Source organism: Battus philenor, unplaced genomic scaffold (genome assembly GCF_028537555.1).
Source record: "Battus philenor isolate CCGP_79_NKW_IND1 unplaced genomic scaffold, ilBatPhil1.0.hap1 SCAF_13, whole genome shotgun sequence".
Lineage (NCBI taxonomy): Eukaryota > Metazoa > Arthropoda > Insecta > Lepidoptera > Papilionidae > Battus > Battus philenor.
In genome coordinates, this window is record NW_027181675.1 from 3,664,153 (window position 1) to 3,871,078 (window position 206,926).

Sequence of the window (206,926 nt, forward strand, 5' to 3'; positions counted from 1 at the left end):
AAGCTCAAACGAAATACTGATACCTATTATTGTATCAAACCAGTCACTATTTTAATTATAACTTGTACTTTATTCCATATCTACTGCAACAAAATGAAAATTTAATTACGACACATAGATTCGCTCGACACACTTACAATGAGATAACGAATTTGTTATCGTATGTTTGGGTATAATAAAAGCTATAATCGTTAATTAGTTTTAATAATATTACCTTAAAAATATTGTCTTTTTCTTCCAACATATCCGATGTTTTCTAATTTTATGTATAGTTATCCTATCAAATTATTTAGAAAAAAATTTACGCTACTAATATAATTTTGCTTAATTATAGTGTCTTGATGTATTTATTTTCTGTAAATAATTAGGGAATTTTTCTTCCAAATTTAAAATCTTATGACGTGGTGCAAATTACCGAAATACGAAGTTCAAGTTCAAGGACTCGCTAAGGCAGGGCCTTTGCCTAGAAGACGCGAAATGAATTCGCAAATAAAATCAGTAGAGTTTAAATATAAATGATCTGGACTAAAAATGATATATTGTTTTGTTTGTCCTGTAGAAGCATATATCTGAATTTTATGAGAAAATTGAGCTATCATCGTTAGGAGAGGTGTCATGAAAACTGGACGCGACAATTGGCATTGCGCCACAGATGGCTAATGACGGGCCCCCGTGAGTCAGCGGTACAGGTCGCGTACGGCTGCGCGATCGATAGTGCACCCCCCCTCCTTCCGCCCGCGCCATGATCCACCCCTCGCCCGGCGCAACCCAGCCCTGCAGACCGCGAGAACCCGCCTTTCGTAGTGAACGTTGCTCCGGTCAGTGGTTCAAGGTCGCGTCCGAAATAGTTGCAATCAAAGTGTTTTCGCGCTGGTCGATTTTATTTTTAATTATTACGCGTAGCGCAAGGCCCCGTGCAAATGGCGTTCAGTTGCACTCGCGCGCGCGCCGCATCTTAAATCAAAACAAAAGATTTTCGCAGTTCGGCTGCTCCGTTTGCTGCGATGGCTTCGAAGGTACTTGTGCCGGCTGCGCCCTTCGCTAAGCTGCAGGTGAGCTCAAGGGATGATTTTTCCACTGCACATCATATTATTGACTTCACTTCGGTTTTTTTTTATTTAAGTACTAGCAATAACAATTTCTAAATGTCAAATGCATTTCTTTATTATTAACTCCACTAAGTTGTTCTATTTTTAAAAGTATACATTAACTATATATTTTATTATTTTAAATAATCTCTTTGTCCCTTATTTCGTAATATACAATACATTATAACACGTATATAAATTTGAAAAAAGAAAGCCTTTCTTTGATGCCAAACTTAGTTCCAAAGGATATTTTTTCTCCTGCATTATTACTTTATTTTATAAAATTAACAATGTCTATTTGTAAATTAAAAATGTAAAACTAAGTTTTCTATTCTTAAGCGCGGTCATTACGGTTTTTTTTTTTGGTTTTTCTTTAATTTAAATAATTTCTTTCTTCGTTTTTCGTATTATGCGTTACCTTTCCGTTCGCATATTATCTTATTAATACAGTTATGCTTACATATAAAACTTAATTCCTAAGGATAATTTTTCCTCTGCACACTATGTTGTTAGCCCTTATTTCGCTAATTTCACTTTATACCCGTACGTATTACGTACGTATACGTATATTAAATAATATTCAAATTATTTCTTACCTTTAATTTCGTAACATTTTCATTATGCTGCGTAATAAATTTGTCTGTATAAATTTACGAAAAAGCGCTACATTTAGCAATGTTGAAACTTGTTTAAATCCTGAAATTAATAGATCTGACGTGAACAACAATCCATTGTTGCAAGCCAATGACGGGATAGGTCAACGACATTACGGGAAAACACCTATAGCATCGACATGGTTTTTCCAAATTTTCCTTTAACGATTAACACACGTGATGAATATAATATATTCAAAATGGCGGAAAATATTTATTTATCTTGATAAATTTCTTTGTAATTTATTATGGAAAATAAACTCGCGACATTTCATGTATAATTTAAGAAAATTATATATCTACCTGAAATTTTTCCTGGATGCAAAGATAACATCTCGCCTTCATTAAATAAAAAAATGAACAAAATCTCAAATGTTAATAGAATTTATAAGAAATGTGAAATAAATGGTATATACAATTACGAGGTATTATTTATTTTTATAACAATGTTTTCTAATGGTTTTACCGGTGAAAACAAACCGTGTTTATTGCGTTTCAAAATATCTCAGCGCTTCGTCTGAAAATCTTCGGCGGTCGGTTGTGTTATTGCAATCTGTGTCTATCCTTGTTTTGTTTAGAACAGTTTATAGACGTTGTTGTTTTTGTCTATTGAGTCGTTTTGAATCACTTCTTATGTACACTTAGCTATTCACGATTAAGCTTTATCAACATAATCCCATTGTATTCATTCGATTCCCATAACAATTAAAATATAACAATTCTTTGTTTATTTTTTTGTTGTTGCTAAATTAAAGATTATATTCATTAATATTTAATTTGAGTATCTTTTATAAGTAAAATATATTAGCTTTTTAACGATATAAATTACTAAATACGTTTGGTAAGTCTATTGGCAATCCACATAGCTCACAGAATAAAAAAATCGCTGGGACCTTATGATACAGGAGTGGAGATCAGACCAGTAGACAAGATAGACAGACTTCTTGATTAAGGTCGTTGCATGAGGCTGATTGTAAGCCGCTTCCTACTCGTCGTATTGGTACAAGGAGGCCACATCTCCTACGGCTTAAATGATATAAATATAAAAAGAATAATTTGAAATTATTCAAGCTATAGTAACTTATGTTTTAGAGAAAGGTTAACAAAAATTATACGAAAGAATTTTGTATTTTAAAAGCTAAAACATATAATAATGATGGAATAAAAAGTACTTCCATAATAGAGCTGCTGTAATTCATGAAAATATGATTGCAATGCATTTGGTTAAACTTGGCCAAGGATCTATTAAGTGTATACAAATACATAGCTCGTATGAGTTGATAGCTTGTTAAGAGAACTGCCCGTCTGCAGTAGATTTAGAGGTTCCCGATTGGTGACCACGAGTACCGACTAAAAATAGGCAGGCCCCTCACTAGATGGACTGACTATATAATCAAGATCGCGAGAAGTGACTGGATGCCGGCAGTGCAAACTTGGTCATGATGGCAACCTTTGTGGGAAGACTATCCCTTGCAGTGATTATCTATCGGCTGACGAGATGATGATTTAGTCTTATTAATAAGTGACGTCATTTCCTCCCATTAGCATAATTTTTTTCCTTCTTTCCTTGACCTAAATTCTTTGCTACTTACATCTCTTCTAGTCTTACAATTTTTGAATAAATGTACTCAAGAATCATTACTCTTAACCCTTTGGAGTCTGATTTATTTTTCTTATACTTGTGATATATCTGAGGTCAAATTTAATATAAATGTGGATACTATATCAAGAAATATTAGTTTTATGAATGCAGGTTACGCCCTTTTTACGTTAAGGGCCGGGACATATGTGTCCGATGAAACATTTTAGGTGGGACATACTAAGCCCAGTAGTCTCGAAAAAAAAATGGAACACGTATGTCCCGATAGACTCCAAGGGTTAAGTCATCTTTCAGTTGAAGTTCAAGTTTCAGTTCCAGTCAGTTGAAGTTTCAGTTGTTGTTACAGGTGAAGAAGTCTCCTCCAGAAGCAACCACGAGCGGGTTCTTCGTGGGAGGAGATGCGACGGCTCGGGTGGCGCACTTGGAACACAGCGTGCGTTTCTTACAAGAGCAGCACCGTTTGATGCTCAGCGGCCTCCATGCGGAGATCGAAGCCCTCCGCGAGCGAAATAGAGGTAACACAACATCCTGCATAGCAAGCCGCTGTTTTTTAAGTGTCTTTATCCCGCAGATATTAACGTCGGTGCCTTCATTGTTTCCCTTTATTAGATCTTGTTCGCACATGTTTTAGATTTTTCAAAACACGATTTGTGCGAACGGTGTTTCATCATCATCATATCGGCCGGAAGACGTTTATTGCAAGGATCTTCTTTTCTCACAACTTCCTGTGACCCACGCCACGTCTACCGAGCGGTGGTTGCCACCCTATACCTTCCGAGCCCAAGGCCGTCGAAAGTGCTATCACTAAGCTATTTTTGTTACTCAATATTAGGTTAATAAGCTTCTAGCTGAGTCATATTAAAAAAATGTCTTTCTTATCTTTATATTTTTATATACATATATGAATTTATTTACATTTTTACAAATATTGTGCAATGGCGGACTTAAACTTCGAGTGATGGGAAAATATATTAGACCTTCTCATCCGCAGCCGGAAACCTCGACGTCGAATATATAACCGACGATTCGTGGTGATCTGTTCTTTGAGTTCATCTCCTGAACCGCACTCGTCATAAATCTCTTCTGTTTTCAAATGTATTCAAAAGTGAAAATCCCTACAATACTATATACTATTATAAACAAAATTAACACTATATCTACTATATAATTACTGATAAACACATACTTAGATTGGAGGATATAATATCCACCCAAATTACACACACATATGATAATTACGTCAATAATTCCGCCAATAGTTCTCGAACATTTATTTGCAAAATACAATGTTTTCTGTTTGTTTCTCTCCATAACTCTAACGTAGGTATTGGATAGAAAAAGAAAAACAAAGTTGGACATGTAAAAATTAGTAAAAAAATATTTGATGATCGAAAATTCTCCGGATTTGCCCGTTTATATTTACTAATTCAAATTTAAAGAGACTAAACTCGTTGCTTTCTGAAACCTTAGCTCAAGTCGTTACATTATTTAGTTTAACATTGGCAGGCCATCAAACTCAGATTACTTAGAAGGCCTGCCTGTGTAATAACTAAGGATTGAGGACTCCAAGGGTGGAACATGACTTGGGACTTATTTGATAAACGTTTAGCATTCTGACTCAAAATCGAGAAATCACGACTGCTTGCTGTATTATTAAGTGGAAGGTGCTTTGTTATCTCACTGCGTGGATGAAGCAATTGCAGGCTCTTTAAAAGATCTACTTACCTTACGACTTACTTATCGATGACCTTTTCACAGGTCCATGTAACCTTAATATTTTAAATTAAACAACTGTTTGTAACTCCGAGCACTATATTACTTAATATTAAGACTAGAGGCCACTCGGGCAAATCATGAACTGATGGCGGGCCGGCCGTCAGAAGTATGGGTAATTAATTTTTTTTAGTTTTATTCTGGAATAGAATTCAATATTTTTCGAATGTACGAGAGTATTATTTTTGCTGTCGGCGGGCCACCAATATTCGACCGGCGGGCCGCGTTCTTTGCATCCATGATATAGATGGTAAGAAAATAAACAGGGTTTGTGAGAAATAAAATGTGAGGTGATGTATGAAAATGAATGAAAGATAATTGTAAAAGAAATTAGAGGAAATAATGAAAGACATTGAGGAGGACAAAAGATAAGATTAGAAAAAAAAATTCTTTTGAAAAATTATAATGTAAATAAAGAGCCTTTCCACCCATGATAAGGGTTAAACTAGAGGTCTCGAAAATAGGGCCATAAAAAACCAACCACTGTAACGTCAGGAAATAATTAAAACATGTTAATATTGTTTACTTCAACTTGTAAGTAAGAAATCATTAAATACTGTTTTTTTTTCAGCCGCAACAATAATTGCTAATACGTATATGTGGACACTTAAAGAAATGTTAGGTTACCATTGATTTAAGACAAGTTGACCGCAATATTCCGCTGCATCATAAAGCGATAAGAAAGCCAGTGCAAAACGCCGGACTGATCGGGGCTTCTTAAACCGTTTAAGTAGTTTCGTGCACCCAGCAACTTATGCAACGACACCGAGGCTAGTGCCAGTAAACGAGATCAACAAATTAACGTGCAATGAATATACAGGATGATTCTCATCCGTGTAAAACATTTTCGTTTTCTGTCAAATACTATACGGTATGTTAAATTCAAAAATAATAAAAATACAGTGAGAAAGTGTTTTTAAAAATTAAATTAGTACTTATTAAAATTAATTATTGTTTACTATCTAGAAAACTTAATTTTGGCAGAACGTACTGCCCCGTCGCTAGAAGAGAATAAATTAATATAACTTATTTCATTTTATACAGGTAGATTGTAAATAGATGAATGTCAAATTGTTACAGTGGTCTCACAATATATTTATGATAATATTATGTACATTTATAATAAAATCAAAAATATAGGGGACGTCCATAGTGTATTTACAAGGTACCATGAAAAATTGGCTATACCAAAGTTTTGACTGCAAAAATCTCTAATTTATTTATTACAAATGGGAACATTTTTTTAAATTAAATGCCGCAAAAGATTATTGGACTATCATGAAAAAAATTGAAAAAGCATTTTAAAGATAAATTGATGAAAAAGGCTTATTTAATTTAAAATATTTAGTAGATATCATAAGTAACCTTAGCAGTTATGTCGCATGATCATTTAGGCTGTTTGATAAAGTATACAGTACCCGACTATAATTTTGCACATCGACCTTTGAGAAGAGACAATCGGCTAATTTGGGCTTCATAGAGCGTTATCTCTGTCGCACAAAATACAACGACTGACAAAACGCCACATAATGAGTGTGGGACAGAGATAGTGCTCTACGAAACAAAAATTAGCCGATTGTCTCTTTCTGAAGGTCGAAGTGCAATATTTATCGTCGGGTACTGTATGTATATAAATGTGTTAAACTTTATGAAAAGATGGTGTTGTTCAGGAGTTTTTTCATGCTTCTTCTCTAAAACTATTACATCATACGAAGCAGAGTAGGGTCAAAAATAAAGTGTATTAAAATATAAATAGATAACAAGTTGACGATTAATAAGAGTTTTGTAAAACGTTCCTATGTTGAATAAATTTTTATCTAAGCAAATCATTCAATTATATTCACACGGTTGAAGCTTTTACATGAATTACCAAACACCCTGTATGCGAGTAAATGTACGCAGCTAATTGGAAAGTTGGTTTGCCAACAGTGATATTTTACATCATAGTTAAAATATTCATGATTAAGATCTTTAAACTCATGTTGTTATATAATTAATTAAAAATAATCTTACGTAAGTTATACGTTTACGTTTCGTACGCAATTTCTATTTGTATAATAATGAAATGGCATGGAGGTAATTCAAGTTTTCGTAATTATGCCCATGTTGATTAGAACACAAATAAATGTAAAGTAACATTAATATCTATTATGTTGGGGGAAAAGTTCTGAATTTTCTATAAAAATTTTAGATACATTTTTTTCGAACTTTATTTATATTTTACTAGAGTATATCGGCACTATTTTGTTTAGTGACCTTTTGCCATCTTGTAAGTAATGACTTATAAATAATAAAATAAATAAGACATTGTGTTTAGCACATCATTCAACTCTTTTTTTATGGCCCCCGCTATTGGGAGCCTCTCGTACCCCTATTCTGTTTGGGACAGGGACAAATATTTTTTTCAGGGTTTTATCTTTATTCTACACTCACTTTCATTCTTCTCAATTTCTTTTATTCTTTCATTTTATCCTTCACAATATCTTGCAATTTTTTTTGTTCTTTCATTCCTTCTTGCTTTCATCGCCTTCCTTTCCTCATCTTTTTTACTCTTAGACTAGGTACAATTTTATTTCTAATCTTTATTTTATTCTTACATATTCTATCATTATCTTTTCATATCACTCAACTCTTTATTAATAATGAAATAAATATGTACAATAGTAAACAATAAAATAAAAATATTTCTTTAGTTGTTTCATTACTTCAGGTAAACGTAAATATTTAAAAACAAAATGATCTAAAGCGCAAAAAATATTGAATAAATCATACCTCCTTGAGGCAGACGTAAGACTTTTTTTAATCTTTTCGTCGCTACAGATCGAGTCCTTTATAAAGAACTGTCGGACTATTTAAAAAACTACAAAGGTGGGCTGTTTCCATGCATCTGTCATTTGCTTTTCTCAGGGAATCCAGTTATGAACTTGACTCCATCAGACCAGAGAATAGATCGTCGACGTGGTCATTTACTGTCTACTTCCCTTTCAATTAGAAGTTTGTCAAAGTAATCTGTTTCTCTGGGGGAAACGGGGCAAAAATAACTTATGATTTATTAAGTTGAGGAGAGCCTGTCTTTAGTTAAGAGTGTTTTACACGAAGTGTCAGTACAAATAGTATTTATCAAGCTGATTACATACCCTGACCGAATTATTGACGTGATTGAGTTTGTTGTTGGCTCTTCTTGCGTTCGGAAACCTTGAAACTTGAATAAAAAATATCACTATATAGGACCTCAATTTTATTTTAATTTTTATTTTTATAGCATACTTTTGAAAGCAGAAAAAATCTCGTGTTAATAGGTAGGCAGGCTCGCTACTCGTTACAATTACATGAGTCATTAATATCGCCGTTAATGCAATAAATTGCAATGTCTACCCACAAGCGTGATATCATCGCTCCGCGACCGCTATCAAAGATTTCAATGACTTACCTTGTAAAGTTGCTTTCACGCTAGTGCTGTGAAATTTTTAAAATTATATTCTTACGTTTGTTTTAAAACAAACAATTTTAATATTGCTATAAATATTTCTTTTTAATTATCCAAAACTTTTATAAAATCGTTCTTTGGCCTAACATTCTCTTTTTATAATTGTCTTTTGAGAATTAAAATGACTTCCTTATACACAATTGATAACAGGTTACGTGTAGTTTTAAAAGTCATTTAAATAATATGAATAACAAAAAAAACGTAAGCATTTAAACAATAACAATTAAAACAGCACATCTTTGTGTCTCCATTCCCATAGTATTTTAATATATTTTTTAAATTGACAAATAAGTCAGCCAAATTCTTAAAGTATAAATATTATTATTTGTAGTAAATCGTCATTTTCAGTCGGCCTAGCTTCGTCCTATAACCAATCATTATCACTTGGGCCATACGATGTACTGCCACAAATTTCCTATAGAACCGGTTGGAACTGGCTTGCATCCAGCGCCTTTAACCCTTGTTAAGACGACGACTTTGACCTTGTTAGGGTTGCCGGAAGACGCAGAAGCTTAACAAAACCTTAAGGCTCCAGGGGTCATCCGTTCTTTGTCATATGTGGTCTGTGTTAAAAGAGTAAATTTCTAGTAAAGCCATGTAGAGAAAATGTCGAATTTGTAGTCTCTCTAGGTTGTCTTATCTTGTGATAGCAAATATATATAATAAGCACTAGAAGTCGAAGGACGTTCCGTGGGAATAGTCAAGCGGACTTCGCAATACGTTAGTCGAACTTCATCGTGCGAGTACGGCTAGGTACGGGTGTTTCCCGTGATACGAGGATATCATTATTTACATACCGATCAAATCGATTATTATTGACAAAATATCATCCCAACAACTTTAGAGATATTATTATGCCTATTTCAATTTTTAGTAACCATAATAATTTAAAATTTTGATTAATAAAAATTTACAAATTGTTCATTGGCCTGAGTGCAAAAAAATTATAAATTTCGACAAGATATCTTAGACTTTTATTTTTTTTTGCTTTAAATCTTAAATAAAAAGATAATATTAAATAAATATTATTAAGGATTAATAAACTTAATAAACCTTTATAAAGATTTATTTAATATTTATTTTTAATTGTAGACTTAAAACTAAGAAAAGGATAGTCTAAGCCAGAGGTTCCCTGAGAGATATTTTTAAACAAATTGGCATTCCAACGATTGCTTTGCAATATATATAATATAATACATTATATTAACGTTTTATTTATGCGATATAGTTTAAAATCTTGTATAAAAAATAGTGAAAGACACCTGATAAATACAAGAAATAAAAATAAACTCGTAACGCCTAAATTTCCTTTCCAAAAACTTAACAAATCCTTCATGGGTCTGGGTGTATGGATGTAGAATATAAATCCCACAAGATATCTTAGATCTTTCGTTTCTTAGCTTTAAACGTAAAATTCAAAAATTTTATTAAATATATCTTATTATAGCATTCAAAAGTTTTTAGTTGATCAAAATACATGGAACTTAGTTTGTTGAATCATTAACATGGTTGATATTATAATGTATACATGTAAAATTATTCAAATTTGTTTAAAAAGTGTAACTGTTGTTTCTGGTCGGCTCTTCTCAGCAGAACAGCTATCCGAGCCGGTATAAGCTTTTCATTTACAATTCTTAAACGCCTACTGATATTTTGAAATTGAATTCACGGTAGTCAATCAATTAATGGTCAGTTTATATTTTACCAGATGAACTTTTTATTTGTTCTGATATAAAAAGTCATAGATATTAAGATGTGCTGTCTTACATTTTGATTGGTCTTAAATGATAAGCGGCAAACGCGTCTTAAGTTGTTTGGGCTATATCGTCTGCAGACGACCATGTAACTTAACAAACCACTGGTTCTTGGTGAAAGTAAATCGAATTATGCACAACTTGGTTAGTTGATTCATTTGAAGAATTAATATTATAATGTATACACCAAACATTGTTAAGATTCATTTAAAAAGAGCCACTGTTAAGCTTCTAGCTCTTCTCAACATATCAGCATTTGTCACAGATTTACTACAGTGAAATTTTTTTTAAATTTTAAAAATAACGGTACAAAAATGCTTGTAAATGCTTGTTTGAATAAAGATTCTTTCAGTATTTTAATGTAAATTTAGCGTTAAAATATTTAATTTAATATATTTTAGTGATTTAGTGACATTTTTCGCAGATCTCCAGTTCCAGCTGCTATTCAACAAGGACTCCGCACCCAAAGTCAGCACACCGCCCGATGAAGAAGCAACTGACCCTAACGAGGTAACTAGTTTTATAGACATGGTTCCTTCAGAAGTTCTAGAGAAAATTTCACACTCCAACATAAATCTAACGCTTTCAACTTCTGCCATAAATCGGCAGAGACCTTACAAAACTAGTTAATATTTTTTACGAAACTATTTTATTTATAGTTGCACTTAAATCTATTTACTAACAGGAAAAAATTTTGTGTAGAGAGTAAAAGTAAATATATTGTCTAGGAGGTACAATCGCTTCGCGCGGAGGTGTGCCGGTTGGAACGCGAAGCTGCCACTGCGAGGGTCGAAGCCCGGGCGGCAGAGGCACGGGCACAGCAGCTGCAGAGACTCCTCGACGCGCAGACTGAGTACGACACATTCTTCTAACTTCTTTATCTAATTCATTAGTTCTCAAAGTAGTCCTGGTGAACATTACGAATAAATTGAGTTTCACATAAGCGGAGCTACGAAAAATTTTCTTTTTTCCATTGTAAAAAAACTAAAGTATTTATTTGAAGTGGTGATTGCAGATTGCAGGGCACAGAGATCGATTAGCCTGGAACCATTTTTAAGGTAGCCAAGTTCGAGAGCTACCTGGATAGCCTCGGCTCGCTACAAACTACAATTACACTGAATTGGTAGATCAAGCACCTAGATCACTTAGGCGGACGCTCCACGGAGTGACTAGGCTAGGACAAGAGGACCTCGGCTTCAGTTGTCACTCGTTGAAAATACCCTTTTAGCATTTCGATTCAAGGGCGCCCGAGACGACGAAATTGGTCGGTTGCCGTTGCGGATTTAGCTAACATCTCTACCACTTCTTAAAGGGTATGGCGCAGTGAGAAGTGTGAAAGGAACTGCAGTAACGCTTTTATTTAGAATAATCGGGGGTTGGTGACCCTTGTGCTACTTACAAGAGTACCCTCACTTAATTATATAATTTTAATGGTTAACATGGTATGAGAGCAAGGTGTATAGGGAATGGTATTCCAGGAAGCTGCGCTCCGTGGAGTCGAACTGCGGCGAGCAGGCTGGTGAAGAGGGCGAGGGCGGCGCGGAGAGCCGCGGCTCACTTCGCGCGCGGTTGGCAGACGCCGAGCGGCTGGTGCGGCGGCTGCGCGGCGACGCCGAGCGCCAGCGCAGAGAGGTACTCGGCGGCGCGGCGCCCGCGGGCGGCGCGGTCACGAACCTCTTGTTCGACGGCGCCGCCGCCCGACACGCACACGTACGTCGCACGCCGCAACAACCACGTGCATGCGTCACGCTGCGTAGCGCTCACACTCGTCGCGGCTCTTTATTTAGCGCTACCGAATGTTGCGTAGCGCTCACACCCTTCAAATACCACTAACGCTACGCGTCGAGCTGCGTGTCGTTATCTGACGCTCCGTCATCACGTTTCGTAGCACTTACACACACTCCGAACGACTATCTAGCAGTATTAAGCGTGACTACGATGCGTAGCGCTTGCTCTCGATATCTTTTGAACTGGAGCTACGTTTCGATTTGTGTAGCTCTCACCCTCTCTACGTACTGCATCCAAGTGCTACGTAATCGAGCGGCGTAGCGCGCACCCCTTCTACATACCGCTTACAAGCGCTACATAATAAAGCTGCGTAGCGCTCACACTTGATTCGTATCACTTACTAACGCTACGTATTAATCTGCGTAGCGCTCACTCTATCTACGTACTACATGCAAGTGCTACGTAATGACGTTACTTAGTACTTATACACGTCAAATACCACTAATTAGCGCTACAAATCGAGCTGCGTAGCGCTCATCTCTCCTACGTATCGCTCACTAGCGTTACGAAGTCAAACAGCGTAGCCTTCGCTAATGTTCTGTATAAGAAACCGATACATAATAAATTTGATGGTTATTGATACCTATCGCTAACAAGAGGTAGTGATGAATAGCGCTCACCCTGCTACATCTAGTGCTACGTAGCATAGCTGCTACGCAGCCTTACATGGCGCTATTACGTAGCGCAGATATCGACACGGACCACTATACTTAACATTACTAATGTAGTGCACACCAACTTAGCGCTACTTATAAGCTGATTACCGCTACGCAGCGCTACATGACTGTGTGTTTAATTGCGTTCAATGTCGTTTATAATTGTGCTAACACTATCATTTTATATATAATTAATGACATTGATAGTACTCGCTGTAAAATATTGAGTATACTCTTAATGTCTTTATAACATTTACTGCGCTAGTTTAAATTATTTGTCCTTCATTTAAATAAATATATTATTGCGTGTTTGTAATAATATAATGCTTATAAAACAGTAAACGTTATTTTAAAAGCTATATTTACAAGGTCTATGTAATTTTCGTATTCAAAGCGCTCAATATATATTTCTTTTAATGTTATTTAATAAATTAAATAAAGAAAAACTATATATATATATTAACATTATAACAGCGCAGCGTTATAACATATAGCATTATTCACGACAGCACAATATTACATATATAACGTAACATATATAACATACATTTATCGGCGGATTGCGACGGACGCTCGTCTATAGATTCTAGATATAATATTATTATCAAAAAGTAAAGTGAATTTGTTTATATAATGTAAATTCTTTATATATTCTTCCAAATCAACTTCATCCCCTTTAAAGTAATCTTCGTCTGATAAAACGCACTTTTGACAACGCTTTTTTTAGTCTACGTTACAGTCTGATTCGTATTTTTCATGTATAGCCTTCAATACTTACTTCGACTCGGTTTTTATCTCCTCAATCGTTTAAAACGGCGTTTCCGCATTGCCCTGCAAGTTAATAAGTTAATAAATATAACTGCTGCTGAATAACTAGAAGTCGCACAGAGCCACATCAGGAAAACCCCGTGATTGTGGAATGATACGAGTCGAGTTATTGTCGCTATTTATTACAGAAAAATGGAACTTGACGCGTCTGAGACACAAAACATCCTTCATAATGGTTTGGGCTGTGTCAAATGACATTCCAACTTTTAACAAACAGACGCCTTACAAATGCTACAGACAGTCCTACTAACCCAGAAAAAATTATGTGCCTTCCTAATTCTCGGGAGTTTTAAAAAACAATTTCACCTTACTTTTTGGTAACGGTAGTAATTAGCTAATTAACATAGAATATATATTAACACTATATATACATATCATTCAAGAAAAAATCAAACAATTAAAATGCAAAGATGGTAACGCCACCTATCTTCAATGAACATCTTTGTAATCATTTCCACTATATCAGGCTTCGCATTTTATACTTTAGTCGTAGTCGTTTCAGCCCATAGAAGCCTATTGCAAAGGATAAGTCTCCTCCAAAGATATCTATACGACCACGCTTGCCAAGCGGTTTGGCGATCACAGTTTGGTATGCAGAGGGCGTTGCTGCCTATCTTTTGGAAACTTGTTTTGTGGGCAGTAACAATCCTATATAATTAATGCACAAAGTGTTAATTATATAACATTGTATTCCGGCAATCGAACCCGTGACCTACGATCGCAAGTCTCAGTCTTCTACCGCAGAGCTACCACTTGTGTAATTTACCACTGAACATAATATACCACTCTAGAATTGAAAATTAAAAATAACCAATCAGTGTTACCAGTTCTACATAAAGTCGGCAAATACGTTACTGTTTTGAAGCCTTGAGAAATATTCATTGTATATTTTATAACGTGGCGAAAACTTATCGAAAATTTATAATATATCAACATATTTTGATAGTATTATAATATGTATTTAAAACATTATATATTAGTATATTATTGTACATTATAAATAAGGAGTGATGGAACAAAACATAATAATTCCATATTTGGTAAAAAAAAGCGATGACTTTTGACAAAATGCTATAAAATTATGTCGCGCGTTAGGGAACATACCATGTTTCAAATCGTGCTTATTATGGTAGTAAACAGCCTTTTAACTTGTAAGTTTTTAAAATTATAATGTTACCATGTTTAAAAATATTATTAAACAAAATCAGAACACATCATAATACATTTCTGATATGTAATACTTTTTTAAAATATAATATTACCAAAAGTTTGGTACGAGTCATTACCGGCAACTGGGTTTTGGCCATTTTCAAAAATTAAGACATCATGGAATTATCATGTTTTGATATGTCACTATCAAATGTACACATTGCAGGTACAGACTGTTGTAAACAAACAAATAATTAAAGAGAATATAGCATAAACTTCAAAACAATTGTATGAGTTACAATGTTGGTATATTTCAAATTTCTATATTTAACTCTTTACAAGCTGCCTTTTGTGCCTAACTATCAAATAGAAAAGGAAGATTTTTATTGGTGGTTCAGATTAAAATTAAAACCTACAATATATATCAAGAATACGAACAGTAGGAAGCCTAACTCTGCTACGTACTGCAGTGTACACCTTAACTGCAGATTTTCAGTAAGGTTCCCCATAATGCATATAAAATTCCACGTGTAAACACATCCTAAATGACAAAAGTATTATAAAACTTCTTCAAGTGTCATTCCATATCAGTCTATACGTATTCCAAAAGCAGCACGAAGTCCATAGGCACGCTTAGATCTTCACAGCTAGGCTTTCCCGCGCCTAAAATCCGGCGCATGTGACATTTCTCGTAACCAGCGTACTTACCCGCCGGCACAGTTGCAGTGCATGAAGAACTCCCTCCACGCGAGCCTGCGGGCCAGCGGCCTGGACAGCTTCGGCTTCCAGAACACGTACCACTTCCCTCCCGTGCAGGACTTCTGGACCGATCCAATAAGAGAGTGAGTTCGTGCTTCGCCTATTTTACTATTCATATATACATAATCTATTTACTCGCGACAATATTACATTTAATCAGATAATTAATTCTCTTTATTTATTAATTGCTTTTAAGAATAAGTTTATTTATGTAGTGAACAATCTGACTTGTAAAAATCCTATTGCCATTCAACCCCCCACTTCCCTCCCCTACAGAAACCCAAAAAGGGTTGACTTAAACAATCATAAAGAATATATTACAAAGCCATTAACTTTTTTCGTAATATAATGATCACGATAATGATGTGTGATAAGTTACAAAATTCATAATGTAAAGGATTAAATTCTTTATGATGGTAAGTGATAAAGTACATAATAGAAAGCGATAAGTCCTACTAAAATTGATTTGTTAGTTCTACGCTTTATTCAAAACGAAATAACATTTTTTAGCCACTTCCGCACATGCAGTGGTAGTCGTGCAACAAAGTGCACCGCCCGCTAGCCCGCTAATAAATGTGTACCTGATTAGTGGACTCTGTGTTTGGCACTAATCGGTGTACCATAACTCCTGAAGATGCCCCGTGGAGGGGTAAAACACATGTTGAGTGTTTTAACAGTGGTAGTTGTGTAATTCGCATTGTTTGCCGCATGTGCATTTATCAGCGGGCTGGCGGGCGGTGCATTTCAATGCACGACTACCACTGCATGTGCGGAAGTGGCTAAATATTGGTCCTTTTCTTACTTAGGATTGACTTCCGCAAAATAACACCTGATTTCATTAAATATATAACATTTTTTCTTCTTTATTTTTGGCATTTTATATACATTTGTACACATTGGCTAGACTTATTAGTTATATCTATACTTAGACTAAACCAGTGGTTGCCTAATTTATTTTGAAAAATAGCTATTATTTTTTGTTTCAAAAATATTTATTCACCGTTACCTAGGCAGTATATAATACTCTGTGGACAAACAAGGCGTTTTACGAAAGAAACACAGCTAAAGAGTCAAAGAATTTGTTTTTGCCGGAATTTGGTTTAGATGTACACGGCTTATTTATGTAAAATGAAAAAGCGTTCTCCTCATGGCAAATGACACGATCCAAATACTTGTTGGCATCGAAACAAAAAGCTATAAGTCTAAAGTTTTCTCATATAGATATAACGTACGTTTCCTTGGAGGTAGTAGTGAAAATGGTTTATCTACAGCGCGGAACCACGCGGGGCGCGACGACGGCCTCTCGCTTTGCCCGAACTGGTGCCGCATCGAGCCACAATTTTCGCCAACAGTATGTATACATTTAACTAGACTTTTATAACATTGTCACGTCATATTTTGATATTAACCTGACAAAATTAATGTTCGTAATTAATATATTATTCTATTTATTCACTGTAAAATAACTACAAGCTGTTGTTACATTTAAGAACTTGTACAATTATAATTGTCGATTCAAAATAGAGTGTAAATGTCTGCTTGAATGAAGATAATTTTAATTTGGTCCTAGAAGATCTTTTTAGGACGATATTTAGTTAGAATATAGTTGTATATTAGTAGTACGTAGTAAGATTATTTTAAACTATATATATCACTATCATGTCAATCGATAGACGGCCACTGCCAGGCCCAGGACTCTCTAAACATCGTTACAATAACCGGTTTTGCGCTACTTGGATCCAGCGACCTTCCGCGACCATAACAATGTCGTCCTAATATTATATTGTATCAGGGGAACCTGAAAATAATGACGTTTCTGTCGTCATATTTTACAGATAAACCGATTGATTTTTACCGCTACGGCAAAATTTTTATACTAGATGGCAACATTACTTTCCGGTCCTTCGTTATCAACAACCTTTAGCCGTCTAGTATACAAATTTTCAATGCCGTTGCGGTAAAACTGTCGGTTTTATTGTTAAATATGTCGGCGGAAATGACATTACTTTTGGGTCGCCCTAATAAATTAATAAATTATTCTTAGTAAGTGATTTTTTTATCATCTATAGTACGCAGCGTGGGCTAGATAGATCAACTATGTAGTACTACAACAATGATAGTACAACAACGATAGTACAAATATGTAGTTTAGATCACGGTAAGTCATTGTATGCGGGTAGTGGAAAACCGATCATCGTAATGATCTCTAGAACAGACGTATGCCTTACAGTAACCGTCTATCGGCTGATATGATGAGAATGTAAATTCTATTATTCAGCTCATGCACGCGGTCGGAACTACGGATACGAAAAAAGTAAAAAGCCACCTGTAACTAACGGAGACGCAGCAGCCGTCAAAACACCTGACGAACAACAAGGTAAAAGTCTCTCAACAAATTCAATTTATATTACTTTTGTCCTTTCGCACGGAGTACAACATATTTTTCCCTGTTTTGTTAACTATTTTTAGATACCATTCTTTATTAAAAGTATATGAGTTGTAGTCAAATATATTAAGTAGTTAAATTAGAACGACTATAACATGCGTCTTCACTTTGCAATTGCGAAAATTATGTTCAATTTTTTAAATTGACTTAGTAATAAATTTTGCATGTATTAAACTTCAAACATGTTTACCTTGTTGTTAGGAACATGCCCCTTTTTTGTTTATTTCAGACGAAACCCGTTTAAAAAAGTTAAACACAGACAGTTTGTTAAATAAGAAAGATAAATTGCGGGCGAACCCTTTGGCCACATATCCAGAGTTGAAAATTGTGGTCACAAAAATGATACCACACGGAAAGGGTGAGGAAAATGATATGTTTTCAATTTTTTTTAACCTCATCGCCCATTAACAGCTGTGGGACGTAATTTAGTATTTTTTCTGCTTTAGTCACTACTGTGTGAAAGGTAACATTACTAACCTTACATATTAACCGCAACGTTTAATTTCTTCAAAAAAAACTCAACTAAAAATATAAATCACTTACGTATTTTTTCAACTGTTATTTATTAAAATATTGGCTGTTTAGTGTATCGAAATTATATATCATTTTAGATTCGCAAGCTTCATTTAAGTGGCCACACGCACAAAAATTGTCAATAGAATGTTGACAATATATTTGTATAGATGGCGTTAAAACTTTGCAGCAGTCTTTCATGCTTTAGGCTTCATTGAAAGTTTATTAATAAAATTAATTATTTTTTAATGATTGCTATTCGTAATCAGTACAATAAAAAAATAAATATTAATCGGAGCATTAATTTTTGTAATAGCTATAAATATTTCTGGAATTTCTTTTAAGATTATACTTTTTATTTATAAGCTTGTGAAACTTCGAACTAAACTATAAGGGAATAATTGTCTACATAATTGGAAAAGAGACAGTTTCAAACTATAACAAAACTGAACATGATTCTAACCTTATTATTTTGTAAATTGTATAAATATAAAACTTTTATTTAATTTGTTCGTAAAAATCCTTAAAATTTGAACAATGTCATTAACTCTTTACGATTAAACACTTTATAGATTATAAAATAATCGGCATCGCTGCAACAATGCTGTCAACATTTAATGTAGGTCAAACATGTCATTTCGGCTATGGTTTTCAGTGAACGCAGCGGGCGCGTCAGGGGAGGCACGACCAAGACCTCGGCGTCACCACCATCGCAAACACACCACCGATCACACGTAACCGATGACAATCAAACATCGCCTTTTATTTACAAAGCCTTTATAGGAAGCTCGATGACCAACGACAAAGAACACCAAGTCTTAGCCTCCTTAGTATCGGCAGTGTTGCCATGTTTTGATAGATGCCTTTAAATACTCTGTGGTTAAGAGGTTTTTTTTTTATTTTGTTGCGTGCTCTGCACGCGCTACATTGTTGGCATTTTAATTTTCTGTTATTTACTACACAGCAAACATTTAATTTACTGTCATTTTTTGACTGTGTTGTCATATGAGATAAACAACATTATTAAAAAATGTTTTTTTCTTTTCTGAAGTATTAGAAAAATAAATAGGCCCGCGATTTCATTTACGTAAATATATTTATTTTATTTGTAAATGATTTGCGCTTCTCATCATTTATTTTTTATTTCTTATTATAAATGTATAAGAAATTTAAAGAATACTTAATGGAATATACATAACGAGTTATGTTATTTGTATAAATAAAGAAAACAGCCTATCTGTGACATGATAAAGATAAACGCACATAATAATGTGGTAGCAAGTGTAATATAGGACTGGAAAAAGTTAAGAGCAACTACTTATGAGATGTCAATTGTATAGAAATAATCGTTTCAAAAATTTACATACAGTTTTAGAAATCAAATTTAAATTTATTCAATATAAAAACGAAAAAAGAGCAATCTTTTGATTGTCCTCTCGTGAAATACGTCTTTCCTCCAATTTTTTTATTAGTAATTTGTGTGCTCAATACATGTTTTCCTTTGATAATATGATAATCATTCCAAAATAAACTATTTACTGCCCAATTGACCGCGCGTACATCGTTCATATTTAAAACATAAATAATCTTTATATTTAACTTTGTACGCGGGCGTCTCTTAGACATATATACTCTTTTCACATTAGCGGCAATCGTCTTAAAAATCAATGTGATTCTTTATTTGCATCCTTATAACTGCAACATTGTGTAGGGATACTAAAAAATGTTAAAAAATATTTGATCTGTGATCTGGAAAATTATTATATCAATTATTAAATTCTTTATGTAGAGGATCTCGCATTATAAACTGTGTATTTTACTGTCTTTATCTCTTTGATTAGATAATAATAACTTTATACATCTTTCATCAATTTAAATAGAAGTGCACTATATGTCTATAGTTATTTATATAAACGTGATCACTACAAATTTAGGTGTTCAAAAACCAAAGATAATTCGTTTATAATGCCGCTGGTGTGAATAGTTCTTAGCTACATTTGTGAGAGTGATTATAGACCTCTAAACGCTGTATTTGTAGCCTTATCTCTAATAATCTAATTATTTGAAATATTACTATAATTATTGATATATTAATATATTTATTGCAAATCAATTTGTGTTTTATTTTTACCCACTCGAGAGTATAAAATTTATGTTCATGTAGCCGTATTAGGTTTACTCCATTTCATGTTTCTCAAATATAATCTAATAAAAGATAGGAAAAAATATTTATTCCACCTCACCTACTACTAATTAAAGTTTACGTCCAAAAGGGGAGGATTCTAGTGTCTCGAGGTAGGTCAAATAGTTTAGCCAGCCTGATCTAAGTTGGCTACGGATGACAATAGTGCAAGAATCTAATTATAATAAGCATCTTGTTTAAGTTCATGTTAAATAAGTTAGAATATCCAAACCAAGAGCAATATCGGAACCGGAAGACTGCGTCATAATATATGACATGAATATATTTATTAAGACTAACATTTTACTACATTCTATTAAGTTAAATACAAATGAGAACTTTATCAATAAGCACAAAATAAATCCGCCTAATCCCAATAGTTTCCTTCCCAACAGATTTAGTAAAAGCAAGACTTCGTTTAATGTTAGACCAATTTAATGGTTTTTTACAGTCGTCCAACTTCATATTTGTCTCGTTTTGGGCATCAGAATGGCACGTCAATAAATGTGATGTGGTTTTCACCACTTTAATTTATAGTACTGATAACCGTTCAACAGTAATACTTAACCTCGTTGTCTTTTTATTTATTTACATCAGACGTTTTACCGAACTCAAATAATATTGATTTTACCAATTAATTTCAAAACAATTTCTTTTCTGATAAATGACAAGATATCCAGCACATGTTTTATTATTCTGCTAAATCAAAATTCATCAAGAACGATATAAATTTGTTCGGTGCATACATATATTGGGGGACCGGAAAGTAATGTCGCTTTCTTAAGTTAAATTCACTCGAATACATTTTTAACAAGTTTTTATTTCTAATCAACAATATATTCACCTTCGTTATTAACAACTTTTGCCATCTAGTAGACAAATATAATACAAATTTTAAATGCAGAAGCGGGGAAAACCAATCGGTTTTTCTGCAAAATATGTCGGCGGAAACGACATTACTTTCCGGCCCCCCTAATATATTGAACGGCTTTCATATCAACAAAATTATTAGGTTCACAAATTAAAACTATATTTTCTGGGATTAAGATTCCCAGTAATCTTACTAGTAAATCTATTCGAAAGAAAACTCCCTATAGTACTACTGCGTTGATCGCACATCAACATGACATGCTACTGCATGGTAAGCTGATGAGAGTTCGTGACACCGGAGTTATAGTTGTCGCCGTTGCAGCTCCGTACACACCTCGGGGACATACAGCCATGTTATAGGTAGAGCCCCAGATCACATTCCATCACGAATCACTTTAAATAGGTTCTTGACAAAAAATAGTTAGTAATTTATAGTAAACAACCCTAAAACAAATTGTGTGGGATTATAACATGAGAAAGGATACCCCGAGAAAACAAACAAAAAAATTTGTTTTAAATTTTAATCTTCATTTTACTATAGAGACTGCAGCATTGTATATCGACCTCTGTCGAGGGCGTTGTATGAAGTTCTCAAAGCCGCTATTTTTGTAAATTGATTTGGCTGACCTAAAATAACTTTAATTAAAATATGCTTTTTTTAACAAAAACAACTCAAATTATTCTCGTTATGTATAGAAATTCCCTAGTAAGATTTTTCTCAGCAGACAGCGGTAAACGTATTTCTAAGAAAAACTGGCTCAACTACGCGATCTTCCCTAAACTCAATTTATTAGGACGATCAGGTTAAAATCAGAAACCAAAAGATAGCAGCCATTTGTTAAGCATCTATATTAAAGTTTCAATACAAATAATGCACTACAAAACCATTATTTTATCACCCCATAGCCTAAATTTTTTAATCAAATGTAATTTGCTTATTGAATACAATTGTAACCAGATGTTCATACATTATCTTTTTACGAATTTATTCTAAACGAATTTTTAAGATTCCACCTAGCGTTTGGAAATAATTACTTTGTGCAGAATCTATTTGGCAGTCACCTTGTTAACAAGGAAATAGTATACAACGAACTAGATGTTGCTTTGCAACAACATTAAAAATATATATATCTTGCAGATAAGTACACTACAATGCTGGGAAAAACAGAAAAAAAAACATATATTTTTTATAACTATTAAAAAAAAACTATGTTGCCGATATACAACACTATGCATTTACTGCTACTTATGCCATTTAAGTGGTATATTGCTGCAGTTTTTCATCATTATGCATTTAAGGATTAAAAATTTTTAATTAGTAAATATTCATGGTATAAAAGGTTCTAGTAATCTACATATTGAAACAAAGTAAAAATGTTTATTTCAAAAATTCACAAAAAAATATGTTATCACTACAAGATTTGTACAGATTACCTAACAACCATAACAAAGACTCATTAATTAAACCATTATCAGTTTTCAGTATCTCCCATAGACTAGACATATTATTTTGTACAAAAAAAATTAAAATATCTTGGTAAAATTGTTCATCGACATTGGCTAAAGTTCTTATCACATACAATAGTTCACAGTTGTTGTTATGGTCACATTTTTTTAAGTGATTTCTAGCAGCTGTGTCCAGAGCTGCCAACATTTTGTGCACTAATTCTTCTGGCATATTGTCTTTGAAGTCTGCATGGCAGGACAGGACAAATGACAGTTGACAAGATGGCAGATTGGGTTCAATTTTTGATAAAGCTGACAGCACTTTATTGATTTGTTCAGACCTGAAATATTTAAAGATTAGTTAGTTAATATTAAAAACATGTCTATAATTTGATTAAAGATTGATTAAAATTTAATGAAATCAACAGACTTTAGAAAGATTGTTTCACAAGTGTCATATTGTAAGAGAAATTTTCTGATTAATAATCTTTTCTTTATCCAATGTTCCACATTGAAAATTTATTTATAAATAATTTTTTTATCTAATTGATAACAATAAAAAGACAAAGCAAACCATTATCTGTTTATCATTTTTTTTCTTATCTACAATCCAATATATCTCATCACAAAAGTACTAACTAGTCACTAATAACCTTATTAGCTATTTATATTTCTTCAGACAGGAGAGAGTGCTTAGCCTTAATTTCATATTCAATTATTCTTATTATTGGCCAGTCTTTACTATTTATATTTATTGTGTGAAAGATTGCCAAAGAGCCTAGTTTTATAGTAATGTATTTAATTGAGCTCCCCTATAATGGAGTTATTCAACTAAAATACAATCTGATGAGAAGAGCCTTCAATAAACAACCAATTTTTTTATAACTATTCTAACAACTTTCCTTGACACAGGAGCTAGAAAAATTCATTCACCAACTGATCTATTAACATATTTTTTTAAAGTTGCTGATATTTTTCTAAATTTATTACATCATGACAATTAAGAAGCAATACAGAGCATTTTATTGTAAATAGTTACAGGTATATAAGCAATATGAAACCTTACAATGAATAGTAGTACCTGAAATCATCTTCCATTTGAAAAGCAAAATGCAAGAGAGCATAGACAGCAGCATCTTGTATGTCTTCATTATTCATGAACAGCAAGTCGCAAAGCTTAGTAAGAGCCCCTTGTGCTACCAGTACATCACAAACTTTTGGCCCCGAACCAGCAAGATTACCCAGTGCCCATGCACATGTCATCTGGAGAATATACACAGTTATGTTAAAAAAAGGAAATTGCATGAAAACTAATTTTAGATAAAAAATTTTAGATATCTGTTTAGCCTTGGGTATAGGGAATCAGAGTGTAATAGAAAATACTCTTTCTACTATAGTCATAGATTATATGCCAGGTTTTCTATTTTAATTTCATATAATGATTGGAAAGTCAGTATTGAGATTTTTGAAAAACATGTAGATAAGAGACATATTTATAATAAAAAGAACCTAACTTTAAACTTTTATATGTGAAAATGAACGGTCTTCCTATATCCATTTTCTTATTATTATATTATCTGTATGTTTTTCCAAAATATTAAATAAGTAACAAATTTCATTTTTCTTGTATTAACTTGCACAATAGAGATAAAAAAAACTCACAGCTAATTCAGTAGTTAAATTATCAAGAGCTGCGATGAGGTATGGACCTGCTGTTTTTGCAACAACATTGCAGGCTCTTGAATCTCCTAGAGCCAGATTACAACAACACCCAGCTGATGCACATTGTTTCTTTACATCATGCCCTGGAATAAATTATTTAACAGTTTTTATTACAACAAATCTCTCACTTTTACACAAAGAAGCAATGCCTTGACATGGTTTACCATGGCTAGTATCTTTCAGGGATGATGCTTGCATATCTAAATGAAGGTATATGTCATTTCAGTTTGGTAGTTGAAAATGAAAATCTGTGGCTATGGCTATGCTAATTGAGCTGCATAGTTTATAAAGTCATTAACAAACTCATGGATGCTACTACAAGTTTCTTTTTATCATTCACAAATATAGAGCAGAGCACTGAAGAACCTCAATCTAAAATCCTTATGTATGTGAAGGGTAATATTAGACATTTCATCAGATTAATAAAGTTGCTTAGGCAATTGTATAAAAAAGCAAATTTATATACTACTATAACTGTCTGCTAATAGACCTAATATAATTATTTAACTTTAAATTACCTAGTGGACAGATGATTGCGAATAATTAATAAGTAATTATTAAAAGAGATTTTTTCGAAATTGAACAGTTTGTTGCCCATAAAAATAATTTTGTGCATTTACTAGGCATAGATCTAACCTAAACACAATAGCAATATACTTTTTAATTACTAAAGACAAAATAGTTATGGTACATGGCTGTGATGGTGTTCAGAAGATTTTTTACCTGATAATTCCCTAACTAAACCACGCATTGTTCCATGACTTCCTAAAACAACTTCAATATTCTTTTGATCCTGCATCAAACCATTCTTGAGTGTATTAAGGTCTGAGACAGATATATGGCATTTTGATTTCAATTTTTGAACGACTTCTAGAACATTGTTTGGTGATATACTGCAAAGAAAAAAAATTATGTGTTTCACCAGTTGAATTGTAACTTTTCCTAAATATATTATTTACTGCAATATTGTTGTTGGCTAAGTAATAAATATAATGGTAATAAAAGCTTTGCTTGTTGAAGAAATACTACCTTATATTTTGTATAGAGCGTTGTACATCACTCATTTCATTTCTATAAAATCGCCGGTTCAATTTTAATAATTCTCGAGTCGTTTCCCTTACATTTTGAACAGAATCTTCATTCATTTTGTAAGTTTATTATAATTGAGTGAATAACAAAAATGCTCAAATATTCAAAATATCACTATTAACGAAACTATTTGTTTTGACATATGCATTTTGGTATTACCAGGTATTTTTTCTTATAAGATGAACGGTCTACAATCAATGAATTTTTCAAAAGTGCATTTAATAGCACTAAATAAAAAAAATCCATAGTCTACATTTTCGTTACCATTTATAGTAGTTAGTTGGTCACCAATAAATGAACCGAATCTATCACTGCTAAAAGTAATAATAAAATAGACCCATTGAATAAAATTCACTAAACTCAAATCCATACAACAAATACATCTCAGACAAAAGTGAAAAAAAACTGTAAATTACTTAAAATGAACGATTGCTGAGTCAAGTTTTAAAAAATTATAGGTGACAAGTGAAAAAAAATAACATGTTGAAATCGCGAAATCAAAAATGAATGTCATGGTCGATGACATTAAAACGGCAACGGAAAATTTTATTATCTCTTTTATATTTTCTTATAAAGATGACTTAATCTCTCAAATAGATCTATACAATAACTCGTCACGATATTTCGGGAACCATAAGGCCTAAAGATTTGAAATTAGTAGCTAATTACTTTCGCAGAGTGGAGGTCAGCTACAATTACATTTTACGAAATTGCACCCTTAACGACTGGTTTAAGTTAGATAGTATAAGGAACCAAAGAAGTGACAGATTAAAATATCCATTATTAACCGTACATATTTTTCATATTTAGTTTAATAATAATATTGTTATAAAATTCCACCTTATTTCAAATAAAATTTTAATATGTAAATTGTTACTAACACATTGTAGTTAGATACATAACTCAATATTAATAAAAAACTTGCTAAAGAATAATGTCGTGTAGAAACAGCTTTAACAAACTTTAATTTTATTTTCTTTAAAATTTAATTTTTCAGAAAAACATTAAAAAACACAGTATGTCTTACTGTTGTGTTGTAGTACCTACAAATTATGTACAATGATAACTGACTTTCAAGTAACAGGTGAGATAAACTGGAAATATATACAGTGGTATCTCAGTTAACACATAATTCATTTTAACGACATGTTTTATGTTCAACAGAATTCTTACGTATACAATAAATGATATCTTGTACCGTAATTAATATGTACATGATAAAATAATGCAATCATTAAAACTTAATATATTAGAAACGATAGTGACTTCTACTGAGGGTAAAGGCATTTTTGACGAAATAGAATGGCTAGAATTATTTGCATAATTAGTGAATTATCTCTTAATATTAGGAAAGGCTATGATTTTTATTTATTGAAGATATCCCAAGAAAATGATTATATAAATTCATCGTATTCTTAAGTTATTTTCTACAAATTTTATCACCTACAATATTTATTGAAAATGTTTAAAATATATTTTAAGGGACACATTCTAAAATATGTCTGTTAAGGAAGTCACGTTATTTTTTAATTCTAAAATAAAACTATTAAATATGATTTTATATTAAACTACGCATGTGTGCAATCTATTGTGCGTGTGCGAATGTAAAAAAAATTGTTTCAAAAAGTGAAATCGATTGAATATGTGTTTTAATTCATTCAAGGTCTCATTTAAAATGCTGTTTTAAAAACATTGCTTTGAGATTGAAGTCTTCAAATTACATGTAGGTATTTTTGAATATGATTATAAATACATGTATAATTGATATATATTGTGTTAAGCTATTCAATATTTAGTTATATGTAACTACTGTTTTACCTGCAAAGAATGTATGCTGGCGTAAAGTCTGTGTTTTTCTTTTTTAAAGCCTATAGTAAGGTTTTTTTCGCATTGCTGCCTAAATGGCATTTCCAGTTTCTGTGGGTCCGGGCGTACGATATAGTCGAATAGATTGTAGAGCTTTACAGTTTAAATTAAATTTCGATGACTATTGAAACATCGCATATACACTTAGTATAACGTAACATTAATTATTATTTTACAACTATTTCAGGCTGAATTTGATATTGTGCCTTTGATGTTATATCTTGTTAGATTGTATGATTTATTATTATTGAATGCATGTCTTAGCTTTTAAATTTATTAACTTTTTCTCAGAGATAGTTCGTCATTGCTACACTCGTGTGACTTGATAAGAAAATAATTAGTCTGAATGTTCAAATTGCTGAAAGCCAATAAAATGTTCTGCTTTAGAATAGACTTGGTAATAACTATTTAATATATTCAAAATTTATTATCATTGAACGATCTCTGTTAATACTCTTTTAAATATTTTAATCCGACAATGATTTTCATCTCGGTGTCAAAAAGAAAATATTAATATATATCTATTCCACACGTAGCTCTATTATATAGCAGATTGCTATATAGAAATCTGCTATTTAATAGAGCTATCTTCACAAAAGATTTAGCACCCAATAGAGTAGCAAACAAACAGAATGGACTATTATAGCTTATCCTTCATTCGTGTTAGTTGCTATTATGGTAAATCTGTAAGCCTAGTGGCTTTTTTTTAGCGCAGACTATATTCTGACGAAACAAGTAATAAAAAAGAAAAAAACCTGTTTGAGTTTCTTGTATGCTTTTCTCAAATCTGGGTACGAAATCATCGTAGCTATAGGCGTAGGATGTCATTACTATCATTACATGTTAAATAAATTTCTGACGACTTTATTAATATCGACAATTCACCTTGAGTATGGACATCTTACGCTGATCTTGTCGTGATCTCTACTCCAGAATCTTAAGGCCTCAGCTGCAATTTGTACTGCTCAGTCACTTCATATAACCCAGCTGATTAGCGAAATGTGTCCGTATAATATAATTCGTCTACCGACTTACTCTATGTGTATTATTATGTGATATCAATATAGCAATCTTATATAAACCTTAATTTTCCCCAAGTTGTCTTTTTTTAGCATTCTTCTCTTGAATTACACATTACAATTTTAGAGTCACTTTATCATTTACAGTGATTACTGTAAATGATAAAGTGACTCTAAAATTATCAAGAAATACCAAGTAATTACTCTGCAGGTATCATCATAATATCAGCCGAGGAACGCTGCTAGACAGAGACCTCTCTCATAGAATTCCGAGGTAGATATTCCTTTCTAGACGTACACAGAAGACTTGTTTTTGTCTTCTAGTAACAAATTATGAAAGCTTTAAAACTATCTTCAATATTGATGTTAAATTATTATCAAACAATCAAGTTTCGGTATAAATAAAACTCAAAGGTTCAAGTGTTTTTTATTAAAGAATAATTGAATAATGATAGAGGTCAAGACCGGGGTCGAATAGTGACGATGTAATAATTTATTCAATTAACACTACAATGAATTAATGTATAAAGCTATTCATTTAAACAACATACCTGTAATTAACACAATAGTATAGAAAAAACGGAAAAAATTATAGAAATTACGTAGGGGTTGTCTAGGTTTATCACAACTTTTTGAAATAATCATTTCAGCAGGTCGTCCTTCATAAATTAACAATATTATATGCCGGTGAACAGCAACCTACTTCAAACTTCTTCGACAACCTCAATAACTTCTTTTGTCCACGTTGCGGGTAGACGTCATACGCTACACTTTCTTCCGCTCCTTGGTCTCAACTTCATAACTTTAAAGTCCAAATGATCTTTGTTAAATACACACAATTTTCTATTTTATTATTATGAATGTAATTGTCCACGAGCGATAAGAACTACTCTTGTACCTCTGTATTGTTTCTTTTTTATTTTATTTATCATCTATGGCGTAAAAAAAGTTTAAATAAACAAATAAATGTTTTATAGTCGTCAATTATTTATTTCAATTAATTTCACACATCGCTGTTAAGTCAGTGTCTGCCTTAAGCGTTGGCTTATTATGGATAGCGTTTTTGTAGCGAAAAAATGGCCAACACTTCCGCCAGTTAGAAACTCCGAAAATAGTTGCTATTATAAATATATTTAAAACTTATTGAAGTCACTTCCATAATAATTTAGCAAGTAATAACTTTGGGTGACTATAAAACATAATATGCGTTCTTTGATTTTCGCAGAATAACGGGTAAAATTATCTAATAATTTAGATTTAACATGAAATAAGATTTATTATAGCTCTCTTATGTAATTATTCTTGGCGACTACGTGACGTAAATATACGTGATTGATTATTATAAAAGCTTTAAAGGTCTAAATGTATAAATCGTTTGGTGTGAATGAATATACTTGCGTTTGGTGTTACACAAGCGATCCCCGAAAGGGGTGAACCTTGTATTAGTCATATGTTATAAAAAAAGTTATATAAGTTTACGTACATTACGTAAAAATTGTATGACGATATTAAATTCGCATTTATACTTTTAAGAATTTGTATAGTCATTCACTTTTTTATGGCGTTAAGGAAACTGGCCACTGCAACGTACCATAATATCAGGCAAAAAAGGTATTCTTCATAATACGACAAAATATTCTTGTAGATATTTTTGTTGTCGCTTAGTGCATTTTTATATTTTCATACAAAGAATACAAGTACAACAACCTTTAATTACGTATTACATACCGCTTTGGTTTCCTATTTTGTCTATGATATAGTGCAACGACTAGATGATTACGGTGCTTAATTGATGGATAAATATTACCATAAACACTGGGATAGTCTGTCCTTGTCTGCAAAAATATATTACATCACTTTATCTCAGTTATTTCATTGTCATATATAGTACATTGTAATATTTATTCTTTAGTATAGCCATTAATAATGTCAACATTACTATGGACTTAATAATTTATATTAATAATTATAAAATGTACTGTACTCGGCTATAGATATTGCACATCGACTTATGGAAAGAGACAATCAGCTAATTTCGGCTTCGTAGATCGTTATCTCTGTCGCACGAAATACAAAGACTGACAAAACATAGGTAGCGTGGGACAGAGATAGTGCTCTACGAAGAAATTAAATTTAGCAGTTTGTCTCTTTTCAAAAGTCGATATGCAACATTTATCGCTGGGTACTGTAAAACTGTTTTAAAAGATTAATTGTCATGTCCGTTAAATGAATAAAAAAATAATAATGTTCATAAATATTTTTAACTTAACGTATGGACTTACGTAATTAGTAGTGAGATTTTAACTAATGGATTTATCTGTCAGCAGAAATTATTTCTACCTTACGTCATTCCATAAATTACGTATTTCAACTGCCTTTATTATTTGTTGAAATATTGGAGAAATCCAAACATTTCAAAATAACGCTGTCTGCTGCGTTGTGTAAAACTAAATTATAGTGCTACCTAAACCGCTGTGCCGCGCCTTAGGTTATTTGCGGCGAGACGGAAGAGGGGTAAGTAAAACAAACAACAACATTCAAATAATATTCCCTTAACCACCACAAAACTAAATTAGTCCGCGAGAAGAGCTTTAACCCGTTTAGTAATAGAAGCGTTATGAGAAACGACAAAAGAAATGTAATGAAATTAAATAAATAAAAAAGTAAAGCTTTATGCGGACCTCCCGGAACCATTAATCGTAAAGACGTCTAAGAAGAAAAAGATCATACTCTTGTAAAGTTCGAAAAAAATGACAGATAAATGCCGTAACGATCATAAGGGATCTTGGATGAGGAATGTCATGGTGTTAACTGGAATGGCAGGTATGATAAAATAAAAATAAATATTACGAAAAATAAGTTATATTGGTAATAAATATTCGGTGCGAATGCACTAAGAGAAAATAAAAATAATAATTTACCATAGTCTATTAAAGAAAACAATGACTTGACATCACCCAGTTTACCCCAATTCAGTAATGATAATATGTAGCACAGCTGAGTCCGAAGGAGCCAATGGAATGCTACCTAAAACGAAGTCTAGGCTATGTGCCCTCTGCACCCTGACTCCTTAAGCCCGCGGAATCAGTAAATGTCAGTAAGGCAACAGTGACTCAGTCAAAAAATCAGCCTAGCCACGCCCCTTGAATACTAGACCATATCATAAATTGATTACTTTTGACCTATATATCTTACGTAAGAGATCTTTAGGAGATATATGAATGAATCTCCTAAAGATTCACTGGCTTTGTGTTTTCCTAGTGGCGAAGGATTTAATATTCGTTCAGTAAAATTGTTAGCACTATACGTTAATATTTTTTTATTTCCATAACATCTGAAATTACAATAAAACCCGCTGTTACCAATCACTAGACTAGGCACAGCTTGTCTCGTAAAATGAATAACATCTGAAATAACAATTTGGACAGGCGTGCAGCGTTACATAGTACTGAAAATTTTATAAAAGAGAATATTAAATCGATTCGATCATTTCAAGCTTTTCATCACAGACAAAACCGCTACCTTATACGAGCACGCACAATATTCGGTGATCTCTAGAGAGAATCTGATACTACCGTTTTTCATTTTTGTAAATTATCACATTAAAGATACATTTTGTAAATAAATGTAACAATTAATCATTTTAAGACTCGCTAAACATTATTATTTTAACAATAGTATTATTTTTACAATTTTTTTCTATGTTGATAGGAAGTCGGTAGGTTTAAATAATATGTGGATTAAAATATTGTATATATTAAACTTTAGGTGAATATAAAATATAATATAATATTTAAAAGATTAACGGTTAAAATTATGTAATAATTTAGATTTAACATGAAATAAGATTTATTGTAGCTAGGCTCTAGGCTCTCTTATGTAATTAGGCTTGGCGACTACGTGACGTAAATATACGTGATTGATTATTATAAAAGCTTTAAAGGTCTAAATGTATAAATCGTTTGGTGTGAATGAATATACTTTCGTTTGGTGTTATACAAGCGATCCCCGAAAGGGGTGAACCTTGTATTTGACACATGCTATAAAAAAAGTTATATAAGTTTACGTACGTTACGTAAAAATTGTATGACGATTCGCATTTATACTTTTAAGAATCTGTGTAGTCAATCACAATAATATGTGGATTAAAATATTGTATATATTGTATTTGTTAAAATTTTAAATCGCCTTTTAGTATATGTGTTCCGTTATTATTATTTAATCTAACTGAAAACCAAAAATAAATTAAAACTCAAAACACTGTTCAAATTTACGACCTACTTTTTTATGACCTGCACATGTTAAACTCAAAGAGAGACTCTCGTGCATCTCCGACCCTTCGGTGGATCAATCTGTGGTTCACGTAATCACCTGCTATTCCATATTTTAAAGTCCAAGAGCATTTTGGGGGTAAAGAAGAGAGAAAGGTGCAGAGTGGCACCTACACACCCCTAAAACAAATAGTATTGCCACATCATATGAGGTATTGTCGAAAAATTATAAAGGAGGTAATAAATATGTAATAGGTCAAAAAAAAGGAAATATTATAACATACATTACAACATAAAATTCAAAATGTGATATAACAAAAGGGTGTGGCGAAGTAAGAGAGGCGAGGTGTAAATGGAATGTAAATGGAAAGTAAGAGAATGAAAGGTAACGTGAAGAATGGAAAAAGTTAAGATAATAAATAAATCGAAAAGAACGGAAGTGGAGCGTGATAAGAAAGTACAAACAGAAAAACTAATTTAAAATAAAAAAGTCTTTGTCCTCAATATAATAGGGGGTACGAAAGGCCATAAAAACAGGGCTATAGAAAAACGCAGGGCGAACAGACCAAAATGAGTTACTATTTTCTTAACAACAATTTACTATTCAGCAACTAACAGCTGTAATATTCATTAACAAAAAATTACATCGACATAAATTAACCGGTAACCAAAGTACAAATATTAAAAAAAATATTCTACTTATCTATGCATTAATATAATTTTAGTGCCACCGAAACCGCTGTACCACGCCTTAGGTATTCGCGAGACGAAGGAGGAGTATTGGTCACTTCGTTCCGTCAGTCCGCCGTCAATGCACTTTTTTCCTCAGCCCTCACCATGTCGCGACTTCCTAATGCGAGTTACAGCGATTTCGGTAGCATTATAAACAAAATTATTAAAGTGCAGTAACAATAATTGTCATAAATAATTGTTTTGTAATTAATAATAATTTTAAAAAAGCTGTTTTTTATAAAAAAATAAACAATAATGCTCCACTAACAATGTTTGTAATAATTAATCTAAATTGTCGAACTAGTTAATTGGGTTAAATTTCGTGTGCTAGAAACATTAAAACTTCACCTTCTTTAGTTCCGTATTATAATAATAAGGCAATAAATTACTTCGGTATTTTTAAGCGAATATTTTAAGTGTATATGTTGTCAACAAATATTATTTTAAATTCATTGGGCTAGTAAAAAAATTCTATACTGTTTTCGTCGGGCAGAGTAAATACCAAAACATGCACGATTATCTCACTGGTAACAAAGTAAGGACGCGTTTACATGCATTTATTATTTGAACAAAACGGACACGTTCTCTTTCACTTGTTATAACAAAGTGTTGATTGTTTATGTAGGTTAATGTGTTGTTTGGGTTAAAACGTGTTGTGGATGTCGTAGTACCAAATATAAAAGCCATTGGCACATAGAAACAATTACTGAAATTATTAATATATATTCATGTTTCGGAGGTCGAAAAACTAAGAATAAAAGCCATGGAAACATGGTAATAATCACTGAAGTTTTTAATATTAATAAGAAGCCTAAAAGAGCAAAATAAATTAGATAGTAGCCATGTGTAAACGCATCTTTAAACACCTTTACGTCCTCTACAACGATCTGTCTTTTTCATTTCCTTATGAAGCGGGATTGAGAGCGCTTTTTACATACTCTGCTACCCAAATGGCATTTTCAGATTCCAGGTGCAAGCAGGTAAGGCGCTGAGGGCGCTGGGCCTATCACTTTTATTAAGGTAGCAAAGGTCGAACTCTCCCTAGGAAGCCTCGATTCGGAACGCTACATCCTACAATTTCACGGTATTGGGTTGAAAGAACGTTATGTATTATATTTAATCTGCCCGGCGAAAAGTAAAAGTAGTTACGAGTATCTTTAATAGCATTACTAATATAAATTGAGGTTAATACATCTTTAATTCGTTGCTTATCTACTAAACATAGCATATGGAATAATTATCTAAATTTGTGTTCGCTACTTTTTTTTCTATGAATGTTTTTGCTTAATATTAATTATACTATGGACAATATTCTGTTAAAATGTACCGTCTGTACACGTGTCTAAAGAGAATTTGTGATGATTGTCACAACATCTTGTTGATAGAACATTATTTACCATTAAAAGCCAGTGCTGCATCATCTATTAAACGCTAAAGTGCTATTGTAACTACTAAAAAGCTAGATTTAACGTCGTTTTTAGCGACCAAACACAATGTGCAGAATGGCTAAAATTATTTTCAACATCACATCGTTATCACATCAGTAAATTATTACTATTCTAGATCTATTATTTTTTAAGGAAATCTTTGATTAAATCACATATATTCTCAGGAGTATTAAGTTGTACATGATGCGTACCATTAACCTCTATGTATGTTACTTCAGTAGTTTCTTTCATCTTCTCTATAACTGCTTTGTAGTAATCCATTCTCTCCCATTTCTGTCCTGGTATGGCCCTTATGTTAAGAACCTTGCATTTCACTTTGGTAGCGTACGCCAAAGCTGTTTCTATCGACATCATTGCTAACGCCGATACCTTGAGCCTTGGATCTCTTTTGAAATGATAGCCTTGCTTCTTCAAATGTGCTGGCGTCGGAGCCATGCCCCTCTTCATCAGTACCTTGCAGTTCTCTCTGGTCACCGAACCTCGGTACGCATCAACAACAATATCAATCATTTCTTCGTAACCATAACATGGAATTTGATCATCAGATAGCGTCTCATATTGGAGTGATTTATCTATTGACGATCCTGTAACTTTCACCATGGTCTCGGGGACCCTGAGAGCGGGACTGGCGATGTCGACGCAAATTATCCTGTCCACGTCATCAGGAAAAGATGCGGCGTACATAAAGCTTAGAGCACCGCCCAGAGAATGGCCCATTAATCTAATTTTTTTCCAATCAAAATGTTTTACTATCCTCCGGATAAGGGCTATGCCGTCCCAGAACAAGTAATACTGCATACCGGTTGGATAGTGTGAAGAAAAACCATGACCTGGTAGGTCGATGCAAAGGACGGACGTAGATGGTGAGAGAAGTGGTATTAGATTATCCCAGGTACCAGCGTTATCTTGCCAGCCGTGGATAGCGATCAGAGGTTGCTTGTTCCTCGGTCCCCACCATTTAGCGGCGACGTGGCCCCATGGAACAGGAATTTCTATCTCTTCCACAGTAGTGTTGGCAGGTACATCTGAAAATTGATATAAGATTAATATTAATATACATTTAAGTATATTGTCACTTTTAATTAGTTAACCACATAAAATATCATTTTTAATATCCGTCCTTTACTAACTCTTCTAGAGATGAACACATGCTAAATGAGCCGGGGTTTACTTTAACAAGTCAGTCAAAAATTTATAACATTATATAGTATCCTAGCTTAAGCTTTTAAGTCCATACATGTATTTTCTATAATATTAAGGTTGTCACAGTTGTTGGTGACATGTCTTAAGATTATTCATTTGCTGTCTACTTTTTTTTTTACGAAATATATGCTGGGCCTCCTAAGATTTAACATTCTGTTGTATAACGTATTTTAATATTACCTAGTAATTATTTATTTATGTAATCCTTTTTGGAGAATTAGAAAATAAAAATTGGGTAGATTAAATAGGTATTTCAGGAAAATATACGGCAACGCTTCCAGAAATTCATCAAGATGGCGACCAATCACAAGCGATATAAGAGTAATGCGGAGGGCTAGTATGATATTCTCTTCTGTTGCACCTCGAAGAACTTTGTAAATATTGTGATTATTATTAATTAAATTGCAATCATTATTCAAAGTGTGACATCAACGGTAGTTTAAAATTATTCCTCCTTTGTTAACTCATGGATTCTTTGGTAGTCAGAGCCAGCCAAAGAGCCTACAATTATTATAATTAGTTGCATTATATATGTGTATTTCGCATCCACTGTACGTACCATGTTTATTACAATATTTTTTTACGACTTATTCTTTATTTAGTCGTTACGAAAGAAATGAGTGGCGTCGAAGTCACCATTGTTTTTATTTAATTAAATAAGATATGCGTATGTAAAGATAATTAATATGTTTTATTATTTTCCTTTAGCGTGTAAAATAATCTTAATGTATATTATGCAACAAAAACATGTTTTTTTTAAATAATTCATCAGCGAGTGTTAAGAATATTATAATACATAAAATATAAGATCGTACCGAGGACTGTAAACATTAAAATTGTTATTTGATACGGTTATTAAAATTTCAAATTTATTATGAAAGGGTCTAATTATATCGTCAGTCTATGTTTAAAATTCCAACTTAAAGTTTATACAGCTTACTTAGGGAACAGTACACTACATATCTAACAACGCACGCCTCACGATGACTGTCACAATTTTATTTTGACGACGACGACGACGGCCTATTTCAAAATACTCGTCGTTTCAGCCCCGTGACATCAGCAAGGCATAGATCTCTCATCTTGGCGATTATGGTGGATGTGCCATAATCGCCAAGATTGACAGAGGGTTTAGCAATCGTAGTGTGGTACGCATAAGACGCTGCTGCCCATCCTCTATAAACTTGTTTGGAAATAGTTGTAATGGATTGGCTAAAATATATCAGGCGATGTAATTATCAAAACGACTGGTTATTTTAATTTTATTTAACGCCTACGTAAAGTTTTAATTCGTTAAAATCGTACAACCGTCGTGCATTAGAACAATAAAATTGTCTTCCTAATTATGCGAGGTGGTACGCTGTGGGTAATTTCTTAATTGTATTCATAGAAAAAAAAAATTACCGATCAAAGACAACAAACTGTGATTTCATTAAACTGATTTAACTTTTTGATGTAAATTTTAAGTCGATCGGTCTTGGTGGACTTATATGTAAATTATTCAGTGTTTTTGTACGTTTCTTTAGCTGTACATTCAAAATTATTTTAGGAGATGAGTTGACACAGTATAAAAGAAAACGTATAAAATTCACATAAAAACTTAAGTAATATTTATAAAAAATAGTTTTCGCAACACAATTAAACAGTATTGTTTTATACTGTGACTATATAAAGAATTACACGCAGAAACCTCCAAAACTTAAAACCTTACGAACGAAAAAAACTATCTATGCTTCTTTCAAGTAAAGTCTTTCTATTTACTCGTTAAAACAAACAATACAAAGATGAGACTATTCGGAACTATTTGATTATCAAATAATCAATTCAGCGACATACAAGATACGCGCTTGTAATGTGTGGCCGGAACTCCTACATTTTTTATTGATTACTTTATCAAGATGTTACAATTTAATTAAAATTATCAAATACCGCACAACAACATCGCACAAAAATATTGCACAAAAAATACCGCACAAAACCTACATATAAAGTTACTTACATACTATTAACCATCACCAATCCGATGATCGGAATCTGTGCGGGTGGTGACGTGTTTATAATAACAGAAGTACTTAAAAAAATTAGGTCATCTAGACGTGTAGATACAATTCGTTGAATACTCGACAAAGGCTTTTTCGGAAGACGCGACCTTCAACAATGAAGATAAACGACCAAGAAGAACCATTCTCATTTTCCAACATATAGTAAAAATTTAAGGGAAAATGGTAGGCAGTATTTTGTCGCACCTGAATCAAAAATAAAAAAGTAATTTTAAGAATTTCTCTCTTTCTGTAAATAAAATTGGTGACGTCAATGCTTAGGTGATGTTACAACCTCTCCTCCTTGACCTCAACAGCCTGCATATCTGGTAGAATACGTAACAACCTGCGGCGATACCCGTGAGGTACACACAAGTATTTGTAACAGCAAATAAATTTTAGACAATTACCGAAAACGGTGCATTGTGTCGACCTTATTTTAAAAGTCTAAAGGTTACGGTGCCGGCTACGCATTTTTAATCCATAATGTAGCAGTTAGAAAATTCCCAAGTTTCGTTACCACTCAAAAAGAGCTAGAGTTTATATTTTTTTTTAATTACGACCTCTGAATAGCATTGCAAATGCAATATCGTAAATTCTATCTTTGTCCACTCGGAAAAGAAATATTCTTATAAAATTTTAAGTTATTAATCATTACGGTTCTAGAGATATAGTGATAAGTTAGTACTTATAGAAATATTATATTTATAATATATACAATGGAGACAGAGAAATACTTTACACTTTGAATGTATTGCTTAATGTATTCCAATTTAATTAATGTAATGTTTTCGATTATCGATAAAAAAACCGTAATAATGAACTTCGCTCTTTGGATAGCATCAGTCGCGTGATATTGACAAGATAATACGTTACTGGTAGTGTAATTTCAACTAAAGTTATTTATATACCGTAAACTAATTATAGAAAAAAAACTTTTAAACTTTGATCGCTCTTTGAATGATATTAATCACGTGATATCGATAAGATATCACGCTGTGCTACGGACAATATTAATATAGCAATAATACATATATATAATATATATATATATATTAATATATATATACACATATATATGTGTGTATATGTATATATATATATATAAATTTGTAAGTGAAAGTGATAGATGATATAAGTTGGTGACAACAAATAAGTTCAAAATTCCAAACAAATTTTCCTTTTATTATCGGAGCCAAGGCTTCTTTCTGGCCTTGCACCCGTTAAGGTCACACCGTCCGAAACCTAAAAGGCTTTTCAATGTCCTCAGATATATATTCAATGAGCCATGGGTCCCTGAAAACCTAACGCTTATTAAAAATAGTATTTTATAACTTTTGTGTATTTTATAAGTTTTGAGGTGCACGTGTTTCATAGGGATGCCTAATATTTTGGCCTAGGCTGTATGTATAGTGGTGGTAGTGGGCCGGTCTATGTTTATCATCATTTTAGCCTTGGGGCTTCCATTGCTAGACGTAAGCCTTCTCCATAGATATTTAATAACCGGTTGGAAGCGGTTCGCATTCAGCGTTTTTCAATGAACTCCAGGTCAGGTCAGTGTAGGTCGTCTAAGGCTTCGAAGCCGGTCCGTGGTCTCCACTCCAGAAACTTAAATACTCAGTGACCATATGTTCTGTGCGCTAAGTGGTTCGCCCTCTGCCACTTTAATTTGTCAATTATCTGGGCTATACCGGTAACTTTCGTACACGGATCTCTTATTCATCTTGTAGAGAAATCACGAGCATAGCTCTCATTCCGACTCGTACAGCCGCAATAAGCTTGCCAAACCTAAATAATCTTAGTCTTTCTTTATGTATATCCATGAAATCGAATTATTTAAATTATACACTGAACAATTTTATAATCAAAGTAACTAGTATGATATAAGTTACGTTTATGTCCGTATTGAACTTTGATAATTTTATGAGTCATCTTTTCAGCTGATTGATATCGAGACAACGTATCACTATGACTGTGGCATAATATATAAACGGATTATACACGCGAATAATGCTTATACCATTGTGATTAAAAAAAATACTAAACGAACCTTGGTTGTAGAAATAACAGGTTATTATAATATTTCAATTATTATTTTCTTTAATCATTTTCTGTTATTTTATTATGTTAAAGATAACGTTAAACTCACCGTAAAGACGCCCAATATTCGACATTTCTTTCCCCTAAAGATTTTCATGAGATAGGTTTGAATAGGCTTGCATTCAGCTCTTACAACAACCTTAACGAGTTAATCGGTCCACCGTACTTTATGTGTGCATGTTCTGCACTGTTCCGCGTGACTTATAATTATATAAAAGTAAACAGACAAAAACACAAAAGTGAAATAAATTCACATTTTAAAAAAATTCTAATACTTAAAAATTTTGTATGTTATATATCAACATTGCAGCCACCAAGGGACATAGGCCTGCCCTATCGATTTCCAACAAGACCGATTTGAAGTAGCCTGCCGTCAACCTTAACCCTTTCGTTATCAGCGCCCGACTTCATCAACCACCTTGTAACGTGGACATATATGTAGATCCCTGTTTTAAGATTTATCACAGCCAAAAAAATCACTAACAATTATCCTAATTTCTTTTTTTAATTGATATACCAGTAAAATCTTTAAATAAGTAACACTTAAATAAGAAAATTCTATCGGCTTACCGCCATGCAATATGCACATTTCGCGGCGCACATGCCCAGTTCAGTAGCGTCATTCCGGCGGAACATACTGCAGTAAGGAAAGAGTTAACAAAGAAGTCATATGTCCATCTTGTGTGGGGCATTACGCTGCCTTATAGTATATTAAAAACTTTATTAGAGAACATACAGTAAATACTCTTTGATAATCTGCAGTTCGTGTAGGCGACAAACATTTAAAACATGTAACGTGACAAAATATTCAAATTCTGAGTAAAAACAATAGAAAATATATCAAAAGGGCACTTGTTAAAAAGCTGATTTAAAAAACACGGTCGTTGAACCCTTTACTTGTGTTGAGACCGGTGATAAATTAAACATAAAACGCCATTTTTAACATACATGGTTGATGTTTCTTTATTTTGTTTTTAAATTGATTTAATTTAATATTTCACTAGATGAGTACAATTGCGTAATCTGCTTTACTGTTAAAATGTAGAGCACACACGACACTGCCAGCCGCGTCCACTTTGCCCGGATATAAGTCGAAAGCTCCGCACCCCCAACACCGAGTTACCACCCAGAAGATACACTATACACCTACACGGGTATAGTCTGTCTTCATGAAAACTTCTTCGATGTACTTGTGCTACGAACTGGTCTTCGGTTCTGGGATTATTTCTATACAGCTGTACAAAGCCTAACGACTAACAGTACCTTTATTAACACATAAAATGCAGTTTTTAGATTTCAGTTTTAAAAGCATTATAAGTTTGTAATATTACCGAGCCAATGCGAAGTAACATACATTTGGCTGTGTCGTACGTTATCCAAGGTTCTATATTTTATGCTTTTGGCAAGCTCATTTGCAAGTTGAAGGTAAACTGCCTTATTCGCCTCACCTCTTAACCTTTCAGGCTCTAAATACTCGCAACCGAAAGGGTCCGTTTGGACATTGTGCAAAGAGCATTGTGAAATAAGAAAACTTTAATGCTACACTTAAATATTAACCTATTTTCATGGTGTAAAATAATTTAATTATATATATATATATATATATATATATATATATATATATATATATATATATATATATATATATGGTGTGATTGATTATAGAAGTCAAAGCTTTAAAGTATGTATGTATATATACATATCACAAGGATAAAATAATTTGCAAGAAAATTAATTTATTTACGTAATCTTCCTCCCAGATTGTTATTCAAAAACATGGTAATCAAAATATTTACCTTAAACAATTAGGAAGGAAACAATGCCATATTCTATTACACACGGTAGATAGCTAAGTATGCCTGTACGAAAAATAACATTATGACAACTTTTCACTAATAAACTGGGAAATTTTACAAAACATCCGAATCATACGCGACAATAAAAGCTGTCAACTGCCTGTCAAATCCCCGGGTGCGTACGGGTTAGATATGCCCGAAATAAAGTAGGCAACATTATATCGAATCACCTTAAAAATACAGTTTAAAATCGCTTGCTGTAGATGTACTGCAAACCAGACAACAATATTTCATTTATTTTTTAAAAAAAAAAAACGTTCTCGACACTGACAGGCGCCATGTTGCGGCAAACGAAGGGTTAAAAGGGAGAATGTATAACTCATTTGCTGTCAATTAATGTATGATAATCCCCATCTAAAAATCAATTGTTTCAGGTATATCAAATAACCTTCTTTTACGAACAAAAAAAAATTCTAACAAAAAATGTTTTCATTTAATTGAAAGTTTAATCATTATTTGTATTGTTAAATATTTGCCACTTCAAAAAACATATTTGAAACCACTAATACGTAAAGTAACTGATATTACTTGGTTTAAAAGTGCAGTGTAAAAAAAGGGTTTTATTCAATTGTTTAAATGATTTTAGAAAAATACAAAAAAGTGTAAAAATCATATCCATGAATTCCTGGTGTTAATAGCGTTCTAAAGATATAAAAAGTACATAAAAGTTAGCATTATATGTTCTAAAAAACATTAGCTATGTGGTCCATCTGTAATAATAATAATTAAATTAAATATAATAATTGATTACATAAATAACTTTTTGTTCTTAGTGAATTTACCTATGACCGTCATTTTCAAAGACAAGTTTCTTTTCCATTTATTTTGCATTTGTGGGAGTTGGAATAAAGTAAAATTAAGACTCATCTTAAATCAAATTACAAATTCAAATTTTGCCATTGTTTTATACGCTAGTAATTCTAGTTGCTTCTTTATATATTTATAACGATAATATATCATAGGTTAAAAATAGAAAATTACTCCGGTTTAATTTTGTATACGAAATTAGGTTTTTTAGCTAATAGTGCAAAAACAAAAAAAAATATGACCTTTTAGTTTTGCTGCAACTATTTTATATATAGTTTATATAGAGTTCCTGCGTTTATCTACGCCATTCTTCTCTGTTCCTGCCTCCAAAAATCAATAACTTAAAGCATATATTTTATTACGTGTATTATTTATTGGCACAAGGCACGAAAATTTGTGAAAATGTAATGTCGGTAAAAATAATAAAAAATATTTTATAAGTATTCATTCATTTATTTTAATATTGCATATGAAGCTCAAGTAGACAACTTGTTACAAATGAAGTCGATGCCATTTTTAAAAAAGGTATACAAAACCGGCGCAATGAAAAATGAAAAAAAATGACCACATTGCTGAAGTGGTTTTGACCACAAAACAGATGGGACTCGTCTAATGTCTGGACATAAAAGAAAGCTTGTCGTTTTATGTCGACACATAGATTATTAATTATTGACCCAGAAGGGCGTGCTAACATAAAAATCAAATAGCAAATGCTAATATACAGCAATGTTACGTAACTTTTCGTTTCCACAACTGCGTAATTTTAAAGCAGCTCAAGCTCCAACAGGAGCCTGTTTTCAAAAAGGTAACGCGACATCCAATACACCTAATGATTATTTATCAGTTGTAAATGAAATGTTTAGTGGAAAACATATCGTTTCGAGTGAATATTCTGCAGCCTCCCCGGACGTCACGGCAACACTCTCTCTCAGCGAACAGCGTACATTTGTTTTACATTATCGTATCAATAATTGCATGATCATGGTCACTAATTTGTTCGTTACCAACGCGATAGCTGCATGCGCTTTCTGTGTGGATATTTTGACACCTAACCAAATATAATTATTCATCAATTTTGCTCCCATCATGGATAAATAGCAGAGAAAGTAATTAATTTTAGGCGCTGAGCAGCGAAAGGGTTAATGGTCTGCCGTGTATTTAGAAAAAAAAGAAATCAAATGTAAACTCTTTATACCCCTTATGTATTCTACACGTTAGTATATGACGCGGACACGCGGTATTAGCGTGCTCGTAATGTATTTTCATGACGTACGAATGCATGACATGGCTTGTACAGTAATTGACGTTCAAATGAATAGAGACAGAACATTTTATTTTAATTACCGCAAATATTAATTCAAGTTTACAAAAAGACGTACCATGTATAATACAACGTGTATGTAATCTATATTTGGATTTTCTTTTAATAATTAAATTCATTTGCTATTAGTGTGAACGTTTGGGAGAAATAACATACGGCTTATTGACGAGAATCAAGCCAGAATGAATACAAAAGAGAAGGTACATTTGAAAGAAAATTTAAATGCATCTCTTTCACTAAAAGGTTTGTCAAAACTATGTACACTGCGTAAACTATATAAACTGATTTTATAAAAACAAATTTTACTTATCCTTTCGTTAATTAATGTTTAAAGATGAAGATAATATTCATTTATTCAACATCGGAACTCATAACAGAACTCTTATTGATCGTTAACATTTTTTAATCTATTTTATGTTTGAATCTATTCTGCTTTACAAGGTGTTACAGTTGTGAAGAAGAAGCCAAAAGAAACTCCACAACAAAGCATATTTAAATAATTTAACAACATAGATTTATACACTAACAATATATTAGATATAGCCTAAATGAAATCAAAATAATCAAGCAACATCGTTGCCAAAGATTCGTGTCATTTAAATATTCGTTTATTGAATAATAAGCCTTCTGTCAATTTAATATATACACTATGTATTTTGCAAATGGTCGTCCAATAAGGTTTTGAGGAATTTTATTAATAAATCAGATTCAATTCAATATAAATGAATGAGAGACTTTTAATGTCGAAATTTTGTTACAGTCAGTTTTTCAGTGTCATGCAAATACAAAATACTATCATATATATGTTGTTTGTTAAAGCACGGAACAAGTGACAAAGTACAGGCCTAACCTATGATCCAGATGCAATTAACCAACCTGCTGCCTACGCAAGGGCAAAGTAACAATATTTAAATAATTACCACTCTTTGAATATAACTATTATTTACTTATAAAGATCGCAAATACTCCGGTAATTAGCTAAACAAAATTAAAGTAGGCAATTCGCGTAATAAATATTAAAATATCGCTACTCATTCAATTCATATTAATATTTAACTTTAAGTATGTATAATTAGGGAGACCGGAAAGTAATGTCGTTTCTGCGCATATCGGTGTTCGATTGTCATTTGGTAGCTCATTACGTATTTGTAAGACATATACTAACTAGATGGCAAAAGGATGTTAATAAAGAAGGTGAATATATTGTTGATTGGAAATAAAAACTTTTTAATAATTTAGTCGGGTAAATTTAAGTTAAGAAAACGACATTACTTTCAGGTCCCTCTAAAATATAGTTAAAGTTAAATATTAACATGTATACTATTATTACGTTAGTGGACCTAGTTTCAGGAAAAGATTCAAGAGTGAGAGCTTAAAATTTACATTGTATTGTTAAATTCTAGAAAGGAATCGAATATTTAAAAAGAAATTTTTTGTAAAATTTCAGTCTAAATATTGAAAATTTGTGTACATACATGAGGGTGAAGTCAATGGTTATAAAGATACCCCAGGTCATGTTTGGTCCATTGGTCTTAAATGTGTATGTACAAAAAAACGAAGTATAAACATATATATTTAAACGTGAATAAATTTCGAGTATCCCGAAGATTGCATTACATATTTATCAATAATAAAAACGTATATATTTTAATACCGCTGGTATTCTAGAATTTGATAATAGAATTCCAGAAATTCCAAATTCATAAAAGTAACCGTTATTCTTTTTGTAAACAATTGGCATATAAATAAGTATGAAGAGGCAAAAATTTATAACAAAAATTAAAACTAAAATTAGTATTATAATATAATTAAATTAAAACAAAATGGCGGACCTTGGTTAACGGAAAAGAGTCATTCATATTATAACCTGTTCTCATCACTGATTATTTACTTAAAAATAATTTGTGTTGCGTAAAATACTTTTTGCAGTTACAATTTAAAAAAAAATCTGGACAGCCTTTCCAGTCAAAATTCACATTACCTGGGTTGTTAGTTTTTAACAACGTCAGTTTTTATGAAACCTTAATATTTTATATTAAAAATAGCAAAATAACACACAAACAATTCAACGAAAATATTACAAATAGCACTTGATTATATTAGTATATATAATGAACACAACTGTCACCTCGTTGCAGAATGAGCGCAGTGACGATTTGTTGCGGAAACCGGCCCGCAGAGAAAAGAAAAAGAAACACAACTTTGCATTCGAACACTTCAGATTTTGAAAAAGGAATGAGGCAGATAAAATAACCACCAGTGTAATGCCCACGTCAAATTATCATAACCATTTTTTAATTTTTAAGAGTAATCTAATCGCCTTATAAAGATAAAACATTACAATTCAATAAACCTGTATAAAGGAGCTTGTGTAATTTTGTTTAAATTTGACACATACACGTGTCAATTTAATCTGAGACATTATAAAACGGACTTTATACTTTTACTGGCAGTATACGAGCAATGGAGAGATCGACACTTGCGATCGCAGGTTCAAATCCGGGGATACAGTGTTACACAATTAACACTGCATTAATTATATAGGATGGCCACTGCTGACAAACAAGGTGCCGGACGATAGGCCGCGTCCTCTGCGTACCATAACACTATAATGCGATTGCTAACCTGCTTTCCAAGTGTGGCAATCCTGGTTGGTATATTCCCCATAGATATTTTTGGGAAAGGCCTATGCCTCGCAATGGGCATCTGTGGGCTGCAACGACAAATCTAATACTGCAATGATTATGAAAAAAAGAAGCCAAAGCAAGTACTACAAGTAGTGAATTTATGCTAAAAAAAGTTGTATGCATAAAAAATAATCTTTATTTTCCTTAATTAACCTATCTTTATAGCTTTCTTTCATCTAATGTTTAAAAGTTTCATAATACTCTGTAGATGATTTTTATGACAAAATACAAATGTGCTTGCATTCAGGATAATGATAAATGATAAACTGGCAGTTGTTAAAATTTGTGCCGCCATCAGCCTTGAAAATCCAAGTTTTTCCCATGGCCTATTGTTTATAACCTGTTCTCAGATTAAAGAAGCATGGAATTATGTACACAAATAAGTGTAAACAAGATTTTATTGTTAGACTTGAAATAACATATAAATAACCTAATTTGCCTGTTGCCACAAACCCTTAAGAAAATCAGACAAAAATATTAAGTAGTATGTTAGAATAGTGGACAATTCAAGTCGGCAATTGTTTGTAAATTTCAACAACTAACCAGATGTTGTAAAAGATTACAAAATGTTATCTGTGGCACCTTATCTACAATCTCCTTATTTTTTTAAGCTAATTTATTTTAAGTTTTTTGACTGTTTGATATTTGTTGTCAAGTCAGAACATTTATGTGTGATCTGGAGCCTAGTATGAGCAGACCAATGTGTTGCTTTATTTTCCATCACAAAAGAAAAAACATCAATTTATTATATATGAAATATACATAAAATACTTTATTATACTTACATGTGAATTCAATAACAGAATGTTTCCCACGCACAATGCAGTGTTAGTGATATATCAAGTTTAATATTTAAATCTTGTTTACATTTTGTACAAACATATAATTACATAAGCCTATGAATTATACCATCTATATAAAAATGTATTCTCTTTTTGTTTTTAAATTACAAAAAGGCAATTAAATTACCTTTTCTTGCTAAAAAAACCTTCACCTTTTTTAATAATTATAAGTAACCTTTCTGTAAATGAAATTGAAAAATAACATTGCAGTAGCCTAATTATCAAAGAAAGTATAATTTAAGGCTAAGTTGATGTTATTTCTTTGGCATTCAAATTATGAAACACTTTATAAAAAAGTGCTACACAATTATAATTAGTAAATTTCAGGTTATAGTTTGAAGTTCAAAATTAACACATACACAAATGATGTTAAATCTTTGAACTTCCTGCATGAGATCTATTACATGATGATCTATAATGAAGATCTATGGTTTTTATAGACGAATGGTACAATGCTGGTTGCAAATATGTACACATATGTACTAACACACCTTTGTATTGCCACAGAACTATGAAGAACATATTTCTAAACATTAAAACAAAACAGAAATCGAATTAATATTTTCACAGTACTGCAATTGACATCAACATTAAATTTTACAAAAAAATTCTCACTCTGGCACAGTTTAGTGGAACAAAATGCACACATATAATGTGTTAAGACAAAATGCATGCCATTATTAAATCACAGTGTAATTTTAATAAATTAGGGCAGTGAAAGTCAGGCAAATAAACATATGCAGTAAAGTTTAACATAATATTATAATTCATTATGGGTTTTTAAAAGAAAAAATAATTAGAAACATAAAGATTTTTTATTTCTGTTCAAGCATACTTAATTACACTAAGTGTATCTTCATATGTATATTAGAGGGACCATAGGAAGTAATGTAGTTTTTGACATATTTTATAGAAAAAACCGTATATACATGGCAAAAGGTTGTTGATAACAAAGGTAAAGAAATTTATTGTTGATTAGGAATAAAAACTTGTAAAAAATGTGGTTGTGTGAATTTGACTTAAGAAAGAGACATTACTTCCTGGTCCCCTTAATATAAGAAATTTCTACTAAGTCCCTTATTCAGCTTAATATTTCTAATAGCATAAGTTTAAGAGACTTGAAATTTGACTGGAATATACTTATGACTACTTAAACAAACTACAAGAGGGTTGGTTGGGGATCAGCCGTAAAATTTTTACAACTAGTATATTTATAGTTTTGATTTTAAATTTGTATTAAGTCATTAATTATGACATGAATAAAATTGCACATTTAATTGAAAAAGAACCTTTTCTAAAATAAAGAATACTGTTGATTTGTACAACAGTCTCTGTGTTAAAAACTACTTTAACCTAATTAGCAATGTATTTACTGCATCCACTTAAACTAAAGTTGCTGAAGCATGCCAATATCTTATCTGTATTGTTTAACAATGATTTTGAACCTGTTATTTATTCGATGGTAAAGGTGATTTGATGTTGATATATATATCTGGAGTACTCAATGTATGAATTCTAATAACACTAAGTGGAATTTGGAAGATTCAGAGCAACTCTACCTTCTTGCCTGCCACATTCCTGTGTAGGAATGTGCCATGATGGATGGTGATTTGATTTTAAAAGTTTGTAGATAATAATGCTAGGACTTAAAATTATAATAAAAAAAATTATATCATATACTATGACATTACATTTTAGGTTTATGCTTAAAAATGTTTAAGAGTCAAATAATGGATTGAAGCAAGTGATATTGATTTATAACTAACAAACAAGTTCATGTTAAAAGGTAGCAAATTTAAATCATAAAATTATTAAATATTTAAATACGAATATCAAGTATAATAAATCAAAAAAATTTAAGAAAATAAAATATACATTATTTAGTATCACAGAAACCCTAGTTTTTAATTTTAAATTATTTGCTCTTTTTTATGCATTTTTGCTATACATTTCTTTGTTATAGTTATTATAATAACATTTTTGTTTTGTTTAATAGACATCCTTAATCAAAGTTAAGCTATATTTACATTATTTTACATTTGTTAAAGATTACTAACCTGAATTGTTTCTATATCCGTTAGTCTTTTCTTCACTCATTTTCAATAAATTGAAATCTCACGACTTACAAAATTATGATATTAAAAAATAAATACTTAAACACAATCACAACTTTCACCCTAAAGCATTCGTTACAAGTCTATATCTAAAACTTCTTATTCATTAAACATCCCTAAATATTAATTAGAACAAATAAGTTACTTTTATGAAAAAAAAAATTCTACTGAACTATTTATAAAAATAACTGAAAGAAACGCGGAATCGATCTTAACTAAGGGAAGTTGATTGCATTTTCAGTTTATATAACATTCCTTGACATTGACGACTGTAGAGATGTTTGCCAATAGTAAAAAATACAATTAAATTGTTCAACAAAATTATAAAAAAGACACGTGCGTAAATCTTTGGCGTAACAAATATTGAAGGTTAAATTCTTCACACGCACATTTATTTATAAGTTTATTAGTGGTTCTTACGCTGTTTTATGGCGAGGAACATGGAATGTAAAAAAGAAAAAAGTAATCCCGGCGATGATTAAAAATGATCCTGCAGAAGAAAATTGCAAATATCAAGCACTTAGCGTCACAGTTATTTTTATTGTTTAGAACCTAGATTTTACCTAGATTCTAGGTGCTAAGAATCGAACAATGCCTCTCGGCAATCGTTCGCGTGCTGAATTCTAGGGAAAGATTTATTATCCAATGACATGGAACAGCGTAAATATTACGTTAAATAGGTGAGAGCCCTCGAAGAATTTCCCCTTAAACTGTGAACGCAAAGATCTTAATTGAAACGTAACAGCGGAAGATAGTTAAAAAGCCCTTGGTTGATGGTTAAATGTCATTTGTGACCATTACTGCTCTGTTAATAGAACGACTTAGAAAATGAACTTATTAATTTTAACACTATTGCAATAAGATCGTGATTACATCTCATTTTCAATGACAGCGTTTATTATTTACTATTACAAATAGATTTAAAAATTTTTTTTTACTTCATAATCAAAAAGGCATATTTTTATTAAAATTAGTAAATACTATGATAGACATTATTTATTAAGATCTTTTTCGAACTAACTTACTTTAGGAACATTATTGTTTTATCTGTGCAGTTTTATAGTCTGTTAGATCATAACAGGACAAAAATCATCATTTCGCGAGAAAAGTGAAGAAAGATTTGAGACAAGACGGCAGGAGCCGCTACGTTGACAAAGTTTGTTTTACAATGGCAGACAAGAGGAAAACTAAAAAACGCAAAGAGGTATGTAAACATAATCTCTTGGCATTTAAGTATGCTCTTATATTATAGATTTTTTGAAGTGATTGTTTTGATATATTTTTGTATAAGTTATATTTTATTGTCTTTTTTTTATTTGTTTAGTTACGTCTGGCTTTATGCCTAAATTCGGCTTCAATTTTTCAAGATACGCCACGAAATAACATTATACGTGTTAAAATGAAAGTGACGCAGTTATTTTCATTTTCGCTTATTACGGTGCATAATAAAACGTGTTATTTTTATCCACTTATTTTCTTTCTCTGTTTTGTAGCATTGTCTACCATTACCAAGAGTATTCATTAATTTAGATATTATATTTCAAATATTTGTGAAAATTAATTTATCAAAACAATTGATATAATATTTATAAAAAAAATATTACGCTTTCTCTTGACAAATCTGATGTTTGGAAAATAGAAACTTATGGTGGTTTTTGTTTGTTTTCAGAAGAAAAAGGTTTGATTTGATTTTATTTGACACATGTAGTTTTGATGACTGTACACATTCAATGTGTTGTTAGAATGGTTAGAGTAGTTTCATCTATTTAGCAGGGAACTTGTTACACAAACTAACTTCTTTATCTTAGTAAAGCCTTCTTATCTTTTTATTAACTGGGAGTTTTTACGCACCGTGTGGTATTTGAATGACATATTACAAATTTAAATCAATACTTTCAAATATATATATATATATTTATATAGTTTAAGTGTGCCTAGGTGTGTTAGAATAGAAATATAAAAATAGCTTTTAATTGTATTTGTTTTAAAACAGTGAAATCCTAAATATATACTATACTAAATTTGTTACTTGTTATTATAAAAATTTAAATAACTATAATCTGCACAGATCGGGTTATCAAGTGGACATTCTGTTTAATTAATTGGCTTAATTAATAATAAAGTATATTTTCAAATAAAATACATCAATTAAACATATGTACTACATGGACCAGCAAAATCATGGGCCAGTAAAATAATTGGAAACCCACTTATTTGCCATTTATTCCCATGCCTTAACTTGTGTTATGGGCACTGGAGGTATTTCAGATAATCTGATCTTGTTAGAATTCGGCTGGTTTCAGTAACATTGCAGTCACTCTGTGTTAAGGATATCTTTAGTGTAACAGATCCATATGTACTAATATCATGATGAGTTAGTACCAGATTAGCCCTAGCAATTTATTCTGAAATTGTGTAGTGTCTGTCTTATGTATTTTTGAATACAAATCCATGACCAAACTATATAACCACAGATTAAAAGTTTATTCACATTGAAATATTTTAAGCTTAAAAAATTATAGAGATTTAATTAGTGACTGATAGTTGAATTTAGAATTTTGTTTAGTTTTATTAAAAGTTTACCTGTGCAGGTGTAATTTGTTGTATGTTATGTAGAATTTTTCCAACATTCTTTTGTATTATAGAAAATTATTTTGTTTCTTATATGGCGAAAAGGTTGGATTCCTATCTTAAAAATGCTGGAGGCGAAATTTAGTGAATTCTTTTGATTACTTCATCTATATTGCATCAGCCTTGTAGGAAGTTATCAATTAACTGTTATAGATAAGTTAAATTAAAACAAAACAAGTTAACATTGCTTTATTGGTAATGTTATGTGAGCTGTGTTAAACTGAAGTAGGTTTATAAGTATCTAAATTAATATATAATAATCAAGAGTTGAAATTCAAAAAGTTAATTTTTATTTCAAAATGTTATTGCTTAATGTTTGTATTACTTAGATGTTTCAATATATATATATATATATATATATATATATATATATATATATATATATATACATACATACATACATATATATATATATGCGCATATATGAGTATATATTTTCTAAAATATATGTATGTATATATATATTTATATATTTCTCTGTAAAACGTCTATAGATCGAAAGGAATGATCTAAATCATGAATATTTGCTTTCTTAGGAAATGCCGAATTTTGAATTATATAAAGAATAATTCATAACATTGACATAAGGTTATCAAAGTAGTCATTATAGCAACGAATAAATAGATTATAAGGACGAAGGCTTAAATTTCTTCTCGAAAAAGTTTACAAATTCTTTGCGGGTACACATATATTAAGTTCCACAACATAGATCTTCAAATGAACTCTTAGAAAATTTTAAAAGTTTTAGTTGATCGCGATATGTCGGACATGGTTGTATATATTGTTAAATTTTTGTTTTAAAAGAGTAACCGTTGAGTTTTTGCCGGCTCTTCTCAGAAGAACAGCATTCCGGTGGCAGTTTATTACTTATAATATATAAATAATCGACGTTTCAAAGATGCGTGTAAATGCTTACTTGAATAAAGAATATCTTGCTGCAATGAACGTATTCGTAAAATGTTTTTTAAAAAGAGAGTACGCCCCGAACGTCAGCTTCCGCGATTCGACCTTGACCTCATCTGGAGTGCGCTATTAGCATAAGGAGAAACGCGGAAATGCAGTTGGAATGAAAGGACGTATAGTATAGTCTTTGTATATCATTTATATTTACATTTTGCATATTTACGACTCATAAAAGAAGTTATTGTGGCAACTATACATGCAGTTATATAATACAAGCTATCCCATGCCGGCTTCGCTTGGCCCGCGTTGCGTTTTGTGGGTTTAATTTCATAAAATCTTATTTCATTTGTATTAAATTTTAACGTGCCAAAATATGGCCAAATTCTATATCTATAAGCAGTTTGAAAAATACATTTTTTTAATAAACGCCCTGCGGAAAAAACTGTGAAATCCTTTCATAGCTGACCTCTACTTGTCGCTAAGAATATTCCTACCGAATAACAAGTCTACAACCCTTATGGTTCTATATATACTGAGATGAGTCAGCACATAGGTAAAATCTAATATATATGTATATATATACAGATTAGTTATGCATCCTTAATTAAAGTGGAAAACATCGAAAAAGAGATCGACGTAGTCATAAATGAGGATTAAGGTTACGGTTAGGTTCTAGCACATAACACCGCGGTATATATCATCACTTCAAGGCATTGACCTACTACAAAGATATCACCACTATGCGAAACTTGTATATAGTAACTTCTGGCGACCTTGTCTATATCTTCAGTATGTGTAATAAGAAATGTATTAGATGTCCCAGTTTACCAGTCTTGGTGGGTTGATAGAAGAAAGTGCAGCCAGAATATGTTTGAAATATTATATCTCTTAATTTCATCTCAGGTATTCGGAGTATGTGTATACTTGTACTAGATATATTGCACATTGCCATTGTATGTACTTTTACATTATATTGGCGCAAAAGCCTATTTCACTCCTATCATAAATATACAGTCTGTGGTCTAAGACAATGGTAGCTTAATGAATTGGCAGATGTTTGGTTAATGTTATTGAAACACTGCGGAGGAATGAAGATGAAAATATTACGGAAAAATACGACAAGGATTTACTTGCGTGGCATATTACTTGCATGGTTTTACAATGTACTTCCGTACAATGACTCTGAATTGTTATTGATTTAACACAGCTCACAAATCAAGCATCTAGAAGTTAGGTAGTTGATTCTCTGCACATTATTAAACCACGCTGCGATCGCTAATCTGTTTGCCAAGTGTGGCTATTATGACATATCTCCCCATAGATATCTTTGGGGGAGCCCTACGCCTTCCAGTGGGCGTCTATTGCCTAACCTGACGACGAAATTTACAGTTTATTAAATACAGTTTATTAAATAAAAACTTTAAACATACAATGTAGGATTATTTAAGAGACAATAAAGCTTGATATTGTAAAAGTGACAAACACCAGAAGTAAAAACAATTTTTGTGCACCTGAGACTACTTTAAGATAGCAATTTATTCGATGTTCAATATTTATAGCAGGGGTGGCCAAACTGCGGCTCGCGAGCCACATGTGGCTCTTTGAACGATTATTTTTGGCTATGATTGATTGTCGAATTATTTCAATAATTAAATTTATATTACTTACATCAGCTCCTCGGAAATCGAAACAAATTACTGGTGTGTATAATTATTATTTCACCATAATTATATCTTACTTGTACATTATATCTAGCTTCAATACACATATTTTGTACTTTTGTTTAAATAATTTCAATAAATATGATTTTTGTAAAAAAAAACAACCTGATGCGTGTTTTAAATGCGTATTCATTTGCGGCTCACAAAAAATAAAAAATAAATAGCACGCACTATAAAAAAGTTTTGACACTCCCTGATATATACCTTTACCATAAGATCAAAGATATTGTTCAGAAACCTTTCATTTTTAATTTAAAAAATGTTAAAAGTGTGGAGGCGGGTCTTATTGACTCTCTGAAAATTTTTCTGTGGATAATTTCGGCGATTTTACAATAAATCCTAAGAAAATGTATAGAAAGCCTCCATTGCATTTTAAAAAATTTATCGAGCGTTTATGTACTAAATACACTACTGTAAATGACCACAGAAAATATCACAACTAATGCGTCTGCTCGCATCCAAACTGTTACAATATTTATTAAATATGTCATTTTGTGTGGTATTTCTTTCGCCTATTCTTAGGTCCGAGGCATTTATAATGCCAACAAGATGTAGACTGAATTAGATCTCAATTAAAGATGACGTAATACATTGTATGTTGAATAAAGGATTTTTAAATTTGAATTTGTTCACTAAAAAACCTGCCCGAGTTTGTTGTGTTTGCTTGTAGCTTTGTTAAGAATGCCTTTATAGGAGTCCTCCAGTCTGTTTTCTACATTCAATCTTCTCATAATTAGTGATAACTGTAAATTTGGATTGTGTAATGTTTTTTGGTTTACGAAAATCGCAGTAGCCTAGTGTGTTTAACCAGAACCATTTGAAAGCCTTATATCTGCGATACCCCATTCTTCGAATCCTGCTCCCGCCTGAGAGAATGGGTTATTTTTGTTACAGTTTTGCCTTATAAGTAACATTTGCGATTTTGCACATAAGTATCAGTAAAGCTAAAAATATTTTGAAATCGCGATCTCGAGTAGCGGTATTATTAGTGTCGTATCGGGTTTTTTTTTTTGGAGGTTATTGAACTTTTACGAATATTAATTTGAATTCGCTTGAATATTATGAAGCAATATTTGAAGCTCATTTTTGTAATTGAAGTCATTATTATTAATATTGTTGAATTACTTACGTTATTAAGATAAAATATTTATTAATTATAAAATTATTATTTGTGTTTAAAATAATATTTATTATCTTTACCTTTATGCTAAAATTTTCTTTTTAATTATTGATCATTTTTGTTTATTTTATTTGGTTTACAACTAGGAATATACACCAAACTTACTTAATACTTAAATTACATAAGATAAAAACTTGTATCATTCCTTAAATATAGTGAACACAACTTTAAAAAAATATCTTAATATCATCACAAATTTTAACATTATTATTTAACATTTTTAACTCTTATCGGACGCCACGTTTCGTATGCTTAATTCTCACCAGGTTGTAATTATTTTTAATAAATAAGAAAAAAATATGTTTGATGAATTTTCTTAAAAATTTTTATTTTCTGAAAAAGTAATAATAAAAAAATATCAAACAATGAAAAATTTATTGAAATTTAACTGCATTAGGTAAATGCCCTGTTGGTAATGATAAACTGAAAAGACAGTCGTATACGCATTCAATAGGCAGCAAGTTTCATCATGATCCAACTTGTCACCTCACACGTGCCATACGACCGCTGTAGGGAACTACCGTTGTCACGTCAGAGGTGACTTGCGACCGATAAGGGTTAAATAACTTTTTTTAATGAAAAGTTATTATTTAGCTAATGTATTTTTTTTATCCAAAACGTGATTTAACGACGGTAGTTTATATAAAATTAAACGACTTTAAAGTTGGACGTTGTTATATTTTTACTAGCTGATCCCGCAAACGTTGTTTTGCAAAAAAAGTTAAAGTTTTTAATTAACAAATGTAAGATAAGAGTTGATCGTAGAGGGGTGAAAATTTAGGTTTGTATGTATTTTTGTATGCTGTATCATAATAAAATAAAAACCAAAAAAAATTGTCTAAAAATTTAAAAATAAAATTTAGGGGTGGACCACCCTTATCACTTAGGGGTATGGAAAATAGATAGTAGCCGATTCTTAGACATACTGAATACGCATGTAAAATTTGGTAAAAATCGGTCAAGCCGTTTCGGAGGAGTTCAAGTTCGAACACCGTGACACGAGAATTTTATATATTAGATACTGCGTGTTCTTATCATTTTAAAACTATAATTATTTATGTTTTACCGCCGCTATCGCTATCCAAAACACCTGTGGATAGATCACGTCCCTCACAGCTTACCTGCAAACATGGTACATTAACTGTTTATAAGTCATTCAACTCTTGCTTAGCTGCGATAAAAAAGGATTGTTACATTTAGTATAGCGGAAAGGGCTAAAATGTTTCCAAGTCGTGGCTGTCATAGATTCGTAAGTAGATCCGGCACACTTTCACCGCCTCGGCTCCGGGGCCAGCTCATACATGTGTCAGCCGTGCTATGGAACGCTCGCTTTAACTTTACCAACATGGGAGAATTCGTAAGTTAACCTCAATACTTGCGATCCGGTTTGCTTTTCGCGCTAAAAAATTATTACTTGTCATCCATATTTCTGTGGTCTTTGATTGATTTTATTAGTTTTTATGCTCTACTTTTATGGAGAGAAAGAAATATTGTTGTAAAAAAACATATTCGTCTCGTTTCAACCCATAGACGGCCACTGCAAGATATAGGCCTCCTTCAAAGATATCTATGGGGTTGGATATCGCAGTGTTATATTATGGTACGCCGAGGACGTTGCACCTCTGGAAACTTATTTGTGAGCAGTGGCAATCCTATATTAATTATATGCACAAAGTTTGAACTAAATATAATTGTATCCCGAGAATCAAACCCGTGATCTACTATCGCAAGTCTCATTCCTATACCGCTGGGTTACCCATGCTCATATAGTATATTCGTCTACAGGTGTATTATTGTGGTTCTGTGATTCAATTAAATATATTTTATTACATATAGATACATAATTCTATTTTTAAATTTTCTGTTCGAAGTTTTAGGGATTCGAAAATCGATTTATTTCGTTTTTTTGGAATGTATTTAAAAAGAAAGTAATTTTCGGCCACAAAATCTGTGGTTTCTGCACTTGCATCATACTGCAATGCAGAGTGCATTACAAGTGCAGCCTGCTGTTCTATTTATTTTTATATTGTAATGAACCAAAAATCTCTTAACGTGTTAAACTGCGCTTATACTAAATAATTAAAAGTTATTGGCCTGTCGCTGGCCAAAACAAAAGAATTTAAAACTTGTTACAACAACGATTATTTTTAAAAATAAGGTTTCTATTTCGTACTGTTTAGGATTTAATCTTAACACTTTTTTTTTAGTTTATTAAGACTTGTTTTAATAACTTTGTTGTTTTTTGTTAATTTTGTTGTGTTTGTAGTAATTGCAAGTGACTCAACGATAACGTGATAAAACAATTGATATTGGCTAAGCCTTTCTCAAGTTTTACGCTTGGCAATACAATATGAGTAATCATTTTTAACTGGGCCGGACAAATTCGAAATTCTTTTGAAAATTGATCTAAATAATTACGTGTTGTGTTTTGACGAATTTATATTGTTTGCTATACAAAAAAAGGAGTCGGATTTATTTATATTAGTGTCCTTCAGATGTTCGATACTATTGCTCGACTCTGAAGGAACTGCCGCCATCTATTTTTTAAAGTTTTGCTAAAGCAAAACTTTAAAAAATAGATGGCGGCAGTTCCTTGACACTGGCAGAATTAAAATTCAGCCAGTGTTTTTGGAGAGTTACAGAAACTTCGTAAGATGATAAAAAAAATCTTAAGGCCACAAATCTGCACTTACGATTGGTTAGTTAACGTCACTTCTCTTTGATATGACTTTTCTCAGTAATATTTCTTGTAGTGGGCACAACGTTATAGTTATTGCGCTATTAAAGCTTTGGTTGTAAGAAGTTACTTAAAAAAGATAAGCGAATTATATTACATTCGTTCTATATAATTGTTTAGTTACCAAAGGTGGTCCAGATGGACTCGCAGGTGTTGACGGGTGACTCGTCAGGGATTGACGTCGGCTTTCCAAAAAATGAAGGTTCACAATTCGTTAACCAAGGGTCCACGAAAATTTTTCTGCTTTCGATAGTGAAGAACTAAAATGGTGGCTAGGCTTCTATCATTTTAAGGAGCTTAGTGGCTTATAAAAACTTGCATATTCAACATTTTTTTCTCGAGTTTTGAGAATATGGTAGAAATGTAGTTGCATCGGTTCCAATGGGACGAGTTATAGTTTTGAGAGTACTTTATAAGAAAAATAGCCTGGGAAAGTCTATAAATGATCGTTCCGCGTTATATCGTCTTACTGTTGTACAATTCTCATGTGACATCTCTTACGTTGCAATCCTATTTGCTTACGATGACCATTTCCCAACAGCAGTGTTAAAAAGTTATAGAGTTGTTAAAATGTTTCGCACCAAAAATTTTTGAATGTCTATACAGAGTATTTATTTTTTAAATTAAACTGGAATTGAGAAATAACAAGCAAATTTCTATTTTTTTTTTCGTCAATATTTTTTAATTTTGTTACGTCGCGTTACTGATGTTATATCGTTTGTTAGCGTACAAATGTGACGAAATTTTAATTTTTTTTTGTGTTAGAGATTTCCGCAATATTGATATCTTAATACTTTTGTTTAAACCGACGGATAGTATGCAAATAAATATTGGTTATAATTAAAAAAATCTATAAATTTTATTTTTATACAAAATAGAAGAAAATTTGGTTTTTATATATATAAGAACACCAATTTAGTAAATGACCTACTGATTTAAGAAACAAAACACTATAGTATTTTAAGCGTAAAACATATGTTTACATAAATATATATATATATATGTATATATATATATATATATATATATATATATATATATATTTATCTTAGTTCCAAACAGATTCAAGGGCGTATGTAATCTTAATACTAAACATTCAATAAGGGGTCAAATGACCCACTTTGAAGGCTTGCATTGAAAATGTAAAATATGAGCAATGTATCAAAAATTCTTATTTTTTGTGTTTGTAATAGAAATGGTCAATGTATTATTTTGTTTAATTATAATATTTTTTTCTTTCCTTATAACTATGTTTTATACATTTTAGCAGGAAACAAAGTCGGGTCATTTGACTCGCTGTGAGAGAAATAGGTACCTAGTAAGCGTTGCTATGATTAGAGTTAAATATAACGTTTAACGTTAGTATAAATGAAGATAATTAAATATTCCTTTTTTCATCTAAACGGTCAAATTTTAAATATAAACTTAATTCTAAATTCCATATAATAAGACTGCGAAGAGTTTAACTAGATTGTTTTGAATGACATATCAATTCATTGCTGTGTCAACTGCACAAGACAATATTTGAACGTAGATCTGTCTTCAAACATTAAATAAACTTATTTATGATAAGTATAGGACAGAAATAGGCTGTAGATTTTATCCTATCATTGAGCACTATATCTGAGATGTAATCAAATGTGAATATAACAATAAATACCTCCGATCGTGCCGCGTCACAATCTTCTATGGACTACTTAACACTAGATTGCCTATGACAAAAAAAACAGTTATGCATGATGGCAAAACATTATATGTTACTAGATTATTAATGATATTAAAAATAGATTATAAAGAAATGTCTTCAAACAACAGCTATTCCTTCACCGTGCAATCATTTTGACTGCTTTTTGGCAATATCTTTTTTTATATATTTCCACCTATGGACTGACTCATCACTATATATCTAGATCTATATAGTATAAACACTCAGTTTAGTAGGAATAATTTTTCAACGTGAGAGGTCAGCTAATTACGGATTTTACTAAATTACACTCGTTTTATTAACGCTATCAAATATTAAAAATCTTTCAGAAATAATAAATAACGTAATAATAATGTAATAAAATTAATTATTGTTTACTACATGTCCTTGCAGGCTTTTCACTTCTGGAAGTTATTGATCTGACGCATTACAATAAAAAAACGTAACATATTTCAGAGAGATCACTTTAAACAGCGTAACTAGTAATGGGGCTAAAAGCCTAAAAGCTTTCCGTTGAAAAAAAGCCTTAAAAACTTTAGGACCTTTAAACAATTACCCTCTATATGGAAGTATCAAGACAATAAGCATTTGTCATTAAAAAAGTTATCAAAAGTATTAGCAATTATTCATTAGATGTTCTTTCATTATGTAATGAATCACTAAAATGTATTGCATTATCTATCATTACCCAATAACCGGTCTTAGTATCACTGGACGACCAAGACTTTGACTTCGTCGCGACCTCGCCGAGCTCTCGTTGGCACGTGTCCGTTGTGTCGTATGTGTTAGTATCGCCTATCTAATTGGTTACAGTAAATCTTTAATCGTGTCGTAGACGAAACGAATATAAAAGAAAATAAAACAACTGTAGTTGAGTCTTACGTATAGTAAGTAAAAAATAAATTAGGAAGAAAAAGCGTTTTTTTTTATTTTGATATTACCTATTAAAATTAATTATTGTTGAGTGATCCCAAAAACGAGGATAAATTAAAAAAAATATCTTTTTATGTTTATTATATGATTATTCATTATTATATATTAATTTAATACGCAAGATTTATATAAGCCTTAAATAGTATTATAAGTGATAAATAAAGATATAAATTAAAATAAACTACTGACAAAAAAAATTACTTGATGCTTTTTTATAACTGTGTGGTGTAGTATTTGGTCTTTTGCTTCATTTCCAGTGATCTATAATAATTATTGTAACCTGCATAGGTAAAGCAACGACATAATGATTAAAGAAGAAGTTCAACACTTCTAAGCGGGATAATATAAAACATGTAATATGGGTGGGTGAGTGCTGTATGTTGAATGTATGTTGAGTGATAGAAAATATTAAGGATGAAAGAGAGAAATTGTGAAAGATGAGAGAGGGAAGTGGAATGTAGGAGGGTATAGAGTATTTTTAAACCAAAAAAACATGACGATTTATAGGTGTTTTAAACATGGCCAAAATTCATGAGAACTTTTAGCGACAATCAATACAAGCGTCTATGACGATATGTCCATCGCTTCTTTTTCGACGATATATCAATTACATTTTGTATAAAGCGTTTTTTTTAAATTAAATCTTTATCCCACAGACATGAGCGTATGTACCTTTGTTATTGCAATCACAAAAAGCAAAAAAATGTAAACAATTATAACTGTTTACATATATTGAAGCCTAGTTAAATTTGAGCTAAGCGAAGTCTCAACAATTTTAAACTGTGTCAACTTAACTCTATTTATTTTTTTGAACATTTACTTGTTTAATGTTATTTAATAGTCTTCCTTTATTTTTTATTACTAACATTACGTTATATGCGAATGCTTCCTCGTCTACTCCATATTGCCATCCTCAGGTTGTATTGCCGATTCGCAACCACCGCTGTATAATCCGTGCAATGGTTGCGAATTTCGCCACATGGAATCTTAAATTCCACTTCTTAAAAGTGATTTTATTACATGCTGTCCTAGTACCCATTAAATAATTTATAGTGACTTAAGTTCCGAAAATAAAGTTAAAACAATACTAAAGAATATCTGACTTAACATGTCCGCAATAATCAAATTTTGACTTTTTGGACAAAAAGGTTAACAACCTCTAGTTGTCGTTTGTTAGAGGTTACAAATCGTATACGATAACTGGTAAGTGAATACTGTATCCAAGTTGCCACCTAACTTTAGAAAACTAAAATTCTATAGGCACTTTTTATGTGTGGATCACTATTAACATTTTTAATGTGTTTTAAGTAGCATTCTAAGACTAAAGTATTTAATTTTTAGGAGTTCGGAGAACCAGTCGAGTCGGAGAAGCCGACCAGCGAGGAATACGCAGTCGCCAAGTGGTTAAAAGCGAATGTACCAACAAAGAAAACCAAGTTCTTGAATCATCATGTGGAATATTTCACCGGTGAGTCTTAAAATCAATGTACTCGTACACTTAGGCCTGTTTTTGTGCATTGGATAGGCCACTCTTATATTACATTAAAGAAGAAAAATGTTAAATTAATGTAAAATTTCAAAAATAGAATACAAGACCACATATAAAACGTCAAACGAAAAATTTAACTCATCGCTTTACGACCTTGTCACTTACGCAGGTAAGAGATTTATAACAAAAAAACAACTCTTTGCTCCCATTAACCCTTTCAGTGCGACACCTATTTTACCATATGTAATAAAAATGCTAATAAAAAATTACATATCTATAGATAATTTATTTGAACGAGAAATATTGACCTATTCCGTTACAATACAACAATATTCATTATTTTGTAACATTCTCTCCAGAATATTTTATACTATGGTAATAGAAACGTAAAAATTGAACACTGCATATTTATTGACAATAAAAATTCCAAAAAGTATATGGAAAATGAAAAAGATTTATTTACAAACGCGTTTACCTACGCAAACAACTTGCAGTCCTTTTTTCACAAGCAAATTCATGTTGGATCTTTCCCTTGCACTTCTGTTCTTACATCTACATACCATATTCCGTCTTAAATTTCGTCTTGACAATTCTTCCAAGGCAAGAGTCGGTTTCGACTAAGTATGTAATTCAGCTTTATTTTCCAACTAGCCTATTTTTCTCTAGTACACTTGTAACACTGAGAGTAAATTCCAGCCTTGTCATATTCTTTTTGGGATGATCTGATAAATTATATATGAGTTAAGTAGTAGCCAAAAGTGCACTATCGAAAGGAGCGCTATAGCGACGATGGCATTTATCACAACTATCTAGAGAAGCGCGACGGCGCTCCTTGGCAGTAAAAGAAACCTTTTTGTTAAAACAAACAAAACAAAAGATGAGACATGAGTAGGCAACTATCTTGTTAGCAAAAAATCAACTCGGTCATATAACGGGACCTGCGTACAAGTGTAACATGTACGTTTGTGTATGACGAAATATATATGTATCAAAAGTATACTTCGTTTATGTTATGTTTATGTTCGAATTTAATTGAAATTTAGATATACTAAACAATAACAGAGTTTACAGTAATCACTGACAGTCTCCAGTGACTAGAAAATGTATGACTTTGTTATCTGTTAGTCATAATGATGTATGGATGTGTTTACTTTAAAATAGCCACGTGAAAAAAATATCAAAAGATAATGTCTGGGATGCACGAGCGTGTATGTAGGTTGCATGGAATCGATATTAACTTAATTTTAACAGTATAGAACACCTCCATTTATGTTACCTAGGAAAAGCCTTTGCGTTCGCTCTTGCGAGTTATAGACGGTTCGTATTGGATTTGTATATGATAAGCCTCCCGCGATGTTCCTTTCTCGTCGCTCTATAAGGGCCATGGTAAGCCATTCAAACATTCGCAGCTCCGTCTAGGAGAGAGGTAAATCATCCCCTCCCTATCACGGTAAATCGCCCTAGAAAGTAAAAGCTGTTTTGTGAGTTAGATAGACACCGTATAAAAAAACTTCCCGAGTAGCTATGCCAATACTTTCTGCAACACAATTAAAAAAAACATATGTTTGTTCAGTAAATTGGGTCTGTAAAAAAGGACATTCTTAGGTTGAAAATAACTAGAAACCTCATACAAACTTGTCTCTTGTTGAGATCAGAGATTTATATAAGAAAATATAATTTTTGCTCCCTTTAAGTACACTTTATCTACCTACTACAAAAATTGGCCAAACTAAATCGATTCATATCATTATACATTAAAAAGTTTCATTTATTTCCGTTAATATAAATTGTACAAAATCTCGCATATACGAGTATATTCAGTAAGCTTAGGTATAAAAATTGAATAAAATCACGCAAAAACACACACACACATTATATGTATATATATATATATATATATTCAGTATGTTTAGGTTTAGTGAAATTGCACGCATTAAACTGAGGCTCTGTGTTTGTAATTAATTATTTCCACTCGAGCGCAACCGTTGTTGATCTACATTGTATGGAATGAAACGTATTAAAACTAAGATAAGTTATAAAATGAAGCTATAAATTTCACTTTCCAATAGAAACATTAATATTTCTCTGCTAGTGTGTTAGTGTCTGTTACGTTTGGAGACTATTTTTGATGGTTTTATTTAGTGTAGGGTCTGTGCATCCGTCAACCGGAATAAACCGTTTACTTTTGTTCTTCAACTGATACTCATTTCAATTCGATATATCTTGTATAAGTATCATAAGGTATTTTTTCTAATCAGTTTTGACCTTTTAAACACGTAATTAGACCTGGGTACCTGTTACTTGCCAGAGCTACCAGTATTTAAGGATTTTTTTTGGTAAATTTCAATAAATTATTACAAAATTAGATATTGAACAATATGAAGAAAAAATTATAGTAAGTTTAAGAAAAAAAAATATTTATAATTTTTAATGTCCAAAGAATTTGTTTTTTGAAAATAATTTACTTCGATCATTTTGTCAAAACACAGTTGGAAGGGGTGTGGAAGGAATATATAAAAGGATTGACTTAATATTCGAAAATTAGCGTTCCTCTAAAAAAAAGTAGTGTTAAAAAAGGCCTGGTTATATCTGTAGTATATCTAGTGCTTGGCCTATTGGACTATCTGGCAGGTATCGAAAGGGTTTTAAGCTAGACTTTGGTTAATGTAATAAAAAGGGTTTAACCATACCAAGGTTCGCAGCAAATTCGTATAATCTAATCTAGTTCCGTTTTATAACGTGCTATCGGCAATGAATACAACGCCGGTTGCTATGTAAACATCTACGCTAATAATATTCTATCGTAAACCTACTTTTAACTCTACACACAATAGTTGCGAAAACATTTAAATCGAACATAGACACGCTCTCATTTTTAATCTGTCCCTTTACCGATATATTTAGAATGTTGACAAACCTATTCTGTATATATTAATACAAACATCGAAATGAACATAGGATTTAACATATTGAGTTATTGCTTACAGAAATAATAAATAACGTAATAATATTATAATGCTCGTCTATAGTGGCAGTGGGCAGGAAGGTTCTCGAGTGGCGACCACAAGTCTGGCGCGGGTATATTCCTCAATAGGCGGATCGATGACATGGTCACTGGACGCGGACAAAGAAAGTCCTGCCAACTTGGCGAGATCTATGCCTCGAAGAACTTTCATCAGCTGACATAATGATGATGTGTCGTTGTAGACTTTTTTATGGCCCCCGCTATTGGGAGCCTCTCGTACCCCCCCCCCCCTATCTTGTGTGGGACAGGGACTATTTTACATTATTTAATTTTTCACGAACATTTTTATTTTCTCTCTCTTTCGTGCATCATATGATCTATCGTTCGTTTCTGTCTTACCACAATTCTTCTGTTATTCCCTTTCGCTCTGTAACGCCTTTCATTCATCCCTCGTTACTATTTTACATTTTATTTTATTTTTTTATAAGCTCATTATATTATCAAATTATTTTTATTGATTTTGGTTATTTACATTTTTACAGGTTTTTATTTTTATCTATCACTATGCTTATTATTTTTCTACATAGTAGGAAGAACTCTCCTTTGTATCTTCTTTAATCATGGAGGCTGTTGATTCCTCCATTTTTATACCAGACCGGCACTCGAAGTCGACCTTGTCGACTTTGCACTGCCAGAAGTTAAAGGATTGTCGCATTCAAATAGAAAAAATATTGGATATAATCCTCTTATATAAATATTATCCACTTTATAAAGGATGATTTAAAATAGATGTAAAATATTTAAAGCTTTTTGTAGCCTAATAGCTATGTCATTGGCATTCACCTATAATCAATCACCTGTATATGACTTCCCTAAATTATTATCAGTTTGTGTGTAATATAGGTAAATTGGGTTTTTTTCACATGAAGTAGGCTTCATTATTACTTAGAAAACTACTAAATGACTTTTGTATTAAAATGAATGCTTTTATAATTTATCGTGTTTAGGGGATTCCCGGAGGTTTTATCAATTGTATAAATATTATTATATGTCAATAGGTACAAAGGCGGTGGACGCGCTGCTTACGTCAAAATGGGCTACGGGGAAGAACCCAATCTTCACTACACGCCTGGAAGTGACGGATTTCCTCCACCAAATGTTGCTCCATAAACTATTTCACAGAGCAAAGAAGGTAATAATTGTCGATGTTGTACTAACATTTTAATATTATATTACGGTATTTATGTTTATTTAATTGATTAACATTATTACATTATTATACATCAAAATAAATTATAGGTCTATCATAATACAATAGTTCAAAGTTCTTTCTTGATTCAAATAATTTAGATTGCAAAATTGATATCATTGCTGTGGATATTTTTTATTGAAAATTGCTCATTATCTCCAGGGAGAGGCACATCGATCGTGCAAGCGATGGCCGTTGATGCCGATAGGTTCTATTACTAGTGGCGACTAAGAGGGGGTAAAAGTGGTGTGGGCAGGTCCCCCACTAGGGGGATCGTAGACATAGTCGCGGGAAGTCGCTGAATGCGCGGGGCTGACGTTAATGATTACTGTTGATCTTTGCACTGAGCTCGCGGCCAAGTATACTTTGCTTAATTGGATAGTTGGTTGTTTAATTTTGCTTGGTTAGTTTATTGGTTACAGTTACGTTTGTTTATAATTTACCTATTTTATAATATTATTCGTATTTCTATTCGTATTTTAAGGTGCCAGTAAGTGAGCAGGAGTTAAAGGGGAAATCTAAAAAGAAAGAATTGGAGAAAAGTAAGAGTGGAGACGAAAAAGATGGAGAGAAGAGTCAAGCAAGCGCCTGTGAAGGAAAGGTAACTTGCAAAATAGTTTAGCCGTTTAAAAATACATAGCCTTCTGAAAATGTTTCGATAATAAATAAAAAAAACTGTTCGGAAGAATGCACTCTAGCGCGGTATCGCAGGGATCTCAAAGGAAATTTCGAAAACATTGAACTATTGCCCCAAAACCTGAGAAAAAATTAAAGATATTGAAAAAAAATTGGTAACTTGTACAAAAACTTGTGGCCAGGAAGAATTGGCGTGGTCCCAAAAAAGATGAGACAGAAAGGACTGAACTTTATTATGACTAAGCATGTCTAAATATGTTGATAATATTTACAGGACGCAAAGGAGAGCAAAGAGAAGGAGAAGAAGAAGCGTAAGATCCGTTTGGAGATGCACATGGAGCAGCTGTTCCTGGACACGGCGGACGCGTACGTGTGGATCTACGACCCTATGCCGTGGTACTACTGGTTGTGCGGTGCGCTCGTGGTGGTGGGCACCATCACCGTCTGCATGTTCCCGTTGTGGCCAGCGACCGTCAGGTACGTGATAACGCTATAAATAAATCACCATTAACAGTGTGTTCTCAAATTAATCAAAAGAGAGTGTGAGCTTTTTATGGAAAGCACTTTAGTATCGCAAATGAGCGCCGTGAATGAGCGAGTGAGACGGATAACGTTACATGAATGTCCGAGTGCGACGACATGATAAAGTCGGGATGAATTACAATCCAAGTCGGGTTATAAGCATATTTCTACATCATGGTGCATTTTTTAAAAAAATATTCCTCACTGACTCACAATTGATATTCATCATCATAATTATAGCCATAACACGTCTACTGCTTGGCATGGACCTCCCCTATAGATATCCTATAGGATAGGTAGGAGGCGGCATGTATTCGACGTCTTGAAGTTATTTGTCCATCGTGTGGGCCCACGTGTTTTTTTGTTACGCTTACCGCTCCGTGATCATACTATAGAGTCTAAAACTCCCAATGGCATTTCGCTCGATATGTGGCCTGCCGACTGTTACTTCAACTTGCCAATCGGCTGAGCTATGTCAATTACTTTCGTTCGTATACGGGTTTCTGTGAGTGTGAGTGACTGAGTTTGCCAATGAAGCTCGAAGACCGCCATGATTCACTGTCGTAATTCGTCGAAACTAACCATCATAGTCGACACCCAACTGGTTCAATAAATTTATTACAATTATTTTGTCTAGACGGTTTTTTTGTGATGAACTCACAAAATGTGAATCTCGTTTTAAGATTTCAGCTTTTTTTCTTTTAGATGTCAGCCCTTTTGTTACAGCGGTATACTCCCTCAGAGGAATACCGCTGAACGGTGATCGATGTACACTATGCTTAAAAATAAACAAGGCGGAGATCATGGTTAAATATTCAAGTATTAGACACCGATGTGTTTTATAGGTGACACTCGTACACAAAAATCGTTACGTGGATGTGTGGGTGGTCTTCGCGCAGATGTCATCTGTAAGCGACGCTCGTATCGAAAGGGATGAATATTTCGTAAATGTTGCAGGAAGGGCGTGTACTACCTGAGCATCGCTGCGGCTGCATTCCTCGTGCTGATCATAGCACTGGCTATCTTGCGCGTCGTGGTATTCTGCGGTGTGTGGCTGCTCACGTTGTCGCGACATCATCTCTGGCTGCTGCCAAACCTCACCGAGGATGTGGGCTTCTTTGCTTCCTTCTGGCCCCTCTACAAGGTTCATACCCATTTTAATATACACCTGAAATACATAACCTGTGCACAAAAGATACACATCTCCAGCTGATCAGACCCTATGCGGTTTGGTACTCTTATTTATCTTGTGTGTTTTGAGCAGTGGTGATTCTTTATAGTACACACAAATACGGTGTGTTGGGAATCGAACTCGAGACCAATACTCGTAAATGTAACTTACACCATTAACAAATAAGCCATGACGGTTTGTGTATCAGAAAAAAAACTGCACTCTTAAGTCATAGAGTATAAACCTGAAACATATAACCAAAAAGAAAAAATGGAAGTAATTTCAGAATAACAAAAACAATTAACAACTTTTTTTTAGTAATAAATAAGGTGTGTATAATATTTTGATATCTAGTTTATTTACATTCAATTTTTAGGTATGATCTCCCCTTTTAAGCAAAACTTTTTTGCTAATATTTAGTAGGACGAGCACAGTTTTATTGTATTGACTGCCAATATAAGATAAATAATTATTTCATAGTGTTCTGTGACTTAAAAATAGTATTAAAAAGTGTATAACATGTTTGCAGTACGAATACCGCGGGCCGGGTTCGGAAAGCGATAAGTCCACCAAGAGCAAGAAGAAGCGCAAGAAAGATAAGATGTCGGACGACGAGGAGGAGAAGACGCCGCTCGTGTCACCACAGCCTGAAGACACCACGCCCCCTGAGGAGAAGGTGACACAGGAGCAAGATACCAAGTAAGTCTGTTTTAGTTATTCATTAAGTGTAACTTTTTATTCATAGACATAACACAATAGTTGTTGACAGGCGTAAATCCTTGAGCAGGTTATAGAAAGATTTTGCCGTCATATTCCTCGCTCCTAGTTAGAAGAAATTTGTTTGAGTTGGAGTTCCACCTCATACCAATTCACTATAAATATATTCCTTGTTCCAAATATCAATTCTTTCTCTCCCTGAGCCCCTCTTCTGCTCCAGATCTGGTTTTTGGTTTCATCGGTAACCGTAATAGGGCCGAAGAAAATGACCACCACTGCTAATAATAAAGTGCAGATATGTTGTATATGGTATAAAAAACTACTTTTTGGTATTTTATATATTATTTCTATCAACTATAATGATCACTTGTGTATCCTGTAAGGAATAGCCAAAAGATTTTATAGAAAAAGCCAAAATTTAATAGAAACTAGAATAAAAATGAGCTCTCTTATAATAACATTGTACAATTTAAAGCTATTTGATCTGAGAAGAGCTAATAACAGTTGAAATTTTTTGATCCCAATTTATTAAAAACTAGAATCAAATAGAGCACACTTATAATAAAAAATTTCAACATAAAGATATGATTTCGTTTGAAACTGTTCCATTCCGTCCTCCATTTGGGAAAGTCAACAACAGTAGGGATTTTTTTTTGAGTACACATTCACAGACATTAGTAAGAGAAATTCATTACCAAGCTGTTTCACAATGTAAAAATTATTTCTTTGCAGAGAGGACCAAACTGAAGTCCCGGCTGCTGACAAGGTGTCAGAATCAGAGTCCGAGAACAGTCAGCGCTCGTCCACGGACAGGGACTTCGAAATGGTGGAGCCGGGTGACTTGGAAGGAGGCGATACACCTCCTCGAGAAGCTTAAAACTGGTATTTCAACTTTGGGTGGCCGATAATTCTACGTTATTTTATATACGGATAATCTTTTATTCATAGAGCCTGATGGTTCTTGTTTGTCAAACTACGCACTAAACTTTGCATTAACCCGATCACAAAGCGGGCACTGCTGTTTTAAGATATGGATACTGTGTATGGACTTATTTCACATTGCCTTGTCAATTTGTATGATAAATCAATATCTACAATCATGATTTCATATATTTATATTTGTGTTGTAATTTTTGACTGTGATTTTATGTTTTGTTATAATTATTATTTGTACTAAATTTCGATGGACAGCCTGGAGATCTCTTCTTCCATTTCTTCTATAATTTTTCTTTTAATAATTTTATGTTATAAATATATATGTTGTAATATTAAATCTTCAAATATTTTTAATAGATTCTTTTAATAATGTAAATTTTTAAAATAATGTGAGATAGGTTTTGGTCAAATAATTGTCATTTGATGGCTTAAATTAAACAGAACTTGTTTTGTTATCTAAGACTATTCTCTTGCTTGAGGAAACTGCACGAGTTTTATGTTCGGTGGCACATGTGATGCGTATGTAGAACCTAACATAGGCTTAACCTACTAGTATAACATTTAAAGTATTTTAAAAACTACAAGTATCTTTAGCTTGCAGTACGGGACGGTTTATTTACATATATCTTTAGGTGTCTAGGTCAAAAAACATAATCAAGTTCGTATCCATTAGACAATGTTTCTCGAACTTTCTTCAGAAAGAATTTTGTGTCACCATTTAAAGTGACATTAGATTGTAATATGTAAGGAGTAAGACTGAGAGTCGTGTGCGTCGTTTGGCGGTACGAACTGTTTATTATAAAAACGGTGGAATTATTCGTATGGAAAAAGATTATAGTGTAGCTGGTAAAAGAGAATTTTATTCTATTTTATCATATTTGTGGATAAATTTATCTTTTGAAATAATACATGGAAAGAAGTAAAAAGTTTTTTTTTAACATATTTATTGTCAAATGGCATGAGATATTTATTTATTTATTTGCCGATTCTTATTTTGTTCCACCTGTGGACCTACTGGTTTGATGAAGGCGATTTTAGACAAATTATTAGTATAAAATAAATATTTTAGCAATGACAATTATATTTATGTTAAGCGTAGACGATTTTTAATTTTACGTTCGGTGCTGTCGGAAATTGTGATGTCATTGGTTTAAACATTGAGCCACTTAAATGTATTTGCATTTTACATATTAGGAGCTAATAATAACAATAATGATAATGTTATTTGAAATTAGACCCATCGAGCATTCGAGTATGTTATGATTTCAATTCGAAATTTGACGTTTCTATTTTAAATTTCGAATTTTTATTATTTTCTGAACACTTAGGCAAAAGCGTTTTATTTTCTGCCACAAGTGAACGATTAATTTTTTCGATGCCGTGCATTTTATTCTTAGTACGTGTTGTTGTGTACATACGTTCTTAACTCGTATTTTATCTAATCGGCGCCATGCGACCATGTACGTGTCGTTCTTTAATGTTAACTGAATAAACGATGTACTCTTTTTAATATTGTTTTATTTACCGTTACTTATTATTTCTTACACGAATGCCTCATGATGTATATTTAAAAATTTTATTTTACAGCTGATGAAGCATTTCTTATTATATTCTCCAAGGTATCGTTTCGGAATTTGGCAATGACTTATTAAGTTGAGCTGTTTAGGTTGTAGGTCCCTAAACTAAGTGCTACATGGGTAAGGGTCTCGTGGAACTGATTAGAAATGGCTGCCAAAATTTTTTGGAAATTGTTAAATATGAAGGTTTTATATGGTATACTTGTTAAAAAAATTATACGGAAATAAACTTTCAGGGTGATTTGATCGAGGAGGCAGGGCGCAGGGAGCGTTTAGTCTATAACCTCTGTCAAGGTAACGAAACTTGAGGGCTCCTCGGGAAGCCTTGGTTCGTACTATAATCTTACCAGGGAATGACTAGTTTTATTGAATAAAATTGAAATTATTTTCAAAAATGTTTAAAAGAAACAGGTTTCTTCTAATTATTTTGTCATAAGTTATATCATTATTTCAGAAATCGAGAGTTCAAAACCAAAAAGTTCAAATTTCAATTTTTACAAAAAATAGATCTGTGTTGCCTGTAATTTAATAGCTCGAGGTTCCCTGAAAAATATTATTAAATAAATTTATTCCAAACAATGACTTAAAGTTATCAAAGTTGTCATTTATATGTGAATGAAATAACTAAATTATAAACTAGTAAGGTCTAAATATCGTCTTCAAAAAGTTAACAAATCATTCATGGGTCTCAGTGTAGCTTGTACCTTCATTTGCTTAGTTTTAAATCAAAAATTAAAATTATATTATTAAATGAATCTTATTATAGTATTCAAGAATTTCTGATTGTTCGTAACGGATTGGTGATTTAATTACACAGTTCATATTATAATATACACATGAAAAATTGTTAAATTTGATTTAAAAGAGCAGCTGTTGAGGTTTTGGCTAGCGCTTCTCAATATTTAATGTTAAAATAATCGACTTTTCAATATACATCTAAATGCCTACTTTAATTAAAAAAAATTGAATTTTCCTTAAAAATATCCGTTTATTTTAAAAAAGAATTGAATAATCAACAATCGTTTTGCAAAAAAAATTACAGATAATGTAAACAGGAAATGTAAATCAGGTTGTTATTTAAAATATAAATGAAACTCTAACGATATTTTTTCTATTTTATTTTTTACAGAACTGATATACATTACAATAATATCTATTAAGGTAATTAATATTTATTCTTAAAACTAAATTTAAAAAAATCATATATACATAAAAAACATTTTATATAAATAATTACAGGTTGCCACGTTTTTCCTGTTCCAATTCGATTGATTCGAATAATGTTTTGAAGTTGCCAGCACCAAATCCCTGAAAAGAAAATTTAATTAAATGACGATAGACACAATATAAGACCTAATTTTATCCTAACAGACAAAAAACTATTGCGTAACGCTCGTTTGGGTTGGTTGGGAAAGTTTTTTTTTGAAATTGTTATATTTTTAATTATTATTGTAGTCTGTTTTAAAAAAATAGTTTTTGTTTAAACAATTACTTGTAGAGCTTTGACTCGTTTAAAAGATTTTACGCCATCGCCCATCATATTAATACATTTTTAAAAATAAATTTCTTAAAGACTCTTCTATGCTACTTACAATAACAATTTTTTTGGACGGGTCAATAATGTGGTACATCTTTCATACACACATGTTCCTTTCCTCGCAACATTTTTTAAAAAAATAATTGATATACGTCGCGCCGATTTTTTTGCGAAATAAATGAAGAGTACTAATAAAAAATAATAATTACGTTGTGGTTTCTTCTTTGGATGACTTCCAAGAACAATGTTGGCCTATCCTGCGTGTTCTTGGTGAATATCTGTAAGAGGTAGCCGTCATCGTCGTAGTCGATGAGGATATTTAGCCGCTCGAGTACGTCGATGCTCTCCGCGACGCGCACTTTACTGTGCTGCAGTCGTTCCCTGATGATCTTGTAGTATTTTGAGGGTATGGAGAGGAACTCCACTCCGCGGCTCCGGAGATTTTCGATCTGTGCCAACGGAACTTAATTTTACATTTAAATTAAAGACTTTAATTATAGCAACTGGTGAGCAGTGCCTCTGATTCAAACGGGTACGTATGTGGATTAAGGGTTTTTTTTTTAATTTCAGCGCATTAGACAATGAACCCTGTGATAACCTATTTCACTCCCACTGGTCTGGGTACTGCTTCATCAACCCCATCACCCAGTGGCGTACCTAGGGGGGGGCGGTGGGTGCGGTTCGCACCGGGCGGCACTTACCGTGGGGCGGCATTTTTTAAATTTACTTATAGTTGTAAAAAGCAACATATTCATTTCATATTTATTTTCTTTCTTGAATAATAAATTAAAATTCAGTTCCCAACATTGTAATTTTGTTAAGAATTTTTTTAACAATTTCAATCAGTCGGTAGTTGCGAAAGAAACTTCTCAAAATTGAAGTTGATAAAAAATTATCCTCGTTCTACAATGAGTCAATTAAGACCAAAAACTCTTGCAATATTGCCAAAAGAACAAGAAATTACAAATAATTTTAATTTTGAGAGCATTACACACGATTTTTCTAGTATGAAAGCTAGAAAGAAGAGTAGATATTATATAAATATGTTTACGAGTGCATACACATATGTCTAAAAAAATTTACTCTGTGTATTAATTAATATTGATGAAATAACTTAATAATTTATTTATGTGTATTAATTTATAAAAAATCACTATTTGATTGACTTATAATAGAAGGGGCGGCAAACTGGAGATCGCCCCGGGCGGCAAAAGTTCTGCACTGCCAGCACCCACTCTAGCTTAAGTATCAATGAGGATTATCGGCAACTTACCGCTCATACCAAGGGCAATCTTTAAAGAACGCGGGTCCAAATGAAATAAAATGATGATCGTGACCATTTTTGAAAAGTTTGTCGCGCACTATGTTGTGACCTTAGGTGGTGTGTATTTGTGTACTAGGTTCGGATTTAATCGAACCGGGCCACGGGCATGTCGCTGTCTTTACACTTTTCCGGTGATCATGTTGGGGATTAATCAATCAACCCCGTCAGGAAAGACGCATATAGACTAGGGAGTTTTTTTGGTCCCGTTAACGGGGTCTCTCTTTTAAATCTTGTAATTATGAGCAGGCTCTTTATTTTCATACGGTGTAATATTTTTTTTTTCTTCCTTCACTTATTCTATTATTTTTTATCATTCTTCGCATACCTTTCGAATATCGTCTCCCATCCTTCTCCAGCGTTCCCATAATATCACAGATACATTACAATTAGCCTATTTTTTTGTTCAACATCAGGATATTTTTATATAATAAGTAACTTTATAAACTAAGAGTCATTTAAAGTTATCGAATCAAGAACAATTAGTTGAGGGTTAAAGTTCCCAATTCATTTTAAGATCAGATCGCTGAATATTTTAAATATTTTTACCGCAGTTATAATGTCCTCAGTGTTAATGGCAATATGCTGCACACCAGCTCCCCCGTGGTATTCGACGTACTCCTGGATCTGGCTCTTCCTTTTCCCTGGCGCGGGTTCGTTGATCGGCATCTTCACGGTCTCCTCCCAGTTCGCCATCACAATAGACCGCAGAGCCGAGTACTCGGTGCAAACCTGCTTGTCGTCCACTGACCAGAATCTATAGAAGTAAATAATGATTGCGTCTATTTGATACTTAAGAAGAAAAATTTGATACTTGAACATGAGGCAACACATGTTCAAGTATCAAATTTCTCTTCGTAATCATAATTTTATGATTGTAAAGTTTTCGTCTAGTGAGTAGGCTTAATAGGGGAACCGAAGACTCAGTCAAGGTCCTGGATGACGCGATGACAGTCGTTGAATGCGGGCAGCGCAAGACTGGTCTGGTCAACGTGACGATATTTGGGTGATGCCTACTCTACGGCTTTTATGATTATGATGACAGTTTTCGTAACGTTAAATTTAAACGAACCAAACCAATAGTCAATAAAAATCTGTTCTTTGTAATTTGTCTATTGTATATCCTTTTAGCCAACTGAAATGCTCTGCAGCCAAAAGGCAGAGACTGTATTTTGTCTTTTAATTATTAACATTTTCTACAGTAAAAGAGCTCCCATAGATAAAATAAAGCGAATTAATAAAAAGTAAAATTTAGAGCAGATCGTTTACAAAAAACAACGCGGGGTATTTACAGGCATTAAAATATAATAAATATACTTATGAAATGTTGGGCGTCGTCATGTTTTTATTAATTTTTAGGTCAATATTTTACTTGCCTATACCCTTCAAATAACAACACTGCTATTTTTGCTCACCAAATGTTGCAGTGACGTCAAATCGATATGAATATTTTAAAGAACCAGTCTAAGTAACAAGCATTCATTATAATGTAAATTAATTATGTTTTTCGTTAAAAAGATACAAGTTTTACCTTCAATTATAATTATGTATCAACTTAGGTCGTATTCGTAGATTTTTTGTAATTTTTGTATTTGTTGTCGATGCTTTTAACCTTGCGGGGCGGTCACAGCTTCTTCGTTTTCACAGCTCATATTATAATTCATTACATTACAACTTGCGTCGTAATTATAGGCATTCTAAAATATGTTTTGTTTTAACGCCTAATTTACATTCGACCTATTCAAAAATTGTTCATTCTGTAATGACGAATCCATTCTAAATTTAAATTTGTAATAAAAAGTTTAAAACTTCATTTTCACAGACTGAACTTGACTATAGCTGGTACGTTTAATATATAATACTTATTTTAACAATAGATCATGAATTATAATTTATCCTCAACGGAAGTATCTCTTAATTTATTTTTAAATTTATTTTGACGTCCAATATACACTTCTGTTATACCTGTAACCATGTTACAAAGCACTCGGAACGACAGGACTTATAAATAAACCGTGGTAAGAATCCGTTGAAAATTACTTTTATTTCATATGTTTCGACACATATGTTATCTGCTGAATTGTATTATTATATAGGTAATATTACAGTAAACCTAAGAGGCATTTTATTATTTTTAATACATTTGCACTACTGATATTTTTAAGAATCTTAATGAAATTAAATCGAATCTAAAACAGTTCATTAGTGTAATGTAAATTTTTAAATGGAGCTCAGAAAGTTCATTGTAGAACTTGTAACTAAGGATGTTAAATATATTAATCCCTTTCTAATGAATTGAAAATTTAATTCAGTTTTCGTCGATGCGTTTCAAGACAGACACGTTTTGAAATGAAAAAATGACTGAGGAGTGAAAAAAAAATTATGAAGGAAGTATTGTAAAAGGGCCAACCAATTTATATTTTCTAACCTGTGGAATTGCAAACAGCGTTCATACCACGACGCTGCTTCTTCCATGCCCTGGTCCGGCTGATTGCCTACCACGTGGTCCACGAAGTTTATCTCCACCTTGGGTCTGTCGAAATGTTACAACTTTTAACGTAACTCCGAGAATAAAATTTAAACAAACTCTAAAACTTTGAAATAGTACCCGGCTTTTGATTTGATTTGGTTTATTATTTGGTTTCGTTTAATATTAATCTTACACAAACATAATCGTTTGTAACCAAGCAGTCGGAGCCCTGTAAAATGATAATGGCTTCATAAAATTAAACCCAGCCGTTCGTGGTCGTAAATTTTACTCTTTCTCCTCGTCGTGCCAAATCAAATGCCGGAGTGATATACCTGTATCTTACAAATATATACTTACAAATATTTATTTATGCAATCTGGCTGTAAGGGCTCGTATCCCGGAAGGAACGATCCCTTGTACTGCGAGCGGTCCACCAACGTGTGTGTGTTGTCTCCGTACTAATCAAATGAGAACTTTTTTAATTAAATTCTTCTATAGAACTTGTAGAAAATTTATCATCGTATAATCAAGGGCGAGAAATAGGCATCCTTTATAGATTTCCAAAAAGACCGCTTGAAAGCGGTCTGTATCGGGCATCTTCCAAAAACTTTAACAAGCTTGTCTGTCCACCTTGCACGTCCTACTACGTGCTGTGTTGCCGTGGTCTCCTCTCCAGAAAAAGGTTTCAACGAACATTAAAACTATTTTAGCGTGTTATAATAAATGCGTTAGCTATTTTAGCAACTATTCATAGAGCCACATGCGACTTGTATGCTGCCTGTACCTTGCCAATTCCTTGCGCTATGTTGGTGAAAAGAAAATTAAAACATAATTTGCATAGTTGCCAACATAACGCATTTATGTTTTAGCTACTTTGTAATAGTGAGGTGATATGATTTAAGTTCATTTTAAATATAGAAGTTTTTTTTTTTCTAAACGTTTTTTACGATAATTTCATTGTACGCTGGATGTAGGTCGCAACCAATAAGGTCTTATTGCAAAATCTATGGGGAGATCTATTTTCAGAAATGATGATATTGAATTCCATTTTCAAAAAACATTTACTTTATTAATAATGTAGTAAATAATACTTACCGTTTTAAGAGTGGCCATTCTAACGACGCCATGTTCGTCGGTCTCCTCCCAAAGATCTTTAACGACCACGGCGCCTTGCTTTTTCGCGTATGCGAGAATGTAGTCTAGGTTTTCTACTTGAAAGGCCACGTCCTTAACAAAGTCACCGTGGTACGCGACTTGATTCACCAGCGGCGTGTCCTCAGGGTCGTATTGAGCTTGGAACACGAAGATAATCTAAAAGGGATATTAAAAATTCAACATATATAAAGAAGTACGGTATTTATTTTAACTTAAATAAATTACTTTGAAATAAACTGCGTGCCATTATACTCTTTTGTGAGCAACTGTGTACGACTTTACAGTACACTTTAGTGCGATGTCTCTAAATAAATGAATCTAATTTCATTTAATAATCTTTATTGTACACGCTAGAAAATATATACATAATTGCATAATAGTAAAGAAGAAAGTACAGTGGGCGTTTTTATTACAAGAATAAACATAGAGGATACATTTAAAAATTGTTCTACATTCGTTATATCCTTATAAACTTCGTACAATACCCGGCGATAAATATTGCACATCGACCTTTGGAAAGAGACAATCGGCTAATTTCGGCTTCGTAAAGCATTCTCTCTGTCGCACACATCCTATGTGACGTTTTGACAGTCGCGCGTCTCTGTCTCTTTCCAAAGGTCGATGTGTAATATTTATAGCTCTATTTATACTCTATATGCATAAAATTTTGAATTGAGAACTATATTTAAGTTTAAAATATGGTAATCTACGCACGTGTAGAGTCGTATAATGTGTTAACATGTATTAACCAATGTTAATATTATTTTACCTTGTTTAATTTGACGGCCTGTGACACGATCTTTCTCGAACCCGTCTCCAGTCCTTTGTACGCCAGCGGTTCGAATCCGAACCTGGTGACGTAGTAACTGGCCGCCTAGAACAGGACCGCAAATTTTCTATAAATGTCAGCTATAATATATTTCATATGAAAACCGGCTTGTAATATATTCGTTTTCTCGTGCTATTTTTGTATATCATGTGATATAAACATGCGTAAAACTGTTACATGAAATATATTAAAACATTTTGATCATCCAGTTAGTTTACGGGTTAAATGAGATCATACGTATATATAAGTCGTGATATCTTTGATAACGGTACAGGAATGTAGTCTTTCACTTTTGGCCTAGGTAGGTAAGCTGACAGTCGTTCAATGAGCTATTGAGAGAGTTATGCTCGGGATTTTTTCACAAGATTGAATCAGGATTGTGGAGATCTTTACGCAAACAAAAATTTCCGACATGCCCTGTGCATTGGCCAGGTCGCTTACAATGACTTTCGTTGGTAATATAAGAGAGAAGCCTACGTTCAGCAGTGTAAAAATGTGAAAAAATGTTCTCAATTATTATATTTTAGTTCATTACCAAAAAAGCTGTTTACCTCTAATAGTTAAGCATAACAGAGTTGTCATTTATGTGTTTGAAGATTGTTACTTAGTCCCGAGGTTACGATCTTCGTCTAAATTTTTTTTTGTCAAAGTAACTTCATGAAGCTCTATTTCAATCCGTAAGACTTTTTTTGTTCTGGCAATGACTTCGATAAATATAATTATAAAATTAAGTTTAATAATATCGTTTGCAAAATTTTAACGAAAATATACGGCACCAAAACTTCTTATCAAACATTATAAAAATGTAGTGAGTATGTAATTTGAATATTGGATGACATTTACAAAGGTAATACGAAATTCTGTACTTATGTACATTTATTTTAAATATTTTTTGAAAGATTGCTTACCTTTTATAAGATCATTTAAATAAAAGTAAAAAATTACAATATGTAAATTTTAACAATGTATTAGACTTAGTAATTAGTGTATTAAGTGAAATTAAAATACTTATTATTCATTACTCTTAAGACATAAGAGGAAACTACATTTTGTGCTACGAAAGACTACACCATTATTTATAAATGAGATTTATTAACAAATGATACTATTATTATATTTCATAAATAATCTTTTAATTTATCAGCCTGAGATATTATCTATGTAAGTATATCTACAACTATAACAAACTAAACAATATTTTTAATTAACAAACAATTCCTTCAAATTATTAAGTATTTAAGATCTTTAAAGATTTTTAATTTAATTGGTAATTATTGATTATGTTATTACACATCACGATTTCTCTGGAAATAAGGCTAATACCTTAAAATTTAAATTTGGTAAGAAAATGATGTCTTTTGTCAAGTAACGGATAGCTAAGAACTGATTTCACACAATTCTTTCAAAAGGGAGTAGAAGCGGCGTTGACTAAAAAAATATATATTTTAAAACTATTGATCTTTTGGGTATAAAACTTGACCAGAATATTTTTTAGCATGTTAAATATTACCAGGAATGGATTTTATGAAGTTACACCTGCAAAGGGCAGTCCGGGATATGCGAAGCTAGGCTAGGACAGCCTGTACTATACAAAGCCAATGTCTAAAAGCGCATAAACAAATTATTAACAATCTAAAATTGTAATTGTAACTTTTATAATACATAATTTTCTATTGCTTTTTATATATATTTGCAAAGATATCATCGTTGATGTAAATATATATGTATAGAAACAAAAAGTTAAAGTAAAATGTAGAAACAAAACAGATGGAAAATTATTAATTTTTAAAACTTAAACTTTAATTTGTTCGTAATTTTAAAATTGAAATTGAAATTTCTATGTCTTCTTGTATATGTGTTCTATATGCATGTATTTTTAATTAAACTATATTATCTTTGTATGTACTTTAATTTAATAAATGTCTAAAGGCTATCTGCAATTAAGTTAGAATTTTAATGGTTAAGTTCGATAATTAAACTTCTTCACATACTGTCGGAACCATACCGCGTTGTTATGGATGGTACGATTCATTATATGCTAGTAAAGAAATCAAAACCTTGCTGTCGGTTTCTTAAACGTACCTGTTTAGCATTTGACACCCAGTATGTGATGTGATCGAAGGCCAAAAACCGTCCGTCAGCTGGCTTCGGCCCCTTGTCGGTATATGAAGTCTGGTGAAAAGGGAGAAGATTCATTTTTAATAACAATTCTGATTTTAGAGCAACAAAAAAACCATGGAACACTACATAAAAAAACTATATATGTAGATAATTTTTTGAATTGAAATAAAACACTGTAAATCAAAATAAAATATTTAATGAGTTTATTTATAAACTGAACAGACGAATATTAAAAAATAAAACAAAAAGTATCCTAAAATGCCATAGCAAATTTTTGCTGCTATAATAAAAAGATTGATATCTTCTATAATGAAGCAGCTCAAACGAAAATTAATTCTGAACCTTAATTAATGTTCCTTAACTTACCCACAATTAAATAATTACATGAAAATTACTTCCTTTGATAACGTTATCAAAGTGACATAAATTTAAAAAAAATATCGACTCAGTAAACACACATCAATAAATATTACTCACCATCTCAAAACAGTTTTTTACTACGAGTCAAAGAATTGTTTAAATCAATGTCCTGTGTCATTCACTAGAGAACTGAAAAGAAAATCACCTCCATCGATTTTATATTCGTGTCGGAAACCTGGAATTTATAGCTTCTTGTAATATGCGAGAAAACAATATAAAGAGGCATTCACACGCGCCGTAAACACCGCCGTGCAAACGTTTGATATAATGACCAAATAATCAACAATACAGATCATTTATTTGACATATGTATGTTAAATAGGGTTCAGATTTGCAATCGAAGGTCGCGAGTTCGATTCCCGGAAAGCAATCATTGAGTAGGATTGCCACTGATTGCTAACAAGTCTTCGGAGGATAGGCAGCAGCGACCTCAGCCTACCGTTATACCACACCTTCAATAGATATCTTTGGAGAAGGCCTATACCTTGTAGTGGGCGTCTATGGGCGTCTATGCATGATTGTTGGAGCTGGACACGGCTGTGGTCCAAATATTCACGGGGCACGGGAGATTCGCTGCGTACTTATAAAGGTTTAAGGTCAGGGAGAGTCCCTCGTGCGCCTGTGTCCCAGCAGTGGACCAGACCGTAGAGCACTTCATTGCCCGCTGTCCCGCATTCGGAAGACAGAGTTGGACAACTCAGTTGGAGATCAAAATAGATGAGAGGATTGAGGTAGGGAACATCGCTTCCTTCGTAGGCGACGAAAAGCGTCGCACTATGTTCCTTAAACAAATGCTTGTTATGTCAGTCTATTGTTAATTATTATTTTACTGACACTTAGTTTTTGAAATATTATATTTAAATTACCATCATCATTTATTTAATCCGTTTATATAGTCCACGCGCTTGTCAACAGTTTTTGTAACGTAAACACTATGTTTTCCTTTGTAATTAGTTGTTCTCGTTAAATTATCTGCGGATAATTGTTCATTGTTTATTTAAATACACTGTTAAAATTACTTTTATTTAAATATAATTGTAATATAAAATTACTTGTTTTCTAAATTTTAATCTATTGACCCACTACGTCGGAAAGTGTATCGGTTTCCTAAATCTGATTTGTAATGTTGTCTAACAAAACCTGTTCGCAGGCGCTCATGAATCGGGTAGTTGAAGCAGTCTGTCTGATTGGAAAGATTTGTATGTTTACCACCAGTCCTAAGTACTCTATGTCGAGAATTACCTATACCGCAGACTTCCTCTGGTGAAGGAATGTCTGTCATTTGCAATGGCGCCAATTGTAACGGCCTATTCCTTGCTATGAAAAAAAAGAACGAGAAAAAGGAACAGATAATTGGCAGCAGTTGTCATATTTTAAATAGGTTATGTTATAAGCAACGAAGTCTAAATTAATAATTTCGGTATTATAAATTTTTAAATCGTATATGTGATAAAGATTAAAATTTTCTTGGGATAGATCGTAAAATTTTACAATTTTAGGTAAAAATTGTGATATTTTAGAATTAATTGGATTAAGGTTGTTCAACAACGAATCCAGGCTTAAAATCGTTTTTTATATTTTTACTCTATTATATTTGAATGAGAACACGTGTCTAAGTTTCGTTTATTAGGAAATAAAAATATTTTTCAATCATACAAACACGTGTAAGCGATTAAAACAACGAAGCAGTGATTTCAAAAATCTTATAGAAGTATAAAACTTATTTAGTATCTTATTCTTCAATAACAAATTATATATGTTATTATTAGCGCGTTTATTCAAGCTTCGGTCACATAGACAAGGTGTGGGAATGACGCAGCTAAATGCTAATGCGGCAAAGAACTGGACCCGGCGGCTTAAGCACAGAGACGGGGTGGCGTGGCGCCACCGCGCAGTAAACATTGCCCCAAAACTATTGTTCTTTTAAAAAAATATGTACGTCAAATAACGCAATTAAAAATAAAAAGTCTTTCAGTGTGAAGTGTTATTAATTTTATATATAATGTATACAATAATCAGGTTTTTAAACGTTCACTAAATAGATAAGTTGACAAGAATATTAAATAGCATTGTACATTTCTAAATTTAGATATGTCACTTTTTTATTATATATTATTTTGTACTTAATGGTTATAATTGAGTGAATGTTAAATTTATATATTATTGTTATTAGTCTAATTATTATTTCACAATTGTTTGTTGTCTAAAACCAAATAAAATAAATAAATAAAGAAAACTTTAAAAAATATTGTGAAAGTAACAAAAAAATTATTAGATGAATGTTCGAATCTCTAAAGTTTTAATGTATTATTTTAAAAGGAAGTATTAATGTTGGTGTAAAGTTTAATCTTTATTTAAAGAAATAATTAGGAAATAAACTGTTTTAATATAGTGATTACATTTATAGTATATAGTATTATATAATATTATAGGAGCCGATTTATTTCGTTAAGAAATATAAGTTTTTACGCGTATGCTCACTTGGTCGTCTCTACCCCACATTGTACTCGGTTCGAGTCCGGTTGTGGTCGGTCAACGCTATGTTGATAGTTATTTCAAAATGTTGTGCAATTTGCCAGTCCAGAAACTTCCATTATGTCAATGTCACAAGCTGAAATAAAAAGAAGTTTTAAAAAAGTAGGTATTTTATATATAATCTGTGACTGAAATAATAATTTTTTTGCCAGTAGTATTTTAAATCGATAAGTAGAGACAACTCGACATCTGAACAATCTCATTTCTGTAATACTGGATATTCTTCTTTATAAACGTTTTACAACGAAAAGTCTTCATCATTTTTCTTCATTAAAAAAGAACTGAAGAAATAAGGAATTTACTCGTTTATGGTTTGTGACATTTAATTTTTTTCTATTAAGTATTAGTTGTTACCCTTCGTGAGGCTGCTCAGGTTTGTCAAATAGCGCCTATTTTCTGTCAAGCCGTTTTTACGCGCAAATTTTACGGAATTTACTTTTTAAAGGCGCTACAGTTATTAATAAATAATAAATTTATTATATAATAAATTTATTATATATAATAAATTATTTTATATTATTTATTTTATATAATAAATTTATTATTATTATATAATAAATTTATTATATAAATTATATATAATAAATTTATTATATAAATTTATTATATAATAAATTTATTATATAAATTATATATAATAAATTTATTATATAAATTTATTATATAATAAATTTATTATATATAATAAATTATTTTATATTATTTATTTTATATAATAAATTTATTATTATATAATTAATTAATCGTCTGTTTTGGTGCAATGAGAACTGTACTGATCTGGAATTTGTTTTTGATCTTGTAACTAAACGAACTTTAAAATTTTTCATGTAAGTATGGACAAATGTTGAATGACGAGAATATGGTTAATATAGTAATTTTAGTTGTCATTGACTAATGTTGTTTTTCCGTTGAATCTTGTAATTTGAGGTTAATTTTGATTTGAGGTGACCAAACGGTTGAAGGAGAGCTTACGCTTCTTTAAATAAATAAATAAATCCTAATACGTCTATGAAAATGTATGTTCACAAAAACATAGACGGTTTTCCCGGTATTGTTTTTATTTAGACAATGTAAATAAAAACATGTTTCTGGAGCACTGGCAACAGCGTCCTTTGCGTACCATAATACCAGACTGCAATCGATAATCTGCCTCCTAAGCATGGTGATTATGGTATATTCCTTTTGGGAGAGATATTTTGAAATTTTGTGAGGTAAGGCGCTGAGTCTGGTCGGTATAGATGAACGTGGGTTATTAGTCCAGATAAACATTGACGATTTCACTCCCTGAAACGCGATGGACCTGGCATTCCCAAAAATTCTTCTTTTTGTCTGACCTGGCTTACACTGAACTCAACCAGCTTGTCCAGATGCTGCGGGTGTGGGAAGAGGGAGGAGAGCGCTGTGGCCGCGTTGGCAAACCTATCAGGAGGCGAAGCTTAAAGGCTCGCATATTACAATTTCTCCGGATCGGGGTGACTTTGGAAGTTATGTCTCTATAGAGATAAAATCTCGAAATTCGACAAATTTCACTTTAACATTTTGCCAAATGTTTGTAAACTCTGGTGAGTAACATTGTATTTTTTTTAATTGTGTGACATTGCTGGTATGCTTTATTTATTCAGAAATAACTTCATCGATTTCTACTTCACTGCAAACAACATGTTGTTTTTCTCAAATGGAAAAACATTTTAACTTTGTTTACTGTTTGTTATTGAATACTAAACTTAGAATCGATAAACAGCAAAATACATAAACATAAATAATTCATAAGTCAATATTTGTTAGTCATACTTTTCTATTCTGTAAACATGGCCTGATAAAAGCAAAACTATGCACAACAGATTTATATTACGTATACAGGATGATTGGTTAAAGGTATGACAGCTTTATTAGCAAAAAGCTTTTTTATCTGTTTCTGGTAACCATGCTTAAAGCGATCACTCTGAAATATGTGACATTAATTGTTTTTCTGTTGGAACGCGACAGACCAATAAGTTTCAGCAATGTAAAGTCTACATGTACAGTCAGTAAACAATAATTAGTTTTAAATGTTGTCATCCAAATTTTTAAAACGCACTTTCTTACTATATTATCATTACGTTATTTATTATTTCAGAAACCATTGATTTTTGTATCGTCTATATCATAAATTAATTGAGAGCAAATGAGGTATACATTCTCCTATTTGCCGCCTTTACAACTGTTTTCAATCATCTTGTATATTAATAAAATGATGTATTACATAAAAATTGCTATTATAACCTTAATATTACTCATAAATTCTGTCAAGATTGTAAAAAAACAATTAAAAAAAAACAATCATTTGTTTTGTTTAAAAATACAACGCAACCGCCATTTTGGTGAAAATGACATTACTTCGCATTCTTTAATCACTTTTATTACAAGACGCCAATCGTTATCAATCGCTAATATAATTCGAACATTTTAGATTTAAAAATAATTATCAATTTATATATTTGAATGAATATGCACTTGTACAATATGGTTAATTTCTAATTTAGTATTATAATTAGTGTTTCCCGCCATTTTTTTTTGAATTTATCTTTAGTTCTTTTCGTTAGTTTTGCTGTCGGTCGATTCCATTCGCTCGATTGCTTCAAAAACCCACTTGTAGTTCATAGCACCGAATCCTTTGTGATTTCTTCTTTGAATAATCTCCAGGAAGAGGGTCGGTCGAGCTTGTACGTGTTTTGTGAACGCCTGCAGCATGTAACCTCGCTCATCGAAGTCTATCAAGACATCATGTTCTTTGAGTAGTTCGACGCTCTCTGATACATTCAGCGTACTGTTTTTGAGTTTCTCTTTTATTAATTCATAGTACGTTGGCGGCCATGATAGTATTTCAGCGCCACGGGCTTTTAAATTACGAATAGTTGATATAATATCGTCAGTGTACAAAGCGATGTGTTCTACACCGGACGTGCCTAATGCTTTAACGAATTCAGTGGCTTTGCTTGTTGGACGCAAGCCTTTAGCGGCTTCGTTAAACGATAGAAGAACAGTTTCGTTTTGATTTATAACGGAATCTGAATTAATACAGGAGTACGGTGTCAGTTCATGTGTGTAGTCGACGCACCAAAACCTATGCATGTTTAAATTGTTTTCGTACCAAGCAATTGTGTCTTGGAGAGTTCCGTCCACCATGTTTGCTTCAACGTGGTCGATGAACGTTAGTTTTGTATCGGGCAACAGTTCATTAAGTGGATCGTCTCCTTCTTGACTAAACCCGGGTAGAAACACACCGTTGTATTTCTGCCGATCTATAAGAGTGTGTGTATTGTCACCATAGGTTTTCAAAACAGCGTACCTAATTACACCGTCTTCACCGATGTCTTCTGTTACGTTCTTTACGATCAGAGCTCCTCCTCGTTTTGCTCTTTGTACCAGTTCATCAAGATCATCGACAGCAAAAGCTACGTCCTTCACGAAGTCGCCATGTGAAGCTAAATCTTTAGATATCTCACCATCGGCGGTGGTCGGAGACTCGAATATTATTGTTATCTGCAATTTAGTAATAATTAGTATATGTATACAGTATTACTAATTAAAAACACTGCGAAAAAAGCCGTTGTTTTTTTATACAAGATGATTATATATATTATCAGTACAATAAACGTTGTATTATTTGAAAATAAAAAATGAATTATTCTAATTAAAAAAAAAATTATAGTGTAAACGTAAGTATTTAGAAAATGATCAAATAAAATTTATACATATACAATCATTTTTTATTAGAATAACTACCCAAAGAGTGAATTGATGTAAACATCTAGAGAAATGAGAATATTAAATGAATTAATTATTATTCATTGAAGATAAAGCAAGAATTTGTATAAATAGTTATACAAATTTCGTCCTTTAGTCAAATAGTTAACTCTATTAACATCATTATTTCAGCTATACGGCTTAGAATATCCTATACACTTCCAATAGCACTGGTCGGATGCGGCATGCATCCGGCATTTAGCGTTTGTGAACATAGTTTTACAATTGTCTTTTTTACCTTATTCAGTTTAACTGCGTATGCTTGAATGGGATTGCTGTCTGTAGCGGCGCGGTATCCAAGTGGTGTGAATCCGAAACGAGTTATAAAGTAACTGTAAGTCTGAAACATTACGTCAATAGTTTAACGTATGAATACGTTTTGAGCCTATACACAACTATGGTTGTATACATAAATTAATTATTTTTTATGTAGCAATAGTAATGGATATAATAATTTTACTTTTAAAATCTTTATCTATAGAGGGAACATCAAACAGTTGTTCAAAATGTACGTGTTAAAGTAAACCTCATTGCAAGTAATGTTTTCAAAATGATTCCTATATTATTCTATGATGTTCTAAGTGTTATTTACCTAGACTGGACCGTCATCAAATATGACCGTTATTCTATATGTATTTTTATTTTTAGCGAGGTCATTTCATAAACCGATAATATAATATCAATATGCAATATCTTTGAGAGATTTAAAAAATTATTTATAACAAGTAAATGTAAAAGTTTATTACAAATAGATATAATAATTTTTAATGATTCTATAGCGGAAGAAATTATTTGCCAAATAATATTCTATTGAAGCGAAAACAGGGAATACAGTGTAGTGAATATTTTTTAACAAAAACATTTATCACTTTCATACTAAGGTCTACATATGACCTGAAAATCTTACTATAAAAAGTACCTATTAAACGTAATTTTATACTTAAGTCAATGAATAAAAAATATAACAAATTTAACCATTTACCATTTTAGCATTTGCCACCCAGAACGTGATGTGGTCGAAGTCCAGAAGCTTTCCTTCATCTGTTTCAATCTTCGACATGTTTGACTGGAAATCAAAAACATATTTTAAGTTATGGCTACATTTGACACCGTAAGCGTATCCAGGAAAATGTCCGGGGATATCATTTCTCTTGCATTTTGATTGTCTTGTGATAAATGCATAAAAGTTTAATTACCAGGTTTTTCTAGGTCCGCATTCAGACATCACAAGAAATAAAGTTTGACAGCGAGACCGGTTCTATTGGAAATATATGGGGAAGTCCTATGTCCAGATGTGGACTTGGTATCTTCTAATGTTCATCATTACATAAAATTTTGGAATGCTGACTGATTATAATTATCTCAATGATTTATCAAAGTAGATCTAGTGCAAATAATTAATTCTTTAGAAAAAATTTAGTTACTAACTAGTTGCCGGAAATAAATATAGTTACATTTAGTTTAAATTGGGTGATTGATAATAGGTGTAAAAGCTTAAAAAATTTGTAGCCTATTTGTCAGCAAAAAGTTTTAGAGATAAGCTCTATTTATATACTAACTCCTATTTCCATTCTAAATAAAGTGATCTCTCTGAAATATGTTACATTGGTTTATTGCTTCTATTGGAATGTGAGTGGTGAATTACTTCTGGCAATACAAAGCGTGCAAGGAGCGATGGTAAACAATAAAGAATTTTAATAAATACGCTTTTTCTGACTATATTATCATTACATTATTTACTATTTATAAAGTTTTTTTTGGAAAGGTTGTACTTTATATTACTTGACAATAAGTTAAACATTTACCACTTTAAAGCATTTAGATCTACAAACATAACCCTTATACAGTAATAAGTAACCTTGATAATTCTATAATATATTTTTTTGAGAAAATATAATCCATTTTCTTAAAAAAAGGACGCATCGATATTGTAAGTAGAAAAACGTTTCTTACCCACAGTAGGATAAAACTAAATGAAGGAACTACAATTTTTGGTTGTATTTATTGCGGTGGAATTCAAATGAAATGACACAAATAATAATCAATTTTAATTTGCAGCTATGATTATTGCTAGGTGAACCAGATCGCCGTCACCACCACCTTGTATACAATGCATAATTATCAAACGGAAAAGTAATGGTGTCAGTCTGAATGCCTTGACAATAATTACATATTAATTTACCGTTCACTGTCATTTCTCGTTTTCTTTTTATTCATATCATCCAGATAGGATCATTTATAGTGATTACTTTTACGTCATGAGAAGAGAGCGTCAGAAGAGCACAATATCATAAAAAGAATCAGAATAAAGTCCTCTTGGTTAGTTTCCATGTTCCTGATTTGAGAAGAGCCCACAACTAATTTAGACCATTTTTTTTGGAGTCACTTGTATAATAAGATGAAAGAAAGAAACAATTATGTATTCTTTCGAATAGGCGTTGAAAAGAAACAAAAAACGCGTATTTTATCTCTTCATGTTATATCTTTATATATTTGTTTATAATGATTGCAGTTCGGTTTAATTTCTTTTCTACTACTCTATGATTTCATATTCTAATATCTTGTTTAAAACTCATAGATAGAAACATTAAAAAATTGGATTAAAAACAGAATCGAGAATGGTACTTGGAGCGTTCAACAGTTTTGAACTTTACATGTTTAACAGTTGGCTTTGAATTTTATGCGTTTGACAATTCAGTTCGAACTTCGCGCGTTTGACAGTTCACTTTGGATTTTACGCTTTGACACTTCGATTTGAATTTCGCGCGTTTGATAGTTCGTGCGCGGCAAATTATTTTTTTTAATATATTAATATTATAGTTTCATAGTTGCTTTAGATAACATTCAGATGTCACAAAATTAATTAATTTATTTCACATTTAATCAATAAATAAAGTGATAACTCTGAAACATAATACAATTATTTATGTTTTCTGTTCTAAATCGACAGATCAATAATTACTGACAGTCTGCCGAAACAGCTAGTACGAAATAAAAGTTATGTTAGTTTTATTATTAGTTTACATGTTATGATATATAAAAATATATTTTACACTTACGGTTATTTTATTCTTTTACACAAAAATTACTCAGTTTTTCTTAACTGTTTTATTTCTATGTGACTTATATTTTCGTTAACATTACAAATGGAAACGAGACAAAATACTGCGACATCAGTTGAGCTTCACATATTTATAAGGGCGATTTATCTATACGACAGATCTACGTTCGTAAAAATATTAATTAATATAGAATGTATTAAGAAATATCATAGTTTTTCAAAAAAATTTGTTGCAACTTATTTCCATATTTCTAAGGTCAGATTTACTATAAAGATTTGAGATGTTACACAGGATGATTGGTTATATATACAAAACCTTATATACTACCCATATTTACGTACTCTATCTGATAATAAATAGCTTCAGAAACAATAAATAACTTGATGATAATATATTAAAAAGAGCGTTTTCAAAATTCGAATTACTTCATTTTAAAATGTTTGATTATTTTCTATCTCTGAATCTCAATCCATTTATAGTAACAAATCATTTATGTTACTTATTAACTAGATTAGGAGGCTGTCGCTCTTAGATCACACAGACGCTTCTTGACTAAGTACGAGAAGAGACCTAATTTTGGGAAGTTGCTTTAGACGCATTAAGCAGTTCGATTTAAAGATGCCTGAGAGGATTTAATTACGATAGATTGCTTTTATATTACCGAAACCGCTGTACTGCGCCTTAGGTATGTGCGCAGTGACCCGTTGGGAGAGTATTTGCCTTTGACGCTCTTTATTTTCGACCCCAAAACTTGCTGCAGCTGTTTCAATAGCAATGTATTAGGTAAGGGGGGATTTTCTAAAAATGTACAACTTCGAAAAGTATTAATATTGGGAGAAATACTGACGGAAGAATCTTCAGAAACTTATTTATTGTCAAAAGAGAAATAAACTCTTGGACGTCTACCACTGTACCTCTTCCATAGATGAAAAAAAATCCAAAAAATTATAAAGCTGCCAGTAATAAAATGATGTTGTTAATCAAACTCGGCGAAAAACCGTATTGCGATGGATTTTTAAGTGCTAAGCTTGTATAAATTTTGTTTATAGAAGTCTTTTATGAATAAATTTATTATTTTTTCTAAAATATTAAAACTGTCTCAGTGTTGTAACGCGGCGGTAGAGGCAACGCGGCAGTGTTAACATTTCGTAATATTTATCTTAAATATGATCAAAAAGATAAAATCGGCAGAACGTTTGTAAATACTGATATTATTGCTATCATTAATATTTATAGTTTCATTTGTCCTTCTGTTTAAATAAGCTCAGAATAAAATTTAAATTTCTAATAATTAGTAAAAACTGTTAAAATATTTCGTCTTGTCTAAATGAACACGAGAGCTGGAGAGACAAAAAAAGGAGTTATGACGTACTCCTTCCGCCTAAAATGAAGGTATTCTTATAACGCCTGTTGTCGAAACTACGGGAACGCTTTTTAACACTACTGTAGTTAAAACACTTCAGGTCTATGTGTCAATGACTCAGGTTAGAGCTGGAGCATCCTTTATAATGCGAACAGAATAAATTGTGCCGTGGTCGTCACTTTGATTCTTCCGTTAAAGCTATGCTAGAGGGGATAGAATAAAACTAGGTGTAATCTAATTCCACCGCACCTTATCGAAATTTCCGACTGCAGATAAGGAGCTCAGATGTTCTTTCTACCCGCAGCCTCTGAAGGAATCTTCTAAATGTTCAAGGTCATCGGAAGACGACGGACGTTGGCAATAAGAATAAGAAAATTGGAAATCTATAAAAACTTTTGTTCAGTAGTGGGTGTTCTATGGCTGAAACGATAGTGATGATGTTCAAGATATTCCTCTGGTGGAGGAACGTGGTTATGAGGGATTCCCACAAATTAAATGCCTCGCGGTGGTCGTTCCTTGGCCTGGAGTTAAGGACTCTGATAGCTCCTCATAGTTATGAACTTTTTTTAATCCTGGTCCTACGTGATGTGCTATTTATATGTCCCGTTCCAGGGTATGCGTTGTTCACGTTACCTCTGAAACCTTTTCAACGTCGATCAATACAGCCCTTTCTTGTCTCGCGAGGAAATAATTCCTACCGGCTAAGACCTCGAGGAGTTCTTTAACGCTACTTGTGAAACTGTGGGGAAGTGTTCACATACCACCTTAGAATCATCCAGCCTTAATTTAAAAATATTTGTAAATATATGGGTGATAGGAAAACAACATAATTCCAGTAATAAAATAATTTCATTTTATTCGTTCATGTTTATACAAAATATATACAGTATAACTGCAGGTCTAACGTTACAGAGTATTTTTTAACTTGCACCTAGATTATATCCTCTCTAGCTTTACACGAATCTACCACAATAAGTCAAAGGTAAGGCACCTTAAAGAAAGCTTAGGTATGTGGCGTTACAAGTTATTTACAATGTAAGGCCCATTAATAATTGTTTATCGAACTCATGAATAAAAAATGGTATATAAATTATAGATATCGAATTAAAAATTTTGATTCAAAAAGTGTTTTAGAAATATACTGAAAATAAAGCCGGAAAGGTGCAATAAATAATAATAAAAAATTGACAGAATAATAATAATTCGTCTAAATCGTGAAATTAATATTAAAATAATAAAAACTATCAGATTAATAAAGACTAGGTGTATAACAGTGTAGTTGAACACTGAAATATACGTGCATATTACAACAGGTAACAACTTATTAAAAACTATATTTACAATATAGACTATACGAACATTTACATAAATTGTGAGAATTGAACGGTTTACAAATTTAAATGCGTCTAACTAGTGATTATCAACTCGGATCATACAAAAGCCGAGTAGGAAAAGAATCGATGTTATAATTTGAATATCGAACAGCGTATTTCTATTTACAATCAGTAAAATATTAAATTTATTTCAAAGGTTAAGGCACGTAATTAAATGTAAACAAGATTCAAATTTCAATCTCGATTTTTAAAGGTAATTAAATAATTTATTTTGCCAGTCGACAATTCGTAATCCGTCATGGCGTCTGATTAGTCGGCGAAAAATAAAAAGAGTTGCCGACCTGAATTAACCGCTGTACTATCATGCTTCTTAATTTGGTTACATAATATTCTCTGTTTTTTACCTTATAATTTAGGTAGTTAATAACATATCAAGTATGACATTTGAATATTCTTTACATTTTATTAAGTGTCTAAATATAAATTATAATAAAGTTGAATATAAGCCAAAACAAAAAAAAATCTTATATCAAAAATGTGGTCTTCTCAATGATTTTTACCAAAAATTCAAATTTCATACCTTAATATCTCTTTATAGCGAGAGTAAATTTTTTGTGATAAATAATAATAAATATTTAAAGTCATAAAATCTAAAAGCAACCTGTTTGTGACGTCATATTTCGTTGTTTTCACAACCGATTTGTATATATAATTACAAGATTAAAGATCCATATAAAAGTAATGTAACAATTATAAATAATAGCGATGTTACGTTGTAGAATTGACAATGTTATTAGTTGCCTATTCAAATAAGGGTATATAAAGCTCAATTAGTTAGAATCTCTTTAGATTCACCATTAAATGTATCAAAAATGTGTATTTGATGTGTTAAATAGAATTATTGCGACAATATAGAAGTATTTTTTGAAATGCTTTATACAGGTTGGGCCAGAAAGGTGTTCGAATTTCAAAATCGAATAGCTCATAAGGCAGTGGGTGTCTATTGGCAGACGATGATGAATGTTCGTAAAAATCACGCGAGGTACAGTCGCAAGTAGTGAGGATAGGTAGCTTGGTTCCCGTAAATTTCATCGCAATGTTTCATCCCAGCTTCTCTATTATTACAGTTTATTTATACTATTTAATAAAATCCGCTTAACTTAATGACCCATCCTGTATAATGTTTATTGTTTAAACGTTTACACGTAAATATCAGTTTAAATTAAATCAAAATTTTAACTGGTGCATATTTATCGCTATAAAAGTGTCAAGTGATGCTTTGGTAACTAACTTGTTACGTTACTTTTCACGTCCATCTAAGAATACACGCAATGTTCGAAGACGAATTACATTCACAACGTAAAGGAACAAAAAGCGCTTACAAAAGAAAATATCATTAGAAGAAATACAATGTGCTTGTTTTTGGTATAACGCGAGCCGCTCCGTGAAATGATAGTTCCTTTAACTCTGAGATCAATTGAAAAGATTTAATTAGAGGCACCACAGCAAATATGAGTTTAAAAAAATATTAAAAAAAATCAATTTTCACTTATTCGTTCGCGAAAGAATATCTGTATTTTAACAATTTGCAATATTTTTAAACAACAATTTATCAAAAAAAATATTGTAGTACCTTTTTAATTAATATTATTTATATATATACGTGATTTACTCTATGTCTAACCTGTTGTGTAGATATATGATTTTTTAGCCATGACAAATAACAATTATTATGTAATAAACACATCGATTGTAAAAGTTTAATTTGTAAAAGGAGTTATTTAAAGTCAGGCAGTTTTATTATTTATAATTACTTAACACAGTTACCAATTTTTGATTTTAAATATCTTCCAATTTCAAATACGTGAATGAAAGTCTACACTTAAGCTATTTCTATTTGTTACGAATCAATAAGGTTTTAATCTCGATTTGCAATTCGAATTATTGCAGTGTTTTCGTACTAGGTTAAGGAATACCAGACTTTTGGCCACAGTAATATTTGATTTTAATTAAAACAGTACAATTCTCGTATTTATGTGTTTGAATATGCATCATTTATGTATTACAAGCACAAATTATTTTAATAGAACAACCATATTATCTCTCGTTGTACACTATTAAGGCACTAATTAAATTACAGGTTTTACGAGGACTATATACAAGGTTTGATTTGTAACGACATGAAAATTTTCTAAGAACACAAATCTAACAATTTCTAATAAGAAGAAAACTAAAGTATTTGAGAAGGTATAACTTATCACAAAATAGAAATGAAATCGTTGCAAAATCTTCAATGCGTATAGTCCTTCCATATTTCTTACGATCATAGCACAAGGCAAAAATTGGTTTCAAAATCAGTCTTTATAAAGTGCCGTTACAATAGGCCATGTTTTGAGCTAGGTAGCGTAATATATTAATACAATTGAACCGTATAGATTACGATGAATTAGATTTGATAAATGATAAATAAATGTTTTTTCCCCATTCATCAATATTTTAAATCGGCAGTATCAGCGCCACCTAGTACCGTATAGCAAAAACTTGAACAGCGCCATCTGTTATTTAACAATAGCACTTAAACCGTCAATAAATTGACAAGATAGTTCACGAGAATTTAAGCCTCATATCACACACACCAACACAAGCAAGTACATACAAAGTGGTCACTTCACGGTACAGCTCGCTAAAGAGATTGCGTTTCCGTTTGCGGTGGTTTACCGCTGGATATCACAGAGTTGAGTGGAAGGGGGTACGTCGACTAATTGTGCTCTCTCCACTGCGACGAGGCAGCCGCCTGGCGCCACTAACAGGGGGGAGGAGGAGCTCCCCACCCACACTTTCTTAACGTCCTCCGTACAATGCTGGCCGGGGGACATGTAACCGCCTCTGTAAATAAAGAAATATAGACGTAAATAATCATGTCTGATTATATATTTAAATTTATGTAAAAATCGATAACCCTTTTTTAAATCGCACTGGTCTTTATATATATTACTAGTATAGTAATCAATAGACAAAAATAAGTGGTAATAAAAATGTATTATTTTTATGAAATTTAAACCGAAATTAGGCAGAGTCAACCTAGTTTATTTGAGACAATTAATTTATAGTTAAAAATTGGCGTAATATTTAGATAATGAACAAATGCTTTTATATACCAACTACCATATTCACCGAAAATGGCTCTTTCTCACTCAAGAATGTTGAAAAAATGAAAATGAAAAATAACATTTGTCTATCCCACATAACAATTATAAATTAATAATGGGACCCTATGTAAACATTATTTCTAAGTGACAGCTTGTGTGACGATGGCCCAAATCGAGGTTTCTTGTTTAGTTTTATTTTTAACTGTATTGTTTACTACCTGTCCCTACAGAATTTAAACTATCAAAAATATCAAATTTATATAAGTATCTAATATAACAAATAATCTATATAAGTATTTAAATATCAAAACAGGCCTACTGTTGCATTTCAAGAGAGTTTTACTGTGATCACTTTATAAAGGGTGATTGGAAATGAAGAAGCTGTTTGAAGACAAATGAATTATCTTTAAAGCTTTTATATCTATAATCAATGAAGAAGTTTTTAGCAAAAATGTCAAGATTGCTCAAATATGGTGGAACATTGTCATTTTTACCTTAGTTTTCTATCGGCGTGAAGTAAGGCGTCAGCTCTCAGCAAGCGCACTGCAACAGCGACCAGGAGGAACAAGATGAGGGCTCCGCAAACCGGCACTGCAATGGTTGCGGCTTTGAACCACACCTCGCCATTGTACGTCGCTCCACGCTCTGTCGCCACTGCGTTCGGATCTGTGAAAAACGAGATTACTTTTAAATATACACCTATCCCCCGATTTACACGGTAGATACGTTCCTGAGAAAAGCGTGTAAATCGAAAATTAAAAATTTTCAAGTCAAAACCGTGTAAATCGAAAAGCTTGCAGAAAATGCATAATTTTGTTATTTAACAGTTGTGATTTTTTTTTCAATATTTTTAGGTGTACACAGATATAAAAAGAAATTCATTGACAAGTTAAAATATTTAATATATTATTATGTTTAATTTATTACATAAATTTTTACTTTAGTACAATACATTAAACAAAAGAACAAAAAATAAAACCGAAGGTGTTTTATTATCATTTACCGCTGTCAGAAATTTCGGAATCGAAGGTTCGAATTCACTTTCATCACTCGAAGTTATTTGTGCCGATTCGATGTTTGAAGCAGAAATATTTACATTAGGAGAGATGGTAATAAAATTGGTTATTAACAATTGCTTCGAATTTTTTTTGTGAAAACCGTGTAAAAACGAAAACGTATAAAACAAGTACGGTGTAAATCGGGGGATAGGTGTACCTTAAAATACTGTAAATATGTTATTATTAAGCTAACTTTGACAAAACAAAGCCGTGGTAGTACTGAAGCATAAAATAGTCCGCAATATATTTGTGTGATTGCCGTTCTCTATTGAATACCATCAGGAATGAGGTATCGAAATCTGAGCTTGACCGATAGGAAAATTAATTGGTAATAGACATTTGGCGCGCAGAACATATGGCATCTGAGGCTTTAAGGTTCTATTGGATACCACGGACCAGCAAGCGCAAAATAGAACGAAACCACAACGTGGACAGGCGACCCTATTAAAGTCGTCGGAAGACGCTGGTAATGTTCTTAAATATATATACAACAATAGGCGAAAAAATCAGAAGTTACATAAGACACATTGGGATTAAAGTTTTAGTATATTTGTGCCAAGAAAATAGTCACTCAATACTTATTACTACTTTAAGGTTTACTTCAACTGAATAATGTGAACACGGTGTTCTTTTTTACAAGCTCTCTTATTCTGTTGAAATCGACGCTATTAGTCTCGCAGGCTGTTTCAGTTTAAGCGTATAGAGTTCGCGGATCACTCTGTTTCCGTAAACTACATTTTGTTTACAAGGATATATTATAGCAAATTTATTTGTTTTGCGTCCAATCTATGCGACTTCGAGCTGAATTTTTAGTTCAGTGAACTTTTAGTTTCAGTGACATCTGTTACTGCTCTTTTTTCTGTTTATGTATTTGTTGTGTCCATTATGTATTTATCTTTTAAAAATATATTTCTTGCACGTTGTAACTAGAGACTGTCTGTGAAATGAATGGCTTCCCTTAACGGGGAGAGAGCACTTGTTATATGGACGTATAGCAGCCGTGTTTGCACGGCAAGCGACTGGACACTTAAACTGTATATCCAATTACGTTTTAATCTTTAGGAGAGTCAACGACTCTTCTTTGTGGATGGTAGTGGTCCATAAGACTGTCGTACAAGTACAAGCATAATGTTCACTGTCGCGTAGTTGGCGATTATCTATGCACATGCTCTTGTAATTACTCGGCAAGGTCGTAAAAGAAAAAAAATAATACACTAACAAAAACATAGACAGAAAATTTTTATTTTGGTTAGTGGGATATATTAATTTAAATTGTAGTTTCATGTCCACATAAAAAAGAACTACATGTAAACACATCCTTTATTTTGTTTACAATTGTTGACGTTCACTACAATCATCTGCCACTATTATTTGCTTACAAAAGTATAGTAAAAGAGTTCGTTATTAATACCGATTAATATAACATAGTTTTGTGTATTTTGTTGAACCCAAATTGAGAAAATTGTTTTCGGAAGCCAGGAATAACTTCTTCGATTAATAACTAAAACATCGGGCTCGTATCTTATAGGTATCGATGAAAATAATCGATTGTCTACAAGTTCCCGTTTGTTGTAGTGTACGTGCAGGGCATTCGATCTGTATCGTCGTATGCAACGGTTGCATGGGTTCGCAGTATCGTCCTATACGAAGCGGGCATGTTCTACGAACGATTACCAGGCAGGGTCTTAGGACGCGATTGTTCCGCGTATTGGGGGCTGTCGTCAGCTTACGATAAGCCTGACCACGGTCAACGGAAGCGATCCGCGACTCGGAATGCGCTGCCTCGGGTACTCCGATCGTTTTATGGTATAGCTTCATTGATGGTTTTGTCTAGGCCACAAAGGCATTGTTCTTAGAACGCACTCGGAACCTTACATTGTTTACCTTAGTTACGTAAGTATACTCATGTACCTGATAGAATTGTGGTTAAATTTTAAATTATGATCGTAAGTGGTAAGTTCGATTAATTAAGAGAATTCATTTAGTAAACCAATATTCAAATCACCTTTAACAAAGTGAGAACTAAAACGTCGTAAGAAAACCGGACTATTCGATTAATATCTTAAGTAGATTTATTTTCGAATAGAAGAAATATCGCAGGGATTAACGGGAGATAATTTTATGTATATTATGTTTTGGTAATTTCAAAAGTCAATAATTATATAGTATACTAGCTGATCCCGCAAACGTTGTTTTGTCATATATGTTGTTAACAAATAAAAAATAAGGGTTGATTGTAGACGGGTGAAAATTTAGGGTTGTATGTATTTTTGTATGTTGTATCATAAAAGAATAAAAACATAAAATTTTGTCTAAGAAATAAAAAAATGATGTTAAACTTTACATTATCATTTAGACAGTAAATAGATAGCGTTTACTTTCGATACGAAACTATGTCGATACGAAGTTGTACAGGCCTATCAGTGTACTTTCTATTGAACTAGTTTGACGTAAAAGGACCAAGTTGCAGTCGTCTTGTGCTGATATAGTTATAACATAAAGCAGTTTGCTCAGTGATCGACTACATTGATATAATAGACTAAGTCGAAATTTGATCAGAAATTTCCAAGCATATTTTTTATAAATAGTTTTTACATTTCGTACACTGCCAGATTTTAAAACTGAAGTTGATTATATTTTTCTAAATTTATTGATTAATAAATGATAGTTAATGTTTCAATTAAACCTATATTTATTTTGGAAAGAGAAACTTTTTCTCTCAATATTTTCCTCGTTTTCATAAAGTTTTTCTCTCCAAAAAAAAAAATAGGGCATTAGCGATATTCTCTTTATTAAAAAAGTAGAGTATCGATCGCGACGATGTCTGGTCCGGCGCTGCTCGTATCTACCTATCGACGATATATCGACTTCCCGCGACTTCGATCCACCTAGTGCAGGACCTACCCATGCCCAGTCTACCAGCTCGTGTTCACTACTCGACAACCTTTCAGCCTCAACGACCATCGGTTTCACGAGCGATGTGCCGACTGCTACTTCATACTACCAAGTCTTCGAGCTACGTCACTGATCTTCTGCTCTGCGGATCTCATTTTCGATATTAGCATTACGATATACTTATTTTCTTGATTCATTATCTGTGACAATGGCAAATAATCTTTTTCATAATATTTATAACAATGTTTTTCAAATGCAAAATCTTCAGGAACGTTCTTTACTAATGGTGTGGATGGGTTTTTAGTGAAGTCATTAACAAGCCATAGAAATTTTCTTATCAAATACTTGACGCCTTAGTAATATTAGTTATCTGTACTGAAATAGCTTTTAGCATAAATGTTTCCTTAATTTATTATAAATAGCGGCTATATATGATTATTAGTTAAAAGTATCAAAGCTTTAAAAGTGTAAATGTATTAACTTTTCTATCAAGTAAAGTATAAATAACATAATGATAATATAGTACGAAAAAACGTGTTCAAAGATCGGATTACTAGATATTAAAATTATTTATTGTTTACTATACTATTCTAATCCCTTGCATACTTTTTACTGTCAGAAGTTAATAGTCTATCGCGATCTAGTAGTGTTTTAGAGTGATCATCTTATACAGGGCGTTAAGAAATAGGTGCAAAAGCTTTAAAGTTTTTACATTTATCGCACTGTATAATTTTAAATGAAATATAGATATAGTACAACGTAGTAATTGTGATGCAATCTTCGAGCGGTTACTTCTATAGTTTACATAGGCGAGCTGACTCAGTGGACTGTTTAAATTAGATAAGGACACCGCTGGAATAATAAGCAGAGCTCGCGGAAACTCAACGTCTAGAGGAATTTATTGTGTACCACTTATACGTTGCGCGCTCGACAGCCTGTTGCCGGTTGAATGTAAACATTTTCACGCGCATAAATTATCAGCCAGCTGTAAATCAAGTTATCATTTACGTATTCCAATTTCAAATTTATAACTTAATTGAAAGCATTTCAGCCAGTACTAATATTTTGAAGTTAAATCTATCTCTGTATACAGGACGATTAGTAAGTGCAAAAGATTTAAAAGAGTGAATAATATGCATATTTGTTTTCAAACACCTGTATAAAATGGTTTCTCTGAAACTCTATTGTATTGCGAAGTCAGCAGGCATTGATAGTAAACACTTATTAATTTTCAAATGTTATCTCAATTTTTATAGTGCTATTTCTTACTTTGTCAAGTTATTTATTATTTTTAGAATCATTGATTTTTGGAAAAGGTATGTCGTACATTAATTAACAGTAAATGTTTTACACCTGTAACCAAGCACCTGTATATACTTTTCCTATTCTATTTACCAAAAACCTAACAAAATTTGTATGGATGAAATAGAAACAAAGCTGCCCTTCATTCTAAATTATTGTTCGAGCGTGTTTCACAATTTATATTCGTACGTATGAATATTTTTTAAAGTTCAAAAAACTGTTCTATTTTTGAAAGGTCGTAAATATAAAAAAATGTAATCTAAAATAAACGTCAAATTCAATGGAGACATTAAAGTCAATTAGTTTTTTTTAGCCGCCTCCACGTTTGCGGGCAGTGCACCGTCCGAGTTCGTTTTATCGATTCGAGGTATCGATATGCGGCGCAGTTCAACTGAAATTTAAAGGAGCATTTAGCGAGTCACCTCTGGTCATTACTACTTGTATGTTTGCTAAGAAAATAATGGACATTTTCTTGTTAGTGTGTTCTAAGTGTGTTTTCATTAATTAAACTTTTTTTTATTAATCTGTTTCACTTTATTTTTTTTTTGTTTATACACTCTTTTGATTGATGTTTAGTAAATAATTAAATAAAAACTACAAGGAAATTAAACATTACCTCGGCGAAAATACCTCAATAACTGAAGAGCAAGTTCTTCAGTCAAACAGAGAACAATGGAGCGGGCTATGTTCGGAGTTTCGCTGCGAAATCCAAAACAGGAATGAGGAGATCGAATTAGAAATGTGGGTAGGCTATCCGACGTCAAGTAGGGAGGAAAGGATGGAAGTAATAAGGAAGCCTATGCCTTGAAGTGGGCGTCTATCGGCTTACATGATAAAGACGATGACAAAAAAATTTACCTAAGAAATTGAAGTTACATGTTTCAAAGATAAAACATAGTGACGTATAAGTAATAGTGATAAAGATGATAATTCAGTTGCAATATTTCATAATATTTAACCATTTTGAACAGTTCATATAAAATTGTTTCTCCTCCACCTTTTTTGCTACTTTTGAACTGTAAATTTATAGAGCATTTGCATTAACATGCTGATAGCAGTTATCATAAATAAACATGACGCATGATACTACTAGAGCTTCTATGATTTACTAGTATTACAATTTTTACAATTTTATTAGTAGTACAATTTTAGGGTAAAAATTTATATAATTTGATAAAAAAAAATATTTACGTCAATGTTTGTGAATATTTTTGATTGAGACCCAAATTGCAAGTATCTATGTGGTATGTTAAAACCATAGTAATAACGCTATGTAAAATATATAAAGCATTTGTAAAAAATAAAGTTATTGTTATCTAGGTGACGTTATTTTTACCGTGTATTGCTGTTTTCCTGTTTACATTTAAACCTTCACTATGTTAGCTTAAACTTGTACAGTGACTAAATTTTAGGATCACCCTAGAGTGTTGTTTTTGGACATTGTATTAGATGTTCCACCGGATTAGGAGTTGCCTTCTAAGCACAGGTTCCTGGATCGCTTAAAGAAACGCTTAAAGAAAGATATGGTGTTCTATATAGTGACTGCGTTAAAGGGAGTCAGAGAAAAGACATCGAATAAGGTGACAGCCTTATTGGGTTATATTATCGGTTCGGGAACAACTGGAGACACTTCTCCAGTTCTTCTCGAAGAATTGCAAGAAATTGTTGCAACGCTTCCATCATTAGTGGGAATTTGTCGTCTAAATAAAACTATTATGTATACGTACCAAGCTCGTTGGTGAGGTTGAGCCTCGCTCTGGCTAGCGGACTGTCTTCATGGTTGCACAAGTCCCGGAAGCAGCACAGGAGCAGCGAGTGTTCACCAGGGGGCGGTGCACCCGGGGAGGGACTGTTCTGACAACGGGACAATGCTTCCTGCTCCCTGTAATACAAAACAAAAATATTTAATAAGATGCATAAACGCAGTACTGCGCAGTTTATTGTAACAAAAGCACTTGGTTGTTATCGACTCATTTCTGAAGATTACTATGAAGTTTTTATTAAGTGCTAAAGAATTTTTCCTTTATAAGTACTTGATAACTTCATACCTCCTCTTAAAAATGTGCATCGTTTCTCTTAAAATAGAGAAATGAGAAACATGTATATATCTGTAATCTTAATGTACCTAAATACCATGTCTCGTGGCTTACTGAACCGAATTTACAATACGCTGTTTCTTATTATTTCATCGTTACGATAATATTTCTGAATCCATTTAATGAAATAAACTATACATTCACTTCTTTACAGTTTTTATACTTAAAACCAATCAACCTGTATTATACAATTCATATAAAAGTTTAAGGTGGTTTAGATCGAAATCGCAATTTATGAAGTAAGATCCAGTCCTTTACCACTATGGTTGCTGAAGGAGTCTTATCACATGTATAACGAAGTCAATAAATTTAATATTTGCAGCGTAGGACGAAGGTTCAAGCCGCGTAATAAGTGAACACCTTTCGTGAATATCCAGAACTCCTTTTTAAATAATGCAAATGATGCAAGAGTAAAAAATTTCTTGACTAAATCATTACTAACATTTTTAAGACCCGCGTCATCTCCCATGTTTATCACGAATACGTTAAAATACCTGATGTGCTTTAAAACATTCAAATGAGTTAGATTATCCCTTTCCCATAAATGCTTATTTAAAATAAAGTTACCGATGTCATTACTTTTTAATTAACGGTTCATTAGCGGTAATATTTTTTAATTACTCCATGGATGTCATCGTCTCGAATGATTGGTTTCAAACATTTAATTGTAAATTATTAATTAATATTTAATTATAGCGTTATATGACGATTACTTAAATTAAAAAGAATATTCTTTTGAAATGTATCAGTAATGGAATAAGATTCATTTTTCTAATCACGGCACAGCGATGTCGTCATAGGTCTGTCGATAACATCTCAATAGGCCGGACGCGCTGTGTAAGTAAAAAATTTCGTAAGGGCCAAATGTCAAGCAGTCGCCAATGAACGTTTATTTGTTGCAATTATTGTATGAATTTATAATACACATAGACAATTAATTAATGTTTCGACAGAGCGCCGCGCCGTGCGATATAATCTACTAACGATAAGTGCCAGCACACACTAGTGTCGTGGTATATACTATTCAAATGTCTAATTAATAAAATGTGTACTTTTTGATTATTTTGAGAAGGTTATCGATTTGTAAGCTGTTATATTTTACAAACAACTTTAAAATGAAGTAGATACACTTACAAATCAATTTTGTGTAGTTTTTTTTATTAATTCTAATTTGTATCGATAGTATTTTTTTACAATATTTTTTACTCTTTTACTAAGTGAAGACCGTTGGGAATGGGTTGCCGCTATTTGATACGGATTACAATTTTTCTACATACACATACACCATAATACATGTAAACAATACAATTTGCTTCAACTAAATTATACATTAGTTGGTACATTATTTTATTCCAAGTCGCTACCCAAGCGCTACAGACCGTTACATGCCTTGAGGTTTCGGACAATGTGCCGGGCCAACTCGTCAAAAGATTCTGCCGTAGATTTTTTCTTGAGGAATTTTATGTAGTTGCACAGTTTGCTGTAATAAACGTCAAGTCGTCTATTCTTAAACATCTCGTGTGCGTTATGTCCATCGCACCCTCGACTCACCGCTCACACATTAAAATATCGTATAGAGAGTTATGTAACAAAATTGCGACTATAGTTGCTACAGTCTGATAGCGGCGGAAAGTTTTCATAATTTATCGCAGAGCATTTTCTGACCTTTAAATTTTACTATTGGCTCGTCGACAATGAGAAAAAGATCTTGATCCTGATATTAAACATTACTGCAAAACAAAGTACCAATTTTTTTTTCTAATTTAAAAGGCGTTGTAGGTAATGAAACGAAGCATGTGAGGACACTCCGCGCATAGATTATTACCTACTAAACAGAGTTACGTCATTCATTATTGAGACAGATCTCTCATAAAGATTGTTAAAGCCTTTATCCATGACAGGAGGTAAGTGTAGATTGGTCAAAAGACTAACATACGTACATCGCTATGTTTGAGAACCATCAAGAATTATAATTACATGAAATATATTTAAAGTTAATGTCAGTGTGAGCTTACCCTAAAGACTATATTTATTTTATAACAGTGACAAATTGGATCGATTGCCGACGGCTTCGGGTTGCAACAGACAGTAAATGTAGAAAGCCGTTCCGAACACTGGCCATAAGAGAGATCAAAACAACTGATCAGGAAACGAAGCTTTAGATGCGTATTAACACAACATGTAACTTGCATGTATTAATAGATAAATCTGTTTGTTTTCTTTGTGCAACAAGTTTTAGTACTCTTCTATTATATTTATACACATCGCACTGGCCTACAAAATGTGAAAAGCTTTGAAAAGGTAAATGCGTGTTTATATATATATATATACCGCTCCGGCATTGAGAATTTGTAAACTAGAAAAGGTTGTTGATAACGAAGGTGAATATATTGTTGATTAGAATAAAAACTTGTTAAAAATATAAACGTGTGAATTTCACTTAAGAAAGCGACATTACTTTCCGTTCCCCCGGTGTCTGTATATTCAGTCAATTAGTGGATGGAACATCCTATCCAAAAATTATCGGTTTCAAAGATGTGACCAATAATTTTTTTTAAAACGAAAAAGTGCACTGAAAAAATACTTACTATTTTCTTTTCTTGAAAATGCAAATAATTTTTAAATATATTGCGTACTATTTGCCATTTTATATTATCTAAAGTTATTGTTTCAGTACTATAAAAAACATTCAGAGTGATTACTTTACCTATTTATGTGTTAATAATAAACATTGGGTAATTTTGAAAATATAAATTTTCTGTTTCTTTCGAACCCTGTAAGAGTTATATATTGTTTGATTACACCCTAATATTCTTTTCTTGATATAATGAAATAAAATGAATTTCACTGTCTGTGCAAAATACATGTAGCATTGGTTTTCCCGTACTTCGGATGATATACTCCCTAATAATATGTTACAAATTAGTTTTACTTATTTAATGTAGTTGGTCCTATAAATAAATCAACGAAAAATTCGAAATTTTATAATTTTTAATTAATTAAAATATGCAGAGTCTTTTTCAACAAATATAAATATGACGCTATGTACAATATGCAAGATATATAAAACATTAAAAGTACGTTAATTCAAAAGATGTACTTGCTTATGAGGCTAATGTTTAACAATGTCAATCCCAAGAGGGACACGTAATATGTGATACACTTGCGGAATACAAATCGCTTAGTTTCTTTATAGCAAACCTTTAATGCTGGTTCTCACGAATGCACAACGAATTTATATCAAATTGAAAGATATCCGTGTACGTGCGCATCTAGTGAATCCTGGTCATGGCACAAAACAGATATTGCCTAGAACCTATAGATTATTGGGAATATTGTAAAAATGCCGCATTTGGAATATGCCATAATAGAGGAGATAACTTTGATTATATTTACAACAAAATAGGGCTCATCTTCAATCATTACGTACACAGATGGTCACTGTGAACAACAAATATTGAAACTTATGCGTCCAGCTTTCGCACGCGCACAGAAATATGCAGTAGATGAGGATACGCATTAATTTCAATTTGGTGCTTCTACGGCACAGTACATTACGGTGTATTTATCCATTTTAAAGTCAAATGATAACTTTATGATTTAACTCTAACTTATTTATCAATGCTGAACTCAAACACTGTTAAAGAAAAATATCAGTCAAGGCTGTTCTTGAACGAATAAAAAATACGGAAGTTTTAACGTTATCGTGTTGGTTACATCAATATATTGTTATTTAAATCATGGAGAATACACATTGACGCACAAAATGCGCCTTATTTACTAAGAGATATCAGTCGAAAAATTATTACTTGTCAGTTACAATGTTCTAGAAGCGTACGTATTGAAATATTAATCGTGATATTAAATATATAAAATGACGTAGGTTATAAGAGTGTAAAAGATCATATTTGTTTTAGAAAAAGATATCGCTGTATTAAAAATCTTATTGTATTTTCGTTTTAGTTAAAATATTAAACATGATATATTTTTAAGCAACTGAAATGCAAATAATTTTTAAATATATTGCGTACTATTTGCCATTTTATATTATCTAAAGTTATTGTTTCAGTACTATAAAAAACATTCAGAGTGATTACTTTACCTATTTATGTGTTAATAATAAACATTGGGTAATTTTGAAAATATAAATTTTCTGTTTCTTTCGAACCCTGTAAGAGTTATATATTGTTTGATTACACCCTAATATTCTTTTCTTGATATAATGAAATAAAATGAATTTCACTGTCTGTGCAAAATACATGTAGCATTGGTTTTCCCGTACTTCGGATGATATACTCCCTAATAATATGTTACAAATTAGTTTTACTTATTTAATGTAGTTGGTCCTATAAATAAATCAACGAAAAATTCGAAATTTTATAATTTTTAATTAATTAAAATATGCAGAGTCTTTTTCAACAAATATAAATATGACGCTATGTACAATATGCAAGATATATAAAACATTAAAAGTACGTTAATTCAAAAGATGTACTTGCTTATGAGGCTAATGTTTAACAATGTCAATCCCAAGAGGGACACGTAATATGTGATACACTTGCGGAATACAAATCGCTTAGTTTCTTTATAGCAAACCTTTAATGCTGGTTCTCACGAATGCACAACGAATTTATATCAAATTGAAAGATATCCGTGTACGTGCGCATCTAGTGAATCCTGGTCATGGCACAAAACAGATATTGCCTAGAACCTATAGATTATTGGGAATATTGTAAAAATGCCGCATTTGGAATATGCCATAATAGAGGAGATAACTTTGATTATATTTACAACAAAATAGGGCTCATCTTCAATCATTACGTACACAGATGGTCACTGTGAACAACAAATATTGAAACTTATGCGTCCAGCTTTCGCACGCGCACAGAAATATGCAGTAGATGAGGATACGCATTAATTTCAATTTGGTGCTTCTACGGCACAGTACATTACGGTGTATTTATCCATTTTAAAGTCAAATGATAACTTTATGATTTAACTCTAACTTATTTATCAATGCTGAACTCAAACACTGTTAAAGAAAAATATCAGTCAAGGCTGTTCTTGAACGAATAAAAAATACGGAAGTTTTAACGTTATCGTGTTGGTTACATCAATATATTGTTATTTAAATCATGGAGAATACACATTGACGCACAAAATGCGCCTTATTTACTAAGAGATATCAGTCGAAAAATTATTACTTGTCAGTTACAATGTTCTAGAAGCGTACGTATTGAAATATTAATCGTGATATTAAATATATAAAATGACGTAGGTTATAAGAGTGTAAAAGATCATATTTGTTTTAGAAAAAGATATCGCTGTATTAAAAATCTTATTGTATTTTCGTTTTAGTTAAAATATTAAACATGATATATTTTTAAGCAACTTATAACATAGAAAATTGCGTACTATATTCAAATATCTTTATTCAAAAAGGTATTTACATGCACTTTTGAATCGACGATAATTTTAAAAATATAAGTAGTAAGCTACCATGGAATGCTGATCTGCTGGGAAGAGCCGGCCCGAGACTCAAGACACACACATATATATATTTATATATACATGTTTGTGTGATAGTCCAGTATATTATAATAACAACCATGAACACAAACAAACTTCAACAAGTTAAACTCCTACTAAAAACTCTTGAAAAAGATTCATTATAGCATTTAAGAGTTTAATGCAGCATTATATTCAGTAGAACCCAGAGAACTATGTAGCCGGATCCTCATTGGTGGCGGTTCAATGTGATATTGCCAAACAGTTTACGTAATACGACCATAAATCCCTTCTAGCTGACAATCCATTACAATTCAACTGTGTATACTTGTGTTTTCTCGTGGGAACGACATTTCAGGCGCCGCCGCGATTCCAAACATCCGATACGATATTTTAATAACATTGTACCGAAATATACGTTCGGAAACTTTGTAGTTCTGCAAAAAGTTCGGTATGTGACCAAAGTCCCGTTTCACAAGATGGCGATCGGGACAAAGGACGATTAATTAAATTATTTAAAGCTATAAACATAGAACATGCTTTTATATTACTCACCGGAGATCACTCAGGTTTCATATTTTCATATTAGGAAGAGCGTTTATTTATTTAAAAAAATATCAGATAAGCAAAGTTTTTTGCCTTCTCTATTTTGTTGAAAAAAAATTTCATTTAAATATTTTCTGATCGTTTAACACGGTTCTTAATGTCTGAGAAGTCTAGTGGTAGCCCAGTGAAAGAGGACTACGACTTGCGGTCGTAGGTCGCGGGTTTGAGTCTGGATACAGTTTTATAATTGACACTTTGTGCATTAACTTTATAACATTGCCACTACACACAAACAGATTTCAACATGATGGGCAGCATCCTTTGCGTACAATAATACCATCATCCGGTGGTATATTCTCATTCTCTCTCTCATCTTTGAGGAGGCCTATGCCGTGGCAGTGGGCATCTATGTGCTGAAACGAAGATTATAGAATATATATTGACTAAGGCGAAGAAATCTTATTTGTAAGTTACACTTTTACGTGTGGTTATGTATTGAAAAATTTCAGGAAAAATAACTTTAAAATATAAAAAAAGTCATCATTTTAGCCGAAGAACTTCCTCTGCTGAATATATGCCTCCCTATGAATTTTCAAAAGGACCGATTGTAAGCAGCTTGCCTTCTGCGTCTTCTCAATACTAAACCATGCGTATTAACAATTTCTATTGATTAACTAACGGTGAATTTAAAATGGTGAGAGAACTTTTATGTTTTCTTATCTTTCGCCAACTAATTAAGATAATACGTAGCCTTATTTATCTAATATGAATATATTTCCCTCCACCGACCATCACCTGCCCACATGCGGCCGTTAATTAAATGTGACCAACGTGTGTTATCCAACGACGCATTTGAAGCGTATGGGAACATAACTATGATAATTTTAATGGTCTGTCTTAATTTATTTACTTTAATCCCCCCTCAAACGTTTCAAGTCTGTCTCTAACTTGCGACGAGTCTTAAAGGGATATCAGTTCAAATTAATAATGAAAGAGGAAAATTGACCGCTTTTTTTGGGCGTCGTACCTTCATTCCTTGGCATTTCTAGATTACCACGCAATAAACGAACTCCTACAATAGAGAAATAACAAATAAATAATAAATAAACATAATATACAGCATGGATGCATGGATGCACAGACCGCGGCCCGCCGGTCGAATACTGGTGGCCCGCGGACAGCAAAAATAATACTCTCGTACATTCGAAAAATATTAAATTCTATTCCAGAATAAAACCAAAAAAAACTAATTACCTATACTTCTGGTGGCCGGTTCGTCATCAGTTCATGATTTGCCCGAGTGGCCCCTAGTCTTAATAAGTCTGTGCAACCATGACATACAGTGATCCTATCCAAAAATCCATGGTTAATGCGTAAAAAGCGTGTCCAAAATTCGAATCACTACAATTAAAATTAATTATTGTTTACTATTTGTTATACGTCATTGCATATTTTGTACTGCTAAAAGTTATTGACCTGTTGCATTCCAATAGAAAAATATGCATAATAAATGAAAATTAGTGTATAAGCTTTGAAGTGTTTTGATAACCAATGAGTAATATACATCCTCTACTTGGAAGCTTTTACACCTATAACCAAATACTATGTGTAATATACATAATGAAGCTATGTATTTTTTATTGTGTTACGAATTTTCATAAAGCAGTCGAAACGAAGAACTAAAAAGATCGAATCAGCAACTATTTTTCTTAGATGCACATAAACAATGAAATTGTAATGCGAATAAAATTTATATCACGACGTATACCGCTCGGGCGTTAATAAAAACGCACGTTTACGAGATAACCGCCTCTCGGCGCGCAAAACAAAACATTAGCAACCGCAGCGATAAGATAGCGAGTGAGCACGGAGCTTAATGAGAATAAACACGAATAAAAACACCAATTAAAATACGCAACGGTACGCCGATGTTAATATATTCACAAAACCTATACGTACATGATGGTTCGAATCAGTTTTCCTTGTATAATACAGGGTGTTTGTTTGTACACAATGTGGCACAGGAAAAAAGTAGAAGAGAATATGCGTCCAGATTTAGTATTTCTCTATTCATACTTAAAAATAAATTTAACTGTCGAACCTGTTTTCGAACGGTTCCAAATATGTGTAAAATTAAATAGAATAAATTGATAATTCAATAACAGCATCTGACTCAAGAGATAGTTCTCACTGGTCATTATGGAGCGTCCGTCTAAATAACCTAAGAGCGCGACTTCAACCACTTCATTGATATATTTCTATTTTTATTTAAATTATATTAATATCTTATTAAAGGTTATTATAGAAAAAAATTAAAAATTGTTCAGAAACTTGTAAATTTTCTAAAAGTTCGCTGTGGATTTTGCGTTTGAACGAAGTATTTATTCATCTCATAAACCTATTGTACTAGTTCAAAGTCTGACAAATATAAAGGTACTTAGTATGTATAAAAATATTTAAATTTTAAAAATCTTTCCTTTTTATAATACCATATTGCAATCGTCAAACCGCCTGCCGAGCGAGGCTATTATGGTATACTTTCCATAAATATGTTTGAAGGTGGTCTATACCTAACAGTGGACGTATATGGGCTGAAACGATGATATGAAATACTTTCTGAAGTACACATTGGTACTTTTTACTTTGTACACAATTGCCTGTCCATTTTTAAATACGTCGATAAGGTAATCTTGTTTTCAGATGAAGTTTTCTGTTGTTTACATCACTTAGTGCTAAAGCTATTAAAGTTCATAACGCAAGTGTTTACAGCAGTTTTAGTAATTTTTTCAAAGATTATTGTGACTTGGTTTATATCGTTGTTTGTGTAGCATTAACAGATGTTGGATCGTAGGGGCAGGGCGCAAAGGGCGCTTAGCGTAAAATCCCTTTTAAGATAGCGAAGCTCTAGAGCTCTTTGCTCGGCTCGAGTAGTTTAGGATTAGGAAGCCGCAAAGATTGGATCTTGGATCACGTTATATATTTATCTTGACTCACTTTGTGTTTGGCACTAATCGGTGTAACATAACTCCTGAAGATGCCCCGTGGAGGGGTGAAACACGTGTTGAGTGATTTAACGGTGGTAGTTGTGTAATTCGCATCGTTTGCCGCATGCGCATATCAGTGGGCTGGCGGGTGGTGCACTTTGTTGCACGACTACGACTATATATTTATCTATTATATCTCTTTGGAGAAGGTGAAGTTCAAAATGCGAATTGTGTGTTGTTTAGCTAAACAAAGACTTTGTCTCTAATATCTTCCGATCGCACCATAAACAAAGCTCAATAAACAATTAGGTAAGTTAGAAAACAATTGATAACTGGCCGTTCGTTATCGCACCGTAGAATAATAGAAGCGGGGTCGCGGACGGTCCATCTTGTGCGATGTGACACTATCAAAATGGTCAGATGTGTACGTACCATAACTTAGTGTGTGTTATGCAATTTTGAGTTTTATTACGATCAGATAGGGTCGATTGGTGGCGGATAGTTTAAGCATATCGGGGTCGGCGTCCGTGCAACAGCGGCGCTATCTAGAAGTGTGACCTCCTCAACCCCAGTGGAACGTCACCCTTATCGCGGCGAATGAGGACAAAGATCCTCGCGGGTGCACCGCTCCCGACAGTAAATAACGGCAACATTAATTAATAGTAAATATGAAGTCGGCAACGATTTTACTTGAAGTTAATTGAGCGGTTTATCACCATCAAAGTGAACTGGACAATTATAATATAAGTTAAGAATAATAATTTTCTTCTACCGCATTGATTGTCGCATAAAATAATAGCTTATGACCGTGATAATAATAAAGTAAGAAAGAACACTCGTTGCAATAACATTTCCGTAGCAAAATAATTTCAGTAAATACGAAGCTTAAAAACTTGCAGGACAGATTATACACGATATACACATACACGATCTACTGTAATATTCGTACAGATTATATAAAATATATCAACACATATAATACATATAAATATATATATTGAGTTGATGAAATAAAAGATTCAACATTCTAGCCTTTTAAGAATCCATGGGACAGCTAGCACGACGCATTATTTTTTTAAACTAGCTGTCTCGATAAATATATATATTTACTTATACTTAGTACTATCAAAAGTTATCAGTCAAAAAACTAATAAACAGATTGTATTCTTGAATAATAATTTAATATATCCACTGATACCACACCACATAGTATCTTTTCTTATTATCTTCTTGATTTTTTCGAGCACCCCTTTTTATGACATCAATTGTTTCGCAGCTATGTAGGATAAGTAATTCAGTTAATGGTATATATTATCTAAATTTACTTTTCAGAAGAACTTTCATAGTAGTCCTTTAAAGCAAATATGAAAAAAAAATTGAGTCGCATCGGTTGAACCGTTCTCGGGTTAAGTACCGCATTTATTGATTCATTTATATTATTTACATAATTCGAACTGGCCGCGTTGTAAAATTACTTAATTGTTAAAAATTAATTGAAAGTAGATGAATGGTTTTTTTTTTGTGTTGTCACTTGAACGGCTGAAGTGTTCATGTCTTTCAAAAAGTTACGTTGTTAGCCGAATATAAGAAAGATTCTCTGATATACGAGTATGAAGCGCCCGTCTAAAAGATGTTGGCTTGGCGGCCTCGCAATCCGGTGAAATTGTATTATGTAGCGAAAAGAATCCTTGGTAAGCTTTTGAGCTTCGCTATTTTGAGAGAGGCTTTGAATATGCAAATGTCACTTAGGCAGCAGTGTAAGAGATGAAAAAATCTAATACTGTGTTATAACGAGAATGTATTGTGATCACGTAAATAATGTTTTGCAGTCAGAGTTGCCGACATCGCGTTCTTTAAAAATACTACTGCTGTTATTTCTCTGACATATAGATTGATTTATAATCTTCTATGAATTGTAATAGACAGGATGTGTCTGTTACTGTTGGATCTTCCGGCGTTATTCAATGCAATTTATTTGTAAAACGGAGTGGTTTCAGTGTTGACTTATAGCACCAAGTTTTTACGATGAAAATAGAAATGGCGGTTGCGAGCTCGTAATTTTTTTATAATTTTCAAGTAGCGTGCCGATTGCAGATAACGCGTGCTGTTTCAATCGGATCGCGTCGCTAGATGGCAACGAGCCGGATCGACTGTTGGTGGAGATAATGAAGGGCGTATCGCGAAAAAGAGCAAAACTCTTTTAAGTAAATAAAGCCGAAGCCGACCGGTCCGCCCGCTGAATATAATCGAGGCACGAGTAATTTCGAAGCGGAGAAAAACGAACAGAGCGCCCTTTCGTAATTAAGCGACGGCCCCGAGTCTACGGCGCGGCTGTTCGCCGGGAATGATCGTTCGGGATTCGAAATATGATTGAACATTTCTAAATTTTTTTATTGACGAAAAGAAAAGGTCATTCACCTGGTGATACACTCTCCGTCGCCTTGATATATCAATTGGTTACGTTATTATCCCCCTTAATTATGGTACAATATATTTGGCGAACTTAAATAATATCGGAAAATGTACGACTAATTTTATTGCAAACCGAGATAAGGATGTGTTTACATCGTAAAAAAAAATAATAATTTTTTACGTTCTACCTTTCTATTCAAACAATTTAATAGGTAAGTTGTTACTTACACTTCTTCACTGCGCGTATGTAAAAATATTTTTAAATTTCGCTTCTAAATTTGAAGTTCGTTGTAATAATCAAACATCTTTCACTTCCTTATAAAAGTGTGTTGTTCAAGCTAAGCTATACGATTAAAGAGATCTGAAAACATAACTTTGGCGCGGCATTTCATGTGCTGATTGAAAACACAGGCGATCCAATTACGTGTAACTAGATGTAACACCTGCCGTGTGACGACGCGACGCAAACATTCCTTATAGGGTATCAATTTTAACGATCATATCTACGTCGCATAGTATATTTAACACCAGCTGTACCATCTGCTATGTACATTTTTTATATGATAAATTGACGAGACAAAAAGGGAGTTTTTGTGATGGACAAGTGCTGTTTTCTAGTTGGAATTCAAGTTCATTAGGTTTTAGATAGTACACTGTTAAACAAAGTTCAGCCAATTTCATTATTGCTTTAACCAGAATAATACGTCGAGAAGTACTAAGAATGATGCTCCATGGAATAACTAGCCGCAAGGGCTCATGATAGGCTTTTTTATAAATTTAAACCGCAAAATGTTCATTGTTGGACCTCGGATTTCTCCAGGAACTTCCAATAGGGTCGTTTGAAAACGGCTTGCATCCAGCGTCTTACGTCCCATTAAACTATAAATAGGGAAAAAACATCTGAGAAAATCTGTTTATTTCGGACCAAAAATTTTAAAGATTTGTGACATCTACAAACCCGAATAAAACCTCTATTCCGCATATAGGACAAGATATAAAAAAATGGCGTTAAAAATATTCCCTTGCTTTGTTGTTGGAGTTTCATTTTGAATTGTTTCCGTTTCAATTACTGAGAAAACGTTAATTACGACGGATTTATTGTTGGATATTTTTAGTTTATGAACAATGGAAAGCGCGGTTGTATTGTTTTGCGTGGTGTTGACGAATATGCTCTGCTTATTTTAAACAAAGAGATTGTTGTTGTTTGAAAATTTTGAAATGAAACTGATTATCACCAGTAGCTGAAATTAGATCAAACTGCTCGACCGACTTATCTCGATTCACTTGGACCAAAAAATAAAATATAAAATAGGGCTCTGCAGAACGCGTTGAAACTGTAAGTGAGCATAAAAGAACGCAGTCATGTAGTCTTTCTCAAATAATATAAATAAAAGTCCCATTAGAAATAAAGGAAAAAAAGTGGATGCCTTTGGAGTTTTATTTCATTTCATTAACATGTATATATTTAAATCTAAGTAAATAGCCTAAGTTATGTAGGTTTAGTTGAAGTGGCAAGTAAGTAAGCAAGCCACATAACGCCGCTAGAGCCTTGTTCCTAAGTTAAGACCACGCATCGGCAAGCGTTGTGCTCGGCGTCCACCCAGGATGTGGACAGATGAAGAGCTATTTGTGTGTACCTATTACCCCTGCTGCTTAAACCATTAAAATACACCGACTCACGTAAACATATGTATATTTGTCGTACAGTACAAGTAGAATTATGCTCAGAAATTTCCTGCGATGTCGTAGAGATCCACAGAAGAACTAAAACAACCGACGTAGCTCGAAGAATTGCACATTATACGTGCTACCGTCGGCCTTTGGTACCAAAAGATTCTCGAGTGGCGACCACTTGCTACAGACGCAGAGTTGGTAGGCCCGCCATTAGGTAGACTGGCAATAAAGCCAAAGTAGTAGAAAGTCATTGGATACTGGCAGCGCAACACCGGCTACCATAGCGATCTTTTAGGAAGCCGTATGATTTGCAGTGAACATCTACAAGTGAAATAGTAATGATAACCATGATGACAGAAGAACAACGAACAAATACAGAGAATATAGTACATAAGACACAAAAATCTTTAAAGGGTGAAATTTGTGACATACCAAATTATACTTGCATATATTACTTTCAGTGCAACCAACATTACCATGACGAATGGATCCCGAACATTTAATTTGCAAAATGTTAACCGATTAACTAGAAATTGTTTCATTTAAAAGTCTAAACGACACAAAATTAGTCGCGTCTTTTTATAGGCGTCTAAAAAACCTCGGCTGGCATTCAATCCGACAACATATTTTGGAATTCTTGAATCCCAAATTACTGTTTACACTAATTAGTATTGGGCCGGACAAAAAGATGCCTCCTTAAGGAAACACGATGCTTAAGTATTGGTTTATTCGTAGAATATCTACGACTTGTACAAAATTCAAGGCATTCGTGTTTCAAAGTTTTTTGATTAGGTCAGACAAATTTGTTGGATTTTAAGGCGTGTTTTCTTTGAGAAATTCTTCATTGTTCGCCGAAAATATAATTGTTAAGATTTGTTTTTATGGCTAATAAAGAATATATATTGTCAACAAAAATTAGTAACAAGTGACTAGCGCTTGTGTTCATTTGTCTTGTGATTTGTGCACGACTATGTTCGGTCATTAAGGGATTAGTTTACTACTGTGTTCGTTTGTGCAGTTACTAGTGCATAGTCCTGTTTGTTAGTCGAGTTACTAATGCACTAGACTGTTCGTTAGATGAGTTACTAGGGCACTAAACTGTTCATTAGATGAGTTACTAGTGCACGATTGTTTTCGTTAATCGAGTTACTAGTGCATGATTGTGTTCTTTTGTTGAGTTTACTGTTATGTTCGATTGTAAAGTGCCTTGCGCATTTATTCGTCGTTAATTGATAATGTGTGTTGGTACATAATAACTGATGTATGTACAAAGCAAATATTTGAATTCAGCCACTTCAAGGAAAGACGGTGATGACTTTGAAAAACTATTAATCACCGGAAAAAAGGATGGACGGTGATCGAGAGGTGTGCTAGTTCGAACCATGGTAATAATGGCGTAACCCAGCGTGTGATAAACTTTCCAAAAAGAGTGACGATCCCCAGTAGTGAGGAATAGAAAACAAGAGATAATAAGTGACTTACGCATCTGCCAAGTGGTGCAAGCAACCATGACGTGCGTGGTGCGTGCGCTTTGGCGCCGGCAGCTCGCTGTAGCAGCCGCCACCGCGCCGCGATCTGCACATGTAGCCCGTGCCCACGCACTGCGCGGTGTTGCAGTAGCATCGCACACCCTCCACTTCACTCTCCACCTTAGTATCTGAGGACAATAACATAAAAATGATATTAGAATCTAGATAGGACTTTAGGTACAAGTACTAAATATGCAATATGTAGCGGCCCAGGCGAGGCTTCCCCGAGAGCCCTCGTGGAACACTACTTTAAAAAAAGTTTTAGGCTAGGCGACCTCTTCGCTTGCCGCGGCAGCAGTGAAGGTTCGATCTCAAAATAAAAGCAAAGATATCTTAGTGTTGTACAACCCTGGTTGAGTACAATGGAGAACTTGATTCGTACAGGCGAGTGTTATATGTTATATGCCATCACCTCTACCAACAAATGGTGAGAGAAAACCATTTGCACCTTGTGACAAACACCAATTCACACTGAGAGAAAGCTTGTCTCTCAATAATAAGACGAATAACAAATCAACAATATATATGAAACCACAAAGTAGTGATCATGTCTATGAGCACAGAGGTACATATGTACATTAATCAACGCTTTTAAATTCTTAGACAGAAATACGTATTGGTTTTCTATAAAAGCTTAAAGATGTAAAATAACATTGTATTTGGGTATTTTTATCAAAATTTCAAATGTGCTTACATTGCTACCCGAGAACCGAAGAAATCCTATAATGTAAATAGTTATTAATTGTAAAAAAAATGTCAACAACACTCTCCTTCAGGTTATGTCCGTAATTTACTGGAAAATCGCTGTGTAACTAGTTCAAGCGTTAAACAGTAAAAGACATAACCATTCACATGAAAAGTTACACAGGTATAAAGTCGAGGCGGGCTGCAATTACGGTTTGTAGCGTTTAACGACGCTGCTAACCCGTGAGATTTACTTAGAGCAGTTAAATAAAATTTACTGTCCACCGCCGGGCGAATGTCAGAGCGGTGGCACGGGCGTCGCCGTGGCGCCTGCCGCTGTAAAATTTGATAGCGCTCAAAATGTGCCACGTGTTTAGACCTAGACGATTATAAACCTAAGTACACCTAGCCGTAAACGCCCACGCCGATTGAAATAAAGCCAACTGCACAAGCAATAACATCCTGCACTAAAAACTGCTTCATATACGGTTAGCAACAGGTTGAATTTGGTTTAAATAAATAGGAAATATACTAATTAGATATAGAAATCTGAAATAATTAGTTATACCATCATGCTTAATGTCATCAATTAGACCAGAATTTTTAACCTTTTATTTCCTAGGTCCCACCGTAGCCTTTCCAAAATTACGTCCCTATGTAACATATATATTTTTTATTATAAAACAGATGGGTTAAACTCGTGTCTAGTTTACTTTCGAATTGCCCTCCTGCGGGACGTAGGCCCCACGTTGGGAAACACTGTATTAGACTTATTAAGATTTATGCAAAAGGATGTCAAGGTAATTTGGAAACTAAGAAATTAAAAATAAACGTAATTAAGGTAGTATAAGGTCTCTATCGTTTTAGGGTAGAGGTGGCGACTAATAATAATAAAAAACATCAGGTTTAGTGATAAAACAGTGACGATATCTAAGGCATAAATTACCGTCATCATATCAGTCGATACAGGGCCAGAGACTGCCACAACGACCGGTCTGGCGCTGCCCGTATCGAACAACTTCCCGTGACGTTACCTAAGTCGTCTGTCCATCTAGATTAATGAAAATCAATTGTTGAGAAATATTCTTACATTATCTTTGAATAAAATAATAATTTCAATACAAATTATACTTCTTTGTTTCTGGACAAAGCGTAGAAAAATATTTAATAATAAATTTCTTTTTAAATTAATGTCGTAGATCTTAGTATCAGAAAGAGTAAGTAATGAAATTAGGTTTGAAATAAAATTTGTTACAAGGATTCTTATATTAGTTATACATATATATATATATATATATATATATATATATATATATCCTGTAAAATGTATCTACATCGAGAAGAACTTTTTATATATCATATTTAAAGCTGTTCAATAGTCTCATTTCATACTTTTATTGTTAATAGTCAAGAAGCTTTAGAATGTAAAATTTGTATTTATATCCCTTTATCTGCTGTGGAAGGAATACAAAGGAAAAATATATAAATAATACGAAGTACATTTCATTACAATGCCTTCATATTATTTATATATTCACGAAGACGCGCTGTCGCTAATCGCATACAGCACGATTGAATAGTTTCTCTTAAGTTTATATTCAATTGAAACACACTAGTTATACAGGATGATTAGTAAAAATTAGTAAAAAATGTAAAAGCATTAAAATAGTGAATGCATAACTAATTTCTCAACAAAAAACTTTAAAACTTCACTTTCAAATTTGTGACATTAATTAATTTTATACAGTAAAATGTAATAACACGTATGGGTGATTGTATGCTATACAGAATGATTGTAAATAGGTAGTAAAAGCTTTGGAAGGGTGAATATTATTTGCTAACAAACTTCCAACTATTCTGTATAAAGTAATGTTTAAATCAGGCCATTGACAACGGACTGTAAAAAATGTAGAACAGATACTAAAAAAAATAATTTAATGGGTAGTAATTAAAATTTTTAAAAACGTTTTTTCTTACTATAATATTATTGCGTTATTTAATATTTTTTAGACTTTTCGGATAGCTTCTACAACTTTCACTTTGTGTACACAAGGATTACATTACGGTGAAAGATAAGTAGGAAAAAATGGTGAGGTTTGGTCAGTTGATGGTATCCATACTAAGAGAAGTGTAAGCGATATAAGTATTAATATTTCGGGCTAGTGGAACGCGGCCAAGTTACCGAGAAGCCGATGAACCGGTGGAACATAACATACAGCTGGTCGAAGCGAGTTGTATGAATAATGCCCGCGTCATACTCGACGGGCCCCCACATAAATATCGGAGCGGCGAACAGCCTCCGACCGCATTCAATGTAAATGCCCGGCCCAGACGGTGAAACAAAACGAAATTAATTTCAGAGGGACGCTGCTTTATTTGCTCACGGGAAAGCTCGGCCCGGACCCCCCCTGACGTACAGCATCTTTAAAATACCTTCCCCGTCAGGCATGGACTTAATCATGCCCAATTTCCGAATCACGACTGAGTGAGCGGTCGATTAAAATTGTCGAAAGGACGGAATCGATAGTTAAATTTAAAATTTTAATTCGCAAACCAGATACTTCGGACGATGTAAAAACATAACGAACGTTTCGTCATTAAGGATTCCTTTCGACCGGGATGAAGTTCTCCGAGACGGCGGGTGAGTTGGAGCAATAAATAAATAATTAAACGACCGGCTCCGAACAAAACATCGTCGTGTTTTACAAAACAAACCTGTAGGGAATTGCAAAGTTAATGGCCAGATTTAATGGCATTGATGTCGAATTTTTCTATTAATTTTGGCGGAAATAAATGTTGTTACACGTTCAATGCTCGTATTGTTTTGCAGATCGTATGCAATTTTTATTAAAGGACAGTGTATTAAACTTTTGACAAAGGAGACGCTGGATTCAAGCTCATTGCTACTTATGCTATTGGAAATATCTCATGGATGTCTATGTGTGGCAGTAGACGTCTTAAGACTGTATGTAACAATGAATTATCGTGTCATTGAGACAATTATTTTTAAAAACATCCTATCGAATATTTACTTATTAGCCGAATAATTAGCGTTATCGAACCATTATACAATGCATTGGATGGAGCTCATTAAGTCGGCTTTACAATCAATTTCGAGTTGAAATCCCCGTCGCGGACGGTGCACCAAAGGATCAGTAAAAAATAAATAAACACAGGAGAGAAAAGGTCCCGGCGTTATTTGGAATTGATAAATGGCCCTCCGGAGGCGGGCGAGAGAAGGACGAAGCGAGGGCAGAACAGGACGGAGCACCTAATGAGTCGAGGATGCGTAAGTATAGGTTAAAACATTATGAGATAAAGTAAAGTGCTTCTTATCCTCCAAGTATTTTTTTCCTTTTAAAGATTTATTATTATGCGCTCAGCTCGCTCCTTTGTTTGTTTTACTTTGGATATCTTTTTGTTAAGTTCACGGTGCATTTGCCGAGAGCGCGTGGCTTCACGGACTTGGCGGTAATTCTTAAATTGAATCGTGTCGAAGTGATCATTCTTTTTCCGTCACGCGGTTAACACCCTGGTACGTGACAACTTTCATTATTACGATTTGTTTTAATACAAAACACCTAACAGGCTGTTGGAGTAATATAACCTATTAACAATCATCGATTTCTTACATGTTACAGCCTCCACTGGTATTATTTCTGTTTAGAATCCTATTTGTTGCATGTACAATGACTGTTAAATGTTTTTAAGGTCTTCGGAAGACATTGGACACAGGTCGCTTCTAACCTGTCCTGATGAAAAACTATTTGGCCGGCATATGTCTATCAGTGGAACATATGGCTGTATTGATAATAAAATAAATAAAATAATGATAATAAAATAAAATACTTTAACAATAAAAAAACTCGTATGAATTATTTACTTATTTTAAAACTTCTTATCTAAAGTATATATATGTATATATATATAAATATATATATAGAACGGCGAAATTTAACGCCGATGGCATATTCTAACTGTTTACCATTTGGGCGGCGAAGAGATAAAATAATGATGTATGGTCCAGTATAGAAATAATATTGAATGTTAAAAATATGATTTATTTGTGGGAGAATAATGGCAATATTAGGATAGAAGGATGTAAGGGTTAACATTGACAAGGAATGTCACCGGGGCTGTCAGATTTGAGATGTACGACGAATGTACAAGGGTTTTTGTTTAATTAAAGTTCTTAGTTTCAATCAAATGTTTTTACTTTTACATCGCCACATATGTCATTTTAATATCGTTAAACAATTAAAAGTACTACATTAAATTAAAATAGTGATATGTTCTCATAATGTAACTTGTTAACCGAGTTCCATGATCTCTGAGTCGGTAAAGAGATTTGCGGCAAGAGCGTAAGATATCATATCTAGTACGGAGGCCAAAGCCTCGTCGCCAGTCCCATCAGATTGCAAATTCAATTTAGATCGGTGGCGAGATTGCGTGAAATAGAATCAAACGGTGCGAGAATTACAAATTTCTTTCAGTAGCAGTTGGCAAGTAATTTAATGGGTACATGACTCGTCTGATATATGAACGCTGTATTAAAATTACGACACCTTCTTGTGGCATTTCATTATTTTTAATGAAAAGATCGTATGTGCTCGGGTGTCTTTATTACGAACACGGGATACGAACATTTTTATAGGAAATCAGATATTTGTGCTAATCTAGCTAACCTTGGTAGAAAAATAATTTATCTACAGGATGATTGGTTATAGATGAAAAAGCTTTAAAGGTCTGAATTCAAGTCAATTAATTTTTGAACACACTATCCATAAGCTTACCATATTAAAGTTGATTATTGTTTACTGTTTGTCCCTGCAGACTTTGTACTGCTAGAAGTCATTGGCTTGTCACATACCAATAGAAAAAAATAATTTACGATCACTTTATGAAGGTTGATTGAAAATAGATGTAAAAACTTTTTACTTACAAAGCTTAGCTTACAAATTAGGTATACGTTTACCCCTTTAAAGCTATCAGAACTATCATTAATCAATTTCTAGATAGTCAATTGTTTTAAAACATTTTGGTTTCGTATGTCGCCATTTTTATTTAACAGGTCATCGCCATGGTAGCTCGAAGCGTATTGAGCCACGTGTGTGTAATCAAATATGGCTGCTAAGTTCGTTAGAACCGGCAGCGGAGTTATAGGCGGCTAGGCGAGGTTGCGACATAGGCTTTCTCTTCGCGTTCACACGCTGTCGGGGCCCGTTTTATCTGGTACTTTATTGCGCTAATCAAGTTTGTGGCGCGCGCCGGGGCCGCCTCGTGGCGGAAGAGCAAGGTTGCCCCACGGCCTTGTTCATTTATCGCAGTTTGTTTTTGCTAATTTGCGACTACCCTCCGTTATTAATTGTATTTATAATTCCGCAATACGATTAAAGAAAATTGTGAAACCAATTTTAGTTATGTGTAAACTTAACATATCTTGGATCAATTAGTAGCGAAAATTATTAAAATTTCAAGAAATGCAGCGGGGGATGGGAGGCGATACGTGAATGTAATGTAAACGAATGCTGTGAGAATAGGAAAGAAATTGAGAAGGATGAGAGAGAGAGGGTGAAAATGAGACAGTTTGTGAAAAAAATCATTGCAAAATATATCCCTGTCTCAAAAATAAGATGAAATGAGAGGCCTTTAATAACAGGTATCATTACAAAAATCATATTTTGGAATTTATCGCTTTACTAATGTCTTTTATAAACAACGTATTACCTGAATTTTTAAGCCATAATTTATTTACTCTTATATTTTTATTTAATATTTACCATACAAATCGCTGTTAGCCGTTCTGGTTTTTACAGCTTCCACGGACTCAGGGCACGCGAAAATCGCCTGACGTACTGACTAATTGATATCTACTTGGTTTTCGAAGAAAAATGTGATCCTTTTCTCCGAAGAAATTTTAGCTGTTATTTCTGAGTCGTCTTAAGACGTTACGCTATCAGTCGAATAATAAGATCGTGTGAAATCGAATTGTATTGAAATTGTGTTGTAATGAACTATAGTAGTTATGTTGGCTGAGTTGACTTCACACGTTCCATTTTTAAAATACTACCTAAGTTTATTTCTGTAGGACGATATGCGGTCGTTAATTTATATAGATCTTACGGCACAGGACTCATCTCTAATTGAGCCTCTGAATTATTTTCCGCAATGCGTGTCCTTAGCTGTGCGTAATTACCCACGGCGGCGCCAGCGGTCGGGCGGAGCTGGCAATTTCCATCGGAATGCGAGCCAGTGGGCCCGGCCGCGGGTATCTATCGCTTTGTGCGATCGTTAGAGCCAAGAAATCGCTGCGAACAGCGCCGATACTAAAACCGATCCCGCCGTTACAGGACATCGCGTATGAACAATCGAGTTCAGTCTAAGAGCTTGCAATTAGCGCGGCTCTTCAAAGGGATCCCTTATCCGCTATGCTCGTAACGGAATCTCTTATCTGTTCATATAACTAATGTTGTTTACACTATGTTATACGCTCAATAATTCTAGTTTTATTATTTATATATTTGTCCATTTGTTTTTTAGTTCTATACTAAGCCTTATTTATCGAAAATTTCACCGGGTTTAAGTTGAGAAAGCTCTAAGACGCTTAGCTTAAACATCGTTATAGTGATTATGTTCATCTACTTGGGATTCAAAGATCTTCGGTTTGGGCCGTTTGGCTCTTTATTTTACCGGATTTATATGCCCACAAGTTCTTAGGTCGCTCTCGAAACTGACTGGGAGCAAAATGACTTAAAAGTGATAAGGCTTGGATTATCATTTGAATCGCTTTTAGCATTATTTCAGGCTTCGGTGAATTGGAGACATAGACATAACTAGTTTTTCCTTCTACGTTGTCTGTAGCAGTATCATTTTTATAATTATTCTGAATAAGATACGTCGTGATATAAACAGTTTGATTAGTGCAATTTTGATAGTCCTCACAACCGACCTTCTGTTTAATTTTTAAATCATATTTCATTGGCAGTAAGGACAAAAATGCTAACTCATTGAACTATAGAGCATTCATAATAGCAGTAACTATAATATGACCTTATTATAATAAGGCTAAGGTTGAAATTTTCATGTTTAGCGCTACATTGTGTTGGCGCATGCGCTGCACGTACTAAGTCGGGGTAACCGAGGCGCTTTCACGCCGTTCGAATATTTGAATAATGAAAAGCGTTCGACGAACTTTAAAAAGTGCGAAAAGATGCGTCAATTGACACAGTACAATGATATATTTGCAAAACCTAACTTGCATAACCAACCAGGTGGTTTGCTCGTTAGGTTCTATAGACGTAAAATTTCAAAGCAAAATAATTCTGAAAAATTAATTATAAATTGTCATTATAAAATAAATACTTGTTCCAACCATAAATTCTTCGCATTCTTAAAGCGGACGAACTAAATATTACATTAAGAATTATTTCCAACTTTCCATAACATCAAACATGTTTTTGTACGGTTGACAGAGTCTAGATAAAAGAATATGATAAAAATCGCAAAAAAACTCCTCGAGCTATAAAAATAATTTTCGCAACAATTGAAAAAAATATGCAGTGAATTAGGATAATGTTCAAATAGTCTCACGTGCAAAATAAGTTAAAATCTAACGAAATAATTAGGGACTGCTAAAACATATAACCATTATCTTATGTAGTATGACAACACGGAAACTTTCTTGTGAAAAACTGGTTCAAAATCGCTTTCATCACTTGAAGACACTACCTTGCACTCCTTTAAAGTTGACTTTTGAGTTACTATGTTGAGACGGTGATCAATTTTTGACTGGCAATTGTTTCATTAGACGCTCGTATAAGCATAGATAGCCATGTAAACAAAATCGTACCTACTGTTTCTTTATTGATAACTTTGTCAATTATATTCAATTTTGATTGAAATCTTCATCAACTGTACAAATAGAAACTTAAAAACTGTTTGAGAGTTAATACTATTTTATGGGCCGATGAACACAGGGGCGGCGTAACCTATAGTGATATAGTCTATAGTCTCAGGGGGCGCCGCGGCGCTCCACGTATTTGAAGTTTAATACAGTAAGCTATACTTACTACTTATAAAATAGCCTGTTGGAATATGAAAAAAATTTTCTCGTTACGACGGCAAAGTTAATGGTTATAGTCGTGGGGGGAGGGGGGCAGTCAGGGCGCCATGGTTTCATTGCACACGGATGCAATACGAGCTAGAGCCGCCCCTGGATGAACAATGAAGATTATCTGTTTATCGCGAATCAACTATAAATATGTAATGAAAAGTTATTGATAATTTTATATAGTATTTAAACATAAAGTCAATAATCATGTTGTCTGTTAAATTTAAAACCTACATATTAATGTTCAAACGTATTTATAAAGCAAAGTATTTAAAGCAGTGAATCTCAAGGACGTAGAATTGTCCAACAATCCAAGCGCCACCTGTCCTCGTACCATTGTAGGCTTGTTATACTACAATACCAACTACCTGAGCTCAACAAATGATACTTTTTTTTTACTCTCGTTTATTCGGTAAAGTGGAACCGATTGTTGATAACCCTTCCGATTGTGTGGGCGCTGGCCCGGCGTGACGACAATGGCCCTTGTTTGGGAGTAACGGAGCGTTGAAATCATAACTCCTCTTGTGTTCGCGTGCCGCTATATCTTTTGATGTTTAGATGCGTTTCGGTGCAGTAAATTAGAATAATGTGTGTGGTAGGTTTATACGAAATATTAAGTACGTATTAAGTAAAGGCTTTGTCGTTTTGTTAAGTGAAATTAGATAAATATCAAAACGTATTCATCCTCCAAATTAAAATAATTTGTGACAATTATTAATATTATAAAAAATTGTATAAAAATTAAGACAAGACTTAGGTACAATCAACACATGCTTTTACATTTCTTGGCAGTTGCGAAAAGTTTTTTCATACTTTAAGGTTAACATTTAAATGGGGCTACTTCTTCTCTATAATAATATATAAATCTAGTTAGTTAGTATAAATCTAGTCTCTATAAATCTAGTTCACGGATCCTTCCGCCCCGTGAACTCAGTACCGATGAGCTGTAAAAGCCAATACATGTTAAACAATACTCTTTAATAATAAACAGACCTACCTATTTAAATAACATGAATTTATAATATTCCTATTTAAAAATAAACACCTTTATGAATATTAAAGTTGTATGATAGAAATTCAATCATGTCTAAAATAAAAGTTACAAAATCCGTTATTGTTGTCAAATCAGGCACTTTCGAATAGGTGAAGCTAATTCTCGGGAGTCTAATCACTCCATGGGACATATTGAGGGCTTTTAGTTTTTCTTAGCGTGTTCGCCTCCTCACAAATGAGGATCGTCACCATTGTCGGTTTTTTCTCTTCGGAAGATAGTCGCATACACTGTTACGCCAGATGGCGCAGATGTAACGGTGTATTGTTACGTCTCTATCCTACCTTTTTGGTAGGTACGTACATATTAACTGTAAAAGGATTTAGATTTGATAAAGCCAAAGAACAAACAGTATATATCAATAATGGTAAACATTTCAAAGGAAGGAAATCAACAAAAACCTAATCTATTTTCTTCCTCACTCAATAGAGTAAGTCGTCGTGATACCGTTACACTCCGTGTCAATACTGTCCAAAACGGGACACGCTCGCAATGCACAGGTGTCAACGCGCGACGCACGCGCCCGCTTTCCTTGTCAGAAGCGAGCGCAGCGCGTGAATTATCGTGTAGGTACTGCAACACCTTAACCGTATGACATATTGTCCTGGTACTTTTATACCTTCTCGAACCATCTATACATACTTATTTACCAAGCAAAGTATTATAATCTTTCCGGGATAGGTTAGTAGAGTAAGAATTGTAAACTATAAAGATGTGTTTACATGAATTTTTTTTAAAAATGTTAGTAATAATTTTTTGTAATATAAGATTCACTATTATTCGTTACACTTTTAGATTCAGGATTTTTTTAAAATAAATAATCACATTTTCAGCCATGGCTTCCATGTTAAGGTCCATAACATTCATGTTTTGGTCTCCATTAAAATTGAAGCAATTTAAAAATATGCATGTGCAATCTAAAAATAGAAATAATCTATTTATTGTAGGGAAACAACAGTGATAAATATAAATTTAAAAAAACCTTACAATAATTACATTTTCCCGTCTATAGAAAAAAATGTAACATAATCATAAAAAGTACGTATCCGGTACTTATATCACAGTGCATACGTCATTATGTAAACGCATATTAGAACTTATCTCTGATAATTCTAACAATCTAAGTTATTTTAGTGTCCTTACCCGCAGACAAACAGATAACCACGTCTAACTGCTGGCTGCAGGGAAAGTAGACGGCGAAAGTCCATGTGAATAATCACATTTTCGCTGGTCTGGCAAAGTCAAATCAAGAACTGGACTCACTATTACTACTATCCCGAGGAAAGCAGAGTATAGGATGGTATGAAAAGAATTTGTCATCAATTTCGTCAAGCCATTTCACGAATGAAGAAACGAAAACGAAGTAGAAACGCATTCTTTCGCGTTTTATATATAATCGAGATATTCTGCAGTTTCTTGTATCAACTCTGCCATTGAATGGTATAGATATTTGGACACATATGATGTATAGTGGTGGTACTTAAAACCTTTATAATTTATCTTGCTAGTATGCTGATATTGTGTGATATATCGGTCTAGTTTATTTGTACCTTTATCTTCGTTAATGATGTATCGGTGTGTAACTTTACATTTACGGCTTTATTATACATCACCTTGTCTTTCAGTTATCGGAACGTTGATATTGCGGTGAACGTCTTTGAATGCGTCCGTCGTTAGAACTGTGTGGTCTTAATCTCTTTTTTATTTTACATTTTTTCGTTCAAATATGCTTTATAAACTGTCCAGTCGTATACATCAATGTTTAAACTATACAGAGTTACATACAGCATTTAGAGCTTTTACACCTAAAACCAATCACCTGTATTAAACAATAATTGTAGTTTAGCATCTGTCTACAGTTTACTGCCTTATCCTGTAAGTCAATTTGGTGAAGTGACGCTTTCTATTAATTTAAATTTTGAATTCCACATTTTCAAATGGCCTAAATTCTTAAAATCATATTACGAAATATTTAACCTTGCAATACAAATATTTTTTTTTTTCTTATACTAAATAAGTACCGTAATGTGTTGCAACCATTGAATAATGTATAAGTCTAAACGATATCAGATTTCCTAACACCCAAGATGAGATCGGGTGAACGAGAATATATGGCTATAGCTATATATATTACTGATAATGTACATTTAAAACTACATTCATTTTGTTGATAATGTTCACATTATGTAGTGAAAAATACATTTGGAAAAATAATTACGAAATTAAAAACCCGTTCGAGATCGTCGTGTGCAGTTTTCAAATCAGAGAGCGTTTTAAACTTATTCTTGTTCTTGGTTGTTTATTTTCATTGCTGCAGGTTGCCTAGTTCCTTGGAAGCCTTGGTCGATGACTCGACAAGTTGCCCCCACATGCCTCTACGACCTGCTTTGATACTTACACGGATTCCTCTGATTGGGTTGGTTATTACGCTCTTGGTGTAGTTCCCTTTACTTTTCCTACGACAACCTGCTTAAGACTCTCCAGTTGCCTTCTACCTATAGCCCAATTACCCAGAATCTGCTTGTAGCAGAGCATGATCCTTATATGGAGTTGATCAAAAATAAATCGTTTGGTTCTCCTGGCAGTCCACGGTATGTGTGGCATTCTTCGCCAGCACGACATTTCAAAAGCGAAGAAGCATCCGCTTATTTGAAGTTGAAGAGTGCCTTTATAGGAGAGACAAATTTGATCCTTGTTATAAATAAAGCTCTTTTGGTATTCTTGCCATAATATATACACATGAAACAAATTAGAAAAAAGTGTAAATACATATTATACTGACTGCAGTTTAATTTAAATATGCTGAAGTTCATTGCGTATAATATTCTAGTTCCATTTTTTGAGGGCAACGGGTATTGGAAGTTAGAGGAAAATCACTCTGTGAAGTCTTAGTACAAACAACCTATTTTGCCATGACCACAAGTTTTCTAAGACAGAGGAAGGGCCCACACGGGATCAGTGCGAATTGGTTAATGTTATAAATCTAATACTTTTTGTAATAGGATAGATAATATTGGTTGCTTCGCGATGTTTTGCTTAACTTCTTACTTGAGCTTATGTTCTATAATTTAAAGAAACTCTTGATCGTAAGCCATAATTAAATATTTGAGCTATAATATTTCACATTTGAACTTAATTTTGTACGTGATAATGTAGTCATTAAGTAAAGTTTTTACAAGAATTTTAGATATATTCAAAACATATAGTTATCAACTTTAATTAATTTTACGAGACAATATAAGATATATTCATTACGTTTGAAGTTATTAATTAGCAATAATAAATCAAAAGATTTTCGAAGATTTATTTTCTGTCTTTTAATTCGTTCGTGGTAGGTGGTTCGCGAGTACAGTTATCAATATCTAAAGCCGATTCATCAAGCCTCTGTTAGAGATTCGAAATGGAATGCACTTAGAATGTCTCTCGATGCGCGTCGCGGGGAAAGATGCCGAGAGAGGAATGCGGCCATGTTCAGTTCTGACGCGCGGAATAACTCGCGTTAACCATCGCATCTCTCCGGCTAATCGCGTTATTCATTTATGATCGAGGTTAGACATACGACGCTATCCAAATTCACTATTCTTTTCATTACAAAATTATAATCCTCTGTAATATTTTTTTAGTTATTTTTTTAATTATTAATATTATTATTTACAAAGAACACTTGAAGTGATTATGTCTAGAAGCCACTCGTCTATGTCTGGGATGCCAGAAGAGCTGTTTGATTGAAGCTATAATCATATTGAACTCCACAATAAGACAACCTTCAACTACCAGGGTTCCTTCAAAAGCACTTTGATCTAAAAGGCCTCAACAATCACAGAAGATATTTATTTTGTGGACACTTTCACAATATTCTTAATACAATAATATAAAAAATATTCCCATGCACTATTATCACTAAAAAATCCTTTATAAATTTTCTACATACACATACACTTAAAATTTGTACATATAAACAATACAATTTGGAAGTTTTACTAATTTATACAATAATTTATTTCAAGTCGCTGCTCAAGCGCTACAGACAGTTAAATGCGTTGAGGTTTAGAACAATGTGCCGGGGCAACTCATCAAAAGATTCTGCCGTAGATTTTTTACTGTGAAAATCCGGTAAGTTGAACGGAGGTTTATTAAGGTTTTCACATAAGGTCACGTGGTTACATATTTTGGATTCGAATCGGGAGCAGTGTCTGAGTAAGTGGTGAAAAGTCTGTACTGTAGAAACCGTCACATATCATAATCAATTTTCAACAATTACGCAATTACATAACGCAGTCACACCGACAAGTACATAAGAATTGATAAAATCTAGAAAGTAGCGAGAAAACTCTAATAGTGGTATTGTTATATATCGAAAGACAATCTCATTCGATAACTGTTCGCACGTATAACTGCGGTACAGAAAACATAAAGTTACCTTACACTCTGTACGCCGCTAATTTTTGCAATTGCTCTATCACTAGACTCAGCGCGGATTGCATGTCGCTCTGTTCCACGAATTGTCGCGCTAACTTACGCTATTTCTTACGTTTCTTTCTGTGCTTATTCTTTCACATCTTCATGTTCTTCTTCTTGCACTACTGACTCTGTTCTTCGTACTTACGCTTGTGCTTTTGCTACCATATGTACTGTACGTGTATGTCATTGAAAAACAGTTTTAATTAGAAGGCAGTTTTGTGATTGGATCTCCCATTTAGTGCAGCAAACCTCTCATTAATATTTAACTATATTAACCTAGCGGATAAGTAAGTCGAAGTCAGAGTAAGCAGGCCCCAAATCGCGCAGAACTGATGGCCAATGCGCTATTTTCTGTGTGACCAAGGATCGGCAAGTGCAGCGTGGGATGTCCATGCAAAAGGTGGACAGATGGCATTGTTAACGTCGATAGAAAATGCTAGATGGTAACCTCTTCCAACTGGTCTTATAAAGATTGTTTTAATGGTTATGAGATTTCACTATAAATTTACAATTGGACCGGTAAAAAGCAAGATGCATTTATCGAGTACCTACGATCTTAACAACTCTTTGGTTAATTATCTACAAAAGAATTTTCAAGATCTTATTATAACATTTCATTAATTACACTTTTGTAATAGAATCTCGAGGGTATTGACTATCGGCGCAGTAGTTTTAAGACGTTGATTAGCGATTAATGCGATTCATTCATATAACTTCAATGCATCTCAACGGCTACACAATATCCCTCTGGTTCGAACTCGACTGGGCGTATCACAAATGCTATTGCATTCACTCAACGTTGCAATCAAAGGATGGGATATAATAAACAAAGCGATGCTGTTGGAAAATTGTTACGTATTTATACCGGGATTATTAAATGAGAAACAAATGTTCACTATTTATATTTCTCTTAACTATTAATATTGTAATCATTTTATAGTAATATTTATATTTAAAACTTATTATATATATATATTATAAAAACTTATTATATATATATATATATATTATAATAATATTTATATAACACATAGTACAGAAGAACATATAGTAATATTTATATTTAAACTTTAGTTTAAAGTGATAGATGAAGTTAGCCTCTTTCAAAGATTTACTATTTAGCGTTAGCGCACATTTTCTTGAGTCATATTAAAATTTAAAGGGTCAATTCTTTAACCACAGGGTAAATATATATGTAGCCCTGAAATTAAATGTATTTTTTTTATTTAATAACACCTTGCGAAGTAAAGAGTCAAAAATTAGGTAGATTAAAAAAAAATATATATAATAAGTTGGCGATCTATAAGAGTATGTAATAAGTTCTGTTAAAAGTTCCAATGTTGAATAAACGTATTTAATCTTTATATTTTTTAAGTGATAGCTTCTCGCGGAAAGCTCGATATTATTCCAAAATTTCGTGAGAAGTAATCTTAACATTTAATTACATAATTAAATCTATATTTAATTACATTAAGTATTGGTCATAATAAAAATATATTTTAGAAATTATTTCAGCATTAATGAATTTGTATTGACGATTACAGAACTGAATTCGCCTTTAATATTATTTTAACGTGTAACATTTTTCTTATTAAAAATATGTCTCCATTGAGGAAGGTAGGACCTCATCTCCTTCATCTTCTTTTCAGCCGCAGAACTGGAAATGCCGAATATAGGTCACCCTCATAGATCTTCAATGGGACCTCAACATAGTCTTCTGCCTAACTTGAAGGTGCATGACTTTATACTGTGGTTACTGGTTCGTGGTTTACTTTCCGGAAACTGAAAGCCTTTATTTCTGAGAAATACTTTTGAACGATTGTGAGCTTGTCGATAAGACGCGAAGAACAAATCAATTCAGCGTTTGTAATAATATAGTGTATTATAAAATATTCGACTAAAATAATAAAAAAATAACATTACGGAACCAAATAAATATGACCGGTCTCACAATAGAAGCGGATTGAGTAAGCAGCTAGCTAACGACCGAACAAAGTCGTGTACATTAAGTAATCAATTAAGCGCTGAGATCGTACCGCGTGAGAGCGTCGTAATTAATCGTCACGACAATTCGAATACATTAATCCGATAGCGCTATTCGATTTACGTTTCAATATCGAATGCGGCATAAATTAATATAGCATCGTACATTATACGGTCCCGTGCACTTAATGATTCGAATTACAATATTTGTGGAATCCAATGTTATTTAATAGTAGATTAGAAAATGCTTAATTACGGTTTTTACGAACTACAAATCACCGCATTCGAATTTAAACCATATTAAGTGTACACAAGCTTTATATTACAAATGCAGAAATAAAGCCGAGGTCGGTGGCCAACGGCGATAGTGTTATGAAACTTGTTATTTAAATATGAAACATTTTTATTGGCCAAATGCTTTAATATTTTGTCCGATATATGCCGCTTGATTCTAACTTGATTATCATAATGGCATACGAGACGTTTGGTCATTTGGTACGTTTATAAAATAAGTATTAATGCTAATGTAGTGTAAATAAACAGTTTCGAGAAAATAATCAATTGAAATTCAGTTATAAGTTTTATCAGACAAGGTTCTGAAACTTAAAACTCCTTCATTTGTCTTTAGGAGAACCATGAGGAAAGTTTAATGATCTTTTATTATGAATTTAACTATTTACTTTTTCTAAATAAATTGAACATCATCAAGAAGTGACATCCGTCATTTTCCTTTCTCGTCTGTCATTTTCCTATTAGGTGAACTCGATAGAAAGGCCCATTAAATTTTTATTGTTAATTAAAAGCTCACAACGGATGCTGTCTAAGTCACAATTGTATATAGATCGTGATGTTTTAACCATTTTACTATTTATTTACTTATTAACACTTTTTTGTACAAAAACAATAAATAGAGAATAAATAAAAGAAACAATTTATATGGCACAAGAGGCGGTCTTATCGCTCGAGGCAATTCTCTATCAGACAGCCTTTGGATGGAGATGAGAGACATGAAAGAGAGAGCAGTTTAGTATACTTACCCGAGAAGAGAAAATTGAGTTTAATTAGCGGATGTCAATTCTTTTAAATAGAGCTCCTAATCTATGCTCGAAAGCAAGAGACATGTCATAAATAAGTTAACCACGACCTTTTTAAAGACGAGTGTTAAGGTAATGTGTATTTAACTTAATTAAAACATTTTTGTAAAAATGTTATATGTAATAATAAAGTTTATAGTTTTCGCGGTCTATTCTTGAAATTTTACCTACATATATACCGGAAGTATTTTAGGAATATAATTTTTTTTTAAGTTACGAGAAAATTGTTACCGAACATTTTTATAATTTTTCATTCATTCATTCTTTACACAAGAGCAACTGGAGGCTGAGATTAAAAAAAGTAAGTAATTAGGGATAAATTTTATTTTAAAAACTTGTACTAGAATGCTAATGGTTTATAATATGGTAAACAAAAAGAAAATATTACTGTTGACGTAAAAAGCTTTCGCATTTGACAGTTTAAAGTGAGCGAATTATTAAAAAGAAAAAAAGTTGAAATGCTACAACAAACGCCAGTGGCCGGTGATGTTAATCGAGCGAATTAACTACTTAATATGTTAATGGAATTATTCATTGCGCACCTAGAATGCGCCGGTGGTGTCTTTCTGAGTAATTAAGGCGCAATGGAGTGGAAAAATGTGTACAGTAGAAAAAACACACGAACATTTGTTTTTTAACGCCATATGATACATGGTCATTATTTTTGCATACAAACTTTTCCAAATCGATTTTTTAGTCAATAAATAGGATAAATTATTTACCTTTGTATCTTTTAGTCATTCCTGCAAATGACTGACGTTACTAAAGAAGACTGGCTTCTGTAAACGTGGGAACCAGTAAGGCATTTTAAATATTCTTTTCACATTGAAGGCTGACGGTGAATGTTATTTTCTTTAAGTGGTAATAAATGAATTGGTGAATATGTCTATTGAGTGATCTCTAGATACCGTAGGCGTCGTGTTGATCCAAAATAAAAATATGCTTTGTCACATAAGCAATGTAGTTTTGATTTATGCTTATGAAAAGAGTCAAATTAGTACGAAGTCAATTGTGTATTTGCTTTTCTAGAAAAAAAAACCTTAGTAACAACTAGCAGTAAAATTAAAGTGGTAGAAGTGGTAGTTTTTATTTGTGTGACAGAATATTACTGTTTGTTCTAGTAACCTTCACACTTTGCACATTTGACTTGTCATCTAAACCTTGTTTTTAGTAAGCTTTCAATAAAATCAACAAATTTCGCAAGAATCCCAGATTAGGCTATTAAGTACACTTTTACCGTTTTCGGATGCTGCCGAAATCTTTAGTCGTTCAGTTGGACGCGTTAGGAGTAAACATATCGCAAAGGCCATGGCGGGATTTTGGCACGAGTTGTCACTCAAAATGCGTTCAAATTATCTAACATTAAGTATCGCCATTTACAAAAGAATCATTTCTAATAATTTCAAGGGCCGAGATCAGTTCTCGAGGCTACAGATAATAATAAGACAACCTAAGTACAATGTATTTCGTAGCCATTTGAAAATCAGCAACCTCTGGAATACTAAACTCGTTCTGTGTCAGCTACGCATAGCCCAAGCCGAGGTTAAGTTTAAAAGGCCTGTACAATAGTCATTCCATGTAGCGTCCGCTTAAGTAATCTATGAGCTTGGTGGCCGCCCAAAACAAAGGATGTAGTGTCCCGGGCTCTCTCAGTTCTCAAGCTTTGCTACCTCTAAAAGTGGTCCAGAGGCTAAGGGTCATCTACGTCATGAGCCTTCTAGCCCACGGAAATTGCAAATGCTATTTGGGCAGCAGTATTGTTGTTGCTTGGGCTATCATTGCAAAGCAAAGCGGTGGTGATTACATGGTTATGTACATACATTGTCACTTCGCCATTACTCTAAGTAAATTATTATGCAGAAACCTAGGACAAATGTTTTTAAAATATTCGACTCCGCCTAATCCTTATTGCACTCGCACGGTTTATAGTTAGTTTTTAGTAGGAAAGAATTTAGGGTAATAAAAATCTTCGTCCGTGCTATTATGAAACTGCAATTAGCTTTAGTTGTTATCTCAAATTAACCAATTACATTGGAATTTTAGTATGGAACATTTATTTACATTTATGTTCGTAACGAGGTTCGTAAGCGATGTACGGCTAAACAAATTCTTTGTCACTCGTTAAGCGCTCAAGACGAGATGTGTGCGTACACGGGGCATCCTAAGCAGCAACGTAAACACCGGCGTGCAACCGCCAACAGACGTACCTCGCTCATTTACAACAAATATTTGAACGCATCCGGCGCAAAATACATACGGAAGCGGGTATCGTAAACTGCTAAAGAACATATAGTATGTCTAAATAATTTAGTTTGTAATTTAAATACTATTTTTGTTAAAAAAACGTTTCTTTCTGCGTAGAAGAAATTCAACGGTACATTTCTTTTAAAATTTTTATCTACATTATTTGCTGCATCTAATTATACTGTTTCTGTTTTAAGTTAAATGGTAAGATTATTTCTTTATGTAAGTAGTAGTTTATATGTACACCGTTATTGAAGGTTTTACTCTCTTTGCGAATTGACAAAAAAAATTTTTTTGGTATGGAAATAACGTTACAAGACATTTTTAAAAATCTGAATTATGAAAATTGTTAAACGTTGACTAACAATCTGTGTTGTAATTAAAACCTAATTTTGCAACAATAATTACAAAAACAAAGTTTTTTCATTTTTTGATAAAATAAATGATTAGGGTATATAACTTTTCTTTTAAAAAAGTTACGTAAGTTAATATCAATCTTGACCATTTCTATGCAAATCATCATATCATCCTATAGATATCCACTGCGGGGCATTGGCCACTTCATAGATCTGTATCGTCTTTCCGCGACCTTAAATCTTCAATGTCGTCGGTATCTCTATTAGCAGGCCTACCAAAACTGTGTCTACCTAAATGTAAAAATATTTGCCATGTATTACGTAGTCACATTTACAATTTTTGAATCTAACTGAAGCTGGTAATTTAGTATTGTGAATTGGTGTAGAATGTTTCCATTTTTTTATAACTGTGAAAATTTTTAAGGAAACAACAACAGTATCGAAAATTGAAATAATTATAAATCGCTTAAGCATATGTATTGAACCACGCGGAAAAAGAAGCGGGTGAAACTCTGAGTAAAGCGAGCCGCTGTGTGGCCCGCGCCGCGGGACGCCCGCCGCTTATCGGCTTTTAAATATTTCTACCTCCGATGCACTGCCCGGGTTTGAGACCGACATTTTGTTTCAATTAATAACGAACACTCATTAAAAACAATTTTTTCAAATATCTTTTAGATCGAATCCGTGAGCATCGGCCATTCGAAACTTTATGACAGTGTAAGATGTTTAATTTATTATTTATTTCCTGTGTTCAAAGTACATTTTTCATAATTATTTATTTTAGACGTTTTGATACTTTCAATAATTACTTCACATTTCACATAAGTACTATACAAATGTGTCTTGGTAAAAATTTTATTGTTAAAAAATCTATCTAAGTCTATAGTAAGTTTATTGTTTCACGTTTTTTACAGTAAATGATTGAATGTTTGGAAGCTATTATTTTCATAAAAATTGTGTTTGTGTTGTTGTGTTTTAACCATTTTTATAACGGTACAGACGTGTTGCATTTTGATATCTAACTTCATTTATAACTAAAACGAAAACAACTATATAATAATATTCTTCATGCATTTATAATATAGTTGTACAAGATATCTTAGACCTTGTTATTTCTTACTTTTAAATCCAATTAAAAGTATATTAATAATAAAATCTTCCAACAGCATTCAAAAGTTTTTAATTGTTCGAAATGTAATTTGGTTTCTCATTATTCAGGGTGTTATGTTAATTTAAAAAGAAGGACTGTTGAGATTTTGGCCGACTCTTAGCTGATCAGCATTTAGATCCGGTAGCGGATAAAGCTACACCACTGTTTTTTGATAAAAATCAATTCAATTAATAAAATAAAATTCTAAATGCCTACTTGTTTAAAGATATTTTGAAATTGAAAAAAAAAAACTGCTTATAGCATATACACCTGAAGTGGAATGGGTTAATTTTCTAAGAAAATAAAAAAGTGGTTTAGTCTACTTGGGCTTCCTGCGAATGATGTGTTACAGTATTGGAATAGCGCGGCCAAAGGGGTTGCTTTTCCAGTTTGTACAAATAGAGAGCATTCGCATGTAACCTAACACTCGCATACTCCCTATAGAAATATTTTTACATAGCAAAGCCAAGGATTTCCATATCGGAATCCCGATCAATTTGCATAGTAGTTCCAGTTCCTCGTAATTATTGTGAATCGTATTAAAAACTATTGCTTCGGCTTATCCGTATGGATTGTATTATTCCAATAAAAAACATTCGCCTCTGCTGTTTTTAATAATTAAAGCGGGCATTCGTAATTTTAATTTGTTAGTTTCTTTGATAAAATTTGATAAATTGATTTCTTCAAATTAAAAAAGGCATCGCTTTTATAGTAAATTAAATTAATAAATACAGCCTTAAAAAACCGCTTTTCTTTTCACCTCATCCAACAATATATTTATTACTGTGATTAATAAACTGTTTTCCATTTTTCTTTCTTAAAGAAAACTAAACGAAGTAAAAATCAACCAAGCTTCATTTATATTAATTATTATCCATACAGAAGCCACTAAAAATGTCGCCATATTTTTAAATTATTACTATATTTTAATAAGTTCGTAAAAGTTACGATCTTAATCGATATGATATCGATTTGTGAAAATGTATCGGTGAATTCTTAGAATATCGGTTAATCGTTTTGTCCGATAAGGTAAGTCGGATCAAATTAATACTTGTTTATCCGAATGCTTGCGGCGTTAGATGATATCTCGTTTGTAGATGACAGCATCCGATAAGGAATGGGGAGCTGGTTTAGTCTTAATTAACTGAAGGTACATTGTGACCAAATTTCAGACGCAGTAGCTAGCTTTATTAAGCTTTGAGATACTGTATTTACCTTAAAACATCTATACGTTTAATAACAGTAATATTTATCAAATATAGATTATATTATACATAAACTATGATCCTTAATAACATATCAGGCGAACGGCATAATAAGTCGCCTTAATATTATATAAGGTTTTAGAGGATAAAACTAGTCAAAGCCCGAAGAAGAGATAAATCCTCAAAAAAAAAAAAAAAATATTAACAATGTGGATACTTTTTACCCTGTGCATTAAGTTCCTGTTGTTCTAAGAGAAGGTTTCATTAATTTATGTTTTGGCATTAGTTAAATAATATAATATCATCAATTTATAAAATTCGTCGGATCATGTTGTAAATCTATAATTAGAAGTCAGCGAAAGATACAGCGGAGTCGAGCGTTGTCTGAACGTTGACTGAAATCGTGACTTACCGTACTTAATATGAAGTAGAATAGAATTATATTAGAAAGGTGTGATAGATTAAAATTAAAATCGTACAAACTATGAAAAGGTTTATTTTATAATAGGTTAAATAATTAAATTATCGAGGTATTTCTTACTAATAGTTATCAATTATTACCTGTTGTAAAAACATATTATCTTTCGATTTATAGCTGAGATAAAATAATTTTTTTTTTCGTGTAATACACGTGTTATTTGTAAGCGGTATTGATCAGAAGAATTACAAATATCTTATTTTCAAACAGAACTTTTTGGCGAAGTGTGTTTGTTTTAAATTGGATGCAATCTTTGAGTTCGGTTCGTGCACGGGGCGGATAGCGAGACGCGCAATTATCGAGCCGTCCGCAGGCTCTTTACAGGTATATGATTGGCTTTCTACTATTCATTTGACAGAGAAATTTTATACTATACAGGGTGATTGGAAATAGGTAGAAAATATTTAAAATGGTGAACTTCTTGCAGTTCGAAATCTTCAAGGTTAAATAATGATCAATAATTCTTTTTAATACTTTGTAATCAAAATTTTTAAAAGGGTATATCATCTTTATTTGATATTTCTAATTGACTGCAAATTTGCTATAAATTCATCCCTTTAAATCTTTTACACCTATTACCAAACATACAGTATATTCACATATTTTTAAACACTGCACATTTGAACAAGTGCCTACCTTGAGACTTTAAACCGAAACCTATTGATAACCATTTCAGCTGTAAGACTTCAATTTCTAGACATGCTTGGATCCACCATCAATTGATGTATAATTACTACCGAATCGTCGACAGATACGCGATTTAACAAGCATTACAAGATTTTGCTGAAACTGTCTGATGAAAAACTTATCCGGTGTAATATATAGACATTACTAAGAGAATTAGTTACTGTGAAAACTACCTATGCCAACTAAAGCTATAAATGCTATAAGCTATAACAGCTAAATAATAATGCTAAAAATTGGATAAGCATATATAGTATGAAGCGTATGGCGTCCACAGGTAGACTATTCATACATTTGACAATCAAAACGAAACAATAAAAGACCGAAAATTACAATAAGCAGTTACAGTTGCGTGATCATCGAGGTAATTATGCGAAGTTCTCAAGTCGTTAGGAGTCGTGCGTGTGGTCTAGAGTCTAGACGGCGGCGCCCGGGGCAACACTCGGAAACAATTCAGGCACGCTAAGTAAAATCTCTGTTCCGAGCGTGCTTAAAAGCACCGCTTGTGGTGTTATTTGTTTAATTTTTTTGTCGAGTTAAAGGAATTTGTTTGAGCGAGACAGAAATTATTAAAACAGCGAACTTTATCACTATAATTTCAGTCGTAGGTCATTCACTACTAAAAATAAGGCTTTTCAGGTATTTTTCCATTACGACCTGCATCCAACAACCTTAACAAAGTTGTCTGTCCACCTTGTGCGTGGACGTCTTGCGCTTCCCGGTCTTGAAGCTTGCAACCGCACCTTAAGGAGTTTATTACATTAAAAAAAAAACTTCTCCTTGGCCCTTACGTCTATTAGATAATTTCTGGGCATTTAACAAGGTGCGCTACAGGATTTGCTTCTAGGGTTGCCATAAGAAATAAAACTTTATTCACGTATCCGTTATTTCATTAAAAAATCAAAAGACGAGAAAACATTTGACTCATGAAACTTTATCAATCAAAACTTCGAATAACACCTCGCGCTATTCAATAACAATAGCCCCTACAGTAATTGTCTCTGAATTATTATGAAATAATAAAATAAAACCGTTTAATAAAAAGTAGGGAAAGTACAGGTTAGAAAAGAAAAGACTGATTTCGTACTCGGTTCGTCTCAGATCAAAAATGTTGTCTTTATAAATAAAAATCAGGAATTGAATCAGGCTTTTCTTGTATTATTCTCAAGTAAATACAATAAATGTTCCATAATGAAAAAAAAAATAATGTATGAACCACCCTTCAGCCTTGCATAACATTTGCTTGGCAGCATATGCTGCAGGTATAGACCTGCTTAGATGACTTAGATAGCCAGTGAGCTTCCAGAATACCTTGGAAATAAAGTACTGGAGAAGAACTTGCAAATATCGTGGGCTCAGGACCGCACTATATCTCCATTCTCCAGGAATTAAAGGTAAATGCCTCTTGGCGATCATTGCTAGAATTTAAAATGCTTTGGTTACGCTGAGATGGCTTAAGAGGTTCAGATAGCTTTGCGATGATCAGATCAGGTGAGAATTCTCACGGAATTATCCCTGATTCTGAGAAATGCTTCGAATAGTGAACTATGTAAATAACCATGCAACGATTGTAACATATTGCTAAAATAAAGAAGAAGTATATGAGATTGCCCCTTAATTTTAATATAGAATGAAACCCGGAAACAATGCAAAGAGCAAGTGCGTTGGTAGCCCTGTTCTGTTTAAAACCATTAACCGGACCCGCCCGGAGATTGTTCCGGATTATTTACTCGTACGATGCAAGCCATACTTGGCTAATTGTAATTGTATCCAATTATAATTAGAGAATGGGAAAATTAGTTGCACTCTAATGTCGGCGGTTGTGGCCACGTTGCATGGCATGGTGAAAGTATTTTGTTCATGGAAAAATACTGTTTATATGTTGTAATTTACTACAGTATCAGGTTCGAGATAGAAACGCTCGGGTGGCGTTTAGCCTAAATTGAGCAATTGAAAGAAAATCCCCTTAGCTTATTTATCTGCATGCAATATGAAAGGAGCATAGAAACATTTTTAGGTACTCACTAGCGACGTCCCCAGGGAGAGTAAACTCTCTTTCCTCTCCAGATCCGAGATTTAGCAAATCTTAGTTCTTGATCCGTGTTAAGTAGACACTTAACTTACGTATTGGACTCCCTCCAGTCCTTCACCTAGAGGTCCATGTTCTTATCAAGGCACAAGTGAAATCGATGTTACTTTGAGTATATATGAAAAAATGGACGCTATATACATATTTATGTATGTTTATAAGTATGTTTTGTTTATATGTAACACATTAACTACTAGTTATTTATCCCTCTACTGTTTCCATACTATGTTGTATGTGTGATAAGACCGTCCTTTGTACTTTTCTTTAACTGTTATGCAATTATGTATATATTTTCTAGATTATACAATTAAGAGTTTTAAAAAAATAATGTGAATGCAGTATTAATGGAAATAGCATTTTTTAAGTTTTATTATTAAGCTTTGTGAAATAAATGAATGAAATAAAAATCGACACCGAGTTGAGACAATTTAAATATATAAGTCAATTGAGATACAAACCGCGAACAATGTTTTAAATGTGACACGTTTTTTGCGCCGGGGCATTTAAATTCGGGACAATGGCCAATGCCATTAAAACTGATATCTCGTGGCTGAATTTTACATACGGCCACCGGTTTTTGTTAGGGAAAAATCAATTGAACAACTACAATCATGACGAAATTTACTAATTTAAGAGCAATACATGATCATTCAATTTATTTAATATTAATTATTAATTTGAATTTATGTTAGTATCAAAGTTTATTTGATTATTAGATGTTTAATTTACGTGACCTCGACATCAAATTTTGGATTTAAAAAAAAAATATGTAGTCATGATGGATGTATCTTAACAGGTTTTTGTGGATTGCTTTTACATATAGGATTTATAATAATATATGAAATCATTATTTTTACATCAATTGATAGATATAATGTATTATTAATAATGTTCTTTAAATAAAAGGTTTTATCACATATCAACTTCAATGATGTGAGAATTTGTATTCGGTAAACATAGTTCAAAGAGGTTATCATATCACATCACACAGGTCACAGGATCCCATAGATCTGTAAAAGGACTACTTGAAAGTGGCATTCATCTAGTGTCGAAAGACCAGAGTCCAAGTAGTCCAAAGACTTTAACATGGTCTGTCTACCCTGTGGAAGGTCACATCCTACGATGTGAGAGGTATGCTAAATCTTATCAGTTAATTTATAACGGGTTTCTAAAGGAGAAGCCCAGCAGAGCGGAGAAGAATCATTTACAATCTTATTAGTTATGGTGAGGAATTTGGTCGGTGAAGGTAAACCCCTATGAATTATAATGAAGCATTCTTTATCCTTGTACGCGGGTAACAGTCCACGCACCCCGCTCTTCTTTCTATAACGCGATGGATGCGGCATCCGCAGGGTTATTCCATTGAATGTTGAGATGTTATGTTTCTTTTTAATTATTTTACTTTTTACGAGTGTTTAGTATTAAGAAGGTTAGTTTACTATATTGGTCACTTTAAAGGACACGACGAGTTAAGACGTTTATCCTTAAAATTAATTCGCACAAAGTCCTTTTTAAAAAATTCTGATCACTAGAACTATTCTATTACTGCTTTTTATCTCTATTCTTATCAGGCGATATGGAATTAGCCTGTTAGGTTGTTGCGCTTATTTAAATGTATATGGACTATTTAAGTTCTTTAATAAGTGTAAACTGATGTAGAGTATTCGTTAAAATAATAAATAAATACAGAATTCGAATTTAAAACTCGCGTGTCGGGAATACATACACAAGGACTTCGCCAAGTGTGCTAGTCAAGCGTATTTCTTACAACGTATTTCAATTAACGTAAGCGCCTAGATTTTATTAGTTGCGCTAGAAAACCGATCGATCAACACGTACATGCCGGTGTTATAAACGCACTGCCTTTATAACGTTATTTAGAAAAAAGTTGAAAATAAACAACTTATTACATGGTGAAAGCCGGTGGGGTGTTTATTGACAATTACATGTCAAGGTTTCTCAAACTTATGTATGACAATATAGATAATATATGATAACCTTAATCTTAAAACTTTTAATAGAGATACACTGTAACAGCTTTTCTATATATATCTGTGATTGTGGTGATTATCGGCTACGAGATAATTACCACAATCACACACATATATATATATATCGTAGCCGATAATCACCCACTGGTCCGGTCTCGACCTTAACTCTCGTCTGTCCACCTAGTGAAGGCCCACGCGCCCACGGCTCCTGATCGCCACTCGGACTCCTTTCCCAACAACTAGCGGTTGCACGAGCGTTGTGTACAGACGAGCAATTCTTCGAGCTACGCTGGTTCTTTTACGGATTTCCTCGTTACTTGCTTATGTTACTTTACTCATATAAATCACTCGGTTTATTTTTGAAATAGGTAATAATTATGATTTATTTTTATATATATTCCTAACATGTTTTAAGATATAAATTTGTTGTTGTACTATTTCGTACATATATATTATACACAATATATAGTGACGTAAAAAAAGAAGTGTAGAAGGTTTGAGAACCGCTGGAGTAGACTTGTGAATTGGCAGACAAGGCAGGTGCTGGCTTGTTACCAGCAGACGGCGCCAAGGGTCGATTCAGCCCTAACGATTATTTGCGGTAACAGTTGCCCTTATTAAATATGTTATTGCATTAATTCTGTATACTTCATCACTGTCATACAGCATTTTCTACCTCTCCCTTTATATAATACTTCTTTAAGAAACAATATAAAAATAGTCCAGTCAACCTGTATAAATTGATCACTCTGAAATACGTTACATTTTATTTCCAATGGATCGCGATAAGTCAATAACTTGTGGCAGAACAAAGTCTGAATCGACAGATAATAAACAATGATCAATTATACTATGTAATCAGAACTCTGAAAACTCTGTTTCTTACTATATTACCCTTAAGTTTTTTTTTAATTTTTCGAAAACCGTTAAATTTGAATACGATATGTATATTAATTGCAAATGAGCTATATATTTACCCCTTTGAAGCCTATTACATCTATATCCATAACAAACATATGTTTTTCGATGAAACACAAATTTAAAATAGTTGAACAGTCTATCTTAATGTATAATAACAGCGCATAGCGTTTTAATAATCACGGCATATCAGAAATTAGAAGACGTAAAATTATACAACATTTTTACGTGACAAAACTCTCCATAGAAACAGTCTTAAAGTATTACGAATAAAAACAATTTATGTTCACAGATAATTAACCCTAAAACATCGACGATGATGTTTGAGACCGATTGGAGTCTCGGAAATGACACGAAATTGTTCCGCGCGCCTCGTCCCTGGCCATTAACTGAGCCGGTCTATGATTTGATGGGTTAACGAAGGAGCCGTAAAATCCCGCCTATAATCATACGCGGCCCGACTAGCGGGGAGGCACGGCTTTGATTACAGGGCATCCGCCCACTGGCCGCGGGAACGGCTGGCCTCTAAAACAACAACGATCTCGTTTGACGGACTCACTTATTGTCGGGTGCCGATTAAATAAGCATTTCCAGGTAACACCGAGTATTTGCCGCACATTCACAGCAAAATACAAATACAAAATAAGTTCAGTAGAAATTACTGTCCAGCCTTCCTTACTAATTTATTTACCACAATTCTCAACATTATCCATAAAAAATGTGTCACCTATTTGGCTATATTGCTTTTAAACTTTAGTAAAATACGATACGGGTTATCCAATTTCTTTAATGCCTATTTTTATACGACGTTTATCATCAATCCCCAGAGAAAAATGATGACACAGTTACAGGATTGAATATAAGGATCGCATCCGCGTATTGATCAAACTTAACCATAAGCTTACTATTGCTCAGTTTAATGAAAAATAAGCGGGAAATTTTAAAACATAATTTCATTATTACTAAAATCATGCGAAACGGTAATCGCTGATAGTAATTAAGATATTAAATCAATAAAGTAATAACTATGACAGAAAATAATTTTTTAATGTATAAATTACATCAAGAAATAATTGCCATATACGAAATTGATTTAAGTATGTTAATAATATTTTAAATATATAACTCACAGAAGACTATGTTTGTTATGAACGAATATCGGTGAACGTAAGTTGAATGAAAAAGTCGGGCAAGCTCGAGTCATTAACATATACGACGCGATTGCATTCCTTTTCTGACACATCGATCGCCTAGCGAAAAACCAGCAGGAGATACATCCGACAGGAAATTGTAGAGTGTTGCCCCATGCTAAGCTTTATCGATATTTTTTCTAGACAGACATTTATTTTTAATGTATATTCGCTTGCGGGAAAATGAAAAATATTTTGCGAATATAATTATTGTATCCTTCTACTGCTAGTCGTGATTCTTGGGAAAGCTTGTGGCTTTATGTTATTTTATCTCTGCCGATCTTCTGTGTGGATTGCATCAGCTACTGTGATATCGAGAGTGGTTCGGACTTGATCGCACCGCATGGGGCTGCAGTCTTCTGATTGTCGTACTTATCAAAAGTTGCTAAGTATTACAAATAGTTTCTGTTAGTTTTCATAAAATAACTAATAGTATGTATTTAAATGTAGTAAATTGACTACTGTAGGATAGACATGTTTTTAAACGGTTTTATTTAGTGCGACCCGTACGGATTTTGTTTATTTGGATCAAAATTAGAAATTGAAATTTAAGCACCTTCCCGTTGTCAGATTGATCTGAAATTTGGTACACACATTTAATTTAGATGACAATACAATATAATAAAATCAATAACATTATAAATCTAAGATGGCCGCCGACACAAAATGGCGAATTACATATTTTTCCTTAACCCCCTCAATATGGGTATCAAATGAAAGGGCTACACTAGTAAAACACGATGATTATGTTAAAATTTAAAATTCAAGATGGACGCCGTTCCAATATGGCGGACTGGGTACATATTTTTCCACAACCACCACAATATGGGTATGAAAAAACCGTTTAACTTAAAAGTTTTTTAAATGTATTTATTTCTGTTCAGACGATAGACGCCTTCTGCAAGGCATATGCCTCTCTTAAAGATCGCCACGACGACCAGTCATGAACGGCCTGCATCCACCTACTTCCCAAGATCTTAACTATGTCGTCGGTTTACCTAATCTAGGGCTAACCCACGCTACGTCTACCGATTCGTGGTCGCCACTTGATATGGTTTCCGTTCCAACAGCCATCGGTAGCATGATCGATATGTCCCGCCCACTTCTTCTTGAACAATTCTTCCCAGCTACGTTGACCTTGGTTCTTCAGTGAATTTTCGATAATTAGTCAAACAAAGTAGACTAAGAGAAAGACTGGGAAAATTGTAGAATGAAAGAAACAGTACGACAGATAATATCATACATTAAAGAGAAGAATGATAATAATTAAAAAATATGAATAAATTATTAGAAATAAAAAGTCCCTGTCCCACACGAGATAGGGGAACGAGAAGTCCCCAATAGCGGGGACCATGTTAAACAAAAAAAAAAAACAAAGTAGACTTTTTGAAATTATATTAAAAGTCTGTTGCAATCAACAAACTAAAACCTGTGATGTTGGCGGAGCTGACATTGCAAGTTCTTCCTTTAAAATACTACCTGGGATATTTTTTATCACACAACAAGTTATATTTAGTACTTTATAACAGTATAGTAGGGTGTAAAATAATATTACAACATCCATCCTTTGCCGAAGCGGTCCCCGATCGCATTTACCAGTCATCAATCACCGGAGAAACATGGGCATTAAATAATTTATACGCAATATTGTGAGACGTAATTAACTTGCCAAGTTTCAGATCATATTTCACATAAAACCTACGGTTAGTCGAGTGACTGATCTATAGTGCAAATATTGTTTTGTAACGACAGTGAAATCATGCGAACAGAAAGAGTTTATTACTAAACACTCATAATACATAATTTAGTAATAATAAATAATACATTAGCCGTGGTAGCACAGCGGTAGAGGACTGACATTGGCCATCATAGTTCGCGGATTCGATTCCTCGGACATTACCTTGTATATAATTCACACTTTGTGCATTAATTATATAGGATTGCTACTGCTCACAAACAAGTTTCCACAGGATGGGCAGAAGCATCCTCTGCGTGCCATAATATCACACCACGAATGCCAATAGATATCTTTGGGGGTAGCCTACGCCTTTTAGTGGGTGTCAATGGCCTGAGACGACGATGGCAACAAAATAATATTTATTAGTAAATAGTCTAGCGTCCACCATCATTCTTGTCTAAAAATAAATGTTATAACAATACCGTATAATCATTCTTTATCTTGTTTTATTGGAGAGTAACAATGATAAATAGAATAGACAATGTTTAGACCATGAAAGGGTCTAAAATATCACCGCAACAAGCGTTAGATATAAATTTAAAGAAAGAATTGCCATACAAACATTTACATGGTTATACATGAAAGGCTATATAAATTATTTCACTCGGTGTTAAATGATAAAGATTTATTGACGAATAAAATGGAGGTGAATGTTAATAATAATAAAGTTGAAATATACAATAAACTGCACTATTTTTAAGTAAAACATGCAAGTTATTTAATGTAAACTCTACATATATATATATATATTTATATATGTGGGTGTGTAGATATATATATACCTATATATCTGTGTATATATATACATATATATGTATATATATATATATATATATATATATATATATATATATTGACGTCATGCGTAGTAATTTTTTTATAAATATTAGATATTGCAGCTGCGCTGGCTTCTATAGCTCAGTTCTGCAACAGTAAAATAATAGTGTATGCAGCAATGTTTTTAAATAGTAGTTCACTGGAAAACAAGTAGAATAAAAAATCAAATTAGAAAACGCACAATTGTGGTGATGGTAATATAACCACACATACCTTCCCCGCAGATGGACATCATCTGAAAACTATTTATATTTATGTATAGTCTGTATAAAATTATTTTAATACATAGATATAACAGTTAGCGATAACAGAATGACCGGCAGCCTTCGGGCGAACGCCGTGGCGACACCTGTCCACCATGACATATCTAATTACTAGCACAAGTATGCGTTACATAAGATAACTGAATGTTAAACATTCTTGCAACTATATATAGTTTTATTTGACGGTCATTTCAAATACATTTTTATAACTAGGCAGGCTTTTATAAAAATAGTTTTTTAAGTAGATTTCGATTCGATTTTAAAACTAGATTGTAAAACTTGTAAATTAAGAAAAAAAAAACTTAAATGTCATATTTAAGTTTGGTGTTGATTCTTAGATAATGTTCCTTCTTCTGAAATGTTTCGATATAATATTTATTCACTTTATTACTAACGTAGCATCTTTAACATAGCTTAACCATAGAGCTGATTTTATTAGCAATAAATCTGATCATAGGCGTAGAGGACACTACTGCCCAAATATTGGAAATTTGTTTGTGAGCAGTGACAATCCTATATAATGAATGCACAGAGTGAGAATTACATAAGATTGTATCTCGGGAATCGAACCCGCGTCCTACTATTGCAAGTCTCAGTCCACGACCACTGGGCTACCACTGCAGGAATATTATATTTGCTCTGTAATAATAAATTTAAGCTACGAGGGTTCCAAACGCATCCTGATTTGGAAAAAGCCCACAACAAACTCTAACGAGTTTTTTTTCTTATTTCCGTTATTGAATGTTGGACTAAAATGAATTCTTGTATTATTTGTACAAATCAAAATAATTAATTAAAATTTGCGTTTGTTTGTCCGAAAAGTAAATCTTATATTAATGACGTAAAATGATATACGGTTCTTTTAAAAACATTTCATTATAGTTGTTTTTATTTTTTCGTTTTTATGCCAACCGTGCAAGGTTTATTTACTAATATTAAGTCGTTAAAACAGTATTTACAAGATATAAAAATGGGAAAATAAGAAAAGTCAAGATCTATTCAAAAATAAATTCGATTTATGTCGATACATGTCGATATTTTGCTGTAGACGACAAGGTATTTAAAATTAAATTGCAAATTATTCTACAACATGTAATGAACAACAAAATGACGGAAATGTGAATACGGTTCATTATAAAATCGAAAATTGCGAAGCTAAGGAAATCTTCGCTAATTGACGTTAAACGCAAAATGTTTTTCCTTCACGCATCAAGCGAAAGCAGACAGTCTTAATTAAGTTAAAGCGAAGGCTGTATTGTTAAGGTGCGTTACTACCAGCTTAGTTCATACAATAAACAATATATTAAATAACATATATATACTAAATTCTATAAAGAAATAAATATTGATTTTTTGCTGCTATTGTAATGTTTCATTTTTTATAAACAATCTTACTGGATTATAACTGTTAAAAAACGAGACTATGATATTGTTACATTTTTTTTAATTGAAACGTTTTAAAAGGCTTTCTACTAGTTATTAATATATAAATTTGAATTATAGTGTTACCGAAACCACTGTACCGCGCTTATGGGATACGCGCTGCGAGATGAGGGGGAAAATCGTTCGCTCCATTCCGTCTGTCAGACGCACATGAGATTAATATAAATAGATCGGTTGTGTGGTATCTCGTTATGTCATAATCGACAGGTTTAATGTGGTCGAATATTTTAAGAAAAGAGAAGTAGACAGTGAAAGCTTTGAGTGTATATAAGTGATGCAAATATTTCAAAAATGCGGCCGAGGCCATGAGGAAGTGCGAAGTTGTAAGATATATTAGATACACTGTTTTAATTAATTCCATATCCTTTTTAACTATACAATACTGGCGTGTAAGGCCTGAAATGATTATACAGAATTTTAATAATATTCGGAGTAGTACTTTAGAGCTTTAAGATGTCGTAAGATCTGTCCGCCAATATTAATCTCACATGAACACCTCGCTTAAACTGCATGGCTGTAAACAATATATCAAAAAGAAAAAAATATTCTCGACGGATATACATATACATATTTACATATATGGGGACATTCGGAATAAATCGATAGTGTGAAACAGCCCTTAGTTTTTACAAGAGGCTCACGACAATCTTGTTCGTGACTGCAAAGCGGCCATTAATCGCCCGCTGTCGCTGTAAATCTTTTTATTTGTATTTACCCCATTGTTTTTATATAATTTGTTCGTTTATTTCTTTTGCGATATTTGCGGTTACATTTTTACGACGAAGGTTAAATTGGAAATTATTTTTTTCAATTACATACTTCTGCTTTTTTATTTTTATGTCGAACGCACGGCTAAATATGAATCGATTCAGTATTTCAATGCACAGTCATTGTAAATGTCATAAGTTCGTTGTATATAATTAAACTTCCTAAAAAATAAAAAAATATTTTTTAAATAAAATACTGTGATTTGTAAAACAAAAATTGGATTCGGTTCAGAGAATAGCAGGTACACGTGTATCAAAATAGTAGGCAATTTTGAGACCCAAATAGGGTTTTAATCGACGGATGTCGGTCTGTTAATACAACAGAAATGATAATTCGATCGGCGCCCACAATTATTTTAATGTTAAAGCGGAAAATAAGGGCCCGTGCATACTATAATGATGTATGATTACTCACACACGATCGCGCAGCTATCGGTGTGTGCGTGACTTGGTGGTCTAGACATCTCAAACGTATTATGTTGTTTTTTTTATTGCGTATCAGTTTATTAGTTAGACTCTCATTGCTGCCTAAATTTCATTAGCAGATTTGAGTTAGCAAGGCGCAGAGAATTCCTAGCTAAAGACCATCAATAAGGCACGAACCCTCGAGGGCTCCCGGAAGTGCCTCACCTCGGAGCCCTATACTACTATTTTACCGGATTGAAACATATCTATAGATAATGTCCCTTTTAAGTCAAGATATAAATCGTAATGTAATAAACCCACTCAAAAGTTTAAGACAGTCATTTGATTAAATTACATACAAAATATACATACATATATATATATACATATATATATATATATATATATATGTCATTTTTATTAAATATATAATACCTTTTTATAACGAAGAAACTATGCAAAAGTTGAATTATAAATCTCGTGCGTCAATAACACTGTTATAATCTGTATTTTGTAACTGACAAGATTGATTTGTCTAATATGTATCTACTTTGAAAACAAGTTACATAAGCAAACATAAGTCATCTATCAATTTAATCGTAGCTAAAAAGCCTTATACAACTTGTAATTGACAAGTAAAATAGAATATAATTTAAAATACGATTCATACTGGCAACAAATGAAATATAGCTGTTAAAACAAAAAAAATAATTTAGGCTATTAAAAAAACATAGTTAATCCAAAAGTATATAATTTGACTACATAAACCTTTATTTAATGTAATTATATTGTCTGCAATAAATGCAGGCATTACTAAAAGAGTAATATAAATTTATTATTTACCATTCTCTAATGATTCGAGCCATGAATTCATTAGTCTTATCTCGTAAAAGAATACGCTAGGACAGCCAAACGCAATAACGCTTTACGCTTACATAATAAAAATTATAAAGGTCATCATCAGAAATTCTTCACATAGTTTATTTTTTGTTAATATAAAAATAAAACCGAAGAAATACCTAATCTAGTTTATGACAAGCGAGCGTCGTTCATCTAAATTATAACGATCGACTAATTTTATGTGAAGTGAGGCAACAAGATTATACTTTGGCATTTATTTCCATACATTATAATGTCACAATATGCTATTGTAACCTTGATGAAACCGCATACAACGTGATAATATAGTGGTTCCATAATATTTATTAAATAATTATGTTTGAAGATAAATAATTTAAATATGGAGTAGTTCTAAACGACTGAAACGCAAAGACATACAATAACTTGATAGATGGTGAAGGATGAGGAATTTTCTGATGACGATCGCCTCAAACGGAATAAAGGATAAGGGACAAATTTGCTTGTAGTCTGAGGTTGATGGCAGATAAAAACGGAAAAAAAATACGCAGTGATTCGTGTCCTAACATTTGTCCACGGTCTGAAAACCATAGTATTAAGATATATATCACTTTCTGAAATTAAATTATATTGAAATTGTTCCTCAATTTCCAATTGATCATCGTCGCTTCAACCATACTATTGAACAAAGCATCAATTATCTTCCTACTCTCACTTTTACTACTGTAAATTTTTTTCACGTGATTGCTTATTGGGTCAGGAAGCGAACTAATCTGACAAAACGTATACAAGTAAAGACTTTAATATATATATTACAGTGCATAGTGATTTTGTGAATGGTAATTGTAACATGATTGCAATGTGCAATAATTATAATCTGTCAGTATGCAGATGAGATTCTAGATGTCGGTATTAACTAGGTTAAGAATTATCACTATAAAACAAGCTGTGCATTATGTTTATATTATTTAGCTTTGCGTTATTATACGTTACTAAACGACATTTAGATTTTGTCAATGGAACTGTAAATATGCTAAGAATTAAAGTTCGCTGTCAAACTTTGTGACGATACGATATTTTGGTTTTGTAACAGTCATCTCGTTTTAAACACGATGGATTTTAGTCATTATTATATTTATACATTATGAATTTTAAATTAGTTCACAATGTGTTTCGGTACGGATGGGCTATCAACAAACGGGAATATCAACTGTTAAGGCGAAGTGTTATATTTAAATAAACTTTTTTTGTTTGTATCATACAGGCTGATATAGGCTCCATGGTAATAAAAAATTCACGCAAACATACGTGTTAATATTAATTATATTCTGAGCAACATATTTTTCCAGTTATTTAAAGAATCTAATTGTACTTGAAATACCATTTCTTAATAAATCCTTCTAGACACTTCTATACGCATTCTTGCTTCCGACTTCTTCGTCTTACTGAAATTATATGAGTGGGGCTGATGTCCAGCTGTGGACGTCCTGCGCCTGAAATAATACGACGATGAAACACTTCTATTTAGTTACATTAATACCCGTTATAAATACATTTAAAAAACTTTTAAGTTAAACGGTTTTTTGATACCCATATTGTGGTGGTTGTGAAAAAATATGTACCTAGTCCGCCATATTGGAACGGCGTCCATCTTGAATTTTAATTTTTGACATAATCATCGTGTTTTACTATTGTAGCCCTTTCATTTGATACCCATATTGAGGGGGTTAAAGAAAAATATGTAATCCGCCATTTTGTATCGGCGGCCATCTTAGATTTATAATGTTATTGATTTTATTATATTGTATTGTCATCTAAATTAAATGTGTGTACCAATTCAATTCAATTTCTAATTTTGACCCAAACAAATTCCGTACGGGTCGAACTAAATAAAACCGTTTAAAAATATTTTAGTTTTGTTTTATACATTTTAAAATCTTAAGTAAAATCAGGATGTATTTTTCTCCAATCTAAGAGGTAGACGCGGCGTGAATCTGTCCCGCCACTAGTTGGATTAGCGACATAGTCAAAGTCATGAAAAGTCATCGTCTTTGGGGGAAGCGAATGCCTTACAGCAGGCGTCTATCGGCTAAAATGAAGAAGAGGAACCGTTTGTGTTTTCGAAACTTAGAGATCCTCACTAAGCTATCAATGAAAGTAATATTGAAAAAAAAAGCAGGGAAAAAGACAGTGCCCTTAATAGAATCTAATCCTAGCATATGATTACCGTCATCGTTTGATTAATGAATCTATCTCGCGTGGTGACATAAACGTGATCTACGTCTAGAAAAGTGCAATGTAAATTTAACCTTAACGCGCCAGAAATAGTGCTCATTATATATATACACGTAATTAATTGTTGATTTAGAAGCAAAAATATTACACGCGTTAGGTCATTTTTATCGTTGCCTCTATTATTTTAAATGAGTACAATGTATTACACCTATTTTATTATCATAAACATTTATGTACAATATTTTTAAACTTTGAAATTAGTGGTTATAAGGGTTTTGTAACAGTTTTAACTCAAAGAATTGTAGCAAAGCGAAACAATGGACATTAATAAAGATTTTCCCATAAATCAACGTCAGGCTGATTTCGGATGAAATGGCAGGTAAAGGCTAAGAAAGAGGAAAAAAACTAATATTTTGATGTTACTTACTAATATTGCATTGTATATATTTTTTAACAAGTAGAGTTAGGTATAATTTTGGGTACATGGTTTGACCAAAACATTTATGTTTTTTTTTTCCTATGTCTTTCGAAGTTGTGTGCAATTGCAATATTAATTGGCATTTACCAAAGGGTTGTTAGTAATGGTAACGGAGAGGAAAATATGTGAAGAATAATTTTTAGGAAAGCCATAATTATATAAAGTATATCACAGAATGTATAAATTAATTAACTTTTAAATGGCAAATATTTTACAAAAACGTGACATTTTTTTTATCTAATTCATGATGCTATTTTGGCTTAACTTTGATTTATGGGACATTATAAATTACATCCTAGATAAATTGTTTTATGCGTATAGAACAGGATATGCACTTCGCATAAGATAGGCTTTAAGCAACGCACTGAGTCGAGACAGATCGTGTCGAAACCGAGACGCCAGCCTGACCTCACCGGCTGACAAACGAACTGATTTATTGCTGTGACGAATGCCCTGCGCCCTAACATTTGTACTGCGAACATCAATAGCATTTAAATGCAGCAATGTATACAGTTTATTGATGCGTTCCTAAAATATCACTGTAATAGATAAATAGCTTTGTGAAGATGATATATTACTTATTGAATATTATTAAAAACAAGTTTAATCAAAATCAGACAAGTCAAGTAGTTAATCAATATAAATAGTAATAACAATTAAAATAAGTTTACAACCCCTGTAATTAAGTTGAAGGCGCTAATTATTCCGTAATTTTTTGATATAGAGGTTTGACTTCGAGCACCCTTAAATCAAAATATTTAACGGGTATTGTCGTTAAGCAGAGGTCCCTTCTGAGGATGAAACTGTACGCAGCGGCCAGGGCCGAGGCTTCCTAGGGAGCCTCGGCCTACGTAACCTTAAAAGAGGTTTTAGGCTAGGTGCCTTTAGCACACCTTTAGCACCATGGACAATCGCACACAAAAAAAATACGAAAATTGTACAGTGAATTACGTGATTGTCAATGTTATTTACTTTTCAGATATATACACATTTTTTGGTAAACGTATTGCTATAACTACGGCTATAAAAGTGATCATACGCAAATCTAACTGAATTTTCTGTGGCTAAAAAGGTTAACATCTATAAATCTTTATTTTAAATTATTATGATAAATGATTTTTTCAGAGAATATATTACTTACAGTAAATAAAATATGGCAACATAACGTTAGAGAGCGGACAAGAATATGCTGAATTACATGCCAACCCTCGCAAAATGGCCTCTCCATCTCCATTGAAATATGATGAATTTCGTTTTTGTTACTTTTGCAGACTTGCTTGGTATTTCAGATGCCGGGTCTTCAGTTTTAATAACGTTGGTGAGATACAAAAGGCAATTAATCAATTTTAATAACGTCTTAACTTTCAACAACTCCATCACTGTCGATAGATTGCGCGTACAGTTTAAAGATAAAAGTTGTTTCAACTTGAAATTAAAACATATTGTCGTACAAGTCCATAAACGATAACTGGTTTTCTTCTGATGCGCGCCAAAAGAAGCGAACGGATTGATTATTTATAAATTCATATAAATATTTGTAAAAGTATCCTCAAAGGTCTGCCGATACATAAATCGTTAATCGCGTATTTTATAAAAAAATCAATACCAATATATATTTATTTAGCCAACGCCAAAGTTTAACTACCATTACTGTGCTCTAATTTAAAAAGGGACATTAACTTGTATAATTATGCTTAATTAAATATATTAATAATATCTAAAAGTAAAGAATGCTGACGTAGTGCTACTAGGAATTTCGTAGCAAATTTGAATCGTCTTCACCGTGCTCTATATGGGCAAGTCACTTCAATAATCATCAAATAAATGTCAAGTTCATCTCTCTTTGAAATTATCAATACAATTCAAACTGTATGCTTTTACGATAGAAGGGTTCGACGAGTGGAAGACCTAGTTAAAGTTACTTTTAGAAATCTAGGGGGTTGCCTTTATTAAATAGTGCTATAAAACAATAATGTAAGCCTGACTATCTTGATGTGGGTGGAAAGGTAAATGTACCAAAAATGTTTAATAATACAAACGAGGGTAAAGTGTTTAGAAGCGTTTGCTATTTATTAGGTACTCGCTCAACCGATTATCCGCTGGTGCGTCTGAGCGTCCGTAAACACAATCGAGCAGTGCATTAAGAGCCTGAGTCATTTCTGCGTATGCAAAGCGCCAGACATTAATTCGACTTTATTAATATCTGTTGCAAAACGCCAACTATCTTGGTCGACTCAGCGCATTAGCTAGTGCTGTAGACGACACTATCGATAATTCAATTTTGGCATGTCGTCGATAGCGATCTAGTGGCGCCGAAAACGGGCGAGCAATGAGGTCACCGGTGGCGTCGCGCCAAGTGCATGCACGCCCGGAGACGTCACGCTGTCAGATATCGAATTTATCGACAACCGATGCCGATATGCTTGTATAAATTAACTCTCCATACGGTTTTGTTTCATGCGTAATGGACGTTGAAACGTGGAAGTATTTTTAATTAACAATGTTCCTTTTTATCAATGTAAGTACTTAGCATTTCCTAGTTTTTTAATGACAATGTAATGAATTTTTAAACCAGAAATTAAATCCATTAAACATTCTTGGTGAAGCACCTACTATATTTAGGCTTCGATGGTGCAAAAAGGCCGATAGCATGAACAGATGACGTCATGTAAGTAGTGAGCTACACTATCAATAATAAAGAAAAGTGAAGAGAAATTAAGGAAGCCAATATAAATTTGTAGTCGAAGGAGTCCGATAAAGGAAGGAAAAGAAGTAAAACTAACTCGATATAGGATTAATAAATTATGAAAAAACAGCTTTTACAGTCACTAGGTATATTGTTACTTGGTATATATGAATTAAAGATCCCAAAAACCCGGACAAAACACCTTTATACGTACTTAGTCATAACTCCTTTATTGTTTTCAGTTAACGTTACTTTGTTTTTGTCAGTGTTGTATTTTAATTTTAATAGGACAGTGACTTCTTACAAATATGGAAATTTAACAAATTGTAAAACTCGAGATAATCCATCTAATTATTTTAATTCATATATTTACCTAAGTTTTTATATTCCTGTGATGAGTATATGTCACAGAAATACGAAAGTCATATATGTATTTGTGTGTTTTCGCTGATTCTTAATAGAAGAATTAATTTTTTTTTTCAAAATCCTCACGTGCCACAACCTGACGTCAAACGGTAGCGCGAGGCAATCGACTACCAGCGCCACCTATCGGCGCCAAAGTAGCAGCGTTCCACCATATAAATATAAATAATAGACTAAATGTTACGCGTTATTTGCGACAATTCATTAGCTCAGTGTGCGCAGTTCGCGTGGATTAGCGGCATTTAGTTTTATTGCATTCCCATTGTCGGTGTTGATTTCGAAATGAATCGTACATCGCAGTGGCAGACGGCCAAGGAGCCGTGGCGCCGGCGTCTCGGACAATTACAGCCGCTGGAGGTATGAAACGCGAGCCGTCAAATAAAACTAATTAAAATCGCGTCGCCACCGCGCCGCCGACGCGCACGTACTCCGCGGATGAGAAAACGTGAACCAGTTTACACTTGAAAACTTATTGCATTCGTACCTAGGACTTGACTCTTTCATGGTAAAGAAACGAAACATACACATGATGTGACGTGACTACTACAGTTAGTCTGGCCACTCCCCAAGAAAACCATGCCTTAATTATAAACTCAAGTTAGAAGTGATCCGGACCCTCTTTAACCTGCACATATTATTTTAGTTATACTGACCCCATAGTTCTCTGCTGACACGATATAGTTATGAGGACAGTATGCATGCCCGAAGACAAGCATCTTTTTACGGCAGGTCTTGCCTCCACCGTCTCCGGCGGTACTTGAGTGGGTATAACGTGAAAGACGCTTAGACTAAACTTGGTTTACGTAACTTAGCTCGAATGCTCCGATGGTGAACACACGGTATAGCATTTAGGTGCTTCATCATCATTATCATTCAGACGCAGGACATCTTTTCCTGGAATTAAGCCTCCTTTAAAAATTTCCAATAGGACCGGTAGCTAGTTACATGCAACGTGCGTCTTTCGACAATCGTCGGTTGTCGTCCACCTGTGGGTGAACGTGCTACGCTGCGCTTGCCAGTTCATGGTCTCCGTTCCAGATCCTTTATACACCAGCTTTACAGCCACTAAGCTCGGAGTCTTATTCTGGAACGTCGGCTCAAACCTTACATTACTTATTTCACCAGATTTTGGATTTATCTCAAATTGGTTTCGTGAATACGAGGAAAGACTATTTAATGTTGTTAATATAAATAGATTTAAAAATTTAAATTAGAATGAACGAACTTTAAAAAAAATATGAGAATACAGAATAAAATTAAACTACTGGATTTTATATAAAAAAAGACCGCAATTAGCGTTCGCAACCTGAAAAAGACAATAGTGACGTGCGTGCAGACTCGCTAATGGTTCATCGAGACGGCGCCCGCGTGTGAAGAATGGGGTCGACAGTACATCGCCAATGTTGAGCCTGTATTATCGATAAATGCTTAATTCAGTCCCCGTCACGAGCATAAAAGGCGCCTGACTGCATTGGATTTCCTTATATCTATTTGCAATACAAACAATGCCGCGGTGATCAAACAGCGCTTCCACTAACCGTTTACATTATACGTTAGCATAGATCAGAAATGTAATCATGTTTATTCGGGCCATTATTGCGCTTATATCGATAATTGGTGTCCTTATGTTAACAGCTTTTTTCTAAATATAATTACGTATGCACATATTTTACAGATATAAAACTATTCAAAATTATTATTATTCGTAGTTTGAAGATACGCGAATTTTCTTGCGGTAATTTCAGTTACGGTGTAGTCGGTGATCAGTTTTTGTGATGATTTTTGTTTAACTATTTATCTTGGTAACCAGAAATGTAAAATCGTACTTAAAACTTTTTATTGATAATTTCGTTAATATTCCTGTTTGGTTAAAATTATAATATAGCGCACCAAAAAAGTTTGTACACCAAAAAATTACACAAAAAAGCTGCAACAGTTGGCATGTATACACAATTTTAACATCAATGTATTTGTATTACTTAATTTATTCTCGAAATTAAATTGCTATTAAAAACCTTTTGTAGGCTGTTCTTTTAGTTAAATGTTTTAAACAATCCATATTTTATACCAAAAAATTTTGTAAATTTTGCGTTCTATCGAGCCCATGTTTATCGAGTTCGATAGTCTATGTGATTATCGATATTGCGGACGTCACTAGCGGATGCGACGGGCGCCGGGGTGCGCTGGCGCCGTTCTTTCGCAAACAATGCTTGTCCTTTCCAGTCACTTTGGAAAAACGCCGATTGTTAATTGTTATGTTAATAAAAGATTTCTATCGGTGATTTCGCGTATTGTCTAATGCTTCATGTGACCCTCGGTTATATTCTAACAATTGTTTGCATTGTTTAGGTAACTTATTGCAATCAAACTTGTCATAAACTTACATTCGTATTTACTAAAATTCTATGAATTTTTACCTTGCCTAGTTACTACTACTCCGCTAGCTCAGTGACCCAAAGTGGGTCTTGGCCTCCGAAGCGAGAGACTTCCACTTTCCTCTATCTTGGGCCATCGTCTGCCATTGGTTGACATTCAATTCGCGCAAGTCTGCCTCAACCTTGCCTAGTTAATTGAGATTATTCGGGAACTTACCTGAAACATGAAAACAAAAATGATTAGTACATAAGTAGCAAAAGTTGTATTAAATTCTATTAAGTATGAGCTATGTCTAAAGCGTCCCTTGACATTAAATCAAAATATCTTTAATTCACATTAAAAAAACATATCGATAATTTATTTTAACAAAATTATAATTAACAGGTTATATTTTATTTTATGGCTTTTTATCCGGAATTACAGTAATTATCGGTAGAAATTATAAAGCTATAATTACTAAAGGTGTTATCGCTGGGAAATATGGCAGTAGATAGGTACTTCAGCAAATCTAAAATTTATAAAGTAAACACCATCGTTGTCTTATGTGTTAACTAGGCAACGAAATGTGTTTCGTACAACTCCATTAACGAGACAAATCTTTGTACAAATTTATAGATTACAAGCTGACCCGGCGAACTTCGTTCCGCGTAACAGTCAAGGAATGAGATTCAGTTTGATAAACAGCTGGACTGATGTTTTTATTGACATTACTGACTTTTTAATATCTTTTAAGTTATTACCGTTTTCCGAAGTAAAACAAATCAAAATAACACCAAATATACGATAACAAAAATAAGTACAAGCGTTTCTAAGTTAAAAATGGGAAAATTAACACGGCTTTATATGTGTAAAGAATGGTGGAATTTAAATTCAAAATGTCTTTATTCAAGTAGACTTTTGAATCGTCAATGATTTTAAGATTATAAGTAGTAAGCTACCGACGGCTCGGAGTATAGCCGGCAGAGAAACTTAGGAGTTGCTCTTTTAAAATGAAATTTAACAATGATTGATTAAAGCGCATCGCCCATAGAAGCACTAAATTTTGAGTTAAACCTGAATTATTCTTAGTTAAAAACAACCAAGAAAGGTTATCGACATATATCATTCTAACAACTTAAAGTACACAGAGAATTGAAATCTGGCCGTGTTTGTTATTGAAGGCGAGCGCAATACCGCCCTCTATGCACGTAATATAACTTATAAACAATGCTCCGATTTACGGGCTACTGTCTATTATAAATAAACAGTTTCGTTATGATACGGTACGCAAGGAAAAGTTACGAACATCTGCGCGCACAAACCGTTCGATACCATTACTTTGTATTATTTGCCTAAAGATCGACAGATGGTAAGTCTTTCATTATCGAAAACCGTTAACGCTAATTAACCGTTATTGATATTTTTTTAAACATGGCAGAAACATATGAATTCAGAGCGTAAAAAATAATCACGTTTAATGTAAAAGTTTTAAACTGTTACATAAAAAAATAAGTTCACGGATCCCTTCGCTCCGTGAATTCAGCTCCTATGAAACTGTAAAACCCTTTGGACTAACACCACTTACATCAACAGTGAATAAGTAAGTTACATAAAATATTACGTTACTAGGATTTAGACGTGAGTTTATTTATAAAAGCCTTTATTTAATAAATCATAGTAAACTTATACATGTAATAATGAACATTTATTAAAGTCATGGATAAAAACTTTTCGGTGACGAATAACGATCGGTGATATTTAAATATCTTTGTCTTATATGACAGTGGTTATTTATTCATATATTATCAATTTAATGTTAAGAATATTTAAAAGTTCCAATGCGAAATTTAACGTATACACGTTTAAATATTGATTGGAATCAGGCGTTAAGTTGCGGGAGTCCATCCTAAGTGAAAAAAAAAACAATATTTAGTCACTTCCGCACATGCAGTGGTAGTCGTGCAACAAATATAAATAATATTAAACGTTTGTTAATAACTGATTATAAAACAGTAAAAATTAATATATTATTTATTTTATAATTATCAAACTAACAATATACTTTTTTTGCAACCAGTACCGGACTTTTTGTGTTTACGTTCACATCTGTCGCCACGCACGGCTTACGCATGCTCAGCGCCCGGCAGCCAAAGAACTGCCTTCCCCGCCTACCGATCCAAAAGTCAATGACGAATGTATTGCGGTCTGAGGAGCAGGGAGATCTTCCGATGCTGGTCACCAAGGAGCCCATTTTGAAGTTACCACTCACCGCGTCGCCTTTTCTAGAATGTTCTATTTGCGGACGATATCCCAGCGAGCGTATAAATAGCTATATTGGAAGCAGACGTATTTCAATAAAGGATTTTTTGATTTCAGTTATGAATACGCCTGAATGATTTTGAGTATACTTTGTGAAACACTACTTATTAATCAATCGAAACATTTGTCATAGAGTTACAATAACAATAAAATACTTTGTCACGCAGGTTTTTGTTCAAACAACTGGTTTGACCAAAATTTAATTTCATCAATTGATATAGGTATATTTTTTAAACATAATTTCAGCCATAGAATGTCCACTGTCGAACAAAGGCCTCCCCTAAGATTGTCAAAAAGACCGGAAAAGCCTGCGTACAGAGTCTTCTTACGACTTTAACGACTTTGTTGGTTCGTGGTTTCTGTTCCAGACCCTTGAGGTCCGAATAGCCATGTGTTCTGTGCGCTATGTCAGCTGCCTACTGCCACTTGATCTTGTTAATCCGCTGAGCTAAGGCGGTTACTTTAATTCGACTTAGAATCTTCTTATTTTTGATTCGAATGATTACAATGTGTTGTTAAATATCCGTGACCTTGTTTGTGAATTGAGATGTGTGTTGTCGTAAGATATCACTGGTAACGGCAATACTTATTTATTTGTTTAATTTGTTTAATGTGACAGGAAAGTAATGTCGTTTCTGTCTACATATATTACAGAAATACCGATTGATTTTTAGCGCACTTTATACTAGATGATTGTATTATAGATGAAAGGTTGTTGATAGCGAAGATGAATATTGTTGAATAGAAATAAACTTGTTAAAAATTTAATCGTGTGAATTTAACTTAAGAAAGCGATATTACTTTCCGGTCCCCCTAACACATAGATTTGCAAGGGCACTTCGATTAACTGTTTAATGCCATATATCGGTTTCTATAGGACATAGATTGGAATTTATTACCACCTGTTCGCATAGGAGGCTCATCGTCCGATCTCTGGACCGTTATAAGGGTCAGATAAATACTTACAACAGACAGACATGTAATAATTTTTTTATCTGACTTAACATGAGTTTTGATTACTTATGATGTCGATAACTAGATTTCATTCTGTAGAAATCTTTGTTAGCTTATTAAAAGTATTTGGCATTTGTGCAAAGTTTTTTCATTGGTTTAATCAACATAATCATTTCAGCGGCAAGACTGTGGACACTAGTGGACACAGGCCTTCCCTAGTGGCTTTCAAAAGCATCTGATTGAAGTCGCTTGTATCCAACATCTTTCGATGACCTTAATAAAGTCGTCTGTCTACCCTCTCTTCTTCTATCCATCTCCTTATTCTTGAATTTATATCGTAGAGACATCCCGCGTGCAGCCCTCTCTTACTACTTCTCCCTTCTCGTTCTTCGACTCGTTAAACGACTGTGAGGTTGCCAAAGAGGCTCAGAGTGAGAGATCACGTATAAAAAAAAATCTTGATAAATTATACATATTTATACAAAAAGTCTGTTTAATAAAAAAATTGAAGATTGTCAATGCGTAGTTATTGAATAAAATCACTTGAAACGCATTCAGCTTGTTAAAGGAGACATATCTTTCGATAAAATTAAATCGAGCAAAAAATTTACGTCCTATAAATTCAGCAATACCAAAGTTATGGAATTCATTACGGAGTTCCTGTCGCAGAGGCGAGGCTTTAGTTTTTTATCGACCGCCTTTATATCACGTGAATTGCGACAGAGCTACGAAAGTTATAGAGGAAACGTACATTCCTTTAGTTACACATATTTCTGTAAGTACGTATAAAAATTAAATACTGTTAAAAATTAAATACTGCCTTTTAAAATTTACAAATTTTAAAAGGCTTTTTTCCTTATCTATATCATCTTAAAATACACATATAAAACGGTTAAAATAAGTGTTCACGGAATAAAAATCTACGATATTATTCCGAATACATCATCAAAACAAAACAAAAACTCCTTTTGTGTCTTCTTTTGAACTATTTGTTCTATATAACTATTGTCATTTTATTTATTGTTTTCATGTCTTAATTACTTGTAAAAATAAGTTTCCTTATTCTTATACTGAAACACTTAATAATGTGATTATATTTCATTGTAATGTTTATGGCATATGACATTACTTGTTCGGTTATAACATAACATAACATACCTCTTTTGGTATATATTAAACGTTTATTACCTACGGGCATAAATTTGAATTTACTCTGTGGTAAAAGGAATACATGGGGAACAGAATGTGCTGTTTTTACTACATCTTCTTTTCAACAGATAGACGCCGACTGCAATTCGTACGCCTCGAACAAAGAGCCCACGATGAGCGGTGCGCTGCAATCGGTCGACGGCCCACAAGTGGGTACCCTCGTCGCGTCTACTGACTTATGGTCGCTCCTTGAGAACTTTTGGCTCGAGTTGGCATTGCTTGCATGAACAATGTTTCCCTCCCACTGTCACTTCAATTTATACCTGGCTGTTCACCATTATTTTTATAAAAAAATTCTTGGTGTTTTAACGTTGTTATAAAAAAAAATATTTGACGATTTATTTTTAATTGCAGGATATATAATTCTTGCCCAGTACATTAAACTGAGCAACAAGGATGTAGTGCTTAAGAAAAGTCTACGTTGGCGGATTTGACCCTTTTATACGAGTACATACACCTGTAACTATAACTCTATAATATTACATACGTCGTATAAAAATCTGTATACAGAAATAATGGTGAATAAAAAAATATATAGGCTTACAGCTTTTACACATATTTCTAAGTATTCTGTACAAAATGATTACTCTGAAATAAGAAACATAATTTTTTTGGTGCGTTGCGATAAGCTAATGACGTCTGGCAGTAGTCTGTAGGGCTAGATAGTAAATATGAATTAATTTTAATATTTTGTAATCCGAATTTTAGAAACGCCTTTTTAATAAAATATAATTACATTATTTATTTTTTCTGATACCATCGTTTTTTAAGATAGCGTGTACCATATATTTAATTGACAGCAAAGGAGCCTTTAGCCTAATATATATATATATATATATATATACCACTATGAAATAAATATGAAAATTAAAATTTGACATCCACTCTTCACAGGGACCACGTATTGCATTATGATTTCATCATATCTTTAAGTTGAGGCTAATATACCAGGCAACTAATCATTACAAAGCTAACACATATGCCAAAAATTGGCGACCGAGAACAAACGCGCGTAAAACTATTTCGAGCAGCAAGGCTGAGGTGTGGCCACTACACAACTACTAATAGAACAATCAAATAAATAACAGTCGTTGTCCGTGTGTTCTGTGTCCGTATTATAACAGCTTTATAGTTTTTTTTTTTATACACATAGTTAACAAAAAACATAAGGAGAACAATATTGTATCGGAAAAGCTATATAAATTATTTCTATAAGCGACAAAACGATCAAAAGTTTGCGACAGTTATATGACCCTACTATTTATTATAAGCTGATAATTCAAACTTTAACGGCGACATTCGTTTAAATAAACCACACTAAAAATCTTTATAACAAAACAAACACCTTTATTCTAACTAAATTTTACCAACGCTTACCTTTTGGGTAGCTCGCTCGTGGGAATATCACTTTCCAAGCCTTCTTGTTTAATTAAGTACAACTTCATAAGATAACTTTTTCTCGCCTACAAGGCAGTAATCTTAAGTGTCTTATATTGCTTCTAATGAACAGAAGTTCGTAAATGAATAGAGAACAAATTTTGAACAAAATTACATCGACTTATAAAATTGTACGATTGATTATTCCAGTAACAACAACATGTCGCCCTAAAATGTTAATAAAGCAATCATCATTACCATAGTGTTAGCCAATAAGCCCACTGCAAGGCAAATACAGTTACTACCATCATAAACTATACCAGTATTTTGTATAATTTACTATATGATACTATACATTATGTACTATGTTATACCAGTACAAACTACTTTATGCTTTACGTCAAAAAAAGCACAGTCCTTAACTATAGAAGTCTAGAAGCATTGCTTGAGTTTTCAACGCCATATCTACTAGCATTTACGCTTTGCGAAGTGGCGCCGCTGATTAAATTTGTATAACATAAATAGAAATAGTATTACAAAAATATATAAGAAATTAGTGTATAAGATATAAAGCTAATGTTAATTTTATTTAAATTAGCGGTTAAATCCATTAGATAGACAAGTGGGACAAAACAAAACAAAGAAGCTATACCATCACGCTAAATGCTATCTATTAGAATATATCATAAATGGCGCGCATGCAAAGTTATAATATTAAAATTAAGATTCACATAAAACAATCATAAGCTAGAGTAAGAAAAAAAAAACTGTAAATGTGGTAGTACAAGGTCTGCCGTTTTAGGGTAGAAGTATATGGAGACTATAAATAAAAAAAAATCGAGTAGCGGTCCTTTCGAATGCCCTCTTGAATCGAAATACTAAAGTCGTATCGTATCAAGCCCAGATACCCACTTGCGGTCTATGCACCTGATTCATTTAAAGTTTCCCCAAGCAACCTAATTGCATAATAAGCACTCTCTTTCCAACATAACAGTGATGGGCTTAAGTAAAGAGAAATAGTATTATATGACTATGTTAGTTATGTATGTGTTAATATAGTTGTTCAAAAATAATTATTAATAGAAATGAAATTATTTTTTTTTCAAAAATAAATAAAAATGATTCGTTAAAAAAAGACCACACCGGTATGTAATGTCCGGGCAAAATTAAATCGGACGTATGCAGCGGAAAAAGTTGCAATCATAACGCATTATACGGATGGACGATCGAATGAATGTTTTGTGAGCGGCCGTTCTTTATCGTTCATCTTTTGCTTGTTTCTTTTATTCTTTGTTTCATAGAACCGCTCTTTGGTATATTATTTGTTTTAGAGTTCGGAAGCATTAAAAAGAATCTGGAATGTTCTTTCTTAAACCAAGAGATACTATTTGCTGTAGGATCTATACATTATAATTAAAGTAACAGCTTACGTACACACTGCTATAAGACCCTTTCCTCTGTATCGTCTTTTTGTCTTCATTTCTGCTTCTGTTTAATTTGAATTTAGAATAGTGAGCCCTTCGCAATAGGCGTAGTAACGTATTATATTTTAAATATTTTTAGTAGGTGAATTTTCAGCTGTGAATGACATAAGAATAAATAAAGGAATAATAACTGTTAATACAAAATTAACAAAAGAATTTTTGAAGCTATTGGTTAACATTCCTTAAACATGATGTAATATGATCACGATTTAGCCAATTTTATTTACAATAATTAAGAAATTAAAATTAATTGGACAAGGTCTTTAAACACATTAATGATGTAGCATTTCTATGTAACGACTTGCATTCAGACAGGCTAACTAACTAGGAGGGGAATGCTTATCATTTTTATTTAGAACATTATTACATATTTGAGTAAATATCATCTATCGTAGATTTTAATAGTATATTTACAACAAATTATTTATTACTAGCTTATATTAGATTCTATAGAGATTTTATCCGTCCATAACACGATTTTATGTTTTAATTATTGTTGGTACAGAATACGCTAAAATAACGAGTAACGAACGATAGGTTTTGTAATACATTTTACATATTTAAATAAAGAACAGTGGTAGAATCCTAAGGTCCTTGACTTGCGATCGCGGACTTGTCTGCAGATAATCTTAGAAACTGTTATATAAAATATATTGTTTCCCATTTTTATATTTTCATAATTCATTTCCATGCAATCTAATAGATGCTGGCTGCAAAGAAATAACCCTCCCCCAAAGATTGTCACGATTACCGATCATTTAAAGTTGCTCAATTTTAAGACAAGACAAAAGAAGTCCTCACAGAAAGATGTACGTATATTTTTTAAAAAATGGTAAAAGTTGTCATGTTTATATTTTAAAGTGTTGTATGTAGATACATTGAACATCTGTGAGACTTCCGTCAACTGGTAATGAAGGTAGGGTTAGTCAACTAAAGTACCGATGAAGGGTTTACCGTAACATCCGAGCAGCCAGTCCCGCGAACGCACCTGCCTATCCAGTTTAGCCAGAGCGCTGTTGGCACGCCGCCTCGCTCTCCGTCTCTGCTTCATCGCACGTATGACATTCCGGATCGGTTCTTTCACCGCACTGATAAATATTTATCTTTAAATTGTATCAACACCGTGGCATCCGAGAGATCGGTTTGAATGCGATACACGGGAATAATTTTTTTTACGTCACGGATTAACGCCGTTTGTCTGTTGGCATTTGCAGCTTTTTTAGCAGTGAGCAGCAACTTGAGCTTTAGTTGAGGTAGCCTAGTGGTAGAGGACAATTTTGCAATCGTAGACCGCGAAGTCGATTCCCGCGATATAAATTTATATAATTCACACTTTGTGCATTAATTATAAAGGATTGCTACTGCTCACAACCAAGTGATCCTCTGCGTACTGTGGGATGTATCATACACTCGGTCACAAACCCATCTGCCAAGCGTGGTGATAATGGAATATTCCTAGATATCTTTGGAAAAAGCATATGTTTTGCTGTGAGCGTCGGTGGCCTGCAACGACGGTTTGAATCTTCAACTATTGGTAGACTGTTTAGTCAAAATCTTTTTCCAGTGTCATTCAGGAGTCACATCTCAGCTAATTACACTTGACTTCAATTCAACAGAAAGCATGAAGACTAATCATGGGCACTGATGATATTAAAGTCTTGAACAGTATGAACTTAATTACGGAGATGCTTAGATTACACCTTTTACAGTAAATAAAAAAGAGATGTAAGTCAGAAGTCTCAGATCGGCTAATTGTAGTAGATGTTCCATTGGATTAATTATTAGAAGTATTATATTAGAGTTTTCAATAAACGAGAAAGAACATAACTACGAAGGACAACTTTTTTAGTCACTAAGTACAACAACAACCTCGTGTTGTTAATCGGATAAAGACATTTTAGGAAGACTTTCCATAGTAGTTTTTGTTTCTAATTGAGTGCTAAACGTGTCAGTTAATTCAGTTAGCTGACTCGAAGATTTCTAAAAGGGCCGAGCCGCGTTTACTTAGTAAAACGTCTTCTAGTGCACATAGGCTTTCCCTATAGATTTCAAATAAACCGGTCGGAAGCGGCCTACAGCGTTTTTCATCGACTTGAACTAAGTGAACTGTCCCCCTTGTGGGTGGGACTTGCCACGCTGCGTTGATGGTACGTGGTCTCTACTCCAGAACCCCAAGTACCAAGCGGCCATCTGTTCTGCGCAGATTGGCTTTGCTATTATAGACATGCCAGCAAAAGTATTATGTACTGAAGAGAAGTTTTAATTAAGCAGAAAACTTTCAGGGAAGTATTGGTGCAATGTTGCTTGGAATAAATAATATTTATTCCTTCAAAACTCTTTATTGTATAATCTAGTAAACATATATAAAGTAATGTTGCTTTCTTAAGTTAAATTCACACGGATAAAATTTTAATATGTTATTATTTCTAATCAACAATATATTCACCTTCGTTATCAACAACCTTTTGCCATCTAGTATACAAATTTCAATGCCAGAGCGGTAGAAAACAATCGGTTTGTCTGTAGAATATGTATAATCCGAAACTGATAATAAACAAAGAAATGTTAATATATATTAAGTTCGAACTTATTAAAATATTATTTATTGAGTACTTATATTAGGTGTATTTATGATAACAAAAATATTTTTTACATGTTTACGAAGTCATGCTCAAGAACCATAAACTTCAGTTAAATATATTTTTTTATTCTTTCTTTGTAATTACGCGAAGTTATAAAATAATTGGCTTTAATAAATGTACGCGTTAAATATAATAACACTATAAGAAAAGTTGTTTGTTCGTCTATATAAAATGCTGTAGTGTACAAAAAAACTACTTGTGGTGTTTAAAGTGAAAAAAACAGGGAAACGCATCAAGCTTGCAGTGAAACCATGATAGAGGAAATTCTGTACGAAAAGAATTATGGACGCCGCCGACATTCCAGCACTGTCGCATACCGACACGCAAACGTCTAATTAAATAATGAGTGACGCCTTACTGCGGCCAACTCGCTTGCCCAACGTCCCCAGCTCTAATTAAACAGAAAGCAATTGCTTTGGTAAATTGTTCACGTGACTGGTTGACTGATACCATTCTTTGACTACCACAGTAACACGTGCGTGATAGAAAAACTAACCAAACACAATACGAACTTGTTTTTTTATTATGACTAACTCAACTAAGGCAACTGTGTATACTTTTACAATAAAATCCCGTTATGCATTAAATTTAATAAAACAAATAGTCTTAAAAATTAATAATAAAGGTTAAGACTAATTTGAACTATGGACGAAAGATGTGATCTCAAAAACCAATTAACACGTTGACTACCACGATAATTTTTAATATCTGGCCTAAAATGACAAATTGATTTCATAACATTATTAATAACTCTAATTCTAGTGTATACTTAAAAAAGCATCAAAAATCTGTTTTTTTTTTCTTTTAAAAGGTGAAATTATATTTTATTATCTGATTTTGAACAAATTTTTATAATTGTATTTATTGTTCGTTTTTTAATACATTTTCGGTTCGTGCAAGCCAGCATTAATTTTTTATTCTTCTCCCAGAAGCCGTGTATCGATATTAGCACTGATATATTTCGAATATAATCGTAGCTGCACTAAAAATGTCAAGTAAACATAAGACGACATTACTCATAGTTGAAGTCGTGAAAAGAACGTTGAACGTTAAGAAAAGAAATGAAAAGAACGTTGAACGTTAAGAAAAGAAATGAAAAGAACGTTGAACGTTTTCCGATGTAGTTGTAATACTAGCCACGCAATAGCAACCGTTTAATTCGAAATTCGAATGGAAGCCTACGAGTCAAAATGCTAAACAAGTATCGAGTGATAACCCAAGACAAGTTCCCTCTCAGGGGTCCTTGTGTCGAGACATTCTATGGAGCGCCCGTGTAAGCGATCTGTGAGATTAGCGACCTCCCTATCCAGCAATATAACATATGACGTAACAACTCAAGCCGAAGTTCCCAAGGAAGCTATCTAGTTATATTACGTAAACAATATCTGGCCTAAACAGCCTTCCGCGCTCTGCTCGCTAAAGCCTGTGGAATGTAGATGACAGAAGTAAGGCGATGTGTGAAAGAAGATCAGAACGTGATGAATGAATGATTTTATGAAGAACGAAATAGAGAACGAATTTGTGAGGAAAAAAAGGTGCAAAAATAAAAAAATCTGGTAAAATTATTCACACCCGAAATGTAACGTCCCTGGCTCACACATTGCAGGGGAATAATTAAAAAAAATCTGTAATTGCTAATAACGCAACGGTGTAGATCCAAATTTAAAAAAAACAGGGTGTATATCAAGACGTATATTTATTACATATTGAAGCATGTCATTATAATGTTACCAATTTATATCGAAAAAGCCCATTTTTTCGTCATTTTCCTCATCTTTCGTCATAGATTAATGCCTTATGTCTTTTGATATTTAAATCTTCAAAGGTTGGAAGTTAAATAATATTTATTTCATCCGATTGGGAAATACTAATCATAAACATGTTTACTTATTAACCTTTGTACGTTCAATATGGAAGCTTTGATATTAAACTTGTGAACCTTGATTGATAACTGGATATATTAACCCGCGGTTTAACCATGTTACTAAATTTATTGGATCTAAATAAAGAGAACAGTGTGACTTTTATATATTAAGAGGACAGGAAAGTAATATCGCTTTCTTAAGTCACATAAATTTTTAACAAGTTTTTATTTTTGATTTACAATATATTCACCTTCGTTATCAACGACCTTTTGCCATCTAGTATACAAATTTTCAATGCCGGAGCGGTAGAAATCAATCTGTTTTTCTATGAAATATGTCGACAGAAACGACATTACTTTCTAGTCGCCCTAATAAAAAGTATAATCATCGCTTTGAAACTGTATTCGGCTTTTAATTCAATATTTTATATTAATAATTTCTTTATATTATTTTATATTCACTTAGAATCACGTACTGTGATCGCTAGTGTGCACAATTACAATAATACGAAGAAATCATAAAAAAATATAAACTAGAAGAAAATAAACTTGTCTATAATGGGCTTAACTAAAAGCTACGACGTTACGTTCTGTGAATCTGACCTAAAAATAGTCTACAATATACTCGAAGGAGTTTTTTGGTGAACACATTGACAACATCTTTAAAATACTATAGCAATTAAATCTAGAGCTTTCGTATAAGTAACTATTTGTTTAATAAACTTCTCAATTTTATGTAACAGTTCTGTGACAATGCATTCGAGTGTTGTGTTAAACCGTACATAGTGGCTATTGTGCTATTAACTTTATAAGAGGCTAGTAAACCAGTTAGAATTGTGAAATTCGTTTATAATAACAGATATCACTTATACCAAGAGTAGAATATCAGGAGAGCCTTTTGATTAAAAAAGGATTTAAAAAGAACTGACATATAGTGATGTACTTTAACATAAGCTAGGAAGAAAATTGACAAAAATAAAGTAATACAGAACCTTTAAAATTCGGTGAGGAAGGTGATGAATATGAGGTGAGGTATGAATGGAATACAGAATAAAAAGGAATGAAAGAATATGTGAGGAATAACAGAGGAAAGAATAATTGACATTAAGTGGAAGAAAGATAAGGATGTGCATAATAGAATTCTGCAAAGAAATTATTATTTTTATAATATCCCTGTGGGTACACAGACTGGGAAAGTACAAGGGGGCCCTAAAACGGAGGCCATAAAAAAGCTAGGAGGCTTCAAAACGTGCTCTGATAGGAGAAGTGCTCATAATAAAGACAGTAGAATTTTTTTACGACCACTTTTACACATGTACTTGATACAGTATTTAGAACAATCTATTTAAAAGTAGTTTTACATTTGACTGCATTATAATTTTGAGTGATGTATAAAAGCGTTTATGCTTAGCTACAATGAAATTAAGAATATTAAAAAAGCAAAAAAGAACAAGTTCGTATAATTTCTAGTTGTAGTTCTCTCTTAAGTCATCATCATTGTGGTTCACAACGACATGATGCATATACATAAGACATTTATTGATTAATTGAACAATTAATGACACATACACCATTACGTATCACTATATCTAATAGTATAATGATGGTATGTCACTTAGTAATGATCTTGACGAGTCGCGCCTACGTTTTGCGACTTGACACCGGCCATGTGCAGTTGCGAAGTAGTAAATTGCCCACGGTACTGAATAACACCGTGAATAAATTACGGAATTAATGAATACGTTATGAATAAGAGCCGACGAAGAAAAAATAGCGCTAAGTGCAGCGCCGGCGCCAGTAGCCCGGCGCAAGGATAAACGCACGAGCACTCCTTACTAGACACATCGAACTACATGTGAATTTAAACCTTTTCTCAATAGTTATAAGGTTCAAATTGTAAGAATCTAGTTATATTGAGGACGTTCTTGAAATATAGCGCTCGAACGCGCTCATGCGACCGTGGCGAGCCATTACGATACTTCGAAAGTGTTCCCATTGTACGAATATACACTCTAGCGCGCGGTCATAACGTCCCAATCTATTGGCCTAGTGTCCCTGTCTAACGTAACGCGTGCGAGCGGGAGACGTGAGGCGAAAAAATGTATCCGTAAACGCAACGATCCCGTTCGTTTTGACACGTTGCACGCGGCCGACGTCGCGATAGATATCTCGTTTCGGGCAAATGACTTCCTTGGTGATTTCGCATCATAGAGCTGGCTCTCTTTCCACTCAGTTCGAGGAAGTTAAAGTCGTAAACATCCCTTTTTATCACGAATTACCAGTTTTTTCCCGTTGGTATCCTGTTGGGGAAGGCGTTTATTCAATGATGGTGATGGTCGTTGGTATTGACAGCTTCCAACGATTTGAGATGACGTTAGAGAACAGAAGTGATCAATATAATCACAGCTTGCTTCATCGGTAGCATAAGATCTAGGTTAGATGAAGTAACTTAATAACATTATAGAGATCTGCGTTGAAATTTTTATATATACCTATTACGCTCTGGTAAGACAATTTTCGAAGTTGGTTAAGAAATATTAGGAATATATGTTGTTTTTTGACAGCTGTTTAGTTTGTTTGCAGTTTGCAGCAATGTGCCGAAAGCGAGTCTATATCTCTTGTTAGTAAGTTAGCAGTTATTATATTTCTTTCATCAGATTAATAACAGCTAGCTTCTGTAATTTAAACGTGTCTAAATATCCAAACAATAAAATCTACTGAAGTGATATAAGTTAACTATGTATAACTAACAATACTTTAAATATCACTTAGACAAAGTGACATAAAGAGTATTTTTTTAACAAAACCATTGCCAAGCAGGAGAATAATAATACACGAGTACCCAAATTCGTTGACAAACTACTCGAGACACTTATGTGTACAACACAAGCACTCAAAGATTTGACATCTATTAATAAAGCAAACAACGTCATCGTTCGATTGTCTGAGAACGTTTATACTACGTTCGACTCACGGAGCCACCGAGTGCACTCGGATACGAGAAGCTTGATATATTTATAGACTTAGCAGGTGTGCTTGTACAACGAAGAACGTAAATCCGTATTCGATAACAGACGAGGCACAGCCAACAACGTAATCGGCGACGCCAAAGTTACATCAAACGATATAAAAGAAATACATAAAGCAACGTAGCTCTACAACCAATGTGTCTTACTCGTCATGACTTACGGCATAGGAACCTTGTCTCTTACTTCAAGCCTCATTAGCTATCTTACAGTCACTCGACGAATAATGCTCGGTACCTATATGTGAAATTAAATTAAGAATAAGGAGATCTATAGACGAATATAACTAACCGACATAGCCCAACAGATTGGCATGGTCAAGTCACACAGCGCGCAGAACAGATGGGGTCAACGCTTCCGTAGCGGAGATCATGAACTGGCAAGTTACAAGGTGGACAGATAAGCTAGTTAAGTTAATATGAAATCTATGGGAGAGACCTATGTCCAACAGTGGACATCCCACAACTGAAATAATAATGATGGTGATTTAAAGCGAATAACATATCTATACAGAGTCAATGCGTGCATCCTTCGAGCGGTGTGGCTCCATTATCTCGCCCGCCCCGTATCTCCGCGACCCGGACCAAACAAAAACTACAAGAACCTTATCACGAAACACGAACATCGACTTAGCCGAGCCTATTTTTACTCGTTCGCCGATGCTTTTAGCCATATCGGCGTCCGGCGAGATTTACAACCCCCGGCTCGATTTACGGATCGTCGGAAGTGCGCGCCGAGCAAACGGAAACCTGTGGACGCCACTATAAAAGTCAGGGGACAAAGTGATACGAACCTCTCTCCGATATAGGCTTAAATATGAGTGAAATAGTGTCAGATAAATAGAGACTTAAGAGGTTTGTTTAAGTGGACCAAAAAGTAAAACAAATGACGGAACAAAAGAAAAATAGATGCTTTAAACAATTCGAATCGAGTCGAATATAAATTAGTATGAAAGCATTGAGACGTTAATCTTTTTACAAAATTTACGAATAAGGGAGAAACCATTAAAGGTAATCTGTAAGAAAAACAAAGAATTTTGACTTCAAAGCTTCGTCGTGGGTTTTATCGGGCTGGTACAGTGTCGACAGGTAGACGGTGACTCAGCACTGTCTTCAAATAATATCAGAAGAAAATGATTTCTGAAAACAAACACGGAATCGAAAATTAAACAAACTGACAGGACCACTTAAAATGTCGATGTGTTTGTACCGCGTTCCAATAAAAACGAAAATGGAGTAGATCTCGGTATAATTATATTTAGAATTCATTTCGTGTGTATCATCTTATAATCATAACTTTCTTAATAACCTAAAAGATTTAAATAATATAAATTGAAAATGGTTTTATACATATAAATAAACATATTTTAAAATATATGTAACTTCTGTTACATATAGGGATGATTGGTTTGAAGTGTATAAGCTTTGACGTACAGCTTATTCGTCAGCAAAAAGGTTTTGCACCTATTTCTAATCACCCAGTATAAAACGATCACTCTAAATCATTATACATTATTTTTTTTTCTTTTGGAATGCGCCAGGCTAGCGGTACGAAGCAGGGCGTTAGTAGACAATAACTAATTTTAATATGTAGTAATCCAATTATGGAAACTTTTTCTTAGTATATTATCATTATTTTTGAAACCATTAATTTTTGCCACGCAATGAAGGCATATGAGCTATACATTCTTCCCTTTATAGCTTTTATAACTAAGCAAACTGTATACAGTCACAATAAGCTATTTTAATTTTAGTTATTTCGTAACTTAAACCGAACACTTATATTTTTTGCCGACGAAATAGCGGCGTCGCCTGTTTGCCAATTGCAGGTAGGCCATACCTGGAGCGTAGAACAAAAGGGGCCCATAGAGGCGTCGACCGTTAATGTACGAAGCGGCGTGGGCGAGTAAGTCAATCAGGCCATCCGACCCATTCCCGGAACGTTGCCGACAAATGGTCGGGACGCGATAACGCGAGTCCCCAGTATAAATATAACAAGGCGGGACTGTCCGTTCGTCCTCGGGTTTAGCCTTTACCGCATCCGATAACGGAACCTTTTCTTAATTGATTTTCTCTGTCGTGAAGCGACTTTATCGCCGAATTACATTAGAGACCCGGTGACAACGGAGCGAGTTTATCGAACAGAATTTACACCACTTCGCCTAATCTTTGGGAGGATAATAAATGTTTTATTGGAGGTGGGCAGACGTTCGGACGGAATAAGAGCGCGATAGGAAGGACAACGCACGAACATGGATAAATACGTGTCAGTTAATGGCGATCTAAGACAATTTTATTCATGTTCTACATATTAGAGACTTTGCCGCCGTTTTTGTTTTATTTTTTCAAATTACAGTTAGATTTGCCTGTAAAAGCTTCAAAGAGATGAATATATAGTACATTTTTAAGCTTTAAGGCTTTTGCACCCATGTAAAAAGTGATTACTATTATGTCCTACATTGATATATTTTTTCTATAGGAATACGACAGACCAATAACTTCTGACGGTACAAAGTCAATTATCAAGTAAACAATAATTAAGTTTAAATTTAGTAATTTGAATTTTTAAAACCCATTTTTTCACTATTGATTTTGGAATAGGGTGTACCACACATTAAGTTACAACGAATACGATATACATTTACTTCCTAACGGTTTTATAGCTACAACCAATCATCCTGTACATATATTAACAGATATCTTAAAACTCGTTTGTATATTTATTCTCGCGTAAAAATAAAGCCTGTTTAAACGAGCTAATGGATTCATTTTTTTTTCATATGATAGCAGAATCTAAACAAAAATTGTTTGTTAACTATGAACAAAAGTATGTTGTCTTTTGTCAACTTTGTTGTTGAGCATAACAGGCAAGTGAAGTGACATAAAAACAACAGAACGAAGCTGACGGGTAAGCATTACGACAACAATATAAATAAACAATATGACTAATGCAATACAGCGTTGTGGTTTTAGATCGCGAGAGTAATAAATCTCGTTGGAAACCAACACGGTTGCGGCAATGTGAAAGTATAATGTACCAGTAAAATATAACAGTGCGGTACGTTATCGGAATACCAGTATAATTGGTAATACTATCGATAGACTAGCATCCGCTGAATAATTGATAAAATAAACCGAAACGGATTCCAATGTAGAGTCGTAATGGGATAAGATATGAAGAAGAAATTGTAATTTTAAATATGTTCTTATTTATGTCCTCTCCACTAATTCTGTGACGCACATTTGTTCTGTTTAATAGCCTATTCATATTTTTTTATTTATAGTGGTCCCCACTATTGGGGATCTCTCGTTCCACCTCCTATTTTGTTGGGAATAGTAATTTACTTCCTTTATTAAACTTTTCACTTCCTTTTTATTATTTTCACACTCTTCTTCCATTCTTCACAATCTCTAGCTTATTCGTATTATCGACGAGTCCCCAAGCCGAGGTCCTCTTAATGTGGCTCTTAAACCTAGAGAATATGGAGCCTCCGCCTAGATCAAAGAACTAGACGTGAAAGAGGCTTTTCAGGTAGGCTTCGGGCTTTGCTACCTTAAACGAAGTTTTAGGCTAAGTTGCTTCTGCGTGATTCTTGGTAAAGGGTAGCGCAGGCTTTAGTGATCAACTCTGGACTTTAATTAACTTTTTTCGTCTGTTGTTCTGTACGTTCAATTTTTATATCTATTAAAATTGATATACTATTACGATAAAAGAATCTAATGAAAAGTAATTTAAAACGTATTAAGCACTCTGTTATTAAGAACGCAAAATTAAAACAAATAGTTATTCCTTTTCTCCTTTTTAGCCGATGCCCGATGAAAAGCCTTTCCGTAAAGATCGCTACGATGACCGGTCCTACGCTGCCTGGAACCAGCGACCTCCCACAACCTTAACTAATATAATCAGTCCACCTCTAGGAGCACTACCAATGCCGTCTCTACCGACTCGTAGTAGCCATTCGAAGAACCTTTTGGCCCCAACGCCCATCATAGTTATTAAAGAGGTATATTTCTAATATTACAGATTAATGGGGGAGGTTCAGATGTAGCAGTGATAATGATGAATCGTTATGACGCAATAAAAGTATGATTGTTTTTCATCTCAAAATTTTCAATTTTCAATTTTTTATTTTAATTCTGTAAATATATAAATTTATATAATTTTTTTATAATAAGAATTATCATTCTTTACAGTTTATTGTTACAGTTAAAGGTCTTAAAGAATATAATTGACTCGGATGAGATATATACATACAAAATAAAAATTGTACGCATGTTCCACTAACACAGGTAGTGTTAATACATACTTTGCGTATACATTGATGACATCGTTCTGTGTGTTGATAGTTATAAGCAAGCAATATCATTATTAAATTAAAATTGTTACAATGTAATATTGTCTTAAATAATGAAAGACCAATTTCAATCACAAAACCATGGACACCCTAGACTAGGGGAGCAACAGAGACGCTCGCAAGCTATAAAAGTCAGATAACATTATTCTGACTCAGAAAAGCTCGAGTATGCTTTCGCTACATGAGTCACAATTCCCTCGTCTTGAGACATTGTGATCTGCGCTATGTTTCCGTTATTCTTTTTAATTCTGAAATTCAAGATGGCGGAGCCTCTTCGTTTTCAGCGGATTTGATGTTTTTGGCTTCGTTTCAATGTGAAATATTGATTTAATTATTTTAATTGAAAATTTATTGCTTTTTCGCAAGTATATACAAGCGAACGCGTCTATCGTTTGCCAGGCGTTGTTTACAAAACATCTTTGCTATTATAATTATAGTAACGTTATTTTCGAGGTTATATCATCAGTGTGTGCGCATTATGCTGCGAAGTTTTGTAATTTACGACTTATATTCAAAACATATTGTTTTCAATAACCTGTCCCTGGAGAACTATAGCTTAACAAGCTATGGTGGCCTTTTCCATATTGCTCATCATTAGAATTTCTTTTATCGGAATATGACGCCAGTTACTTCTGGCAGTACAACGTATATCGACGCATCTAGAAGAATTATAATACTTGAATTTTGTTTAATAAAATGCGATTAAGAGTAGAAATGGCTAAGAATGAGCGATTCAAGTAACATTGGGTATCGGATAAATTCAACATACGAGTCCCCAAGGTACGCATTGTTTTGTTCGGTGCTGATGTTATCAAAGCCGTTGGCTTCTGACCCGTGAACACAGTCTGCTTAAGGCACTGGACGGCGCCCCGAGCTTCGTTCGTGCAATTAAGATGGCCTTATCTAATGAATAGAAAATCCGAGAGTTCTTTTAAAAGCTTTCGATGTAATTTCGCGAAACAATTTCACTATTAAGTATTATAGATTGACTTTAGTTAAAGAACGCATTTGTTTCAAAATTCCATTGTTACATAGCGGTATAACTTTTAAAAATTCTTTATTCTACTTACTTTTTTACTTGTCTTACAGTGCTTCTCAAATGGCATTTACAGACTGCGTGAGCAGGGCCCAGAAGGTGCCTAGGCTAGTTCTAAACCTAAAAGAGGTTAGGCATAGGCCACCTCTTTTAAGGTAGAGAAAGTGGATTGCCTCCGGAGAAAATTCGGACACTACATGCTACTTTTTACTGGGTAGCGAGGCCGCTGAGATCGCTGCAGCTCAGTTAAACATACGATGGTTTACATCTCTTATTATATTTAAGTTTACCATCTTTTCTGATGATGAATACTTCAGATTTGAGAACATAGCAATGGCCTCTCATCAAAATGGCCTTGCGATACAATAATGTGAAGATACTTAAAATGACTATTTTAAAACAGTTGAGTATAAGTATAATTTGTGGCATATTAATAACTTTCATTGTCAGCTCATGTAATAGAGTTTTAAAAAAATATCGAAGGAGGTTGCAGTTTCTTATTTTAATAATACTCTGCATTTAGTAGATATTGGTCCGACTGGGACGTAATGTGACGCGAAAGAAAGCTATACTCACCACTTAAACAAACACTTGCAAGATAGAATTTTCCAATCAACAGCATGTTTGAATTAATTATTTTTAACGAAGATTTATACATAACGACGCCCCGTACATTGGAATTAATCGCCATTTTAATTAGTGAAGCCGCGTCGTGATCGGGGATTTATGTTCATAACAGTCAACGACATTCTACAACAGCAGGTGATTTATTGCGCTGACTAATAGCAATGAACAAGGAATTATTAAAAAAGTATAATACATATTAGACACAAAGCAATAGCAAACTAGTGAGTAAAGACGGTAGAAGGACGCGGGTTCGATTTTCGCAATGGCAATAAGATTGTGTGAATTCTTCAAACATTAATCTGTGTAATTATGCAATGGCTGTAGGGGCTGAAAGGTTCTTCGGCGTCAACAAATCAGTAGATGCAGCGAAGGTAGGGCAATCCTAAGTATATGTATAACGATGAAATAAAGTTACGACGCAATTAAGTCACTGGATTCGAGGAGCACTAAATCGATCATCGTGGCGATCTTTGAGAGAGGGTTTTGCCTCGCAAAGGGCGACTATCAGCTGAAAGTTAGCTAGCGGGTTGAAGAACCACGAGCACTTCGTTTGACGAGATTGTAAAAGCCTTCTAAGGCTAACTAGAAGTTTCAACGATTCTGAGTAAATATCAATATTATGTACATATACATATATATATACATACATACATATATAATATGTATACATGTAAATATTTTATATAAATTTGAAATAAGGGATGAATTTAATAAAATAGTTATGTTAACGTTACATTACAATGGATTTTTAATTACATCCTCAACATTCACAATAATGTGTATAATTTTGAAAAATGGTGATGAAACTATTTTAAAATTGGCGATAAAAGAGCAATTATCTCGTTACTTGCCAGGTTATTCTTGATGAATTCAACATACAGAACCAGGCAGTAGAATATTGAGAATTGAAAATTGAGATTATACTATGTATAAATACACTTTTAAATGTTCATTATATAAAAATAGTAAGCATTCAAAAGAGTTTTTTTTTTTGGTTACTGATAAATATGAAAGGAGTCTCTAGTACCCCTATCTTTGGGAAGGACAGGGTCGTTTTATTTCTATTAATAATTTTTTCATATCACTTTTATTTGCGCGCTCTTCTTGCATTCTTATAATCTTTTGTACTTTATCTTTCTTTCCACATTTCTTCAGCCTTTCTCTTTCATTCGATATCATTCATTCCTTACCTTATTCCTCAGTTTTACATTTCTTTTTTTATATATTTTGCATTATTTGCTTTTGTATTGTTTACACTTATACTTATTTTTGACTTTATTTCTACCGATTGCTTTTTCTGTAATTCAAAAAGGTGCTTAGCAAATCCTATGTAAAAGAATAAATATTTGCTCCATTGTTTCAATGAAAAACGTATGTGTCCATGCGAAGTAACTGTTGGGCGAGCAATATCAAACTTCTAAAAATAGATCCGTGACTAGTGAATTAGTCGGCCCCTAACAAGTTCCAGTATCGAGCCTTGCATCTGTTTTCAGGTCGCTGCTAAGTGATTCCTTTCAATTGCTTCGTAACATCTGCGCTGTTTTGGAGTGTACTTTTTATTCGTCCCCCTAGAGATTTAATTTTACCTTTGCATGTTAAAACTAAATTTACTTATACAATTATTATAACCGAAGTTTGCTTTGTTAAAATTAACTATATTTTTTAAGTATTTTTACGAAAATATGCGTGAAATCGCGTAATTGATAAAAAAAGATTTTTGAAAAATTTTTTGATGAAATTGATCGTACGTATGTAACTTGGTTATTAGTAGTGACTATCTTGCTCGCCTGAATCTTAAGGCGTTTTTTTAACAACACCGAAATAAAGTTAATCATACGAGAGTCGAGGCTATATCTCCGATATATTATAAAGATATATATTTATATAAATATTTGATGTCTTAATTTATTCCAAGCTAAATAAAATTATTCCAAACATTGGTGACTGGCGTTTACTTCTATTTTTTATTTCAGATTTGGCTGTAAACTTCAACAAATAACATCTTCTATAATTTTTTTTAATTAACATGCAATTTTTAGACAAAAAAATTAATTTTTATCATTAAAAACAAAAGAGATAAAATATATAGTAATGACATATTTTATTATATAACTTATACAACTCATTAAAAAAAAGATTCTGTTGAATTTTAATTTTATTAATAAAACATATACGAGTTGATTTCGCATGCGCACAACGTTACGGCTACCCGTATGCATTGGCGTTTGTCCGTCTGTATGTCCGCAAATTAACATACGGATGTTGCGGGCAACGCGACTCAAAGGTGCCGGTCAATTAAATACTTATGTAAGATGAATAAAAACCGTTAATGTTGTTATGTTGTAGTCAACAAATCAAGTATTAGTCAAGTTCTAGTAAAAGTAAAGTAAAATTAAAAAATTCAGAAAAAATTGTTTCTAATGTCCTCTGGAACTTAATGTTTTTTTTTTTTATGACCCCCGCTATTGGAGGCCTCTCGTACCCCTATCTTGAGTGGGACAGGGACTTAATCTTTTAATATAATTTTTTCACAGAATTTTTATTGTCTTTCTCTTCTATCGTTCTTCACATAATCTTTCAGTCTTGTCTATCTTTCATGTTACATTTCGTCTTTCTTTCTCATTCGCTCTATTCGTCTGACATTCTTCCCTTTTTTCTCCTTTTTACATATATAATTTTAATTTTATTTAACATTGTTTAACATTGATCTTATACTATTATTTTACATTTTTGTTCTTCTAGCTTTTTATTTTGTTTTATATTTTTTACACAATGTTTGTTTTGTTTCTGTCGATGGCTTTTTTTGCGATTTCTCGACATAGGGATAAAAATGTCTTTTTATTTTCGCCACTAATCAGGGAGGGTATTGTCTCCTCCCTGACTTGAATTCCAGACCGGCACTCGAAGCCGAACCGGAGTCCCCCGAATGCGGGACACCGGGCCACAAGGTGGATCACGGTCTGGTCCACGCCCGGTTCACAGAAGCACGAGGGGTCCTCCTTGAGCTTAAACCTATGAAGGTACTCAGAGAACCCCCCGTGCCCCGTGAAGAGCTGGGCCGAGACCGCGTCCACCTCGATGCTGCGGAGCACGCGGTAGGCTGAGACGGCGTCCGGGAAAAACATCCTCGTTACCGAAGCCGTCGTTCCTTCCACATACCTCCTGTTCCATTCGTCGAGCGACTCAAGTCTCAGTTGCCGCTTGACGAATGAAACAGGGCATCTCTCGTACTCTGGTCGTCTTTTACTCTTCAGGGCCGCTTCCTTGGCCAGCTGGTCCGCCCTCTCATTCCCCTCCATCCCCGCGTGCGCTTTCACCCAGAACAACCTTACATCCTTCCCTTTTTCTCTCGCTTTCATTACATTCTCCTTCACTCTTAACGCTAAGGGATGGAGGGTGTCCGATCTTGCGGGAACTTAATGTTTACACAAGAGGATGTTTAAGAAAAATAATTTAATATACCTACTAATTCTGGAAATAAAAGTTTATGTTATTAATATATAAGGAAGAACGTCTACCCACAACATGGAAAGACGACCCTGTCAAAGACGACAGTAGTGACTGGAGGTTGGCCACTTCTAGCAGTTCTTGATGGAAATGTATGCTTAGGCTAGGCTTAGGCCCAGCTTTGGGTGGTCTGGATGAAATGGTGATGACAATGTTGCTATTCACTTAGACTATACATAAAAAAAAACGATAAGATATTCAAAAGTCTCTCTTCTGTATTTAATGTAGTTTATCGGTTTTCCATCTTTAAGTAAATAGCTACAAATATATGTCTAAAAGTACACATGTATTTCTTGATTTATAACAAATTAGCTCCCTCTTATAACTCTCGAAGTCCACACTACCATTTGAAGGAGTTGTTTCATAAAATCCGTTATTGGTCATTTTTACCTAGCCAAAAACAATCCTAGTTTTATATTTATGAGAGCAATAGATTGGCTGCGTGTCCCGCTCTTGTGAATGGAACTTCGAAGAATCTTTATGTAAAATTTCAAGCCTAATAGGTCCAGAGATATCGTAATGAGGCAGTTAATAGGTGAAAATTTCTTATATGTAACATAGATGAAGTATTATTGAATATCGGAACAGATGCAAATCAGTTAAGATAAAATCGTTATGTTTTTTTAAACATAAAATAAACATTAACGTCAAAGATTAAACGCTTAATATTTTAAATTCCCAAGGCAATCCGTTGTTAGCAGTTTGTGTTGAAAATATTATAGTCAGGCAACACATTCGTCGCGTTACCAGCCGCATTGTAGAGAACGATAGCGCACGACGCTTGTCTGCAGCCGCACTATGCTCGTAAAAACGCCTTAAAATATTTTGGAGTGCAATAAAATTCTTAAGCAACAGTTGCGTTTAAGTGTTGAATAATTAATGCGGATCGCAGACGGCGATATACTGCGCGGTTGCTGCGGTGGCCATATTTGTAAGCGGATTTAAAGTTATTAAATATAATAAAAAAAATTATTGGTGTCATAAGCTAAATCCAATAACATACATAGCGATTAAAGATGTAAAAGTATTAACTACGAATTTATACCTCACTTATCAGTATGCTTTAAAGCTTTTACAACTATTCCCTATCACTCTGTTTAGAGTGATCACTCTAAAATATGTTACATTAATTAATTTTTTCTATACGAGTATAATGCCATTAACATCTGGCAACACAAAGTCTGCAGGGACAGATAGCAAACAATTAATAATTTTATTATGTAGTTATGAGAATTATGAAAACGTTTCTTATAACGCATATTTTTTGAAAAAAAAAAATTATGGGATAAGGTATACATTAATTAAAAGTATGAGGTGATTTATACATTCAACCATGCAAAGCTTTTGCATCAAAAAATAAGCATCGTGTAACATTAAAAAAAAAACTTGTATAGTCATCTAAAGAGACTGTAACAATTTGCATCTCATTAGTTTATAATAGTCAAATTCCTTAATAAATAAAGATGACTAAAAATGACATTTAAAATAACAACAGATTATAAAACAAATAAAAAAATGTCCCACTTTATACGTGGCGATTGTAACCAGCCAGTGGCGCCTCGCGTCTAAAGCGGCGAACGCAGCTCGGAGCTGGAGCACAGATAAACAAACATTATGTGGGCTGTGTTCTATAGCATCGTTGGCGCGCAAATATTATATGAGATTTATTATGGAAAAGGTTCGATCATGAATTATTTGTTATCTATACTATTTAATATTATTTATCATTTCTAATTTTTTTTCAAAATAATTTTAATTTTTATACCTAGACAATGGTACAATAATACATGCTGTTTTGTTTATAATTTTTAAATTAATATTAGTTTCAACTCCCAGTTTTGTACATCTAATTTTGAAGGTTGTATTCATAGCTACTTATAATAATTATAAAAACGATTAATTCATAGAATTTTGCGAAATAAAAACGAACCAAAGTAATCGTCGAAGCCCAGCGAAATAGCAAAATGAAGTGTAAGTACATATGAGCGCTGGGAACATCTGATCCTAATGGAAATATATGGGGGAAGCGTATGTCTACCAGTGGAGGTTCTACCACAAAAATAATGATGATGATAATTAAATATACGCAAGCAGAAATTAAACTTCAATTTGAAGAACCTGATTTATAAATGTCGAAAAAATACGAAAGGAGTAGTTTTTAGGTCGAACGAAATAAAAATTCGTATACAGTGTACAAAATGTACAAGCACGCCCAACCTAGGCTTAAATGATGATTATAAATAAAATTAAAACGAAATATTTTTGGTCATTGGCATTAATTAACCACTACTTAAAATCGATTTCCCAAAACCTGTATGTACTATTTGTGAAAAGGTCTCATCGAGGCTAATTTAAATTGTCAATAATAATGACTAATTACATTTATACAATGTTAACCGGGTTGGATATTAATTCATCCGTCGATCTTAACATGGCCGTCGAGTACAACACACGTGTACGTGACAAGTCGGACAGGAACCGTTTATATATGACCTCTTACAGGTTAAACTTCTTTCACGAATACGTTTTTTATACAGCGGACCATGTAATAACCCGGTTTACTACGGTAATAGTCCTTCGCAAGTATTTCGGACGCCAATAAACTATTTTCACTTACAATTTCGAAACAAAATTGTTTTTAAATTCATAAATGTACTTAAATTAAAATTTTACCCTCCCCAAAAAGTCTAATCAGTGCGATAAAGAATACTATCAACATCCTACCGCAGAAAAAGAGATAATTAGGAAGAAAGAAAGTAATGAAAATTTTTTAAGAGGTTTTTGCCAACTGGCAAACGGACTTATACAAAATCAACAACTCACAAATATTAAGCTAACATTAGATAACAGCCTCTGTAAAGTCTGATGAAAAGACTTTAATAATAAAAACGTACTGTCGCTGTACAATCGACTTTTTGACGTCCCAAATTAAATTTAATGAATCTCTTATCATAGTAGAACCTTCCAAGAACTATTATAAATCCTATTTCTGGTACTAAACATCATCGTCGCAAAGGAAGTATCTTTGCGATATTTCGTAAATTTGTATTGCTGTCAACATTTAAAAAAATATAAAATGTCCAATATTGGAATAGGTATTTATTTCGGACACCAGAGATTTTTGGATATGGAATACCATACATTAATTGAAAACAAATAAATTACGTATACACCCTTTTAAAGCTCTTACATCTATAACCAATCAACCTGAACCGAAATGCTTTCTAATCTACAAGTTAGTTTTACAAAACAACGTATCCGGAGGTGTTATGTAGTAACAATTAAACTTTGACTCGATACGTAGATAATTACCATCGAAACCCACAGCGTGGGAGCGACAAAATGCGAGCAAACCAGAATCTAAATAAAACAAACACCCACGTATTACTTGTTGCATTTGAAAATCAACACACGGCGACTAATTTTATAAATTATTTGTTAATTTAGATCGTAATCACGCTATTTCGTGTTTTTTTAAGACAATCTTTGTTTTTTAAACCAAAATAAAACAAACAATTATTTTATATTCATAAGAGTAAGTTAAATAATAAAGTAATAATATTTTTAAGTCTTGGAGCTATTTGTTATAAGGCCCATTTAACTTGAACATAGAACTTTTATATTTATTTTGTTGTTTAATTTACCATGTGTGGTGTAAAAACCAACCCCTATAAAGTTAAATCCATGAATTCATAATTTATCAATTTATTTAGTTACCAATGGGTGGTTCAATCAAATATTATTAAATTTAAATCTTGATAAGTTACTAGTAAGCTTAGGTTTATTTATAATAACAATATAAAGAGTAGACACTTTATTGAAAAAAACCATCACAACCAACCCCGATGTTGCAAAGTAAGAGAGGCCTCTTACTTTGCAACATCGTTTATTCCATCAATTACTTTTTTAAACTTAGAATTTTGTGAAAGTTTTCAAAATCATTGCGCAGCTTAATATCACAACCAAGCACAAAGATATCGATAATTTTCTCAAAAATATCTATTTTATTTTGGCACAACACACTCTCTTGTTTGTCCCTTGGATTTTAAGTTTTATGTGTGCAATCAATTCTAATTCCTATATACTGTTTTTAATATGGACGAACAAAAAATATTGTATGAACGAGCGACCATTTAAAAGATTAATTTCATCGATCGGGAAACACGCTTTTCAATAAATTAATATTTTTATACGACGTATAGCACTGTCCAGTGTCTTAAATCAACGATTCAAGCTGAAACCACATATTAATGAGTCATTTATTTATAATAAAAAAGTTTTTGTTCAAAATCATATACAAATACCTATTACAATATAGAAACCTTTTATTGAGAATCTCAGCTATGCTTTTATGATACTCCATTACTGTTTCATGTTCTACATGTGATAAAGACCATAGATTTCAATTCAAAATATATATTAGGGGAACCGGAAAGTAATGTTGCTTTCTTAAGTTAAATTCACACAATGACATTTTTAATAAGTTTTTATTTCTAATCAACAATATATTCACTTTCGTTATCAACAACCTTTTGCTATCTAGTACACAAAGTCGTACAATTATGTAAAGCTATTTGGTCGTTGGACAATCAAACATCGACATGCACAGAAACGACATTACTTTCCGGTCCCACTAATAATAATTTCGATAGAACTCTTCTTATTCGACTTATACGTTTCATAACAACTGTATAATTGAAAAGTTTTTTGCAATTATTGTAAAATAAAAGAAACATCACTATATGAATCACAGATTTATTTCTTGAAACGCAATAGGAGCAGATAAAGTACACGAAGCTTGATATATAATTCACAACGCCAGGTGTTTAACATTTATAATGATTCCAGGAAAAAAATGAAATGAATTGAAGATTATAAAAATCGAAGCGGAGTAAGTACAATTGCGCCGAATAATCGAGCATGACATCGGACCACCCACGTCAGGCAACCGGGGCATCACACGAAGACACGAACGTTTCAAATTTAACACAACTTCCTTGCAAGCGAACGAAGTATCGTTTGAGAACTATAAATCACATATAACTGCGACATCACTGGAATAAATATCAGTTAGCATAAAGCATCGATCGTGTATTAAATCCGCCTCTAACATTTACATATGAATACAATATAAGCTGTTAAGGAAAAGCTCATTTCGTGGAAATACATGTCCCATAAATCAACGTCACCCTGAAAGCTGTTGATATAGAAAATAGCGCATTCATTTCAACTGAAGGATGTCCACTGTTGATCATACGGACTCCATCTTAAATCACGGACAGGACAGTTTGGAAGACTTATGGCCCTCTATCCTCGTCTGTCTTATTCCAGAAAATTAATTTCTAAAAATTAGTAATTAATAAACAATATTTGACAGTAATTTTTATTTAGTTTAGGAGAGTCGAAATCAGTGTTACCCACTGATTCTGTATCAAACTGCCCCCCTGTGGGGCGTGGACCTAACGTTAAGTGGGAAAATTCCAAAGTGGACTTGACACGAGTTTTACCCTTTCGCTTTAATATAATAAAATGTTTTGAAGGGGTGCGTAAGAACTTTAGAAAGGCTAAGGTAGGGCACATGGAAGGTTGAAAATACAGATCTAAATAGTTCTACCTCCAAATGTAGTACTGTACTCTTTTATTCTCCGTTTATATCTCTTAAGTATTGTTTTGAAATCAATACGAAAAAAAATTACACATAGTTCAACTAAGGGGTTTTCAGGTCTATGCTATAGGACGATTGTTGTGAGCGAAGAATTTGTCAACACGAAGAACCATTGGCAACAGAACAATAGAGAATCGATGCCAACTAAATCGATTAAAATTCGAAACATGTTAATCGTTTGCTTATTCTACAATCGATATTTGAAAACCAAGGACCGCATCGATGTAGTTTAAATAAATCAGCGAGCAAGTATACATGCCCGCTGACTTGATAACTGCGCATTACTCCGTGCCCGCTTGTGTTTTTCAATGACCATTATTTATCAAGGAATCTAAGAGAAATATAAGGAAAATAACATTAAAGCTATCGGGCTAAACGTATGTTAACCCTGGAACGTTATAAATTGGACGTTATTTAACCTGGAACGTTATTTAAACTTACGAATTCTTAACTGAAACTTGCAATTATTGGCAGATAAAATACGTAATAATTAGTTATCTTATAAAATATTTCAACGGTAATATGCTATATAATGTTTTATTTCTGTTTAACGAACATTGCAGGAATGCATCTAATACGTTTCAATGCTACAAGCATGTTCGTATGGATAAAAATATATATATCATAGCTTTATGATTGAGCACGTAACTCCTAACTCTTTAGGTTCCAATAGTAAATTTATTTGGGATTCCAAAAAAATGTTATAAGTTTAATCAAAATCATATTTTGTGTGCCGGTTTAATAACTGCAATTTTCTCAATCCAAACATATTTCTAATATCTTTACAGGATGATTGGAAATAGGTGTAAAGGTTTAAAGAGGTGATAGTATTTATCAACAAAAAACTTTAACACCTATTTACGTAATATTTATGAAACATAATTTTTTTCTATTTGAATAAAATAGGTCAATAACTTCTAGTAGTACAAAGACAGATATGTAGTAATCTGAATTATGAAAACAATTTATATTAAATTATCATTACATTATTTATTATTTATAAAATCATTGATTGAGCAAATGTGTTATACATTCCCATTTAAAGCCTTCACATTTGTAACCAATTATCCTGTATATCTCTCGATTAAGTGTAAAATAAACTGTATTTGTTGTTATAACGATCTTTTTAGTTTTGTAGCCGTGCCAAACACTTCGCCCAAGTACCATGTCGCGAAGCAACGTAGACCTGCTTAGCATCAAAGTGTCAAAGTCACCTTCGACGAGAGACACCGCATGTCGCATATATATGAGCTGCTTAGCAAGTGCAGTGCGGCAACTGCGTGACAGGACAGATTGAATATTTGCAAGGTTCTGGGCTCGAACTTTATTTTACATCTAATGTCTGAACTATTCACAATCGAAAACCCTATTTATGAATAGTTTTTTTCTGTGTTTTTTACAGTGTAGCCTTTATATGTATGTTTGATATTCATATATTAATTATACATATATTTGAACAAGAACAAGACAAAATAAAACAAGAACAAAATGATATTTGGTGTTCGACAAAAGGTGTTACAAACCAAATTTCCCATATCATATAACATAACGAAATTGATATATTAATACTCCCTAACAACTATGCGGTTTCAGCCATCGTATTTCTAACATGACGTTAAAGTGTAGTATAAGAGAAGGCGATCATCGATCACATGGGCTGACTCTGTGCAAGTGGTGACGGCCTTAAGAGTGTCGGTAATGCTCAGAAAGGCAAGTCAAAGAGACCTATGGAAGCAACTTGTCAAATTCTCGCCTAAGCCCTTCCAGGAAGGGTGCGAGCTTTAACAATGAAGATAATTGTCAAATTTTACTCTTTCGAATCCTTGTTTAATTACGATTAAAAAAAACAAAGTCACGGTTGAAAAGTTGAGTACATAAATACATTTTTATTGTCTAAATGACATGTTGACTATACAATGAGTATTCAAATAGTTAATTACATCGGCAGCGAAGCGTTACGTCTACATTATGTGACGGTCTGCGCTCGAATGACACCAAAACCGCAGCGCCGGCGCCACGCTTCCGCCAAACACCGGAAGTTAGGTGCAACTGTCGCGTAACAAGCCCCCGTTTTACACGTATCAACTTACGCTGAAATTACCATTGTGCAATGCTTTTGTTAGTGTAATGTTCCATCGAAATAAAAAAATGTAATTACTTCTAAATGTTATAAACACAGCCAATTAGCTAATTCGCTTTCAACTAATGTGTGGTACACCAATGCAACTGTTTTGTCCCTACCTAAAAGAACGACTTTGCGAAAAGTTGTGTTAGTCGGTCGTCGGAAGACGATGGATGCAGGCCTCTTCTTCCTCTTCTGTTGGAAATCTATGGCGGAGGCCTTTATTGAACTGAAAAGATGATAATTATACGAGTGTAATGATTATGTAGCAAGAAGAAGCGTTTTGAAAATTCTTATTATTAAATATTAAAATTAATTATTACATACTCTTTGTTTCTGAAGACTTTGTACTGACAGAAAGAAGAAAAGAAAAGATAAATTAATGCAATTTATTTTAGAGTGATCACTTTATACGTAGTGACTGAAAATAGTTGTAAAAGCTCTATATCTATTTGGTGACAAATGAACTATAAATTCTCGTTTTTTAAGCTTTTACTTCTATAACCAATCACCACGCTACCAACCAACGCTAACCATGTTATTTTACTAAAAAGTTATATTTCATTGTACTAAAGTGATGTGTAATATTAATAGATATTTACGCACGAATCAGTTTTAGCAGGTTAACAGCAGTACGCTGTGAAGAATGCGAGCTTCACGGTTGTTTGCGCGTGAAAATTAATTAAAACACTAGCTATGCTTTTTTAAAAAAAAATTTTCAGAATTTTTTTTGTAACATCATTATGAACCTAGATAAAACGTTACACGTGAAGATTTGTAAAAACGATAAATTACGTGATACTGCCAACGATAATAAAGAAAAAAAAAACATTTAAAATTTTTATATTTCGAATATTTTTCAAATATTTAGAATGCAAGCAAGCGATATGCATTGTATCATTATTCAAAAACTAATTTCCATAAAGTACGTGTAGATAATTATCGCCCTTGTGTACCATAGGCTCATTTGAAAGTCATATTAAAGCAGAGGGCCTAAAAAGTTATCGAAACCAATCTCTAGACGTTGTTCTTGCTAACGACTTTCATGAGTACAAGTAAATATTTTTTTAGTCTGTAGCCGCCTAAATCTATCTAAATTTTATCTGACTTTAATTAAAACCGTGAAGTAAAAGGAGGCTTTGAGTTCTTAGTTGCTAGGTGGTCAAAGGTCGGTCATATCGGGCATCCAAATCGAAATCGACAGCAGAGGTCTCGAAAGACTAAAGACCTACCTAACTTTTGAACTTTCGAGACTTCGAGCGACTTCAACAGCTATTTTAGCTTCCATATCCAGACGTTAGGGTATGAGCTAGGGCTCCTGAGGGGGCCTTCGAACCTAGTTACTACAAAGAGGTCTTGTGTCTGTAACCCAGTCAGAAATAGTAAATAAAATAGTGGGTCGAATAGAGATCCTAGGAACAGCACTCGACGTAATTATATAGAGAACTGGGCAAAGCGCCTTCTGGGCTATATCACTACAAACCCTGTGAAGCCAACAACAAGGATCATTTTTTACTATCATAGAAGCATTTATTACTGGATCTCATCAAGTAATTGTATCCTTTGCTTTAGTAATTCTGAAAACGCTGCATTAAATGCGTGCGTGATAAGATGCTGCGAATAGGCCGAGAGATTTCGCCGCTGTTAGATGATTCGCGGAAAGCGTTCAGCACAGTATGTTTTCTAGAAACTACTCTTTGTTCGCGATGACGCACCGGCGCGCAACGAACGTGTTGGTACATGTAATTTATAAAAATAGATTATCAATCGCGCGTCGGGAGTTCGAACAATGCACTATTTTCGTAGAGGGAATGCTCGAACTAAATGTATTGCGCGGTTGCGAACTGATTGCGTTCGCACTTACAACGCTGTACCGCCACCATTTTTAGTGGCATTTTAATGTTTTTGTGATTTATACAAACACATCTTTGCTTTCTTCTAAGTATACATTTCTATTGACACAGGCAACGGAGTTTATACTAATTTTGTTCGTAAATTACTGCACTTTTAATGTTTATGTATATAATTTATTCAGCTTCTAAGCATTGGTAGTAATGCCAATTGAAATATTAATTGATTACACACATGTATGATAAGATTTTAAAATGCAGAGGTACCTAAAAATCCCTCAAACGTAAAGCTACTATTTACTACTCTTATAACAATTTTTTATTACCAATTGGTACAAGAGCAGTAAATCAAATCACGCACTAGCCGGTTATGTATACTCTATGTTAAACTGTTGAAAATGAGAGAGGAGCTGAGAAAAAAAAAGAAAAGAAGCAGTTTTTAAATCAGTATAACTAAGTCCATTTAAAATTAAAAAAAAAATACTGCGTTTTCTGGTCATAAATGTACATTAACGAAAGCAAAAAAAAAACAATTTCATATCTAATTGCGGAATGACGGTTGTTTATGTAAATTGCACGTAATTTGTAATAGCGATAACTGAACGTCGACTTTGAATTCCAACATGAGAATGAGGGTACGTGTGGATTTTGAAACATGCACCGCCATGCGCAGGCAACGCGTCAAATTTCTTTTTAAACGGTGTCATAAAATTAACTTGTGTGAATATAACACAATTGTCTTCTCACAATGGAAAAACGGTTCTGAATTACGAAAAATTCTTCTTTGGAAACATACGCGTGAGCACGTGTAGAATCCACTGCATGACCAAATGCGTTTCATTAAGCAGGTGGTTATATCTAGCAGCAATCCAGTTCCCCTCTTTTATAACGAATCGCAACATAATGGTATGATTGTTGGATATCCCCTTACTTACCCTACTCAAATAGATAACACGGTAATATATACCTTGACGTAAATTAATAAAGGTGAAAGTCGTATAAACTGGCGCGCACCGCAGGATGGCGCCGTCTACAATTTTGGCGCCAGACAAGTATTTAACGGAGACACCCTTCAATTCTTTTTGTAAAAGATTAGTGGCCCCGAATGTCGTGCGACTACGCTTTTAATGTCTTTACCGTTCCCCATTACAGTAAATGCTCGTTAACTTTTTTTTTATATTATCATACTTGTTTCGTCGTTTACATATGTTATATTGAATTGAAACGTGGTCTTCCATTCTGGGTTTCGTTGGCAAACTCACAGTAGTTGAACGAACCAAGGAGAGAGCTATGCTCGGGATTTCTCTACGAAATCGCATAGGAAATGGGGGAAACGTAAACGAACTGACATAGCTCTGAGGTTTGGCAAGTGTCAGTGGGAAAGTCACATTACGAGCAGAACAGATGGCCACGAGGACCTTGAGGTTCTGGAGTAGAGACCAGGAATCACCATGCGCAGTGTAGGATGCCTACGAACCTGCATGAGCAATGTAGGACGCCCACAAACCTGCATGCGAAGTGTGTGACGCCCAAACAGATGGTGAATAGACGATCTTGTTTAGAATAAAAGACGCAAAATGCAGGCTACGTTGGTCCCATCGGGAATATAAACGGGAGGCTTAAGTCCAGTTGTGGACTTCCTTGCGACCTTATGATGATGGTGTTATAAGTACACACACTTAATAAATTCCTGGTAGACATATAAAAGGCGCTTCTGGCACAAAAAGTGATTTCAACTTATACGTAAAAATGCATGCAAGAATTTGAAAGTTTAAAAAAAATGTTGGTTTTTATTATTTTTCATCTTTTATCTAACCGGTAAACTTTCACAATTAATAGTTATAAACTTTTTTAAATCAGCATAGCATTCCGAACGGATAAAAAAAAAGAGTAAATTGCTAGTTGTAGCGGGATCGGTCGTAAATCTATCACGTCAAGTTTTTGCCGCCATTTTTAAAATTCCATCGCATAATAATCGAATCGATGGCAAGACGAATTCTAAATTGCAATACTAATTCAGCATATTAATTGTATGGAATGTTTTTGAATTGTGAACGTTAAAACATACAAAGATTGTTTATGTCATTAAAGTTCATCAGTATCATATAAATAAATAGCTTGGGTGAACTTTATTATGGAATCCTCTTTATATTTAATGTAAATGTAATATCACTTGATAAAAAAGTGTCTTAATGTCGTAGTTGAGAGAGATAATAGTAAGAGTGAGAACTTCAAAATATTCTATTTTATAGTCTTCAAATACAATTTCTATTTATTTAAATATTATGTTATACGGATCTCGAACATAAAAATGATGAAGTCATTTTCTATTATCATTGCTGTCAATATAATTGGTATAAAAATGAATGTAATTGAAAAATAAAAGAACGGCATTTAATATTTTATCCGAGGTGCTATAAACAAGGCAGTAAACATTTTCTATTCGATTGTAAAATCGTCAACGTGTTAAACAAATACAATTAAAAACCCAAGAACTACGTAGGGAAGCAATTGTTAAAAAAAAACCGGTGAAAGTGGATCCCGTTGCGTTCGATTCCGGTTTTCCGTTAAATTGCCTATTTTATTATTTAACGTTATATTGCATTGCGTAAACGTATATCAAATTAATTGCCATCGAATCTGTGACCGTGTGAATGTGGAGACGGTTACGAAATGTGTTTAAACATGCGCGGAGATTAATTGATGCTAAGGTCTAAAGGCTTGCAGCTGTCTAATGCCGGCGGCGGGAACTCCGTTGGCACGGCTGGTGTTAAATATTAAAGCCGTTAATATTTTATCAAAGTTGAATTTGTAGCCACTAAACTTTGTAATGCTGAACATCATCCAAATATTAATGTACTGTACCCGGCGATAAATATTGCACATCGTCCTTTGGAAAGAGACAATCGGCTAATTTCTGCTTCGTAGAGCGTCATCTCTGTCGCACGACTGACAAAACGTCACATAGTGTAGTATTGTAGTATAGAATAATTTCCATTGTAGGTCATGAAATTAAACAACATGACAAGCATTAATAATTGCTTCTTATTTATCTATTATTGCAATTATATTGCAGTACACTATTTTGCTGAAGTTCCGAATTCATTTCCGCAATTGTTTTTCTTCGTCATCAGCACATCATTAATCTAAAAAGGATGTATATCTAAATAAATATATGCATCGAGCAAGGGAAAGCAATAATTTATTTTTCGAGATACAGAAACATTACTAATCCGTTACCGATCTATTGTCAGTGATCTATGATGGCGCTAAACTGTAATTTTTTGCCAAAAGGTCTTTGTTAAAATCATATTAGCCGAGAGACGGCCTTTGCAAAGCATAGGTCTCGTCTAAACGTCTTGCGCTGCTGGCATCCAGTGGCCTAGCGTGACTTTCGTCGGTCTACTTAGTAGCTCGGCCTCACGTTACATCTATCTGCGAATCTTTCGTCGTCGAATCGTCGGAAGCTAATTGTTGCCTTATTGGCATTTACAAATACCGCGTTCTTGAAGGCACATAGCCTAAAAGACCAAGGCCTCATTTTAAGTGGCAACACTCGATATTGAGGTATCCTAGGTTCAGGTCGCTACATATTAATTTAATTACCGAATCGCTATCTGTACAGCAGAGTGATCACTTCTAAATAATTCTCCCATATAGCATATAGTGATATGGATTTGCTATTATGCGCATCTGTCAAAGTACAGAATTCATTACAAACAATGTTATTAGTAAGTAATTATTGTCACCTGGAGCATGAAGATGACGTCATTCGATTCCGGAATATTTACTAGCTATGGCGCCCCGAAAACCGGAAAATACGCACTTTTGTCGGGCGGTGTTAACAGTCGCCGGCATGATGCTTACGTATGGCCACGTACACTTATTTTACAAGAGAACTGATATAACTTTAATATATTTGTCTTAATACAGGGTGATTGGTTATTTGTGTCAAAGCTTTAAGGATGAATGTATAGCTCATTTATTAGCAAAAAGATTTAAAGTTTTTTTAAAACTGATCGCTCTAAAATAATTTATCCTAATTATTTTTATTGATGACCGAGAAAGTAAATAATAATTATTTTTAATATGTAGCAATCCTGGTCTTTAAAACCGCGTCTTTCTACTTAACTAAACTTTACTTCTTATTATTTCTGTAATCATTGATTGGAAAGCTTGTACGGTTCATTAATTAACTGCCAACCAGCTATACATTTATATATTGAAATTTATAATACATATAACTAAACCTCTTGTATATAAAAGAATGTACCATGAAAGATTTATAAAAAACGAACAATAATAAGACAGTGCTAGTTCCTAGAATAAATTGTCATAATGTTTCTCGAATGCACAATGCATTTAACCAATCACCTGTATAGATAAAAGTATACATACTAACGAAACAAAAATATCTTGTGGCCGCTACAAAAGTTTAAATACAGATAAACATTCAAAGGATTATGTAAAACAAATATTAAAAAATGTAAATATAATAGATAGTAATTAATAGAGTTATCAGTTTATGTAATGAATCATTTTAAATCTTTTAATGCGATTAACAGAACATATAGTACAGTCTAGACGTAAGACAAGAGCAGAGCTTGTATCGATGGCATCGCTGAGTAATACGCAATCTATCATAGTTCGGTGGTTGGGCAGGCGGCAGGGGTGTACTGTGACGTCACTGGCGCCGGGCACTTCGCCGCATGTCGCGCACATGTTCATGAATTATACACTAGCTTTCGCCTTCTGCTTTGCTTATAAATTTTATATATTTTTAGCACATTATTTTAGTTACACACTGAATTTTTTTCGGGCGGTGTTAATATTCGCCGGGTACATATGGCCACGTACAACTATTTTACGGAGAATAATATAGCTTAGTTTCAATATTCTCGATATCATTTAGTATATAGGGTGTGCCTTGAGAATAATAAGGGATTAATGGCAATGCCTGAATAGAATTTACATTCATACGAATGACAGATATTGTGATAAAGATGATGTACAATTAAATATGTGAAGTACGAAAAATGAAAACAAAAAGCATGAAAAAATTATTAAACTTCTAATAAAAGCACTATCTAAAATTTAGTAGAAATAAGATGTACCAAAAACGGGGCTATATAAGTATATATATATACAGGCCGATTGGTTATAGGTTTAAAATTATCTTTTATAGTGTATTACATGGGAAAACAAAGTACAAATTCGTACAAAAGTCAAAATATCTTTATTGAAGCATTTACATGCACTTGAATCGTCAATTATTTTATTATTATAATTGGATAGGTACGACCCTCCCATGCCGCAATGCTGATTTGTTAAAATCAATCCAGAAAAACAAGCTATTTTTTTTAAATTGACATTAAACAAATTTTGATGTATACATTATTATATCAATAATGTAAATAATTATCGGTAGGTAGCGGATTCGATTTCCGGGATACAATCTTATATAATTCACACTTTATGTATTATTTACATAGGATTGCTTCTGCTCACAGACAAGTTTTCAGAGAATGGGTAACAGCATCCTCTGCGTATCATAATACGCGCATAATCGGCGATTATGGTATACTCTAATAGGGTAGGGATTATGATATATCTTTAGGGGAGGCAAGGCATACTTTGCAGTGGGGCTCCTCCATACTTAAATATTTATACTTATTAAACTAATATATAATACTATTTTATATATACTTCATATCGTTATTTATTGTATGTGAAAAGAATGTATACAATTATGTATAGTACATTGCGTAGTTTGTTTAATCAAAAATCAATTGAACAATAAATACGTGTCAATGTAAGACACGCGACCTGAGCAAGACGCGCGTTTGTCGCATAACGAGCATCAAAGATCGGCGTCGATATATGTGGCGCCAATCGAATATCAGATCCGATAAGCGATGGATTGGGGCATGACGTCATCGAATCGATCGATACTCGTACCGTTTTGTCTGGCCATTTGCATGTATCTAAGTTTGCATTGTAAAAACCAAAAAAATTACGTAAAAGTAATATAGATTAGGTTATGTGTTTGTTTATAATTTCATTACTTGGTCTTGGCCTCTTATATAAAGCAATACACGTAAATATCATATTCTTTATATTACATATTATTTAAAGAGAAAATATACTACCACAGCCTGCTTTAAAATTATTGATATATAATAAACTACAGAGATTAAATGACTTTTTGAAAACAATATCTTAGTCTCTAACGGTAAATGATATAGATAATAATGTTATTTTATTTATGATATTAAAACAAATTCAATCTTTGTCGTTCTGCGATAAATTCAAATACAAAATATTAAAGTTTGATACAAAAAAACACAAACCGGGATACGAAACTAACGAATTTCTATGGAGTCAGAAAAAGGCGGCTTTAATCTCATTCTTGATAATCTCCAGCAAGATGATCTTCGTATATTTTGTGTACTTTTATATATTGGGACGATTTCAAAAAGTTTTTGACATCACTGTCTAAATCTCAGTGTTATAAACTAAGTGTTCATTTCTAAAAAACAAGCTTTCACATTCACATTTCATTTAGATATAATCATAAACGCAATAAACGAAAAAAATAAAACTTTAATCTTCGCTCTTTGACCTAAACATATCAACGAATTGTAATATTGCTTTGATATCAACATTAAAAATGTTAAAAAATCACGACGGAGTTAGTGCTGTGATAAACTTTGATCTTATATGTAACCGAACCGACGAATTTATTCAGACAAGCTTATCTAAATCGGCCAAATTTTTATATAACACGTTATTATTTACCATAACTCATTAAACGTGTTTTTAATTAATCAATTTTATGTAATAAGTGCCAAATAGCTTTATAAGTAAAGATATAACCTTAAAATTGATGATAGTTATAATTGAGTAATGCATTGTTTACTTTACAGTTCAAACAATTTGAATAATAATTTGTAAATATATTAAGGCATTTTCGTAATAAAGGATCAAACACTAAAGTGTTATCTAAGCAAACGATTTTACTCCAATACGTCAATGGATGTTTATATACCAAAATGAAGTGAAGATTGCTGATATTAGTTTTAACATTAAATAATACCAAAAAGCTATTATCATAAACAAATTTACAAAACCGGTACAGGCATCTCATTTTACTTAAACAAAACTTTTAAGAATGCTAATGGCATACGCTCTTTTGTAAACATTTCATTACTTACCGGTTAAACCAAAATCAGCAGATTCCGAGGATGTCTCGTCACTATATGCCGCAGAAAACTGGTAAAACATAAGCACCATGCACAAGCTAAAATTAAGCACCGCCATTATGTCAATTACAAAAAAACTAACAATAACTAAAACTTAAATTTAATATGTTCTAATCCTCCATCACTTAATTCATCATCAGTCATCACCACTAAGTCTTCACTTATTTCTATATGAACTAACTATAACTGAACTTCTATGTAACAGTTTTGATACACAATAAAAATTTATTTGTATGTAAAGGTCTATGAAAATATAAATAAATGAACACGCGTTAATAACGCTACGAACGAGCGACACAACCACTCCTCGCGAAAGGCATAACTCAACTAACTGCTGCTTCATGCCAGGATTGTGAGAAGGGAATAGTCAAAGAGCGAGCGAGCGAATCTCTGCCTTCTGATTAGGGGTGCACCTTTCATTAGTACATACGTAAAGATTATCTATTTATTTATATATATAAAAAAATCTCCTATCACAGTGTTAGTTGCCATACTCCTCTGAAACGGCTAGACTGATTTTTATGAAATTTATATATGTGTATTCAGTACGTCTGAGAACCAACATAAACTATATTTCAATTTTTATTAATATTTCCACAAAAAAATTCCATTTTTATTTTTATTTGATTCGGGATTAAAAATACATACATGCCTAAATTTTGACCCTTCTTCTATCAACCCCTAAATTTTATTAGTAATATTAGTACTTACATAATTTTCTACTCTTGGAGGTCGATAAAGTCACTTATCACGTACACACTATATACATGATTTTATTGAATAATATTATTCGCGGTTTTGCAAATAAATTCAGGCTACAACTACATATTAATCCAATACCTCCATTACATAATTCTGGTTTTATTAATATAATTTTAAATGTATTTATTGTATAATAATATTTACAATTCATAATATTACCAAAAATGAAAATGAACAAAATGTTGTGTAAAGCATTGTAATGTTTTTTTAGTTTTATTGTTGTTATAAACGATTTATAGAATTTTAAGGTATATATTATAATAAATATAAAAAATGTTTAATGTTGTCACAACGCTCTCTGTCTTTACGACTCATATACCATATTTTTACACGCTTGCAACAATTTAGTTTTACTATATATATCCTAGAAATAGCTTATATGGAAAACCAACGTTTGCCGGATCATCAAGTTTAATAATATATA

General features: G+C 33.1%; 7 protein-coding genes across 9 annotated transcripts; 2 read left to right on the top strand and 5 right to left on the bottom strand.

Annotated features, from left to right (window-relative positions):
* Window positions 1–793: 793 nt before the first annotated feature.
* Window positions 794–20,538, top strand: LOC137933364 (uncharacterized). Of its 3 annotated transcripts, none has more exons than XM_068777294.1 (10): window positions 794–1,052; window positions 3,688–3,856; window positions 10,780–10,865; window positions 11,084–11,208; window positions 11,834–12,065; window positions 15,497–15,618; window positions 16,807–16,886; window positions 17,814–17,912; window positions 18,211–18,339; window positions 19,150–20,538. In XM_068777294.1, exons 1-10 carry the CDS (start codon window positions 1,005–1,007, stop codon window positions 19,230–19,232), a joined length of 1,173 nt encoding a protein of 390 aa, XP_068633395.1. In that variant the 5' UTR covers window positions 794–1,004; the 3' UTR covers window positions 19,233–20,538. The 3 variants fall into 3 exon arrangements, with proteins under 3 accessions (XP_068633395.1, XP_068633396.1, XP_068633397.1); XM_068777295.1 differs by having other exon boundaries at window positions 11,834–11,987; XM_068777296.1 differs by lacking the exon at window positions 18,211–18,339.
* Window positions 20,539–22,924: 2,386 nt separating this feature from the next.
* On the bottom strand, window positions 22,925–25,883 carry LOC137933535 (uncharacterized). Its single transcript, XM_068777495.1, has 5 exons — window positions 25,744–25,883; window positions 25,438–25,607; window positions 24,655–24,797; window positions 24,074–24,255; window positions 22,925–23,333 (listed from the first exon to the last, which is right to left on the bottom strand). Exons 1-5 carry the CDS (start codon window positions 25,857–25,859, stop codon window positions 22,925–22,927), a joined length of 1,020 nt encoding a protein of 339 aa, XP_068633596.1. The 5' UTR covers window positions 25,860–25,883.
* Window positions 25,884–34,787: 8,904 nt separating this feature from the next.
* Window positions 34,788–50,301, bottom strand: kraken (serine hydrolase like 2 kraken). The gene is made up of 2 exons (XM_068777212.1): window positions 50,052–50,301; window positions 34,788–36,164 (listed from the first exon to the last, which is right to left on the bottom strand). The coding sequence occupies exons 1-2, from the start codon at window positions 50,089–50,091 to the stop codon at window positions 35,260–35,262; spliced, it is 945 nt and encodes a 314-aa protein (XP_068633313.1). The 5' UTR covers window positions 50,092–50,301; the 3' UTR covers window positions 34,788–35,259.
* Window positions 50,302–51,189: 888 nt separating this feature from the next.
* On the top strand, window positions 51,190–73,113 carry Trp1 (translocation protein 1). The gene is made up of 8 exons (XM_068777282.1): window positions 51,190–51,312; window positions 63,260–63,386; window positions 67,431–67,564; window positions 68,106–68,222; window positions 68,532–68,734; window positions 69,737–69,923; window positions 70,480–70,649; window positions 71,400–73,113. Exons 1-8 carry the CDS (start codon window positions 51,277–51,279, stop codon window positions 71,542–71,544), a joined length of 1,119 nt encoding a protein of 372 aa, XP_068633383.1. The 5' UTR covers window positions 51,190–51,276; the 3' UTR covers window positions 71,545–73,113.
* A 1,252-nt stretch (window positions 73,114–74,365) lies between these two features.
* Window positions 74,366–83,178, bottom strand: LOC137933225 (4-hydroxyphenylpyruvate dioxygenase-like). The gene is made up of 9 exons (XM_068777080.1): window positions 83,091–83,178; window positions 82,575–82,664; window positions 80,433–80,537; window positions 79,604–79,819; window positions 78,866–78,966; window positions 78,467–78,571; window positions 76,588–76,795; window positions 74,927–75,166; window positions 74,366–74,488 (listed from the first exon to the last, which is right to left on the bottom strand). Exons 1-9 carry the CDS (start codon window positions 83,091–83,093, stop codon window positions 74,414–74,416), a joined length of 1,143 nt encoding a protein of 380 aa, XP_068633181.1. The 5' UTR covers window positions 83,094–83,178; the 3' UTR covers window positions 74,366–74,413.
* Window positions 83,179–88,133: 4,955 nt separating this feature from the next.
* On the bottom strand, window positions 88,134–90,414 carry LOC137933449 (4-hydroxyphenylpyruvate dioxygenase-like). The gene is made up of 3 exons (XM_068777402.1): window positions 90,337–90,414; window positions 89,593–89,694; window positions 88,134–89,090 (listed from the first exon to the last, which is right to left on the bottom strand). Exons 1-3 carry the CDS (start codon window positions 90,412–90,414, stop codon window positions 88,134–88,136), a joined length of 1,137 nt encoding a protein of 378 aa, XP_068633503.1.
* A 5,626-nt stretch (window positions 90,415–96,040) lies between these two features.
* LOC137933194 (BMP and activin membrane-bound inhibitor homolog) lies at window positions 96,041–206,051 on the bottom strand. Its single transcript, XM_068777032.1, has 5 exons — window positions 205,693–206,051; window positions 120,220–120,394; window positions 105,245–105,399; window positions 98,757–98,928; window positions 96,041–97,999 (listed from the first exon to the last, which is right to left on the bottom strand). The coding sequence occupies exons 1-5, from the start codon at window positions 205,796–205,798 to the stop codon at window positions 97,828–97,830; spliced, it is 780 nt and encodes a 259-aa protein (XP_068633133.1). The 5' UTR covers window positions 205,799–206,051; the 3' UTR covers window positions 96,041–97,827.
* Window positions 206,052–206,926: the final 875 nt, after the last annotated feature.

What these genes read in the sequence shown, in the direction of transcription:
- Trp1 (XM_068777282.1), top strand. Translation starts at nt 51,277, where the DNA reads ATGGCAGACAAGAGGAAAACTAAAAAACGCAAAGAG. An exon ending in CAAGCGCCTGTGAAGGAAAG is followed by an intron (nt 68,223 to 68,531) that starts GTAACTTGCAAA and finishes TAATATTTACAG; the next exon opens with GACGCAAAGGAGAGCAAAGA. An exon ending in TTGTGGCCAGCGACCGTCAG is followed by an intron (nt 68,735 to 69,736) that starts GTACGTGATAAC and finishes TAAATGTTGCAG; the next exon opens with GAAGGGCGTGTACTACCTGA.
- LOC137933449 (XM_068777402.1), bottom strand. Translation starts at nt 90,414, where the DNA reads ATGTCGAAGATTGAAACAGATGAAGGAAAGCTTCTGGACTTCGACCAC. An exon ending in GGGTGGCAAATGCTAAAATG is followed by an intron (nt 89,695 to 90,336) that starts GTAAATGGTTAA and finishes GTAATGTTTCAG; the next exon opens with ACTTACAGTTACTTTATAAC. An exon ending in ACGCAGTTAAACTGAATAAG is followed by an intron (nt 89,091 to 89,592) that starts GTAAAAAAGACA and finishes ACTAAATTGCAG; the next exon opens with ATAACAATAATATTCGAGTC.
- LOC137933194 (XM_068777032.1), bottom strand. Translation starts at nt 205,798, where the DNA reads ATGGCGGTGCTTAATTTTAGCTTGTGCATGGTGCTTATGTTTTACCAG. An exon ending in TGCTGATTTTGGTTTAACCG is followed by an intron (nt 120,395 to 205,692) that starts GTAAGTAATGAA and finishes TATTGTCCTCAG; the next exon opens with ATACTAAGGTGGAGAGTGAA. An exon ending in CACGCCGATAGAAAACTAAG is followed by an intron (nt 98,000 to 98,756) that starts GTAAAAATGACA and finishes CTTTATTTACAG; the next exon opens with AGGCGGTTACATGTCCCCCG.
- kraken (XM_068777212.1), bottom strand. Translation starts at nt 50,091, where the DNA reads ATGAGTGAAGAAAAGACTAACGGATATAGAAACAATTCAG. An exon ending in CGGATATAGAAACAATTCAG is followed by an intron (nt 36,165 to 50,051) that starts GTTAGTAATCTT and finishes ATCAATTTTCAG; the next exon opens with ATGTACCTGCCAACACTACT.
- LOC137933225 (XM_068777080.1), bottom strand. An exon ending in GAATGGCCACTCTTAAAACG is followed by an intron (nt 78,967 to 79,603) that starts GTAAGTATTATT and finishes TCATTTGATTAG; the next exon opens with TACGGAGACAACACACACAC. An exon ending in TCCAAAGAAGAAACCACAAC is followed by an intron (nt 74,489 to 74,926) that starts GTAATTATTATT and finishes TTTTCTTTTCAG; the next exon opens with GGATTTGGTGCTGGCAACTT.
- LOC137933364 (XM_068777294.1), top strand. Translation starts at nt 1,005, where the DNA reads ATGGCTTCGAAGGTACTTGTGCCGGCTGCGCCCTTCGCTAAGCTGCAG. An exon ending in TGGACCGATCCAATAAGAGA is followed by an intron (nt 15,619 to 16,806) that starts GTGAGTTCGTGC and finishes GTTTATCTACAG; the next exon opens with CGCGGAACCACGCGGGGCGC. An exon ending in AGCCACAATTTTCGCCAACA is followed by an intron (nt 16,887 to 17,813) that starts GTATGTATACAT and finishes TCTATTATTCAG; the next exon opens with CTCATGCACGCGGTCGGAAC.
- LOC137933535 (XM_068777495.1), bottom strand. Translation starts at nt 25,859, where the DNA reads ATGAATGAAGATTCTGTTCAAAATGTAAGGGAAACGACTCGAGAATTA. An exon ending in CGCTCTATACAAAATATAAG is followed by an intron (nt 25,608 to 25,743) that starts GTAGTATTTCTT and finishes TTTTCTTTGCAG; the next exon opens with TATATCACCAAACAATGTTC. An exon ending in CAAATGGAAGATGATTTCAG is followed by an intron (nt 23,334 to 24,073) that starts GTACTACTATTC and finishes TAAATATTTCAG; the next exon opens with GTCTGAACAAATCAATAAAG.